At 33.7% G+C, this 288358-nt stretch overlaps 15 protein-coding genes, 2 long non-coding RNA genes and 1 other non-coding gene across 25 annotated transcripts; 11 read left to right on the forward strand and 7 right to left on the reverse strand.

Annotated features, from left to right (window-relative positions):
- Window positions 1-29683: 29683 nt before the first annotated feature.
- Window positions 29684-29790, reverse strand: LOC127109359 (small nucleolar RNA R71). Its single transcript, XR_007796667.1, has one exon. It is a non-coding gene; the product is annotated as a small nucleolar RNA R71 (small nucleolar RNA).
- Window positions 29791-52543: 22753 nt separating this feature from the next.
- Window positions 52544-55716, forward strand: LOC127107214 (uncharacterized). Its single transcript, XM_051044510.1, has 6 exons — window positions 52544-52846; window positions 52935-53180; window positions 53282-53455; window positions 53564-53670; window positions 54340-54662; window positions 54850-55716. Exons 1-6 carry the CDS (start codon window positions 52703-52705, stop codon window positions 55434-55436), a joined length of 1581 nt encoding a protein of 526 aa, XP_050900467.1. The 5' UTR covers window positions 52544-52702; the 3' UTR covers window positions 55437-55716.
- Window positions 55717-58226: 2510 nt separating this feature from the next.
- LOC127107215 (protein HEADING DATE REPRESSOR 1) lies at window positions 58227-61054 on the reverse strand. The gene is made up of 3 exons (XM_051044511.1): window positions 60775-61054; window positions 58804-59129; window positions 58227-58633 (listed from the first exon to the last, which is right to left on the reverse strand). The coding sequence occupies exons 1-3, from the start codon at window positions 60854-60856 to the stop codon at window positions 58409-58411; spliced, it is 633 nt and encodes a 210-aa protein (XP_050900468.1). The 5' UTR covers window positions 60857-61054; the 3' UTR covers window positions 58227-58408.
- A 9069-nt stretch (window positions 61055-70123) lies between these two features.
- Window positions 70124-70639, forward strand: LOC127104897 (glycine-rich cell wall structural protein-like). Its single transcript, XM_051042037.1, has one exon. It carries the CDS (start codon window positions 70124-70126, stop codon window positions 70637-70639), a length of 516 nt encoding a protein of 171 aa, XP_050897994.1.
- Window positions 70640-87209: 16570 nt separating this feature from the next.
- LOC127107216 (glycine-rich protein 23) lies at window positions 87210-88179 on the forward strand. Its single transcript, XM_051044512.1, has 2 exons — window positions 87210-87488; window positions 87611-88179. The coding sequence occupies exons 1-2, from the start codon at window positions 87341-87343 to the stop codon at window positions 88054-88056; spliced, it is 594 nt and encodes a 197-aa protein (XP_050900469.1). The 5' UTR covers window positions 87210-87340; the 3' UTR covers window positions 88057-88179.
- A 4257-nt stretch (window positions 88180-92436) lies between these two features.
- On the forward strand, window positions 92437-175768 carry LOC127107217 (pentatricopeptide repeat-containing protein At1g56690, mitochondrial). 2 transcript variants are annotated; one of them, XM_051044513.1, is made up of 2 exons: window positions 92437-92559; window positions 173529-175768. In XM_051044513.1, exon 2 carries the CDS (start codon window positions 173624-173626, stop codon window positions 175748-175750), a length of 2127 nt encoding a protein of 708 aa, XP_050900470.1. In that variant the 5' UTR covers window positions 92437-92559; window positions 173529-173623; the 3' UTR covers window positions 175751-175768. The 2 variants fall into 2 exon arrangements, with proteins under 2 accessions (XP_050900470.1, XP_050900471.1); XM_051044514.1 differs by having other exon boundaries at window positions 92443-92590; window positions 173560-175768.
- Window positions 92589-93328, forward strand: LOC127107221 (uncharacterized). Its single transcript, XM_051044524.1, has 2 exons — window positions 92589-92779; window positions 92867-93328. The coding sequence occupies exons 1-2, from the start codon at window positions 92668-92670 to the stop codon at window positions 93178-93180; spliced, it is 426 nt and encodes a 141-aa protein (XP_050900481.1). The 5' UTR covers window positions 92589-92667; the 3' UTR covers window positions 93181-93328.
- On the forward strand, window positions 95222-96751 carry LOC127107220 (uncharacterized). Its single transcript, XM_051044523.1, has 2 exons — window positions 95222-95806; window positions 96278-96751. The coding sequence occupies exons 1-2, from the start codon at window positions 95662-95664 to the stop codon at window positions 96607-96609; spliced, it is 477 nt and encodes a 158-aa protein (XP_050900480.1). The 5' UTR covers window positions 95222-95661; the 3' UTR covers window positions 96610-96751.
- Window positions 97378-99161, reverse strand: LOC127107224 (uncharacterized). Its single transcript, XR_007795646.1, has 2 exons — window positions 99022-99161; window positions 97378-98828 (listed from the first exon to the last, which is right to left on the reverse strand). It is a non-coding gene; the product is annotated as an uncharacterized LOC127107224 (long non-coding RNA).
- LOC127107218 (shikimate O-hydroxycinnamoyltransferase) lies at window positions 101722-105410 on the reverse strand. 2 transcript variants are annotated; one of them, XM_051044515.1, is made up of 3 exons: window positions 105257-105410; window positions 104337-104771; window positions 101722-102857 (listed from the first exon to the last, which is right to left on the reverse strand). In XM_051044515.1, exons 2-3 carry the CDS (start codon window positions 104742-104744, stop codon window positions 101964-101966), a joined length of 1302 nt encoding a protein of 433 aa, XP_050900472.1. In that variant the 5' UTR covers window positions 104745-104771; window positions 105257-105410; the 3' UTR covers window positions 101722-101963. The 2 variants fall into 2 exon arrangements, with proteins under 2 accessions (XP_050900472.1, XP_050900473.1); XM_051044516.1 differs by lacking the exon at window positions 105257-105410 and having other exon boundaries at window positions 104337-104786.
- LOC127107223 (uncharacterized) lies at window positions 136147-136911 on the reverse strand. Its single transcript, XR_007795645.1, has 2 exons — window positions 136561-136911; window positions 136147-136365 (listed from the first exon to the last, which is right to left on the reverse strand). It is a non-coding gene; the product is annotated as an uncharacterized LOC127107223 (long non-coding RNA).
- Window positions 175769-176056: 288 nt separating the features above from the next.
- LOC127107219 (probable protein phosphatase 2C 60) lies at window positions 176057-201542 on the forward strand. Of its 6 annotated transcripts, none has more exons than XM_051044517.1 (11): window positions 176057-176268; window positions 193666-193788; window positions 194810-194873; window positions 195733-195841; window positions 196811-196964; window positions 198394-198519; window positions 199293-199416; window positions 199529-199605; window positions 199845-199897; window positions 200028-200082; window positions 200927-201542. In XM_051044517.1, the coding sequence occupies exons 2-11, from the start codon at window positions 193672-193674 to the stop codon at window positions 201158-201160; spliced, it is 1113 nt and encodes a 370-aa protein (XP_050900474.1). In that variant the 5' UTR covers window positions 176057-176268; window positions 193666-193671; the 3' UTR covers window positions 201161-201542. The 6 variants fall into 6 exon arrangements, with proteins under 6 accessions (XP_050900474.1, XP_050900478.1, XP_050900477.1 ...); XM_051044521.1 differs by having other exon boundaries at window positions 200936-201542; XM_051044520.1 differs by lacking the exon at window positions 176057-176268 and adding an exon at window positions 176464-176575.
- LOC127107222 (probable protein phosphatase 2C 60) lies at window positions 176057-201542 on the forward strand. The gene is made up of 12 exons (XM_051044525.1): window positions 176057-176268; window positions 177180-177302; window positions 178125-178188; window positions 179049-179157; window positions 179581-179734; window positions 181152-181277; window positions 182051-182186; window positions 182299-182375; window positions 182613-182665; window positions 182795-182849; window positions 183675-183985; window positions 201246-201542. Exons 2-11 carry the CDS (start codon window positions 177186-177188, stop codon window positions 183897-183899), a joined length of 1116 nt encoding a protein of 371 aa, XP_050900482.1. The 5' UTR covers window positions 176057-176268; window positions 177180-177185; the 3' UTR covers window positions 183900-183985; window positions 201246-201542.
- Window positions 201543-226498: 24956 nt separating this feature from the next.
- Window positions 226499-227748, forward strand: LOC127107226 (chaperone protein dnaJ 8, chloroplastic). Its single transcript, XM_051044527.1, has 3 exons — window positions 226499-227088; window positions 227181-227249; window positions 227331-227748. Exons 1-3 carry the CDS (start codon window positions 226870-226872, stop codon window positions 227529-227531), a joined length of 489 nt encoding a protein of 162 aa, XP_050900484.1. The 5' UTR covers window positions 226499-226869; the 3' UTR covers window positions 227532-227748.
- An 8715-nt stretch (window positions 227749-236463) lies between these two features.
- Window positions 236464-237708, forward strand: LOC127107225 (chaperone protein dnaJ 8, chloroplastic). The gene is made up of 3 exons (XM_051044526.1): window positions 236464-237072; window positions 237165-237233; window positions 237315-237708. Exons 1-3 carry the CDS (start codon window positions 236851-236853, stop codon window positions 237513-237515), a joined length of 492 nt encoding a protein of 163 aa, XP_050900483.1. The 5' UTR covers window positions 236464-236850; the 3' UTR covers window positions 237516-237708.
- A 2677-nt stretch (window positions 237709-240385) lies between these two features.
- LOC127107227 (uncharacterized) lies at window positions 240386-241350 on the reverse strand. Its single transcript, XM_051044528.1, has 2 exons — window positions 241106-241350; window positions 240386-240714 (listed from the first exon to the last, which is right to left on the reverse strand). Exons 1-2 carry the CDS (start codon window positions 241257-241259, stop codon window positions 240623-240625), a joined length of 246 nt encoding a protein of 81 aa, XP_050900485.1. The 5' UTR covers window positions 241260-241350; the 3' UTR covers window positions 240386-240622.
- Window positions 241351-268656: 27306 nt separating this feature from the next.
- LOC127107228 (lamin-like protein) lies at window positions 268657-269463 on the forward strand. Its single transcript, XM_051044529.1, has 2 exons — window positions 268657-268912; window positions 269013-269463. The coding sequence occupies exons 1-2, from the start codon at window positions 268729-268731 to the stop codon at window positions 269348-269350; spliced, it is 522 nt and encodes a 173-aa protein (XP_050900486.1). The 5' UTR covers window positions 268657-268728; the 3' UTR covers window positions 269351-269463.
- A 2127-nt stretch (window positions 269464-271590) lies between these two features.
- LOC127107229 (protein MAIN-LIKE 2-like) lies at window positions 271591-273366 on the reverse strand. The gene is made up of 3 exons (XM_051044530.1): window positions 272977-273366; window positions 272802-272892; window positions 271591-272717 (listed from the first exon to the last, which is right to left on the reverse strand). Exons 1-3 carry the CDS (start codon window positions 273249-273251, stop codon window positions 271644-271646), a joined length of 1440 nt encoding a protein of 479 aa, XP_050900487.1. The 5' UTR covers window positions 273252-273366; the 3' UTR covers window positions 271591-271643.
- Between the last annotated feature and the right edge of the window lie 14992 nt (window positions 273367-288358).

The following is a 288358-nucleotide window of genomic DNA, read 5'->3' on the forward strand; positions in this document are numbered from 1 at the left end:
GTCCTTAAAGGGCCAAAGAGATCTACACGGAGAAGTCAAAAAGGTTAATTTCTTATAAATGATGTTTTAAACTATTTTTAGTAGTGTGTTTCTATTATTTTTCTTAAGTTTTTGATCCATTTTGTTCGTTTTTACTCCCATATGTCCATTTTGTTTGTCTTTCAGGAATTTTCAAAGAACGAAGCATATGACCAATCATTAGGATTGTAACACAAAGAAAGAGGCAAGAGATAGAGGAAATTACAATCAACCCATAATAACCATTACAATCGGAACTTCTTCCCTAACCGAAGACCAAGATTGTGGAAATCAGAGGATATTACGCCCTATGCATAATCATTATTATAGTCAAATGGGAGTATTGCAGTTAGCCCGTAATATCGATTAGTTCAATTTTATTGTTGTAGGCCTATATATATATATATATATATATATATATATATATATATATATATATATATATATATATATATATATATATATATATAAGTATTTAAGTATTGTTGTAGGCCTATTTTATTGTTCATGCTCTTGTTGAGAATATCTACGAAGCAGGTTGTAACAAGTATTTACCTATAACACAAGTTATTTATTCACTTTTATATACAATTTATCGTGTTTATGTTTTCGTTTAAAATCATGTATGTCTTTACCATTGCCTAGAGTGAGTAATTTCACTGAGGCTTACGGTCATGAGGGCCATCCAAAAGGTGGACCATATGTAGAATGAAATCTTTGAAAAACTCTATTTTAACAACCTTGATTCTTATTCAATTTGTTGTTTTATGCGCAAAAATTAATACCTCTACAAAAGTAGAGGTAGCTTCAAACATCAATTGACAGATTAAAATATGAAAGTTGATGTAAGAAGCTAAAAATTCAGATGAATAAGCCATCATACAAAAGTAGTTTAGGCTATTCAAGAAAGCATAATTTAATTGTAAATAGCTAAACCTAAAGGGTCTTGTTGCTGAACAGAGAAAGGAAAATAGAAGGATTCAGAGAATAAGGATAGAACTGTATGATTCGAAAGAAGATACAATCTAAAATTTTCTATTATTTCCTTGAAAAATCAAATAAGTTAAAATAGAGGAAACTAAAAGTTGTAATTGTACTTGGTCCGTCTTATGGGATGCATGACCCTAGGCTTAGTCCTTTAATTCATAAATTTTAGTTTAACGAGATTCAGAAACAAAAATGATCGACCATCTTAGATAAACACAAAAGTATTGGAATTTGGTAATGGAATTGGTCTTTGAGGACGATACTCATTCTACTATTTCGATATACTCGTACACTTGCAGCATGTCAAGTTTTTCGCGTCGTTGCTAGGGATCAAGTTTTAGACTAAGACGCATCTTTTCTTTTTTTTTCCTGCAAATTTTTCTCATTTTAGACTGTACGTGAAGAACCAAAAGTTTAGGGAACCTCGGTGAACTGATTAATGAAATTGAACGTAATTTTCACGAAAGGTGTCGATTACAACAAAGACCTTTAGAGATGGTTGCGTAAGTGCCAAATCACCCCTAAGGGATTATGTTATTCCCACAAATGAGGAACCTCATTTGAGCATAGTTTGTCTTGCGTAAGTGTCAAATCTCCCCTATGGTACATCATAACCAATCTTATGGTTCACCGACTAATGAGCCCAATTTACATCTATTTATTTTCATTGAATCTTGTGATACTCTCGAGATGAATAGAGTATAACTAATTGCAATTTGATTAAGACTTTTTCGTTTTCCTTGCGAGACAGAGCCAAAGTGTGGTTCTGGTCTCCACCATCTAATTCCATTATGACATGGAATGAATTAAAGATGCATTCCTCGCCCAATACTTTCCTCCGAGAAAATCGACATAATTAAGGAACCAAATAAATTGCTTCAAGAAAACTGATGGTGAATCTCTCTTCAAAGCTCATGAGTGATTCAAATAAACTATGAGGTTATGTCCACAAGATGGACTGGAAAAATGTCTTACTCCCTCTGTTCCAAAATAAGTGTCACATTTATAAAAGTTATTTATCCCAAAACACTTATCACTTTATTTTACCAATGTAATTTTAATTTTTATCTTTCAATTGTACCCTATAACTAATACACTTAATTTATTATTTTATCACTTTGCGTTAATTCTAATTCGAATACACCAATAATGATCAGGATAATTTGGTAAAACCACTATTCTCCCTCTTTCATTTATTACATTTTCTTAATCTATGTGAAAGTGTCAACTATGACACTTATTTTGGGATGAAGGGAGTATAATCTATACCTTTTATAATGATCTTCTATTCTATGAGAATGACATTAGACGTTGTTGTGGTAGGTGCCTTAATGAATAAAGATTATGATGAGGCATATGCCCTTGTCGAGAACATGGCACATAACCACCACTAGTGGGGAAGCGAACATGCTATTATAAAGAAAGCCCTTAAAATGGAGGATTATATGAAGTAAGTGTTTTGACTACATTAACCCTAAGGTATATGCCCTATTTCAAAAATTTGATAATCATAGAATTAATATTATAGCCCTTACCACCCCAACATGCAAAATCTGTAGAATTTCCGATCGCGTTGGTATTGCGTGCCAAGTGATGGCCATAGATGAACCTAGCAAAGACATGGAAAGTTTTATATACAATGCCCAACGGGGGAACCCTCACTTAAACACCTAGAACCCTGGTTGGAGAGACCACTCTAACTTTTCATATAAGAACAACTCTCCCCTGTTTGTAGCCAGCCTTGTACCTGTTACCCCCATCGGGTTTTCAAGGACAAAAGAGCGTTCATTCTCCCAGAAATTCCAACCTCAAGATCTTGGTGGAAAACATTTGTGTGCCTTAAACTCGACAGAAAGAGGATTTTAAGAACTAAAATCTTTAAACCAATGAAGTTCTTAGACAACTTACATATATGGTTAACGCTATGGCTACCCATAAAAAAATTCTAGATACCCTAAATCTCTCATGTAGATTAGTAACAAACGTCATCGTCTGCCCTTGCCACAACCTTTTTGGGACAACTTGAGTCGAACCCAAAAAGGCATATAAATGTTGTTATATTACGAAGCGAAAAAATCTAGGAATCATTGGTAAGAAGAGTGAGCAAAAAGCTGAAGTGAGTGAGACAAATCAACTTACTACAAATGTTATAGAATATGACAAAGAAAAACCTTATGTCACTTCTCCACCTTACAAACCCCTAATTTTGTTTCCACAAAAATTCACTAAGGCAAAAAAAAGAGGAACAATCCAAAAGGTTTGTAGAGATGTTGAAAAAGCTCTGCATCAATATTCCATTCACAAAGGCTCTATCTCAGATGCCCTCATATGTTAAGTTTTTGAAGGAAATCTCATTAAATAAATGCAAGTTTGATGATAACTAAATTGTAGCACTCACTGAAGAGTGTAGTGTCATCGTTCAAAACAAGATAACTTTAAAGCTGAAGGGCTTGGGGACTTTTTTTTATTCCTTGTGTCATAGGAAATACAAACATTGATAGAGCGTTGTGTGACTAATGGGCAAGGGTCATCTTGATGACCCTTTTGATTTGTAAATTACTAGACCTCAGTGAGATAAAGGCCACAAAAATGTCATTATAATTGGTCGATAAATCCATACAATATCTGGTAGGAATACTTGTATATACTGATGACACTCTATCATTACGTAATATTTGCGAGTATTTTTGATAAAATCGGTGGAATTATGAGAAAAGGCCAAGCAAAAATGATGAATAAGTGAGCAAAATTGCAAAAGAGGAAGAAAATCTGACTTAGAAAAAATAAAGGCTTAAATAGTCTTTTGGTCTATGTAAGTTGGCATATTTTTGTTTTTCGTTCCTAAATCCTTTTTTTTGAATTAATCCCTGAATGTTAAATCCTTTTGATTTTAATCTCTAAAGTCATAATCCATAGAAAATTTTGGAGGTTTCCTGTCGATTTTCCTACAAATTTTCCCATGGACTTAAAATCTGCATGTTTCCTGCAGATTTTTCTTCGAATTTTCCTGCGGATTTTAACTTTAGGGACTAAAACCAAAATATTTTTAACATTCAGGGATTAATTCTTTAAAAAAAGATTTAGGGACTAAAAGCAAAAGCACGCCAACTTACAAGGACCAAAAGACTATTTAAGCCAAAAAGAAAGAAAAGAAAAAGAAGTTTTAGCCCCTGAATTTCTTGCGACCGCGATGCTTTCATCATTGGTGCGATGGGCACATATCACGATCACGATGGTACCTAACATGATCACGATGGTACTTTTTCCTGACTCGTAGTTACAATTTTAAAAAGAGATTTTTCCTACTTTTTAGGGGTTCTGAATTATATGCAAGAAAGTGACGGCAAGGAGTACCTTGTGGTGATTTTGAAGAGTTTTGGAGCAATTAAAGACATAATTTCGATTGATTTTCATGAATTCTTCTTATCCACCCATGGTAATTCTTTATTTGACTATGAGGAGCTAAACTAATTTTGATTTATACTTTAGAGATGAACATAATTGTACTATACTGAATCATACAAATGTTTGAGATTATTTGAATGCTTTTATTTTATAATTATTATTTACTTGTTCTTGTTCTTACTGCTCTTTATGTATTTACGGGTGTGCAAAGTAATTAAATGAGTATGGATTATTGATCGTAAGTCTATTGATTTGAATAAGAACAATTGCTCAACTTAATAATTAACTAGGGATAGATAATTATAAGTTGTAGCAGGAGAGTTAATGAACATAGAATACTAATTTACTTCAAATTTGCCTAAGAAATTTGGGAATTATAGTCTTAATTAGTGGTTTGTGCACCAAGGAATTAGGTGTAGTGATCTTGTTAATTCGTTATATGATTATAGAGTAATTATTATTCAAGTAATACACATTCATCAACAAGAATAATTCATTGTCAAGTTATATATTTTTTAGTCATGTGCATTTTTATCATCAAATACATCCAACATAATCACGCATATATGCATTATAGTAAAAAAAAGTCAACATAAAGTCAATATTTTACATGTTGAAAAAATTGACTAAAATTGCATTTTTTCATTATGCATATTGAAAAAAAAATCATGATCATTTGATTTATCATCAAAATATCCATTTGAATTTTATTAATCATTTTCATGCATCATAAAATAAAAATCAATGTTTCTAGAAGGTCCAAAATCTCTCTCATTTATTACATCATTATTTCATACATATATTACATTATTATTCAATGCATATATTACATCATTATTCACTATTTAATTAAATAAGTTTCTAGAAGACACTCACACTCTTTGCATAATTCCTAAACTATCATTTGTAGAGCCTATAAATAAACCTCATTTCATTCACAAATGACATCACCAATCATTTACAAAAACTAAGTCAAAACTCTCTTCATTTTTTACTTCATTTTCTTTCAAGTCATTTCTTTCTTTTCATTGAATAGGTAGACTCTTATGCTTGTTCTTTATTTAGTTATATTGTATTTTTACTCTTGCCTTATTTATTTAGTGCCTTAATCATCACCATTTTGCATGGAAACTCAATTGATTTTAAATCCAGGGTTGTAAAGTGTTCTTGAACCTCTATAAGCAAAAGTGATTTATTGTTGTTTAAATAACTCTTATGTTTGTTCTTTATTTAATTCTCTTGCATATTTACTCTTGCTTTATTTATTTAGTACCTTAATCATCACCATTTTGCATAGAAACTCAATTGATTTTAAATCAATGGTTGAAAAGTGTTCTTAAATCTCCATAAGCAAAAGTGATTTGTTGTTGTTTAAATAACTCTTATGTTTGTTCTTTATTTAATTATGTTGCATTTTTACTCTTACTTTATTTAATTAGTACCTTAATAATCACTATTTTATATGGAAACTCAATTGATTTTAAAATCAAAAGCTCAAAGTGTTTTTGAACCTCCATGAACAAAAACGGTCAAATAAAAATTGATGTTTGCACTACGCCAAACAAGACCTTAGACAGCGCTTTTTTTAGCCTTAGACAGCGCTTTAAAGCGCTGTCTAAACCTCCGCTGCTAAAGGTTTAGACAGCGCTTTTTGAAATCTTAAAAGCGCTGTCTAAGCCCCCCCCTTAGACAGCGCTTTGGCCTAAAGCGCTTTCTAAGACCCTCCTATTTTAATTTTTTTAGGTATACCTTAGACAGCGCTTTTGGCAAAAGCGCTGTCTAAGGTATACCTAAAAAAATTAAAATAGGGGGGCTTAGACAGCGCTTTTTGAAAAGCGCTGTCTAATGTATACGAAAATTTTTGTAGCTTTTGTTTTAAACCACATTTTTTCCAGGTTTATAAACCAGAATTTCTACCTGTTTTCAACCAGATTTTGACAGACAGAATCACATTTTATACATGCCATTTTGGCCTTTTTTCTACCAATTTTTGGCTAACAAATATATATATACCAATTCAAACCAATTTTGCCTTAAATGTATCAAAATATATACAAATTTATGTACACATTTACAAGTCATTACCTATACTACAAATTTATGTACACATTTACAAGTCATTACATATATTACAAGTATACTACAAAATTACACAAATTTATGAAAAAACTTTGAGCTCTATCATGAATTGACACCACTCCTCTTTGATTTCGTCCACTTGATCCTTTGTATAAAATGCACACTTGAATTCCTCAAAGTACTACATATGAAGCAAAAAATATTTTGAATTAATTCCAACTATTTAATTATATGAGATATGTGTAAATATAAAATTAACTCATAAGTTAGTAATACATACATCGGTGGGAATCACTAATCGGCCCAAAGCAAGAGTATCCCGCATAAACCTCAACACGAAATACCCGCAATCTATTTGATTACGTTGTTGAGGACACTACATGAAAAAAAAATATGGATTATAAATCCTAAGTTTTATCAAGTGTCATCACTAATATAATAAAAAATGTGGTAATTAAAAATATACCGCCACTTTAATCCATGTAATGCGGTTGGCGCCCCTCCTTGAGGTTTGGATATCTCGTTGGGCCCGAAAAGCTTGTAGGATGCTAATAAAATAAAAATGAAGCAATTAGAACAATTAACATAAACTAAGAAAAATTTTGAACATTCTCACTTACGTGTCAATTAGGCGCTTCATATCCGGGTATGTTGTCCAATCATTTCCTAACGAGTCAAGATAATACACAATTTCTCGGATAGGATTGATTGCGAGCAACAACCAATGTCCACTGTAATGATTAGGCAAATGTTAGATGGTAACTTGGAAAATAATTATAATATATGAATTTAGAATGAAATGCTAACCCGGTATTAAACGGTATAAAAAACAACTTCTCCGCATTTTTATTGTCATTGAGGATCCGAAGAACGTACTCCGTCACGGAATCCGGGTTATTTAAGATTGCACCTAAGTTGATGCTCGCTGGTGCTAAGAATCCGAATGACTCGTCCAAATCATTGGGGCGCATCATTTTGTCATACAAAAACCTAATATAAAAACATCATTAACACCTCTTTTGAAACATAAAGTAAACCGGATTAACATAAAGTAAACCGAATTAATAAAACAAAGTAGACCGGATTTACCTAATATATGTATTGACAACGTTGACGCCGATTTCTTCATGACCAAAAACTTGCATGAAGTCTTCATTACCAATCATTTGGTCGTGAGCAAAGCCGAAAATCCCTTCCTCCATATGTATAGTCCGAACACCTCCGGTCGGTATATCGGTCATCTCTATAAATGTCCTGAGGCACGACCTATACTTGGTGGTAGGTTTTTTCCTAGCTACGGTCTTCTTAGCACCAGAACTTTTTACCCGTGCGGAGGCGTTCTTAACCTCCTTTATTTGTTGTGCGGAGGCATTGCTAACCTCATTTTCTTGAACCTACATGTCGAAGGTGGACTGGCTCAAACTGGGAGATAGTAATAATAAGTACTTCTATGCTTCTCTCAAAAGTAAGCAAAATCAAAGTAATATTAGTTCCATGACTATGGAGTATGCTAATATCTTAACTAAGCATGAAGAGTTTGAAAGTGAAATTATGAGGTTCTATAGCAATTTAGTTGGCTCCACTGCAACCAACCTCCAAGGCATTTGCTAATTTTTACCAGGGGATATCCAACATCTATTAAGTTGGTCATGCAGAAATTCAACGAGTTTTCTCAAGTTACTGGTTTGGAGGTTAACCCTAACAAGTGCAGTCAATAAACTAAATATTTCAATAACATTTTTATTGGTCAAGATTTCAACAGGGCAATAGCAAAACCATTAACAATGACAGTTGTGGTGGATAGTAAAAATTTGATCAAGATTGCAACAGGGCAATGGACAAACCACAAGCATTGAGTGTAGATTCAAACAGGACAGCCATATGCTAACACCAAACAAGCACATTTGAACTCATTGCATTACAATCAAACAAGCACATTTTTAGAGCAGAACGTACCGTGAGAGGCGAGTGCGGCGGTCGAATGTTTCGTTGACGGCGGAGGGACCCTCGACGGCGGATAAAAGGGTTTTCGGAAGTTGAAGGAAAATAGGGTTTTCGTGTTTTGGAGTGGAAGGCGTGATGTTGTGTGCTGTCGTCTTTTAGAGTGGAAGGTTGCTGGAGATTGAGGGGAATACGAGTGCGGCGGAAGCGCTGTCTAAGACCCCCCCTTAGACAGCGCTTTCATTATTTTCTTGGAACATTTTCAGCGCTTCATTTTAATTTTAACCTTAGACAGCGCTTTCTTTTAAAAGCGCTGTCTAAGATGCGCTGTTAATAGTCCTTTTTGGCGTAGTGTTGTTTTACATAAATAATATAATAACTTTTCAACATCACCCCGAGCATAAATTCATAATTCGTTTGTCATGATGATGGATAAAATGGTCAAATCAAGTAAATATATGTTACTGCATTTTTGTTGATTTTCGAAATTTTTTGTTGTTTATTTGCTGATTTTGAATATATCATTGTGTTCGTGAGATCGAGTAGATAATTTTTCATTATTTATTTACTTAATTATGTGAAAATTGAGAAAGCTATGGTATTTTTACGTTTTCGTTGAAATTTATTTTTTTCCATTTTTGTTGCTACGAGAATAGTAACCAAATATGGGGTTAGAGAAGATGAAGTCTCCCTCACACCTCATAATTGCTCAATGCATCCTTCTGAGACTCCATTCTTTTGGCCTAGAGCATTTTCCTAGCTACACCCTAAATTTTCAGCTTATTTTTGTCTTTTGTATATATTTTTTATTTTTTATTTTATTATTATTGCTTTATTTATTTATTTTTGTTCTTTCTTTTATTTCTTTGGTTTTTTTTAATTCTTTTACCTCTTGCATTGATAGTGTCCTCCCTCCTTTTATTATTTCTTTTACCTTTTTTATTGCTTTATTTTTTAGTTTATTTGATGCATAATTATTAATCCAAAAAGACAAAATGACCATTAAAATTAACTTTTCAAAAATACTAAAAGGTATTTGATCAACATCAAATGCATTTTTCAAAATCCCATGTCTTGCTTCTTGCACCCTCGTACATGTTACTTCTTCTTTTGAAATTGAGCCATTGAGTTTGTTCCTTATGATTTTGTTTATTTGATTTTCTTACCTTTTTATCTAACATTGATACTAATCAACATTTAAGTTATGGTTAACAATAACATGAACCAAAACACTTTTTTTCCCTTTCCTTGCTTGTCTATTTAATTTATTTTAATTACTCTTTTATTCATTTGGATTAGCATTAATCAACAAAATAAATATGTATTGAGATTTGAAATTCTGGCATAGTCAGTATTCAGATGTTCTACTTCAAGTCATGACATCTGATCTAACAGTGTACCTATTACAGCAAGACAGTTATTTCACTCTGCACCTTTTCACAGTGTCACGGCCTCTCCTTCTATGTCATCCTAGAATGGAGGGACACCTAGTTATGTGCACATTATCATTCCCTTCTGTTGTTTTCCTACACAGATATCAGCAAGATGTCTCAATCCTGCCTTGGACATTATCTGTTACATTGTTCCAGTTTGTTGGTCATGTACTTGTATTTCCGAAATTAAAGGTTGTAACAAGTTAAACTAATCTCCACTTATTAAGGAGCTAACAAATAGATTATTTGTTAGGTTCATTAATTGTAGCTTAGTTGTTAGTTTCCTAGATTTTAGATCAGCTGGTGGATTCCTGAAGAATAGTCTGAGAAAAATCCTGAAACAGAAAACTAACCATCCAACAATTTAGCATATGCAGTCGTGAGTGAATGTCACAACATTCCGTTTGACATCCAAGTCCAGAACCCTATGCTAAGTCTGTTTGGTTCCTGAAAACAGACTGTGCTAAATTTGCTGTACTGTAAAAGACCAACCAGTCTCTACTTCAGTATCAGCTTACTGGAAGAACTGTCAAGACATCCAGTTTGACAGTTTCACAATGATCTTTTGGCCAGGTCTGTTGTGCTCTTGAACTCCAGACTTCACTACATACTGAACTGAATTCATCAGCTTATTAAACAGTATGTGCTGTTGTTGATGAATGTCAAAACATTCTGATTGACATTCCAACAGAAGGCTATGTATCAGGTCTGCTATTATCTTGATGAACAGACTGGAATACATGCTTAGTTATGGCAGACATGATTATATCATACAGAAGGAAAACAAACACAGGAAATTGTTAACCCAGTTCAGTCCAACATGACCTACATCTGGGGGCTACCAAGCCAGGAAGAAGATCCACTATTAGTAGTATCAATTCAGAGTTAAACTCCCCCGTTTACAACTCATCACTTAATCCCTACCCAATGCAATCTATACCTAGGAACTCCTAGATAGAAACCTCCAGTTTCCATTCCTATCACTACAAATACAATGTAATGTGCAAACACCTTGAACTTGCTTCACAGCTTCATTCAAGAACATAATCACTCTTGCCTACAGGCTTTGAGTGACAAACACTCTCAGGTTTACCACTGAGAGACACATGGTAACCTTCCCACAGATTGGGAGGTTTACCTTACACACACCCTTAAAAATTCATTCTAAGAGGCTTACAAAAACTAGATTACAATCAGCTATTTATAACCTAATCACCCAACTGGATTTGGGCCTTCAGAAAGTTGCAGCAGACTTGTTCTTTGCTGTTGCAACTTCAGCAGAAAAATTCTGCTACAAACAAGGTCTTCAAGTTCCTAAACTCTCTCCATATATATCTCCATATTTTGAGCCTATATATCTTCTGATTTAGTCTTCAAGACCTCCACCTGGGAGTTAGGATATTCACCAGATATCCTTGCTGATCCCAGAACATATACTGAATTAATTAATTCAGTCTTCTCCACATGTGCGATGTCACAGACCTGATGTCTTGACATCGTACATGACATGTTGGTCCAGATGTTGAATTTCTTCAACCCAACATATTAAAACAACAGAGATGATTACATTATTTGTTTTCTAAAATTACTGCCAATCCTAAGGAATCAACAATCTCCCCCTTTGGCAAATTTTAGCTAAAACAAATAAACAATACACTGGACACAGCATCCCAATTTGGGAATGCTCTTCATCTCCGTCATTGGCTCCACCACCACAAACACCAATGTTGGTGTACATGAGGAGGTAGAGAAACAAGGCTCAATTGTTCCAGAACCCTTCCCTTCAACAGGAGAGCTTCCTGAAGAGTATGTAATGCTGGTTACATAGACAGTGTAACTCAGATCACAGGGCACAACTGTTCTCTTAACTCAGATCACAAGACACAAGTGGAAACCCCAGTTGGTGGATTTTGTGCCTGATGCCAACTTCTGTCTGCTGCCACATCCACAGTTGGCTTTCTTCTGGTACATTCTCATCCCCAGGACTATATTTCTCTCCCCCTTTTTAGCTAAACATTTGTAAAGGAAGCCCTCACAAAACCAGATCCAGGCGCAGCTTGCCCAAACCTTAACATACCCCATGATTCTGAGAATGGAGTGTTTTTCTTGTGAGAGGAAGAGGGCTATTGCATCCTTTAAATAGCCCTGCCTGTGCCTAGGAATTTCCGGTAGCAATAAATGCTTGGTCAAGATGCATTTATTTTTGCTGAGAAACAGTCAGAGAATCACCAACAAAATCTCAGACTATCTTTGAATACCTTTTATAGCTCTTGACTGTTTCTTTTCCAAAACAGTCGTTCCAGTGCATGGAGACCATTCCATATATGCAGTCAGACACGTTGCACGCGATGTCTTAACATTCCTGCATTCAGCCTGTATTCAACTTAGACCTCTGTCATACCTCCAGACACCTAGCACTGCTACAGCCAACTTTCCACACTTCAGTTGATGGTTACTCCCCCTGTACCACACAGCTGTAGCCATCAGGCTTATTCTGGTCTATCAGACATAGCCACATCACCCTCATAATTCCTAATGACTTTAAGATTCAGAAGGAATTAACAGCAATGTCATGACATCCGGTCAGACATTCTTCTGCTCACTCAGCCTTGACACCATCACAGCTCCCTGATGACTACCTTGTCATCTGAGAGCACACAGACCGCAAGCTTGGTGATTGCTTGCACAACTCCCCCTGTCATGGACAACCTACTCTCTTGGAGGTCACACATGATCATCTCCAACACCCCAAGGTTGGACCTTCACATACTTCCTGATTCAAAGAGATTCCAAACCACTTGATGAAAGGAAAACATAAGACGCATCTTCATGTCTTCAAGAGCGCACCCTCTGTCCAACCCTCTTGGCTGAACACATCCACACTCTGTGTCAATTTCTCTTCTTACCAGAACAGAAGATCACTTCACAAGATGTTTGAACATCAGCTGAGACTTCCTTCACAGCATCACAGGGAGCACTATCTGATAGACTTCAGATATTACTGAGTCCTCAGCTTGGGCCAGAGGAACCCAGACATACATTGGGATATATACACTCTCATCCCACTACCAGAGACAGTCTTCCATAGATAGCTCAGAACTCCTACCACAAGCTCCAAGGGATGAATGGGAACCACCTCCTTTTGTCTTCAACTTAATACTTTTCTGCCCAAAAGTAATTTGTCTTAGACTTTCCTCAAGAATAATCAGCTGCCTTACGTTGATTATCTTGATTCTTCGAACTCACTTCTGAGATAGACCAAATGCCACTGGTTGATTACCTCCTTCATGAATTCTCATATGACAAGGTCAAATGCTGCCTTTTGACCTTCCCAAGTTTATCAGACTTCTCCCAAAGATATTCTGACCTTTCAAGTGAGATTTGAACTTGAAGTGTCCAATCTACAACCCTGTAGATCCTTCTATCTCAAGTTGATGTGCCACTTCATCAACTAAGAATCTGATGCAGAACCGAATGTCACAACATTGTGCTTGACATCCAGCTGTTGAAATCAGCTCCTTCTTCTGCCACTTGAAAGAACTTCCTCCCTTCACAGAACAAGAGTTCAATGTTCTCATAGACTTGATTGTGGAACCAAGTTTGAGTAAACAACCTCCATCCTGTAGATTTGCAGTTAAGTCATCCAAGCTCACACCTTGATGAATCCCTGCTTCTTCTCCAAAGACATCAGACACTCTGATGTATGAGTCTTCAGAAGGACCAGTTGGAAACTAACCCTTCAGCTCTGCCAAGGATTCCACTTCCTAAAGCAAGGCTGTTTCCATGATGTCAAGAATGCTGTCACTTGTTCTTGACTCCACAGTGTGCATTAGCCAATGCACTTCCTTACCTAGATCAGAAATAAGCTGATCCAAGTAACCACCATCAAGGCTCTGATGTCTTCTTCTTCTTGGACATGCCAAGGCTGAACATGTTTCTTGCCAGGAAACCTTTTCAGAGATCATACGCTTTTGCTGCCACCAAAGAGATAGATCATAACTCAATGTACTATCCTTCCTGTGATTCTTCACAGGGTCTTGAAGAAGAGATGTTCCAACATCTTTAAGAACATCAGTTGTCTTGAGCTCCAAGGATAATCAATTAAATACTTGTACTTGACACAAGTAGACATTGATCTTAAATCCTTTCCCAATTATCCTTTCAGATACTTCCACCATAAGAATACTTTGAAAATACTCTTCTAGTGTCAACATCTTCTGCTTGCAAGCACCTCAACAGTCTTGAGACTCTTTCCAGATTAGATTCACCCTTAGGAATGAGAGAGATGAATCCTTCCTTGCAAATGTGTCACACATCAACCAGAACCCATGTGACACAGGTCAACAGCCAACCAGACCCAAGGCTGACCAAACTTGAGGAGGTTAACCAAAACTCCCCCTCAACTTAACAATCATGGAGACTCCACACTAGTATCCATGCATTGTATACATATGTCTCAATATGACATACACTATCCCTACCAGTGGCAACTAACTCCTCCAATCAGACCAATCAGACTTCAGCTGATCATAAGTACTTGTGAGACACACACCAGTCAATAGTAGATATGCATTGCCAGAGCATATTACCTCAACCAACCTCTGAATCTTCATATTCTCACTCCTAGTAAGAACTGCCACTTCTGAACGTGGTGTTTGAATAACAAGATTCATGGTTCCAACCCCCTTAAATGATATCACAATCAGGTTACCCCATTATTGACTGCTAACATCCAGGAGACTTGTCTTCCAACACACCATAGTACTTCAGGGAACAACTATCCAATCCTGATCAAATTGCAGGAAGATGCCTAACAGCAGGAGATTGCACAATGTCACATCTCAACCAGCTCAACTTCTAGGGATGACCTTCTTGAGCACACACCCAGTTGACCCTGCTCTTGTCAACTTAGCACACACAGATGTCTCCTCTTCCAGGTCAGGAGTAGGTTCCAAACAGAATTATCCCTTTGTTTGAACCCTAATACATCTGCTCTTCAACCAGTAGCTGCATACTTGTTGAACAACATGTTCTATCATCACATAGAACATTGGTTCCACCTCCTTGGAACAAACCTTCCTTGAAGGTCTTCAAGGTCTTCATATACACTACTCAAGAGAGTAAGAGAATCAGTAATTAAGTGACTCTTACCATCCTGAAGTGAGAACGTCATGATGAGAGGACTTGAGGAGACTCAAGTATCTTTGACATCTTCAGTAGATTATGATGAGATCTTGACCACATCAGCCTTTCATCCACATGAGGGGAAACTACATCAGAGTTTGAGTTCTGCCAGGTATTATGCAGCGGAAATCATAATACAACTCAACCTGTGAACACACACTTCACCAGATTGGCCTCCAAGACCATACCAGGTTTGAATGTGATTAAGTACTGGCACAACTGTCTCACACTCAGGCCAATTGCCAATCTCCGGAGACAGGAACACACCATTCCTGTCATGAACAGTCCATCCACCTACTTCAAGGGACCATTCAGGGAATTGCAGAACCTTACACAGGGTCCAGCTTCAGTACTAACATAACTCCTTGCCAGCTACCAGAAAGTATCACCCATGGATCTCATCCAGAGACAGAACAGGATGCCTGCTCTGATACCAATTGAAATTCTGGCATAGTCAGTATTCAGATGTTCTACTTCAAGTCATGACATCTGATCTAACAGTGTACCTATTACAGCAAGACAGTTATTTCACTCTGCACCTTTTCACAGTGTCATGGCCTCTCCTTCTATGTCATCCTAGAATGGAGGGACACCTAGTTATGTGCACATTATCATTCCCTTCTGTTGTTTTCCTACACAGATATCAGCAAGATGTCTCAATCCTGTCTTGGACATTATCTGTTACATTGTTCCAGTTTGTTGGTCATGTACTTGTATTTCCTAAATTAAAGGTTGTAACAAGTTAAACTAATCTCCACTTATTAAGGAGCTAACAAATAGATTATTTGTTAGGTTCATTAATTGTAGCTTAGTTGTTAGTTTCCTAGATTTTAGATCAGCTGGTGGATTCCTGAAGAATAGTCTGAGAAAAATCCTGAAACAGAAAACTAACCATCCAACAATTTAGCATATGCAGTCGTGAGTGAATGTCACAACATTCCGTTTGACATCCAAGTCCAGAACCCTATGCTAAGTCTATTTGGTTCCTGAAAACAGACTGTGCTAAATTTGCTGTACTGTAAAAGACCAACCAGTCTCTACTTCAGTATCAGCTTACTGGAAGAACTGTCAAGACATCCAGTTTGACAGTTTCACAATGATCTTTTGGCCAGGTCTGTTGTGCTCTTGAACTCCAGACTTCACTACATACTGAACTGAATTCATCAGCTTATTAAACAGTATGTGCTGTTGTTGATGAATGTCAAAACATTCTGATTGACATTCCAACAGAAGGCTATGTATCAGGTCTGCTATTATCTTGATGAACAGACTGGAATACATGCTTAGTTATGGCAGACATGATTATATCATACAGAAGGAAAACAAACACAGGAAATTGTTAACCCAGTTCAGTCCAACATGACCTACATCTGGGGGCTACCAAGCCAGGAAGAAGATCCACTATTAGTAGTATCAATTCAGAGTTAAACTCCCCCGTTTACAACTCATCACTTAATCCCTACCCAATGCAATCTATACCTAGGAACTCCTAGATAGAAACCTCCAGTTTCCATTCCTATCACTACAAATACAATGTAATGTGCAAACACCTTGAACTTGCTTCACAGCTTCATTCAAGAACATAATCACTCTTGCCTACAGGCTTTGAGTGACAAACACTCTCAGGTTTACCACTGAGAGACACATGGTAACCTTCCCACAGATTGGGAGGTTTACCTTACACACACCCTTAAAAATTCATTCTAAGAGGCTTACAAAAACTAGATTACAATCAGCTATTTATAACCTAATCACCCAACTGGATTTGGGCCTTCAGAAAGTTGCAGCAGACTTGTTCTTTGCTGTTGCAACTTCAGCAGAAAAATTCTGCTACAAACAAGGTCTTCAAGTTCCTAAACTCTCTCCATATATATCTCCATATTTTGAGCCTATATATCTTCTGATTTAGTCTTCAAGACCTCCACCTGGGAGTTAGGATATTCACCAGATATCCTTGCTGATCCCAGAACATATACTGAATTAATTAATTCAGTCTTCTCCACATGTGCGATGTCACAGACCTGATGTCTTGACATCGTACATGACATGTTGGTCCAGATGTTGAATTTCTTCAACCCAACATATTAAAACAACAGAGATGATTACATTATTTGTTTTCTAAAATTACTGCCAATCCTAAGGAATCAACAAGATTAAATAAATAAGCGATAATTTTAGAAGTAAATTATTTTCATTATTTATGTTATGTTTGATTATTGTTCACTCATTTATTTACCGCAAATTTAAATGAGTAAGTGTACGATAAAGTTGAGGTACTATGACTCCATTCTAAAAATCTTGGTCTAATACCAAGTAGTTTTTTCACTAAACCCGATTAAGTCCATAGAATTCAAGTATTTTTTTCCAAATTAATATAACTTCTAAGAATTTTCTTTTTATTATTTAAACTTTGGATGAAAAAGAGAATGGTAGGCGTTTGCTTCACTATCTCTTGAATAATTGAATGATTGGCACTCGTCATATTGCTCAAGTTTTCGTCTTTCGATTAAAATACTTTAAATAAACTTGGATAAAGGAATGGGCGGCGCCTGCCTCGCTATTCCTTGAATAAGCAAGTCGGAGATGTTCGCCTAACTACCGCGTATATTCGATTTCTGCAAATAACTTTCAATAATAATTTGAACGAAAAAGGAATAGGAGACACTCACATTATTATTCCTCGAATAATTGAATGATTGGTATGTGTCATATTGCTCAATTTTTTATCGTTCATTCAAAATACCAAATACACTAAACTTAATTTCTCGCCCCTGTGCGATCAACAACTTAACTCTTTTCAGAAAGAACATTGTTCAAACCTTTCTAACGCGCATAACAAACTAGTGCTTAAGCCTCCGCCAATAGTAGACAAGCCAATGTTTAGCCTTTAGAACACGGTTTAAACAATTGTTCATTAAAAGACACCTATAAATTGTAGTTCCCCGAACTACGAATGCTCTGATTTCCTTATTGCACAATAAGGATACGTAGGCACAAGATTGCGAGATCTTAGCGATCACACTAATAAAAAAAGCTTTCATTTTCTCCTTTTGAGGTTTCCATTCATTTATTTTTTCAATATTTTATTCACTCAACGAAAACAAATAACATTGGCTAACACAAATTGCAAGTTTAACTAAAAGGTTCCTGTTAAGTACAACGGACGTGAGGGGTGCTAATACCTTCCCATTGCATAATCGACTCCCGAACCCGAATATGGTTGCAACGACCATTATTCTATTTTTAAAAGGTTTTATCTATATTTTTTCGTTCCTTCGTTGGAATAAATAAAGTTCGATGGTGACTCTGTTCGAATCACTTTTTCCGCGACCATTGTGAGGGAACATATTTTTTGAGATACGACAGTTAGCAAATAAAGTCATCATAGTCATGAATATAGAAGAGGGCACTCACATCCCAATCCTCTTAGGTAGACCTTTCTTGACTATTATTGGAGCCATAATTGATGTAAAGAAAGGAAAAATTACTTTCGAGGTGGGAGACAAGAAAATAGAGTTCATCTTGTCAAAGTTTATGAAAAATCCGTTTATCGGTGATTCCTATTACCAAGTTAACATTATACATGAACGTGCTAGAGAGTATTCATCGGAACCACTTCCGACCGATGGGTTGGAGACCTATTTGATTAGTATAGTCAACCTTAAGAATGACGAAGCCCATATGTATGTGATTCTGCTAGATAAAAATCATGTATTTAAAACCAATGCTTTGAACTACTCACAACACAGAGTCCCAAAAATGAAAGCCAGGATAACCCAAAAATAAAATTGAAACCACTTCCTTAAAATCTTATATATGAATGTTTAGATGAGGAATTAAATTGTCTAGTCATTATAAATGCCGACTTAGGGAAATCTGAAACTGAAAAATTACTAGTTGTCTTAAAAAGATACTCAAAAGCTATATGGTACACCATTGAGGATTTGAAAGGGATAAGTCCCTTTGTTTGTATGTGTGTGATCATGATAGAAGTACTATAAGCCCTCTAGAGAGCATCAGAGGAGATTAAATCGAAATATGAGAGAAGTAGTAAAGAAGGAGGTAATGAAACTCCTGGATGCTGGAATAATTTACCCCATTTATGTTTAGTTAGTACCTAAGAAGAGGGAATAGTAGTAATTAAAAATGACAAAGATGAGACATTAGAAACCAAGATTTTAACGGAGTGGAGAATGTGTATTGATTGTTTAAAGTTAAACAAATCCACTTGGAAAGATTATTTTCCACTCTTATTCATTAATCAAATGTTAGAACGCTTGGTAAAGCATTCACATTTTTTCTATCTTGATGGATTTTGGGATTTTTCTAGATCCATATGCATTCCAGCGATCAAGAAAAGATGACCTTTACTTATAATTATGGTACATTTTCTTACAGGAGAATGCTCTCTAGGATGTGTAATGCACCTGCTACATTCCAACGCTGCATGATGACAATTTTCTACGATTTCCTAGAAGACATTATGGAAGCCTTTATGGATGATTTTTTAGTTTATGGATCGAGTTATAAAAATTGTTAAGAGAACTTGGAAAGGGTGCTTGAGAGGTGTGTTAAAGTCAACTTAGTTTTAAACTGGGAGAAATGCCACTTCATGGTTAATGAAGGCATAATGCTTGGGCATATAGTATCTGAGAGAGGGATATAGGTGGACAAAGCCAAAATTGAGGTTATAGAAAAATTGAAACCTCCTACCTTCGTTAGAGAAGTTAGATTTTTCCTAGCCATACGAGATTTTGCCATCGGTTCATAAGAGATTCCTCCAAAATATATAAAATCCGGACAGGTCTTCTTATGAAAGATGTTGAGTTTAATTTTGATGAGCATTGCATATAATACTTCCAAAAACTAAAAGAATCACTTATCTATACATCGATAATGCAACCTCTGAATTGGAGTATCCAATTTGAGATCATGTGTAATGCTAGCTACTATGGTATAAGCGTTATTTTAGGATAGAAGCAAGATAAAAAGATGCATGTTATATCATATGCAAGCATCAACTTAGATGAGGTACAAATAAACTATGTGATAACAAAAAAGGAACTTTTAGCTGTGGTGTTCACAATTGAAAATTTTCGTTCTTACTTGGCATGTTTGAAAATAATCGTTTATACTGATCATGCAACTATTAAATATCTTTGGAGTAAAAAGGATGTTAAGACCAGATTGATCCATTGGATTTTTTTTGCTTCAAGAGTTTGATTTAGAAATCAAAGATAAGAAGCGGACCGAGAATGTTATTACGGATTACCTGTCTAGGTTGACTGACATAAGAAAATAAGAGTTGCCTATAGACGGAAATGGCCTATAGACGGAAATAATTTTCTTGAACAACTTATCACCACTCAGGCATTGTTTGTAGGAGAGGTAACCTCCTCAATCCACTTCAAAATGTAGTTGTCTACCACAAGTATGACAGCTTGGTAAAGAAGTATGGGATAAAACACATAGTAGAAACCCCTTACCATCTACATACTAGTGGCCAAGTAGAAGTCTCCAATAGGGAGATAATAGCCATTTTGGAAAATACATTCTCCTTTATAGGAAATATTGGATCATGAAACTAGATGATGCACTATGGACATACAAAATGACACATAAGACACCAATTGGGATGACTCCTTTTAGACTAATATATGAAAAATCATGTCATCTTCTGGTGGAACTAGAGCATAAAACATAGTGGGCAAAAAAGACCCTTAATTTAGATTCCAAAGTTGCAGGTGAAAAGAGAAAATTGTAACTTGGTGAATTGGAGGAGTTGATATTATATGCAAATGAGAATGCTAAGTTGTATAAGGAAGGAAATAAGAGATGGAACGACAAGCGATTTTCGATGAGAAACTTTAGAAAAGGAAATATTTTCTTGCTTTTAACTCTAGGTTGAGCTTTTTCTGGGAAAACTCCGTTCATGGTGGTCTGGCCCTTTCCATGTGAAGAAGGTAACACCTATAGAGCCATTAAGGTATGGAGTGAGTCAACTAGTTTGCTTCTTGTTAACAGACAGAGACTTAAGCACTATGTAACCGGAATGAGATTCATAACGTGAGATCCTTCACTTTGAAAGAAATCTCTGAAGAATTATCTATATGAAGTCAAGCTAATAAATTTAAACAAGCAAAGTGTGGGAGAAAATCCACATATTTTTTTATTCTAATGTATTTTTTCCGTGTGTTTTAAGTTTTTTTTACTGTTAAATAAAAAATAAAAAGAGCTAAGAAGGGAAATGGTTGGAATGAAAGATGATCATGGAAAAAATATGATAATAAAATGTGAAAATTGAATAGCAAAAGACCAAAGGCAGACAAAATTATGACCAACTCGTAGTCACAATTACGGGTGTAATTTAAGACCACCATACAAAATCAAAAACTCATAAAAAATGACCCATATGTGAAAATAACTACGGTCAACTCGTAAAAATCACTACGATCGTAATTCTACTAGGTGGCCAGGAAAAAAAATTGGCAGCCAGAATTACAATCAACCTATAATTCTCATTACGACTGTTATTCTGGCGTATTCAGAATTTTGAAATTTGTCACCTTCTTAATTAGCGAGCCTTCAACCTTTTGCATCCCCTCATTCACCTATCCCACTCCTACCTTAAATCAGAAAATCAACATTTCTCTCTTCACTTATAAAAACTCACACTCTCTCTAAACTAAAAGCCCTCAATATTCTACTCATTCTCTCTACAAATTTCATCTTCCTTAAATATACCACATCCAAAAACACCATTAAAACACTAAAACCTCATAAAATCACCAATACAAAACCCTCACATAATCATTTTTCACCTCTATTACACTATAAACCAAACCTTAAAACTTCAAACCCTTTCATCTTCTCAAAATGAAAAAATGCAATTTTTTTCAAATTCTACTCATATTTCTGTGGTACTCAAAAGAAAAAGAAAAAAAGAACTAGAGACATCTCGGGTCGCCAATACAAGGATGAAAAGAAGTGTCACTTTAAAGTCACCAACCCCCACAAAATAGTCTTCAAAGATTTAGAGAAACGAGGGCGGTATAAAGTCTCAGTGAATCGTAGGATTATCCCAACCGGGTATATTCATGAACGCACTTTAGAAACCCTATGCTTACTTGCTGATGTCGAATGGATTTTTAACCAGATTGGATGGAGAAGTTAGAAATACAAATATAATGATTTGAAGGGTTATGATTCTAATTACAAGTTACAGTACATATACAAGAGAGAGAGAGGATCATTCATGATCTAAGAATCAAGGGAACTTAATGTACAAGCTACCAATAAGGAAACTAATGAAGACAAAATCAAATATTCTATTTACATATGATTTGTGGTTAATTACTGTCAAGACAATATTAAGTGACTTGTCTAACACCCCCCCCCCCCCCCCCTCAAACTTGAGGGTGATGTAATTACTCCAAGTTTGTCTCTTAACAGATTGAACCTTGAGTGAGTGAGAGCTTTGGTGAGGCAATCTGCAACTTGGTCTGCTGAGGGTACATAAGCAATTGTGACTTCATTTTGTAGCACTTTGTCTCTGATGTAGTGTACATCGATTTCAATGTGTTTAGTTCTAGCATTCATCACTGGATTGGAAGCAAGAGCTTTAGCACTTAGATTGTCACACCATATAATATGATTTCTTAATTGGGGCAATTTTAACTCTTGCATTAGTGAGCATGTCCACGTAATTTCAGCTGCCAAGTCTGCCAATGCTCTATATTCTGACTCAGTTGATGATCTTGACACTACCTTTTGCTTCCTTCAAGACCAAGATACTAGAGTTTCACCAAGAAAAACACAGTGCCCTGCAATTGATTTTCTATTATCTATGCTTGTTGCCCAATCTGCATCTGAAAACCCTGTGATGTCTAGATCAGTTGATGGTTTAATATGTAGAAAGTGATCAATGGTGCCTTAAAGATATCTGAATATTCTTTTTATACCCTGCCAATGTTCCATTGAAGGAGGACTCATGTACTGACTCAATTTGTTGACAGAGAAGGTTATGTCAGGTCTTGTGTTGGTTAAGTACTGCAGTGCTCCCATGGCTTGTCTTAATAGAGTTGCATCTTTCATTGGTTCCCCCTCAATGGTAAATTGTCTACCACTTACCATTAGTGTTGGACAAGCAGTGACTTTTTCAAAATTGAATCTTTTGAGTAAGTCTTTAATGTACTTGGATTGCTTCAAGTACAAGCCACTACTGTTTCTTTGCACTTCAATTCCCAAAAAGTAGTGCAATTGGCCAAGATATTTTAATGAGAACACAATGTTTAACTGTTTGATAAAAGCTTCCAAAAAATTATTATTGCTACCTGTGATGATGATATCATCAACATAAATGAGGAGAAAGGTTGTGTGATCAGTACCTTTGAGAAAGAATAGAGAGGTGTCACTTTTGGTGTTCTGAAATCCCCAACTTAATAGTGCATGTTTGAGGCTATCATACCATGCTCTTGATGCCTGTTTCAAACCATAGATTGCTTTTGATAGTTTGCAGATGTAATTTGGATGTGTGGAGTTGAGAAATCCCTCTGGTTAATGCATATAGACTTGTTCTTTTAGGTAGCCATTTAGAAATGCATTATTCATGTCCAATTGTCTAATGTCCCAGTTGAGATGAACTGCTACTGACAGGATAATTCTAATTGTGCTAGCCTTTGCCACATGACTGAATGTTTCATCATAGTCTAATCCAGCAGTTTGCTGAAAACCCTTAGTAACTAATCTCGCCTTTCTCCTTTCAATGGATCCATCTGCTTTGTACTTGGTTTTGAAGATCCATTTTGAGTCAATAATATTTTCTTGGCCTGTGTATGGTACTAGATTCCATGTGTGATTGGACATGAGAGCTTTGTACTCATTGCTCATTGCTTCCTTCCAAAGTGGACTAGTGAGTGCCTCCTTCACATTTCTTGGTTCAGTTTCTTGTATTTCTGATTCAGTAAGACCAATGTAGGGTAATTTTGGTTTATGAATACCTGTTTTGCTTCTAGTGCGCATTTTATGAGTTGCCACCGCTTCATGTTGATCATTGATGTTATTACTTGTCTCAATAGTGTCTTCATTTGATGTCATAGTTTCAATGTTATTTTCCTCTACATTGATTGAGTCACCTTCACTTGAATAGTGAGTTGTTGCTGAGTGTCAATACTTGTAGTTGGTGAGTTGTTGTCTTGACTTGCAACTGGTGTGAGAGTGTCCTGACTTGCAGTTGCTTCTGTTTCATTTGTTGGACTCGGATTATCATTACCTGCACAACATAGAGGAAATAAACTGTGTAAATGGTCAGTATTGGTTATCTCCTCCAATGGCCTTTTTGTGTTGAGGAAGCCATCATGAAAAGGGAAGTGATTCTCATTGAACACAACATGTCTTAAGATAAAGACTCTTCCATGGGAGTTGAGACATTTATAGCCTTTGTGAGAGTTGTTGTAGCCTGGAAAAATACATCTTGTGGTGTGGAATTGCATCTTATGTTGATTATATGGTCTGAGATAGGGATAATAGGCACATCCAAAAGGTTTTAAAGCTTTATAGTCAGGTTCCTTTTTGGTGATTAGGGTGTAGGGACTTTTATTGAAATTTGTTGTTGAAGGCAACTTGTTGATCAAATAAACTGCAGTTGAGAAAGCATCCCACCAAAAAGACATTGGCATTTTGGCCTGAGCAAGTAGAGTTAAGCCTAGCTTAGCAATATGTATATGTTTTCTTTCATCTCTACCATTTTGTTGGGATGTGTATGGACAAGACATTCTAAATTGTATGCCCGCTTCTAATGCTTATTTCTGAATTGGTTTGAATTCACCACCACCATCACATTGGATAGTCTTTATTTTTTTGTTCAAATGATTTTCCACCAGGTTTTTAAATTGAGAAAAAACATGTATGATTTCAGATTTATGTTTTAAGGGAAAGATCCAAGTAAATCTGCTATAGTCATCTATGAAATGGACATAGTATTTAAAACCAGAAGTGGAATTTATTGAGGAAGGACCCCATACATCAGTGTGAATCAAATCTAATGGCTCAAGTGCATGTGAACCAGAAGACTTAAATGGTAAAAGATGCATTTTCCCAAACTGACAAGCTTCACAGAAGGTAGGGTGGTCACTATCACTAAGTGGTGTCTTGATCTTGCAATTCTTCAAGACTTTGTCTAGCACTTTATTGTTGGGATGTCCAAGTTTTCTATGCCAGCTTTCCTTGATTGAAATGTAAGCACAGGGGTCATTGGAATTATTATCCAATTCTGAGAGTTGGTACAATCCATCTTTAAGTCTCCCTCTTAGGAGTGCCTTCCCTGTTATTTTGTCCTTCACAAAGCAGCAATCAACATCAAACTCAACAGTGATGTTATTATCATTAGTCAATTTGGATATACTAAGTATATTTTTGGTAATGTTTGGTACATATAACATGTTATGCAATTTAAGTGAATTTAGATTGGATGAACCTGTACCAATAATATCCAGCTTAGCACCATTTCTAACAACAAGTGAATTCTTACCATTATGCTTGGTTAAATCTTGAAACTTTTCTGTTTGATGTGTGACATGATTGCTTGCACCACTGTCAAAGTACCAATCATAGTCTTGTGCATAGTGAGCTAAGGCCAGATATGCACTGTGTGTATCACTTTTGTTTGCATCGGTTGATAAATTTGAGTAAGATTTGTTAAACCTGTGGAAGCAATTCATTGATATATGACATTTTTTGTTGCACACTTGACATGTTGGTTTGAACATTCTTCCTCTGCCTCTGCCTCCTCTATGGTTTCTGAAATTGGAGCCTCTCCAATTTGAGTTTTGTGTATTTGAGTTGAACTTGTTGCCTTTGTATTCAGTTTTGTTGACAACGTTTGCAGAAGAATTGTGAGACATATTTGTGAGTTTATTGAGTTGATCGAGCCTACTTTCAAAGGCTAAGAGTTGAGCTTGTAGATCAACCCAAGTGAGTGATGATTGATCTGAGAGTTTGACTACTATAAGGTTGTAGTCAGAGCCTAAACCATTCAAGATTTGAATGATTAAATCCAAGATTGTGACAGGATTACCCGTGAGCTTTAGTTGATCAGTTAGCTTTTTAATCTTAGTCAGATACTCCTCCATTTTTAGATTTCCTTTTCTTGTACCATGGAATTCAGATTTCAAATATGTGATTTGAGATCTGGATTGAGCACCTGCCAAACTTTGAGCCTCATCCCAAAGTTGTTTGGAATTTTCACAGTGCATCAACTGTGTTGCAATGCCAGTGGTCATTGAATTTAATAACCACCTAAGCAGCATTTGGTCATCTGCTACCCATTCTTCAAAGCTTGGATTTTTGTTCTTGTTTGAATCAGCAGCAGTGATGAACTCTTGAGGGCATTCTTTTGTTCCTAGTATATAGCCATCTAGTTTACAGCCCCTAATGACAGGTAAAACTAGTGACCTCCACAAGGGAAAGTTATTTTTGTCCAGCTTGACAGAAACTGATGTTGGTAGGTCATTTTTCTTTGAATTAGCAGCGATTGTCATTGTGGTTATTGTGGATCGAGAGCTTTCAAGCTTAAAGCTCTGATACCAAGTTAGAAATACAAATAGAATGATTTGAAGGGTTATGATTCTCATTACAAGTTACAGTACATATACAAGAGAGAGAGAGAGAGAGGATCATTCATGATCCAAGAATCAACGGAACTTAATGTGCAAGCTACCAATAAGGAAACTAATGAAGACAAAATCAAATATTCGAATTACATGTGATTTGTGGTTAATTACTGTCAAGATAGTATTAAGTGACTTGTCTAACAGGAGACAACTCTTATCTCTTAAAAATCCAACCCATGCCAAAACTAAACTTGAGTTTCTAAGTTTGACAAAGTTAGAATTGGGTGTGAAGCTGAGGAATGTATATGTGGTAGTTAGATTTAGGTTGTTTAATGAGGATTGTGTATTAAATCTCTCTGAAATCTCTGCTAAGTATGAGTTACCTAAGGTGTGGGGAGATAATACCTATTGGATTAATAAACATGGGTTTCAATGATAAAAGGTTTTGGAACAGTATAATCGACGAGGACATAATAAACCTTGTGGATGGAAATCATCACATATCCATAACCCATGATTTTTATATGTCAAGAAAGTCTTAGCGTACACTATATTTAGTAGGGGATAGCATTGGCGCTTCATGCTAGAAATAACTATTTTTCATCTCGTGCATGATGAATTCTACCCCAGTAAAATAAACATTTTTATGGCTAAGCACTTTGAAAAAGTAGAAAAAGCCACTAGGAGTGAAATAGTCATAAGGTGATGATAACTCACTATTTGTGAGAGAATCAATCCATAATACATGAATTTATTTTGTTGTTAGCAAGTTTTATTAGGTTAATTTAAACTCATTTTGTTGTTTTAGCTCATTTTTTGTAAAGTATAATAGGTGTTCTCTTTTGTGAGTTTTATGTTTTGGTCACTTGTGTATGATTGCTTTATGATAATTTATTGCATGACAAAACTGAAGTGCCATTTCAACCTCAAATTCTAGTAGGACTTAGAGCCAAAAGAGGTTACAAGGAATGAAGGTCCATGTCATTAGGGAAAACATGGAGAGAATGTGAAGATTTAAGTGCAAGTGAGCTGGAAAATTTGAATGGATAAAATCATACACTACAAGACAAAATTATTCAAAAGTTTTTGCACACAAAATTATGCATGTTGCTTCTCTGTCTGTGCAGCAGACTTGCCACATGACGTGTTGTACCCTACATGCTGGAATTGTACTACCTGAAGTTGATTTGAAGAAAAGGATAATGATTATGTTATGTTATTGGGCCAAAATAAAGAATATCCACAAGACCCATGATCCAATGACATGACAAAAACCTTACAAGTTAGACGATATAAAAGGAACCTTTTGGAGGAAATAAAGAAAGGGTTCAAAAGTTTAAAGAGTTGAGAAATAAATCAGAAATATATCTTATTAAAGAAGAATAAGAAGAAGAAGAAGAAGAATAAGTTTGAACTAGCAGTGAAGAGTTTCCTTCCATTCTCACTCCATTGAAGAAGTGTTAAGCATCATGGTATGACAGAACTCGCCTCCTGCTTATTGAAATATTGCAAGGAGTAACGAGTCATACTTAGGTTTATATTTTATTTTCATCAGTGTTTAGAAATGTTGAATGTAATAACTTGTTTTGTTGTATTTCTTTTGCTCCTCATGAGTTAATTCTATTTATGTTGAGTAATGTGAAGTTTAATGAAAAGTAGTACTTTTATGTTAAATTGTGTGGTTTGAAATGATGCATTTTACTATGTCAAATAATGTTATACATTTGTTTCTTTGCTTGATTACCTTATAAATAGGTCAGAGTTGGTTAAGGGTTGAGATATATATAACTAATGGACTTCATAACTAAGTATGGTTAAAAATAGTAAGATATACATATTCACTAGGTTAGTCACTTTATAGATAAAGGACTACAAGCATAGAGTAAATGAGGATTTAAAAATAAACATGATTCAATGTTTTTGTGAGACCTCGAGAGTTGTTCCCTTGACTTGATGCATATGCTTTAATGTTATGTACATACACAACTAGATCACTTTCTGCCTAATCTGTCATGACATATCTCATCAGACACACACAAAGTATCAACTTCATTAGATGGATCATTGCCCAACATGCCTCTTATTATTGATTTAACTTTTTCATCATCACTTATCATTTATTGTATTTCAACCTGAATATGTGACAATCCATTATTATTTTTACCTTTTGCTCATGGTCATTCACGAGATATTAATGTGAGAATTAATTTAAGTTATTACAATCTTTGCGGGATCGATGCTCTTACTTTTCATCCCTTGCTACCATTTGACTATGTATACTTGTACATATCAATGGTAATCACATCAATATTTTGGCGTTGTTACCAGGGATTGTATTTATAACACTTTGATTTTCTAAAAAAATTGTGAAAAGTACATTAGAGCTTTTGACATTTTCTGTCTTCTGGTGACACGACAAGTGTGTGTATGCTGCATGTGCAGGTTACTGACTCCAATATATAGAGAAAATATTGAGCTTGAAAGAACACTCAGATTACTAAGGATATTTCAAGCTACCGACTACTCACCAGAAAGCCTTCCACCTACTCTAATTTTGGAAGCTTTGAAGGATATTTTGAATATACATTTGAAGGATACTTTGAAGAATTACAACTGGAGTCATGATAGAAAATGACATTAGTGGAATTACTAATAATAAGAAATAAACATAAGGGATTATGCTCTATTTGATCCCATTTCCATGAATAGAGGTATTATTAGACCAGAGATCACATTGGCATAGTTTGAGTTCAAGCCTATGATGTTCCAAATGTTACAGGCTATTGATAAATACTCAGGAATTATCATTGAAGATCTACACCTACACTTGAGGCAATTTATGGAAGTTGTTAGTAACTTCAAAATTCTTGGAATTACCGATGATGCTTTAGAATAAGGTTGTTTTCATATTCTCTAAGGGATAGAGAAATAAGTTGGCTCAATTCCTTAGAACCCAATTCCATAACCACATGGAATGCCTTAGCTGAAAAGTTTTTAGCTAAGTACTTTCCTTCTACCAAGAACGCGAGGATGAGGAATAAGATCACTTTATTTAGGAAAGGATGTGATGAGTCATTATTTGATGCTTACGATAGATTCAAGGAATTGTTAAGGCACTTTCCTCACCATGGGATACCAATCTAGATTCAGTTAGAAACATTCTGCAATGGATTGGTACCATCATCAAGAACCATGTTGGATTCATCCTCTGGTGGAGAATTATTATCTAAGTCTTATGAGGAAGGTTACAAATTGATTGAGAGAATTAATTCCAATACATATAAATGGCCAGTTACTAGAGCAACCACTGCAGTCGTTCCAAAGAAGCCAACTGGTGTCCATGAAGTCACTAGGACCATAACCTTAGTGTAGCAGTAAAAACTTTGAGATTAAGTTATTGATTAACTTGACTCATAAAGCAAGAGTCGCCACTGCGCCTTTATTGTTTTCAAAGGAAAAGGGAAAAAGTACGAACAAAACCCGAAGATTTTTAAAACAAAACTAATAAAATAGAATGAGGGTCTAGGGGTTGGTTATGCAAAGGGAAGGTATTATCACCCTAAACATCGATGGTACTCCATGGGAACCTCTTTGAAAATGTGTACATTTTTGTTTTAAAAGGGTGTTGTTTGTAAAAGATTGGAGAGATGGGAAAAGAAGTATATTTTCTTTTTTTTTGCGTTTGCCAAGACTTTTGAAGCCTCATGCCTACGTACCAACAAAGTGAAATGGAGTATCAAAACCTCGTAGTTCGTGGTAAAAATAACAAAGATATTTGTTTTGATTCATTTTTAATGAAGATACATTTTGTCATTTTAAGGAGAATACTCAACTAGTCACTCACAAGTATGAGAACTTTGCATCATCATGAGAAGGGCTCCAACTTGGATAAGGATCAACAAGTATGCCACTAGCTCTCACAAATTGAAAAGAATGGTCATAAATACTATGGGGATAGGATAATTATATTTCAACTATGTAAATGACTCATGTCTAATACCTTGAGAAATGTTTTAAAAGGAAAAGTGCACAAAGGGCACAAAATGATTTGAATGGGTTATGCATTTTTTAGTCTTTTGAAATTGGTCTAAATATGCTTAAGATGGATTAAAATTTATTCAAGACAAAAGGTTTTGAAAGTCACTTGACAAAAGTTAAGATTTATTGAGAAAATAGTTCAAGTTTAAAAATAAGAAAGTTTTGAAAAAAAAGAGAGAAGATTAAGAAGGGGGAAGGAGAAGAAGAGACTATCCTAAAACATAAAGTAAAAGCTAGGGAGGAAAGATCTAACCAAGAGATAGTAAGCTTTGTGAAGTCAAGCAAGAATTTCCTCTTTTGGGTTAAGCCTTAAGCAAATACAATAAGCAAATAATAATCCACGCATCAGATGAAACCAGAGTAAACTCAACCAAGGCTTCAAAAGGAAATCCCAAGTCAAAGGTACCAGATGGATCCTAAGGTCTCAAATTACAAGTCCAAAGCAAAGGTCAAGGTCCTAATTCTAAGTCCGTAACTCCCCAATGATGCCAAGGATAGTAACCATAAGTCCATGAGTCAAGATAATCAAGTTTCCAATTATATTTTTTTTCTTTTATTAATGTCTTCTTTATAATGATATAAAAGAAAAGTCCAAATGGACAAATAACAAACAACATAATCAATAATAATATGACATGGAATGCTAAATATAAAATATAAAGTAAATGGCATAAAATAAAAGAGCATAAAGTAAATGACTTTGAAGTAAAAGTTAATACAAGTAAAGTGTTAGTAAAGGATGTTAGTAATCAAAGATGAAAAGATGTTTTGGTCACTCTTTGGAGAATACTCAACTATCCACTCACAAGCATGAAAATATGAACTTATACATCATTTATGAGAAGGACTCCAACTTGGATAGAATCAATAAGTATGACACTAGCTTTTGGAAATGGAAAAGGAGCAACATTTTCACACAATACCATGAGGAATAGGAGACTTAAAATCTCACTTATAAAAATGCCTTTGTTTTCTTTGAGATAAATCTACCGCTATGTTAAGCAATTATAATTATACTTATGTAGAAGTCACAACTATTTGAGGCCGGTCAATGATAATGTTTGTGTTAATACATGCTAGAGAAATGATATGTAAATCATTCTCCTAAAGACATGCCACACAAAAAAGAAAAGGGATGATCAAGCACAAAGGCTAGGAGGATGGTCCATTACTTCAACCCACACTTCATGCCACTTAGGATAAACTTATGCATCAATCCAAAGTACCTTAAATGATCTATGATCAATTAGGAGGTAGGTTTGAAATGATGAAAGTTCATCAAGTACCAATCCATGCATCATGAACAATATGGACACAAGCCATCCAATTGATCAAGGGGAAAAGAAAGAGATGAAAAAGAGAGATAAAAGAGAAGTCACACCCAAATTGGACCAAAAGTTTGATCAAGTCATCATCAAAATCAATCATCCATTTTGGTGGATTAGGGTTTTCACCCCATCAACATCCAAGATCCATTGAGTTTAATGAGACTTGAAGTCTAAACCATCAGAAAAGGTTGATGATTTCAAATTGGATATGATCAGAGAGTCCTTATGACTTTAAAAAACCACTTGACTGGAAAATGAAAAATCTACAGGGAAAATGTACCAAGGATGGACTTGAGGTATGTTCCCAAGGTATGGTATCAATTTTTGAAACACTTATTAATGCCAACAATCCACAATGAATTTTTTAGCAAATGAATGATGATTTTGCTTCATTGTATCACCAATTGCCCCCTCATAAACATTGATAAAATCATTTGTTAAGAAATGTATGCTTGTGCAAGAAGAATGATGGAATGTTGTTCTTCCCCTGTTTGATCAATTCTCTCTATAAGAGACATGGAGTCCCTAACAAACCAATTTATGAGATTTATAACCCTTGAGTTGGGTTTGATAAAGTTGTTGTCCTTAATTGGTTGAAGGCAAATGTTAACAAAAGTCAACCAAAGATACACCACAATAGATCAGAAACTAGTTCTTCACGCAACAATGAAGAACTCTTGTGGGAAACTCTACAACAAATACATAGGGACCAACGAGAGTTCTACAAATTTGTCAAAGATCAATACACTTGACACAAAAGGTTGTACAGTCTCCAAAAAGATGGAGTAATGGACCAATCCCCAATATTCCTATAGTACATTTTGGGAGATCAACATGATGGGGAAAACAACACCCAGGAGAAGTAACATGAAAAGAAAGAACAATCCGAAGGTAACCTGGTAAAGAAACAAAAAAAGGAAAATTCTAAGAAAAAGAAGGTGTCCTTTTTTATAACTAAGTTTATCCCAAAGGAGACTTCTAATGCTTTAGAGAGGGAGTCGTCAAAGAAAAACAAGAAACCTAAGAAGACATCAAAGAAAGGCCTGACTCTATAAAAAAAGTAAAGGAAGCAGAACCATAGGTAACAAAGGATTTTGATATGAATGATCATGTTGAAAGTGAGCAGGAGGAGGAAGTGGATGCAAAGATCGTAATTGAATAGGAATCGAAGGAAAATGAACAAGAAAAAGATAATGAAGAGGGGCTGAATGAGGAATCCAACCAAAATGAGCGGGAAGAAATGAACAAGGATCAAGATAAGGACATTGTTAAAGACAATGAAAAGGAACGTGACAACAATGAAGAAAAAATGTTGAAGACAAGGACGAGGAAGAGGTCAACAAGGAGCAAGGTGAAATATAGCAAAAAGATGAACCTGCAGTAAACAATATGTCATTTGTTCTTGTGTAGGTATTAATTGAATAAGATCACAATGAAGTAGATTAAGACCAACCTAAACAAGACCTTCAACAAAATGAGCATGAAGAAAGCACTGAGTTTTCACCACCATTCAATACAAAACAAACATGGGTGCAACACAAAATGGGAGAGATATAAAAAATGCAAACCCATATTTCATGGCCATTAGAATGATAGGAAACTATCATGAAGCTTGGGATTCTCTGAAGACTATTGGTGTGGCAGAAGCTGATGTAATCCTAAAGGATGTTGAACTAGCGAAAACCAAGGCCAAGTACTCCAGAAAAAGTAAAAAGAAGACATGGTCATCTGACATGACAGAATATGTCACTAAACTCCTATCAGAAGAGCAACAAAGGACCAATGAGTAATCTTCAAAATAGAAATCCAAGGACAAACTTGTTGATGTTTTTGAAGAGGAGGTTGAATTAGAAGGGTCACCAACCAAAAACAAGAAGAAGAAGGAGAAAAATAAAATGAAGAGAGATGAGAAACCATAACCAAACAAGAAAAGTAGCAGACTTCAGGCCTAAGTGGTATTTCTAACTCATCATTTTCAGTTTGATGCAAGTTTATTTTCTGTTTCCTCGTGTGTTATAGCTCATCAAACTGACAGTGAGAACATTGTCTTTACTTTGAGTTTGAGGGTGAAGGCACCTATCTTAGTTAGTTTCAATTATGTTTTTTGTTTTAAATTATCAAATAATGAAAATACTTGCGTGTGCGGGCGCGCGCGCACACACACACACACACATACACACACACACACACATATATATATATATATATATATATATATATATATATATATATATATATACACACACACACACACCAAATTTCATCTCAAAAATAACAGAACTTTTAAAATAATTTAGGAGAATTCTAATTGGACTATTGACTATATTGAAAATAAGGTCTTAATTAATAATCAATGCACACAAATTGTGACTTAGTGAGGGGTCCATGTCACGCCAGAAGAAGTCAGAAAAGTAGTTAGCCTCTTAAGAAATTTGAATGATTCTAAAATATGAAATAAAATTTATTATATGATTTAGTTTAGGAGAAAAAACGTTAGTAAATTAGGTCAATTAACGAATCTCCTGCTTTATTAATGCATGTTAAAAAAACACACAAAAGTGTGCAAAATGAATAAAAGTGTCAAAGAACATTACGAATAAAGTTCATATGCCCGAAAATGGAAAATAAGTTATATGAACTTAAATTAATGATAACCATCCTAGCCCTATCATGATAGCGACCCTAGTTGAATAACCCTTATACGGAATAAACATCTTAATAAGATAAAATTAATATAATTCATACAAATTTAAAAATTTAAACATATTAATATTAATAATTGATAATAATAATAGAGATTAATTACTATACACTGTCAGTGTAAAAAGTTTTACACCGTCGATTCATCACCATCATCCGTTTGTATTACTTTATAGATTTTTAAAATAAAAGTCAAACTTCTTTTAATATTCGACGTCTATGATTAACTGGCGGTGTAAAATCCTTTTACACTGTCAGTGTATTTCAATTAAACTCATAATAATATAATAATTAGCTATCACTAATAATAATAATTTATAATTAAAAAAATCTCCATAAAAAATTAATTTAAACTGCATTTATTTGTGCTATATAAACCATATTCATTCATATACCATTTTATATTAAAATTCAAGACTTAAATATTTTCATTTAAACCTAATCAAAAAAATTTAGTACAAATAAATCTCATCTTTTGGTTTCAAAATATTTAAAAACTTATTAAGTTTTTTTATAAAAAATTATCTTATTAGTTGGTCAACATTTATAATTAAATTAATTTTATTTACAAATTAAAAAATTAAAAACTCATAAAAATTAAAAACTTTTGATTTATAAATTAAAAAAAAGACAGTATTAGGTGATTAAGTTTTTATATTTTATGTAATTTAGACAAATTCTTGATTTTTTACACACACATATATATTCATGAACATTAAATGTCCATGTGTGTATGTTCCAAAATAATAAGAAAAGTGGAATGAAGTAAATGCTAATAAATACAAAGGAAATAGTGTCACATAGAAAGATTTATTCACATTCAAATTTTTTTTTAGAGTTAAGAACATTAGCTCAACAAAAAGACAAAAAAGATAATGTGTCACATGGACAAATATGGTGGTCTCAAGTATTATGAAATTTGTCTCCTCCATACACTCCTCGCCGATGTCAGCAACACATGCTTCGAGGACGTGGGCGTAGAGGCGTTAGTAGGCGTTTAATGGTTAATTAAATAAAATTGTTAATTAACCATTAAATTGAATTCAATTTAAAGACTCTGATTTAGTGTAAGCTAAAAAAACTACTCTTTATGTAAACTAAGTTTTTAAATACAATGATTTAATATCACATATCCTTTCTTCACTTTTTACATGGGAACATGAAATACAATTTGAAGGAGTTAAGTGTTGGTGTAAGCCCTAGAGGCCAATACTTTTGGTACTTGTATCGAATTATTTATTAATAATAAAAGGCATTTTCTTTATTATGATTGATTAATAAAATCCCTAGAATAGATAGTCCGTTTAATGTATTAAGTGTGACTTAATCATGAGAACGCATTAAACATAAGGACACTATTCTTAAAGTATCCGTAGTCGAGCTTTAGTGTGAAGTGGGATAACATTAAAGCATTAAGACTATTATGTTTGTAGACTGATGATCACATCTCATGGATCATGGATAAAGAGTTACCAAGTCTTAAACATAGGTATGAATATTAGGAGTAATATTTGTACCGGATTGACCCGCTATGAGAATACTATATAGAAAGTTATGCAAAGTGTCATAAGTTATTCTCATGGTGATAATAGTGTATACCACTCTTCGACCTGAAACCACTATGGATCCTAGATGTAGAGTCGAGTGCTTTATTGCTGATCCAACGTTGTCCGTAACTGGATAACCATAAAGACAGTTGATGGGTACTCCACAAAGCATGCTGAGGGACATGAGTGTCCTAGATGGAATTTGCCTATCCTGCGTAATAGGATAAATGTCTATGGGCCCAATATTGAACTGGACAAGGGTGACACGGTTTATACCTTGTGTTCAATATAGACATAAGGGCAAAGGGGTAATTATACACATAATTATTATCACAAGAGGTTTTGTCAGATCACATGACATTTTCGTGACTTGGGTAGCAGTGATGTGTTGCTAGATACCGCTCACTGTTTATTATGTTAAATGTGTGATTTAATATAATTGCCAACGTCGCGAAAACCTATAGGGTCACACACAAAGGACGAATTGATGAGAGATAGAATAATTAAGGAACATCGTAAGGTACGGTGTACTTAAGTAGAATACGAAATATGGTAAGGTACCAAATATTTAGTGATTTTGGCATATTATGAGATATGGGCCAAAATGCACTTAAGTGGGCTTTTTGGCTTGAAGCCCACACAAGTGGTTCTATAAATAAAACCCCTTGGGTAGAAGCAATGTAACTCACTGAGACAGAAAACACAACTGAAGAGTTGGAATTTCGTATCTCTCTCTCTCACTCAAAGCCTTCATTCATAACAGCTAGCACTGCGATTGAAGGAATCCGTTCGTGTGGACTGAGTAGAGACGTTGTCATCGTTCAACGTTCGTGATCGCCCCGTGGATCTGTATCAAAGGTTTTGATCATTATCAGAGATCTGCACCAAAGGTTTGAATCGCCACAAGAGGTAACGATTTTATCACTGATCATGCCCATTCGTAAGGATCACTAAATGGAGAAAATTTTAAATTCCGCTGCGCCTTGGATGGCAATTCTCCAACATTAAGTAGTATTAAAACATTGTATTTATAGCTGTCAAAATGGGATAGTCTATATGGATGGTGTTGTCAAGTCCGAAAAATCATAGGATTTGAGTCTTAAAATTAGAGTTTATATTTGAGCATTTCTTAACGCACCCTATAAGTTTCTATCGCACCATACAAATTTCCATAAATACCCCCTGTTTCCGGAGGTGCATCTCCGGACGCACCCAACACACACTAGTAAGACTATTCAAAGCGACACCCTATTATTTAGTTTATTTTATTTCAGAGATGCATCTCCAAAAATTTCTCGTAGTTACATTTTCGTAAGCAAGACACATCAGTACCAGATCCAAAACAAGGGTTTTTTTCCAAATTGAAAATAAGATTCATCAAATAAAATTAGGATTACATAGATGAGTTCAACATAAAATACAATATTACACTTTAATATCCAGGTGGACGTTTCAACATCTTCATAATATCTTCGATCAATCTTGAAATCGTCGCTTCCAACTCGAGCGGAACTTTTATTTCGAAATAAAAAAATTTATTCCACACAACCCTTACATCCACTTGCGTCTTGAGTTCAAATTTGCTAAACTCAATCTTCCCTCCGTTGTCAATCGACGATGAACGGTACTCAACATTTTTAATCTTTCGATTGTCTCTGTAAGGTACAAGATAATAAATTCCGTCTTTGATATCTTCGAGGGAGGTGAATTCGTTGAGCTTGAACATGTGCCCGAGTGTATAGCTGGAGAACGAGACATTTGCGACATACTAGTCAATGTTTAGTTGCGACATTTTCAGTTTGTGTAAAAAATAACATAAGGGCACCTTAATTTATAGAAGTCATAGATCAATATGGACCACTCAGTGACTGACATGTTGATTTAGGAGATATATCTCCAGTTCCACACCATTTTATTTTTTTCCGGAGATGCATCTCCGGAACTTCTCCTGAACCAATTTCAGAAAAAACCTTTAAAAATAAACCTGATTTTTTTTTACAAAAGAACAATTGTTATTATGGGGAATATAAAAAATGAATTAAGACACAATATGAACAATTGTTGAATGTATTGCACTTCATTTATATCGAGACACAATTACATACACTTATTTGTCTGGCTACAGAAGAAATTAAAAAGAATCGAAACATAGGTTGCAAGCTAAATCTATAGGTGGTACCCCCTTGGACTTTTGTGTATTTGATTCTCTTTCAATGTTGCTTAATTTCTCGAACTCTTGAGTCTTTTCTATAAAATGATCCATCCAAGTTTTGGCTTTTTTTGTTGAATGAATCGTCCACTCTTGTGATGTAAATGGTATATGGCATCCCGGTTTCAAGTAAACTTTAACAAAATGACTTGATTTTGAGAGTCACCCAATACACATAATACAATCATTTTGATTTTGAGGAGGGGTAGTACGTATTCAAAAAAAGGTTTCTGAAAAACCGTATCGTGTTAGATCAACACACACTCGATTATACACACATGTTATTAGGTGACCCATTTCAGGGAAACACATCCATTTTGTATTCGGAGCTGGTCTGCTATGGCAAGGAACATGTGAGTCATAAACTTTGTCGAAGTTTTTTTTTTCTTCGTACAACTGTGTATATGATTCTTTATACGTCCTCAACTCTTGGATAAGTTGATGGCAGATAAGTGTATGATTATATTCTTCTTTACCGAGTAAAGCTGAAACTACTCGATAACCACAATTATCGTCCCCCTCAACATTGATGATCCACTCGACGTATTTGTGCATAAAAACCGACATCTCATCGATGAATGGAATTTTGGTGGAAGCGGTGTAGGAGGTGGTTTTCTAATGCAAGCTCCTTTGACAACACTTTTTTGAGATTTTGGAGTTGGTGAGTCAGGGAAAACTTTGTCAACATGTTCAAAATATTAAGGTGACCTTGTAGTCGAATTGTCATTCAATGTAGGCTTTATTTTCTTCGGAGCACCTTTTGTTTTTGCCGGTTGAGAGGGCGGTTTCATGTCGGTGGTTTCTGGATAGGCAATATTCCTCAATTGTTCTTTGATATGGAGTTTCATGTTGTCATCAACTTTCAAAAATATCTCTTGTATCACTTTATATTAAGTCAAAATAGAGATATTCGATTTACCGTCATTCATGACACCATCATCATCAAACCTAAGTCTCTTCTAATTAGTGCAAACCTCGTCCATTCTTATTAAATCACCAAGTTTCACATTTTTTGCAATAACACAAGCACATGGAAGACCATATGTTTTCACAATTGTGCATCCACACTTTGCGTTATTGGAGCCTACATTATCAACTCGTTTAGCCTCGTGAAAAATATAACTCAAAGCCACTCGAGAAATGTTACCGACCAACTAAGAATAAAAAGTGTTGTCTTTAAATCTATGTTCTAAGACTGTGATGCTTCGACCAAACGTTGTATGTATCTCATTATGCTGGTTTTGAATCATGTGGTTCAAGAAGTCTCAATCTATATACAAATCACCATTACTATTTCCCAACCAATTTTCAAAGTAGCATGGGCAACTATACTCTATTAGTTGTTGTATTTCTAAGGTGTCTAACATTGTCAGTCCATGCACAAATAATTTTCTCCTTCACCTTATCAAGAATTGTGCTTTCGACATATTTCAACAAATCAGGATACTTTTCACACACTTTCCTGAAATACATAACAAAATTGGCATATAGTTCTTTTATGGACGAATTTATTATATGATTCCATGCATCCATTATTTTCAACAACCACACCCTCTTTCACCAATTTTCCATCTTAAAACTCTATTTGTTTCGTCCCTACCACGGGTTTAACCCGACTTCTCACATTGTTTGTTATGTGATACCTTTGCAACCGAATTCATCAAGGCAATATCATAGTCGGTAAAAATCACTTTAGGCATCTCACCTTGGTCCTTCAACAATGTATGACACACCTCTAAGGCCCAAGTAAAAATGTTCTTTTTTTCACACTCAAGAAATGCAAACCCAACAAAATATGTCTTCTTAGTTGAGGTAACACCAACCATCTCCAATAATGGAAGTCTATACTTGTTGGTCTTGTAGGTTATATCAAGTATGAGCATAATAGGAAACATGTTGAACAATTTTATGGAATCAAGATGAGTCCAAAATATATCCCTAACAATAACTTCATCCTCGCACGTTCAATATCTAGACATGTAACTGTTATCATCCAACAATTTTAAGAGTTGTTACATTTCAGTTCTATCCCCCCTAGTTAGGTACCAAATATTATACACTTGCTTAATATTTAATATATTTCGGGGTCTTTTCTATTTCATTGTTACAAGTATATTTTTCGGTTAAACTAGATTCAATGTCATGTCAACAACACATTCCTTCTCTTCTGGCATGAGCCGACACACACTAGGATGGTCGGGTAATTTTTCACACAAATCATAGTTATGCAAACCACATATCACATTAAATCTCCAGTTTTTGTTTACCAACATGTAACCATGCACCTTAAGCGGACATCCATGTTTTCTTGAACCGGTGTCGTCTCTTTTAAAGTTCTGGAGAGGAGTTCCATATTTCCCGCTTTTTTCGCATTTCATTGTCATAAAAGTGCATCCTCTATTCGAATCATTATCGTACATTCTGATAGCCACACCAAATCCAACTTTAGAGGCCTCCATACGAATCCATTGAAGCATTTCATCACGAAATTCAAACTCTTCTTTTTAAATTGGTTCCCAACATCTATCGCCTTCACAATAACACATTCGACATTTTGAGAAACAACTTATTTTGGGAAAACATCGGGGTGCACCATATCTAACGAAAACAATAAAAACCATAATAATATATAAACACTACTGCTGAAGACAGACTTGGAAGTCAAACACAGACAACTTCTGAAAATGCATCTTCGAACAAGTTCATACACGTTCCGGAGATACATTTCCGAACACAACACTACTTTTTTCAGAAAAAAATGAATGATTATTGTGAGCAATGCATAGGGAAATAAAGGATCTTTACCTGAAATTATATATTCTTTTGCTCCCTTTGATGTGATGAACCAAACGAATGGAGATTTGAAGTGAAAAAATGGATTGAGACTAGAGGAATTTTTGTGTGAAGGGTTTGGTTGAAAACCAACTTTGACAATAATGGATATGTGATCATAGAGTTGATTATTTTATCATAAATTTTCGGAGATGCATCTCCAAAAATATTTGACATACAAAGGTGACATAAAACTTTAAAATCCCGCCCATAATTTCGGAGATGCATCTCCGGAATTTCTACTGAACTGGTAAATAATTAAGGTATTTTTTAAAATATTTCGGAGATGCATCTCCGGAATAAAAATAACTCAGCTTATAGGGCGCCTCTCAGAATGACCTTTGTTGAGTATCTAAGAGGTGCGTCCGGAGATGCATCTTCGGAAACAGGGGGCATTTGTGGAAATTCGTGTGGTGCATTAGGAACATATTGAGTGCGTTAAGAATTAGGGTTTTTTAGGCTAGTTCTAAAAAGTCCACTACCCATTAGGGCTAGCCCGTATGGGCCACGGGGTAGCCCGTTAGACCCGTTTAACTATTAATTCAAAAAATATATATTAGTATTTATGTTGTCTCACTTAAAAATAACACATTGATTTTTCTCAACTCACTATATTTTATCTCTTTTCTATTCAATATTTCTCTTTTAAATATTTTACATTAATATATTCAAATTGATATTTAATTTTGTGTGTGTGCGCGCTTTACTTCACAATTTTCTTGTATTCTATTATTTTCTCATGTCTTAAATACTTGAATATTATTTTATACAATTTAGACATGTATTAACACATTATAGCATTTATACAAACTAATATAATATTTAAAAATATATTATATTTAAAATAATATAATTTTTAATTATATTTATAATAAATATTATGAGCTTTCATTTAAATTTTTATGTAAAAGTTAATATAAAAAATAGCTCTTTAGAGTCGGGTAGCCCAAAATTTGTAAAGAGGCGGATTCAGATAATAATTTTTAAATTCAAATTACAATAAGATTTTTTTGACTCAGTCCTATAAAGTTTAAGATCAGTCAGAAACAATTCATTTAATGCCGAGTAAGCCGTATTGACAGCTTTAAGTATATTACCAAAATAATAAGAATTCTTTCTATTTATATAGGAGCTCAGTTGTATTATATGTTGTAATTAGTATTTTATGTATTGTATTTTTCGTATTAATTATTTAATTTTAAATATAATCTAAATAGAGTAGTAGACCAAAAGCTACGAAATATGTTAAATATAATTTATAGAAAAAAAGAAGAAGTTGTGAATGGAGTAAATCAAGTGTATTTGGAGGTGACAACTTAAAAAAGATCAAACATATTTAGTGAGGTTTTTGATAAAGTGATGGTAATTGTTTAATATTTAAAAGGGGACAAATTATATATATATATATGATTTTGTTGAGATAATTATTTCTTCACATTATGTTTTTTTTTCTAAAAAAGATTTGTATTATTTCAAGATTTTATTTATTATTTCTTTCATAACCCTGATTCTTGTTTTCTTTGTTGGTATCCGCTGGTAGTGTGTGGTCCAGGTAGTAAGACCCGTTGAGTGAGACAATGAATATGTTGGTTTAACACACTGTAGTTACTTCTTAGAAAACAAATTATAGGGGGGGAGAGGAGTTGTATGTTTAACTGAGTTATAATCTATCACTTTTAGAATTTGTTTTGTAAAATTGTGACATTGTCTCAATAGTCATGTCTCAAATCCTCATAGTTTTGAGTGAGATAGGGAACAATTTTCGTAGTATTAGAAGCAGACCTTTGATTCCCATTACTTCTAATGATGATAAAATTGAATTAGATCAAGATATGTTTCAAAATCATGAGCTAGAAATCTAAGAATTAGAAAATAGATTAGTTAATTGGTCTATGCCAGAGATAAAGCTAAAGGAAATTTACAAAATTAGCACGTTTGATTACCATAGTAAGAAATTTTTTTATACTGTTGAATCTGCTAAATCTATATATATTAAACATGAAACTATTAACTTGCTTGACAAAAAGTTGTTAGAAAATCATCATAAAGAAGGATATTGTTATATCCATATGGACTTAATCCAGATCACCATTAAACCTCTTCATAAGTTAGGACTTAATACTCCTATATTTTTAGTCCTTTGTGATACCCGTATTAAAGATTTTGACAATTCGAATATTACTATAGTTGAATCTAACCTTAATTATGACCCATTTACTTTAACTGTCATCCGAATTACTCTATGAGTTTATCTGACGAGTTTACTAAAAACTCTCTAGTTATCCATGTTCAAGACCTAAGAGATACTTTTAATCCTGGAGTCTCTAACATAGATGCCATTAGTAGAATTACATACAAAGTGTCTAATGTCAACTATAATTTCAAATCTCTTAGATCTATCCCCAAAAATGAAACTTGCATTATCAAGGCCAATCTTAGCAGCTCTAATGTTATGACCCCTAAGATTCTTACTACGTCTGATATTATTGATAGATTCCCTTAAGAGTGGATTTTACAAAATGCAGTTAAATCTAAAAAGATTGAAGTGACATCCATTAGAGATGTTATTCAAAACACTAATGGACTTGTCAAAATTATAATGAATAGGAGTCAATCCTTTTGTTATAATTAGTCTAGCAGCATAGGTTCTGCATCCAGCGCTAGCCACTATGTAGATTCTACCATTAGGGTAAACCTTGCAGGGGTAAATTTTGCTCATACAGTACCCTGACCTTTATACACATAGACGACTTCTAGATCATCCTCTCCTACTGGATCTCAAATTTTGGGAGTCATTACTCAAGAAAAAGCCTTTGTCATTGATAAATCCTGGATTAAAGCCGACTTTGAGGCTGACTACAATTTAGAAAAGAGAGACTGGTATTTCTCATCATTTTCCAAAGAACATACTCAAATGTATTTCTAAGAGTTTTATCACTTCTTAGAACAACATAAGATCAATGTTTACTTCTTTACCTGGTTTGAATTATTTTGTCTGGAAGAAAGGATAGATAACCCTTTTAATACTAAAATGTACTTAGATGCTAACATTAGAATTAGTACCAAGTGGAAGACTGTACAGAAAGCGATCATAAAGTCTATTCATCCTCCTTTAGAAGCCATAAAAATTACACCTTCTAAAGAAAATATAGAGATAAAAACTTATCCTTTTAAGTCTATCATCAATCCCATAGAACAAATAAAAGATATTAATAATCTACACAGTCATATGAATTATTCGAACCAGATACTACACACTATTGCTCAACAGTTAGATAAAATAGAAAATCATGTCTCTCACCCTAGATATGTCAAATACTACAACTTAGAGCATACCCGTCCTATTTACCATTACCATACACCTTCTACCAAATATTTAAAGGGTGCGAGCTTAGGTAGTGACACTAACCAGAAAATAGACGAATTAGTTAAAAAACTAAAAACATTGAATGTATGAAGTTCTTCTGGAGAAATAAATATCGTATCTCATGAAGAAGAATTTGATAATATGATTAGAAAATTAGAAGAAAAATCCCCAAAACCCAAAACCCGAAATTATTACCCTAGGCCTTCATTTGTAAATGTGCAATTTGAAGAAATAAGTAGTTTTTATAGAAAATAGCTATTTAGGATATTCCATTATGGAATGGAATATTGATGGAGCTTCTGAGCAGCAAGTTTTAGATACTATAAAAAATATGACCATGGCGGCTTCCGCCTTTAAATTTAAAGGAAACTCTGATAAGCAAACCAATGATATTCTTGTAATGGGTTTTACAGGTAAGTTAAAGGGATGGTGGGATAATCTCATAAGTCCTATAGATAAATCTCAAATCGATATAGCTGTTAAAACTGATTCTAATGAAACAATTTGTGTCATTACTCTCTTATATGCCATTACCAAGTTCTTTGTAGGAGAACCTCTTAAGTTCCAACAAAGATTAAGCGACCAATTATTAAACCTCTATTGCCCATCCATGTCAGATTATAGGTGGTATAGAGATATGTTTCTCTCTAAACTCTGTCTTAGGTATGACGGATATGCGAATTATTGGAAATAAAGATTTATTAGTGGCTTACCTAGATTATTTGCTGAAAAAGTTAAGACTAACATTAAATTTTTTGTTAACAAAACTATTCTTTATCAGTCATTAACTATAGGTGACTTATGTAATTATATTATAAAAACGGGAATACAAATATGTACTGATTATAAACTCCATAATAAAATTAAAAATGAGAAAATAAATAAAAGGTGCAATATGAGTTCCTTCGTTGAGCAATACGAAGTTATCCCTCTTAGAGCTTCCAATAACCTTGAGAATAAGAAAGTTGTTAGTAAAGGAAGAAATAACTTCCGTTATCACAAGAAAAAACCTTATAAAAAAAACTCTGAATTTTACAAAGCACCTTACAAGAAAAAACATGGTAATCAAACCTACAAGAAGCCGTTTACCAAGCCTAAAGATAAAGATGTTAAATGTTATAAATGTGGGTTTTTCGGCCATTATGCTAATAAGTGTAAAGTTCAAGAAAAGATTAATCAATTAGGAAATTTGGATATTTCGAAAGAATTAAAGGATAGTCTTATAACTACCTTAAAAAACATCTTACTTAAATCTGATGAAGAAGGTCGTTCTTCTTCTGAGGAAGAGTCGTCTTATGAAGATATTAACCAGATTAATAATTCTGAAGATTCTTATTCAAATTCTGAGGAATTCTTAGGAATAGGTTTTTGTAACTCCAGTAATTATGATAAAAGAATTAACGTGTTAACCGACCATCAGACTAATACCCTAATAGGAATATTAGACAAAATGGAAGACTCTGAGAGTGAGAGTGCTTTCATGAGACAAATTAAAAATATTATTGGCGAAATTGATATCGATAAAAGAAATGTTAATACAATAGAATTTAAGGATATCATGAACTTATTTAAAAAACCCATTGAAAAGGCCGTTTCGGTGAATGATTTACAAGAAGAAATTAGGAATTTAATGAAAGAAATTCAAGGTTTAAAACCTCGGGATGATGACTTAGAACTTAAACTTTTGGAATTACAAGATCATATGATTATTCAAAGTCAGAATATAGCTTCACCTAGTGTTAAACATGATGTAGGTATTAGAGACATTATTGTCACTATTAATGAAGACCCTTATATTAATAAAATAGAAAATATGATATCACATAAATGGTATAGTAAAGTAAAACTTATAATACAAGACAAACTTTTTGAATTAATTGCTTTAATAGATTCTGGGGCGGATTTAAATTGCATCCAAGAAAGATTAATATCAACCCAATATTATGAAAAAACTAAAGAATCCTTAAGAGGAGCTAACAGTAACATGTTAAATATCTCGTATAAGCTATCTAACGCCAAGATCTGTAAAGACCAGGTTTGTTACAAAACTTCTTTTCTTTTAGTAAAAAATATTTAAGAAGCTATTATTTTAGGAACCCCGTTCCTAGCTCTTCTATATCCTTTTATCGTTGATAACATATATATTACTACCAAACCCTTAGGACGTGAGATAAAATTTGAATTTTAGATCAACAAAAAATTAGAGATCTTAACTTTATCCAAAGTAAACAAAATTATTTTATTAATCTTATTAACAATAAACGGGAACACATTAACTTCATTAATAAGAAAATTCATTTTAAAAGAATTGAAGAATAATGACTCTCGTATGGTATTCAAGAGAAAATTAAAATCATGAAAGATAGATTTGTTAAACATCTTTTTTCAGAACAACCTAATACTTTCTGGAAAAGAAAGACTCACATTATATCTTTACCCTATGAACCCGATTTCAAAGAAAAAGATATCCCTACTAAGGCTAGACCAACACAAATGAATAACACAATATTTAGATTATTGTAAAAAATAAGTAAATGATTATCTAAAAATGGGTTTAATTAGACCAAGCAAGTCACCTTGGAGTTGCTCTGCTTTTTTTATGTTAACACAACTGAGTTAGAGCGAGGTAGCCCTCGCCTTGTGATTAATTACAAGCCTCTCAATAAGGCTATACCCTACCCCTAATAAGAAATATTTAATTAGTAGACTATACCATAAAAGTATATTTTCAAAATTTGACCTTAAATCAGGATACTATCAAATTCAATTAGAAGAAATTGACAAGTATAAAACTACTTTTGTAGTATCCTTCGGACACTATGAATGAAATGTTTTACCTTTTGGGCTCAAGAATGCCCCTTATGAATTTCAAAATATTATGAATACCATTTTCAATTATTACGCTCATTTTACTATAGTCTACGTTGATGACATTTTAGTCTTCTCAGACTCCATTAATCAACATATGCAACACCTTAATCAATTTTATGATTTAATTAAGAATAACAGTTTAGTTCTATCTAAAAAGAAGCTTAATTTATTTCATAGTAAGATTAGTTTTTGGATTTTGACATTAGCCAAGGTATGTATATGCCTTAGCAGATCCTTAGATTTTGTTAATACGTTCCCAGTTTAATTAAAATACAAAGTCCAACTAAAAAGGTTTTTAGGATGTCTCAATTACGTTTCTGATTTTATCCCTAATCTTAGAACTATCGTTTTACCCCTATTCAAAATACTTAGAAAAAATCACCCCACCTTGGGATGATTCCATGATTGAGAGTGTTAGACAATTAAAACAATTGGCCAAGAAGTTACCTTGCATAGGAATTCCTGATTCTAGGATCAACCTTATTGTTGAAACAAATGCCTTAGACTTAGGGTTTGGTGGTATATAAAGCAGATACTTCCAGGCACGGAAAATGAACAAGTTGTTAGATATTATTCTGGAACTTGATCTTCGGCCCAATTAAATTTTAGTACTATTAAAAAAGAAATTTTAGCCACTGTTTTATGCATTATCAAATTTCAAGATGATTTGTTTTTAAAATTATTTGTTTTAAAAACTGTTTGTAAAGCGGCTAAAAGCGTTTTTAAAAAGGATGTTAAGAATTTTGTTTCAAAACATATTTTTGCCAGATGACAATCTTTATTATCTTATTTTGATTTTTAGATAAAACATATTGAAGGTATTAAAATGTTTTTATCCGACTTTTTAACAAGATAATTTTTACAGGGAAAACATGATCAAGAAACCGAGTGATCCGTGAGATGACTACGGTCCTCCATTGTCCCCATTACCAAAATTACTTCACCTACACCCTCCAAACCACTAAACAAACCATCTTTATTATCACCATTAGCTTTTACGCAAAATATTACCACCCCTTTATCCTAAAAAATTAAGCCAAGTTCTAAATTAGCCTTTTATACTCCTCCTCCTTCAGTAAAAACTTCCTTTATTACTAAAAGTTTGAAAGACCATGTTATCCCTCTAGAACCAATGTATTGTTTATCAGATGTATCTCTTTTGTAAGTTATCTCAAGATTTTTTCCTCTGAGATTTTTCTTCTTACCTAAAGAATTAACAAAGACCATAAAGTCTTATGAATTTATTTTAGTTGATACCTACTCCATTTGTCTCGCTCATCAATCTGATGAGGTTGACAAAACAAAGATTAAGTTTTCTAAATTTAAGATCATGAAAGTTTGGTCTCCGTCCGATTGGGGCCAACCGCCAGCAAAAGGTCGCTTATTCTCTAGAACTTACTCACCACATACCTTCAGTTATTTTGATTATATGGAAGTCTGAACAAATTTCTTAGCTATTGAACCTTTCAACCATACTTGGTTCATTTGGCTCAACAAAGATATCTCTTTAAACTTCCCTTACTGGTTCATTAAATGGTTTCAACTTATTGGACCTACTATGGACATTTTCCAAGATTATGCTGTTAAGTCTTTCAATAAATTTATCTCAGTGACTACTTGTCCGACACACAAGGCGATATTAGCATTTTGTGCAGTTTTTGGCATTATCTAAATTAGTTATTGGACTTTTTCATCAGAGTTATTATGGAAAGTCTGCCAGAAAACTCAATTAATTAAAATATTTTCAATTAAATGGTGGTCAAGTTTAACCCAAAACTACTATCTAAAGCAAAGTTGGAGGCATTGTGCAAAGGTTATTCAACCTTTTGCAAAAATACAAACTTAAGTTCTCAAGATACTGTTTTCCTCATGGACCGGTCTAAGTTACTAGCAACCTTATCTACTGCTGCAAGTCCTAATGAATTTTTGTCTAAATTAAAAGAAGCTATTTCTGTTTTGTGTGATAGTGAAAGTGAGTCTAGTACCTGTGACAACTTGAATGAAAATGAAGACGACTGTTACGATATTACGGATATTGATGGTTAAAGTTTGAAGATAAGATTTGAATTATTGATTAGACTAATTGAAGATAAGATTTACTAAAGATTATGTCAAAAGATAAGTTTGAACTACTTTTAGAAATAAGACTTGTTATGGTACTATTGTAGGCCATGTGAGCCACCTTATCGTATTATCTTTGTTTTTTCTTTTGGCTTTGTCGACCACGTACCTATAAAGTGTTAAGGAGTTTTTAATTTTATTTCAAGTCTGTCTTGCACCATTCTCTATATAAGAGAGTGAAAGTTGTTATGAAGGACATTCGAACTTGAAACCTCTCAAGTGAGAAATCCTGAAGTCTAAGACCCTCTTGTAACCTCTTGTAAGTATTTTGAAATAAAATCATGTTGTATAATAGTTTCGTTCATACTTCCCCATTTATTTTAACAACTCTTATTATTGAAATATATGTGTGTGTGCGTGCGCGTGCTTCTGGATCAAATGACACAAATGTGTCAAACCTAGTAACATGACACATCCGATAACTCTTCATCCTATGTCCGTATAATAAAATCCACCGTTGAATTGAAAAATATTATCATATAGATCACGCATATAAAATTTTACTTCAATCAAACATAATTTGATATGTTGAGAATGATAAAAATTAACGGTTTTCATGAAGTTTCATAAGACGTTAGTTTTTACCTATGTCGTTGACATGTCAAATAATTTTTGATTGATATCTTGATCTATATGATAATATATTTCAATCCAACGACAAACTATATTATACGAATATGCGGTAAAGAGTTATCTTATGTTATTAAATTTGACACTTTTGTGTCATTTAATTCTGATTATATATATATATATATATATATATATATATATATATATATATATATATATATATATATATATGATGAAGAAATTCTGAAGATTATATTTGTAACTATGGATTTTGAGTGATATTGGTTTTCTTGGTTTTCTTGTTTAAACTTATGATTTGTAAAATTCTACCGAAAATAATATAATGTTAATCTTTTTAAAATCACCAATGCTTATACAATTGAAAAAAAAAACTCTTTAAAGTTTTATTTTAACTTCAAAATCATTGTTTTCTTTAATTTAATTATTGATATGAAAATAATTAATTTATATAGATATTCTATAAATTTTCTTATTCATTAATGATAAATAAACCCATAATGAATATATTGATAGATAAATTTCTTATTCACTAATTATAAACATTAATAATAATAGTATTCTATGCACGATAAAATCATGAAAAATGAATCAACGTAAAAATAATGATGAAAAAACTAATATGAAAGATGTAATATCCTTTGTAAAAGAAATATCTAAGAAATATAAGATTTAAATTTTTTTTTGGACTTGACATGAATAATTTCAGGCATTTTTTAGGTTTTGTAAATTGTATACTAAACACTAACTAAAGAATCGAAGAATAGATTAACATACTCTTATATATGTATTATGAGTTTAATGATTAATGAGAAATAAATATATAAATTATTTTAAAACATTGTATTATTCACCTAACATATATCTTAAATGACAAGAACATAACTAAAATAATTAAAATAAAACTATAATATATTTATGTTTAATATAATTTTAAAACATGTTCATTTAGAAGACTATATGTAAATATAGTTATTCATTTAAACTAATATTTAAAGTTAAGATTCAAATTAAATCGGTGCAACGCACTTGTCATATATATAGTTCAAAAAAATAATGTTAAAAAATCAATTTGAAAAAATAATAACGGTAAGATAGATTTTAAAACAAATTAAAAAACTAATATCCATTTTCATTTATAAAAAATTACAATAATATAACACTAATAGCAATATACATTTAAAATATAACATATTTTATTACTAATTTAATTTAAATAAATTATAATAAAAATATATGAGTTAAAAAAACTTTCACAAAATTATTATATTCCTTTTATTAATAATACTAAAAAAGATATCATTTTTATTGTTACATTCTTTCATTGGTTACAATTAAATAATAAGAGAAACACTTCAAATTTATTGAAATTATAAATAATAAAAAATGATTTTATCTTTTTTTATTTGATTCACAAAATCAATTATTTATTTTAAATTTAAATAATTTTGATAATTTATCATATTTTTGCATTTAAAATTAAAATCTTATCAATTTTTAGGGTAAATAAGTAAAGTAGACAAAACAGTTTGAATTTAAAATATAATAATTTATTTTGTAAATCAAATAATATATAGAGTAAAACATTAATTAATACTAATAAAAAAGGATCGAAAAAACCTTTAAACAAATTTAAACTTGTTTATATAACATATAATAATGTCATATTTTTGTAATCTCAATTTTTATTTTAAACTTACATGATTTATACATATTTCTTTTTCTCTTAATTTTATAATATATAAATTAATCTATTTTTGTTATATTTTTTTCCTATAAGCAAAATTTCTAAAACCATTTCAACGAATTCACCTTTTTCATTAGTTTATTTTGTTTTGATAGCTTTTTCCTTTATTTATTAACAACAACCATTACTACTTTTAATGAAGGCATATATATGCAATATTTTAAATCCCTACACTTTTTCCGCCAACAAAATTCCCTACTTTTCCGTTTTAAATAAATGGCATGTGAGTCATTTCCATCTAACACTTACCTTATCCACTTAATTAATGTATTAACTTTATCACTTACTATAAATTAGTGTATTGTTTATAGACATTTTTATAATATTGTTTTTATTAATTAAATTTTTCTTTATAAAAAATGAATATCTTATAACTACTTTAAAAATATCCAAATCCAAAATTACGCTCTTCAAATCAAATTACTTTCTTTGCGCCAAAACATAAATTCCCTATTTCCCGTTTTACGCAAAGGGTATATTAGTCATTTCTGTCTTACACTTGACTTATCCACTTAAATACGGCGCCGTATCATTCGGAGGAGATGACAGCTGGCCAAAGAAGCGAAAAACAACTTCTATTGTTGTTTCTTCTTTCTTCTATGCCGCAATTCACAATTTCACTTTCATCAACTCTTTCTCTCTCTGAAAATCGATTGTTAAAAAATCGCTTCTGAGTAATTTACAAATCAGCTTCAACAATGGTTCAGCTTATGAGATCTGATTCTGATAATCACTTCATCAAAAAAGTTAAACTGGAGGAGTCTCAGCAACAAGATGATGATGTTCGAGCTATTCCGAATAAACGACCTAGATTTGATTTCAATTTGGATTCTTCTCCCAAGGTTTAGTTTTTTTTTCCTTGGTCGTTTAGTTTGTTGTGTTTATTACTTTCAATTTTGATTCTAAATTTGTGTTTTGCTTTTGGAACAGTGTGATTTAAGCGATGATTCGGTTCAGATTTCACCGGGTTTATACAACCCTTTGAATGAACCAAGTCCTCTTGGTTTGCGTCTGAAGAAGAGTCCTTCACTTTTGGATTTGATTCAGATGAGGCTTTCAGAGCAACATGATTCTAAGAAGAAAGATCAGAAGTCTGCTGCTGCAGCTGCTGCTGCTGATTCCAAACTCAAGGCTTCTAATTTTCCTGCTACTGTTTTGAAAATTGGAACTTGGGAGGTAAAATACTAAGATCATAGTTTTTGTTTTGTTTTGTTTTGTTAGTAGAAATGATCAAGAATAAAAGATTGATGTGATTGTTATGTATGATGATGTTGCAGTATAAATCTAGATATGAAGGAGATTTGGTGGCAAAGTGTTACTTTGCAAAGCATAAGCTTGTTTGGGAAGTTCTTGATGGTTGTCTTAAGAATAAGATTGAGATTCCATGGTCTGATATCATGGCTCTTAAGGCTAACTACCCTGAGGAGGCACCAGGAACACTGGAAGTTGTTGTAAGCATCTTTTTATATTTTTGCGAAACAAGTTTTTGGTGTTTCTGTTTAGTAGCTTTTGGATCACAATTATGTGGCATGCTTAGTTGTTGATTTTATATGTTGTAGCTTGCAAGGAGGCCTTTGTTTTTTAGGGAGATCAATCCACAACCAAGGAAGCATACCTTGTGGCAAGCAACATCAGACTTTACCGGTGGACAAGCCAGCATTCATAGGTATAATAATTGTCTTTAATAGCATACACAATCAGTGCAAATCAGTGTTGTGTTATTGATGTCTGATAGTGAAAAACCAAAAAACCCGCCATATAAAGTCGCTGCATCCGTGGTAAATTGGTGCTATTTGCCACAGTGCCGCCTCCCTTCACTTATCGGCTACGCACGGTGACAAAACTCTGTTGGCGCTATTTGCCACAGCTGCGCCTTCCTTCACAAATCGGCCATGAGACCCCAACTTGTCGTATTGTTGCTATGGCTAATATTTGACAACATTGGTTTAAATTAGTTTTACACTTACTTCCGACATCCAGCTCTATCATCTATGTGAAAGCTTGAGACTTCTGAGTGTGCTCCTCTCAAAGTGTTAGATTCGAATCTCACTGGTGCTAGCAGTTTTTGTGTTGGTCCATCTAGCCAGAGCTTTGCTCAGCTTCAATTAGGCTCCCGCCAGTGGACTGTAAAATTTGGTCCTCCGGATTAGTAACAGGATACTCAGTTTCCAGTAAAAAATAAATAAATTACGAGTTTATCCCATGTATATCCTTTAAATCCATAAATATTTGTGACACTTATCTTTCATCTCAAGTTTTTATATTTTTGTTCTCTTATCTATGGTGGCTTTGTTCTGATTTTTTAATGATATTATTCTCTATGTTATTGTTATAGGCGACACTTTATGCAATGCCCTCAAGGTTTGTTAGGGAGGCATTTTGAGAAGCTCATACAGTGTGATCCCCGTCTCAATTTTCTGAGCCAACAGCAGGATTTCGTGTTGGAGTCTCCTTATTTTGAGACTGGAACTGCAATTCACGACCACATTGAAACCAGTGATGGTTTTGATAGAAAAAGTGAAGGGCATGCTGGGATTTTTGGATTGCAGGATGTGGAATCGGGATCTGCAGGTCAATCATCTTCTTCCAGAAGTGAACATAATCTTATGGGTAAAGCTGTTGAAAACAATTTCCAAGAAATTACCTCACCTAGCTCAGGTAATTGCTTTCGATTTGTTTTATATATCATCACTTGAATTTAGTTTGATGGTCATTGCACTTGTTTGTAGCATAACTTTTCACAACTTTTATAATTAGAAATTTAGAATCATTCGACATGCTTCATGCTTCCACCATCATTATCATCCGAAAATGATATAATTTCATATTTTATTATCATGTGCAGTGATGAACCCTCATGCAATCAGAGGTTTCAAGAGCAGAGGAGCTGAATCATTGAAGTTTCTCAGCAATTTGGATCAGATCAAGTTGCCTGGTCTTCACCCTTCTATGTCGATTGAAGATCTGGTCAATCACATTGGACACTGCATTACAGAACAGATGGGACCTGAAAACTCCAGCTTCGCTAGTGACAGAGCAAAGTTGGAGGAATTCACACAATATTTATTCAACGACTCTCAAATCCAACCAGCCTCCGATGAACAGAATGTCATGTCAAGGGTGAACTCCTTCTACAACCTTCTTCAGAAAGACCCTTCTACAGCCGAAAACAAAACTATTCGAAACAGTAATATTTTTGATTTAGCTGAAGATAGAAAAGTTGATGCAAGCAATCATGCTGAATGCAAAAGTAAAATGGTTGATTTTGAAATTCAACAAGATGATGATGCTGACGATTCTGGTAGTCAGCAAGAAAATGGTTTATCCAGGAAGGAATCAGCTGGAGAGTTACTTCTTAATCTTCCAAGGATTAATTCAATGCCACATTTTCTATTTCCTATGCCTGAAGATTCTGGTAGTCATGTTAGATAGTGATTTTCTGATATAAGCTTGGAACTTTGAAGTATCACAGAACAAAAACCTCTATGTGTAGTTTTCTACTGTGTGAATATTGTATTTTATGTGCATTTGGTTACTCAAAACTCAATGGGATTCAGAGATTTTCATTGATGAAGAATCCCAACAGAGATCTTTATAGTTATTAATCAAAATAAGACAAAAAAATGTTGATCGTGTGTATGAGAGAGACAACAGCTTGTTGGCATCGGTTAAGGACCCATTTAGTTCTATTGGTTATTGGTTACTGTTTTTATTTTCATTGCAAATCATGAACATTAAAGAATGCATGATACAATTTTTTTATAATACATTTTGGATGACAGGTGTAGAATTTTATAAATTTATAATATCAAATTATTTTGCAGTATTTCCAATAAATACGTTATTTTTTCTATTTAGTTGTCTATTTTCACTTTGTCAATATAGTTACTTTGATCTTTAGATATGAGATGGTGTGATTATTTGTGATGATAGTCTTTCAATTGGCCAAAAATTTTAAAGTGCTTTTTTAAATAATAATTCTATAGACCCAAGTTCAACCTAAATAATAGAACACATTCCCTGATCAAACTAAACAATGAAAGGTGCATTTATAAAGTATGTTATTGCAATTTCGGTATATTTAGGGGTTATTGTGATAATATTTTTCTTTTAAAAATTAGGAGTCCGTTCAATGTAATCCAAAATTTAAATATGATCGGTTGAAAAGGAGTTGAATTGATTTTTTTTTAAATTTAATTTCAAAACAATTTTTATTATAATTTAAAATTAATTTCTTTTTTATAGTTTGTATATTTGTTTATTGTTAAGATTTTAGAACTAATGATCGTCCATCATTATTCAAAAATAGTACTAGTATTTGTTCAATTACTATTGTCAACCACCAATTCGTTTACCACCGGTTGCTCTGGGGTGTTTAAAATATACAATAGAAAACACCAAATTAAATCAAGTTAAATTGAAACTGTAAAAAATCGTATTTGATTCGGATGTATTTGAGTTATTTTTTAACAAAATAACGCGGTTTGATTGCGGGTATTTTGCAAACCAAACTAAATTAAATCGCATTATGTTAGAATTCAAATTTCACTTATCGCACATCCAATCAAAAACTCAAATCTATTATATCTTAGCCTGACGATTACGAATAATTTTCTCTTCTCCACACTTAAGGTATCAGTTTTAGCTATTATTCTCTTTTTCAAATAGGTTTTTATCACATTTTTCTTCTCTAACCTCACATCTCTTCTGTTCTTTCTTCTTCATCTTCTCTAATCTCTTCTCTCTTCGGTTTTTCTATTTCATGATAATATTTTTAATATTGTTTTATGCTATTATTTTATGTTATTTATTTCACTTTTGTCAAATTTTATTTTTGTATATTGAATGGAAAATTGTTGTTCATAGAGTTTTGTTTTTATTTGGCAATGTATGAAGGATTAGCACAAAATTATGTTATCGTCTATATGTGTATGTATGACTTAATAAAAACATTATAAAAAATTGAATCAACCGAACTAATTCAAATCACATTAGTTTGATTTTATTTTATTTTTTCAAAGTCAATTGAATCAAACTAAACCGCACGATATTTTTTACTGCGGTTCAAATATCTTTTAACGTCAAAATCATCCAAACCGCACCGCAGACACCCCAACCAACCGCCACTTCACTCATCACCTCCCACTCCATGGCCACCACTTTCTTTATTTACTATCTTCAATCTAACTATTATTATGAATATCACTTCGACTATTTTCAACTACCATCGTAATGTTTGTGATTATCACTCTAATTACCATTGATCAGCACTCCATCATTCTAATCCATCAATTTGATTATTATTGATCACCGTCCACCACTATTATATTGATATTCGACAACCATTTTATTCACCTCCGACCACCACAATATTTTGATCTCTAGAAACCACTCCACATCGACTATCATCGTGACTCTTATCGACCACACTCTAATCACCGTCAAATATCACTTCATTCATTTATGATCAGTCTGATCATCGGTCCCCAACAAACTATCATTATAACCATTACTCTAATCATTTAAAGCCACTACTCATACTTCCGTAGTCACCCCATCTTTGTTGAGAATGTGTCAAGTGTGAGTAGTATGAATAATAGTTCCATATTGGTTGATAATGTGGAGACGTAAGGTTTTGCGTGAATATGTGGTGTGTCTCTCACAAAGGTATTGCTCTAGAAAAAAAAGTTACACAATATTCAATGCTCCCTAGTGAAAAACTCCCCCAACAAATAATATCATATAATCACTACTTTTAAACATTACTATTCAAACTATTATTAAATAAATATATTATATATTTATAATATACTCATTCGTCCTATAATGAATGAGCTAATTGGAATAAAAGAATATTCTAAAATAAATGATTCATTTTAATTTTTAATATATCTTTTTCAATTTTACTATTTAATTAATATTATTTTTATAATTTTTAATACATGATAAGTTATACTTTAATAAAAATAACATTCTCTCTTTCAATTATTTCTTTTTCGACGGAGTTGGAGTTTTAATCATTACAACCACCACTTTTATGAACTTTAAGTAGTAATGAAAACATTTTTACCAAACACTTCAAATTTAATCTGCAATTATCCGTTTATTAATTTAACCAGAGCCATTCAACATACTAAAACAACAAAATTTTCCTATTGTATTCGAAAATGTATTGAGCATTTCATTATTACTATAAGTAGTAATTTGGTTTCTGTTAAAAAATAAATAAAATAACACTTTACTTCTGTGTTTGAGATAAAAAATTATATCCAGTACTATTTGATTATCCCGATATTAATATTACTACTACTATATGCATTCTAATAACATAAGTTGGAGAAAATCTACAAACAAATATAACAATCATGAGCATGCACACACCGATAGTATAAAACAATGCATCTTCACGGTTCATTTTGGCCTTCATCTCCTATTTCGTGCCCTTCATCACCCATTTGCTCAGTTTCTTGTATCATGTTCATAAGCATGTTCACTTGTTCTTGAAGCATATTGTTTTCTCTTTCGAGTCGAGAGCGTTTGCTTCGTTCGTCCACAAGTTGCACTTGCAAATGCTCCAGGCACCGCGAATCCTCCTCTAATTGTTCGTTTAGTCCATCTATTTCCCTGTCCTGTAACAAAAGTCGTCAAATGCATTAGCCTCAGTTTCATGCGAATAATGTTAGTAACACTCTTTTCATGCGAGTCTTCATTAAATTCAACTAACATAGAAATATATGTTGAAAAGAGACTGTTAGATTGTGTTATTATTAGTACTCTTAGAGGAAACTTGGAATATAACCTTTCTGTTCATTTCTTGGACGGCAATTCTGCGCATCTTTTCAACAACGTCAACATTGACAAGCTTTCGTTTCTTTCCTATCAGCCACCCCTTTGGATAGTTTGCGGACTCAAAGTCAGGGGGAGGAAGCAAAGACTCAGCCGAGGGTCGTCGACCGTTGATGTTCTTTATAGGTTCTAATGGTTCAAACAAGGCCTTTCGACGTTCAGAAAGCTCAGAAACTTCCGTTGTGTCAAGCATCTCCACATTAGGAGATGGATCTTCTGGCTTGCCAGGTGGTGTTGTAGCATTGTCTTCAGATGATACCTCTAAATCCCTCCCGCTAGCTGCGGTGAACAAGTTACCATTCATTTCTACTCATTTAGAGATAGTAAAACTTTGTAATGCAAGGAAAACAACACTTTCAACAAATATTTGCGTCCATAATCAAATGGTTGAATTCATTTAGTTAATAAACTTTTGAATCGAAAGAAAATATCCAAGATTGAGCTCTCATTAAAACAATCTTTGACTCGACTTTACTTACTCAAGAGGTAATGTTCACATGGTTAGATGAATAATAAAGAAGAGTAATATCAAAATTGAAAAGTCACATATGCAAGAAACCAAAAATAGAGGCTACATTAAAAAGGGTTAGTTGGAAGTGGAGGCCAGGGCTGGTTGTCCAATAACTCAACACAGGATAAGATAATGTCTAAACTATCTCAACAGCCACATGCATTAATACATCATCAATTTTCATGATCACAAAACTAACAATCATGTTAAGATTATCAATTTTTATTTACTATATAAGATTGGTCTGGTGGTTGAGGTCAGAGACTTAAGAAGCCGAGTTATAAGAAAACTAGTTAATAAGTAAAATATTGCGGGTTTGAACACATTGCAGTGTTCGGACCTGTGTCCTAGCATATCAAATATCAATATTGCAGGTTCGAACCTGCGCCCAACATATATGAGGTGCAAGGAGGAATCGAGCCTGAGACTAGAACTATCAGCTCACTTACACTTACCACAGCAAACTCTTTGTTAACATCGGTAATAACTTTAAAAACTAAAAGTAATTAAACATAACTACATTGATTAATATCGTGCCGTCGTCTCTGTGCCGTACACTCAATACATCTCTACATCAGCTAATAATAAGCTACTCCTTCCGTCTCATAAAAAGTGTTCAATTTGAACAATTCACGGTTCTTAAGAAAATGATTAGATGTGTTTGTTTTGATGATAAAACTAATATCATTTACTAGAATACCTCTATTAATTGTATATAAAAAAATGGTTGAATAAAGTGAAAATTAATAAATAGAGATATGATAGTGAAAAAATAATAATAAATACTGTATTAATATTATAAAAGGACAATTATTTTGAGACATATAAAAAGTACAAATGAGACACTTTTTTATGAGAAAGATTTAATCATACATTTTATCTTACAAATTTCACCCCATTTTTTTATGATACTTAAAATTTAGAATATACTGTTTGGTAAGCCAATCATAGCAAATATAGCAGCTTAACGTAGAAGTCACACCAACTGTTACCTACTGTTTTACGCTTCTCCCTCTCTCTCTCTCTAACAGAATTTTTTTTGCAGAAATTACACAAATCAATTCCAGAAAAAAAACAAAATGTTAAATCTAAAAGTAAAAACAAAATTTCAAAATTGTACAAGTTCACAAACATAAAATTTGCAAGAAGAATTTCCAGTTAGCATGTTAAATTTTTTTAAAAAAATAAAACCCCCAAATACTATAAAAATAATATTCAATTATATGGTAGGGTTTGTGAGAGGAAATTTTGTAAAAGCCAAAAGAGACAAAGTGACTCACAAATTGTTATTATTAAGTATTTGTACTATTAGTTAACATTATATTGAAATAGCAAAATAAGAAACACAAATTGAGCTATTTTTCACAATTTAAGCTAATGAATTTGAAATTGAAGAAGAAAAAGAGAGAGTACCTGATCTTCTTCTAGATTTCCAGGAAATCATAGGAGTTGAAATAGGAGAGAATCCATTCAAAGCATCATCATCCATGACCATAGTTGCTTCAAAATTCAGCTCCAAAATGAAGACATGAAAAATAGAGTTTATTCTTTGTAAGTGTTGTTTGTTTGGTTTTATTTTTTCTTGTTCTTTACAACAACCTTACAAAGAAGATGCTGAAAATTGTAATTGTCGATGTCATGGGACCGTGATTTTCAGATATAAGGATTTTCAACGGTCCAGATTTTATTTACTTGGGTGGAAATTTTTATGTCAGAGACTGGTTTTGTCTCTTTTTTTTATGTGGACCCGTCTCTAACTCCTTCGTGGTCTATTTTTTTTTTCAATAAAAAATTATTTCTATGCTTAGAAATAATCCTTGAGAAATTATTATTTAATAATTCTGAAATGGAAATATTTAACGAGCACGTGTTAGGTAGCATATGCTTGAGGAAGATCCCATCCCAAGTAACATATGGATTGTTATGACTTATGAAGTTAGTTTGGCTTAGGTGAAGATTTATTTTGATACCCGGAATGCTATACCAAATAGCAAATAATTGTGCTGTCATTGAATTATAACTCTTTTTCAACATATTCTTGTATCAAATAAACTCTCTCATTAATCACATGATTGCATCAAAGTATATTTTGAATTATAATCATAATGTGCAATAATTCAATCTTATCTATGATAAATTTATGCATTAATTAATGGCATATCTGATTTTCCTCAGCTATGTAGATGTTCAACGTAAACAGTGATTTCATTTGTTTATACGGTAATATATTAAGCACATAAATTTTTAATCAATTGGACGTATTAAACAGTTCAATTTTATATCATTGATATAATTTAACCGTCTCAATTTTTACACAAAGGCTTGTTAGAAAATATACACTAGCATATCAACCTTATTAGTGAATTTAACCAACAAAATCAACCTTCATACTCATCATTTCATATTGTATAATATTTAATATTAACACGTCTGCATAATAATTCAAACTCTGCATTCTACATACTGCATAGTCCAGATGACTCAGACTTTGCAAAATGCATTATGTTACCAAATTATCATACGACATATTACTTCAATTTTTACAATATAAATAAATCACATCTTTGAATTATGAATATATCAATGCATGTCTAACTGAGGTAACTGAATATATAAACTCAACAATATATAATACGATGCTAAATTTTTCATAATTGTACTACATGCATAAATATTGAGTAAAATTAATTGGCATACATAAAGTCATACTTTTAGCACAAAAAAAACCAAGTTATCTGCAAATTAAATTGAATTACATATCCATAAACGATTCTATTCGTTTGTCTTTTGAAAACACAAAAATATATCAGATCCCAACATGTCAAAAACTACTTCCTTAAAAAAACACCAAATCCATCAAGTCCTCTTCAATGTAACATATAGGTAAGGGGAAAACTTTTCATTTTTAAAATCAAAGCATCTCCATCACATAATTTTTTCCTTGGAGCATATTCATACCATACTTGCGCCATATACTTCTCATATATGTTAGACTTACTTTTACGTGTGGTCATGTGAACGACACACTTGAAGAAGGTCTTACCAGCTTCAACATCAACTAATTTTATCTCCTTTTGATTTCGTCGAAGGAATTTCTTAGCTATCACCCTAGGAAAGTGCTGCAAAATATGACAATTTCACATAGCAAATATTACCAAAATATCAATTTTAACAAAGACAAATAATCTATACATATACGCTTACCACGACGTTTCTTGCCTTGCTTTTTACACTCAATATGATGATCTCCCAGACAAAAACATTGTTACCCATTTCGTTTTCCCGAGGAACTCTAATTGAAACTTCATTGTTAAAAATAATTTGTCTCCTCTTTTTGGTACCCAATATATTACCTCCAACCAGTTTTTTACGTGCAACACGTGCATTCCCTAAGCCTCCTTTTATCTCTGACTTTTTTTCTTTATGTCTTCCAAAACACTGTTAGTGACATCGATGCCATCTTCTAACTTAATATGATTCATAACCGCCATTCATTTTTCAATATTTGATTTTCCAAACTCAGTGGTTCTGTCAGCCCCTACGGTTTTGGCAATTGGTTTCATAACAACCTTTCCCTTTTCCACATTTGAAGCTGCAGTCTTCATATTTTTTGCAGCCACTTTGGTGTTGCCGATCGTTGAAAGCCTTGAATTAACATTTCTATTTTTCTTAGCAGATTTCTTCTTTGCAGAAGGTTCAATAGTTGTTTCGCCACTGAAAAATCGATAATAGTAATAGCAAGAATCAATATACCAGATCTACATATATATACACAATATATGACAAAATTCTGAATCTAAAACAAAAATACTGAAATCCTGGTAGGAAGTTATCTGTCATTAGTTAGATGAATGTTTGCAAACATATACAACTCAATCTATCCATGTTTCATTGCAGCATATCAACGAATACAAAATACAGTGACAAAATAATTTATACGTTAACACATTTCAAACAAGAAAATTTAGCAATTTTAACCTCATATCTGACAAACAATTATCTGATATGTATCCATGGATTGGCTTGCTCGGACTAGACATGATTCCACTCCCTTGTGAACGATTTCTACAATCAATTGACATGGGAATTCAAAATGTGTTGTTACAAGATACCGTGATATTGCCTAAATGCTTGGAGTAGAAAATCCTAATTTCATGAATTAGACAAAGACGGTTACTATTCTGAACTTTTGGGCCATGTATACATATCAAATGGGCCAGTGGATAATTTTTTATTGGAAAATAATTATATAACACCCATTTCAAATTATAATTTATTGGTAGATGATTTATAATAATTTAAAATAAATAATGCATTTGATTTTATATTATGTTAATCAATATATTGTTTATTTATTACTATTTCAAAAAAAATATTCAAATATAAATGAATATTTATTTTAATTACAAAATAATCACCTTTTTAAATATATTTTTTTAGTTTAAATTTATTTAACACAATTTTATACTTTTTATTTTATATTTATGGAATATTTTATTGACTTTACTCGACCCGTGCGAACGCACAAATCTCTTACTAGTGACTTATGAAATTATGATCCAAGATAGAGAATCTTCAACTATCTACACCTCCTAGTTAGCTGGCTTAGGTGGTTCTTTAGTAGCGTCTAGTGTCATGATAGAGTATGATATCCTATAGAACCATGTCATGTAGCCCTCATCACAAGCCCAACGTACATGAGTTGGCTCTCGACGATACTCCTCTTGTACCACGTGACTCTCGAAATCATTTAGTATCTCCATTAGATCTTTGCGGCGCACGTTGCATACACAATTTAAATAATATCTACTCTTTCACATACTAACTTGAGCGTCAGAGTGATAATCTTGCAGGTACAACCCCGCTCTGCCACATCAAAAGCCCTACTCTGCCGCAACTTTCATATCTATCTCTATTTCTTGTTCCAAAATGGAAAAAAATGTAACAGACAACACCTTTTTTCCTTATGTACTTTCTTGTCGTTTACTAGGGTTCTGTAAAAGTGGTTATGAATGAACTCCCATAGTTAATGAGGACTCTCTATATGTCAAAGTTGACCATATTCGTTGTTATCACTAGAGGAAATTTTCGTTTGGAATACCACCCACTTTCTAGCTATAATAATAGGCTTAGAGTTACATCTGGACGCATTGTTGCACTTTTGTCAATGACCCCAAGATAGGGAAGTAATGTGGTGGCTGGAATCTAATTCTTGTGCTTATTCTTACTATCTTTTTTTCATGTGTTGGTAGTAAAGGAGACATAGACCATGCCTTCATTGAGGTAAAAACACTATTTCAACTGAGGTAAAAAGTTGATATTTCACCTCGATAAAAAATCTAACCGAGGGAAAAATAGAGAACTTTTCATTACACTGTAAATTACTTCGTCCACCAAACTAATGTAAAAGCACTGTTTCAACCATGATAAAAATCCTTTTTTGTAGTAGTGTGATAACCAGTGAAGACATTGAATATACCAATGTAACTTCAAATGTTATATATGTCAAAGTTTTTTGAAATTTATGACCCAAACAAACTTGAAATTATATTTTATTTAATTAGACTATTGTTTTTACTCCCTGTTTATTTTTATACAATAACGCTACTTTTATGATAAGCCTTGAAATCTTATAATTTAGTTAATGACGTTTATAAAATAAAAGTGCAATAGACTCGTGTATTGCATGAGTATAAGGTTAGTTATAAAATATATTTAAGTGATTTTGATATCAATTGTTAAAAATTTAAGAAATATACTAAAAGCAAATATGCAATCTATGCCATAAATTAGAATATTGTAGAATATTTCATTCTTTTTAAAATGAGTATCGTTTTAACAAATACAATTTATTTTAAAATGAATGTCATTCTTATTTTTTTCCATAAAATAATTAATTTTCCCCCATTATACTCAACCTATTGAGTTACATATTCCTGGTATCAAATAACGGTTTTGACAATTAGGATATTTGATTGTTAGGGTAGTTAGTTTGTTATTTAAGTTACTTCCTTTGTAGGTTACAATTCGTCTATAAACATAATACCAATGCAAATAGAGTTAAGCTCAACTATGTTCATTTCACAATATTTCACAAATCTCATTATGGTATCAAAGTATGGTTGGTGAATGAACTTAAATTAATGTGAATAGAGGAGTTATGCAAACTTGATGACGAGGCATGAATGATATGAGAATAATAAGAGTTTGACTCTTTAGTTTTGTTGAGCAATACTACCGGTTTGTAATACATATCAGGGCTGATTTAAACTTTGTTATATTGGTAATCAGTGTTGGTTGATGAAGAGTGTTGATGTTCATTCGAGGTATCAACATTGTTGGAAAAATCTACCTTGTCTTTGAACCTAAAACCTGGTGGAAAACTATGTTTGAAATAGAAAGTATTATGAATTTGTCGAGTCTTGCCACAAAATGAACATATTTTGAAGTTATTTGAACCTCTGCCTTGGAAGTTTGGCTGACCACAACCTTTATTTTGTTTACATTGAAATCTTGCATTAGGTGAAAAATTGTGTGTATGAGCAAAGAGAATCTTGGAGTTATCATAAGGAGAGTTAGAGGTTAATTGTCGTTCTTGTTGCAAGATTGAAGAGAAAACTTTGACAACATCAGGTAGAGACTCGATCATGAGTGTTTAAGATTTAACATTATTGAAATTATCATTCAATCCTTTCAAGAAACACATGACATATTCCATGTCACGTTGCTTCTTGATTGTGAGGTGTGCATTAAAGTTAAGTTAGAAATAATTCTAATAGTTTCAAGATCTTCCCAACGAGTTTTTAACTCATTGATATATGCAGTCACAGATTTCTTACTTTTTCGCATATAATGAATTTGCTAAAGAGTATCAGATAACCGGAAATGACCACTCTTGGAAAAAGATTATTAAGGTATGTTCAGAGTTGAGAAGCATTATCCAGTGGAGCTGTGAGTTTGCCATTGATGAATTTAATCTTGTTTTTCTCAAGAGTGCATGTTTCATGGATCGACTCCAAGATTCATAGTTGTTTTTTGAAAATGGAGGACAAACCAGAATTGCACCAGTGTTTTCAGCAGGGTGAAGGTAATACAGACCGGATTGATCTGGGGCCGAGTTCTTCGGTTGATTTTAGTGTTATATTGTATTGTATTTTTGTTGGTTGTTTGATTGTTGTTGTTGTTGGTTGTAGATGAATCCTCATTATCATGAGTATCCATGAGAAAAGATATTAATGGAGCTCAAGAAGAAATGCATGGGAAGTAGTGAACGAATGAAAAAGAAGAATATGGATCTTCAAATCCTAACCATGTTTGCAAGATTCAAAGTCCCTCTATGGATTAAAACAAACCAGCAGACAATGGTTCTCAAAACTTTATTCTTTTCTTCTTTCCTTACATTACAAGCAATCAACATCAGACAATTCTCTCTTCACCAAATTAAATTGCTGCAAGTTCATCATCCTTCTCATTTATGTTGAAGACCCGATAATCTTTGGAAATGACATTGATGAAATTCAAAACCTCAAAACTATCATTGACACCACTTTCAAAATTAAGGATCTTGGCAACTTGCAATTTTTTCTGGGACTGGAGGTAATGTGTTATCCTCTTGGCATCTCCATCTGTCAACACAAATATGCGCTTGAACTGCTTTATGACACTGGTCTTTTTGCTGCAAAACCTTCTCCCACTCCTATGACAAAATCACACAAGTATACAACTATTTATGATTCACCTCCCACTGATACTACAACTTATCAAAGACTCATTGGTCGTTTAATCTACCTATGTACCATAAAACCTGACTTGAACTTCTTAGTTCAACAACTCAATCAATTCATGTCAAGCTGCATAAAGGGTTTTTAAATATATCAAGCAATCTCCTTCACAAGGCTTGTTTTTTTCCTTCAAACTCAACGCTTCAACTCAAAGCTTTTAGCAACTCTGATTGCTCATCATGCAATGATACAAGACGCTCCATCACATGGTTCTGCATCTTTCTAGGAGATTCACTCATCTCATGGAAATCAAGAAGCAACTAACAATTTCTAGATCATCCTTAGAGGTTGAGTATCAGTCTCTTGCATCAATAGTATATGAAGTATAATGGTTAACATATTTATCATATGACTTCAAATTTGACTTCATCTCTCCTGCAGTTTTGTATTGTGATAACCAATCCGCACGACACATTACAACCAATGCCACCTTTCATGTAAGGACAAAACATGTCGAGATCGATTGTTATGTCATACGAGAAAAACTCAATGAAAAACTCTTTCGGCTACTTCCTATCTCAAGCTCTCCACAACTTGCAAATATTTTGACTAAGCCCCTTAATCCTCATATGTTTTCTCTCATCCTTTTTAAGTTGGGAATCTTGATTAACTACGCTCCAGCTAGAGGAGGGGTATTGAGTTACATATTAATCATTTCCATACATATACAATATAACCTATTATTGATATGTATGACTAAAGCAAGAAAATTTTAAGGATACATTGTTGGAAAAACAATTTTATTCTAAGGTTTAATGACAGAGTAGATAAGTCTGATAATTCATGATACACTTCCTTTTCACATAAAGTGTTATAATGCATTGTAACGTCACATTTGAAATGCCATTATAATACTGTAACTTTACTTTTGAAAACTTTTTACGCTAGAATAGCAAATTCCATATCCTTGATCAAAATATAGGAAATTAAGAAACAGACCATAGCCAATTCTGAAACAAAACACATGACAGAAAAAAATACGTTAATATATATGATTGAGTATCTCTAATTTAAAATTTTATATCAACTAACCATTCTCGAAAATCACAATATCGAAAATTAAGGTTCTGATATCAACAATTAGAAATTGAATCTAGATTTTGATATTATAATTTTCACAATGTTTTAATTTCTATGAAAAATAATAAATACGTATCTGAATTGATGATGACGGTTTTTCTTCTTGAATCTTGATACGAAAGCCTTGATTTTCATTATTTATAATACTTTTAAGACGGTTAGAAAATTAATTTAAATCAAATGGATCAAGGCTAGAATCGTGAATAGTGTCACTTTCCTTAAAAGTATTTCGAGCATTCTCTTATAGTCTTAGAATTGGAATGCAAAAATATCCAACATAATTCAACCTTCTAATCGAATCTGCACAAGACTAGTGAAGATTCAAATGCATGGAAGAATGTCTGAAATTATGTGAAGAGGATTCACTGTTTTTGTTATAATTTTTGTCTGAACCCGGAATGAAGTATTTATAGGTCATATTGGTGTTGTTTCACAAGGTTGCGACCATTGGTGAAACAACTTCTTTTTACCAAGAGTTACAAGCTTTTGCCAAAAGTTACATTATTCCACCTACTGCAACATTCTTCAAGAGTTGCATACTTTTATTCTGCAACACTTCACGAAGTGTTGCCTATTTTAGAATTAAAACCTACTGCTACACGTCACAAGTATTGTCTATTTCTGAATTCAAACTCACTGCAACACTTCACAAGTGTTGAATATTTTTGAGTTCAAAATTAATCTTCAGTTGCATATTGTTATTTTAGAACACACTCAAGATTATTATTTCTTAATAATTTACAACACCTTTCATGTAAGGACAAAACATATTGATATTGATTTTTATGTAATACGAGAAAAACTCAATGAAAAACTCTTTCGACTACTCCCGATCCCAAACTCTGCCCAACTTGCAGATGTTTTGACTAAGCCCCTTAATCCTCATATGTTTTCTCTCATCCTTTTTAAGTTGGGAATCTTAGATTAACTACACTCCAGCTAGAGGAGGGGTATTGAATCACATATTCCTTGTATGAAATAATAATAATTGTTTTGATAATTAGGATAATAGATTGTTAGCATACAAGTTAGTTTGTTATTTCAGTTACAACTTTTATATAAACACCATATCAATGCAAATAGAGTTAAGCTCAATTATATTCATTTCACAACATTTCACAAATCTTATTACAACCCATAAGAGGTTGGTCGAAGTTACATTCCAATATTATATTTATTCATATATATTAAAATTAATACAATAAAATTAATAATTGATATGATATTTATTTTATATTTTAATTAATTAAAGTTAATCACAAATTCAACAATTATGCTATTGTGAAGATTGAATCACAATTATTTCCCGCATTCACTACATCACAATGTTATTAGTCGTTAGATTTTAATAACAAAATTAGAAAAAACAAATTTATTTTAATTTTATAGTAAAACAGTTACTATTAATGTTTGAATGCATGATTGCAGAGGCAGTGAATCCCCAAAGCCAAAACATAAGTCAATAAAATAAATGAAAAATTCAAGTCAATAAAAATACTACTACAGTAATATTTAATATAACTAATATGCCACGTTATTAAATGATTACACGTAACACACTACATAAGCGTCCATTAACTTAAATTAATAATAATTACTAAATTAATGATGGAAAATATTCAAGAGAAAATATTTTTAGGGACAAAGTAGAAATATTTATAAGAAAAGAAAAGTTATTGAACCCTAGTTTATTATATTCAACTGTATAAAATATTTATAAAAAAGAGGTTATAGTCTCCAACATTATCACACTTAGTCTCTATCTTAAGAGAAGGAACCGTAGAATTAGAATCGACGCTCTTCTCTTTCATAATAGTTTCTCACTCTTTTTCATGAATATTGATTATACAAATCAAAATCTGTTTTGCAAGATCTCAAGCAAAGAATTCCTTATGCCTAACATGAAGGTGATAATATTTCTTGGAATGTTGTTCCTGATGGTTTCATGTAGTCAAGCCATATCAAAAAAAGATTTGATTGAGAGTTTCAGTTTAGAAGAAAGAAGGCTAATCCAAAACAATGAACAACCACATGAGCTTAATGTTACTACTACAAGATATCGAATGGGAGGACGTAGAAGGCTAGCAGGATTTGGAGGAGGAATGGGAGGAGGGGGACGAATGGGAGGTGGAGGAATGGGAAAAGGTGGAATGGGAGGAGGTGGAGGAGGAGGAAAGGGTGGAGGTGGTAAGGGAGGAAAGGGAGGAGGTGGTAAGGGAGGAAGAGGAGGAAGGGCAGGTCCAGCGGCGGGTGGAGCGGCAGCTGGAATGATCGGAGGTGGACTTGTTGGCGGTGCAATTGTCAATCACAATAACAATAACGGGAAGAATGACTCTTCTAGTTCTGCAACAACATTATCTGCATGGGCTCATTTTTTTGTGTCAATATTGATTTTATGTGTGAGCTTTTGGATTTGATCACACTTGCACTAATTAAGTATCATGTTTAGTTTCTTCTGCTTAGGACTTATTAATCCTTTTTTGGGGAGCAATCAATATCATGTTTTCTTGATTTTTAGTTTGTAAATGCAGTATGAATAGGTAGATATATGAATGTTTGCAAACTAGGGCCAAAACTAGAGCACGTGTAACTTCATTCTTTTTGGAGCTTGCTCCTTTTTCAACAAACAAGTGATGCTTGGAGACTTTTTTTTAACTATCACATCAACAATATAGACCTCCATGCTTTTACCAATGAGGTCATGGAAGATGGTATATTATTGACAATCCTTTGATATGAGGCTCTACCTCACTTATGTTATAATGATATAACAATCCACTCATATATCTCAAGTGCACCCAGACACATTAAAGTTCTTTCATACGAAGTTGTTGGAGTGACTTATATTCTTCCTTGATAAAATTATTAGCTAAATTCTTAATGGATTCTTTTTTTTTAATTGTTATTTACAAAGTTCAAGATAATATTAATTGCACTTTATCAAAATTATCCTATGTATTTATTATATAGAGAGAAAATAAAATGAATATAATAATTAATTAATAATATTATAGGTAAAAGGAGAATTATTGTGTGAAAAATAACAATATTGATTAGTTTGTTTGATATGTGCAAAATGTCAAAAAATAACACTTAAAAAGAAATAGAGGGAGTATGATCTTACTTCATTAAGGCTTTGCATGACAACATAATTTGTACTTGTTGGTAATCTATATGACTTTTTCTCGAATTTGACGGAGAAAACTTACTTAATTGGATTTGAGTTTTTCCCTATTACAAAACATGGCAATATATCGGGTAATGGAGACATTAGTATCCACCCGAACCCGATCTACTTATTTTATTACATACGCCATGTGTGTGTGAGAGAGAGAGTACAATATTTATAGTAGCACAACACGTTTGTTCTCACTTTGTGTCCACTTCTCTCTCCAATGGGTTTTCATTGAAAAAAATTTGTTCATCCAATATGATTTTGACAATTTTTACAAAGTCTTTTAATACAACCACAAGATTCAAGATAACGGTGAAAATAAACGATCTTCGATTTGAATCTTATCTTTGAGTATATACAACATTTGACACTCGCTTCTGCAAGATCTTTACTAGATCTCGACTTCTATCTTCCAATTTCAAAAATTCTGCTCCAAGCATCCATTCCGCAAGAACCTTTACTAAATGCTACCTTTACTTGATCTCAACTTATATACGAGAAAAAATTTAATGTTGATCCATTTTTTTTTATAAATGTTACTAAAACAAAAGTAATTTTTATATAGGTTAAAATAATATATTGTTGATCAAAATATTTTTAAAAACAGTGTTATTTTTATAAAAAGGTAAATGTTTACTATTGATCCAAATATTTTTATATACAATGTTAAAATAAAAGTAATGTTTATATATAGAAAAGTCAATTATTGATACAAAGGATGTTAATTTCTCGTATATAATATTTTTTGTACAACTTCTTATATATGTGAAAAATGCGTATACCAGACTAGAATTCGTGCGCACGCACAAGTATTTTACTAGCTATGATAAAAGATAATCCTGACGGTCATGACAAAAGTGTTTAAATACGGAAACAAAGAAACTCTAATAGACTAACAAATCCAGTTTTTTTACCGAGATAACCCACTTTTTCGAAAAAATTCCCAAAATACCCCACTTTTCAGGAAAATTCCCAAAATACCCCACTTTTAGGAGGAGGCGCCAATTGGATTGGCGACCCCTCTTAAAAATTGCAAGGAGGCGCCAATCCAATTGGCAACGCCCTTAAAAAAGCCTCAAATAAAAAAAATCTCCAACATGAAACTTGTAGATCTTTTCAAGAAAATGAATTTGGATATAAAGTTTGCATCATTTGGATTTTTTATGAGAAAGTTATGGGCAGTTGAAGTTGGACTTCTGAGTTTTTCAACTATTATCTGACCTATAATGTCTTGCATTATTTCATGTGTTTCTTTTAGGAATATGAATTTTTGTCCAACATAACATTTGAAGTAGATATCTTAAATTTTCCAATGCACTTGGTCCCACCTCAAAATAATTAAAAATGAGTGAGTTAGGTCCTTGCGAACTTGACCTAAAATTAGGGTTTCTGTCAAAACATGTGTATGTGAATTTTGCCAAAAGGGACCCAATTCAAGCCCTTATGTTTGAATGATAAAAGCCTCAAATGACAAAACCTTCAACATAAAAGTTTTAGATCTTTTCAAGATAATGAATTTGGACTAAAGTTTTGCATCATTTGCAATTTTTATGAGAAAGGTATGGGCACCTGAACTTGGACTCTTTGACATTTTAACTGTTATCTGACCTATAATATTTTGTATTATTGCATGTGTTTGTGTTAGAGTTATGAATTTTTGTCCAACATAACAAGTGAAGTAGAGATCTTAAATTTTCCAATTCACTTGGTCCCACCTCAAAATAATTAAAAATGAGTGAGTTAGGTCCTTGCGAACTTGACCCAAAATTAGGGTTTCTGTGAAAACATGTGTATGTGAATTTTGCCAAAAGGGACCCAATTCAAGCCCTTTTGTTTAAATGATAAAAGCCTCAAATGACAAAACCTTCAACATAAAAGTTTTAGATCTTTTCAAGATAATGAATTTGGACAATTTTTTTGCATCATTTGCATTTTTTATGAGAAAGGTATGGGCACCTGAACTTGGACTCTTTGACATTTCAATTGTTATCTGACCTATAATGTTTTGTATTATCATATGTGTTTATTTTAGAATTATGAAATTTTGTCCAACATAACAATTTAAGTAGACATCTCAATGGAGTTTCAGTCAAAACATGTGTATGTGAATTTTGCCAAAATGGAGTTTAGACAAAGAAACCTAATGTTTGGAGTTTACACAAAGATAAATTTGATATAATACGAATTGATATTAATAAAATTTGGATTTTACACAAAGAATCCTAATGGTGATGACCGGGATCACCTAACCGACCTCCGGTCCCACATCCCCTAGCTACCCTAACCCTTGGCCCTAACCCACGTTGACGATTCTGCACCGGTGTTTGTTCATCTGATGGTCCAGGAGCGTCATTACCTCCTATAGGAGAAGATCCGTTGAGGTATTCAGCCAACTCAGCATAGTCTTCAGTATTCAATGATGGTGTACCGGCGTAGCTGAGCTCATGACCCATGTCAGAGAAGTTGGGGTGTGGTTGACTCATGGATGGGCGACCGGGACGGTTGAAGGGAGACATGGGTGACAATGATGGGTCTAGGAAAGGTTGGAAAGGTTGTTGGGGTGTTTGGAAGAGATATGGTTGTGGGATGTTTTGGTATTGTGATGTTTGGGGTTCTTGGCTACGGTAGGTGATGGGGCGGTTAGTGTTTTGGCTAAGGCGACTTTGGTAGGGTGATGGTGTGGGTGCGAAGCGATGTTCGGTCTGAGGTTGATGGTCCATTTGTTGGTGGTGGTATGTGGGATGTTCTTGGTATTGGGGTTGGGTGAATGGCATGTTTTGGTTGTATGTTTGTGTGTTTGTGGAACGGAAAGTTTGACGGATAGGTGGTTGTGAGTAACCGGGCCGAGAATGTTGTTGGGGGTTAGATGTTGATCCTTCTTGTGTGTAACTTGTCTGGCGTGGGTCGTAGAGGTACATATCATCGGCGATGAATTGAAATCCAACCGATCTGTACCAAGCCATATAAGTACGACTTGGTTTTACCTCATTTGGCATGACTGCGTCAGTTAAGACATGGTCATGACGGTGCTTCCACTTGCGACACTCTGATCTTGCGAAGGTTTGCCAAGGGTTGTAGTTCCATTGGTCGTTCACTTTACGCATATGCCATTCTCCTAGGCTAGCTGGGGGGTCTGGGATATTCTGGACCATACTGAACTGCAGCTTCACACGATCGGTGTTGTGCATCTCCACTGTTGTGAACCGTATTATCGGTGTGCATGCTATCCATACGGCTGCGTCTTCAGGGTTGACCTGATGCTCATGATCCATATTAAGGTATGGACGCAAAATGAACTGAAATGTTAAAGACGATAGGATTTAAATGAATGTAGAAAAAGTCAACATAATATGACGAATTAATGAAGTTATTTTGCTTACGTCTGTCGGTCGAAGGTGATCCAACAGGTTGCGATACTGAGTAATACAGTGTCTCGGACATCTGCTGTAATTCATACCACGTGCCGACCATCTACACCAAAAAGTTAAAATAAATTAGTTATGGGTACTAAACTGTAAGGAAGTAAGTAAAGATATAGCAATTTAAATAACTTACTTTTTTGCATATGGAAAAGTGAAGGGGTTGTTATTGACCGGTGCTAGAGACGGTAGTCTTGACCATCCCCATGCTTGTAGCAAAACAACACATCCAGAAAATGTAGATGTGTCTTTGTGGGAGTTTTTGCACAACGAACTATAGAGATAGGCTAGACATGCGGATCCCCAACTGTAACTACCTATTCTATCTATATGTCTAAGTAAAGGTAAGTACATAATATGCATGCTAGAACCACTACCTTCGGGAAATAAAAAGGATCCTAGTAACAACATAATGTAACATCTAGTTTTGATTATTCGAGCATCTTCGGTAGAATGCTCATCTAAATATAAACTATTATAATATGACTTTAGGCGTGAGAGTAGTATACCTTGACCTCTAGCATTATCATCTAACAAATCAGTGTCTAAAAGCTCCATGCAAATTGAATTTGCATAGTTGGTCTTACCATTAACAGCTTTGCCTTCAATTCGTAGTCCTAAAAGCATGTAGACGTCTTCTAACGTCACGGTACACTCACCGGTTGGAAACCAAAATGTGTGTGTCTCTGGCCTCCATCTTTCGCATAAGGCTAGAATGAACTTGTTATCTATAGACCAAGACATAATCTTGCTAATGTGACCAAAACCGGCGAGTTCAACATAAGGTTGAATCATCGGGTCCATTGGGACAAATTCGTGGACTCGAGTTCGAAACCTTGATACATCCTATAATAGAAATAATATAACACTTGACTAAGTTGGTATTTCAAAATAAAATGGGGTTGGTGGAGATGAAACATAAAAAATTAGTATAAGAAAAAACTTACGTATGTTGCGATGTTTGCAACTGTTCCTCTGTGTGCTTCGCCCATTGTGAGTAAAGACATATTGTTGGGGAGTTGGTGTAGATGAAATTGGAAGATTTTGTTGAAGATGAAATTGTAAAAGAAGTAATGTAGATGAAGTAGTGAGAATGTTGGTGTGGAAGAATTGTTGAAGGAGTGGATGAATTTATAGGCAAATGGAGGAGAGCATAAAAAATTGTGTTTGCATGGTGTCTCCACCTCATTTGGCGACCATGTACAATCATAAAGAGGGGGCGCCATTCAAATTGGCGACACCATAGGGTACATGCATGCAAGGCTAGTTCTGAATGCTTGGTTTCGAGGACTGACTCCATGGGGGCGCCATTCAAATTGGCGACCATGTACAAGCCTTAAGTGTAGGCACCAAACCAATTGGCGCCACCATCTGCATGTCTGACACGTGGCTTTGTTGTCTCCTGCATGCTGAACAACTCACTTATGGATGGCTTGCATGATTGACACATCATCTCTGACCATCTTAGGTGTCCGAACGTGGTTGTCTTGTCTCCTGCATGCTGATGACTAGCTTCTTGATAGCTTGCATGGTTGACACATCATGTCTGACCATCTTAGGTGTCCGACACGTGGCTCTCTAGTATCCTGCATGCTGAAGACTCACTTCTTGATAGGTTGCCTGTCTGACACATCAATTCACACTGTCTTGCCTGACTGACACATCATCTCAGAACTGTCTTACATGTCCGACACATGGCTATCTTGTCTCCTGCATACTGAAGAGTCACTTCTTGATAGCTTGCCTGGTTGACACATCAACTCACACTGTCTTGCAGGATTGACACATCATCTCAGACACGTGGCTCTATAGTATCCTGCATGCTGAAGAGTCACTTCTGTCTTGACTAGCTAGCATGCTTGACACATCAACTCATGACTAGCTAGCATGCTTGACACATCAACTCACACTGCATTGCATGACAGACACCTCATCTCAGAACTGACTTGCATGCTTGACACATTATCTCAGAGTAGCTTCAATGTCCGACACATCATCTCAGAACTAGATAGCATGTGAGACACTGATACCATCTATTTAAGTGTCTTACTATCAACATCCAAGACACTTCACTCACATTCATCTGCACTTGCAAAATAGTTTTCATCTCCAAAATGTCATCTTCATCATTATACAGTGTCAACGTTCACTGCAACGGTGAAACTTTTGAGTCTGAGCTTCATGGTTTTTGTTTTAGAAACACTGATACCATTAGAGTCACGTTGAAGAGAAATGCAACCTTTTTGCATTTGAAAAAAAGAATACAATCCTTTATAGGATCAGGTATTGTGTCAAAGATGACATATCAAAATCCTATATTTTTTGAGAATGGTCAATGCAAGTTTTTCCCCCTTAAGATACGAGACGATGAAGATGTTGAAAACATGTTTCTTAGTCATGAACATTCAGGCATGGATTGTATCGATTTGTACATTACTCTACAACCATGTATACCGTCTCAACAGTCTCAACTAACCGATCAGGATGCAGCTGGTGAAGATGCTGCAGATGATGCACAATGGTCAGATGAACTCAACCCAGAAGCAGAAGTAGAAGTCGACGTTGTTGATGAAGAAGAAGAGGAGACTGAGATACAGGTTGATCACATCCTCAACAACGACGATGAAGATGAGGCTCAACCACCACCAATACCTCCTAGTCATGCCTACAATCCTCCTCAACATATGACAAATATGGATCTTCACGACGATGAAACGTCCGACAGTGTCTTCTATAATCCGTATCCGAGACCAGTAGGCGAATTAAAGGTGGGAGACATGTTTCGTACCAAAGAAGAATGTGTCTTGGCAATCAAAAAATTCCACATGAACAACTTTGCTGACTTTACAGTGAAACGCACTGATTCTAGAAGGTATGTTATCGAATGTCGTAACATGCTTTGTAAGTTTCGTTTGGCTGCATCTTACAAGAAGAAAAATGACTCTTGGGAGATCGCTTCAATAGACCCACCACACAGTTGCGTTGCAACTAACGTTGAACAAGATCACCGTAAACTGAGCACAACTTTGATATGTCAAGACATTCTGCCATTGGTAAATAAAGACCCATCAGTGAAGGTGAGTATAATTATATCCCATATCCGAACAACATATAATTATACTCCATCTTACAAGAAAGCATGGATTGCGAGGACAAAGGCTGTTGAACAGGTTTTCGGCAACTGGGAGGATTCATTCAAGGAATTACCACGGTTTTTATGGGTACTAAAAACTTATGTCCCAGGAACTGTGGCAATTCTGGAGACAGTGCCAGCAATGATGCCAGACGGAACCTGTGCTACAGGTAATAGAATATTTCACCGTCTCTTTTGGGCATTTGACCCGTGCATCAAAGGTTTCGCTTTCTGCAAACCTCTCCTGCAAATTGATGCCACCTGGTTATACGGAAAATACAAGGGTACTTTGCTCATGGCAGTTGCACAAGACGGTAACAACAATGTATTTCCCATTGCCTTTGCTCTTGTTGAAGGTGAAACGGCTGGTGGATGGGGTTTCTTTCTTCGACATCTCAGAACGCATGTCGCTCCATAAGCCAATCTATGTTTGATTTCAGATAGACATGCTGCCATTGAAAGTGCCTAAAACAACCATGACAACGGATGGCATGATCCTCCTTCTACACATGTCTATTGTATCAGACACATTGCACAAAACTTCATGCGTGCTATAAAAGATAAGAATCTTCGCAAGAAGGTGGTGAATGCTGGGTATGCTTTAACTCAACCGTCATTTCAATATTATCGTGATGAGATTCGACTGTCTAATGAAGACGCGGGGAGATAGATAAATAACATCCCAGTAGAGCAGTGGACAAGAGCATTTGACGGTGGTTGTCGATGGGGCCACATGACAACAAACATTGTGGAATGCATGAACGGGGTTTTCAAAGGGATTCGAAATCTGCCGATAACCGCCTTGGTAAGATCAACCTATTATAGGTTGGCTTCTATGTTCGCAACCAGAGGTGAAAGATGGAGTGCAGTGTTAATGTCCGGACAAGTATTCAGTGAGTGTTGCATGAAGGTCATGAAAGAGGAGAGCATCAAAGCTACGACACACGCTGTAACAGTGTTTGACCGTCATAGACAAAATTTCAGCGTCCAGGAAACAATGGGCAACAACGAGGGGAGACCAAATTTAGCCTACGCTGTTAGACTACACAGAAGTTGGTGCGATTGTGGAAAATTTCAGGCCTTCCGCATACCTTGCTCCCATGTCATTGCAGCATGCGCTTATACTCGTCAAGACGCTTACACCCATTTATCTGATGTGTACAAGGCCAACACCATCATGAATGTATATAGTCAAAGCTTTTCAGTACTACCAATGGAGGATTACTGGCCTCCATATGAAGGAGATATTGTTTGGCACAATGAAGAGATGCGTAGAAAGAAGAAAGGAAGGCCAAACAACACACGTATCAGAACAGAGATGGATTCCACAGATAAAATGATAAGATTATGTAGTATCTGTCGTCAACCAGGACACAACAAAAACAACTGTCCCAATCAAGGAGCATCATCTAGTTCTTAAGATTTTTGTAACATTTTATCTAGATCTTAAGCTTTTTGTAACATTTTATCTAGATCTTAAGCTTTTTGTAACATTGTATTTCTGTAACAATCAATCATTATATATCATTAAGTTCTTGTTACAACGAGTTTCATAACCAACATCAGTACAAAACATCTGAAAACATAAATAATTCTAACTGATTACAACAATCAAATTAATGTCGTCTCGACCGAACATCATTTCCCTAGCATCCTTATCGGTTTTCATTCGCACCCAACCAAAGATACTGTCAAGTCTCTCAATACTTCTGATTTTTTCCCCTTCTGGTATTTTCCCGTCTAACCATCGAACCAGCTCCCTCTTCAGTTGATCTAACGTGGTGATGTTCCAAAACAGTATCAGCAATTGAGGTTTGTCTCTCGCATAAATCACCTTACCGTATCGGCGACGAACACCAAACATGATAGCCAAATGATTATATGAGTTGTGGAACAATAGGTCACACAATGCGTCTATTTATAAGACAAAAAAGGCATTTTATGAGGGACTCGCCAATTGAGTTGGCGCCTCCTTTTAAAACCTACACAAAGGCGCCAATTGGATTGGCTAAGGCACCTGCCCTAGCCAATCCAATTGGCGCCTCCATTCAAGTTTTAACAACAGTCGCCATATGAACAACTTTCATGTTCATCAAAAATCCATTTGAAACTTGGAAGCTCATCATTCATTTCAAAACATTATAGGTCATTTTGACAGAAACCCTAATTTTGGGTCAACTTCGCAGGGACCTAACTCACTCATTTTTAATTATTTTGAGGTGGGACCAAGTGCATTGGAAAATTTAAGATGTATACTTCAGTTGTTATGTTGGACAAAATTTCATAACTCTAAAAGAAACACATGAAATAATGTAAGACATTATAGGTCAGATTATAGTTGAAAAACTCAGAAGTCCAACTTCAACTGCCCATAACTTTCTCATAAAAAATCCAAATGATGCAAAATTTATATCCAAATTCATTGTCTTGAAAAGATCTACAACTTTCATGTTGGAAGTTTTTTCATTTGAGGCTTTTTTAAGGGAGTCGCCAATTGGATTGGCGCCTCCTCTTAAAAATTACACATAGGCGCTAATTGGATTGGCTAGGGCAGGTGCCCTAGCCAATCCAATTGGCGCCTCCTTGCAATTTTTAAGAGGGGTCGCCAATCCAATTGGCGCCTCCTCCTAAAAGTGGGGTATTTTGGGAATTTTCCTGAAAAGTGGGGGATTTTGGGAATTTTTTCGAAAAAGTGGGTTATCTCGGTAAAAAAACCAACAAATCCAAACAGTCTATAGGTAATTCTGAATCAAACGCCAAACTTACACAATTCATGCCGAACCTTTTCGACGTGCAACTTTTTCTACAAAACGTGTTATTAGAGATAAATTTAATAGTTTGTTATTAGTTTGTTAGGGATTGTTAAGGTTGATCTTATTTTCAAACTCTGATAGTTTGTTATTAGTTTGTTATGATTTGTTAGGGTTAATCATATTTTCAAACTCTGAAAGATAGATCATCAGCCTATATATAAAGGTATGTCATATGTTATGAAAAAAAAATAAGAATACAACATATTTTTCAAGTTAACTTTCTATTATGACATCAGAGCATGATTCTGAGTCGGAAGAGATATCGGAGAAGAAAAATACCTCCAAACCTGAAAACATGACTGATAAATTTGAATATTGTTTCAATTAGATACTTGATAGTGGTGTTTCACACCATATGACTCATTTGACCTAAATATTGAAGAAAATCAGAAAATTAGATAAACTTTTCTACATAACTACACCAATAGGGATTTCAACCTTAGTTGAAAATATGGAAGATGTGAATTTATCAAGTTACCTTACGTTAAAAGATATGTTATTAGTTCGTGACTTTAAATGAAATCTGATTTCAATTCATAAACTAACATATGATTTAAATTATTATATGATTATGATCAAAATTCTCGCACAATACAGGACTTATCCTCAAAGAGGAAGATTAGATCAGGTGAACTGCATAAAGGGGTTTATGTGTTCATAAAGCAACATCAACAATGTTTCATAGGTGCAACTAAGAAGGACATGGAAACCTTATGGTACATCAGAATGGAACATTCCTCAAATCAAGTCCTTCAGCATATTTCATATTTAGCCAAAAGCAATTTTGATAGAGCAAATTGTTGTGATGTATGCTTCAAGGCAAAACAATGTAGAAATATTTTCCCTTCAAGTATTAATAAAGCTTAAGCACCTTTTTAATTGATTCATTGTGACTTATGTAACACCCCAATTTTTTGAGTTATTATTTTAATTGATTTATTTGTATTTTAATTTAATTATTATGTGGAGTAATTGAATTAATTTGGGGTGTGTGACCGTGAAGTGAGGGTGAAGAGAGTAAGTAGATGTTAGTGGAGTTTATTCAAAATTATTGGAATTTATTTTAATAATTAAAATAATACTATTTTATTAGATTTATTTAGTTAGAGTAAGAATTTAGAGAGTTGGTGCAATTTATGAATTAAGAGAAATAGAGGGGAGGAAAGAGTAAGAGTAATTGTTAGTAAGAGAGAGAATTAAAATTACGATTAAATTATCCTAATTATATAAGGTTAAAAGATGACCTAGATTTAGGGGATTTTTCTAGCAGTGCGTGAAAAGAGGATTAGAGGTACAAAGGAGATATAAGGTTAGAGCTTTGGAGAGAGAGGAGGAGAAATTTAAAAGACCGGAATTTTACTATTGCTGCTAGGAAAACCAGATGAGGGGGGAACACTATCTCAATAATGCGTATATTCATGAGGGGTAGAATCAAGGAGTTTTTAACCTCCAATAGGGCTTTGGGAATTTACATAATTATGTTGTGTATGATTGAATCGTTGTTTATGATGATGTTTAATGATAAAATTCGTGTATTTGATGTGTGACAAATTCTATTTTGATGAATGAACATATTTTCACCATTTCTGTGTGTTGTAGGTTTGGGAATAACATGATTTTATGAAAATCATGAACTAAATATGTGGGTAATGTTTTTGGATCGATTGTAGATGCTGCAATGAGAAAATTGGAGTTATGCAGTGAACTCCATTGCAGAAGACGAATTATATAATTCTCAGGGCGCTGACGGGCGTCGCCACTGTGACGGGTAACCTGTCATGCTGCTCAAGCTTATCTTTCAAGCCAGTCGTCACTTGAGTGACTTTTGAATGTTTGGGGTTGGTAGCGGGCGTCACTATTGTGACAGGTAACTCGTCATGGGTCTGCATGAGTGCATATGTTTATGTTAATGATATTAAATGTCAGATTTTGAGTTTTTGATTATTTGGGCACTGTTATATTCTGTTGACTGTTGTTTTAAATGATTGATATGATTTAATGATTAAACATGAGTGTAATCGAATTCATGAAGTATTTGATGAATGCTGGATATGTGCATTCATGATGATGGTGTTGTGTTAATTTTTGTGAATGTGATGGTGATATGTTGTTGTATGAGTATGAATTATGTTGTTGAATGATGAGTATTTTGTTGAATGATAATAGTTCGGGAGGGCAATTGTTGTCGTTGAGTCAATGCGTGTTTTGTTTATTATCGATATGAGACTTTAAACATTATGTTGTTGTTGCATTGACGTGTTGTGAAATTCATTCATTATGTCGTTGTTGCTGATGAAAGAGACAAGTTACAATTCGAGTAGGTGGATTGGTGACTTGTCCCGAATTCGAGCAGGGTGGATTCGGGGTTTGAGAAGGGTGAACCTGGTTCCTGGGTGAACCAATTGATGATGATACAGTACCACATGCACATGAGTCTAGTTGAAGTTGTGAGTCTCATTACATAATTTAAATGATAAATATGTGATTGTTTTGTGTATGTTGATGGATTAGTATTAGAATGATGTTGTGTTCTTATTTATGTAGATGTTTCAATTCTACTTTGTAGCTTATGTCATTTAATTATTGATATGAATTCTCATCCCCTTTGTTTTGATGTTGTCCACCATGAACATCTTTGCAGATAATCAGGATTAGAAGTTGTTGATGTGAGTGGAAGATAGCTTTCAAAGTTATTTCCGTTTATTTGTGTTGTTTATTTAGTGGTTATGCTTTGATCATGTAACATCGGGGTTGAAACGTTTATTTTAATTGTTGAATTCAAATTAATGTATTTAAGGAGTCTTTGTGACGTCGTTTTGAAGTTGAGAACAAATATAATTTTGTCAAGAATTTTAATTTGATTTCCCGCTGCTATTTGAATAAAGTTGAAATGTTTAGAAGTTGGTAACACTTTAATTTGCGTATAATGCTTGTTATATGAGTTTCGGGGTTAGGGTGTTACAACTTATGGGGGAAATACCATATTGTCACAAATAATGGACCATATTATTTTCTAACCATTATAAATGATTACACTTATGGTACATGAGTATATTTAATGAAGCATAAGATAGAGACTTTACAACATTTGATTAGTTTTAGCAATCTAATTAAAAGGAAGTTTAATATGCATATCAAGAGGATTAGGTGTGACAATAAGACATAGTTTACTAACTCTGATTTCAAGTGATTCACTAAAAAATAAGGGATCATGCATGAAACTTCTTGTGTTGCCACACCTCAACATAATGGACGTGTGGAATGCAAGCATAATTTTTTTTTTAACATAACACGAGCCTTGCGTTTTCAGGCAAATCTCCCATTGCATTTTTGGTGAGATTGTGTATTGACAACAACGTATCTAATCAATATACAATGATAAATAAGGGAATCACTAAATATGAGTTACTTTTTAAGAGAGCATCAAACTATGAGCACTTGAGAACTTTTGGCTGCTTATGCAACAAAAAAATGACTCAAATGGAATAAGTAAATTTGATCCCAGAGCTGAAAGGTGTATTTTTATTAGTTATCCACAAGGACAAAAAGTATGAAGGGTTTACAATCCAAAGACTCGTGAATGCTGCATACCGAGAGATGTAAGATTTTATGAGCATATATTTCCTTACCATATGCAATACAATAATGAGTATACTAATTTTAGAAATAATTCATCAAGTGATAACCTCAATGATGAGTCTTCACTCTATAATTGATGTAGAATTGGAAGTACCAAGCCTTGGGGAAATTCCTCATAATGACTAAATATCAGATCCTTTAGAAAGTTTATCTATTAAGGAGCATGAATACACAAGTCAAATTAAGGGTGAGCCTATAAAGCAAGAACATGTATCCATATATGAAGTGAATGAGGAAATCACAAATGATTCTAAAAAATAATCATCTTGTGAAAGTGAAGGAGAAGTCTCAAATGAAGGGGAGCCTCAGAACATGCCACACATAAGATGGCCTCCAAATTATCTAAAAAACTATGATTGTGGAAAATTAAACATAAACCCCAAGTGCATGGCATAAATTCCAGAATCCTCTTCAGGTATCACATATCCTATCTCAAAAAATTTAAATTATGATAAGTTTTCAAAAAAACATTGAGCTTACCTTCTCACCATCACTAATGACGAAGAACCTCAATCATATATCCAAGCAGTCAAGCACACCATTTGGATGGAGGTCATGGCTCAAGAAATCAAGGCTCTAGTAGACAATGAGACATGGAACTAACTCATTTACCGCAAGGAAGAAAATTGATAGGATGTAGATGGATGTACAAAATCAAACATAAAGCTACATGTGAGATTGAAAAGTACAAGGTCATATTAGTTGTTAAAGGTTACACATAAATAGAAGGTGAGGACTTCAATGCAACTTTTGCACCAGTGTCCAAAAGAACCACGGTCAGATGCTTGTTAGTAGTTGCAGTGGTGAAATGATGGAAATTACATCAAATGAATGTTAACAATGCTTTCTTACATGTATAATTGACAGAAGAAGTATATATTAGTCCTTCACAAGGATATAAAGTTCCAAGCAAAGATTTGGTGTGCAGATTAAAGAAGTCGTTGTGTGGCTTGAAACAAACATCTAAAAATTGGTATAACAGTCTATCTCAATATTTGATAAATATGGTTTCCAAGACAACCGGTCTGATCATAGTCTATTTACTTATTCACATGGATCAATTTTTCTTGTTGTTTTAATCTATGTTGATGATTTGATCATTGCTAGTAATGACCTTGAGGCATGTGATTAGTTCAAGCAATATCTCAGTCAATGTTTCCACATGAAGGATCTTGGTTCGCTTAAATACTTCCTAGGCATGGAACTTGCACAAGGGTCAGAAGGGATATTCCTTTGTCAAAAAAATACACCTTAGACATTCTACAAGAATGTGAAATGCTTGGTTGTAAGCCTTATTTATTTTTAATGGAACAAAATCATAAGTTTGCTTTGGTCAAGGGGCCTCCACTCTTAGAACTGTCAAGGTATATGAGATTAGTTGGACGTCTTATTTACTTAACTATCACCAGGCCTGAATTAACCTATCCAGCTCATATTCTAAGTCAATTCATCCAAACTCCACTCCAAGACCATTGAGATAATGTTATGTGAGTCTTATGATATCTCAAATTTTCTCTTAGTCAAGGTATCATTCTTCCACAACACAATGATCTACAACTAGTTGGCTATTGTGACTCAGATTGAGCATCGTGTCCCATTATCAAAAAGCCAATCTCAGGTTATCTAATGAAACTTGTCAATGCTCCAATATCATGGAAAACAAAGAAACAAGCAACAGTCTCTCGATCCTCAAGTGAGGTTGAATATCGTGCAATAACACATGCCAAAAGTGAAATACTATGGCTATGTAATTTGTTAGAGACTCTGTAAGTTCCATGCATCAAATCCACACTTCTGCATTGTGACAATCGAGCAGCTTTTCATTTACCTGCAAATCCAGTCTTCCATGAAAGAACAAAGCACATTGGAAGTGACTGCCATTTTATTAGGGAACACATACAGTCAGGTGCCATAAGCACAAATTACATGTCCACCAAACAACAAAATGCTGACATTTTTACTAAGTCCTTAGGTGTGGAAGTTTTTCAAGTCCTCATGTTCACGTTGAGTGTTCATAATCCTCACCTTCCAATTTGAGGGGAAGTATTATAGATAAATTTAATAGTTTGTTATTAGTTTGCTAGGGTTCATTAGGTTTATTATTAGCTTGTTAGGGTTGATCCTATTTTCAAAATTTTGAATGGTTTTTTATTAGTTTGCTAGGATTGATCATATTTTCAAATTCTTGAAAGATAGGTCGTCAACTAATATATAAAAGTATGTCATATATCATAAAAATAAAAATAAAAATAAAAATAAAAGAATACAACATATTTTTTAAATTAACTTTCTGTACGGTTATTATGTGCCGTCAACTTTCCTACATCATGTCATTTCTTCCGGTTGTTTTTCAAAACCGATAATTTGAATTAAAAATATGCTATGTACGTGTGTGTGCGTATAATGGAGGCTTATGACAAACTTGTTCTATAAAGTGGGTAGATATCCTCAATGAACAACTCATTTAAAAGATTATAACGTTATAGTCTGCATTTAGAATTCTTCACTGTGTCAAGTTTCTACACACATTCAATTCAATTCTTAAAATTAATTTCATCATAGCATTATAATAGGTCAAAATCTATCGCTATCAAATTTGTGATTTGGTTTATTCACATTATGAATGAGCATGTGCTCAAGTCAGAAGGCTTTATTTCCATCTCCATCTAATGCCAAAATTGTAATATGTCTTTATAAATACACCAAACTCTAACTTGATGCTTAGCCTGATTTTAGTAATAGTAAGTACCATGTGACACACAACTTGCACTCTTTCTTGATCAAAATCCATTGGACAAAATTTATTAATACGCAATGTGTCCTATTTATCAGATACCAGACACGCCTTCCATCAAGAGTGTTGGTTCTACGAAGTTTCTCACCCTTTATCTCATGAAACAAAGTCTTTATATAACCCTTTTACCTCCTGCAAATCCCTTATGCTTAACATGAAGATAAAATTTCTTGGTATGTTCCTCCTGATCATTTCATGTGCTCAAGCCATTTCAAAAGAAGATTTTGTTGAGACTTTCACTTCAGCAGACAAAAGTCTAATCGAAAGCAATGAACAAGGACATGAGCTTAATGGTACAATTTCCTTAACTTTCAATCAAGCACAACCTTAATTAATGTCTCTCACACATTAGTGAGCATACTTTTTCTTTTCTTTTCAATTTTGGTTTTATAGTTGTTGTATTCAATGCTGATAGGAAATTCATATGGAAATAGTAACATACAAGTCTCCACAAGGTTGAATCACAAAAATGTGATTGTAGCAAGTAAAAATGCGCATAAACATGAACTATTTGTTACTACAAGATATTCAACTGGAGGAGGAGGTGCAAGGGGTGGAGGAGGAGGAATGGGTGGAGGTACAAGTGGAGGAAGTGCAAGGGCAGGTGGAGTGGTGGGTGGAGGTACAAGTGGAGGAAGTGCAAGGGCAGGTGGAGTGGTGGGTGGAGCCGCAAGTGGAGGAAGTGCAAGGGCAGGTGGAGTGGTGGGTGGAGCCGCAACTGGAATGATCGGAGGCCGAGCTATCTACGCAGGCGACATTAATGAGAGGAACAATTACTCTTATAATTTTGCAACAACATTATCTACTGGGACTCATATTTGTGTCTCAATATTGATTTTATATGTGAACTTTTGGATTTGATCACCCTTGCGCTAATAAATATCATGTTTAGTTTCTTCTGCTTAGGCCTGTAATGATCCTCTCTTATTCATTGCTACCACTTAATGTATATTTTGGCCGCAATCAATATCATGTTTTATGTCATTTGTAAATGCAGTATGAATAGACGTTAAATCTTTGCGTGTTGATGGAAAAAAAAAGAACTAAGACATGTCTTTCATAATTTAGTCTAGCTAGGATTAACTAGATGCAAATTCAACTTCAATACTAAGAACCTGCTAATAGATAACACGCTAGGAGAAAAACAGAGGCCAAAACTTGACCCTGAGACAAGAACTTGACCCTGTCCAACCTAAGCCTGTTGTGGTCGAGGAGAAACGAATCCCCAAATCTCTTGTTCTAACATCTTCGCCAACAGCCAACGGAACCCCGCATTCTACGTCTTCCTTTAACACTTTCAACACTACTCTTAATCAAGTAGGACTAGAGGATATCAGGGAAAAGAATCCTATAGAAGCTTTCAAGATACTTATGGTTAGTCAAGAGATCCAACAACTTTGAACCTGCTCCATGCACTGAACCTTCTGGTGATTTCTTTGTTGAATTAATCAAGCAGTTGAAAGCAAAAATTGTCGACATGAATTTAATTCAGATCATAGAAGACAGTCATGCTGCTCTCTATGAGATTTAGAGATTGCTGGCACAACTGAACAAATCAGAGGCGTCCGACTCCACTGTCAGCTTTATTCTTGATTTCAAGCTGTTTCTTGAGCAAACCGCTCAGAATTTTAGGCTTATAAAGGAATATGCTAAGAGACTTGATCGATAAACCAATGTTATGTCTCAGCAATGAGACTTAGTTACTCAGTCTCAAAGTTGAATCAAAGAGTGGGAAGTAGAAGATAAAGCAGACAAGGATCGACTGGCCACTTGTGATGCTTGCACTCAAAAGTGGAAGCAATAAATGGACGAGCTACATAAAGACATTGAAGCAGCAGAAAAGGAGAAAACTGATATTAAAGCTCCCCGGCTGGCTTCTGTCGAGGAAAAAATTGATTGAGGAAACCAAGATTGATATCCAACATGCTGAAACTGCTCGTGCAATGAGGAAAGAGGTCGATGGACTGAAGATTGAGGATTCCATGAACGAAAAGAAGCTTCGACTTGCCAAGATGCGCTTTGAGAAGATGAAAATTGACTTTCCATTTTGAATGTTCAACTTTCTTTATTTTCCTTTCACTGTATTAATGACTGCTTGCCATTTTGGCTTTTCAAAATTTTAACGTATATCATTTTAACAATATATTCCTTTATGAATTATTCTTCTGTTTTTTTTAACCTCTTGCATCATAGGCTTGCACTGTTTTAATTACTTTTCATGTATCCTTAGTATTTGATCTTTAAGACCTAACTCTTTAATTTCATAGACATTATTTGAAAATCTTTGACTAATTCTAAACGGGTCTTCCTAGTTTGGTGACCACTTACCCAAAGCTCTATCCTTTCGATTCATATGTAAGATGACTTTCTAGACATAATCACCAACCGTAAAAGCTTTTGACTTAACTTTTTTTTATTATAAGTCTTAACTATTCGTTCTTTTTGTCTCATAAGAATGTTTAGAGCAGCTAACATCTCTTCATCTAAGTTGACTAACTCATCTAGCATCATATTTCAATAATGGTCATATGGAATTTCGATTTGTCTTTGAACTCTAATTGACTGTAAGTAAATCTCAACATACAAGACTGCATCATGACTAAATGTCAATCGAAAGGGAGTCAACTTAGTTACTTCTCTAAGAGACGTTCGACAAGCCTAAAGTGTTTGGTACAAAGTCTTATTCCAATTCCTTGACTTTTGACCCACATGTCTCTTAATTAGGCCTATTATGATCTTGTTGGCGATTTTGACTTGGCCATTTGCTTGGGTATAATGAGAGGTAGAAGTAAGAAGTTTGAATCTGAGTCTGAAGTGATCACCCATCTTTCGACCAATGAAAACTGAACCTTGGCCAGTGGTTAAGGTTTCAGAAATTTCAAACCTACACATGATGTGACTCTGAATAAAATTGATCACAACTTCTTGATCAACATTCGCCAAATACACAACTTTGACCCATTTGGCAAAATAATCTATGCCTACCGAGATGTAACTATGAACCTTGGATTATGTAGGCCAAATTTTTCACCAATTAAATATAATGCCCAATCTTTAAATGACCAAGGCTTAACAATAAAATGTAATTCATTTGTAGGAACGTGTTGAATACTTGCATGTTTTTTACAGTCTTGGCAACCTTAGGCAAACTCAATACAATCTTTCAGTATAGTATACCAATACAAATCTTGTCGAAATATGATCCACTTCATCTTGTGACCTGCTTGATGAGCACCACATGATCCACTGTGGGCATCAAATATTTCCAGACAATCCTCACTCTCACTAAGGCATTTCAACAAGATTCCTTCAAGAGTCTTTTTAAACATTTTGTTCCCCATTATCACATAGCTTAGTGCCTTATACTTAACCTTCGATCTGTTGTTCTTGTTGGATTTTGTAAAAATTCGACAATCATTGTTTGACAAATTGTCAATGGTAAAAATTTCAAATCTTTTTAGTCCTTCCAAACCTTCTACTCCTGCCAGTTTTGTCTTTGACAATTATGAGGAAAAATGATTTGTTAAAATTAACTTTTCTTTTACTTCTACCAACTTTGCTAACTTCTCCATGGAAACTCTGTATCCTGAAGCTATTTGTGCTAGGTCAGTAGCTTTTTGGTCTTTGACTCGAGGTACATGCTTAATGTCAACTTCATCAAACCTTCTCAATAGAGAATTGGCCTTTACAAATTATAACATTAGATTCTCATTGATACATTTGTATTCTTTTGTCAGTTGATTTACAACCATATTTGATTCACCTTAAATTTCAATAACTCCCCCCCCCCCCCCCCCCCCCCCAAGTCTAACAGGATTTTGAGGCATGTAATTAAGGTTTCATACTCAACCTTGTTATTTGAACAATGACCTTTAACTTTAAATTTACACTTAGTTGGAATTTCTTTAGGGGAAATAATCAAAATTCCAATACCAGTTCCATTCTTATGTTTGGAACCGTCAAAGTATACATTCCAAGGTTTTAAACCAACAAAACCTTGTACCATATCGATCATGTACTGCATGATCGACAATAAAATCAACCATTACTTGGCCTTTCACTACTTTCAGTGGTGCATATATTAGAGAATAGTCGGTTAGGGCTAAAGTCCACTTTCCAATTATGTTGTGCAAAATAAGCTTGGACAATATGTGTTTAATAATGTTGAAATGAGAATAAACACACACGTATGTAGTTTTTATATAATACTTCAACTTTGTACAAGAAAAATACAGACAAAGACATAATTTTTCTATTGAACTATATCTAGTTTATGCATCATTTAACACTCGATTAAGGTAATAGATGACTCTTTTGACACCGTCATCACCCTCTTGTGATAACATACTTCCTATTGTTACATCAGATGAACAAATATAAAGTTTCATAGATTTATTTCTTACAGAATGTAACATAATATGGGGATTCATCAGTTAGCTTTTTATTTCATTTTTTGATTCCCATCTGAATCCTTCTTCTTTCTTCAATCTGATCACCAAAATTTTGTGTCATCTTCTTCATGATAAGAGATCTTAATAAAATTTTCATTTGGAATTATCGAGGTAGAGCGAATAAGGCCTTTCTAAGGGTTTGTAAGAATTACATCAGAATATTTCATCCGAAGATTTTCATTGTGTTGGAAACTAGAATAAATCCATAGAAACTCAAGAAAAAAATTTCCCGTATTTGATTTGAGGGTTATGCGTTTTCCCTTGTCCTTGGGTATTCGGGTGGTATTATGATGGGATGGAGAAAGGAGAAGGTTGATATTATTATGGAGCTAATTTATATTCAATTCATTCATATCGAAGTTACTCTCTTTGAAGGAAAATTGATAGATTTCCAACAATAATAAATTTGATGTAAATCAAAATTAAAGATAAATCAACTATTATTTTTAAAAAAATTAATTTCTCTATGTTGAATAGAATTTTGATAATAAACTATTAGAATTAAATAAATCTTTACGCTACATATTTTATATTCAACTAACTATTTCCTTATTTGAACAATAATATCATTATGAAAATGGTTATGTTGATTTATAAATAATCATTTATTCAAATTACAAATAAAAAACTAGTTCTTCCGGAAATCTAGTTAGAATTTCTACGAGCAACTTGAGGAGGAGTGTTAGGGTAAGTCATTAGAATCACCAATATTAGCTGTCAAACCACTTTGTGCAAATTTCTTAATTGACATTCATTTAAATTACATTTTATAAGATAACATTTTTTATAGAGACTTTTTCACATTTCGCGTAGAGACTTTTTCAACCAAAGTAAGAAAGAGCAGCGCACGTTCTTAGTTTCTTCTCACCCTTTTCTTCCTCAACCAAACTTTGAAAAATATTCATATAAAAACCTCTTTCACCTAACCAACAACACTACAAAACCTTTTTATCTGGAAACTCTTCAAAGCAAATTCCGAAACCTCAATTCCCAATTACTTGCAAAACCCGTTTGATCTAACATGAACTTCAAATTTCTTTCATTGTTACTAATAATTGTTTCAGCTGTTCAAGTAATATCTAGTGAAGACAAAAACCTAATCCAAAGCAATGAACAAGCACATCTCTTTAATGGTACAATTTCTTTGCCTTTTTAAATAAGCACAAACTTAGTTTTTTTCTTTTTTTTTTTACAAATTTTCTTGTGTTATTCAATGATAGGTAACTCTACAAGGTTGAACCATAAAGTTGTGAGTATGGAAAGTAATAATGAACACAGACATGGACTATCTGTTATTGTAAGAAAAGGAGGAGGAAAGGGTGGCGGCGGAGGAGGAAAGGGTGGCCGAGGAGGAAGCGGCAGAGGAAGGGCGGTGGGTGGAGGAGCGGCTGCTGGAGTTCTCGGAGCTGGAGTTATAGGTGGTTCAAGTGTCTATCATGGCACTCATCACTCCAACCATTCTGCTACAGCATTATCTGCGGGGCCTCAAGTTTGTGTCTCAGTATTTATTTTATGTTTGAGTTTTTGGCTTTAATCACATTGTTTCATTTCCACTAGTTAAGTGTCCTTTTTTTAGTTGCTTCTGTATATATATATATATATATACATTAATCTTCTTCATGTCTTTACTAGTACTAATGTATATTTTGCCCATAATTAATATAATGATTGCTTGTGAATTAGTTTGTGACCTCAATCACGCACGCTCTTACATGCATTTACCCTTACTAGTTTTGCGCAATGGTTTGAGCTAAAAAAACGACGACAATCAAATCAATTGTAAGCCATGCAGCCAACAGGGTCCAACATGAAAAGAATAATAAGATTTGTTGTTTTTGTTTGTACTAGAAAAGTAGGATAACTATTGATCATTATTAGTCATCTATTTTAGTCAACTATGTCAGTTAGTTCGGTTACTTTCTGTTTTATGCTATAGGTGTTAGTTAGTTATTTCATTTCCAATTGATCTATGTATAAATATGTAACCTGATATCACTTCCTGTGATCAGTATTCATTCAGTCTTAGGGTTAGTTTATGAATTTCTTTTATCCTGTTTCCTGTTATGGTACCACGAGCTCGGTTGGAGAGCATTATCTTCATCAATCATGAAAAGAAAAAAATTCTTAGGATTTGATGATACTCCATTCACCCAAGAACAGGTAAAAGATGATAGTTCCAAGCAACAAACTTCATTCACTCAAGAATAACTCAAGAGAAGTCAGTAGGTCAGTCTTATTACCGCAGAGAGATCAATTGGTAATCCAAGCAGTCTTTAGCTAGTGCAGTTCACATTCTAGACAGGCATATTGGATATTAGATTCACCGGTAACCAGTCATGCTTGCTACATTTTCAATGGTTTTTCTAATGTTACTAGAATTAAACCTATAAAATCGAGATCTTATGTAGGAATGGACAACCAATGAAAGATCGTAAAACTAGGATAGTAGGACGATACGATACGTAAGATCCTTCCGAAGAGCAAAATAGTAATTTCATATATATTTGAAGCCATTACATAGGGGGGAAATAGTGTTAAGAAAAATGATGGGAGAAGAAGAACACGATCAGTGATAGGGAGAAAATGAACATGAATATTGATGTTAGAGGGAAAACTGGCTGAATGAACATGAATATTGATGTTAGAGGGAAAACTGGCTGAATGAACATGAATATTGATGTTAGAGGGAAAACTGGCTGTCACCGTCGCCGTAGAGAAGTTTAAGGACGACGATAGCAGAAGGGCAAGAGAGGAAAATAGAATGGGGATGGGAAGATGAAGCTTGAAAGTTGCAGAGGTACCAACACCTATTGTGAAGGATTTATGTTTTAGAGTTTAGAAGGGAGAACCTAATTGATATAATAACCGGGTTTTCACTTAAAAAACCCGACCCGGTTAGTCAGCCCAAAAAAACAGGCTCAACACTATTTTTTTTACATCTTGCTCTAGAAAGCTCGAACTTGACCACGCCGTGCATGAAAAAAAATCTTTCTCAGATCCTAGCACTAAAAGAAAACCTCAGCACCGAAGATCGCAAGATCTTAAAATGCAGCACTCAATCTTGACTACACTATCGCAAATAATCACATTTTAGTGTAACTAATTCTAATAATGCTTGTGTAAACAATGTTAATGTTAGAACTATACCACAATCTGCTTTATGGCATTTTCGTCTAGTACATGCACCAAATAAATGCATCGAGTCCCTTAGCTATAACATTCCTTATATCTATTGTGCTATGTAGGAGACATGTTATTCACATGATTAATAGGACTATTTCACCATTGCTAGCTACCAAAACTCCTTTTGAATGTTTGTGTAAATATCTTTCTAGTTCAAATAATCTTAACTTTTACATGTTTATGTTAAGCATATATTCTTATTTCACATAGAATACAAAGCCGAAACAAAAGGGTATCTATTATATGATATCTATAACAAGGACTAGATTTTTTCAAGGAATGTCAATTTTGAGAAACTAACTTTTCACTATGATTCAAATTCTACTGTATTGAGGGAGAACATATGATGCTGTGAATGAAGAGTAATGATATTTAGACACAAAAAGTTGACATTGTATTCGGACACCATTTAAATATACGGTGTTAGATGTGATCTTTTTGCCAAAATATGGTGAACGAATTACCACAATCCATCACAAAACAAAATGAGTTTGGTAACATGGATGAGTATATATGTCAAAACACAGCAAGAGAAAAAAGAAAGAAAGAGGAGAACCACAAACTTTTAGATGAAGTTTCAAGTTAAAATAAAAAGGATGAAAAAAGTTTTTGATTACACTAATTTGTTGTTATTCGACCTGTTTTTAGTGCTCCACATGGACTTTGGACAGCCCTTTGCTTTTTTCCTTCTTATTCTGTCTACCTAAAATACTTTTCCCTACATTTAATGTTCTTAGTTTCTCTCCCTTTGCTTCAAAGAAAATAGGAGATCTCAAATCCCAATAATTTGCAAAGAATCACCACTCTCTTTTGCCAACCACTTAGGCATAACATGAAGGTAATATTTCTTGCAACGTTCCTACTCATCATTTCAGGTGCTCGAGCCATATCAAATAAAGATGAAGGTTTTGATGTGAAGTTCACTTCAGAAAACAGAAGCACTATCCAAAGCAATGAACAACCACACAATCTTCTTGGTACAATTTCTTTAACTTTTCCAACAACCTCAAACTTGATTTTTCATACATTTTATCTAGTGAATGTAGATGAGTTTATAAGTGGGAGTATTAGCGGTTTAATATTTGACTTAATTCATCCTTACAAAATCGGCTTTTACTCTTTGAAAATTATTCCAGGTCTTATCTTTATTAAGATTGAAGCATGCTACTCTTTATAAACTCCTTTTAGTTTTTATTTCACTCAACCTTGGACTTGAGTTTACCCAATAGGGAGACATTACTCACCTTACATGCTTATTTTGTAGATTTGAGTTAGATTCAACCTAGATTCTAAGATGGTATTTGAGTCTGCCAAAGACGTGTTGGTCATATGCTATTAGACCACTTGGTATTTGTAGGAGTTAGTTAGGTTCAACTTAAAATTCTTAGCTATTTGTAAGCATACTTCTTTGTCACTTTTTCTTTTATAATTTTGTTATTCAATGGTAGGAAACTTGTACAGAAATGGTAACATAGAAGCCTCGACAAGGCTTGTAGAAAGTAATAATGAACACAAACATGAACTATCTGTTACTAAAAGAAAGGGAGGAGGAGGAGGAAGGGGAGGGGGAGGAGGAAGGGGAGGAGGAGGAAGCAGGGGAAGATTCTTCGGAGGTAGGGCAGGTGGTGCTGTGGCCGCTGGAGTTGCCGGAGCTGGAGTTGCCGGCAGTGAAAGCGCCAATCATGGGAATCATCACTCTAAAAGTTCTGCAACATCATTAATGGAAGGGCCTTGTTTTTGTGTCTCAACACTTATTTTATGTGTGAGCTTTTTGCTTTAATCACATTGTTTCACTTCCACTGGTGAAGTTATATAGCTTTTTTTTAGGCCTATATGAATCATTTCTTCACTACTATTACTACTACAACTCCAAATGTATATTTTGGCCACAATGAAGAACATGTTTGTTTGCTTGTTGATTAGTTTGTGTCCTTCACCTTAGTGCTATAATGTCCTCCATTATTTTACTAGGGAATGTAGTATGAATAGATGAATTAAGTATTGCATGTTGGTTGGAAAGAAGAAATAGAATCTTTGTAACTTAATTTACAGTTACCTTACAAAAAAAAGGCTGGCCTACTCAGAACTTTCCACATCATAGGGACTCATCCTAAAAAAAGGTGCATTGATTGTCAAATTTGAATTTGACAGCCAGAAAAGCTGCTTATTTCTTTTTTTTAAATCTGAAATAGGTATGAAAGTGATTGAACTAGCTTTATGGGCAGATATTTTGTTTTAAACATTGGCACATGTCTGCCAGAACACATGATACACCAAAATCATTTGCAGAAGAGTTTGATCAAAGTTAATGAAACAATCATGAGGTTGGTTAGATGATAAGGACACCATTTGGTTTCTTTTGACAATAGAGTAGTGCCTTCCAAACTTTTGACATAAAAGTAAAAGTAATTGAAAACTATTAAAAGCAGATTACAAGTATGTCAAAATTCTCTGTGCTGGTTGGTCCAAGAGAAACTAACTACTTTTGGGATTTGAATCGCATATCTCACGCAGTTAGCACATCACAGACAGAGATGGATCGCCCCGACTTATTGTCCCACCGGATCTTAAACTGGGCTTTGATGCCATGTTAATAATTGTGGTTGGGTCTAACTCATCCCTTCAAAAGAGACTTATAGGGTGAGGATTGTCTCCGCTTATAAGCACATGTTCATGCTATATATCATCCGATATAGGACTATTAAAAATATTTTAAAGTTAAAAACAATATCAAAATCTATTTGCTTTTTGTACATTCGAATCTCGATCTAATAATTAACGATGTGCTGATTGCATGAATGCGTGAGATTGTGACTTTAAGGAATCCAAATCCCTACTTTTGCAAGGTTTACTTCGTAAACAGCAAGTGAAATACATCTACATGTGCTCATCACGGTTAAGATTACACGCATCTGATGCAGCACAAGGTAGGGGCTCCAAATGATGCATTCTTCTTGCTTCTCTTTCAAGCAACATCTCTACATAGAGAATTTGATTCACAGTCATCGCTTTCTTCACATATGATTCTCTCCCTCTCTTTTTACAGATTATATAAACCCTTTTCTCCTTCTACCAACTTCAGATATAGTAACCATTGTCAATTTTTGTAGATAGAATCTTCACTCCATAATGAGAGTAAGATTTCTTACATGCTTCATCATTATTATATGCACTCAAGCCATTTCAATCTCGGGCTTACATCAAAATTTCAGTTCGCAACAGAGAGGTCTAAACTCATCAAATAGCAACATACAAACAAAGCAACCTATTAGTAGTAAGCATTCTTCACCTTTTTAAACAATCATTTCCTTAAATTATGGTTATGCTACATTTCTGTTTTTGCTTCTGTGCTACTACTAAATTTTTCTTTAATTCTATCATGATGTAGGAAACTATGGAAGCATAAAGGAGGAAAAGTTTGAACAAGCTTACGAATCGATTAAGAGATCTCATAGAGGAAAAGGAGCTAGGGGTGGTGGATATATTAATGACCGTTCTGAACCTCGCCGTTCTAGAAACTCTGCACCCTCCATATTATCTCGGATTTCAACTGTGTGTGTAAGCTTTGTTTTAATATTTGTTTTCTTCTTCCATGCTAAGTTGCTTTGAATTTTCTCACATTTTTAGTGTCACATGTTTCTGTTTGAAGCTCGAGATTCTTTAGAAAAGAAGAGCATCTTGTACATCATAAAGTATTGTTGTTTTTCCAAATTCTCAGAACAACCATTTAAAACATTAACATGAATAAATGTATCAAGTTAAGCCTGTCACTTATTTCTATTTGGGTTTGAAACCGCAATACCTCTCTTATCCGCACTTTGTGTGTGTGAATTTCCGGGCGTGTAGTAGTGTCCGGCCGATGAGCGGTAGGATGGAAACATCTAGGCCGCGAGCTACATCTGACCATGTATTGATGAAGTGAAGACCAGAAGCTCCATCTGCTACATGATGTTGCTTACCAACACCAAGTCATACTCCTCCATATTTGAAATATGTTACCTGCATAAATTGTTGCATGTAGCAGAGTTATGAAAAAGTTAATCACAAAAATTTGAATTTAAGTTGTAAGAAAATATGGTATCTTCTTCACTTCATATTGTTCATTTCACACACAATTTGATTTTTTAATCAAGAAAAAATATTTTAGGGACAAAACAATTAAAAAGGTTCTGTCAAATTAATGTATGATTACTTGTCTTTTCATCAAAGGTAGGTGAATTGAGTCACAATCAATGATAGGTGAAGATAATGACAATTGTTCAATTCATAAATTAAAAGCATGCAAAAGAAGAAAATTCATGACATCATTGGGGATCACTGTGAAGTTGGATTCAGCAGCCCCTCCAACAAAAAAAGTAAAATAAAATTTTATTGATTTATTGGAATTGATTGAGATTATTATATTTCTCGTAGCCAAATGGCATCAAGTTGGACTTCTTTACACCTAACCATTCCACGTTGACCTCTTTATCAATTTAAAATTAAGAATGCATTTTTACATGTGATTTTGAAGAGAAATTATATATGGAACAACCACCTAGTTTTGTTGTTTAGGGGGAGTCCTCGACTATGGTTTGTTGGTTATAGAGATCTCTTTATGGTCTTAAGCAATTTCAAGAATTTGATTGGGGAGATTCAACATTGTAGTACAACAGTTTGACATGGTTTGTAATGAAGTCGACCATTTAAATTTTTATCGTCATTGAGTCCACTGATACATTTATTTTATTGTGTATGTAGATGATATTATCATAACTGGTAGCGATTAGCACGGAATACTCCAATTGAAACAACATTTTTTGAATCAATGTCAGATAAAAGACTTTGATAAACTCCACTATTTTTTGGGTATTGAGGTAGCTCAATTTAAATATGGTTTGGTAATTTCTCAGAGAAAATATGCTACTTATATTTTTGGAAGAAACATGTTCATTGAATTCTAAATCAACATAATCATTCTTCAGAACATTTACGTTGCAGTTAGTGTGGTAAGTCCGTTCTTAAATTCTCCTTGTAAAGAACATAAGCACGTTGTCATCCAAATTCTGAGATATATCAAAGGTGTTCCAGGAAAATGTCTCATTTATGATGATAAAGGACATACTCAGATAGTTGGATATTCTGATGATGATTGAGTAGTCTCACCGATTGATAGACGATCCACATATATTGAGATAACCAAGCTGCATTGCATACTGCTTTGAATCCAGTTTTTCATAAGAGGACCAAATATATTGAGATAAATTGTTTGTTCGAGAAAAGATTGAATCAGACGATATTGTCATAAGTTTTATCTACTTTAATGATCAATAGACAAATGTGTTTACAAAATGCCTACAAGATCATAGAACTAATTATATGTGGTAAACTTAATGCATTTGACTTATATGCTCAAATTTGAGGAAGAATATTGATCTTTGTATATATAGAGTATTTTATATAATACTTCACTATATAATTCAACTTCCGTTTCACACACATGATTTTATCCAAATATCTCTCTTTCTTTTGGTTTTCAACACTATATAGAGTCAGAAGAGGTTCTCAGTCATACAATTATATTTATTTAGCCTGTTTGTTTTGCACAATGTTTTGAATTTTAAAACAATAAAATAAAAAAGTACATTACTTCACTCTAATAAACCTTTTGGATCGAGGCTTTACAACATACAATTGCTTGATCTGTAAGATTGTATAAGCATGCTTAGGAATATTACTTTACTCTAAATTCTTTCAACCACTATATGGACTTGTGTCATTTGTTGTGTGCCTTCCAATCTTTTGACATAAAAGTAAAAGTAATTTGAAAACTATTAAAAGCAGCATATTTACACTACTTGTGGTATTTAAATCGCGGACAGTTGGATCGATATTAGACAGTCTAGATTTTAGGTTCGGTATTGACCGGAAGGAATCGAAACCCCTACTTTTGCAAGTGAAATACATCCACATGTGCTCATCATCGCGATTAAGATTACAAGCATCTGATGCAGCACAAGGTAGGGGCTCCAAATGAACATTCTTCTTGCTTCTCTTTCAAGCAACCATATCTCTACATAGAGAATTTGATCCACAGACATTGCTTTCTTCACAGATGATTCTTTCCCTCTCTTTTTACAGCTTATATTAACCCTTTTTCTCCTTCTACCAACTTCAAATATAGTAACCATTATCAAATTTTGTAGATTGAATCTTCAGTCCATGATGAGACTAAGATTTCTCACATGTTTCATCATTGTTTTATGGACTCGAGCCATCTCAATCTCGAGTTTACATCAAAATTTCAGTTCGCAACAGAGAGGTCTAAACTCATCAAATAGAAACATACAAACAAAGCAACCTATTAGTACTAACCATTCTTCACCTTTTTAAGAATCATTTCCTTAAATTATGGTTATGCAAGATTCTTGTTTTTGCTTCTGTGCTAATACTAAAATTTTCTTTCATACTATTTGTAGGAAACTATGGAAGCATAAAGGAGAAAAAGTTTGAACAGGCTTATGCCTTAAATAAGAAAGCTAATAGAGGAAAAGGAACAACCACCGGTGGTGCCAATGTTAATTACCGTTCTGAACCTCGCCGTTCTAAAAACTCTGCACCATCCATGTTATCTTGGATTTCATCTCTGTGTGTAAGCTTTGTTTTAATATTTGTGTTCTCTTTCCATGCTAAGTTGCTTTGAATTTTGTCACATTTTTAGTGTCGCGTGTTTCTATTTGAAGCATGAGATTCTTTTGAAGAGAAGATCATTTTGTACATCATAAAGTATTGTTGTTCTTTCAAATTCTCAAAACAACACCGATAATAGGTTTCAGCAATACCTCTCTTCTCCGCGATTTGTGTGTGAGTTTCGCTGTTAGGCTCATTGGAAAGAAAATTTGAAGATAGTATATCAAATGATAAATAACTACAATACCGATAATAGGTGTTCGAATGTTTGAAGTTTTGTGCAAACTGCAACATCAAATTAAATTGTTTACAGATTATAACACTCTCAACAGATTTACTCTATTGTAAGCTGAAACAAGTCTCATTAACATTTGCATAGAGTTCACCAAAAGTACCAAAAGAAAAACCAAAAAACTAGGAAACAAAACACCACCTTAGAAACACAGTGCTGTTCCAATTGTTTCTTCAAATATCATACAAGAATTCCTTAAACACTTTCATATGCTCGTGTTGAAGAGCAATCGCCACCGATAAACTCCCATCGTTTGTTGAGCTTGGAATTATAAAAGAAAGTCCCTCATAAGCAATCCCACCAGGTCCCATGAAAATAGGCCTTCCCCAACCGAAATCAGCATCGTGAATCGGAAGCCTCGCCCAACTAGTAATACCGAGATTCGGACACTTGAAAGTATGCGCACCGCGAACAAGAGCTTTAAGATCAGGCTGTAGCTCTAGGAAATCAAGAGCAGATCTTAAATACTCGTTGTCCATTCGCGACAACGCGTTGTGGATTCTACTTGCAGCATACCATGTTGGTTTTGACATGAGATCACCTGCAATAGCTATAGGTGTTGTTGTGAATATCACATTCCCAAAGTAACCCGGTGGAGGAGGAGGCTGCAATCTCGCCCTTCCGTCGGTTGCAATATACAATTTGGTTTCTTGATCATCGGGCAACGATCTTGCTTTGCACACGCTTCTCCAAACATGACCAGCTAACATCTCGTAAGAACTGTAGTGGACTGTGTTACCGGCTTCTTTCGACTTAGCTTTCAACGTGTTGAGTTGCTCGCGAGTCAATTTGAAAATCGACACAGCTGCACCGTCTGAGCCTGGTTTTGTAGGCTGTTGAGAAGCCTTCATGGATGGTGGCGGCTTGTATTCAATGTGATCGAAAACAGGCCGAGGAGGATCGCTGGCGCGGAGTAGCGTCCGGTCGATGAACGGTGGGATGGAAACATCTAGGCCGCGAGCTACATCCGACCATGTGTTGATGAAGTGAAGACCAGAAGCTCCATCTGCTACATGATGTTGCATACCAACACCAAGTGATACTCCTCCACATTTGAAATATGTTACCTGCATAAATTGTTGTATGTAGCAAAGTTATGAAAACATTAATCAGTAATAACAAATACGACTCGACATTAATACGGCGACATCGATAATAATTTAAAAAATGGAGGTGTCCGATACGAACAGATACGCATTTTTTTCAAACGTATCAGTCTTACGTATCAGTCTTACGTATCAAAATAATGTATGATTAGATGTCTTTTCATCAAAGGTTGGTGAAATGAGTCAAGAAAAAAAATCAAAGATAGGTGAATTTGTTAACAACCACAAAATCAAAGATAGGTGAAGATAATGACAAATTGTTTAATTAAAAAATTAAAAGCATGCAAAAGAAGAAAGTTCATGACATCATTGTGACGTTGGGTTTAGCAGCCACTCCAACAACAACAAAAAAAAAAAAGCAAAATATATATTATATTGATTTATTGGAATTAAGTGCTGGATTATTATATTTCTCATAGGGATGGCTATAATTGATTGTGGAAGGTGCTTCACTTTAATAATGCTCTTGTCTTTGTGGAAAATGTGTCAATAAAGAATATGGTATAGAATAACAAAAATAAATAAATAATTTAGACATGCACAATATTTAACATTTAGAATATCATAAAAAAATAATATATAATATTTAGAATTTCATAAAAAACCATGCATAATATTTTCGTAGAAAAATGATTATAAATGATTATGTGCGTTTTTTTAATCATACATCACGAGATTAGTACGTGTAAAAATATCATTAATTTAATTTATGTCGAAGAAATATGATTAAATTATATAATTAAATTAATTACTATTGAATTAACTATATTGTTACACGTAATTAAACAAATATTATATATCATATAGTGTATAAAAGAAATGTAAAAGAGAGTTATTAATTTTCTTATTTTCATTTTCTTCTTTTACTTGACTAGCTAAGAAGAGAATATTTTTTCAATATTGGTTTAGACATATATACCCCTCTCACTATGAAAGTGACAACTCTAACCTAATTTTTTTTCTCTTTTAAAACTCATAAATGTAATTAAATGAAAAGTATAAATTGAAAAAGGAATCACTATCATGGGAATAAGTACTGAAAATTTCCATTCATGAAAAGATTCACATCAATAATAAAAAAAAGTTGGTTATGAGATCTTTTGCACATATAGTACATAAAACTAAAATAAATAAAAAGAATCTCAATTTCCCCATAAGTATAATTAGTTTGATCTCCTTTTAAAAAAATAGTATACCATAAAATTATCCAAAAATAAATAACAACTAACAAAAACAAAACATTTTATAGTAAAATATAAATTTTGTCCCTTAAATTGATTTTCTCTTCACAGATCCTATTTAGTTCTTTAACAATAATAAATATAATAATATTATATAATTTCTAAACTATTCATATTTCATCATGTTATTAATAGATCAATTACTTCTTTAACAAAAGCTCATAAACTAACAAATAAATGAAGAAAATTTGAAACCTACCTGTAACACTAGAAGGGGATAAGTTTCGATTCCGCGCGAATAATCAATTGTTGGGATTAGCTGACGGAGCTCAAGCGTGGGAGCAAAGTCACCAAAATCGTCGATAACCGCACCAGTGTCGGCCTCGACAAAGAGCACTCCCTGACCATCACAATCAATCTCAACACGACCGTCTTCGTCGCGACGAAGACGGCCAGCCATTGGATAAAATGGCACAAGCACTTTGCTAAGAGCTTCCTTCATAATCTTGACGTCGAAGTAATTCGACGCACCATTGTTTCTGTAGAAATAAACACTTGGTGTGTGAAAATTCGGTACCACCAAATCGACGTTGGAGTTCCACACCGTCCGCCGTGTAACCTCCTCCGACGGCCGCACCATAGTCGAATCTCTCACATTTATGATCATTTTTTTTGTCTCTGAAATGGTTTGGTCCTATAAGCCACAATCATTAACTAATTTTTATTATTATACAAACATCACCATCAAGACAATAGAAACACATACATAACGTAAGTGAATCTTATATACTACTTTTAGAAGACATTCTTCTGATCAATTTTTTAATAAAACGTACTAGTACTTTAATATATTAAATAAATTTCTAAAAATTGAAAAATAATGATGATTTAATGAAGAAAAATCTCCAAGAAACAAATTGTAATTGCATGTAAAACAATAGTCACATAATTGAAGATTAAGACACTTGAATCCTCAAGTGTTAAAAATCTTAATATAAACAAACAAATCCTAAACAATTATGAAAGAATTAATACTTGAATTCTCTATTGCATCTCTTTCATTGATTCGAGTTGAAACCAAGGAATTCAAAGCCATGGCTAAAAAGTTTTGATAGACATTGGAATATAAATGGAGTGAATGAGATGAAAATAAAAAAGAGAAAGAAACATTGTTGTTACCTTGAAGAAGAGAAGAAGTGTAGTGTTGAGGTGGTTTGGGATTTGGTGTGTGTGAAATTGAACAAGAGTCCTATGGTATTGAGGTTCTTATTATAGAACTTCTACTTTTCAAGACAAAAAAATGTTAAAATAAGAAAGTGTTGGGTTGGTTCACTCACCAACTCCCCCAACCCTATCCACCAATCATGAGTTGCCACGTAGGCAACAGCCTAAAGCATACACACAATGTAAAATCATAAGTGGACAAGCCATTACACCTTTCAATTGTTAAGTTGGTAAGATAGGGACCTATGTTCTTTCAATTGTTAATTAAGCATAATCATAAATTCTTAATCAAATTAGTGAAGCTAATGAAACAAAGACTAATTTAAGTATGGGGCTTTTCTTTTCCAACTAATTTGATATTGGAATTTCTTAATTAGTTGAACTAATGCCATCGAGTTTTTTAATGTTTTGTTTTCTTGCCGTGAGGAAATGTTTTTTGTAAATAAAAATAAACGTATATTCAACATGCTTTTAATGACAATGAAAACATTTTAACTCTTTATTAGAATAAGGTTCATTGTACTTTGAGGTCAATTGCATTTGGTTCTAGAAGGGATAGAGTAATGCTAATGTTATCAGTTTTATAATTTAAAAAATGATTAAAATTTTATTCAAAATATTTATTAATAATATTGTTGACTATTTCAATTTCTTTTAAATTAAAAATACAAATAAATAGGTTAAATTATATAATGGATTCCCCTAAATCGAAGAAATAGATGAAATGTCAATTTTTTTATTATATTTTTTATTTATAATGTTTCATAAAAAGATGAAATGTCAATTTGGTTCTCTCTCATTTTTTTACATCATAAATCGATGAAATGTCAATTTTTTAATTATATTTTTTATTTATAATGTTTCATAAAAAGATTCTTATATATGGTTCTTATATCATGATCGGTCAAGTTTCACAAGTCAGATATCATTTAAAAATAGATAAATTGGCAATTTCAAATATAAAAATGTAAAATGAGGACTAAAACGGTTAAATTTTGAAATAAAGAGATTGGTTTCGTGGATCACACAAAATAATGAAATTAGAACTATAATTAAGTCAAATAAATATAATTGATAAAGATTGAATCTCGATCAATAACTCATATTATATAAAGAGTATCAAATTATTTTTGAATACATTTATATTCTTTAAAAAAAAGAAATCGCCACCCTTCTTTCCACAACCCTAATTTTTTCATTCATTAAAGATTAGTGATTTTATGGTCAATTTTTGATCTAGAATAACCTCTCTAAATTCTCTTTCCTTTGTTTTTGTTCAAATAAATTATTGTATTTTTCTTCGCGATTTCGTCGTCTTCGTGCGACATTGTATTGGTCGTCGTTTTTTTTAGTGTTATTTTATTTTTCCATTTTGGTGCGGTGTTTGTTCGCAGATCATCCTATTTACTTTATAGAGATTTTAAATTTGTATTATTGGATCTATTATAACAATTTAAATGAATGAATATCATTTTTAGTCAAAAATAATAATAATTAAATATATTTAATTATAATTATTTCAAATAAATTTAATACATTCACTTTCTTTCTCCTACAACACATATAATCATCTTAATAAATAATTAAAAATATTATTATCAAAATAATAATTAATATTATATTAAACTTCAAAAACAAAGTTTATTAAATAAATAATTAAAAAAATAAATTATTGTGCAAATGGAGAATTACAAAAGAAAAGAGTGTTGGGAGGATAATAAATAAATAATAAAATAATAAAGTAATTGTCAAAAATGGGTAATTAGAAAAGAATGTTTGAAGTATATTAATAAATAAATAGTGATTGGAGGTGTTATATTCCCCCACCAACTCCTATCCCTATCCTATTGAAAGAAAATCAAAATGGGTTTGAATGGTGGGGTCGAAGGCAAGTTATGGAGGTGTGGAAAGTGAAATAGTGAGTGGGGCCCAGGTAGTGCAACAAACAAGCGTCAGTCAGTCGCGACCTATGACGCATCTTAGTCCGCCAACCAAGACTTATCTTCCAAGATATTAAATCAAAGCTTATAAGATAAAATTTCCAATTTTGTTTTTTTGCTAGTGCATTGAGTTAAAAATAAAATAAAAAAAGTGCAAGTTTGATATCTGTTTTCTAAAATTAAAATTTCGACTATTTGGCTTTCTCTAAGACTTGAAAAGAGAAATAATAGAATGACAAAAAATATATTTAAACATTTTTGGTTTGAATATGCTTCAACAATGAAAATGCATCCGGACATCTAGATTCTTGATTCATAGACGCATTAGGTTTTTTAGGATAATCTTATGGACAATTGATATTGGACCCTTAGTCTATTGAATGTCTTTTAAAAAAATTATCTATTTTCTGTCTACTCTTCGTGTGTTAGTCAAGTCATCTTCATATTTTGTCATCATAACTTTTATGAAATTTGTCTAATTAAAATGATTTTGAATCTTTATTAAAATGCTAAAAAAGAGAAATGTATTAGTAATAAAAATGCTTTAAAATAACGAAATTGACTACTAAACACATAGTGTGTCGAACTGTCATCAGAATCTCAAATTTGAACATTTTCTTGTCCTTAAGGAAAATATTTGAAACATGAGATTTTAGAGAAAAAAACACGATGAGTTACTTGCTTCAATGATAATTTCTAACTTGACGATACTTACCAAAGTATTTTCATGATTTTTTCAATCTTCACTTCCATTTTCATACCTTCGGATGGATACCTCGAAAGTCTGTATTCATGCTTTGGCCTTTTTGAAGTTGATAGTGTCGTTCTACTTGAAGGTGCATCGCTATTGTCTTTTTCTTGTGATTTTTCTCTATTTTTCTTTCATTATTTGTCTCATTAATTCGTCGACGTAACTTTCACAATAAAGTATTGTGAAATTTGTTTGGTTAAGATGATATTTATTTGGTTTGGTCTTTTCCACTAATCTTAATATTATTTATTGAATATTTACAAAACAGAAATGCATCAACCGTAAAAGTACCTAAAAACGTCAAAATTGAATACTAAAAACATAGTGTGACTAACTATTATCACAACCTCAAACTTGAACATTTCCTTGTCCTTTGGAAAAATATTCAAAATTTAAGGTTTAGGAAAAATGAGAATTTAACTCCTTGATGATAATTTATAAGTTGATGCTACTTAAAAAAGTATGATTCATGACCCTACTCAATCTCCATCTCCATTTTCAAACCTCATGATGGATAACTCAAAAGACTTTAATTATGCATTTTATCCATTCATTTTTTTCTCTTCTCACCAATTCACTAAAATAAAAAATGTTCACTTCTCGATAGGATTGAATAATTTCTTAATAGTATATCAAATCATTATCATACACACACGTTTTAGGTCTTAGGTGTTGTAACGCAACTTGGATTAAGGTGAGATAAATTTAGGCAAAATAGGCTAATTTTTGGAGTTAAAGAATAAATTCCCTTATTCATCTATTTTACTATTTGTTTCCATATTCAACTCTATAAGAGACAAGTTTGAACTTTCTGAGACTTTTTCTTATATTTTTGGTATCAACTTGTTTTCTTTTCTTTTTGCTTCTTTGAACAAACATTTTGTTCTTTCTTTTCTCTTCTTTTTTATGGGTATCTATGTTTTCAAATTTTCTTTTTCAAAGACTCTTCTCATTATACATGCTCTTAATACCATAATCTCAAATTTTGAAGGTTGATATTTTAGAGAAAACATAAACTTAAAGATACACTTAAGATTTATTTTTTCATAATTACCTAACTCTAAGGAGATATAGGGATTACAAATAATTTTTATAATAATAGCATTTTATTTGGTTTAAAAATAAAAGGGTTAAGGAACAAAGGGGTTAGAAACAAATACATTTATCAATAATCAATAAGGTAATCCCAAGGGGATATAGGTTTCAAGAAAAACTGCGCATTTGTATGTATATATCAAGATAATTAATTATAAAGAAGTAAATCAAGTTCTAGAAAATTTTATTGCACATGGATATACTCATATTCAGACAAAAATTGTATACATTGATCATTTGACTCAAATCCTACTTGTTTAGGTATCTTAAAATCGAAAGATTTTTTAGATACATTTTCATCTTTAGTTGTTATCATCTTCTTAGTCTTTTAATCTTCCATGAATCTTTAAACATTCACATTAGACATCTAGTTTACTTCACAATCAACTTGTATTTATCCTTATCAGTATAAACTAAAAATTTAAAAACACAATTAAATCTCATAGTTCAAATCTATTTTCTTCCAAATTTGTTACAAGAGAGTACAAATGAATTAAAAAAATAGTCTACCAAGTTCCCAAGAACAAACCATATTTTCTACCAAAATATTTTTCAATAGCTTCAACTTTCTATATATGAATCGCACAAATTTAAGGCGTTTAAAAGGGTTTCACAATCCCTTAAGTGCCTCCAAAGATCTTCCAAATTCCAAGAACTTCAGGAATTCTACTCTTGTCACTCTAAGTTTCCCTTATGTTTTTATGTTTTTACCTTCTTTTACATTATTTTATAATTTAAAATTATACCTTTTAATTTTTTATTTTTTATTAATTAATTTTTAATAATCATTATAATATTGATTTTTCATGTATTTTAGTCTAAAAATCAATATAAAATCCAAAAAAATCATAGTCTTTTAATTATTACCTTTATTACATTTATTTTAATTATTTTTATTATCATTTATCAAATTATTAAAATAAATTATTTAGTTATTGTTAAATTTCAAGAAGCCATTAATCCATCCAAATTCATTGGTCTGGCCATAAAGAAATAGATAAAATCAGGTTAAATGAAATCATTCCAAAAATAGACAAATTTTATTCAACTTTTTAACATAGTTTTTATCTATAAATAGTATGGAGTTTTTACATATTTTTTCATCCACAATTTATCAAAGTTGTTGCTCTTCCCACTGAAGAACAACACCAAAACCCCAAAGCATCAATCTTATCTTGTCACTGGTTATAATCTCCTCCCTTATATTGGTTTCTTTTTACTTTTCATTATAGAAATTGTTTGACATTCTATTTTTATGTCTAATATGTCTAATATTCTCACTGGTTATAATCTCTTCCCTTATATTGGTTTCTTTTTACTTTTCATTATAGAAATTGTTTGACATTCTATTTTTATGTCTAATATTTGTTTAGGGAATTAATATGTTTGTGTTTATGGTAGCTTATGATAATATGATCTCTCAATTGTTGTCTAGATATTTGATATTTGCTCCGGATTAGTTTCACTTGATTCTTTTTTTTATTTATATATTTGGGGTTGTTTTACTTAGGGCATGTTTGAGTAGATTTTTAAAAATGTATTTTAGTTTTTAAAAAATTTAAAAATAAAAACTTGTTTGAATATAAAATTTTGTAAAGTTGTTTTAAAGAATTGTTTGTAATTTTATTGTTTTTATAACTAAAATACTCATACAGCATAAATGAGTTTTGATTTTCAATTCTCCTTTTAAGTTTTGCAAAAAAATATGAAAAGTAAGCATTTTATTAATGGTATAATAGTAGTAACAATTATCAATTTGAAAAGAATAAAATACGTATAGTATTATTCTAGTTTTAGAGAAAATCTGATGCCTATGTTATGACAAGGCCTCATAGTTTTTTTTAATAAAGGCTTCATATTTTCAAATAATAATGCAATAATATTCTATTTTTAACAAGAATAATATTCGTTCATAAAAAAATGATTCATACAAAATTAATGTAATAATTTAAAAAAACACAAATTGTATTATGTAGTGAAACTTTTTTTCTTGGCTTCTGCAATGAATAGGAAAAAAGTTAATTCTAGTAAATATTAGTAACTAATTTTGTTTAATCAAGTATCATGACATATAAATGTTAAATATGGATTCACTTAAAAATATTTGCTAAATTTATTTTAATGTATTAAAATACATTTAATCATAATCAAATTAAAAAATAAGGCTCTCCCTCCTATTTTACTTTATTCATGTAATTAATCTTCATATTTTAAATACAAATTGTTTTAATCCCTTTTGTTTTTTTTTTTTGCCTTTAATATTGACAATATTTTCAATTTTAAATGGTGTGCGGATTGTAAAATGTGAAAAATTATCGTACATAAATATTTTGTAGAATTTTATAGATAGAAAAATACAACATTTCATCAATTTATAGCTTAACAAAATTGGAAAAATTAAAATTGTTTGAATTAAAAATAGATTAACTAATTACGTTAATCGGATAAAACAGAAGACCAAAAATCAACTATTAAAAGGTAATAACTATGAAAATATATATTTCAAACAAGTTTTTTAAACTTTTAGTTTTAAAACAATTTTTAAAAACATACTTATCAAACTAGTTAAGAAGTACCTCTTATATTTTGTGATTAAAATCTTTTTTAATAAATTTATTTTTTATAATTAAAAATTATAATTATATACTCTTATTTTCTAAATCAAATTAAAAACATCTTTTTTTGAAAATCAAGTTGATTGGCTGGTGTTACACCTTACCAATCAACAGATCAATTTAAAATAAATTCAAACTCACTCAAATATCATGTTCTCTGCCCTTGTGCATTGAGATATTTTTATCAAACTTTTCTCCACCCCCGATGCGTCGTGAACATTTCAATAATCTAAAAATAACAAACCAATAGTCACAGATGGTTCACTAACTATTTCAACAAATGGTTCAACATGTGAGTCAATGGTGACTTCAGTAGACTTACCATTATTCTTTGTTTCATTCTTCTCTGAGTTAGCCTTATTTGCTATTTTCTTTTAGACATTAGTTGGGACAATCATATGAAGAGGTACAACATCTTGTTCGTCAAGCTTGCTGCTTGACTCAGAAACCCTATATTTCTTTGTTGTTTTCTTCCCTAACTTGACTCGAAGCCTTCTAACCCCATTAGCATTTGTAACAAATTTAGTAGTCTTAGCTTTTTCATATGTTTGACTCATATTCGTATAAGATTGAAGAACTTGAAAGAAAAATGAATGAGCAGTTTTGTGAGAACAATATGGAGAGAGAAGTAGATTGTTCTTCTTGCTTGTAAAAATGAAGCATTTATAAGGAAAATATGAAATAGGAATAATCAGCCTTATTTCACGTGCAACAATGATCATATGAGGGAAATATATCTCTATCCTTGCATGCTTCCCTTGCATTAATTTCTATAAATTCACACATGTAAAAGTACCACGAGCACCCCTGAGCTTTTCAAACTTAACAACATCTAAGGCTTTAGTGAAAATATCTCCTAGCTGCTTTTCAGTTACTACATGCTCAAGGTTTATAATTTTATCTTCCACAAGTTCCCTGATGAAATGATGATGAATGTCAATGTGCTTGGCTCGACTGTGTTGAACATGATTCTTTGAAATATTAATAACACTTAAATTGTTGCAATATAATGTCATGACATATTGTTCGACATTGTAATCCTTCAACATTTGTTTCATCCATAGCATTTTGGTGCAACTGCTCCTTGCAGCAATGTACTCAACTTATACATTAGAAAGAGGGACACAATTTTGCTTCTTGTTGAACCAAGAAATTAAGTTATTGTCAAGAAAGAATCATCCACCAGATGTGCTTTTTATATCATCAACATTTCCAGCCCAATCAACATCACAATACTCTACTAGTATTGAGTTAGTATCATGAGAATAGAGAATACCATAGTCACAAGTCCCATTTATGTATTTCATGATTCTCTTCACTTGAGTGAGATGCCTAGCTTTGGATTTATCTTTGTATCTAGCACAAACACCTACAATAAATGTGATCTTAAGTCTGCTTGTTGTGAGATATATCAGACTACCAATCATACTTTTGTATAGAATTTGATCAACATCAACACCATTATCATCTGTGGATATTTTCACATGTGTTGTAGAAGGAGTTCTCTTATGACTTTCCTTATAAAGTCCAACTTCTTCACTATACTCTTTTCATACTTGATTTGATAAATAAAGATGGTGTCTTCCGTTTTCTTTACTTATCGACCAAGAAAACATGTGAGTTCTCCTACAAGACTCATCTCAAATTCATACTGAAGGTGAGAAAAACAAGAAAGGGGGGTTTGAATTGTTTGAAAAATAAGCGCTTTTGCAAAAAGAAATCACACAAAGATTTTATACTGGTTCGCTTATAACACAAAGCTACTCCAGTCCACCCGGCCAAGGTGATTTCGCCTTCAACAAGGACTTAATCCACTAATCTTGAAAGATTACAAACAACCCCTAAGAGAGAAGAAAATCTCTTAGTCCTCTCAAGTCTACAGACTACAAAGAGTCACTTGAGGAAATCAAATAAAAATAGATACAAGATGTGTAATCTAGAGTGCTTCTAAGAAAGCAAATATTACAAACTTAAGAACAAATTTTTCACTTGATAAGCAAAAGCTTAGTGAAAATCTTTGAAGAACAAGGATGTTTTTCTTGAGCGTGATATAATTTCAGTATAGTTTTGGCTAGTGATTTCTTGCTTACTGAATGTTGATTTCTTCTCTATTTATATAGGAGTTGAAGTAGTGTTGAAATAGAGTTGAAGTAGAGTTGAATCTGGTGGATATAAAGATGTAGTTACGCCATTCCATAAATAGCTTCTGCAGGAGACTTTTTCTCTTAGAAGTGACTACTTACCACAAGTAGTATCTTCTCTCTTGGAAGTGGAGATTAACGTCTCTTTCTAATTGAGGAAATCCATTTGCAGAACTTTAACTTGGCTTAAACGTTACTTCATCATGATTAACAATTCTGATTAGAGTCTTCGTGTATCTGGGAATCTGGCTTCTGATGTTATCTCTTGAAAGTTCAGATGGTGCTGATAACTTCAGAGTTTACAGAAGGCATTTGTTCAGAGTTAGAGCTTCTAGACTTTACTTCATGTTCAGATGCTTCTGATACTTTGCAGTTTTGTCCAGAGTCAGAGCTTCTTGAAACGAGATTCCACTTTAGATGCTTCTGATACTTGATAATTTGTATCTGATCTTGTTGTGCATCTGATGACATCATCAGATTTATTTCTTCTTTCTTTAGAACCCTGCACACTTAGAAACTTTTCGTTAGGGTGCCATTTTTGGTTTCATCCTTTGTTATCATCAAAATCATGGAATCTGTTGTAGAACAATTTTTGTTCTTACAATCTCCCCCTTTTTGATGATGACAAAACAACTTAAAATAGCAGATGAAACATGAATAAAATAAGATCAGATAGACAGAAGCTCCCCCTGAGTTAGTGCTAGGGAGTTCAGAAGTTCTTACCAGAGCTTTTCAAGTAATGAGATTTCTGAAACTTTTCTGCAAATTCTTAACTTTTAATGTTAGAGTTATTTAATCAAAGCTATTTCTACAATTGTTGCAGAATGCTTAAGGTTTTAGACATAATTTTCATCAGAGCTATTTAATAATTTCTCCCCCTTTTTGGCATAATCAAAAAGGCATAATAAAATAAAGAGAATAATAAAGAGAAAAACACTTCATTAAAAAGCACAAAGGCAAACAACAGTCAAAAACATCAGATTCAAGGAAGAATATCAGAGCTAAAAAGAAGTCAGAAGCAAAAACACTAGGCAAGCAAACAAAATAAATCCTAAGTGCCTAAGGGTTCGGAGGTTGAGGAAGTCTCTGAAGCAACATGGCAAACATGTTCTGGATGTTTTCATTCAAAGCATCTTGCTTGTCCATCCTGGCACGGAGCTCATTCTGATCTTTCTTGATCTCTTGCTGATCTTGCTTTATCTCTTTCAGGGTGTTAAGAATCAGAGGGATCGCAGAGGAAGACTCCCCCTGAATCAGAGCCTGCTGAGCTTCAGCTTCAGCAGCAGCTTGGGCTTCAGCATCCGCCTGAGCCTTGGCTTCAGCTTCCTGAATCCTTAGAAGTTCTGCTTCCTTTGCTAGTCGTTCTTCTTCTAACCTCTTTGCTTCTTCTTCAGCTTCTTTAGCCAATCTTTCCTCCTCTAATCTTTTGGCCTCAGCTTCTCTGGCCAATCTCTCTTGGAGCCTTTCCTCAGCATCTCTGATGTAGCCATTTCTGACTTGTTCAGAGATACTCTTCAGCCTATAAGACTCAGAGGTCATCCAACTAATGACTCTGTTCCAGTGTGTCCTAACAGATTTAGGATCATCACTAACTTCAGAGTTTTTAGCCAGAGACTTGACCTTCTGGACTGAAGCTTCTGCAACCTGTATAATGGCCTCCTCAAGGGTAGGTATGGTAAGTTCAGGTTCAGGTTCAGGTGAATGAGGTGGAGAGTTTTGAGGGCTGAGATTTAGAGGTTGAGGTTCAGATTCTGCTTCTGGTTGAAGTTCAGAATCTGCGTCTGGTTGAAGACTAGGGGATGAAGCATATAGTGGATTTAGGTCTAAAGGGTCAGAGTCTGGTCCAGGTACAGCGGGAATAAATGGTGGAGTGATATTAGAGGTGAAGGGATCAGATGGTTGAGTTTCAGAGGGTAAGGTTGTTGTTTGTTGTGGTGGAAGTGAAGTTTGGAGGGGTGAGGTTACTTCAGATTGTCTTATGGGTTGTGGAGCGAAATTTTTAGCATAAATTTCAGCTATTGTTGGGGAGTTAGGGTCAGAGTGTTCTGTGGATGATGATGAAGAAACACTAAAGTATGGGGGTGTTTCTGGTTCAGAGGATGAAGAAGAGCTGTGGTGATATAGTTGATTAGGGTCAGAGGTTGTTGTGAAATTACGAGCAATTTTTAGAACAGGTGGAGGTTGAGAGGTTCTGATGGTTGAAGGAGGGATTTCAGAGGTTGTAAATAATGGAGGTGTTGGGAGAGGAATAGAAGAGGCCATCATAGGTATTACAGAAGTAACAGGAGGAATAGACTTACCAGAAGAAGAGATTTTCAGAGGAGCTTTGGTTCCAGAAGATTCTCCAAGTCTGGGTTTCTCTGCCTTCCTTGCTTCCTCAGCTATCTTCTTCTCAGAAAGACCTCTTTTGTATCTGACCAAATCTTCTTCTGAATCCAAAAGGTCTTCAATTCTGAAATCAGAAATATCAATACCTTCATCCAGCAGACGCTGAAGGTAGATAGCAATGGCATCTCTAGGTTCATTCTTGAAGAACCTTTCAAGGCCATGAGGCATCTTCCTCTGATCTTTCAGAGCTTCCCAGGACACATCCATAGTGGGCTTGACTCTGATCTCCTTGATGATTCCCATGCTCTTCAGGTTTTTGGCATTCAGAGGCCTTCCAGTTTCTATAGCCAGATCATCCATCAGCTTGGCCTTTTCCAGCTGGTCAACCAATCCATGCTCAATGAAGACATCAGAAAGCAGTCTTCCCAGAGGGATGTAAGATCTTGGCTTCAAGCTGTTTCTGGAGTCTTTGACAGAATCCCTTAGATATTTGAAAAGAAGAACAGGAAGATTGATCTTGATACCTTTCTGAATGCAATATAAAATGAGTTTCTGATCAGCATTAATATAATCAGAGGAGTTGGAGGCTGGACGATGATGAATGGTTCCCAGAATTATTTTCAGCCAAACTCGGAGGTTCTGATGAAGCTCCTTGTTCTTAGAGGGGTTTCCTTCAGCGTTTGCTTTGAAGATAGTTGGATTGATGACCTCAGTAATGCGCTTAGACCTTGGAGGAATGTTGTAAATCCTCTTTCCTCCAGTAGTCTCCATGTTCAACAAGGAAGCAATTGATGCTTCAGTGATGACAATCTTCACTCTCAGAACAAAGGAAACGATGAACTGGTCATCTGCATCAGCATGTCTCCAAAATTCTTTGACCAGAAGAGGGTAGATTGGACCATAGAGCCTGTCGAAGTAGTTTTCCCAACCTTGCTTGTAAAGATCTTCAGTAAGATCAACACCGTTTCTTCTCAAATTCTCAAAATCAACCAGCGATTCACACAATACATCCAAATTTTCAAAGGAGGTTGCAAGATGAATGTGGCGTTCACGTTCCAAAATGTGAGGTTCTTGATAAACAGGGGTTGTGGTAACGCCTGTAACAGTAGGTGTTTGAGTGTTTGTGGTTTGGGGATTAGAAGCAGATTCCATTTGTTGGGAGAAGTTAAAAACTTCTTGCTCTTGAGCATTCATGAAGAAGGTTGAAGAAGAAGATGAAGAACTGAAGAGGTTGCAGAGAAAACTTCGAGAGAGGGTTTAGGGTTTAAGAGTGAGTGAGAGTGATAAGTGTGTGAAATGTGAGAAAAGTGTTTATATACCTAAGTAAAAACGCATGCAAAACGACACACATACCAGCGTTAGACACAAAACTCAAAATGGCACGCTTGGGGGGAAAAATGATTACAGCTCATAAATGAATGTCTAATCCCACAGTTTGCACACTGCTCGAGGAAAACTCAAACGTCTGCCTTTTGAATTTCTTGACAGCTGTCTAGAAGTTCTAAGGTTTGACGCTTCAGAGTTCCACGTGTTGATGTATCTGATCTTCAGGAATACCAAGAGATTGGTTCTGAAGATTTCTAACTCAGATATCTTCTTAACAATGTAGAAGTATCAGAGTCAGAGGCAGAATCATATTTGTTTTTATCAGAATCTTATTTTATATTTTTCAGAGCCATACTTCATTCAGGACAATTTTTAATGTTCAAATTTTCTAAGATGAAAAGAAATCTATCTTCAGCTAGAGGCTTAGTAAAGATATCTGCCCATTGATGTTCTGTATCAATGAACTTCAGCGTTACTATTCCTTTCTGAACATAGTCTCTAATAAAATGATGTTTAATTTCTATGTGTTTGGCTCTGGAATGTAAAATAGGATTCTTACTCAAACAAATAGCAGCAGTATTATCACAAAAGATAGGAATGTTACTCTCAAATATCTGAAGATCTTCTAGCTGATGTTTCATCCAGAGCATCTGAGTTGTGCACAGTGATGCTGAGATATATTCTGCTTCTGCAGTTGATAGAGCGATTGTTGACTGTCTTTTGCTAGCCCAGGAGATTAGATTGTTTCCCAGAAGCTGGCAATTTCCAGATGTGCTTTTTCGTTCTATTCTATCTCCTGCGTAGTCTGCATCACAATAACCAGAAAGCCTATACTCTGATGTTTTCTCATACATCAGGCCCAGGTTAGGAGTTCCTTTCAGATACTTAAGAATTCTCTTAACAGCTGTTAAATGAGATTCTCTAGGATCTGATTGGAATCTGGCACAAAGACAGACGCTAAAGAGAATATCAGGACGAGTAGCAGTCAGATAGAGAAGAGAGCCTATCATACCTCGATAGAGCTTCTGACAAACCTTGTTGCTTACCTCTTCCTTTTCCAGAATGCAAGTTGGGTGCATAGGAGTTTTTGCAGAGTTGCATTCAGTCATGTCAAACTTCTTCAGAACGTCTTTAATGTACTTGCTTTGATGAATGTACGTGACTTCTGGAGTTTGATTGATTTGAATTCCCAGAAAGAACTTTAATTCTTGCATTAGACTCATTTCAAATTCTGCCTGCATTAACTTAGAAAATTCTTGGCAAACAGAGATATTAGCAGAACCAAAAATAATGTCATCAACATAAATCTGGCATATCACGAGATCATTTTTATGGTTTTTACAGAAGAGTGTAAAATCAACTTTCCCTCTGATAAAATTTTGTTCCAGAAGAAAATTGCTTAGACGTTCATACCAAGCTCTGGGGCTTGTTTTAGTCCATATAAAGATTTTTTAAGTTTGAAAACATGTTCTGGAAAGTTTGAATTTTCAAAACCTGGAGGTTGATTTACATACACTTCTTCTGAAATATAACCATTTAGAAATGCACTCTTGACATCCATTTGGTATAATTTGATAGAATGATTAATAGCAAAAGATACAAGAAGACGAATAGATTCTAACCTCGCGACTGGAGCAAAGGTTTCATTATAATCAATACCTTCTTGTTGACTATAACCTTGAGCTACCAGTCGTGCTTTGTTTCTGACAACTTCTCCTTTCTCGTTCAGTTTGTTTCTGAAAACCCATCTGGTTCCAATGACATGAGTGCCTCTGGGTTTAGGAACGAGATCCCAGACATCATTCTTGGAGAATTGATCTAACTCTTCTTGCATAGCTGCCACCCAATCATTATCTTGAAGAGCTTCATCACAGGACGTAGGCTCAATCAGAGACACTAGTCCCAGAGGAATATCTTCAGAAGTTCTGAAGGTAGATCTGGTTCTAACAGGTTCATCTTTGTTTCCCAAAATCAAATCTTCAGATACGTTGCTACGACTCTTGACTTTCCTTGGAATTTCTGGAGATTTAATTTCTTCAGAGTCTGGAGTGACAGTTGCTTCTGGAGTTTTCTCAGATTCTACCAGAGTGATCTCTAAATCTGCAAACTTTTCAACTAGCTTTGACTTTTCAGAGTCAAGCTTATCATCAAATCTAACATGAATTGATTCCTCCACAATTTTGGTTTCTGTGTTGTATACTCTATAGCCTTTAGAGCGTTCTGAGTATCCTAACATGATTCCTTTCTGTGCTTTGGAATCAAACTTGTTTAGATGTTCTTTAGTATTTAATATAAAACAAATGCATCCAAAAGGATGAAAATAAGAAATGTTGGGTTTTCTTCCCTTACACAGTTCATAGGGAGTCTTTTCCAGAATAGGTCTAATAGAGATTCTATTCTGAATGTAACACGCTGTATTTACAGCTTCTGCCCAAAAGTGCTTTGCTACATTTGTTTCATTGATCATGGTTCTGGCCATTTCTTGGAGTGTCCTATTCTTCCTCTCTACAACTCCATTTTGTTGTGGAGTTCTAGGGCATGAGAAATCATGGGATATTCCATTAGAATCAAATAGTTCTTCAAAATCTTTATTTTCAAATTCTCCACCATGATCACTTCTGACTCTAACAATTTTAGAGTCAAATTCTTTTTGCACTTTAGAACAGAAACTGGTGAATACAGAGTGAGACTCACTCTTGTGCTTTAGGAATTTTACCCATGTCCAGCGGCTGTAATCATCAACGATTACTAGTCCATACTTCTTTCCATTGACTGATGCTGTTTTCACAGGACCAAATAAGTCAATGTGAAGAAGCTCCAGAGGCTTAGAGGTAGAAACAACATTTTTCTTTTTAAAAGATGTTTTTGAAAACTTTCCTTTCTGACAAGCTTCACACAGAGCATCTGAAGAAAACTTCAGTTTAGGCAGGCCTCTGACTAACTCAAGTTTAGTTAGCTGAGAAAGTTTTCTCATGCTAATATGGCCTAAGCGTCTATGCCATACCCATTGCTCTTTGTGAACTGACATTAAACATTTAACATTTTGATCTTTTAAATCAGAAAGATTTATTTTATAAATGTTGTTTTTCCTCTTGCCTGTGAAAAGGACAGAGCCATCGTTCTGACTAATGGCTTTACACGTTTTTTGATTAAAGATTACATCATAACCGTTATCACTTAATTGACTTATGGATAACAAGTTATGCATTAATCCTTCTACATAAAGAACATCAGATATAGAGGGAAGGGTACCATTACCAATAGTTCCGGAGCCTCTGATCCTTCCTTTCTGATCTCCTCCGAAGCCTACAAATCCAGCGTCTTTAAGTTCCAGGCTTTGGAACATAGACTTTCTTCCCGTCATATGTCGCGAGCATCCAGAGTCCAGGTACCATGACTGGTGTCTGAACTTTGCTGCATAGGATATCTGCAACATAGATAATCTTATCTTTCGGTACCCAGAATCTCTTGGGTCCTTTTAGATTAGTCTTCCCAGAGTTTCTTATAACTTTGGGTCTTCTATCATTCTTAAATTTTTGTTCTTGTGTGTGTGTGTAATGATATGAAAATGGAGATTTAAGCTGGTTACTGGTAGAGGTTTTATTTTCCTCAGAATCATACCCAATTCCCCTTTTATTATTCTGACCTACTCCATAAATCATGGATGCCATAATACTCCTATCTATCCCATTCTTCAGAAATTGTTGAAAGGCTTCTTCATATTTATAAATAATTTCATTTGAAGTTTGTGGTGCTTGAGACAACGTTTCTTCTAATTCTAAGCTTTTTGTTTTAGCTTCATCTCTTTCTAACGTTAGAGATCTGATAGTATCATCTCGTGCTAGAATTGTTGTCTCAAGTCTGCTACATACTTCAGATTTTGCTTTAAGAAGGCCTTTAATGTCTTTAACTTTTTGTTTTAATTTCTGAAGAGAGGTAAGAGTTTCTGATAAACATGATTCTAAGTCAGATCTAGAAAGTTCAGAAAATACCTCTTCAGATTCTTCATCTGAACTGCTGGATGTGGTAGCCATAAGAGCTACGTTGGCCTGTTCATCAGAGTCAGATTCTGATGATTCGGATTCACTGTCGTCCCAGGTGGCCATTAATCCCTTCTTTGTTCTGAAGGTATTTTTCTTGAAGCTTTCTTTCTTAGAGTTATCTTTCTTCAGCTTGGGGCATTCATTTCTGTAATGACCTGTTTCTTTACATTCAAAGCAGGTAATATCTTTGTTAGGTTTACCTTTTGAAGTTGACTCTGATCGATCCCCTCTGGGTCTTGATCTTCTGAAGTTGTTGTTGTTCCTCCTTTTCCAGAGTTGCTTAACTCTTCTGGTTAGTAGGGACAGTTCTTCTTCATCATCAGAGTCTTCAGATTCAGAGTCATCAGTGTCTGCAGTTTCTGCTTGAAGGGCTTTGGTTCTGTCTGACTTCCGTCTTTCAGGTCTGGACTTCAGCGCCACTGACTTGTTCCTTTTCTGAGGCTCATCCTCTTCTAGTTCTATCTCATGGCTTCTGAGAGAACTAACAAGTTCTTCAAGGCTGATATTGTTCAGATTCTTTGATAACTTCAGAGCAGTAACCATTGGTCTCCATTTCTTTGGCAGACTTCTGACTATCTTCTTAACATGATCTGCAGTCGTGTATCCTTTGTCTAGCACTTTAAGACCTGCAATAAGAGTTTGGAATCTGGAAAACATAGCTTCTATAGCTTCGTCATCTTCCATCTTGAAGGCTTCATATTTCTGGATCAGCGCCAGAGCCTTCGTCTCCTTGACTTGGGAGTTTCCTTCATGGGTCATCTTCAGAGAGTCAAGTATATCTTTAGCCGTCTCTCTGTTGGTGATCTTTTCGTATTCGTTGTATGATATAGCATTTAGAAGTATTGTTCTGGCCTTGTGATGATTTTTGAACTCACGTTTCTGATCTTCTGACATTTTGCTTCTGGGAACTTCAGCTCCATTTGAGACTGGAGGTTTGTATCCATCTGTGACAATGTCCCAGAGGTCAGCATCATAACCCAGAAAGAAACTTTCGATTCTGTCTTTCCAGTAATCAAATTTTTCTCCATCAAAAACAGGAGGTTTAGCATTGTAAGAATCTCTTTCATTTGAGTGAGCCATTTGTTTTTCTCGCACTGGATCTCTCTACACGGTTAAGTGTTTGATTTGAAAATCAATAACAGAGCCGGAGCTCTGATACCAATTGAAGGTGAGAAAAACAAGAAAGGGGGGTTTGAATTGTTTGAAAAATAAGCGCTTTTGCAAAAAGAAATCACACAAAGATTTTATACTGGTTCGCTTATAACACAAAGCTACTCCAGTCCACCCGGCCAAGGTGATTTCGCCTTCAACAAGGACTTAATCCACTAATCTTGAAAGATTACAAACAACCCCTAAGAGAGAAGAAAATCTCTTAGTCCTCTCAAGTCTACAGACTACAAAGAGTCACTTGAGGAAATCAAATAAAAATAGATACAAGATGTGTAATCTAGAGTGCTTCTAAGAAAGCAAATATTACAAACTTAAGAACAAATTTTTCACTTGATAAGCAAAAGCTTAGTGAAAATATTTGAAGAACAAGGATGTTTTTCTTGAGCGTGATATAATTTCAGTATAGTTTTGGCTAGTGATTTCTTGCTTACTGAATGTTGATTTCTTCTCTATTTATATAGGAGTTGAAGTAGTGTTGAAATAGAGTTGAAGTAGAGTTGAATCTGGTGGATATAAAGATGTAGTTACGCCATTCCATAAATAGCTTCTGCAGGAGACTTTTTCTCTTAGAAGTGACTACTTACCACAAGTAGTATCTTCTCTCTTGGAAGTGGAGATTAACGTCTCTTTCTAATTGAGGAAATCCATTTGCAGAACTTTAACTTGGCTTAAACGTTACTTCATCATGATTAACAATTCTGATTAGAGTCTTCGTGTATCTGGGAATCTGGCTTCTGATGTTATCTCTTGAAAGTTCAGATGGTGCTGATAACTTCAGAGTTTACAGAAGGCATTTGTTCAGAGTTAGAGCTTCTAGACTTTACTTCATGTTCAGATGCTTCTGATACTTTGCAGTTTTGTCCAGAGTCAGAGCTTCTTGAAACGAGATTCCACTTTAGATGCTTCTGATACTTGATAATTTGTATCTGATCTTGTTGTGCATCTGATGACATCATCAGATTTATTTCTTCTTTCTTTAGAACCCTGCACACTTAGAAACTTTTCGTTAGGGTGCCATTTTTGGTTTCATCCTTTGTTATCATCAAAATCATGGAATCTGTTGTAGAACAATTTTTGTTCTTACACATACTGCATTTGTTGGATAAAATATTACACCATCTTGTTTGATATTCCACCAAATACAGTGGCATCAACATAAATCTGGGCTATCATGAGTTTTCCTCTATCATTCTTCACAAATAAAGTTTTATCTATTCCACCTATATTGTATCCATTGATGATCATGAACTCAGTTAATCTTTCATACCAAGCTCTTGGAACTTGCTTTAACCCTTAGAGAGCTTTCTTCAACTTGCACACATGATTTGGAAAGTTAGGATCAATGAACCCCTTTGGTTTCTCTACATAAACTTCCTTATTAAGATACCCATTCATGAATGAACTTTTAACATCCATATGATATAATATAAATTTAAACATAAAGAAGACTCCTAGTAACAATCTGACTTAATCAAGGAGAGCAATTGGAGCAAATGTCTCATCAAAGTCTACTCCTTCTATTTGAGTGTACCCTTGAGCAACTAAACGAGTCTTGTTCCTTGTTACATTACCATTTTCATCATATTTATTCTTATAAATCCATTTGGTACCAATGACATTCATATCTTCGGGTCTTGGAACTAATTTCCATACTTTGTTTCTTTTGAGTTGACATAGTTCCTCTTGTATAACATTTATCCATAACTCATCAGTGAAGGCTTCCTTGATGTTATTGGGTTCAATCATGAAAATGAAACAAGAGTTAGAAATCATATATATGGATCTGGTGGTGACTCATTCATTCAAATTTCCTATGATATTTTCAATAGGGCGATCCTTCTGAATTTTGATTGATGGCCTCTTGTTGGTTTGAGGATTTTCAGAATTTATGCTTCCATATTAAATGTCAGACTCCTTGGTGAGACATCTGTTGAGGCATCTGTATGTTAAGGGGATACATCATCTTCATCTTTAACCTCTTTCATATCTTCATGGGAATCGTCAATGATGACATTTATTGATTCCACCGTTGTTTTGGTATGAGTGTTATATACCTTGTAGGCTCTGCTGTTGTTGGAGTAGCCTAGTAATATTCCTTCCTCACTCTTGGGAACCATCTTTCTTCTTTGAACATAATCTACTAAGATGTATCACTTTCTACCAAAGATATGAAAGTTTTTTACATTTTTTTTCTCCCCTTTCAAAACTCATACCGAGTTACTTTGGTTCCAGATCTTATGGTCACACAATTGTGAATGTGACATGTTGTGTTCATGGCTTCAGCCTAAAAATAGTAAGGTTGATTCTTGGCACGTAACATGACTCTAGCTGGCTCTTTCAATGTTTTATTTTTGCATTCCACCACTTTATTCTATTGAGGTATGATAGGTGCTGAAAATCCATGATCAATCTCTTTAGAGGAGTAAAACTCAGAGAACTTAGAGTTCTCGAATTATTTCCCGTGGTCACTCCTTATTCTAACTATCTCACTCCCTTTTTCTTTTTGAAGATGTTGCTATAGCTCTTTGAAAACATCAAAAGTATCAAAATTTTCTTTAATAAAGTTGATCCAAGCGTATCTTGAGAAGTTATCCACACACACGAAGACATATTGTTTTGCACCCAAGATTTCCACTTGCATAGGTCCCATGAGGTCTATATGTAGTAACTCCAGAACTTTAAAGGTGGTAAGATGTTGGAGCTTATGGTAAGACATCTTGGTTTGCTTACCTATTTGGAAGTCTCCACGAGTTTTTCCTTCTTCAGTCTTGAGTTTATGTAATCCCTTTATATCTTCTTCATATATGATCTTATTCATGCTTTTGAGGTTGATATGATCAGGTTTTTGGTGCCACATCTTCGCCTCATCTACCTTGGATATCAAGCATATTGAAGTATGATTCTTGTTTTGAGATATTCACATATAGAAGTTGTCTTTGGACCTTGAACCTTTCATTAACACTTCTTGATTTTTGATGGTAATAGTGCATTCTGATTTGTTAAAGTTCACATTTAGACCTTGATAACATAGTTGACTTATGCTTATCAAGTTAGCAGTTAGTCCTTCTACCAGCAACACATTATCAAGGGAAAGGAAACCTGGACATACCAGTTTATTTATAACCTTGAGTTTTCCTCTAGCTTCATCCCCAAAAGTAACATAACTATTGGTGTAGAGTTTTAACCCTTCCATATAGTTCTTTTCTCCAGTTATGTGCTTGGAGTATCCACTATCAAAGTACCAATATTCTCTTGAGAAAACTCTAAGATATGTATGGGTTATGAGACTTATGGTTGCTTCTTTGGGTGTCCACACTTTCCTTGCTTGAATGTTCTTGCCTCTTTTTCTATTGAGCCTTTCTTAACTATATGGCTGAGGATATCCATATAGTCTATAGCAATAGGGCCTTATAAAACCATATCTTCCACATTTATGACATTTCCAAAAAAGAGTTATTGTTTTCTCTGTATTATGGGTACATATGTCGATCAGGTTGTTAAGACATATGGTCCACCATCATAAACTCAATTTTCTTCTAAGGGGGAACAAACTTCTTAATGGGAACTTTTGTTTCTTTGCTCATGGAGTTGTAGTCAAACCTTATTCCCTTAATATTCCTCAACATCTTCCCAACTTCTAGGATTTCATCCACCATCTTGTAACCTTTGTTCAACATACGAACAAATTTTGTCATATTTTCTAGTTTAGAATTTAACAGAGTGACTTCCTTTTCCAGACCAGTGATGGTTGAAACAAATTTCTCTTTTTTCTAAAGGAGATCACTTATGGTTTTCTTCTATTTATCTTATACCATGCATGTTTCCTCCCACTTGACGTACAAAAGTTTCTATATTTTAGCTAAATATTTATCAGAGATGTCTTCATCACTAGAATCACTCCTAGATTCATATTTTCTAGTGAAAGCCATCGCCCTATTAGTTGTTTGTTTTACACTCTCATCTTCATAATTAGAACAGGTGGATGACATTCCCTTTTTCTACTACTTTAAACCATAGGATGTTCAGTTTTAATGTGACCAAAACCTTCACATTCATGACATTGTATTCTTTTGCGTTTGTTGGGTTTGTCTTACACTAGGGACAAATGTTCTTGAAGTTTTCTAACACTTTCTCTTCGACATATGTCATAGGTCTTCTATCCAGTATCTTCAAAGCTTTGTTAAACTTTCTATCAAGGAGAGTTATATCATCTGAGAGACCTTCTTCAGTATCCTTCACACATTGATCTTCATTTTCTTCAGAGTTGGATACAAAGGTTGTACTTTTATTCTTCTTTTCAGACATGTCACTTATAGGCATCTCAAAGGTTTGTAGAGAACTAATGAATTCATCAACTTTGATGCTACTTAACTCTTAGGCTTCTTAAATAGGTGTAAACTCCATATCAAACTTCCTAGGTAGTAATCTGAAGATTTTTCTGACTAGCTTTCCTTCAGACTCTTCTCTCCTAAGGCATAAGAAGTATTGGCTATGTCACGAAGGAGAATTTTGAAGTAAGAGATGGATTCATCTTCCTTCATTCTAAGATTCTCAAATTTAGATGTGAGAAGCTACAATATTGACATATGATTTTTGGATGTGACTTCATGTGCATCTTTGAGGATCTCCCAAACCTTTTTGGCTTCAGTACATGTGTTTATTAATCTAAACATGTTCTTATTCACACCATTGAAAATAACACTCAAGGCTTCAGAGTTTCCAAGAGCTTATTCATCTTCAGCATTATACCACTCAACATCTGAATTTAAGATTTATGTTCCATCTTAAGAGGTAGACATAGGGTGTTTCCAACCTTTTATTATAGCCTTCCATATTTTATTGTCCATGGATTTAAGGAAATAAATCATTTTAGCTTTCCAATAATCATAGTTTGTGTCATCCAAAACAGGAGGTCTATTGACTAATCCTCATTCCTTAGTATTGTCCATTTGAAGAAAATATACTTTCCCGGGAACTCACCCAAATAAAATAGGGAACCAAACTTTGATACCAATTAAAATTATATTCTTCGTAGGACAAATGTTGGACACAATGCCCGAGACAATATGCAGAACGTGCTTATAGTGATTAACAGATTACACAAATTAAATCATAAAGCAATCAAGAACATACATGATTGTTAACCTAGTTCGATGCAACATCACCTACATCGGGCTTCAAACCCAAGAAAGGAAATCCACACTCAATAGTATTAGTACAAATAGTCTTAGATGAACAACCATTGTTCAATGTCTTTCTTCTTGATATTACCTATGACTTTCTATTTATGACTCCCTTAAATATGAGAATCCCTCTCACTTTTTCTCAATCACTAACCCTAATGATCAATAAATACAACAAGTTTAAAGAATATTTAATTACAACTCAACTTACAAATCAACTTATATACCTTTGATATGGAACTTAGGCACTATATAGGTGCACAATTAACAACAAGAACACATACTCAAGGAACAAAACCTAACACTCTAGATCTTCAACTCTTGCATGTCTTTTCTTTGTTAGGAATGAGTCTTTATATAGCAAGTTATCTACTAGGTTCGGACATCTGTTTTGAAAACAAACATATTTGATTTTGGTGCAGATTTGATTTGCTATTCATTAATGTCCACCAAGAGATTTGATCTCATTTAAATTGAGTTGATCTTGGACAATCTTTTTAGCCAATATTTCTTAAAAATATATTGTTAAAAGATACAATTCATAAATTACAATTCTTCTAGAAATAAACATAATCGTGTCAGATTTGCTCACGAAATTTAGTTAACAGACTGAGGTCATATGTTGCACACACGCATGGACATCTTGTCCCATATGATGCCGCTTCATAATTTTACATCTTGTTGTCCACGTTGTTTTACCTAAACAATCAATCAAAAGTACAATCCTAACTTATACCTTAACGCATAATTTGAGGGTATCAACATAGTTAAGATGTTTATTTTCCTTTTGATAGCATGATGTTCTTAATTCAGCTAAAAATAATATAATAAATCTCCAACTTTTGAAAAAGAAAATTGTAAAATTTAAAATAAACTTAAAATAAATTGCTTATTATTTTATAATGCTAGTTAAATTAAACTCTAACAAACCAAACCAATACAATTGATTTGATTCTATTCATGAAAAAAAAACTACTTAAGTTTAAACTCAATTAAATTGGACTATATTTAATAATTCAAATATTATTTTCAGAACTAAATCAAACACACCATAATCTCAGTTTCGTGAAAACTCTAATTAAAAGTTAATAATTATATAAAAGCAGTATATATATTCACCCTTGTGTCTCCATCCCTTTATGTTATAGATTAGTCATTTTAACATTCTAGTTAGAGTCAAATTTGCTCAATTTGTGTCTCAAGTGTATTCTAATAGGTGACATTTAGAACGGGCAAGTTGAAATTCCATATCTATACTTAAATTTTCATTTCAGAAATTTTTGATCAATTTCTCTGTTACAAGATGATTTTATTTTTCTTTTATGCAGAAACTTGGAGTTCATCTTTCATGGAATTCATTTCGGAATCAATATTTCAAAAAATTCATTCCATTAATCTTCATTCAATTTCCTGGAATTTGAACCTTAGAAGTATGGATTTCGGAACCTTAACGGTATGAATTTGTTACCGATAAACAATTTCATCATGTATCTCTATTTTCTTTAAGCAACTTTATGATTCTTTAAACAACTTCATAATTTTTTTTTCATTTAAGTTTATAATTTTATCAAATATATCTTTTATATGCTATAGTAACAATGTCATTGGTTGTGTGTTTAATGTTTGACAATTCACTTGACCACCGTGATTTTGATATTTTACTATCATTTTAAAGTTTTTGTTATGTGTTGTTTGGTTATTTGGTGGCAAGAATAAATTCTTAAAATTTTATTGAATAGATATTGATAATATCAATTGTGTTTGTGTTTGTTTGATTAATATACATTTCTTTCATTAGAATAGTTTCTCTAATAACGTGTTGGTTTCAAAGAATAGAAATTTTCTTCAACTAAAGTTGGAGGAAATAGTGTAACTGTCATTACTGTATAAGTTATTGATCTTAGATCCATATAAAAGTTAATGTTCTTGGTTCAGCAGCAATTCCAATCATTATAGCAGTTGAATTGAAATATTTTTATTTTCCGAAAATTATTATTTTCCAAAAATCATTATATAAATATTTAAGTTAGTAAAATATAAATCATTATTGTAAATCGTGTAAAAATACTTTAGTAATTGGAGTACCAACTTTGGATATATAGTTGGATCTTATATAAGAAAAAAAGTCCTTTGAAAACCGTGTCAAATATTTTTATATCTAATACTAGTATTATCCTAGTGTTGTTTCTTGTGATTTGACTTATCAATACTGATTTAATTTGGTTTGATAATAGCATGTATTTCTTTATCAGTAATGGGATTGATTTTGTATGATTTCACCATATCCAAATTGTATAAAATAATAGTATATTATATTGAATGGGGTCCATTGACGTGGTTATTGTGAAATTATATAGTACTAACAATTTAGGAATTTAAATTTATCAAATTGAATGTGGATGTTGTAGTTATAAATTTGTATTCATTTAAAATTCAATATATTTGTAATCATCGAAATAAAATATAAAATGACATAAAATGAAAATTTGAAAATTCAATACCAACAATATGACATACAAAATTAAAAGATATATTAGAAAGAACTTTATCAATGACAAATGAGAAATATATGTGATGATGATATAACTATGAATCGTGAAACAAATGTCACATTAAATATTGATCGATACTTGAAATTACATTCAGAATTTTGATTCGAAAAATATTATTTCCGAAATAAGTTATCCTGACTCTAATGTCTTTAGTTAAATGGAAGAAATCCCTCAGAGTTTCCCATCCGTCAAACAACACCGGAGCTACGACACCTCCATTAAAATGCATGAGTAGTTATGGTTGTTACGGTCATAAACATTTTATCGCGCTTGTAGATTGTGTATGAATATTTACACGAATGTACAATCAATTTCACTGACCATCTAGAATAAATTAAATATAAAAAATGTATTAGTATAAGATACCACAAAATATTAATAGTGATAATAAAAAAAATATATATCATAAAATAGTTGTGAAATATTTTTTTAAAAAAATATTACCTCGCATGTAGTGTGTATGGTTGTAAAAGAATCAAGACTCCTCAATTTTTCACATCTAATATAAAACATGTTGTTTCCTTTACACTCAAAATAAACTTTATCATGTATGTCAAATCCCAAAACGTTTACAACATTTTCCAACAATTTTTTGATATAGACGGTGTTGTGATGTTTAGGTCGCATAATAATAATAAATGATTTTCGTAGTCATCATAGACATGTCAATCATTTTTCAATTAGGCAAATTAGTGGTACAAGAAATTCAGAAGGACTTCGACGTTTGTCTTACAATAATATTAATAAAAACATATATAAAAAAAGTTAGAATCGGGTTATAGTAAAAAAAAACTATCTAAAATATTTTATATTAAGTAGTAAGTAATTACCTCTGTAAATCTGTGAATGTGACTCCATGTGGTTAGTGTTGGTTGTCTGAGAGTATTACGTATTACTACTGACATGGTTGATTGTTGAAGATGGAGAGTAGTTGTGAATGAAATTGTTGAAATCCTACTTATAGTGGTCTCTTAAATTGGAAATCAATACATTTTATAAAGGAATTTTTTTCCATTAATACAATCTACAATTTGTGGTCTTCATTGAACCACATAGTCCCAAATCCGTGCAAGATTGACCTTATAATCTAAATCTCATGGCGTGCATTTATTAAACAATATACGAACGAAATATTCTGGTAGATCAATGGTCAGGATCATATTGCAGAACATCTTTTCGCATGCCCTTTCCAATCAAATGTCATTGATAGGTCAAATCAGTATTTTTGATTTTGTAAAGTCACTGTTTGATCAAATCACTAATAATGTGCTACAAATCTTACCCTTATCACTTGTCATGTTTTTAAAATAGTAGTATTTTTTTCATATGGAATAATAAATGTATTGCAAATCTTTATCGGTCAAATAGTATCGGTTCAACACGTTTTTCTAAGAGTGTGTGTAGGAGTACACGTTTTTCTAAGAATGGTTGTACAAAACAATCAAAATTATTGTGTCAAAAACAATGGGAGTAGGTTAACTTCCGGTTATAGATGCAAGACATAGAAAATTCCAAGTGACGTTTTGCATGGGGTAGATGTAAAAATAATCTTTTATTATTATTTGAAGTTTTATTTTTTAAACTTTAAGTTACTTATTCTAATATTAGTGGTTTTGGAATTGATTTTGTATAATACTTGTATAATAAAAATTGAGACTATATTCTAGGATTCTCTTTAAAATTTGAGAGTAGCATTCATTTAAACTTTTTTATCAGTAATGGAATTGATTTTGTATAATATTGTACAATAAAAATTTGGAGTTGTCCTCTACTTTAAATTGTAGGATCCTATTAAAATCAACTTACACATTATTATTTGTCACAATTCATTTTAATAGGGTCCCGCAAATTAAAGTGGAGTTCAAGTATAATAATGTTTGTTTTGCTCAATTGATGTGGCTAATGTATTTCACTTCAACAACTCAAATATAGGTTGCATAGTTGGGGATGCTTTGTTGTTTTATTTAGCAAAAATAGAAGATTTTACTTATTGAGATGATATTTTTCTTTCTTCTTACTTGTACTACCTCTAGTCCTTCACATAAGAAAAGAAATTATTTTTTAGATTTATTGAAAAATTAATGTATCTGGACTACATATAGTTTAGTATATTAATTCCTCAATGAATCTAAAACATACAACTTTTATAATATTAAGAACCAGAACTTCGTTACAGGTTGGTTTGTTGTATTAGGCGGAAAAGTATTGATACGGGTAATGATGCTTCAAAAAAAAATTGTTTAACTTTGGAATATGTAATTATTGACAAGTTAAGGTAAAGAATAGTGTGTATTTGCTTGCTTATTAAGTATTATTATGTAGTTTTAACTTATTCTTCCAGTGACATATTCTCCAAGACAAATTATGATGTCTATAAGTTGTGTGAGGCGAAGGAGGTGGTCAAATGAAGCCTTCGTGGTAGCAACCGATAGAAGAAAAAACACAAGTGTTTTTTTGTTTCCATCTGGATCTATATTTTTAAGTTTATTGGTTGATATTTCATACCGCCTTATTGATTTAACAATTCTTTTTTCTTAGTTTTCAATCTAGTGGTTTGAATGTTACTTTCTTTATTCAAAAAAAATGTTTATTTCTTTTTGTTAATTTTTTATTATTTTTTATATACTATTGACAATTGAGCATATTAATATTCAGAATAATTAATTTTCAATGTCAATTGATGATGTGAATGTATAGAAATCTCAAGGGTTTTGAGTAATAATTATAGACATTGATTATAGATATGACCTTTGAATGCAATAGTAAAATTTAAAGAATAATCATACGGTCTAAAACCTATGTAACCCTAAATCCTAATATTTTTATTTGACGTTGCAATATTTTGGAAAAACTGAACCATTTGGGTTAGGTAATCGTGCAAGACAGCAAAAACTCAACATTATCCTAACTACTATAAATTCGGTTTTACTAGTATTATCAATCTTTATTCGTCTCAATAATCTCCAAGATAATTTCACTGTTCCATATGAAGCATTTAACCACTTAAAAATCTAATGACATGGATGAAGTTGTAATTACTAACACGTGTGAATTTGAAATGTAAAATCTATCCAGGTTTATAATTGTTCATTCTCAAGAAATGACGCCAACCACTACCGATTTTGGTACTTTTCCTGGGACCATATTGAATTAGTATTTTTACACTTTACTGTTGTATCATTCTCTGGTGATAATATTAAACTTTGACACCTGTTAACATGGATGTAGTCCCCAAAATCCTTTGGAAGATCCTGAAACATAAATGACATTTGTTTAACATATGCATAAAAAATGGTTCATATAAGTTTATAATCTGGAATAAATTAATTGATTTTACCATAAACGAACTCTTTGTTGCATAGTCTGAAAGAACAATCTCAAAGAATTTTGTTAGTTCAACTTTGGTACTCCAACTATGATAATAAATAAATTGTGTGGGGATGCAAAAATCCCTTAAAAGGTAGATTTTGAATTTAGATTGACCATAATACTCAAATAATATCTCTTTAATTGTACGAAAGCCATAATGTGCTCTCAATTTTGGCCACCCGACAGTGAGAAGAGGTTTATGTTTGTCGTTATGGAATCCTAACTTGTGTATTTTTCCATTTTTGCCAAAACAACCTCATATGTCTTGAAGTTCACTTTCAAACTCCTAAGCAAAGTCGGGAAAAACCTCTCCACATGCCTAAAAAAATTGAGAACTACATCAAACTCACAAAACACAAAAACAAGAAGACGAAGAAAATCAATACCGTGTTAGAAACTGATGTTAATAAAATAATTACTTGAATCTCTAGATGAATAGTGTAAAAAGTCCCCTTTAGCGTTTGGTCGGGAAAAATTTATGATAACTCCATAGACTATGAATATAAAGTTGATAACACAGGGTTAACTAGAAAATTATTGTCGACTGCTGCTGATATGAACAATAATATATAACAAATACCATTGTTCGAACTTACTCACCAATTTTTTTTTAGAAAAATGGGATGCAGTAAATGAGAATGTTGAAAATTTTGACTTTAAAAATCAATGTTAATGTTCACTCATTGAGTTGATATGATAAAGAGAACTTTAATTTACATTAATTTTCAAAGTACATTTTTCAAAAAATTGTCTCGGCATTTTCAATTTCATCTTTTCATACTAAGTACGATAATAACTATAATTGTTGGTTTTTGAAGTAATATAAGGCGAAGGAATATTGTGAGATAGGTTGATTGTATAAATATGATATTCTCAAAATATTAATATTTCACTAATGTTGTCATGTATTAATTAAAAAAATTATTATCTCAAACAGTACTAATAAAAATTGGAATGTAACATTTGGTTCAACACAAAAACTACTAATACAGAGCAATGAACAATTAAATATATTTTCAATTTAACGCCATTTTAAAAAAAATTAAAATTTATATTATACTTAAAAAATATTTTTAAAAAATATTATATTTAATGAATTTGATTCCAATAAATTTGAATCATAGGAGATCTCTTAGAATTTTGAATCATAGGAGATCTTTTCCATTAACTATGATCCCTTGAATTTGATTCATAGTAGATCTCTTAGAATTTGATTCATAGTAGATCTTTTCCATTGACTATGATTCCTAGAATTGGATTCATAGTAGATTCTTTCCATTGGTTTTGATTCCTTCGAATATGATTCATATGAGATCTCTTAGAGTTTGATTCATAGTAGATCCTTTCCATTGACTTTGAATTTGATTCATAGAAGATCTCTTAGAATTTGATTCATAGTAGATCCTTTCCATTGACTATGATTCCTAGAATTGGATTCATAATAGATTATTTCCATTGACTTTGATTCCTTTGAATTGGATTCATAGGAGATCTCTTAGAATTTGATTCATAGTACATTCTTTCCATTAAATTTGATTCCTTTGAATTGGGTTCATAAGGGATCATTTTCATAGACTTTGATTCCCTTGAATTTGATTTATAGTAGATCATTTCCATTGACTTTGATTCATTTAAATTGGATTCATATGAGATCATTTCGATTGACTTTGATTCTTTTTAATTTGATTCATATGAGGTATCTTAGAATTTGATTCATAGTAGATCCTTTGCATTGACTTTGGTTCTTTTGAATTGAATTCATAAGAGATCATTTCCATTGACTTTGATTCCTTTGAATTTGATTCATAGTAAATTCTTTCCACTGACTTTGATTCCTAAAATTTGATTCATAGGAGATCCCTTAGAATTTGAATCATAGTAGATCTTTTCCATTGACTTTGATTCCTAGAATTTGATCATATGAGATCCTTAGAATTTGATTCATAGTAGATGCTTTTCATATGAGTTCTCTTAGAATTTGATTCATAGGTGATCATTTTTGTTGACTATGATTCCTTGAATTTGGTTCATAGAAGATCTATTAGAATTTAATTCATAGTAGATCCTTTCCATTAACTATAATTCCTATAATTGGATTCATAGTTGATTCTTTCAATTGGCTTTGATTCCTTTGAATTTGATTCCTTTGAATTAATTCATATGAGATCTCTTAGAATTTGATTTATAGTAGATCATTTTCATTGACTATGTGTCATACCCCAATTTTATCCGACCATTTTATTATTATATGAGTTTTAGTTGCATTCTATCTCGAATGAATGAGGTAGCCGACTTGATAGTAAAATAAGAATTCAAAGAGATACAAATATGATATCTCGGATTCAAATATCATTTTTGTGTTTTACTTTCATTTACATTATTAACATTACCCGTTTCAAATTAGAACGATAACATAATCATAACCTCACCGAGCTATTTCAAAATCAACTTATAACCTGTTTGAAAACCAATAGCTATAACCTGTTTCCAAAAAAAAAAAAAATTCAAATCCAATGTCCATCCATAGCTCTGCCAAAATCCAAACAACATCCTGTTTCAATCCAAAGCAAGGAATAACACAAAACCGTGTCATGCCAAAATCCCAAACAATAGCTCTGTAAAACAATACCAAATCGAAATAAATGCCGAACCGTGTTAAAGGTTCAAACCACACCGAATCGGAAAACACCCAAAACGATTCCAACTGAAGTCAATAGAATCCAATTTCAAATCCCTAAACAAATACCTCTGTAGAAAATTTCATTCATCTCGCCGTGCCAGATCACCGAGTGCAAAGCCAGCCTTTTTCAGTCTGTTGCGCCGCACCATCTGTCGCTGTCGGTAGCCACCACCGCATTCCGCCGAGAACCCCATTCCTTCCGCCGCGAAGAGAGAGATGGAGAGTGAAGAGGATTTTTGTGAAAGTTGAATTGCAGAGAAAAAGAAACGAGTGTTCTGTGTATTCCTTGTTATTTCCCATAAGAGGCTTTAATTTCCTTTTCTTCTTTTGTTAACAAAATTATGGGGCACGTGGCATTAAGTAATTACCTATTGCTAAAATTTGAAAAAAGAGGTAAAGTCAAACATCATGAATAGAGTGGTTTCATACTAAGGTCTGAGTTTCATACAAAATTATGGGGCACGTGGCATTAAGTAATTCTCTTTTTGAAGTTATTTGTTTGGGTTTTATTATAATAAGATAAAAAAGAACAAGGTGGGTTAATAGGTAAAGAGAGGGGCGCCGCCCCATCCTCTCTTTTACTCGTAGTTTATTGTTTTTTTTTTCTCTTATTTTTATTTATCTTTTTAGTTAGTTATAATTAGGGTTTTTTTGCTTAAGAGTAAATTAATTGGGCCTTTTTAAAAAAAAAAATCTTTTATAAATAATTTCCCTTTTTAAAACTTAATAAAAATAAATTGATAAATAAGAATAAGAAGGAACTAAATCCCCTTAACAAACAATCAACCCTTAAAACTATAAGAGGTTCTCATTGAGTACAATGGAGGTGAGGGGTGTCTAACACATTCCCCTCACTTAACTGACTCCTGAATCCATATTCAGTTGTGATGACCGTCTTATCCTTTCCTTTAGGGTTTTATCATTATTTTCCATATTCCTTATGAATGAATAAAATATGATGACGACTCTGTGATTTTCACGTCGTGACTCTATGGTTCCTTGAATTTGATTAATATGAGATCTCTTAAAATTTGATTCATAGTAGATCCTTTCCATTGACTATGATTCCTAGAATTAGATTTATAGTAGATTCTTTCCATTGACTTTGATTCCTTTCAATTGGATTTATAGGAGATCATTTCCATTGACTTTGATTCCTTTGAATTTGAATCATATGAGATTCACTTAGATATTGATTCATAGGAAATCTCTTAGAATTTGATTCATAGAAGATATGTTCCATTGACTTTCATTCCTATAATTTGATTAATATGATATCCCTTAGAATTTTATCCATAGTATATACTTTCCATTAACTTTAATTCCTAGAATTTTATTCATAGGAGATCATTTCCATTGACTTTGATTACTTTGAATTTGATCATAGGAGATCCTTTCCATTGACTTTGATTCCTTTGAATTTGATTCATAGTATATCCTTTCATTGACTTTGATCCCTTAAATTGGATTCATAGGAGATCCTTTTCATTGACTTTGATTCCTTTGAATTTGATTCATAGGAGATCTCTTAGAATTTGATTCATAGTAGATATGTTCCATTGACTTTGATTCCTAGAGTTTGATTCATATGAGATCCCTTAGAATTTGATTCATAGTAGATCATTTCCATTGAATTTGATTCCTAGAATTTTATTCATGTGAGATCCTTTCCATTGACTTTGATTCCTTTGAATTTGATTCATAGGAGATCCTTAGAATTTGATTCATAGGAGATCTCTAAGAATTTAATTCATATGATATTTTTTTCATTGACTATGATTCCTTGAATTTGATTCATAGAAGATCTCTTAGAAATTTATTCATATTATATCCTTTCCATTGACTATGATTCCTATAATTGGATTCATAGTAGATTCTTTCCACCGGCCTTGATTCCTTTGAATTTGATTTATATGAGATCTCTTAGAATTTGATTCATAGTATATCTTTTTCATTGACTCTGATTTCTTGAATTTGATTCATAAGAGATCTCTTAGAATTTGATTCATATTAGATCCTTCACATTGACTATGATTCCTAGAATTGAATTCATAGTAGATTATTTTCATTGACTTTGATTCCTTTGAGTTTGATTCATAGGATATCTCTTAGAATTTGGTTCATAGTAGATCTTTTCCATTGACTTTGATTCCTTTTAATTGGACTCATAGGAGATTGTTTCCATTGACTTTGATTCCTTTAAATTTGATTCATAAGAGATCTCTTAGAATTTGATTCATAGTAGATCCTTTCCATTGACTTTGATTCCTTTGAATTGGATTCATATGAGGTCATTTCCATCGACTTTGAGTCATTTGAATTTGATTCATGGAAGATCTCGTAGAATTTAATTCATAGTAGATCCTTTGCATTGACTTTGGTTCCTTTGAAATGGATTCATAAGAGATCATTTCCATTGGCTTTGATTCCTTTGAGTTTGGTTCATAGGAGATCTCTTAGAATTTGATTCATAGTAGATCCTTTCTATTGACTTTGATTCCTATAATTTTATTCATAGGATATCCCTTAGAACTGTATCCATGGTAGATCCTTTCCATCGACTTTGATTTTTAGTATTTGATTCATAGGAGATCCTTTCCATTGACTTTGATTCCTTTAAATTTGATTCATAAGAGATTCTTAGAATTTGATTCATAGTAGATCCTTTCTATATGAGATCTTTTAGAATTTGATTAATAGTAGATCAATTCTATTGACTTTGAATCCTAGTCTTTGACTCATAGGAGATATCATACAAATTGTAAGATTTCCCATGATTATTTAAATTAGAAATAAATATTCAAATATATACCAATACTATAATATTAATATTTAAAATACTATTAAAATATTGTAATATTAAATTGTAAGTAATTTATTAAGTCAAATTATAATATAAGAATACAGTATTTGAAAGATCTCAAATTATAATATATATATATATATATATATATATATATATATATATATATATATATATATATATATATATATATATATATATATATATATATATATATATATATATATATATATATATATATATATATATATATATATATATATATATATATATATATATATAATCACTCATGTTGAATCATCGAAAGAGGCATGGAATATTCTTGTCAAGTACTATGAAGGAGGCGAGAAAGTCAAGGTTATCAAGTTGCAAACTTTGCATTGACAATATGAATTATTATCGATGGGAGAAGACGAAAAGATTGCAGGCTGTGTGTTTGAAGGTGCAAAAACTAGTCAATCTCATCAAGGGTTATAGTGAAACCCTAACTGGTAAGATGATAATTGAGAAGGTAATGTGTATGTTGACCTCTCACTTTCATCACATTATCGTAGCTATTCAAGAATCCAACAATCTTGAAACCCTAAACCCAGAAGATTTAGTTGGTTCGTTGGAGACGCTTGAGATTAGGATCGTCGAAAGATCTTGAAACCCTACCGACAGCGACAGATGGTGCGGCTGGCAGCAGCGTCGGTCTCGTAGGTGGTGGGGAGCGGAGAGTGGCTACCGACAGCGATAGATTGTGCGGCTGGCAGCAGCGTCGGTCTCGTAGGTGGTGGGGAGCGGAGAGTGGCGGTGCAACAAACTGAAAAAGGCTGGCTTTGCACTCAGTGATCTGGCACGGCGAGATGAATGAAATTTTCTACAGAGGTATTTGTTTAGGGATTTGAAATTGGATTCTATTGACTTCAGTTGGAATTGTTTTGGGTGTTTTCCGATTCGGTGTGGTTTGAACCTTTAACACGATTCAACATTTATTTCGATTTGGTATTGTTTTACAGAGCTATTGTTTGGGATTTTGGCATGACACGGTTTTGTGTTATTCCTTGCTTTGGATTGAAATAGGATGTTGTTTGGATTTTGGCAGAGCTATGGATGGACATTGGATTTGAATTTTTTTTTTTTTTGAAATAGGTTATAGCTATTGGTTTTCAAACAGGTTATAAGTTGATTTTGAAATAGCTCGTGAGGTTATGATTATGTTATCGTTCTAATTTGAAACGGGTAATGTTAATAATGTAAATGAAAGTAAAACACAAAAATGATATTTGAATCCGAGATATCATATTTGTACCTCCTTGAATTCTTATTTTACTATCAAGTCGGCTACCTCATTCATTCGAGATAGAATGCAACTAAAACTCATATAATAATAAAATGGTCGGATAAAATTGGGGTATGACACATAGTCAATGAAAATGATCTACTATGAATCAAATTCTAAGAGATCTCATATAAATTAATTCAAAGGAATCAAATTCGAAGGAATCAAAGCCAATTGAAAGAATCAACTATGAATCCAATTATAGGAATTATAGTTAATGGAAAGGATCTACTATGAATCAAATTCTAATAGATCTTCTATGAACCAAATTCAAGGAATCATAGTCAACAAAAATGATCACCTATGAATCAAATTCTAAGAGATCTCATATGAAAAACATCTACTATGAATCAAAATCTAAGGATCTCATATGATCAAATTCTAGGAACCAAAGTCAATGGAAAAGATCTACTATGAATCAAATTCTAAGGGATCTCCTATGAATCAAATTCTAGGAATCAAAGTCAGTGGAAAGGATTTACTATGAATCAAATTCAAAGGAATCAAAGTCAATGGAAATGATCTCTTATGAATCCAATTCAAAAGAATCAAAGTCAATGCAAAGGATCTACTATGAATCAAATTCTAAGAGACCTCCTATGAATCAAATTAAAAAGAATCAAAGTCAATCGAAATGATCTCATATGAATCCAATTTAAAGGAATCAAAGTCAATGGAAATGATCTACTATAAATCAAATTCTAAGAGATCTCCTAAGAATCAAATTCAAGGGAATCAAAGTCAATGAAAATGATCCCTTATGAACCCAATTCAAAGGAATCAAATTTAATGGAAAGAATGTACTATGAATCAAATTCTAAGAGATCTCCTATGAATCCAATTGAAAGGAATCAAAGCCAATGGAAATAATCTATTATGAATCCAATTCTAGGAATCATAGTCAATGGAAAGGATCTACTATGAATCAAATTCTAAGAGATCTTCTATGAATCAAATTCAAAGTCAATGGAAAGAATCTACTATGAATCAAACTCTAAGAGATCTCATATGAATCATATTCGAAGGAATCAAAACCAATGGAAAGAATCTACTATGAATCCAATTCTAGGAATCATAGTCAATGAAAAAGATCTACTATGAATCAAATTCTAAGAGATCTACTATGAATCAAATTCAAGGAATCATTGTTAATGGAAAGGATCTCCTATGATTCAAAATTCTAAGAGATCTCCTATGATTCAAATCTATTGGAATCAAATTCATTAAATATAATATTTTTAAAAATATTTTTTAAGTATAATATAAATTTTTAAATTTTTTAAAATGGCGTTAAATTGAAAATATAGATTTAATTGTTCATTGCTCTGTATTAGTAGTTTTTGTGTTGAACCAAATCTTACATTCCAATTTTTATTAGTACTGTTTGAGATAATAATTTTTTTAATTAATACATGACAACATTAGTGAAATATTAATATTTTGAGAATACCATATTTATACAATCAACCTATCTCACAATATTCCTTCGCCTTATATTACTCCAGAAACCAACAATTATAGTTATTATCGCACTTAGTATGAAAAGATGAAATTGAAAATGCCGAAACAATTTTTTGAAAAATGTACTTTGAAAATTAATGTAAAAGTTCTCTTTATCATATCAACTCAATGAGTGAACATTAACATTGATTTTTAAAGTCAAAATTTTCAACATTCTCATTTACTGCATCCCATTTTTCTAAAAAAAAATTTGTGAGTAAGTTCGAAAAATTGTATTTGTTATAAATTATTGTTCATATCAGCAGCAGTCGACAATAATTTTCTAGTTAACCCTGTGTTATCAACTTTATATTCATAGTCTATGGAGTTATCATAAATTTTTCCCGACCAACGCTAAAAGGGACTTTTTACACTATTCATCTAGAGATTCAAGTAATTATTTTATTAACATCAGTTTCTAACACGGTATTGATTTTCTTCGTCTTCTTGTTTTTGTGTTTTGTGAGTTTGATGTAGTTCTCAATTTTCTTTGGTATGTGGAGAGGTTTTTCCCGACTTTGTTGAGGAGTTTGAAAGTGAACTTCAAGACATATGAGGTTGTTTTGGCAAAAATGGAAAAATACACAAGTTAGGATTCCATAACGACAAACATAAACCTCTTCTCACTGTCGGATGGCCAAAATTGAGAGCACATTATGGCTTTCGTACAACTAAAGAGATATTATTTGAGTATTATGGTCAATCTAAATTCAAAATCTACCTTTTAAGGGATTTTTGCATCCCCACACAATTTACTTATTATCATAGCTGGAGTACCAAAGTTGGACTAACAAAATTCTTTGAGATTGTTCTTTCAGACTATGCAACAAAGAGTTCGTTTCTAGTAAAATCAATTAATTTATTCCAAATTATAAACTTATATGAACCATTTTTTATGCATATGTTAAACAAATGTCATTTATGTTTCAGGATCTTCCAAAGGATTTTGGGGACTACATCCATGTTAATAGGTGTCAAAGTTTAATATTATCACCAGAGAATGATACAACAATAAAGTGTAAAAATACTAATTCAATATGGTCCCAGGAAAAGTACCAAAATCGGTAGTGGTTGGCGTCATTTCTTGAGAATGAACAATTATAAACCTGGATAGATTTTACATTTCAAATTCACACGTGTTAGTAATTACAACTTCATCCATGTCATTAGATTTTTAAGTGGTTAAATGCTTCATATGGAACAGTGAAATTATCTTGGAGATTATTGAGACGAATAAAGATCGATAATACTAGTAAAATCGAATTTATAGTAGTTAGGATAATATTGAGTTTTTCCTGTCTTGCACGATTACCTAACCCAAATGGTTCAGTTTTTCCAAAATATTGCAATTTCAAATAAAAATATTAGGGTTTAGGGTTACATAGGTTTTAGACCGTATGATTATTCTTTAAATTTCACTATTGCATTCAAAGGTCATATCTATAATCAATGTCTATAATTATTACTCAAAACCCTTGAGATTTCTATACATTCACAGCACCAATTGACATTGAAAATTAATTATTCTGAATATTAATATGCTCAATTGTCAATAGTATATAAAAAATAATAAAAAATTAACAAAAAGAAATAAACATTTTTTTTGGAATAAAGAAAGTAACATTCAAACCACTAGATTGAAAACTAAGAAAAAAAATTGTTAAATCAATAAGGCGGTATGAAATATCAACCAATAAACTTAAAAATATAGATCCAGATGGAAACAAAAAAACACTTGTGTTTTTTCTTCTATCGGTTGCTACCACGAAGGCTTCATTTGACCACCTCCTTCGCCTCACACAACTTATAGACATCATAATTTGTCTTGGAAAATATTTTACCGGAAGAATAAGTGAAAACTACACAATAATACTTAATAAGCAAGCAAATACACACCATTCTTTACCTTAACTTGTCAATAATTACAGATTCCAAAGTTAAACAAATTTTTTTTGAAGCATCATTACCCATATCAATACTTTTCCGCCTAATACAACAAACCAACCTGTAACGAAGTTCTGGTTCTTAATATTATAAAAGTTGTATGTTTTAGATTCATTGAGGAATTAATGTACTAAACTATATGTAGTCGAGATACATTAATTTTTAAATAAATCTAAAAAATAATTTTTTTTCTTATGTGAAGGACTAGAGGTAGTACAAGTAAGAAGAAAGAAAAATATCATCTCAATAAGTAAAACCTTCTATTTTTGCTAAATAAAAACAACAAAGCATCCCCAACTGTGCAACCTATATTTGAGTTGTTGAAGTGAAATACATTAGCCACATCAATTGAGCAAAACAAACATTATTATACTTGAACTCCACTTTATTTTGCGGGCCCTATTAAAATGAATTGTGACAAATAATAATGTGTAAGTTGATTTTAATAGGATCCTACAATTTAAAGTAGAGGACAACTCCAAATTTTTATTGTACAATATTATACAAAATCAATTCCATTACTGATAAAAAAGTTTAAATGAATGTTACTCTCAAATTTTAAAGAGAATCCTAGAATATAGTCTCAATTTTTATTATACCAGTATTATACAAAATCAATTCCAAAACCACTAATATTAGAATAAATAACTTAAAGTTTAAAAAATAAAACTTCAAATAATAATAAAAGATTATTTTTACATCTACCCCATGCAAAGCGTCACTTGGAATTTTCTATGTCTTGCATCTATAACTGGAAGTTAACCTACTCCCATTGTTTTTGACACAATAATTTTGATTGTTTTGTACAACCATTCTTAGAAAAACGTGTACTCCTACACACACTCTTAGAAAAACGTGTTGAACCGATACTATTTGACCGATAAAGATTTGCAACACATTTATTATTCCATATGAAAAAAATACTACTACTTTAAAAACATGACAAGTGATAAGGGTAAGATTTGTAGCACATTATTAGTGATTTGATCAAACAGTGACTTTACAAAATCAAAAATACTGATTTGACCTATCAATGACATTTGATTGGAAAGGGCATGCGAAAAGATGTTCTGCAATGTGATCCTGACCATTGATCTACCAGAATATTTCGTTCGTATATTGTTTAATAAATGCACGCCATGAGATTTAGATTATAAGGTCAATCTTGCACGGATTTGGGACTGTGTGGTTCAATGAAGACCACAAATTGTAGATTGTATTAATGGAAAACAATTTCCTTTATAAAATGTACTGATTTCCAATTTAAGAGACCACTATAAGTAGGGTTTCAGCAATTTCATTCACAACTACTCTCCATCTTCAACAATCAACCATGTCAGTAGTAATACATAATACTCTCAGACAACCAACACTAACCACATGGAGTCACATTCACAGATTTACAGAGGTAATTACTTACTACTTAATATAAAATATTTTAGATAGTTTTTTTTTACTATAACCCGATTCTAACTTTTTTTATATATGTTTTTATTAATATTATTGTAAGACAAACGTCGAAGTCCTTCTGAATTTCTTGTACCACTAATTTGCCTAATTGAAAAATGATTGACACGTCTATGATGACTACGAAAATCATTTATTATAAATATGCGACCTAAACATCACAACACCGTCTATATCAAAAAATTGTTGGAAAATGTTGTAAACGTTTTGGGATTTGACATACATGATAAAGTTTATTTTGAATGGAAATAGAGGAGTTATGCAAATCTGACGACGAGGCATGAATGATATGAGAATAATAAGAGTTTGACTCTTCAGTTTTGTTGAGCAATGCTATCGGTTTGTAATACATATCAGGGCTGATTTAAACTTTGTTATCTTGGTGATCAGTGTTGGTTGATGTTCATTCGAGGTATCAACATTGTTGGAAAAATCTACCTTGTCTTTGAACCTAAAACCTGGTGGAAAACTATGTTTGAAATAGAAAGTATTATGAATTTGTCGAGTCTTACCACAAAATGAACATATTTTGAATTTATTTGAACCTCTGTCTTGGAAGTTTGGTTGGCCACAACCTTTATTTTGTTTACAATGAAATTTTGCATTAGGTGAAAAATTGTGTGTATGAGCAAAGAGAATCTTGGAATTATCAGAGGGAAAGTTAGAGGTTAATTGTCGTTCTTGTTGCAAGATTGAAGAGAAAACTTTGACAACATCAGGTAGAGATTCGATCATGAGTGTTTAAGATTTAACATTATTTAAATTGTCATTCAATCCTTTCAAGAAACACATGACATATTCCATGTCACGTTGCTTGTTGATTGTGAGGTGTGAATTAAAGTTAAGTTAGAAATAATTCTAATAGTTTCAAGATCTTCCCAAAGAGTTTTTAACTCATTGATATATGTAGTCACAGATTTCTTACTTTGTCGCATATAATGAATTTGTTAAAAAGTATCAGATAACTGGAAATGGCCACTCTTGGGAAAAGATTGTTAAGGTCCGTTTAGAGTTGAGAAACATTATCGACATAGATGATGCTTTGAGTGATATCATGATATAATGTTGCTAAAATCCATGCAAGAACGATGTTGTTGCATCTTTCCCAAGTATCGAAGAGAGCATTCCAATGGAGCTGTGAGTTTGCCATTGATGAATTTAATCTTGTTTTTCTCAAGAGTGCATGTTTCATGGATCGACTCCAAGATTCATAGTTATTTTTTGAAAATGGAGGACAAACCAGAATTGCACTAGTGTTTTCAGCGGGGTGAAGGTAATACGGACTGGATTGATCTGGGGCAGAGTTCTTCGGTTGATTTTAGTGTTATTGTATTGTATTAATGTTGGTCGTGTGATTGTTGTTGTTGTTGGTTGTAGATGAATCCTCATTATCATGAGTATCCATGAGAAATGATATTAATGGAGCTCAAGAAGAATGTATGGGAAGTGGTGAACGAAAGAAGAAGAAGAAGAATATGGATCTTCAAATCCTAATAATGTTTTCAAGATTCAAAGTCCCTCTATGGATTAAAATAAACCAGCAGACAATGGTTCTCAAAACTTTATTCTTTTCTTCTTTCCTTACATTACAAGCAATCAACATCAGACCATTCTCTCTTCGCCAAATTAAATTGCTGCAAGTTCATCATCCTTCTGATTTATGTTGAAGACCTGATAATCTTTGGAAATGACATTGATGAAATTCAAAACCTAAAAACTATCATTGACACCACTTTCAAAATTAAGGATCCTGGCAACTTGCAATTTTTTCTGGGACTGGAGGTAATGTGTTCTCCTCTTGGCATCTCCATTTGTCAACACAAATATGCGCTCGAACTGCTCCATGACACTGGTCTTTTTACTGCAAAACCTTCTCCCACTCCTATGACAAAATCACACAAGTACACAACTATTTATGATTCACCTCCCATTGATGTTACAACTTATCAAAGACTCATTGGTCGCTTAATCTACCTATGTACCATAAAACCTGACTTGAACTTCTTAGTTCAACAACTTAATCAATTCATGTCAAGCTGCATAAAGGGTTTTTAAATATATCAAGCAATCTCCTTCACAAGGCTTGTTTTTTTCCTTCAAACTCAACGCTTCAACTCAAAGTTTTTAGTGACTCTGATTGGTCATCATGCAATGACACAACACACTCCATTACATATTAATCATTTCCATACATATATGATATAATCTATTATTGATATGTATGACTAAAGCAAGAAAAATTTAAGGATACATCGTTGGAAAAACAATTTTATTCTAAGGTTTAAGGATAGAGTAAATAAGACTGATAATTCATGATACACTTTCTTTTCACATAAAGTGTTATAATGCACTATAACGTCACATTTGAAATGCCATTATAATACTGTAACTTTACATTTGAAAACTTTTTACACTAGAATAGAAAATTCCATATCCTTTATCAAAATTTAGGAATTAAGAAACAGACCATAGCCAATTCAAACAAAACACATGACAGAAAAAAATACGGTAATATATATGATTGAGTATCTTTAATTTAAAATTTTATATCAACTAATCATTCTCGAAAATCACAATATCGAAAATTAAGATTCTGATATCAACAGTTAGAAATTGAATCTAGATTTTGATATTATAATTTTTACAATGTTTTAATTTCTATGCAAAAACAATAAATACGTATCTGAATTCATGATGACGGTTTTTCTTCTTGAATCTTGATATAGAAGCCTCAGTTTCCATTATTTATATTACTTTTAAGACGGTTAGAAAATTAATTTAAATCAAATGGATTGAGGCTAGAATCGTAAATGACGTCACTTTCCTTAAAAGTATTTCGAGCATTCTCTTATAGTCTTAGAATTGGAAGCAAGAATATCCAGCATTCTAATCAAATCTGCACAAGACTAGTGATATTCAAATGCATGAAAGAATATTGGAATTATGTGAAAAGAATTCACTGTTTTTGTTATACTTTTTGTCTGAATCCAGAATGAAGTATTTATAGGCCATATTGATATTGTTTCACCAAGAGTTACAAGCTTTTGCCAAAAATTACGTACTTTTACTAAAAAATTACATTGTTCCACCTACTGCAACATTCTTCAAGAGGTGCATACTTTTATTCTGCAACACTTCACGAAGTGTTGCCTATTTTAGAACTCAAACATACTGCTACACTTCACAAGTATTGTCTATTTCTGAATTCAAATCCACTGCAACACTTCACAAGTGTTGCATATTTTTAAATTCAAAATTAATCTTCAGTTGCATATTGTCATTTTGGAACACACTCAAGATTATTAATTCTTAATAATTTACAACACCTTTCATTTAAGGACAAAACATATTGATATTGATTTTTATGTAATACGAGAAAAACTCAATGAAAAACTCTTTTGACTACTCCCTATCCCAAACTCTAAACTCTGCATATCTTACAGATGTTTTGACTAAGCCCCTTAATCCTCATATGTTTTCTCTCATCCTTTTTAAGTTGGGAATCTTGATTAACTATGCTCGAGCTAGAGAAGGGGTATTGAATCACATATTCCTTGTATGAAATAATAATGATTGTTTTGATAATTAGGATAATAGATTATTAGCGTCCAAGTTAGTTTGTTATTTCAGTTACTTGCTCTGCATGTTACAACTTTTATATAAACAACAATTCAATGCAAATAGAACTAAGCTCAATTATATTCATTTCACAACATTTCACAAATTTTATTACAACCCATAAGAGGTTGTTCGAAGTTACATTCCAATATTATATGTATTCATGTATATTAAAATTAATAATTGATATGATATTTATTTTATATTTTAATTAATTAAAATTGTTCACAAATTCAACAATTATGCTATTGTGAAGATTGAATCACAATTATTTCCCGCATTCACTAGATCACAATGTTATTAATCGTTAGATTTTAATAACACAATTAGAAAAAATAAATTTATTTTTATTTTATAGTAAAACAATTACTATTAATGTTTGAATGCGATTGCAGAGGATTTTGACCGCAGTGAATCCCCAAAGCCAAAACATAAGTCAATAAAATAAATGAAAAATTCAAGTCAATAAAAATACTACTACAGTAATATTTAATATAACTAATATGCCATGTTATTAAATGATTACACGTAACACACTACATAAGCGTCCATTAACTTAAATTAATAATAATTACTATATTAATGATGGAAAATATTTAGGAATATTTATAGGAACAAATTCAAGAGAAAATATTTTTAGGGACAAAGTAGAAATATTTATAAGAAGAGAAAAGTTATTGAACCCTAGCTTATTATATTCAAGTGTATAAAATATTTATAAAAAAGAGGTTATAGTTTCCAAGATTATCGCACTTAGTCTCCATCTTAAGAGCTATTACATCTCGTTGAGAGAAGGAACCGTAGAATTAGAATCGACGCTCTTCTCTTTCATAATAGTTTCTCACTCTTTTTTCTTTCATGAATATTGACGGCAAATCAAAATCTGCTTTGCAAGATCTCAAGCAAAGAATTCCTTATGCCTAACATGAAGGTGATAATATTTCTTGGAATGTTGTTCCTGATGGTTTCATGTAGTCAAGCCATATCAAAACAAGATTTGATTGAGAGTTTCAGTTTAGAAGAAAGAAGGCTAATCCAAAATAATGAACAACCACATGAGCTTAATGTTACTACTACAAGATATCGAATGGGAGGACGTAGAAGGCTAGCAGGATTTGGAGGAGGAATGGGAGGAGGGGGACGAATGGGAGGTGGAGGAATGGGAAAAGGTGGAATGGGAGGAGGTGGAGGAGGAGGAAAGGGTGGAGGTGGTAAGGGAGGAAGAGGAGGAAGGGCAGGTGCAGCGGCGGGTGGAGCGGCAACTGGAATGATCGGAGGTGGACTTGTTGGCGGTGCAATTGTCAGTCACAAAAACAATAACGGGAAGAATGGCTCTTCTAGTTCTGCAACAACATTATCTGCATGGGCTCATTTTTTTGTGTCAATATTGATTTTATGTGTGAGCTTTTGGATTTAATCACACTTGCACTAATTAAGTATCATGTTTAGTTTCTTCTGCTTGGGACTTATTAATCCTTTTTTTTGGGAGCAATCAATATCATGTTTTCTTGATTTTTAGTTTGTAAATGCAGTATGAATAGGTAGATGTATGAATGTTTGCAAACTAGGGCCAAAACTAGAGCACGTGTAACTTCATTCTTTTTGGAGCTTGCTCCTTTTTCAACAAACAAGTGATGCTTGGAGACTTTTTTTTAACTATCACATCAACAATATAGACCTCCATGCTTTTACCAATGAGGCCATGGAAGATGGTATATTGACAATCCTTTGATATGAGGCTCTACCTCACTTATGTTCTGATGATATAACAATCCACTCATATATCTCAAGTGCACCCGGACACGTTAAAGTTCTTTCATAAGGAGTTGTTTGAGTGGCTTATATCCTTCCTTGATAAAATCCTTATCTAAATCCTTTATGGATTCTTGATTTTCTTCCTTATTATCACGGTTGTTTCCGGAAAACATTACATCCAACACCCTAGACTCGATTTCTAATGTAGCTAGCCGATCCAACAGATTCCTCAAATCTAGAGGCATTTCACTAGTGAGGTTATAGACTTCAATGGGCCTTTCTTCATACTCCTTGGGTACCACAATAGAACTTAAATAAGGTGAGTAGAAAAGGCTTCAAATATTTTAACCTCATCAAATAAATGATTCTTGGGGAAGCCATCTACCTAAAACATAAGCCTTATATATGAACTGTTGTTGGGGTTGATCCAGTCTCTACCTAATTGATAGAGTAATATGATTTTCCATCTTTCACAAATAAATATAATCTTATTTCATTATGCCTTTGCATGACAACATAATCCTTACTTGCTAGTAATCTATATAAATCTTTCTCGAATTTGATGAAGAAAACCCATTTTAATTGGGTTTAGGTTTTCCTCTATTACAAAACATGGTTTGTGAGTGTGTGGGTGTGTGGGGGTGGGTGTAACCTAGGTTTAGGGAAATTTTATATCGGTACGTGAAAAGAGGATTAGAGGTACAAGGGAGATATAAGGTTAGAGCTTTGGAGAGAGGGCAAGAACAATCAAAGACTACAATTTTGTTATTGCTTCTAGGAAAGCCAGGTGAGGCGGGAGAACTATCTCAATAATGGGTATATTCATGTGGGGTAGAATTGATAATTTCTTAACCTCCAATAGGAATTTGGAAATTTACATAACTATATTGTGTGTGATTGAATAACTGTTTATAATGAAATTTGTGTACTTTATGTGTTACAAACTTTGGTTTCATGAAAGAACATATTTTCACCATTATTGTGGTTGAAGGTTTGGGAATAACATGATTTTATAAAAATCATGAACTAAATGTGTTGATTTAAGGAGATTAGGTGTTGTTGATGAACCTATAATATGTGGGCAACCCGTCGTGCTGCCTAGACTTGTCTTTCAAGTCGGTCATCACTTGAGTGATAGTCTAAATGTTTGAGGTTGGTGACGGGCGTCAGTGAGCACATATGGTTGTGTTAATGATATTAAATGTCAGATTTTGATTTTTTGACTTTGTCATGATTTGGACACTGTTATGTTCTGCTGACAGCTGTTTTAAATTATGGTTGACATGATTTAATGATTAAACATGAGTGTAATCGAATTTATGAAATATTTGATGAATGTTGGATATGTGCATACATGATTAAGATGGTGTGTTAATTATTGTGAATTTTGATAGTGATATGTTATTGTATGAGCATATTACATTGTTGAATGATGACTATGTTGTTGTGGGATAATAGTTCGGGAGGGGGTCTGTTGTCGTTGGGTCAATGCGTGTTTTGTTTATTTTTTGGTAGGGCACTTTAAACATTATGTTATTGTTGCATTGACGTGTTGTGACGTGCATTCATTATGTCGTTGTTGCTGATGAAAGATGCAAGTTGCAATTCGAGTATGGTGGATTGCTGACTTGTCCCGAATCCAAGTAGGATGGATTTGGGGTTCGAGCAAGGTGAACTTGGTTCCTGAGTGGACTAATTAATGATGATATGTTACCATATGCATATGAGTCTAGTGGAAGTTGTGAGTCTCATTACATAATTTAAATGATGAATATGTGATTTTTATGTGTGTATGTTGATGGATTGGTGTTAGAATGATAGTGTGTTCTTATTTATGTAGATGTTTGAATTCTACCTTACAACTTATGTCGTTTAATTATTGATATGATTTCTCACCCCCTTTGTTTTGATGTTGTCTATCATGAACATCTTTACAGATAATCAGGATTAGAAGTCGTTGATGTGAGTGGAAGATAGCTTTTGAAGTTATTTTCGTTTAGTTTTGTTGTTTATTTAGTGGCTATGCTATGATCATGTAACATCAGGGTTGAAACACTTGTTTGAATTTGTTGAATTCAAATTAATGTATTTGAGGAGTCTTTATGACGTTGTTTTGAAGTTGAGAACAAATATGATTTTTTCGAGTATTTTAATTTGATTTTACGCTGCTACTTGAATAAAGTTGAGATGTTTAGAAGTTGGTAACACTTTAATCTGCATATAATGCTTGTTATATGAGTTTCGGGGTTAGGGTGTTACAACTTATGGGGGAAATATCATATTTCCACAAATAATGGATATCATTACTTTCTAACTATTATAGATGATTACACTCATGGCACATGAGTGTATGTAATGAAGCACAAGATAGAGACTTTACAACATTTGATTAATTTTAGCAATCTAATCAAAAGGCAATTTAATATGCATATCAAGAGGATTAGGTGTGACAATAGGACATAGTTTACTAACTCTGATTTCAAGTGATTCACTCAAAAAGAAGGGATCATGCATGAAACTTCTTGTGTTTCCACACCTCAACATAATGGACATGTGGAACGCAATCATAGATTTTTTTTAACATAACACGAGCCTTGCATTTTCAAGCAAATTTCCCATTGCATTTTTCGGGAGATTGTGTATTGACGACAACTTATTTAATCAATATACAGTGGCAAATAAGGGAATCACTCAATATTAGTTACTTTTTAAGAGAGTGTCAAACTATGAGCACTTGAGAACTTTTGCCTGCTTATGTTACAAGAAAAATGACTCAAATGGAATAAGTAATTTTATCCCAAGGCTGAAAGGTGTATTTTTATTACTTATCCACAAGGACAAAAAGGATGAAAAATTTACAATCCAAAGACTCGTGAATGTTGCATATCCTTCCTTACCATGTGCAAGACAATAATAGATCTACTAATTTTATAAATAACTCATCAAGTGATAACCTTAATGATGAGTCTTCACTCTATAATGATGCAGAATTGGAAGTACCAAGTTTTGGGGAAATTACTCATAATGACCAAACATTAGGTCCTTTAGAAAATTTACCCCTTAAGGAGCATGAATACACAAGTCAAATTGAGGATGATCCTATAAAGCAAGACATGTATCCATAGATGGCGTGAATGACGAAATCACAAATGATTATAAAAAAGAATCATCAAGTGAAAGTGAAGGAGAAGTCTCAAATGCGGGGAGCCTCAGAACATGCCACACATAAGACGTCCTCCAAATTATCTAAAAGACTATGATTGTGAAAAATTAAACATAACCCCAATTGCATGACATCAATTCCAGAATCCTCTCCATATATCACATATCCTATCTCAAAAATTTTAAATTATGATAAGTTTAAAAAAACATAGAGCTTACCTTGCAATTATCACTAGTGACGAAGAACCTCAATTATATACCCAAGCAATCAAGCCCACGGTTCGGAGGGAGGTCATGGCTCAAGAAATCAAGGCTCTAGTAGACAATGGGACATGGGAACTACCTCATTTCCCGCAAGGAAGAAAATTGATAGGATGTAGATGGATGTACAAAATCAAACATAAAGCTACATGTGAGATTGAAAAGTACAAGGCTATATTAGTTGCTAAAGGCTACACATAAATAGAACGTGATGACTTCAATGAAACTTTTGCACCAGTGGCCAAAATGACCACAGTCATATGCTTGTTAATAGTTGCAATGGCAAAGGATGGAAAATACATCAAATGGATGTTAGCAATGCCTTCTTGCATGGATAATTGACGTAAGAAGTATATATGAGTCCTTCACAAGGATATAAAGTTACAAACAAAGATTTGATATGTAGATTAAAGAAGTCATTGTATGGGTTGAAACAAACATCTAAAAATTGGTATATCAAACTATCTCAATCTTTGATAAAATATGGTTTCCAAGACAACCAATATGATCATAGTCTATTTACTTATTCACATGGATCAATTTTTCTTGTTGTTTTGATCTGCCCACCAAACAACAAAATTCTGACATTTTTACTAAGTCCTTAGGTGTGAAAGTTTTTTAAGACCTCGTGTTCAAGTTGAGTGTTCATAATCCTCACCCTCAAACTTGAGGGGAATATTAGAGATAAATGTAATAGTTTGTTATTAATTTGTTATTGTTGATCATATTTTCAAGTTCTGAATAGTTTATTAGATTTGTTATTAGTTTATTAGGATTAATCACATTTTCAAACTTTTGAAAGATAGATCATCAACCAATATATAAAGGTATGTCATATGTCATAAAAAAATAAAAATATATAGTATATTTTTTAAGTTAATTTTCTATTACGTGCATTCAACCTTCCTACATCATGTCATTTCTTCCGTGGCAGTTTTTCAAAATCAATAAACATCAATGATTCAATTCAATTGCCGTTAGACTGAACATTTGTTCAAAATTTGAATTAAAAACATGCTATATACATGTGTGCGTGCGTATAATGGAGTCTTATGACAAATTTGTTCTATAAAATGGGTATATATATCCTCAATGAACAACTCATTTAAAAAGATTATATTGTTATAGTATGCATTTAGAATTCTTCACTATGTCAAGTTTCTACACTTACACATTCAATTCAATTCTTAAAATTAATTTCATCATAGCATCATAATAGGTCAAAATCTATCGCTATCAAATTTGTGATTTGGTTTATTCACATTATGAATGAGCATGTGCTCAAGTCAGAAGGTTTTATTTCCATCTCCATCTAATACCAAAATTGTAATATGTCTTTATAAATACACCAAACTCTAACTTGATGCTTAGCTTCGTTTTAGTAATAGTAAGTACCATGTGACACACAACTTACACTCTTTCTTGATAAAATCCATTGGACAAAATTTATTAATACGAAATGTGTCCTACGTATCAGATACCAGACACGCCTTCCATCAAGAGTATTGGTTCTACGAAGTTTCTCACTCTTTATCTCATGACACAAAGTCTTTATATAACCCCTTTACCTCATGCAAATCCCTTATGCTTAACATGAAGATAAGATTTCTTGGTATGTTCCTCCTGATCATTTCATGTGCTCAAGCCATTTAAAAAGAAGATTTTGTTGAGACTTTCACTTCAGCAGACAGAAGCCTAATCGAAAGCAATGAACAAGGACATGAGCTTAATGGTACAATTTCCTTAACTTTCAATCAAGCACGGCCTTAATTAATGTCTCTCACACATTAGTGAGCATACTTTTTCTTTTCTTTTCAATTTTGGTTTTATAATTGTTGTATTCAATGATGATAGGAAATTCATATGGAAATAGTAACATACAAGTCTCCACAAGGTTGAATCACCAAAATGTGATTGTAGCAAGTAAAAATGAGCATAAACATGAACTATTTGTTACTACAAGATATTCAACTGGAGGAGGTGGGACAGGAGGAGGAGGTGCAAGGGGTGGAGGGGGAGGAATGGGTGGAGGTACAAGTGGAGGAAGTGCAAGGGCAGGTGGAGTGGTGGGTGGAGTCGCAACTGGAATGATCGGAGGTCGAGCTATCTACGAAGGCGACGTTAATGAGAGGAACAATTACTCTTATAATTTTGCAACAACATTATCTACTGGGACTCATATTTGTGTCTTAATATTGATTTTATATGTGAACTTTTGGATTTGATCACTCTTGCGCTAATTAAGTATCATGTTTAGTTTCTTCTGCTTAGGCCTGTAATAATCCTCTCTTATTCATTGCTACCACTTAATGTATATTTTGGACGCAATCAATATCATGTTTTATGTTATTTGTAAATGCAGTATGAATAGATGTTGAATCTTTTGGTGTTGATGGAAAAAAAAAAGAACTAAGACATGTCTTTTATAATTTAGTCTAGCTAGGATTAACTAGATGCAAATTCAATTTCAATACTAAGAACCTTCTAATAGATAACACACTAGGAGAAAAACAGAGGAAACTGATATTAAAGCTCCCCGGCTGGCTTCTGTCGAGGAAAAAATTGATTGAGGAAGCCAAGATTGATATCCAACATGCTGAAACCGCTCGTGCAATGAGGAAAGAGGTCGATGGACTGAAGATTGAGGATTCCATGAACGAAAAGAAGCTTCGACTTGCCAAGATGCGCTTTGAGAAGATGAAAATTGACTTTCCATTTTGAATGTTCAACTTTCTTTATTTTCCTTTCACTGTATTAATGACTGCTTGCCATTTTGGCTTTTCTGAATTTTAATGTATGTCATTTTAACAATATATTCCTTTATGAATTATTCTTCTTTTTTTCGAACCTCTTGCATCATAGGTTTGTACTTCTTTAAGTATTTTTCATTTGTCCTTAGTATTTGACATTCAAGACCTACCTCTTTAACTTCATAGGCATTATTTGAAAATCTTTGGCTAATTCGAAACGGGCCTTTCCGGTTTGGTGACCACTTACCCAAAGCTTTATTCTTTTGATCCATATGTAAGATGACTTTTTAGACATAATCACCAACTATAAAAGCTTTTGACTTAACTTTTTTTTATTATAAGTCTTAATTATTAGTTCTTTTTGTCTCATAAGAATGTTTAGAGCGGTTAACCTCTCTTCATCTAAGTCAACCAACTCATCTAGCATCATATTCCAATAATGGTCAGATGGAATTTCGACTTGCCTTTGATCTCTAACTAACTGTAAGTAAATCTCAACATACAAGACTGCATCATGACCAAATGTCAGTCGAAAGGGAGTCAACTTAGTTACTTCTTTAAGAGACGTTCGACAAGCCCAAAGTGTTTGGTACAAAGTCTTATTCCAATTCCTTGACTTTTGACCCACGTGTCTCTTAATTAGGCCTATTATGATCTTGTTGGCGATTTTGACTTGGCCATTTGCTTGGGCATAATGAGAGGTAGAAGTAAGAAGTTTGAATCTGAGTCTGAAGTGATCACCCATCTTTCGACCGGTGAAAACTGAACCTTGGCCAGTGGTTAAGGTTTCAAAAATTTCAAACCTACACATGATGTGACTCTGAATAAAATTGATCACAACTTCTTGATCAACATTCGCCAAAGACACAACTTTGACCCATTTGGCAAAATAGTCTATGCTTACCGAGATGTAACTATGAACCTTGGATTATGTAGGCCAAAATTTTCACCAATTAAATATAATGCCCAATCTTTAAATGACCAAGGCTTAACAATAAAATGTAATTCATTTGTAGGAACGTGTTGAATACTTGCATGTTTTTTACAGTCTTGGAAACCTTAGGAAAACTCAATACAATCTTTCAGTATAGTATACCAATACAAACCTTGTCGAAATATGATCCACTTCATCTTGTGACCTGCTTAATGAGCACCACATGATCCACTGTGGGCATCAAATATTTCCAGATAATCCTCACTCTCACTAAGGCATTTCAACAAGATTCCTTCAGGAGTCTTTTTAAACATTTTGTTCCCCATTATCACATAGCTTAGTGCCTTATACTTAACCTTCGATCTGTTGTTCTTGTTGGATTTTGTAAGAATTCAAAAATTGATTTTCACCAATCATTGTTTGACAAATTGTCAATGGCAAAAATTTCAGATCTTTTTAGTCCTTCCAAACCTTCTACCCCTGCCAATTTTGTCTTTGACAATTATGAGGAAAAATGATTTGTTAAAGTTAACTTTTCTTTTACTTCTACCAACTTTGCTAACTTCTCCATGGAAACTCTATATCCTGGAGCTATTTGTGCTAGGTCAGTAGATTTTTGGTCTTTGACTCGAGGTACATGCTTAATGTCAACTTCATCAAACCTTATCAATAGAGAATTGGCCTTTACAAATTATAATATTAGGTTCTCCTTGATACATTTGTATTCTTTTGTCAGTTGATTTACAACCAAATTTGATTCACCTCAGATTTCAACAACTCCCCCCCCCCAAGTCTAACATGATTTTGAGGCATGTAATTAAGGTTTCATACTCAACCTTTTTATTTGAACAATGACCTTTAACTTTAAATTTACACTTAGTTGGAATTTCTTTAGGGGAAATAATCAAAATTCCAATACCAATTCCATTCTTATGTCTGGAACCGTCAAAGTATACATTCCAAGGTTTTAAACCAACAAAACCTTGTACCATATCGATCATGTACTGCATGATCGACAATAAAATCAACCATTACTTGTCCTTTCACTACTTTCAGTGGTGCATATGTTAGAGAATAGTCGGTTAGGGCTAAAGTCCACTTTCCAATTATGTTGTGCAAAATTAGCTTGGACAACATGTGTTTAATAATGTTGAAATGAGAATAAACAAACACGTATGTAGTTTTTATATAATACTTCAACTTTGTACTAGAAAAATACAGACAAATACATAATTTTTCTATTGAACTATATCTAGTTTATGCATCATTTAGCACTCGTTTAAGGTAATAGATGGCTCTTTCGACACCGTCATCACCCTCTTGTGCTAACATACTTCCTATTGTTACATCAGATGAACAAATATAAAGTTTCATAGATTTTTTCTTACAGAATGCAACATAATATGGGGATTCATCAGTTAGCTTTTTATTTCATTTTTTGATTCCCATCTGAATCCTTCTTCTTTCTTCAGTCTGATCACCAAAATGTTATGTCATCTTCTTCATGATAAGAGATCTTAATAAAATTTTCATTTGGAATTGTCGAGGTAGAGAGAATAAGGCCTTTCTAAGGGTTTATAAGAATTACATCAGAATGTTTCATCAGAAGATTTTCATTGTGTTGGAAACTAGAATAAATCTGTAGAAACTCAAGAAAAAAATTTCCCGTATTTGATTTGAGGGTTATGCGTTTTCCCTTGTCCTTGGGTATTCAGGTGGTATTATGATGGGATGAAAGGAGAAGGTTGATATTATTATGGAGCTAATTTATATTCAATTCATTCATACCGAAGTTACTCTCTCTGATGGTTGTGAGTCGTTCTTCACGCCGACGTACCCTAGTCACAGGGAAGATGGGCGTAAAGATTTATGGGATAACTGGATGAGCATTGCGCAGAGTATGAGGGGAGGTTGGATAATAGGTGGTGACTTCAACGACATTTTGTCTGCTTCAGAGAAAAGAGGGGGATCCAAGGTGTCGAGTAGGAGGTTGAATGTGTTTATGTAGCACATCAACAATTGTAATTTGATGGTGATCTAATCCACAGGATACAAATTCGCATTGTGGGGACCTACTCATCATGGGGTTCTCAGAATATGTGAATATTTAAATCGAGCATTATGCAACGATTCGTGGCGCCTTCAATTCCCAAATGCTCAGGTCTGTGTGCTCACTAAAGTAGATTATTTTGATCATCATCCTATCTTAATCTCCCTTGATGATGCCTCATTTAATAGACCTAACAAACCATTCAAATTTGAATGTGCTTGGGTGTTTGATGAAACGCATGGTGACATGATTGAAGAGGTGTGGAGTGAAAGGGATGATTTGATGACTATTTTAGACAATATTAAATCAACATATATCAATTGGAACATGATCACTATAAAAGGTACTCAAAAGGAGACTAATTGCTTAATGACTAGACTAACAGGTATTCAAAAAGCTATTAAAAGTGGGATCGATCACAATGGGCTCACTAAGCTTAAGACCATGTTACAATATTCCTTACAGAAGATCTTGTACTGACAAGAAATGATTTGGTTCCAAAGATCCAACATAAAATGGATGGCTGATGGGGATTGTAACACCCTTCTAAAATACCCCAATTATTTAATTAAAATAACAATATATCAATCAGAGTAAATATGCAATTAAGGGTGTCACACAATCACTTCACACCATTCACCATAATATTTAGTCATGCTCATTATTTAACTCAAAACATAAAGCATTTGCACAATACGCAGCGGATAGAAATCAAATCAATCATGCAAAACATGTAACACATTACATGTAAAATTATTCAACAAGGTAAAACATCCCGTCCCGATGTTACATCTATCAGAGCATGACCCACTAAGGAGACTACACTAGACTCCAAGCACTAGCTTCTACTCAATCACTGCTCGTTACCTGAAAAATAGTTGTAAGGGTGAGTTCCTCAATCGATATAATAAGCATTATAAAATATCATGTAATGCTAAGTAAATAACACATTAATCACCCTAATCATATCACACATTCGGTAACGGCACATCAACTCAAACATCATACTCAATACCAATACAACTCATACTCATACTCAATACCAACACAAACACACGTATAATATTGGAATACATCCATCCATATTATACGCCATACATACATTATGCAATGAGACTCCATGCATGCGGTACCGACTATTCGTGAACATATAGTTCAACCTCACCGATCAAATCCAGATACGGCTACCAAGCCCACTAGTCCCACTCATTTGAGACCTAGTGACTCACTCACTAATTCCTCACCATGGGAATTAGCTACCACCCCAAGGGCTATGCTATGCACGCTAATCACCTAGCATACAAACATCAACAACAATCCACAATGATTTACTCACTAATTCCTCACCATGGGAATTAGCTACCACCATAAAGGCCACAATATGCATGCTAATTCACCTAGCATACAACCATCAACAACAATCCACAATGGACATATGCTCACACTCTAAGCCATAAAACAGTCCATTCACAAATACATGCATAATATATACATTCACAATATTATGCATATTTTCACACATCATCGGCATATTTATCACATACTCATATCATGTCATGCCAAATAATTCAATCACAGTATTAACACACTCTACTAATACCTATACTGCTCAAAACAACGGGAAATGATCCCTATTATATCATACACCGATATAGGCCAACCATCAAACATGTACACAACATTTTAAATATTAATTTTTCCACTTTTCAACAGTGTTAACCGGTTAACGCCCTGGGTTAACCGGTTAACGCAGGACAGAACACGCTTCCTGGCAAATTTTAACAGTGTTAACCGGTTAACGCCCTAGGTTAACCGGTTAACGCAGACAGAACAACAATTTTTCACAATTCGCAACAGAGTTAACCGGTTAACACCCTGGGTTAACCGGTTAACGCAAGACAGAAAGCTGTTCCTGCGCTAACACTAAGCAGAATGCAGAATTCTCCGCATTTTCCGCCGTTGGAGGACTTCCGGACCTCCGATTCCAATTCCGTAAAAAGCTACACTTTCGGAAAATCACTACCCATCCAATTACAGATTCAATTACCGCTTTAACATAACTTATTCATCTCAATTTCAGCATTCAACATCCCAATTAGGGTCAATTCAACGGTTTATCACTACCCATTACATGTTAACCCATAATACCCATTAAACGACGATAAACCCCCCTTACCTGAGTTAATCCGACAATCCTTTAGCTTCAAGCTTTTCTCTTCTCCAACCTTCGTTCTCTTGCTCTCCCTCTTTGCCCTTTCTCCACTTTTCAATCGCTTCTCTGTTTCACGTGAAAAACCCTCTTTTCCAAATGAGACTCTTTATATATATTCCAACTTCCAATTTATATTATTCCAATAATAATAATAATAATTCCAATAATATTCCAATTATTTAATTAAATTAATAAATATATTATTAACTTAATTTAAATAATTATCTTATTTTTGTCGGGGTGTTACAACTCTCCCCCACTAAAAGAGTTTTCGTCCTCGAAAACATACCTCAAGCGAATAACTCTGGATAAGACTCTTTCATCTGACTCTCAAGTTCCCAAGTCACATTGCCACCTGCTGGTCCTCCCCAAGCTACCTTTACCAAAGCAATCTCTTTACCCCGCAACTGCTTCAACTCTCGATCCTCTATCCTCATAGGTGATGTTTCAACAGTCAGGTTATCTCTCACCTGTACATCATCTACTTGGACTATATGCGACGGATCAGGAATGTACCTCCTCAACTGAGACACATGAAAAACCTCATGCAAATTCGCAAGTGACGGCGGTAAAGCGATACGATAGGCTACCTCCCCTATCCTCTCCAAAATCTGATAAGGACCAATAAATCGAGGTGTCAACTTCTTCGACTTCAAAGCTCGACCAACCCCAGTTATCGGAGTAACACGAAGAAACACATGATCTCCCTCTTGAAACTCAAGTGACTTCCTCCTCTTGTCGTGATAACTCTTCTGACGACTCTGAGCAATTCTCATCTTCTCCTGAATCATCTTAATCTTTTCCGTAGTTTGTTGAACAATCTCCGGCCCAACCACAGCGCTCTCACCGGACTCATACCAACATAAAGGTGTCCGACATCTCCTACCATACAAAGCTTCAAACGGTGCCATACCAATGCTCGAATGAAAACTATTGTTGTAGGTAAACTCAATCAAAGGTAAATAACAATCCCAAGCACCTCCCTTTTCCAAAACACAAGCCCTCAAAAGATCCTCCAGTGACTGAATCGTCCTCTCAGTCTGACCATCAGTCTGCGGATGATATGCAGAACTCAATTTCAGCTTAGTTCCCAAAGCCCTCTGCAAACCTTCCCAGAACTTCGATGTAAATCTAGGATCTCTGTCTGAAACAATACTCGACGGAATACCATGCAAACTTACAATTTTCTCAATATACAACTCAGCTAATCTCTCTAACGGATAATCCATTCTGATCGGAATGAAATGAGCCGATTTTGTCAATCTATCAACAATCACCCAAATAGCTTCAAAATTCTTACTTGTCCTCGGTAAACCAGAAACAAAATCCATACTGATACTATCCCACTTCCACTCTGGAATAGCCAACGGTTGCATTAGCCCAGACGGCTTCTGATGCTCAATCTTTGACTTCTGACAAGTCAAACAAGAATAAACAAAACTCGCAATTTCTCTTTTCATTCCCGGCCACCAAAATAACTTTTTCAAATCATGATACATCTTCGTAGCCCCAGGATGAATACTCAGGCCACTACGATGTCCTTCCTCAAGAATACTCTTCTTAAGCTTGGTAACATCCGGAATACACACCGGATTACCAAATTTCAAAACACCATTCTCATCAACTCTGAATTCACCACCTTGACCTTGATTCACTAGAGTCAACTTATCAACCAAAAGCACATCGGATTTCTGACCTTCTCTAATCTCATCCAGAATACCACTCGTCAACTTCAACATTCCCAATTTAACACTATTGTGAGTACTCTCACACACCAAACTCAAGTCTCTAAACTGCTCAATTAAATCCAATTCCTTAACCATTAACATAGACATATGCAATGATTTCCGACTCAGTGCATCAGCCACTACGTTTGCTTTACCCGGATGGTAATTCAAACCAAAGTCATAATCCTTCAGAAACTCTAACCATCTCCTCTGCCTCATATTCAGCTCTTTCTGATCAAACAAATACTTTAAACTTTTATGGTCACTGAAAACCTCAAATCTTGACCCGTACAAATAATGCCTCCATAACTTCAGAACAAATACCATAGCTGCCAACTTTAAATCGTGCGTCGGATAGTTCCTCTCATGAACCTTCAGTTGTCTCGAAGCATAAGCTACAACCTGCTTATTCTGCATCAAAACACCACCCAAACCCAACAATGAAGCATCACAGTAAACCTCAAATGGTTCCGATGGACTCGGTAATATCAGAATAGGAGCAGTAGTCAACCTTCTCTTTAACTCTTGGAAACCTTCTTCACATTTTGAGTCCCAAACAAACGCTTGCCCCTTTCTAGTCAACATCGTCAACGGTAACGCCAACTTGGAAAATCTCTCAATGAACTTCCTATAATAACCAGCCAAACCAAGGAAACTTCGAATCTCAGCAACAGACTTAGGAGCTTCCCACTTAGATACCGCTTCTATCTTAGAAGGATCAACAGCAACACCACCTCTTGAAATCACATGACCAAGAAAACTAACCTCTTCTAACCAAAATTCACACTTGGACAATTTAGCAAATAACTTCTTTTCTCGTAGAACTCCTAAAACCACTCTCAAATGTTCAGCATGCTCTTCTTCAGATTTCGAATACACCAAAATATCGTCAATAAACACCACAACAAACTTGTCTAGGTACGGATGGAAAATCCTATTCATATACTCCATAAATACTCCAGGCGCATTAGTCACACCAAAAGGCATTACAGAATACTCATAATGTCCATACCTTGTTCTGAAAGCAGTCTTCTGAATATCCTCAGTTTTCACACGTATCTGATGATATCCCGATCTCAAATCTATTTTGCTGAACACACTCGCGCCAACCAACTGATCCATCAAATCATCAATCCTCGGCAAAGGATACCGATTCTTGATCGTCACTTTATTCAGTTGCCTGTAGTCCACACACAACCTCATAGTACCTTCTTTCTTCTTAACCAATAACACTGGTGCACCCCACGGTGACACACTCGGACGAATAAATTTCTTATCCAACAGATCTTCCAGCTGACTCTTCAATTCAGTTAACTCAACAGCAGACATACGGTACGGAGCCATCGATATCGGCCTAGTACCAGGTACCAAATCAATCGAGAACTCAACTTCACGCTCTGGCGGCAATTCATTCACTTCTTCAGGAAACACATCAGGAAAATCACACACCACGGCTAGATCGCAAATCACCAGTTTATCTTTAGCCTCCAAAGTCGCTAACAACATAAACAACTCTGCCCCATCTGCTACTGCCTCATTCACCTGCCTTGCTGATAGAAACAAACTCTTTCCTTCCTCAATCTCAGGAAAGATCACAGTCTTATCAAAACAGTTGATATAAACTCGGTTAAACACCAACCAGTTCATACCCAGGATAACATCAATCTGCACTAGTGGAAGACACACTAGGTCCATCCCAAAGTCTCTACCAAAAATACTCAAAGGACAATTTAAACAAACTGAAGTAGTAGTCACTGAACCCTTCGCAGGAGTATCAATCACCATACTTCCATGCATCTCAGTAACAGACCGGTTGCCCTGCTTCAATTCTAAGAACTCTATCTCTTTCTTTCCTCTAACATCCTCTGGAAAATACTTCCTCAGGAATCTCTCTCTGAACACAGCCCAAGTGATCTCAGCATTCCCAGCAGATTCCAACTCAGTGCGGGTAGCAACCCACCAATCATCTGCTTCTTCTGACAGCATATGCGTACCGAACCTGACCTTCTGGTTATCGGCACACTCAGTCACTCGGAAGATCCTCTCGATCTCCTTCAACCACTTCTGAGCGCCATCTGGATCGTATGCTCCCTTGAACATTGGAGGATTGTTCTTCTGGAACTCACTCAGTTGACGAGCAGCTCCCATTCCCACAACATTTGGATTTCCCCCAAGTACTCCAGCTAGCATTATGCAACGATTCGTGGCGCCTTCAATTCCCAAATGCTCAGGTCTGTGTGCTCACTAAAGTAGATTATTTTGATCATCATCCTATCTTAATCTCCCTTGATGATGCCTCATTTAATAGACCTAACAAACCATTCAAATTTGAATGTGCTTGGGTGTTTGATGAAACGCATGGTGACATGATTGAAGAGGTGTGGAGTGAAAGGGATGATTTGATGACTATTTTAGACAATATTAAATCAACATATATCAATTGGAACATGATCACTATAAAAGGTACTCAAAAGGAGACTAATTGCTTAATGACTAGACTAACAGGTATTCAAAAAGCTATTAAAAGTGGGATCGATCACAATGGGCTCACTAAGCTTAAGACCATGTTACAATATTCCTTACAGAAGATCTTGTACTGACAAGAAATGATTTGGTTCCAAAGATCCAACATAAAATGGATGGCTGATGGGGATTGTAACACCCTTCTAAAATACCCCAATTATTTAATTAAAATAACAATATATCAATCAGAGTAAATATGCAATTAAGGGTGTCACACAATCACTTCACACCATTCACCATAATATTTAGTCATGCTCATTATTTAACTCAAAACATAAAGCATTTGCACAATACGCAGCGGATAGAAATCAAATCAATCATGCAAAACATGTAACACATTACATGTAAAATTATTCAACAAGGTAAAACATCCCGTCCCGATGTTACATCTATCAGAGCATGACCCACTAAGGAGACTACACTAGACTCCAAGCACTAGCTTCTACTCAATCACTGCTCGTTACCTGAAAAATAGTTGTAAGGGTGAGTTCCTCAATCGATATAATAAGCATTATAAAATATCATGTAATGCTAAGTAAATAACACATTAATCACCCTAATCATATCACACATTCGGTAACGGCACATCAACTCAAACATCATACTCAATACCAATACAACTCATACTCATACTCAATACCAACACAAACACACGTATAATATTGGAATACATCCATCCATATTATACGCCATACATACATTATGCAATGAGACTCCATGCATGCGGTACCGACTATTCGTGAACATATAGTTCAACCTCACCGATCAAATCCAGATACGGCTACCAAGCCCACTAGTCCCACTCATTTGAGACCTAGTGACTCACTCACTAATTCCTCACCATGGGAATTAGCTACCACCCCAAGGGCTATGCTATGCACGCTAATCACCTAGCATGCAAACATCAACAACAATCCACAATGATTTACTCACTAATTCCTCACCATGGGAATTAGCTACCACCATAAAGGCCACAATATGCATGCTAATTCACCTAGCATACAACCATCAACAACAATCCACAATGGACATATGCTCACACTCTAAGCCATAAAACAGTCCATTCACAAATACATGCATAATATATACATTCACAACATTATGCATATTTTCACACATCATCGGCATATTTATCACATACTCATATCATGTCATGCCAAATAATTCAATCACAGTATTAACACACTCTACTAATACCTATACTGCTCAAAACAACGGGAAATGATCCCTACTATATCATACACCGATATAGGCCAACCATCAAACATGTACACAACATTTTAAATATTAATTTTTCCACTTTTCAACAGTGTTAACCGGTTAACGCCCTGGGTTAACCGGTTAACGCAGGACAGAACACGCTTCCTGGCAAATTTTAACAGTGTTAACCGGTTAACGCCCTGGGTTAACCGGTTAACGCAGACAGAACAACAATTTTTCACAATTCGCAACAGAGTTAACACCCTGGGTTAACCGGTTAACGCAAGACAGAAAGCTGTTCCTGCGCTAACACTAAGCAGAATGCAGAATTCTCCGCATTTTCCGCCGTTGGAGGACTTCCGGACCTCCGATTCCAATTCCGTAAAAAGCTACACTTTCGGAAAATCACTACCCATCCAATTACAGATTCAATTACCGCTTTAACATAACTTATTCATCTCAATTTCAGCAATCAACATCCCAATTAGGGTCAATTCAACGGTTTATCACTACCCATTACATGTTAACCCATAATACCCATTAAACGACGATAAACCCCCCTTACCTAAGTTAATCCGACAATCCTTTAGCTTCAAGCTTTTCTCTTCTCCAACCTTCGTTCTCTTGCTCTCCCTCTTTGCCCTTTCTCCACTTCTCAATCGCTTCTCTGTTTCACGTGAAAAACCCTCTTTTCCAAATGAGACTCTTTATATATATTCCAACTTCCAATTTATATTATTCCAATAATAATAATAATAATTCCAATAATATTCCAATAATATTCCAATTATTTAATTAAATTAATAAATATATTATTAACTTAATTTAAATAATTATCTTATTTTTGTCGGGGTGTTACAGGGATCACAACACTCACTTCTACCATGTTGCTACGATACAAAGAAGAAGAAGGAAGAGTATCAACTTGATTAAATCCCAAGATGGAACATGGATGGAGAACCCTGAGCATATTAAGAAACTCTTTAAATATTGGTACCAAAACCTCTACGTTATTGAAGTGGATGTGAACGAGTGGTTTACGACTAACAATAAATTTCATGGTTCAGAGCGTAGTTTGTGAAGACATGGAGGAAGAGTTGAGAAGAGAAGAGATTACTAAAGCCTTATTTGCTATTGGTCCTTAGAAATCTCATGGTCTAGACGATTTCCCCGTCGTATTTTATCAAAAATCATGGAGAAAGGTTGGAAGTATGGTATGTGATTTTGTTCAAAAACTATGGAAATAGCCTTCTAACATAAATGCAGTGAATCATACGGATCTATGTCTCATCCCCAAAGTTACAAGTTGAGTCATAAATGTGGTTGAGAAGACAACTTAATGACAAGTCGAGTCAGATGATCCTAATAGGATATCACTCGACTAGAGATTATAAGTTGTTCGACCCAGTGAACAAGCAAGTAGTGATCAACAGGGATGTGATCATAGATGAGCTCAAGGAATGAGATTGGACTGAAAATGTAAAGAAAGATTAAGTGAGAATCTTATATAAAGAAACAATAGGTGAAGTCGAAAGAGAAGTTTGACAAGAAGAAGTTAGAGGTCAAGCAAGCACAAGAAAACCTCAAAGGACAAGACACATGCCTGCAAGGTTGCAAGAATGTGTGATTATATCAAATGATATGATCGATGATGAAGACGAGCTGGTACATTATGATTTCTATGCAAATGTCGAACCAGTCAATGCAGCTAAAACATTGAAGGATTCGAAGTGGGTGAAAGCAATGAATGAGGAACTGGAGTCCATTGAAGTCAACAACACTTGGTCACTTGTCGAATTTCCTCAAGGAAATAAGATAATCAATGTGAAATGGACATACAAGGCGAAGTTGAATCCCAAAGGAGAAGTAAATCAACACAAGGCAAGGCTTGTGGGAAAGGGTTTCTTCATAAAGAAGGAATCGACTTTGATGAAGTTTTTGCACATGTTGCTAGGATCAGAACAATTAGGTTGGTTGTTGGTCTAGCAAACATGAACAACTGACATATATGTCAGATGGATGTGAAATGTGCATTCCTGAATGGTCCCTTAGATGAAGAAGCGTGTGTTACACAACCAGTTAGATTTATGAAATATGGCGAAGAAAGTAAGGTATACAGGCTGCATAAAGCCCTGTATGGACTTAAGCAAGCTCCAAGAGCTTGGAATAAGACAATAGATAATTTCCTAAGGGAACATAAATTTATGAAGTGCACAATTGAGCATGGAGTATATATAAGAAGAAGAAATAGTGAGTTGTTTATAATATGTCTCTATGTCGATGACCTATTGATAACAAGAAGTTGCAAGAAATAGATCAAAAATTTCAAACATGACCTAAGTGAGGAGTTTGAAATGTCAGACTTAGGAAATATCTCATATTTCCTTGGCATTGAATTCTATAAGAGTGGTAGAGGCTTGATGATGCACCGAAGAAGATATGTAGACGAAATACTCAAGATATTTGAGATGCAAGATTGCAACCCAACTTCGACTCCAACTGAGCCCAAATTGCAATTATCGAAAGACACATATGAAGATGATGTCGAAACAACACATTATAGAAGACTCATTGGATCGCTTCGATACCTTTGTCACACAAGACCTGATCTAGCATACAGTGTAGGTATGGTGAGTAGATTCATGCAAAAGTCAAAGGTATCACACCTAGTAGTAACGAAGAGGATACTAAGGTATATGAAAGGAACTCTTGACTATGAAAATTTGTTTCCTGCAGTTGATGAAGGAAAAGAATGCAAGTTAGTGGGATACACCGACTCAAGTTGGTGTAGTGATGCTGAGGATAGAAAATCCACAGTTAGTTATATGTTTATGCTAGGTGGTGCACCAGTTGCTTGGAGCTCAAGAAAAGAACCAGTAATGGAATTGTCCTCGTGTGAAGCTGAGTGCATAGTTTCTTCTATTTGTGCATGTCAAGCAACATGAATGGTGAATTTGGTCGAAGAGATTACAGGGAAGAGTCATGAAGATCGACAACATGTTTGTTATCAATCTGGCGAAGAATCCGATAGCGCATGGTCAAAACAAGCACATAGAAATGAGATTCCATTATCTTCGAGAGCGGATAGCAGAAGCGGAGTTGATCTTGGAACACTGCAAAACTGAGAATTAGATTGCAGATATTATGACGAAAGGAGTGCAAGTCGAAGTGTTCAAGAAATTAAGGTCGATGATGAATGTAGATAGCTTAGAAACAATGAATTAGGTGGTGTGTTGAGAATGTAATTCATGGTGTCGAAACATGTTGCTTTCGAAACACCTAGTTGTCGAAGTGTCGAGAAGTTAGCTTCGACATGGATTTTTACTTAGGCCCAATTATGTAGTGTTAGCAAAATTATGTATTTTTGGACTTTGCTTCAGGAGCAAACAAACCCAACTCTATAGATAGGGAGTAACCCTTATTGATTGTAATACACAACAGAAGTGCAATTGCACAGTTGAATAAAATTCTCAGTTTGAGAGCAGAGAGAAACTCTGCAGAAATTTCTTCTTCTTCCTTTTCTCGTAAATTTCCTTTTTCTTCACAAATTCAATTTTTCTTTCTTCTTCCATTAAAATTGTATAGCGCAATCTTACAAACAAGACTGATTGATTCACTTGAGTGAAGAATGAAGAACAAGAAGAATTCAATCGATGTGATTGAATCTTGTTCATCAAGATTGCAATGGAATTCTCCATAGATTTTGGTAAATTTTTTGAAGGAAAATTGATAGATTTCCAACAATAATAAATTTGATGTAAATCAAAATTAAAGATAAATCAACTATTATTTTTAAAAAAATTGATTTCTCTATGTTGAATGGAATTTTGATAATAAACTATTAGAATTAAATAAATCTTTACGCTACATATTTTATATTCAACTAACTATTTTCTTATTTGAACAATAATATTATTATGAAAATGGTTATGTTGATTTATAAATAATCATTTATTCAAATTACAAATAAAAAACTAGTTCTTCCAGAGATCTAGTTCTTACATAAGAGTTTCTAGTTAGAATTTCTACGAGCAACTTGAGGAGGAGTGTTAGGGTAAGTCATTAGAATCACCAATATTAATTAATAAATATTAGCTGTCAAACCACTTTGTGCAAATTATCATTTATTCAAATTACAAATAAAAAACTAGTTCTTCCGGAGATCTAGTTCTTACATAAGAGTTTCTAGTTAGAATTTCTACAAGCAACTTGAGGAGGAGTGTTAGGGTAAGTCATTAGAATCACCAATATTAATTAATAAATATTAGCTGTCAAACCACTTTGTGCAAATTATCATTTATTCAAATTACAAATAAAAAACTAGTTCTTCCGGAGATCTAGTTCTTACATAAGAGTTTCTAGTTAGAATTTCTACGAGCAACTTGAGGAGGAGTGTTAGGGTAAGTCATTAGAATCACCAATATTAATTAATAAATATTAGCTGTCAAACCACTTTGTGCAAATTTCTTAATTGACATTCATTTAAATTACATTTTATAAGGTAACAATTAATAAATCCCAAGGTCAATCACTTGATAGTGTTGGATTGTACTTGCCTACTCTAGTATTTAGTCATGGTCAGTTGTATGTTGCTATTTCACGAGTTAAGAGCAAAAGTGGGCTAAAAATCCTAATCCATGACAAGGACAATTCACCGTGTTCGACTACTACAAATGTTGTGTACAAGGAGGTCTTCGAAGCACTTGGTTAACCGGTAAGCTTTTTATCTTATTATATTTTGACAACAATTTAATTACTTTATACTCTATTCAATAACTTTTTTGCTTACCTCGACTATATGAAATTAAATAAATTATCATGCTTACTGTATATGAGTCAAATGGTTCTTTTGTATGAACATCCTTCTAATGCTTTATGCTACTAATGTTATTTTACTTTTCATCTTATGAGACATTCACTTAAACTCATGAATTGTATTTGTTTGTCATGCAGGCATGCTAGCCATCATGTGGTCACACACAATTCAATTGAATGAGACTACTTGATCCTCATTCGGCCAAAGACACAGTTGTTTGTTAACTTTTGATAGCAATTTTTTTACTTTGAATAATTGGACTATGGATCAAATTTCTATTGTTTTTTTTATTTAAGAATGTTTCAAATTTCAATTTATTTTAATTTTAAATTCATTTTAGTTTTAAGATCCAGAATACTTTTCGAACTAAAGTTTACTATACTATTTGTCCAGAATAGCTATATAAATCTGCCCTTTTATTTTACCCAACATTTTCACACAAATGTTTCTCACATATTAAATGATTCATTAATTTGACAACAAAAAAATGTTCGCTCGCATATTTTATAAAAAAATTGTTTATGCAATATATTTTTAATTATATAAATATTAATGAACTTAATAAATATATATAAATTTGAAAAGTAATAGTGACAATCATATAATATAAATCCCGACGGAACCCGTGCGATAGCACGGGTATCCCACTAGTTACAAATAAAAAACTAGTTCTTCCGGAGATCTAGTTCTTACATAAGAGTTTCTAGTTAGAATTTCTACGAACAACTTGAGGAGGAGTGTTAGGGTAAGTCATTAGAATCACCAATATTAATTAATAAATATTAGCTGTCACACCACTTTGTGCAAATTTCTTAATTGACATTCATTTAAATTACATTTTATAAGGTAACATTTTTAAGACTTTTTCACATTTCGCGTAGAGACTTTTTCAACCAAAGTAAGAAAGAGCAGCGCACCGCGCACGTTCTTAGTTTCTTCTCACCCTTTTCTTCCTCAACCAAACTCTGAAAAATATTCATATAAAAACCTCTTTTACCTAACCAACAAAACTACAAAACCTTTTTATCTGGAAATTCTTCAAAGCAAATTCCGAAACCTCAATTCCCAATTATTTGCAAACACATGGGTTATGGTTGCGCGACTTTGCGTTGTTGCATGGTACAAGTAAGATCACTCTGCAGCACCACTTCCGCAATTTTAGGTTACGGTCGCATAGGTGATATAGACAATGCTCGAAAGGTGTTCGACAATACGCCATTGCCACACAGAACCATCACTTCCTGGAACGCCATGGTCGCTGCCTACTTCGAGTCCCACAAACCTCGCGACGCCGTCCTTCTGTTCGACCAAATGCCCCAAAGAAATACTGTTTCCTTTAACAGCATGATTTCGGGTTATGTGAAAAACGGAATGGTCGCTGAAGCGAGGAAGGTGTTCGATGTTATGCCTGAACGAAATGTTGTTTCGTGGACTTCCATGGTTCGTGGTTACATTCAAGAGGGTATGGTGGATGAAGCTGAAAGACTCTTCTGGGCAATGCCACACAAGAATGTGGTGTCTTGGACTGTTATGATTGGTGGGTTGTTGAAGGAATCTCGTTTTGAGGATGCAAAGAAACTGTTTGATATGATGCCTGTGAAGGATGTTGTGGCGGTTACTAACATGATTAGTGGGTATTGTCAGGTGGGGCGTTTGGACGAAGCTCGTGAACTTTTTGATGAAATGCCGATGAGAAATGTGTTTACTTGGACTACTATGGTTTCTGGATATGCAAAGAATGGGAGGGTTGATGTTGCAAGAAAGCTTTTTGAGGTGATGCCTGGGAGAAATGAGGTGTCTTGGACGGCTATGCTTATGGGGTATACTCAGAGTGGGAGGATGAAGGAGGCTTTCGAGCTTTTTGAAGCGATGCCTATGAAGTGGGTTGTTGCTTGTAATGAGATCATCACGCGGTTTGGACTTTCTGGGGAGGTGAATAGAGCTAGGATGGTGTTTGAGGGAATGAAAGAGAGGGATGAGGGAACTTGGAATGCTATGATTAAGGTGTGCGAGAGGAAAGGGTTTGAGTTGGAAGCTTTGGGTTTGTTTGTTAGGATGCAAAGGGAAGGGGTTGAGTTGAATTTTCCTTCGTTTATCAGTGTTCTTTCTGTGTGTGCCAGTTTAGCTAGCCTTGATCACGGCAGGCAGGTTCATGCTCGGTTAGTTAGATCTGAATTTGATCAAGATTTATATGTTGCCTCGGTTTTGATTACGATGTATGTTAAGTGTGGTGATCTTGTTAGAGCAAAAAGGATTTTTAATAGGTTTCCATTTAAGGATGTTGTTATGTGGAATTCTATGATCACGGGTTATTCTCAGCATGGGTTGGGAGAGGATGCTCTGATTGTTTTCCGTGATATGTGCTCTTCTGGAATTCAGCCAGACGAGGTTACCTTCATTGGAGTTCTTTCAGCTTGTAGCTACAGTGGCAAAGTGAAGGAAGGGTTCAAATTTTTTGAAGCAATGAAATGCACTTATCAAGTGGAGCCAGGAATCGAACACTATGCTTGTATGGTTGATTTGCTAGGCCGAGCAGGCCGGGTAGATGAGGCAATGGAACTGGTAGAAAAAATGCCAATGGAACCGGATGCTATTGTTTGGGGTGCATTATTAGGTGCTTGTAGAAATCATATGAAGCTCGATTTGGCTGAATTTGCAGTAGAGAAAATTGCGAAGCTAGAGCCCAAAAATGCTGGGCCTTATGTCTTGCTCTCGCATATGTATGCATCTAGGGGAAGATGGAGGGATGTTGAAGTACTTAGGAAAAAGATAAATGCTAGGAGTGTCGTCAAATTTCCTGGCGTTAGTTGGATTGAGGTGGAGAAGAAGGTGCATATGTTCACCGGGGGAGACAGCAAGGGCCACCACCCTGAGCAGCCTATTATCACAAAAATGTTGGAGAAGCTAGGTGGAATTTTAAGGGAAACTGGATATTGTCCCGATGGCAGCTTTGTGCTTCATGATGTGGACGAGGAAGAGAAGACGCATAGCTTGGGTTATCATAGTGAAAAACTAGCTGTAGCATACGGACTCCTAAAAGTGCCTGAAGGGATGCCAATTAGAGTTATGAAAAATTTGCGGGTTTGTGGTGATTGTCATTCTGCGATCAAATTGATTGCAAAAGTCACCGGAAGGGAGATCATTTTAAGAGATGCCAATAGGTTTCACCATTTTAAAGATGGCCACTGTTCTTGCAAGGACTTTTGGTAGTTCCTTGAAACAGTCACATTCGGTCTCAGACTTGAATAATTTGTGGAATTTAGAGGGTTGCTTTGTTCCTAAGCATAATGGGATGGGAAACTATGCACATGACGAGCTGTATTTAACAACCAAACAAAAGCTCCTTAAAACATTTGAGTCACTTGCGAATTGCACACTGGTAACATACAATAGTAAGTACTGTTGTACCACTCTTTTGAACATTATCTTGACACTGACAGCATAATTTGCGATCATCGTCCAAAGAACAGTTCTAATGCTTATGCTTTTTGGAACCTCCAGTATTTGCATTGAAATGGATGGAATGAAAGCATTCACTTTCAAAGAACTGGCAGTTGATACTAAGTACTGCCAATTTTAACTGCTAAATTAAGGCTGTCCAGGGAGATAATGGGAAGGTTTTAAACAAGTATGGGCATGCACTAACCCAAAAATCCTTACACCAGGTGCTGTGTTTCTGGAGCTATTGATGGGGTTGCAACTATATCACAAAGTATGAATATTACAAGGTAATGCTTAATAGCACCAGTGTACTCCTCATCATCTCTCTTATAGTTTAGACATTTCGCATTTTAAAGATTTCCAAGGATTAATAATGAAGGTAGACAGAGTACCATCTTCCTTAATTGGAAGTTCGAGTGAGTCTTCTTCCATCCAACCCTAATTCTTCTATTTTTTATTTATTATTATCATTTTTTTACTTATTCTACTTTTTTTCTGTTTCTCACTCACGATTCATCGCAATTATTATCATTTTGATTTTAAATTTTTTTATTATTGCATTTGTTTTGATGCTCAGTTTCATGTTTAAAACTCGTATGTTCAATCTCGATGCATTTGATTTCGATGCATCTGTTAACGTTCTCGATCTGTGTTTCGTTTTCTGTTTTAGTTTGGATTGCATTGCATTGCGTGATTTGTTCTTTGTTCTTCGATTGAAATGTTTTATTTCATTTTTGTTTATTTAAAATGTATATCATGTTTCATGTAGAGTCTGATCGGGGTAGATTTGGTTAGATTTGACTTTTTATGGAGTTGGTTATAGTGTAATTGGAAGTTCGATGGATAACTTGCTGGCCTCTGAAAAAATATGCGTGTGTGTCTGGGTCTGAAACCAACACCGACATGACACTTATATGACACTTATGATTACATTTAATTAATTTATTTTTTTCAAATTATTACTGGTGTCAGAGTGTCAATGGCGGTGTCGTATTTGCGTGTCTGTGCTTGATAGTATGCTTTAATGAATTGATTGAACTCAAACAAACATTTGAGGTCTATCTAATGGATTATCAATCAAACATTGATTTTGTAATTCAAGGGGCTGTTTCCTTCACTGATTTGATGTGATTGATAGTGCATAGTTTTTTTTTGACTCAGTGTTGGTTTTTTTCTTTTGTGTGTTTTGTGATTGCAGTTTGAGATGGGGATATACCTGAGCGCTCCAAAAACTGAGAAGGCCTCTGAAGATGGTGAGAATGGCATGCTTCGCTTCGGTTTGTCTTCGATGCAGGGCTGGCGTGCTTCTATGGAAGATGCTGTAACTATTCTTTTCTTTTTTTGGTTCATATATTGTTGTTTACTTGTTTTGTATATCGCTTTTTACAGCAATTCGATTTGTGTTTAATGATGTGCTATATCTGTGTGATGCTGTTAAACTCATGCACGGTTGCATGTGTGGGAAGTTGTTTTAGAAATGTAAAGCTGGTTTATTATAGAGGTACCATTTGCCAGCGATCCATGAGGAAACTCCCAGTGTTGTTAAATAGCAGTGCTGCAGGGTTGCGGAGTTTGAAAAAAAATCTACAATACGCCATTTAGTATAAAATGTTGTCAAATACAACGCTACAGGCGGGTAGCACCGTTGCATAACAGAATCGGAGGAAATCACTAATTTCCATAATCTGCGATTGACAACAGCGGAAAAGCTAGACTTGATTGACATATATCAACATAATAGTAATAGTGACTAATATTTTCCGTTTAAAAATATACTCACTGATTTTGTTATTTGCACTATTGACTTAGAATATTGTAAATTGAGCTGTAACTTATCTTTATCTTTTGTATAAAAAACTTATAGATTACTGTTTCATCATTAATATACTACAATGAGGTGTGGAGGTATCATTATGTGCACATTAATAAAACTGATTTCAGTCATATATCGTTGTGAATTCATAAATAGGAATGGTAAAGTTTCAACTTAGTAGAGGGCAAATTGTCCCCTTCTAGTGATTAGCATGTATGTGACGCAGGTGCTTCATGTTTGGTCCACCTTGATTCTCTTGTATTTTAGTAGTCCATTATTATATCAAAATTTATTCGATATGAGTTTTAATTCTTCTACATGACTTGCCAGCATGCAGCTCATCCGTATTTGGACGAGTCTACGTCTTACTTTGGTGTTTATGATGGCCATGGAGGTTGGTATCCCGTCCTTATGTTTTCACAGTATTGTTTTTTCCCATGCATGCTCATTTTCAAAAAAAAGCAAAGGGATGTTTTTTTTTCTTTCTTTCATGCCATTTAAATTTATTATTTTGGACTGGAATCACATCATTGGATTTGCACCTGTAAACTGTCAATAAGCAATTTTATTTCATTGCTTAGAAAGCTGGGTGGCTCAAGTGTTTGGTATTGTCTCTAGGTTGTTGCTTTCATTTTGAAGTTTCCTTTGTAACACACCTTACCGTTGGTGGCTTTTACTACTTAGCATGCAGCTAGAAGCTAAATAAATATAGAAGCTAAAGGGATCAAATTCCTCTTGAATCGAAATTAACTTTTTCACCTCAACTTAAAAGATCTCAACCAACCTTTATAAGCACCTAATAAACTTATAAGAGATTTTCTATATGCTAGGTATTAAAAACACATCTCAATATAACTGCTCTCATAAGTTATAAACTAATCTAAACAAAACCGGGTTTCTATTTTGTTAGATTAATTTAGAATGGGATAGAAATGCCGTTTTGATCTTCTTCACATATAGAATGTTGTTTTATCCCATTAAATTTTTGTTTGCAATATCTGTATTTTGTTCTGCTGGCCTTGTTAAAGGAAAATGGGTAAAATATTTTCCGTTTTGGTCTGTGTACTTTGGGTGTATTTTGCATCTGTACTATGGCCCTTTCAAGACTTGGTATTGATTCCAATTTGCCGGAGGACTTTGAATTTGAAATTTCAAAAAACTTATATTATTTCAAAATATAGTTATGGGGCTGACATATATAGCATATTTAGCATCTAGTTCTATAATTCTCAATACGGCTTCACTGATTTGTAGGTAAAGCTGTTTCAAAATTCTGTGCCAAGTTTCTACACCAGCAGGTGCTTAGGCATGAAGCTTACTTAGCTGGAGATATAGCCACATCATTACAGAAATCTTTCCTCAGGTAATTTTCTTTCTTTTCCTTTTAAAATTTTATTAATCTTACTTCAGGATTGCATACCATAAAAACCATCATTACCAGCGAAGGCCAGGGGACGAGATAATTGGGTTGGTATCCATCTCTAGAAATTAGTCAGGCCTAGCACCAAACCTGTGGTACGGCATGTCAAACTATGGCACCAAATATTGATACATTTAAGAAGTTTTTGACTTGTTAAAAATATTGGAGTCTTCCCACCTGAGGTGAGTCTTTTTTGTATAGACTAAAGAGTTTTTTTTTGTTTACTTATATATTTTACCTTCATGGTTAACATCATTTGTGCATTTGAAGCTTTAAAGATCTGACCGATAATGGCAAGTTGGAGTTTCGACATTCTGTCCATATTATGCCCTTTTTATGTATATATTTTCCTTCATATTGAGGCAGAATGGATGAGATGATGCGTGGCCAAAGAGGCTGGAGAGAATTAGCAGTCTTGGGAGATAAAATGGAAAAGTTGTCTGGTATGCTAGAGGGGTTCATATGGTCTCCCAGGAGTAGTGAAGCCAATGACCGCGTCGATGAGTGGGCCATTGAGGAGGTAACAACTAAGGAATACAGTTTGTTCTTGCACCACCACTGCTTTTTCTAACTTACTATATTATTCTTGATGTATGTTGGAAAGGTTTCAATGCATGTAATTAAAGCTCATAGTAACCATAATGGTTATCTATAGACTGTTGGTGTTTTTTTTTTTAAAACGGTTATCTATTGGTGTTGATATGAGTTGTTTGCATAATTTCCTTTGCTAGAATTGCTTACAAACTAAACAATATTTTTCAGTCGCTACTATCTAAAACCTTTCGTTTTTACTTTGCTGGTGTCTGTTGGAATTTCAATCAAGGTTCTCAAACTCGAGACTCAATGTAAACTCATTAGAGTTTATCTTAAAAAATGTATTTCAGAGATTCTTATTTTAGACCCCCAATACCAGACCTATTTCCAGGAGTATTCTTCCTTGATGTAGAAATGGAAATCATGCTGTACCCCAAGACCAGGACCCTCTAGTTTCACTGATCTAATATTGCGGACAAACGAGAATATTGCAAGTTCAGAACTGGTGACCAGAGGTGTGTAGGAACTAATGGCTGATGATGAAGTAAACTAGCAAGTCTGGCCTAGATTGTACTAGTCTACTCAAGTCTATCTGAATTTATGCAGAAACGAATTTTCAAGCAATTAAACTCAATTTTCTTACCTAGAATTGTAAACTCATGATTCTACTAAGTTAACTCATAAGTTTGATCTCCACGACAATCCTCTTGTGGCATGCTAAGTTATTGATTACAGATTCCACCCCAACATTGTACTAAGTTAACTCATAAGTTTGACCTCCATGGCTATCCTCTTGTGGCATGCTGAGTTATTGATTACAGGTTCCATCCCCATCATTGTACTAGTAAATTATAATATGTAATGTGCTGTATAACATGTCATTTCTTTTGGTGTTTATAATGGCACTGGGTTTCCAGTTTTATATTTTATTTAACTTGATATTATTTTGCCTCGTATCAAATAACAACAATAATGTGCATGCTTTAAATGATTACTTTTATGACTCCATCCATTTTCTTACTGTCAAATTATGATTCTTAATTTCTTTTAAAGGAAATAAACTTCATAGCCTTCAATACTTATACCCAATTGTGTTTTTGTTTATTTAGCTATGCAAATTGTATGGTTAAGATCTCATCCCTATTTCATGTGTTTTCTGAAGTGTCTACATCCACGTTGCTTGTTTATCATGATAGACTTATTATACCCGAATGAGTGTAAACCTTGAAAGTCAACTCTTAGAAGATGTTGTGATTTATGCAACAGTTTTACATAGTTCTATATGGTTAACTGATTACAAGTGCAAATTTTAAGATTTGATGTGAACTGGAGCTTATTTTCTTTGAATATCCTACTGTATAAGGTTTAACTTTGAACTGAGAAAGTGTCATACTGTGAATTAGGGACCCCATTCTGATTTCAGTGCGCCAAACTCTGGAAGCACAGCGTGTGTGGCTGTCATCCGAGGAAAGAAACTTTTTGTTGCAAATGCTGGTGATTCTAGATGTGTGTTATCAAGGAAAGGCCAGGTACTTCCATGTCCTCTTTCAGTTTCGAGGTCTCTAATTTTAGCAGGAATGCAATATAGACCTATTTACTGTAGGCATCGTGCAGCTGGTAATGAGTGGGCAGTTACATGATGTTGGGTGCAATTTCATACTAGTGTTTGAATTATGATAAATACAATTCATTTTAGATAAACTTGCATATATGATTCAGTCTACATGCAATTGCACTTACTTGACGTCATATATGCTTATGTTGTAAATAGCGCCATGTTGCGGCACTATAGTACCAGAGAGGAGCAGCGTGGGTGTGCCCATATGTGGCGGTGCAGCACAGAAGTAAGTCTAGAAGCTTTTGCGCAGATAGCGTCCCACCAGACCCACTCTGGATTAGAGGAAGAAAAAATCAAAGAAAGAAAGATTTTTTTTACTGTTGATGGCCATATCTAAACTTTCCAGTGACAAATATCTTTTTTTTCCAGCTAGCTCTGCTTGTTCTATGCAGCAGCAGCAGCTTGTTGGGGTATGTAGAGGCGGCACTCCACTTTGAATGTGAAGACTAGGTCTAAAGACTATATGGACCCTTGGGTCTTAATCTGCAGCAATATAAACTAAAAGGCACCAAAAAAACAGTACTTAAAAAAATGCACGGGACTTTAATACCCTGGGCTTTTAGAAAAAAATAATAGTTGTTAGTAATGATAATCAGATAACTGTCTAAAAAATTATGAAATAACATAGTAATATAACTAAATGAAGATATTTGCAGTGTTTGTTTGCACTCCTATTTAATGAAGTTATATTCGCTGGCACACAACTTGTCTAAGGATCACAAGCCTGATCTTGAACTTGAGAAAGACAGGATTCTGAAAGCTGGTGGTTTCATCCAAGTTGGACGAGTCAATGGAAGTTTGAACTTGGCTAGAGCAATTGGTAATTATTTTTGGCTATATAATTCTTAAAGCAAAAGGAAAGTGTCTTGAGTTTGGTGTTCTCCCGAAATATTTATAGTTGATGTCTTGAGGTAGTTCTCTTTCTATCACAGGTGATATGGAGTTCAAGCAGAACAAGTATTTGCCTGCTGAAAAGCAGGTTGTGACTGCTGATCCGGACGTAACTTCAGTAAGTATTACTTTGTATATCTTGCTATTTAAAGAAGAAAAAACTTGTGGCATTTCTTGCCTCTGTTTTATTTGTGTTATACTGAATTTTATTTCTATGGACAAATTATTACTTTATTTCTTATATTATTTATGCAGAGTTTAAGGTTCTCATGCTCTTTGATAGAAGTTGTTCTCTATTTTATTTGCTCCAATTTGAATTTATTTACTTATTTATATTATATATGCGTTGCGACAGGTTGAGCTTTGCGATGATGATGAATTTCTTGTGATAGCATGTGATGGGATATGGTAGGTTACTCAGAATTCCTCTAAAAACTGTATTGCTGTTACTAGCTGCATATAGATAGCAAATTTCCTTTTTTATTCTGAATTCTCACTTTAATTATATCACTATGATATAATCTTCTATGCATATAGGGATTGCATGTCCAGCCAACAACTTGTGGACTATATACATGGCCAGTTAAAGACAGTAAGTTTTCTATTGTTACCTTGGTTTACTTTACAGCTGCGTTGCATAGGTATGGTACGGGTACGTACCCGGTACGTGTACTGGTACGGAGTTTGGCATTTTTAGAAAAACTAAGGTACGGGTACGTCAGTAAAATTTCTTTAAATACAATTATAAAAATAACAAAGGAGTTATATTGTTTAAATAACAACAAAATAATTTGCTTAAAAAAAATTAATATCTGCACAATAACATAAATAAATCATACTTAAAAAGTATCCATTAATCAATATTTTCCTCTCCAATATCATTAAAAAGAGCGGCTTCTAGTTCAGGTTCATCGAGAGAAAGACTAACAACTTCAAAAATATCATGAGAAGACAAAGATTTGTATGAACAAAAACTAAATCCTCAATCCTCTTTGGATTGAGTGTGTTCCTTTTCAATGAATGAATAAATCTAATTGTGCTCAAATTTCACAAATGAAGAATTTGATTGTGAAAGAATTTTTTTATTTATAAATATAATAACTAATCTAATTTTTACTTAGTAAAAAAAGTCCAAATTATACGATCCGAAAAAATTAAAAAAGTTGGGTACATGTTACCAAATGTGAACCGGTTGATGTACCAACTTAAAAAAATTGATACGCTTCGTTGCGTACCATACGCATACCGTACGAGTACCGATACCAGGTACCTACCCGGTACCGGTATGTTATCTAAAATGGAGTACCCAGACTTCATAGCTTTACAGCTAGAAATAACTTGAATATAGCATTCTCATGGCTGCAATTGCCAAATTTGGCTGTTACATTTGTATGAAATATTAAATTAGACTATGCAGGAGGATAAACTTTCTGCGGTTTGTGAGAAAGTATTTGATAGGTGCTTGGCACCAACAGCTGGTGGTGAGGGATGCGATAACATGACCATGATCTTGATTCAGTTAAAAAATCCCTCCACTTCAGATGCTTCTGCAATAGACCAACCTCAGCCATCTGCTCAACCAACTACTAGTCATCCAGCTTCAGATGCATCTGCTCATCCGTCCGAAGCCGACAGAAGTTAGAGAAAGCTGAATTGAAGCAGCGAATTTCTGATTCGAGCAGATGGCCATCAATTTCTGACTGCATGTTGAAGCATTGGTAAGGGGAGGTTTATATCCAGATTCAGGACGTTAATCCTCAGTAGAGGATTGTAAATTACAAAGATCATTTTTATCTCATATTTAATTTTATTTATTTAGTATAAAAAAAATCATTTTTACTAAAGGAAAATTACAAAGATAAATTTTTTTTCCAATCTCCTCATATTTGAGTTAAGTTGATCTAATTTGGTTTTCATTTTTTTTTAAATGTTGATTATTAATAAAAATACAAAAACGTGGCCTTTTTATTTTATTAGGTTATTAGATTAATTTGTTAGGGGTATTTAAGTCACTTAATTAAAAATAAAAGAGATCAAAAGCATTTTCTTTTACCATTAAAAGTAACATAACCCATCAAACCATTTTTGTGTCTTTGTGCATCTTTCAAAAATTCTCCTTTTCATAAAAATGATAGTTTAAGTTATGTTCGATGCGAAATAAAAATAAGCGTTTAGGTCTCTATCGTGTGAGCAATACAAGGCAAATTTAAATTCAATAACAACTTTAACACTATCTTATAAAAGCAATCAACACACAAACTTTTTTAGAACGAACTACGGAACCCTGATTTTCTAATTGCACAATGAGAATATGTAAGCACGAAGGTTTGAATCATTGACGAGCTCAATAATTAAAAAAAATCTCTTTTCTTTTATAAATAATTTTCCTTTTTAAAACTTTAATAAAAATAACATGATAAATAAGAATAAGAATGAAACAAATCCCCTTAATAAACAATCAACCCTTAAAACTATAAGAGGTTCTCATTGAGTACAATGGAGGTGAGGGGTGTCTAACACCTTCCCCTCACTTAACTGACTCCTGAATCCATATTCAGTTGTAATGACCGTCTTATCCTTTCCTTTAGGGTTTTATCGTTATTTCCCATATTCCTTATGAATGAATAAAATATGATGACGACTCTGTGATTTTCACGTCGTGACTCTATGGTTCCTTGAATTTGATTAACATGAGATCTCTTAAAATTTGATTCATAGTAGATCCTTTCCATTGACTATGATTTCTAGAATTGGATTTATAGTAGATTCTTTCCATTGACTTTGATTCCTTTCAATTGGATTTATAGGAGATCATTTCCATTGACTTTGATTCCTTTGAATTTGAATCATATGAGATTCACTTAGATATTGATTCATAGGAAATCTCTTAGAATTTGATTCATAGAATATATGTTCCATTGACTTTCATTCCTATAATTTGATTAATAAGATATCCCTTAGAATTTTATCCATAGTATATACTTTCCATTAACTTTGATTCCTAGAATTTTATTCATAGGAGATCATTTCCATTGACTTTGATTACTTTGAATTTGATCATAGGAGATCCTTTCCATTGACTTTGATTCCTTTGAATTTGATTCATAGTATATCCTTTCATTGACTTTGATCCCTTAAATTGGATTCATAGGAGATCCTTTCCATTGACTTTGATTCCTTTGAATTTGATTCATAGGAGATCTCTTAGAATTTGATTCATAGTAGATCTGTTCCATTGACTTTGATTCCTAGAGTTTGATTCATAGGAGATCCCTTAGAATTTGATTCATAGTAGATCATTTCCATTGAATTTGGTTCCTAGAATTTTATTCATAAGAGATCCTTTCCATTGACTTTGATTCCTTTGAATTTGATTCATATGAGGTCCTTAGAATTTGATTCATAGGAGATCTCTAAGAATTTAATTCATATGATATTCTTTCCATTGACTATGATTCCTTGAATTTGATTCATAGGAGATCTCTTAGAATTTTATTCATATTATATCCTTTCCATTGACTATGATTCCTATAATTGGATTCATAGTAGATTCTTTCCACCGGCCTTGATTCCTTTGAATTTGATTTATAGGAAATCTCTTAGAATTTGATTCATAGTATATCTTTTTCATTGACTCTGATTTCTTGAATTTGATTCATAGGATATCTCTTAGAATTTGATTCATATTAGATCCTTCACATTGACTATGATTCCTAGAATTGGATTCATAGTAGATTATTTTCATTGACTTTGATTCCTTTGAGTTTGATTCATATGATATCTCTTAGAATTTGATTCATAGTAGATCTTTTCCATTGACTTTGATTCCTTTTAATTAGACTCATCGGAGATTGTTTCCATTGACTTTGATTCCTTTAAATTTGATTCGTAAGAGATCTCTTAGAATTTGATTCATAGTAGATCCTTTCTATTGACTTTGATTCCTTTGAATTGGATTCATATGAGGTCATTTCCATCGACTTTGAGTCATTTGAATTTGATTCATGGAAGATCTCGTAGAATTTAATTCATAGTAGATCCTTTGCATTGACTTTGATTCCTTTGAAATGGATTCATAAGAGATCATTTCCATTGACTTTGATTCCTTTGAGTTTGGTTCATAGGAGATCTCTTAGAATTTGATTCATAGTAGATCCTTTCTATTGACTTTGATTCCTATAATTTTATTCATAGGATATCCCTTAGAATTGTATCCATGGTAGATCCTTTTCATTGACTTTGATTTTTAGTATTTGATTCATAGGAAATCCTTTCCATTGACTTTGATTCCTTTAAATTTGATTCATAAGAGATTCTTAGAATTTGATTCATAGTAGATCCTTTCTATATGAGATCTTTTAGAATTTGATTAATAGTAGATCAATTCTATTGACTTTGAATCTTAATCTTTAACTCATAGGAGATATCATACAAATTGTAAGATTTCCTATGATTATTTAAATTAGAAATAAATATTCAACTATATACCAATACTATAATATTAATATTTAAAATACTATTAAAATATTGTAATATTAAATTGTAAGTAATTTATTAAGTCAAATTATAATATAAGAATACAATATTTGAAATATCTCATATATATATATATATATATATATATATATAAAAGAAGATCGAAGAAGAAATAAAAAAGACCATATATTGTAAATCGTGTGACATTTTTTTAATACTACTAGTGATAATTGTTGAGATATTAGATATAATCCAAGTTGAGTTGTGTGACCCAAGCCCAAAGCTAATTAGGATTTATGATTTGTTACTTAGTTTGTTATTTTACTTAGTAGTCAAGTCACTTAGGTGTATATAAATAGACAATTTATAATTCTGTTTTATTATTCATTAAATTCAATAATACAATCTTCATTTCCTTATTATCTCTCTTTCTCTCCCCACTAAAAATGTTTCACGCTCTAACAAATTTGTATTAAAGCTCCAGTTAGATTCTTGAACTTGTTTTCCGGAATCACACGTCAAAGATCGTGTTTCTGGGATCATGTGTTGTTGATCAATCGCTAAAAGATGATGGTAATGGAAATTTACCAAACTCCCTTCCAACTCTGAACAACAAGAATTGACTTCGATGGAGAAAACAAATGCAATCTCTATTTGGCTTCATGAAACCCTATAAGTGATTATTAATGGTGTTCCTTCGGTTGGTGAAGATGAAATCGACGCATAAGGATGCCAAAAAAAAGGATTGCAAGGCGACGTTTTACATCCAATCGATGGTTGATGCGACTAATTTTGACATAATCACTCATGTTGAATCATCGAAAGAGGCATGGAATATTCTTGTCAAGTACTATGAAGGAGGCGAGAAAGTCAAGGTTATCAAGTTGCAAACTTTGCATTGACAATATGAATTATTATCGATGAGAGAAGACGAAAAAATTGCAGGCTGTGTGTTTGAAGGTGCAAAAACTAGTCAATCTCATCAAGGGTTATAGTGAAACCCTAACTGATAAGATGAAAATTGAGAAGGTAATGTGTATGTTGACCTCTCACTTTGATCACATTATCGTAGCTATTCAAGAATCCAACAATCTTGAAACCCTAAAACCAGAAGATTTAGTTGGTTCGTTGGAGACACTTGAGATTAGGATCGTCGAAAGGAAATGAGTTCAAGACTAGATACAAACACTACATGCTCAGTCATGGAAGAAGAATGGTGGTTCTAACAAGTTCAAAGGCAAAATAGATAAAACTTAGGGCGAGAAGTCTTGGTAGAATCCTCACAAGAATAAGATCGATGATATAGCTTTTGAATCCTCAAAAAGAGGAGAACGAAATTCCTATCAGAAAGACAAAGAAGAGAAAAAAGATGTGCAATACTATAACTGTGAAAAGTGGGGTCACTCGACCAAGCATTATTGGTACATGAAATACAAGGGATTGATAAAAGGTAAAGACGAATGAGCGGACCTTGCACACCAAGATTCAAATGATTATGATGATATGGTGGTTATGGTTGCAGTTGTAAATGACCATGTTGAATGCAAGATCTGGTTCCTCGACTCAAGCTGCTCGAATCACATGACATGCCTAAGGCTCTCATGAGATTTTCCTTGTTTTTCTCTTCTCTTGCCTCTTTTTCTTTAATTCTAAAACTTTCACCTACTGTAAACTTTTTCCTTCACTTTTCTCCTCCTAATTTAGAAAACATAATTTCTCTCTTTCTAATATTCCACTAAGGCTCAACTTATTACTAACTTACAATATTTATTTTAATTTCCCACAATTCGCTTTTTCCACCTCAAACTCATTATTTACTTTTATTTTATTATTTCATTTAAATAATAACACTAAAAAATTATTTTAATCAATTAAATAATGATAAATAAATCTACCAACCTTTAATCACTCCCGACACTCTCTACTTAACGGTCACCCACTCTTGTTGCTAGGGTCGGTCCAAACTTTTTAGAGGCCCAAGACAAATAATAAAAATGGACCCCTAATAAAAAATACATTTAAAAAAAAGAACAACCTTGTATTCGTCAAATAAAAATATATTGTTGCACTGACTTCTTTACTAAATCTTTGTATTCGTCAGCGTCAACATTAACTATAACTACTCCCTCCTCCAACCTGAATATTGCGAAAACATTTTCATAAGTGTAACTAAATAGTATAAAAAATATAAGGATCAATCTTGATATAGTTAATCATAACTGAAAATTACCAAATTAATAAGTTATCTATGGTAGAAGTCTTAAGAAAAGAGAATATCCTTACATAAGCAAGAGCCTTGCAATGACCACACCTAAATATAATAATGAATTTGTCAAGAAAATAAGATTCAGAAATATTGAAACTGAAAAAAGATCACCATATCATAAAGTTACAGAAGATCGTGTTAATTTATACATACCATGGTGCATAGAACTCCACTATAACATCTTTTGTTTCATCTAAAACAACCTTATCAAAGTTATTAGGGGAGAAAGTTACCACACTAGATGGAAGAGAAAATATCTTCACGATGGTACCCATATTAACAATATATTTTATACTAATGATAACATATAAAATATCGACACTAACATAATGAAGTTTAAAAATATTCAAAATGATATGAAGAACATAATAGATGACTAACTACCAAAAAAATATATACTATAATAATCACAATCTATAAGACATGAATAAAATTGAAAAACAACATGAGATGATTAGATTAAAAATCAATTATGGTTAGATTAAAAAACAAAATGGATTTATAATAACCAATGATAAGTTGGGAAACTGAAATAGTTGATTATCTAGTGTCTTATTCATAATAAAATTTCCTTTAAATCAGTAGCATAATCGAAAACCTTAAATCCCCCATGTTTCAATCGATTGGTTAAAATAATCAAGAGTCTTTATGATAGGACTCAAGTGTCGCTTCCGTTTACTACATTTTTAAACTCGTTTTTGACCTATGTGCGACAACAGATCACTAGACTTCTCAAAACTGAACTTCTGACCTAAAACATAACAAAACCTATGAACTATTTCCATGAGACATGTTATTTGATTCTCTGAAGCCCTTATAAATATGAGTAAATTATCAACAAACACAAGATAGGAAATCATAGGTCCTCTTCTAACAACCCTCGTGCATTCCCATCTTCCTTCCTCAACTAATTTACTTATCATGTGAGACAATTTATCGATGCACAAGACAAACAAATATGGATATATATGGTCTCCATGTCTTAAGCATTTTTTCTATACCAAAATAATCTTCCTTTTTTCCATTCCACAACACACTCATTATCACAAATGTAATTGCTTCCATGATAACTTTCATAAGTTTGTCAGAAATACCTATTTCAATTAGAACATTGTCCACAAATTTCCAACTGATCATATCATATGATTTAGATAGATCCACTTTGATTTCAAATAAGCCTTTCTTTCTGTGTAGCCTATGCATACTATGAAGCATTTCCCGAGTCACCACAATGTTCTCATGTATACTCCTTCCAGGAATGAAACATGTTTGATAGGGAGACACAATTCTATCTATGCAATTTTTCATTTTATCTACTATATTTTTCCCCAACACTTTATATATTGAGTTACACATAGATATTGGCCTAAATTGGTACACATAATAAAGATTATGAATTTTAGGAATCAAACATAAATCAATGTGATTTACCTCAACAATTTCTCTTGGATTATTCCACAAATTCTTCATGTAGCTACAAACATTTCCTCCTATTGCACTCCATGACTTTTGATATAATACAACCAGGTATCCATCAGGTTCTTGGGATTTCCATGATGACATATCATAAATACCTTTCCTAATATCATCCTCCTTTAAATCCTTATTTAATTACTCCACCATATTATCTTCTAAATTTGGAAGAGTAATATGAGTTTGGATATAAGTAGCAGTCTCAACATCAATTATGTAAAGTTTATGAGAGCATTCATTAAACATCTTTTTCATGGTTCCTGCATCCTTAATCCAGTATCCATTTGCATCTTTGATAATTATAGTAATCTTCATTCTTCTTCTTTGCGCTGCTTTAACATGATAAAAACAAGTATTTCTATCCTCATCCACTAGCCATTTAGTTTTTGATCTCTAGTACCACACCAATTCTTCTTGACGGAGAGTCTTCGCCAATTCATGTTTAAACCATTACGGCCTCTTCCATTTTTGATAGCTCTTTGAATTCTCTCAAGTCTTCCTATTAGTTAGTTTTTCTTCTTCTTAATACTTTTAACAATATGCATATTCTAGTTACTTACTTGAATTCTAACTTGAGCTAAGTTATAAGCAAAGTTACTATTACCATCCCAAACTGATTTAACCATGTCTTCATAAGTGTCTTTAACCTAAGCACATTCAAATTTGAAAGTTTTTTCCTTCCAATTTCCTACTCTCCTTGTCCTTTAGAGACATGAGAATGAATGATGGTATGAGAAATCTATATGAGTAAGGACTCTGACATGTGCATCTAGGAACTAAGTATCCAACTATCATTACACAAAGCTCTATCAAGCCTTTCATACACCATAACCCCCATGAAAGATTGACCATCTCCACATATATTTGTGGGTTATTGAACAAATGTCCATAAGATGACAAAAGTTAATTATGTCTTTGAACAAATTGCATTTTTAGATCGATGTTGGAGTTCCTTCCCATTATTCCGCCACTATCGTTATATTGTTGAAATCACCTCCTAAAAACCACCCATAATTCATTTTTGACTTTATTTCTTTTAACTCATCCCATAACTCATTCCTTCCTTATTCTATAGGACTAATATAAACATAGGTGAAAAGCCATTCCTCTCCATCTACATGCTCGGTTTTTGTGTGGATGGATTGAAAATGCTTCTTAAGAATTATTACAGTCACATTTTCTACTTTCCACGCCATATAAATTCATCCTGCATAACCCTTAACTTTTGTGAACTCATAATCATCAAACCCTAGATGCTTGAAAGTATTACAAAGCTTCTCATAGTCAATTATTGTTTCTATAATTATGAACATATATGGATGACAATCTTGTATATAATTATTATAAACTCGAAGAAAAGCTTTATTAGCAACTCATATATAATTTCAGAGAAATAACTTGAGTTGTACAAATACCATAAGGAATTATTGAACAATTAATGTAACCCCTTTCCATTGACTTGGAGTTTCTCCACCCACATCCATATCCGAGTCATCTCCTTCTTTGACATCATTACCAACTACTTCTGAAGAACCTTCTTCACCCTTGTTCTTCTCTCTGAAGATTTTTTTGTTTTTGTTTCTGAAACACGATTCCTCTCATCAATTTCCTTACTTCTTTCCTCAACAAAACCTTAAGCACTAAATTATTTTCGGCCTAATTGGTCCAAATTGTTATTTTTAATTTTCTATGGCCCATCATTCATCTTTCCCTTATCTAGGTTATCAAAATTCATCCATTCATCTAAATTTATGCCCTTGATGAAATCACCAATCTCATTTTCTTTCACAAGTCGCCCATTTATTTATTTTTCTCTTTTATTACATCACATGATGCAATAACCCCTTACTTTATTACTTTCTATTTTTTTTATAGAATCAGACTCCTCTACCACGTGTTGCACTTCTGCAAGTTCATTCAATTTTTCTATATCAACATCTTTGCATGAATTTTAATGTACGCCGTTTTCTTCAATGATCGGAACATGCTCATCAATAATAATAATAAGATTAATGACTTCTTCAATAAGAGCAATAAATCTAAATCTTTTCATTTGCTCCCGTACATTAATTGCGTCTCTGACTACCAAAACACCGCTCCTCTCTACTGTTTGTCCATTATTTTTCTTCTTTATCTTATTTATCAAATGAATTATTCATTTATTTAAAAGAGAAGATTCAAAATCCTAGAACTTTTACTTTTTAAATTTAAATAAAAGAATATTAAAAAAAAAAAAAAACTACGGTAGAAACACGAGAGGCGCGTGGCAGCAGCTGGCTTAACAGGCTTTCCTACATCATAGGCAAGTAACTGCAAAAGCATTTTCTTTTCTGCTTCTTTCTCTTTTCTTCATTCTCTTCCACGAACAAATCACTAATCATCTCTCTCACGCACTTTCCCTTTCCGATTCCACTCTACCCACACGAGTGAGTGTTCTTCCATCGAACCCTAATTCTTCTATTTTTTATTTATTATTATCATTTTTTTACTTATTCTACTTTTTTTTCTGTTTCTCACTCACGATTCATCGCAATTATTATCATTTTGATTTTAAAATTTTATATTATTGCATTTGTTTTGATGCTCAGTTTCATGTTTAAAACTCGTATGTTCAATCTCGATGCATCTGTTACCGTTCTCGATCTGTGTTTCGTTTTCTGTTTTAGTTTGGATTGCATTGCATTGCGTGATTTGTTCGTTGTTCTTCGGTTGAAATGTTTTATTTCATTTTTGTTTATTTAAAATGTATATCATGTTTCATGTAGAGTCTGATCGGGGTAGATTTGGTTAGATTTGACTTTTTATGGAGTTGGTTATAGTGTAATTGGAAGTTCGATGGATAACTTGCTGGCCTCTGAAAAAAGATGCGTGTGTGTCTGGGTCTGAAACCAACACCGACATGACACTTATATGACACTTATGATTACATTTAATTAATTTATTTTTTTCAAATTATTACTGGTGTCGAGTGTCAATGGCGGTGTGGTATTTGCGTGTCTGTGCTTGATAGTATGCTTTAATGAATTGATTGAACTCAAACAAACATTTGAGGTCTATTTAATGGATTATCAATCAAACATTGATTTTGTAATTCAAGGGGCTGTTTCCTTCACTGATTTGATGTGATTGATAGTGCATAGTTTTTTTGTGACTCAGTGTTGGTTTTTTTCTTTTGTGTGTTTTGTGATTGCAGTTTGAGATGGGGATATACCTGAGCGCTCCAAAAACTGAGAAGGCCTCTGAAGATGGTGAGAATGGCATGCTTCGCTTCGGTTTGTCTTCGATGCAGGGCTGGCGTGCTTCTATGGAAGATGCTGTAACTATTCTTTTCTTTTTTTGGTTCATATATTGTTGTTTACTTGTTTTGTATATCGCTTTTTACAGCAATTCGATTTGTGTTTAATGATGTGCTATATCTGTGTGATGCTGTTAAACTCACGCACGGTTATTTGCTTGCACGTGTGGGAAGTTGTTTTAGAAATGTAAAGCTGGTTTATTATAGAGGTACCATTTGCCAGCGACCTGCGACGAAACTCCTTGTGTTGTTAAATAGCAGTGCTGCAGGGTTGTGGGATTTGAAAAAAAATCTACAATACGCCATTTAGTATAAAATGTTGTCAAATACAATGCTACAGGCGGGTAGCACCGTTGCATAACAGAATTGGAGGAAATCACTAATTTCCATGATCTGCGATTGACAACAGTGGAAAACCTAAACTTGATTGACATATATCAACATAATAGTAATAGTGACTAATATTTTCCGTTTAAAAATATACTCACTGATTTTGTTATTTGCACTATTGACTTAGAATATTGTAAATTGAGCTGTAACTTATCTTTATCTTTTGTATAAAAAACTTGAATTTAATTGAAATGCACTGACAGTGTAAAGATATTTTACACTGTCAGTTAATTATAACCATTGATTTGTTAGAGAAGTTTGACTTTTATTATAATCACACATAAAGTAACACAAACGGATGATTGAGATGTATTGACAATGTAAAATTTTTTACACTGACAGTGTATAACAATTAATCTCAAAAAACTTATAGATTACTGTTTCATCATTAATATACTACAATGAGGTGTGGAGGTATCATTATGTGCACATTAATAAAACTGATTTCAGTCATATATTGTTGTGTATTCATAAATAGGAATGGTAAAGTTTCAACTTAGTAGAGGGCAAATTGTCCTCTTCTAGTGATTAGCATGTATGTGACGCAGGTGCTTCATGTTTGGTCCACCTTGATTCTCTTGTATTTTAGTAGTCCATTATTATATCAAAATTTATTCGATATGAGTTTTAATTCTTCTACATGACTTGCCAGCATGCAGCTCATCCGTATTTGGACGAGTCTACGTCTTACTTTGGTGTTTATGATGGCCATGGAGGTTGGTATCCCGTCCTTATGTTTTCACAGTATTGTTTTTTCCCATCCATGCTCATTTTCAAAAAACAGCAAAGGGATGTTTTTTTTCTTTCTTTCATGCCATTTAAATTTATTATTTTGGACTGGAATCACATCATTGGATTTGCACCTGTAAACTGTCACTAAGCAATTTTATTTCATTGCTTAGAAAGCTGGGTGGCTCAAGTGTTTGGTATTGTCTCTAGCTTGTTGCTTTCATTTTGAAGTTTCCTTTGTAACACACCTTACCGTTGGTGGCTTTTACTACTTAGCATGCAGCTAGAAGCTAAATAAATATAGAAGCTAAAGGGATCAAATTCCTCTTGAATCGAAATTAACTTTTTCACCTCAACTTAAAAGATCTCAACCAACCTTTATAAGCACCTAATAAACTTATAAGAGATTTTCTATATGCTAGGTATTAAAAACACATCTCAATATAACTGCTCTCATAAGTTATAAACTAATCTAAACAAAACCGGGTTTCTATTTTGTTAGATTAATTTAGAATGGGATAGAAATGCCGTTTTGATCTTCTTCACATATAGAATGCTGTTTTATCCCATTAAATTTTTGTTTGCAATATCTGTATTTTGTTCTGCTGGCCTTGTTAAAGGAAAATGGGTAAAATATTTTCCGTTTTGGTCTGTGTACTTTGGGTGTATTTTGCATCTGTACTATGGCCCTTTCAAGACTTGGTATTGATTCCAATTTGCCGGAGGACTTTGAATTTGAAATTTCAAAAAACTTATATTATTTCAAAATATAGTTATGGGGCTGACCTATATAGCATATTTAGCATCTAGTTCTATAATTCTCAATACGGCTTCACTGATTTGCAGGTAAAGCTGTTTCAAAATTCTGTGCCAAGTTTCTACACCAGCAGGTGCTTAGGCATGAAGCTTACTTAGCTGGAGATATAGCCACATCTTTACAGAAATCTTTCCTCAGGTAATTTTCTTTCTTTTCCTTTTAAAATTTTATTAATCTTACTTCAGGATTGCATACCATAAAAACCATCATTACCAGCGAAGGCCAGGGGACGAGATAATTGGGTTGGTATCCATCTCTAGAAATTAGTCAGGCCTAGCACCAAACCTGTGGTACGGCATGTCAAACTATGGCACCAAATGTTTTACCTTATCTGTCTAATTTGTGTCCAAGGAGGCCTTTGTCTCTTAAGATACAAATTATCCAGAAACCAAGAAGTTGTAGGCAGTAACAAAGAGCTTGAAAACACTTTTCCTTCTCTCTGTATCTCCATTTTCTTGAGTTAGAACTAATACTTTTATATCTTCATTTAGGGGTATCTTATTTCTCTCAAAACTACATGTTGAAATAATAATAAAAAACATTAATAAGGGGTTTAAGATAGCACCAAACCTGTGGTACGGCATATCAAACTATGGCACCAAATGTTTTACCTTATCTGTCTAATTTGTGTCCAAGGAGGCCTTTGTCTCTTAAGATACAAATTATCCAGAAACCAAGAAGTTGTAGGCAGTAACAAAGAGCTTGAAAACACTTTTCCTTCTCTCTGTATCTCCATTTTCTTGAGTTAGAACTAATACTTTTATATCTTCATTTAGGGGTATCTTATTTCTCTCAAAACTACATGTTGAAATAATAATAAAAATCATTAATAAGGGGTTTAAGATGGCACATATTGATACATTTAAGAAGTTTTTGACTTGTTAAAAATATAGGAGTCTTCCCACCTGAGCTGAGTCTTTTTTGTATAGACTAAAGAGTTTTTTTGTTTTTTTTGTTTTTTGTTTACTTATATATTTTACCTTCATGGTTAACATCATTTGTGCATTTGGAGCTTTAAAGATCTGACTGATAATGGCGAGTTGGAGTTTCGACATTCTGTCCATATTATGCCTTTTTATGTATATATTTTCCTTCATATTGAGGCAGAATGGATGAGATGATGCGCGGCCAAAGAGGGTGGAGAGAATTAGCAGTGTTGGGAGATAAAATGGAAAAGTTGTCTGGTATGCTAGAGGGGTTCATATGGTCTCCCAGGAGTAGTGAAGCCAATGACCGTGTCGATGAGTGGGCCATTGAGGAGGTAACAACTAAGGAATACAGTTTGTTCTTGCACCACCACTGCTTTTTCTAATTTACTATATTATTCTTGATGTATGTTGGAAAGGTTTCAATGCATGTAATTTAAGCTCATAGTAACCATAATGGTTATCTATAGACTGTTGATGTTTTTTTTTAAAACAGTTATCTATCGGTGTTGATATGAGTTGTTTGCATAATTTCCTTTGCTAGAATTGCTTACAAACTAAACAATATTTTTCAGTTGCTACTATCTAAAACCTTTTGTTTTTACTTTGCTGGTGTCTGTTGGAATTTCAATCAAGGTTCTCAAACTCGCGACTCAATGTAAACTCATTAGAGTTTGTCTAATAAAAAATGATTTAAAAAATGTATTTCAGAGATTCTTATTTTAGACCCCCAATACCAGACCTATTTCCAGGAGTATTCTTCCTTGATTTAGAAATGGAAATCATGCTGTACCCCAAGACCAGGACCCTCTAGTTTCACTGATCTAATATTGCGGACAAACGAGAATATTGCAAGTTCAGAACTGGTGACCAGAGGTGTGTAGGAACTAATGGCTGATGATGAAGTAAACTAGCAAGTCTGGCCTAGATTGTACTAGTCTACTCAAGTCTATCTGAATTTATGCAGAAACGAATTTTCAAGCAATTAAACTCAATTTTCTTACCTAGAATTGTAAACTCATGATTCTACTAAGTTAACTCATAAGTTTGATCTCCACGACTATCCTCTTGTGGCATGCTAAGTTATTGATTACAGATTCCACCCCAACATTGTACTAAGTTAACTCATAAGTTTGACCTCCATGGCTATCCTCTTGTGGCATGCTGAGTTATTGATTACAGATTCCATCCCCAACATTCTACTAGTAAATGATAATATGTAATGTGCTGTATAACATGTCATTTCTTTTGGTGTTTATAATGGCACTGGGTTTCCAGTTTTATATTTTATTTAACTTGATATTATTTTGCCTCGTATCAAATAACAACAATAATGTGCATGCTTTAAATGATTACTTTTATGACTCCATCCATTTTCTTACTGTCAAATTATGATTCTTAATTTCTTTTAAAGGAAATAAACTTCATAGCCTTCAATACTTATACCCAATTGTGTTTTTGTTTATTTAGCTATGCAAATTGTATGGTTAAGATCTCATCCCTATTTCATGTGTTTTCTGAAGTGTCTACATCCACGTTGCTTGTTTATCATGATAGACTTATTATACCCGAATGAGTGTAAACCTTGAAAGTCAACTCTTAGAAGATGTTGTGATTTATGCAACAGTTTTACATAGTTCTATATGGTTAACTGATTACAAGTGCAAATTTTAAGATTTGATGTGAACTGGAGCTTATTTTCTTTGAATATCCTACTGTATAAGGTTTAACTTTGAACTGAGAAAGTGTCATACTGTGAATTAGGGACCCCATTCTGATTTCAGTGGGCCAAACTCTGGAAGCACAGCGTGTGTGGCTGTCATCCGAGGAAAGAAACTTTTTGTTGCAAATGCTGGTGATTCTAGATGTGTGTTATCAAGGAAAGGCCAGGTACTTCCATGTCCTCTTTCAGTTTCGAGGTCTCTAATTTTAGCAGGAATGCAATATAGACCTATTTACTGTAGGCATCGTGCAGCTGGTAATGAGTGGGCAGTTACATGATGTTGGGTGCAATTTCATACTAGTGTTTGAATTATGATAAATACAATTCATTTTAGATAAACTTGCATATATGATTCAGTCTACATGCAATTGCACTTACTTGACGTCATATATGCTTATGTTGTAAATAGCGCCATGTTGCGGCACTATAGTACCAGAGAGGAGCAGCGTGGGTGTGCCCATATGTGGCGGTGCAGCACAGAAGTAAGTCTAGAAGCTTTTTGCGCAGATAGCGTCCCACCAGACCCACTCTGGATTAGAGGAAGAAAAAATCAAAGAAAGAAAGATTTTTTTTACTGTTGATGGCCATATCTAAACTTTCCAGTGACAAATATCTTTTTTTTCCAGCTAGCTCTGCTTGTTCTATGCAGCAGCAGCAGCTTGTTGGGGTATGTAGAGGCGGCACTCCACTTTGAATGTGAAGACTAGGTCTAAAGACTATATGGACCCTTGGGTCTTAATCTGCAGCAATATAAACTAAAAGGCACCAAAAAAACAGTACTTAAAAAAATGCACGGGACTTTAATACCCTGGGCTTTTAGAAAAAAATAATAGTTGTTAGTAATGATAATCAGATAACTGTCTAAAAAATTATGAAATAACATAGTAATATAACTAAATGAAGATATTTGCACTCCTATTTAATGAAGTTATATTCGCAGGCACACAACTTGTCTAAGGATCACAAGCCTGATCTTGAACTTGAGAAAGACAGGATTCTGAAAGCTGGTGGTTTCATCCAAGTTGGACGAGTCAATGGAAGTTTGAACTTGGCTAGAGCAATTGGTAATTATTTTTGGCTATATAATTCTTAAAGCAAAAGGAAAGTGTCTTGAGTTTGGTGTTCTCCCGAAATATTTATAGTTGATGTCTTGAGGTAGTTCTCTTTCTATCACAGGTGATATGGAGTTCAAGCAGAACAAGTATTTGCCTGCTGAAAAGCAGGTTGTGACTGCTGATCCGGACGTAACTTCAGTAAGTATTACTTTGTATATCTTGCTATTTAAAGAAGAAAAAACTTGTGGAATTTCTTGCCTCTGTTTTGTTTGTGTCATACTGAAAATTTTATTTCTATGGACAAATTATTACTTTATTTCTTATATTATTTATGCAGGGTTTAAGGTTCTCATGCTCTTTGATAGAAGTTGTTCTCTATTTTATTTGCTCCAATTTGAATTTATTTACTTATTTATATTATATATGCGTTGCGACAGGTTGAGCTTTGCGATGATGATGAATTTCTTGTGATAGCATGTGATGGGATATGGTAGGTTTACTCAGAATTCCTCTAAAAACTGTATTGCTGTTACCAGCTGCATATAGATAGCAAATTTCCTTTTTTATTCTGAATTCTCACTTTAATTATATCACTATGATATAATCTTGTATGCATATAGGGATTGCATGTCCAGCCAACAACTTGTGGACTATATACATGGCCAGTTAAAGACAGTAAGTTTTCTATTGTTACCTTGGTTTACTTTACAGCTGTGTTGCATAGGTACGGTACGGTACGGGTACGTACCCGGTACGTGTACTGGTACGGAGTACGGCATTTTTAGAAAAACTAAAGGACGGGTACGTCAGTAAAATTTCTTTAAATACAATTATAAAAATAACAAAGGAGTTATATTGTTTAAATAACAACAAAATATTAAAATTACAAAATAATTTGCTTAAAAAAAATTAATATCTGCTCAATAACATAAATAAATCATACTTAAAAAGTATCCATTAATCAATATTTTCCTCTCCAATATCATTAAAAAGAGCGGCTTCTAGTTCAGGTTCATCGAGAGAAAGACTAACAACTTCAAAAATATCATGAGAAAGAAAGACAAAGATTTGTATGAACAAAAACTAAATCCTCAATCCTCTTTGGATTGAGTCTGTTCCTTTTCAATGAATGAATAAATCTAATTGTGCTCAAATTTCACAAATGAAGAATTTGGTTGTGAAAGAATTTTTTTATTTATAAATATAATATCTAATCTAATTTTTACTTAGTAAAGAAAGTCCAAATTATACGATCCGAAAAAATTTAAAAAAGTTGGGTACGTGGTACCAAATGTGTACCGGTTGATGTACCAACTTAAAAAATTTGATACGGCTTCGGTGCGTACCATAGGCATACCGTACGAGTTCCGATACCAGGTACGTACCCGGTACCGGTACGTTATCTAAAATGGAGTACCCATACTTCATAGCTTTACAGCTAGAAATAACTTGAATATAGCATTCTCATGGCTGCAATTGCCAAATTTGGCTGTTACATTTGTATGAAATATTAAATTAGACTATGCAGGAGGATAAACTTTCTGCGGTTTGTGAGAAAGTATTTGATAGGTGCTTGGCACCAACAGCTGGTGGTGAGGGATGCGATAACATGACCATGATCTTGATTCAGTTAAAAAATCCCTCCACTTCAGATGCTTCTGCAATAGACCAACCTCAGCCATCTGCTCAACCAACTACTAGTCCTCCAGCTTCAGATGCATCTGCTCAACCGTCCGAAGCCGACAGAAGTTAGAGAAAGTTGAATTGAAGGGAGAATTTCAGATTCGAGCAGATGGCCATCAATTTCTGACTGCATGTTGAAGCATTGGTAAGGGGAGGTTCACGTGTACTAGTTTATATCCAGATTCAGGACGTTAATCCTCAGTAGAGGATTGTAAATTTGTGACAAACTGCTACTAGTTCATGGGGGTCATTGATTTTTGTACATAAGCGTGGGTTACTAGAATATGTTGGGTAAAAAATGTTCTGACAAGAATATACTGGCGTCACATAGTTACATGGATGTTTAAAATGTATCTTTTTGGAATCACACCAATGACAATTTGATTGTCAACAGGAAGAGCGTTTAATACATGCCTGAATTCTGGAATCACACGATCTGAGAAGTTTTTTAAGGATTCTGTGTAATGTTATGAAAATCACAGGAGATTTCTTTTGTTTCTGCACACTAACGACCCATGTCAGTTTGTTGATGCATATGTGATATTTATTCTCTATACTTGCACGTTAGTAACTTACTGTCTGACTCTATTTATAAAACCTGATAGAATCTGAAATATGACGTCTTCAACTAATTAACCTCTTTTTTCTTCTTGTTTTTCTCCTCCCCTTATTCTCAACACCCCCCTAAAATACCCAAATGACTTGTAAATTTGGACAGTATTTGTCCGAATATGTATAATCCTGCAGACAGAAGTTTGATACTTGGATAAGTTTTGTATTTTGTGTACATCAGGATTATAGATTTAGATGTAATGGAAATCAGAAGAAAGAAAAACAAATAGAAGCAAAAAAAAGTAGTAGAACTAATGACAAAATAAACATAAACAAAATAATCTTGTATGTATGAAATGAGTTTGGGTTTGTTAAATTTATCTACTCTATTTAATATTTATTTATAAAATTTAGACGCATATATGGATGGGATTTAATTTAATAAACAGATCTTACTAGTCATTCAATTAACAATAAATTAATCTGTATTTGTACTTGTTTTATAATATCAATAAATCATTAATATTATTTTTTCTATTATATCCTTAAATATTTATTATTCTTTCTCCTTTCAATTATATCAAATTGTCTTTGCAATATTATTAATAAAAGATAATTTTATAAAACTCTTTATAATTTTTTTCTACTATAATTATTATATTTTTAATACATATGAAAAATAAAAAATGACTTGTAAAAAAAAATGGAAGAAGTGTAAATTTAAAATAAATAAATGTAAAATAAATAATACAAATACTATTATATATTATATAAAGTTCACTAATTTTATACTTTTAAATTGAGCTGGGGATGCACATCATCATTGGCTCGCACAAAAGCTTCAAGAACCGCGTTTTCCATGTTACTTTTTCGCATGCCATATCTTAAATTTTATATTATACTTTTTCGATCTCATAAAAAATATCTCATTTATATTTTTTATTTGTCTTAAAATAAATATTCTTTTAGAATATCAATACAACATTTATTATTTTTTCTCACTACTATACTCTTATTTTTTAACTTTCACTCTTTTTAACAACTGAATTAACTATAATAAATAAGAGTATTTTAGTAAATGATACTAATTTTATCATTAAAATTAACACATTTAATCATTTTCTTAAAAATCGCGCATAGCTTAAATAAGACACTTATTATGAGACATATGAAATATTTAGGCATGTCAACGTGGTGAGTCGGAAACGGTTTTTACCTCCCCAAACCCAAACCTGAATCTCCAAACAATCCTTGTTCCCCGTTCCATATCTAAACGGGGATGGAGAATCTAAATCCAAACCCGTCCCAAACGGGTTCGGGCATCCCCGCCCCACCATCATTCATTTAGTGAAATCAATTTTTTTAATAGAAATATTTATTTTTTCCAGAATAAAATTATATTACAAATAATAAAATAAAATAATCTAAAAAAATTTCATTCATACATTTCAAATATTTTAAATAAAAAATTCAAATTAAAATATCAAAACATTAATCACATATTTAATATTCCAAATTATCAAAAATAAATAATAATATACATAATGAAATAAACGGGGCGTGTTCGGGGGTGGGTACTAGTGTCCCCATTACCCGATCCGTCCCCATATTTTATAATCGGATCGAACCCAAACCCAGTCAAAACGAATTTTCCTCGTCAACTTCGGGGCGGGTTCGAGTGGATACTTGCGGATACGGCTTATGTTGCCATGCCTAAGAGTATCCACTAATAGTGGAAAGATTTAGACTGTCGATTTAAAATCGATTAACTTATTGTTTTTTTCAAACGGATCACGTCGACCTAGGTGTCAGATTGATCAATTATTTTGTATATGATTGGTTCGATTAGTTCCAAATACTTATTTTGAGCTCGTCGGAAATCAAATCAGCTTAAATTCAATTAATATTTATTTTATTATTACTTGAAAATTCATAATGTTGTCAAATTATCATCATTTTTGTAATATAACCATTATATTACTCACAAAAATACAAGGGCATATAATATAAAATTTGGAATATTATTTAGTTTTGATTTTGAGTATGATAATGACTAAATCAATCTCAATATAATTTTATATATGAATAATATTTTTTTCCAAAAATAAAAAAATGGTTCTTCTTTGGATCATTCAAAATTTTGCTAGCTTTTCTTTTTAAAATTATTTAATGAATGTTTGTGAATTTTATTAAAAATTGGTCATTTTTATGGGTTTAGTCCAATAAATATTAAAATGAATAAACCATCTAATTTATTCGCCAAACCGATTTAAACGAATATATTATATATAGAGAGAGGGAGGGAGAGAGTATTTCATTATGTTATGATTCTATTTTAATTTCTATTTTGTGAATTCAAAGTTAGTTACAACTCTCATCAAGAGAGATTATATAGTGTAACTAACTTGTTTTGACTCTACTTGCACACTATACTCTATTATATGCCCTTCAAATGGATTATCACTTCTTGAGAAGAGTTGATTTATGCATAACCTATAATTTATCTCTGAGTGAGAGAAACCTAGGTGGAAAGAAAGGTTTAGTGAGGAAGTCTGAATATTAGTCAGTAGCTGGGATTTGATGAACTTGAAGACTTTTATTGATAACTTTCTCTCAAAGGAAGATGTCCATATCCATGTGTTTGACTTTGGCATGAAGAACATGATTATGGGAGAGGGCAACAATGCTTAAATTGTCACAAAACAACATATGAGTGGTTCAGAACACATGAAACTCAACTAAAAGTGATTAAATCCACAAAACCTTAAAGGTAGTGTTAGCTAGACTGCTATACTCTACTTGTGTGCTAGATCTAGTAGCCAGAATCTGTTTCTTACACCACCAAGACACAAGATTAGGACCAAAATAAATGCAGGAACCTGAGGTTAATTTTCTGTCATCAGGGTCAACACCTCAATCTGCATCTGAAAAAGCTTTAATGGAGATAGGAACAAGTGTAGAGGCAGGTTGCAGTAAGAGTCCATGACATAGGGAGCCTCTAAGATATCTTAGGATTCTTTTAACAGCTACCCAATGGCTTTCTAGAGGGAAGGGACATGAGCTGACAAATTTTGTTCACAGCAAAACTAATTTCAGACCTAGTGATGGTTGCATATTGCAAGGGACCTACTATAGACCTGTAAAAATTGGGATCCCGGAGGTAGTCAGATCCATGCCTATATAGCTTGAGACTTGAGATCATAAGGTAAGTATCCTTTTAGCTTCATCCAAGTTATCTTTAGCATTAAAATCTCTCATATACTTGCCTTGAGAAAGAAAAAGGGACCCATTTTTGTGCTGACTGACTTCTATGCCTAGAAAATATTCTAGGAGCAAACTAAGCATTAAGTCTACTGATTAAACCAACAACATGTTGCTTTGAGTTGCCTCTGTAACTATGATAACATCAACATACACAAGCATCATAATAAAGCAAGTAGGAGCAACGAGTGTGAACAATGAGGGATCACACTTGCTAGAAGTAAATCCAAGCCCTCTGAGAGCTCCATTGAGTCTGTTAAACCAGACCCTTGAAGATTATTTTAACCCATAAATAGCCTTATTGATGATTGATCCAGGAAACTATGGGTTTATGCTTTGAAGACAAAAGACCAAGTGTTGGAAAAGTTCAAAGAATTCCATGTTTTGGTTGAGAGGCAGACATATGAGAAGTTGAAATGTGTTCGTTCAGACAATGGTGGAGAGTATTATGGATCATTTGATTCTTACTACAAGCAACATGGTATTGCACATGAAAAAACTTCTCATAAAACTCCTAAATTAAATGATTTAACAGAGAGTGTGAATTAAAAACTAATTGAGAGAGTAAGGTGTATGATCTATGAAGCTAAGTTGCCTAATCATTATTGGTGCGGGGCACTTTACACGATAGTGCATGTTCTTAATCTCACTCCTACCGTTGCTTTGAACAGTGAAGTTCCAAACAAAATTTGGTTTGGAAAGAATGTCAAGTATGATCATTTGAGAGTCTTTGGTTGTAAGGCTTTTGTGCATATTCCAAAGAATGGAAGATCCAAGTTGGATGCAAAGTCAAAACAATGTATCTTCATCGATTATGGGAAAGATAAGCTTAGTTATAGGTTGTATGGTCCTGTAAGGAAGAAGCTTATTTGAAGCAACAATGTGGTGTTTATGGAAGACCAAACTATCGAAGACATTCATACGATAGAGAAGGTTACACCCAAGAAAGATATCAATTTGTCTAATGTTTATCCAATTTGGTTACCTAGTTATAATCTGGATGTTTTTGGTGGTGATGATCACAATGGTGAGCCATATGCTTAAGTTGATGAGCAACAACTTAAAGATGAGGCAAATATTCCAACTGATGATGGTGAATGGGAGAACGATATGTCAAAAAATGAGAATCTTTGTGAAGCTTCGGAATCATCTCAAGTTCAACTTAGAAGGTCTAACAGGCAGAGATAACATTTTATAAGGTATAATTCTGATGAGTATGTGACCTTTACTGATGAGGGTGAATCCGAGTGTTTTCAAGAAGCCATGGAAAGTGATGAAAATCAAAAGTGGATGGATGTAATGCATGATGAGATGAAAGCATTGCATGATACTCACATTTATGGTTTAGTGAAGTTGCCTAAAGGAAAAAAAAGGGCTTTGAAAAACAAATGGATTTATAGAGTTAAACATGTGAGAAACTCTAAGTCTCCAAGATATAAAGCCAGATTAGTGGTGAAAGGTTTTTGTCAAAGAAAGGGTGTTGATTTTAATGATATTTTATCACATTTTGTAAAGATGTCATCAATTAGAACCGTGTTGAGTATGACTACTACTCTTGATTTAGGGGTTGAGAAAATGGATGTGAAAACGACTTTCCTTCGTGGTGATGGAGGAAGAGATCTACATGAAACAATTAGATGGTTTGAAAGTTAAAGAAGATCATGTGTGTGTATTAAGAAAGAGTTTATATGGGTTGAAACAAGCTCCAAGGCAATGGTACAAGAAGTTTGAATCTTTTATGTGTAATCAAGGATAGCAAAAGTCTACTTCAGATCATTGCGTCCTTATTAGAAAATTTTCTAACGATGACTTCATTATCCTGTCATTATATGTTGATGATATGCTTATTGTAGGGAAAAATATTTCTAATATTAACAGGTTAAAGAAGCAATTGGGAGAGTCATTTTCAATGAAAGACATGGGAGTAGCTAAACAGATTCTTGGCATTAGAATCATGTGTGGCAGAAAAGAGAAGAAACTTTGAAAGTCACAAGAACATTATATCGAAAGAGTGTTGAAAGTATTTAAAATGGAAACTTCTAAGGCGGTAAGCACTCCTCTCGCTAATCATTTCAAGTTGAGTTCTAGTCAAAGTCCTTCAAGTGAAAATGAAGTGTTTGATATGAAATGTGTTCCTTATGCATCTGTTGTGGGTAATTTGATGTATGCAATGGTATGTACAAGACCAGATATATCATATGTTGTTAGTACAGTCAATAGATTTTTGTTAAATCCAGGTAGAGAGCATTGAAATGCTGTAAAATGGATTTAAATGTATCTTCGTAGTACTACTTCTACGAGGCTTTGTTTTGGTGGAAATAAGCTTAATATAGTGGGATACTCTGACTCTGATATGGCTAGAGACATTGATTCTAGAAAGTCCAGTTTGGGCTATATGATTAAATTTGCAGGGGTAGTTATGGCTTGATAGTACACATTGAAAAAATGTGTAGCACTGTCTACTATAGAGGTTGAGTTCATTGCAATTACCGAATCATGCAAAAAACTACTATGGTTAAAGAATTTTTCGCAGGAGCTTGGTTTTGTTTAAGACAAATATGTGTTACTTTTTAATAGTCAAAACGTTATTCATCTTGGTAAGAATCCGACTTTTCATAATAGGTCCAAACACATTGATGTGAGATATCATTGGATACATGATGTTTTGGATGGTAAGTTGTTGGAGTTAGCTAAAGTTCACACAAATGATAATGGTTATGATATGATGGCTAAAACATTACCAAGAGGGAAATTTGAAGCTTGTTGTGATATCGTCGGTTTGGAGATTTCTTCCATATAGTTGTGAGGGGGGATTTGTTGGGTTTTGGCTCCATTCCTATGTGGAGAAAGACCCAAATATGATTAACACATTTGTCACACTTAGTTAAGTGGAGATGATCAATTTTGGGTTTAGAGAGATAGAGAGAAAATAAGGATTCAAAAGAGAGAAATTCATTCCCATTTTTCTACAACAAGTCTCACTAAATCGATCATCTCAGATTTATTAACCGTCACACCATGCTTAAATTTGGAGGACATGTCCGTAACACATATTTATAACATTTGACGATTCAAAATTTCAAAACAATATCCTGAGGTGAGAGTTATCTGCTTTGTAGTCAAGCTACATATTTGTAGAAAAAAAACAACTTTTTTATTCTTATTTGTAAGCTAGTTTGCTTTGTGATTTGCAGTTGTTAGCACTAATTTGTGAATCGCAATAAGACTCTCTTGTACCCTCAATTGATTATAGTGGAGTTATTTCTTTGATCTAGACTATTCATGATTTTTACTCTCATATGATGGATTATCCACGTTAAAAATATCAGTTTTCTTTTGTGCATTTATTTGTTCGATTTGTCGTCTTATATTTGTTGTTGATCGTCAAGGTTCCTACAAGTCTGAGGAATTTTATATCGCCGTGTATTGGTTTGTTATTGTGTCTTAATTTTTCATCAGAAATTATAAATGGTAAAATCAGTATAAAAAAAGTCAATCCAAAAACTTGTACCCTATTTATATATAGTTATAGACTAGCATTCAAACTAGCACTCTCGTGCCCATTTGTCCGCTTTTTTATTGCACTAATGCGTATATATCTTGGCATTTAAGTTTATTTTTAAGATTTAATGTTTTTTCGTTGTTCTATTTTCTTTTTCTATCAAGTATTATATCAGTGTAAAATTGAAAAACATTTAACAAAAACTATGAAGAAGTTACATAACCATGTGAATTGAAAGTTACGTGTTAGACATGAAACAAACAATTTGAATTTGAATTGGAAGTTAATAAACCAAGCAAAAATATTTTTTGGAAAATTAGAAATTTCCAAGAGTAAAATCAGTAGAAAAAAAATCAGCCCCAATACTTTTATATATATATATATATATATATATATATATATATATATATATATATATATATATATATATATATATATATATATATATATATATATATATATATATATATAATTCTGTAATGGATATGGTGAAGGCGGGTGTGGTTATGGAAAAATAAGGGATGCATGGAATCATAAAATAAATTTTTCAACAAGATAACTATATATCGATTCCGTTATTCATTTCAGGAACGTGTGTGAAAAGTATCCAGATTTGTTAAAATATGTTGAAAGCACATTTTTTGACCAAGTGAAGGAGAGAATAGTTTGTGCGTGGACTGATCATGTTAGACACCTTGAAAATACAATAACTAATAGAGTTGCGTATGCTCAAGCTAATTTGAAAAATTGATTGGGAAATAGTAAGGGGGATTTGTGTAGAGACTGAGACTCTGTGAATCACATGATTCAAAACTAGCATAATGAGATACAAACAATATTTAGTCGGAGTATCACAGTTTTAGAACACAGATTTAAAGACAACACTCTATATTCTCAGTTGGTTGGTAACATTTCTCGGGCGGGTTTGAACTATATTTTTTAAGAGGCTAAAGGAGTTGATAATGTAGGCTCCGATAACGCAAAGTGTAAATGCACAATTGTGAAAACATATGGTCTCCCATGTGCTTGCATTATTGCTAAAAAGATGAAACTTGGTGACCCAATAAGAATGGACGAGGGTTGCACTTATTGGAAGGGACTTAGGTTTGATGATGATGGATGCATGGATGACGATAAATTGAATATCTCTATTTTGACTGAATGAGAAGTAATACAAAAGAGATTTTTGAAAGTCGGTGACAACATGAAACTCCACATCAAAGAACAATTGAGGAAGATTGCTTATCCGGAAACCACCGACATAAAACCGCCCTCTCAACCCGTAAAAACAAAAGGTGCTCCAAAGAAAATGAAGCTTACACCGAATGACAATTCGACTACACGGTCTCATTCATATCTTGAACATGTTGACAAAGTTTTTCCCGACTCACCGACTCCAAAATCTCAAAAAAGTGTTGTCAAAGGCGATATCATTAGCAAACCACCTCCGACGCTGCTTCCACCGAAGATTACATTCATAAACGAGATGTCGATTTATGTCGATTTTTATGCATAAATATATCGAGCGGATCGTCAATGCTATGGGGGACGGTAATTGCGGTTACCGATCCACTTTGACTTTACTCGGTAAAGGAGAAGATAGTCATACACTTTTCTGACATCAACTTATCAAAGAGTTAAAGATGCATAAAGAATCATACACACGGTTGAACGGAAGAAAGAAAATTTCGGTGCGATTTATGAGTCTCTTGTTCCTTGCTTGAGCGGTCTGGAACCAGAGACAAAATGGATGCATTTTCCTGAAATGAGTTATCTAATAGCATGTGCATATGATATAATGTGTGTTGACCTGACACGCTACGGTTTTTCGGAAACCTTTTTCCCACTGTGCACCGTCCACTCCAAAATTCAAATGATCGTATCATGTGTATTAAGACTTGGCCGAATCATTTTATGGAAAGGATGCAAAAATTCGAGAGATTGACATTGAAAAAGAATCAAATGCACAAAATCCCAAGGGGCTACCACCTATAAATTTAGCCGGCGACATATGTCTCAATTCATTTTAATTTTCTTATTTAACATAATAAATAATTGTATGTAATTGTGTTTCGATATAAATGAAGTGTTATATATTCACCTTTTGTTCATATTTTGTCTTTATGTATTTTTTATCTTCCCCATGATAACATTTGTGTTTTTGTCAACGAAAAATAAGTTATATTTTAGTGTTTTGTTTTGAAACTGATTCATGACACGTCTCGGAGATGCATCTCCGAAATAAGATAATAGGGTGCGGTTTCAGAGATATATCTCCATAATCAATATGTCAGTTAATGAGTGGTCCATATTGATCTTTTTCTTCTATAAATTTAGGTGCTATTTTATTATATTTCACACAAACTGAAAATGTCTCAGATGTCACAAATAAACATTCATTGGTATATCGTAAATGTCTCCCTCTCTTGATCTACACTCGACGAATGTTTAAGCTCATCGATTTCACCTCCCTCGAAGATATCAAAGACGAAATCCACTATCTCCTACATTACAGAGATAAACGAAGGATTGTGAAGCTCGAGTGTCGTTCACCGCCGATTGACAACGAATGGAAGATTGAATTCAACAAATTTGAACTCAAGACGCAAGCAGATGTTAGGGCTATGTAGAATATATATTTTTGTTTCGAAGCAAAATTCTGCTCGGGCTGGAAGCGATGCTACAAAGATCTGTCGAAGATATTCTGAAGATGTGCAAGCAACCACCGGGATATTGAAATGTAATATTATAGTTTATGTTGAAATCATCATTATAATACTTATTTATATTATGAATATCAATTTCATTTTAAAAATTATTTTTCTATTGATTATGATACTGATGTATCTTCAGATATGTAACTACATAATCATTCCGGAGATACATCTTCGAAAAAAAAAAGACTTAACTTAAAATTGTCTTTGTCAAATATATTCGAAGATGAATTCAAAGATGCATTTCAAAAATCAAAAAATATTTTTAAAAAATCACATGTTCTATTAGAAATTCTAAATAATTATTAAAAAATTTATAATAAAAATGTTAAAAGATAAGAACTGTCTGAACAGACAGAAAATAGTAGGCCCATAAGCATAGTGGGCCATCTGACATAATTTGTTACTACTCTATACAAAGATTAACGTTATTAGAATTGCATGAGTGCCACGTGTCGTGACATCATGACATCTTATCTACTTATGTTACTATGTCCTTATCCAATTTCTACCGTTTATGACTTGTCATGATTTAATTTTCTTACACGTGTGAAATATCAATCTGAAAATTCTTAAACCTTTCATTTACTCACGTGGTATCAAAACTCAACACGTAGAACTTGCCCACTTCACATTTCATAAAATATCATGGTAAGTTATGTATTTAAGTTTTTTCATTATTACTTGGGTTTAATCATTTAATTCAAAAATAAATTTTACTAGTTGTTAATATTATGAAGTTTGTAATATCCGTCACAAAAGCATTACAAAATTTTATTTATTAAATAACGAAGAAACTGCATGCATACAATAAACTGGTGTATGTGAAACCGTAGAAGTCATGCCATATAAAATATTATTTTTTGTCAAGGGAGAAAGGTGTATTTCACATGTATGGTTATACACATTATTAATAAAATAATTTTAGTTTGTGAACACTTTTGTTTAATTATATTAATAATATAGGCTCTAGCACATTTTATTTGAAAAGTTATTCTTCTAAAGTATAGTTTTCAATTCATGTGGATCTTGTCAACGGAAAAAGAAAATTTTTCATGGGTATCATGCGTATGTATTTGAGAATATAAAATAGACGATAAAGTAGGTGCGTTTCTTTTGAGGTGAGAAATAATTTGAATCGTATAAATAATTGTGTTTTTTTTATTTTTTTTATTAGAGTTTGTTTGAAATACTTTATTTATATGTTTTTATATTATTGAATAAATAAATATTAAGGACAATTTTAATCTTTAAGCTACTTTTTGAATCCTAACATAGAATATGATATCAAAGTTAGATTAAGGATTACACCGTGACTGTTTAATCTAAACCAATATTAGACGTGAGCATAGGTGTTGAAATTGATATTTTTATTGTTAAAATTTATTTAAAGTTTCATATTACTTGGATTCTCGGATTATTGAACATATAATCTTATCCTTTGGGTTAGTTTTTGGAGTTGAACACTATAGATTCTCGGATTGTTGAACTTAGTTTTTAAAGTCTCACATTAATTAAATTTCTGAACTGCTGAACATATAATATATTATAGCAACTTCATCCTTTGATCTAATTTTTGGGATTGCCATCTAAATATAATTAATAGTGTTTTCTTTTTTTGTAAATCAGAAAGTTAGAGAAATATTTTGTTATTCAATATTTTTTGTAACTCGTTGATACAAAAGCTAATGCTAATATGTGTCCCAAGAGCACAAATTAATGATTAATTTGTAGAATATTATTTTGAAATGTGTGCATTCAATTCTTTAAAAATATAAATATTATTTAATTATTTTTTATTTATTTTAATATTCTTAACTCGTGCCTTAAGGTACAAGTTAGCATGATCTTTATATTAAAATGATAACCTTTTATCATTTTCCTTCAAAATTATAAGTTACTAAATATTCAATTACTCTGAAGACTCGATTCACAAATGGACATGTGTCATATAACACTGCAAAAAACAACACTTTATTCGATCAGAACAGTTGATCTTCATCAAAATGTCATATGCATTCCACATTGCATAACCTGAAGTCTATTACAAAAACTTCTTTTTTACATAAGTGTGACCTTAAGTCACATTCGAGTACGATTCAACTCCCACTTGTATCATTTCATCTCAATCTCATAATGAATTAAGCATTAGAGAGTTATATTTTTTGCAAGTACCATCTCCAACCACCAGAGAACTATCACCACCGCAATAAAAGCTTACTATGACGACCTTCATCATCATACTAGTCATCTTATGTTCTAGTTCAAGACAATGACACCGTCTGTGAGAATCAATTTTTTTTATTCTCTCTAATTTCTTCAATTTCACAACCCTATCTACTTTTAGTTTCACTTATAATGGTTGGTTCGAAGTCAACTCCCACCTAAAATGTACCTCACGAACACCTTCGATCAACCGTCGAAATCCTTCAAGAGAACGATACACATGTTCTTTCTATAGTCAGCGAAGATTGTAATAAGATCGACTTGCATCAATCACAACTCTTCAACTATAACTCCAAGAAACTCACTATCTCCCACTACAACCTACAGTCCCTTTAGTAAAGACTCGTTTTTATCCACCCCGCATTTCAATTCCTTTGTAAGTATATTTCTTTCAACACCCCTGAATCTCGCTAAGTGCACCAAACATGAACAAACTTTTGTTGAACATTTTTAATCTATTGCAACAATGAAGTGCGAGGCTAGTCTGCGTAAAAGAGAACCAGGAAAAGATTCTAATTAAGATTGGGTTGTGTTATATTTGTAAAGGTCCTGGATATGGAAATGACTATAGTCTGCCCCAAAAGAGGCGACAATCATACCGCCTTCAAGGAGATACCACTTTGCCCCCAAGGTTTCCCTATGCCCAGTCATATGAAACGTGTGATAAGACGTTTCTTGAGAAGAGAGAAACTATAGTTAATAAATGACATGTTTCCCCCTTAGAAATAAAGATTCAATGGTCCACCATTGACTAGGTAGGTAATGGCAGACCGTCATTGGATAAATTTAGTCGAAGAATTAAATCAAAACAAGTAAAAGATGAGCCAAAATGAAAGAGAAAGACCAAAGAATGAGGAAAAAACTAAGTGTGAAAATTGTGGACTTAGTGAAATTTTGAGTGAAAAAGAAGAAAAAAATAGTCCAGCTTCGAAAATAATCATATGCAGCATCGCGCGTGCGATATAGCCATAAAAGTTGCATCGCACGATACAAGTCATCACACTCGTAATGGTTACTTTTTTTTTAGCTTTTTTGACGCGTTCTGGTCCATTCTGAAGTCAATAAAAGGGAATTTTCTGCAATTTGATAAGGGTTACAATTTTAAGAGAGCAAAACACGATTTGGAGAGCATCAATGGTGATTTTTAGGTCATTTGAATCCAATATAGGCCATTAATTCAAGGGAATTCATATGTTATTTTCATATATCAATTGTTGTATTATTATCTGAATTATGAGTAGCTAAGCTCTTCTAGGTTAGGTTGTGTTATGATGAATTTATTTCAATATTGTTGGATTCTATGTTGATTTGACTTTGCATAAACCTTTTGATCTATAATGTCATTCAATTGCTTATTGTTCTTAATGATTTTTATGTGAGATACTTTTTTTAATCTGATATTGGGCACATAAGGAATACTGTCCATTAGTCTATGTGTTGGACTTAGTGCAATTAGTGTACTTGCGCTGGTTGAATATGAATAGGAGACCCCTAGTAGTGGCATTTGGAATTAACATTTTATACATCGCCTAACCCTGGTTACACTGGCGGACTAGGGATAGAAAGCTCAGAGTAGTGGTTAGTGAGTTATTTCGTAAGAGATCGATAAAAACGATTTTGTTAATTCGCCTTAGAGTTATAGTGATAAGATCATTTGTACAAGGCATTAAACATCAACAATAGAGAAATAAAGGATTCTAAAACATAACCTGACCACTTTCATAATTATGTTTATCTCTTATTTACTTTTTGCACTGAAACTCAAAAATCCCCTATTTCTCTTAGTTTTTATACATTGCACACGTTTTATCTCACTTGAAGGCAGTCCTTGTGGATTCAGTCTTTTTATTACAGCGACATTATCGGTATGCTTTCCAAGAAGTCATCAGTAGGCAATGACGTTTCCTAAAGAAACCATAGGCCCAAAGGCTCTACAAATACTCCCCCTTGGGGAGGATAAGTAGAGATCTTAACTGATATACGCTTATACACAAGCAAGCAACACATATATAGAACCTCTCACCTCACTTGAGCAGATTCTCTAAACCACCACAAGACACCATTGTACAGAGCTTATCTCCACCATGAGAAATCCCTAATCACCATATTACGTGATATACCTACTAAGGTCTCTGAGTATCCCTGACATTTTTAGGGGTGACATGCACACCTCCACCTTTTGACCATTACAATGGTGCAAACTATGAGGCTCTGATAAAACTAATAATGGCCACACCTTCTTCATCACCATCACCCCACTTAGTGTTACCCTTCACTCTTATGCCTAAGCCAAAGGTACCAGCTGTGATGATGATCCGAATGCTTGGTTGAGATGCGTGCCGTAATGGACGAATTAAGTCGTCATAACCAGACACTAAAGATGATGTCTACAACATTAGACAAGGACAATAGGGGCCCAATTCCCTAAAGGAGACGGAAGTGTTGGACCCCTAGCCACTCTCATAAGTTTTGGACCCCTAGCCACTCAATTTTCGCCAAGTTTGCTGGGTGCAACAATGCATACGAACATGTCGCCTCCATCAACACACTTATGGCCATAATAGGAGTGTCTGATTCCCTGAAGTGAAAGCTACTATCTAGAACTTCCAGAGATGCCTCCCTGCGACGGTATATGTGTCTACCTTATGCCTCCATCTTCAGTTATCAAGAGATAGAAAAGAAACATTTACACCAGTTTGTCGTCATCCGTCATAAGAAAATGTCCACCGCTAACTTGTTCAACATACGAAAGATTTCATCAGAGTTGTTGAATTACTACCTCGCCCGGTTTAATGAGGTTGTTATCGGGGTTGTCCCATGAAACCAAGAAATGTTTATGGGGGAATTCCAAAATAAAATGAAGGAATGAAACTTCAACGAATCTCTTGCAAAAAAAAACAACGCTTTCGGTGGTGGAAGTGGTCACTAGAGCAGAATTTTTTATAAAGGGCGAGGAGCGTAACACCAAAAATAAGTTGTGTGATGTCAAAGAATGTGTTCCTAAGACCGATGGCTCACAACATCATAGGAAACCTCTCCCATAAAACACAAAAATGTGTTCAAAAGAATACGCAAGATGACGGAGAGCTGAACGCCCCTAAACACCTATAGTGAACAAATTTGGCGCGAGGTTTTTCACCTACGCAATATCCCTTTGCCACCCGCTTCGAAGATGAGCGTAATGGGTTATGAACCAAGAAGATGTTGTAAGTTCCATAAAGTCAAGGAACACCAAACTAGAGATTGTTACCAACTCAAGAAAGAAATTTAGAGACTAATCCAGGAGGGACATCTCAAAAAATATGTTAAGGGAAACTCTTCCAATGTGTCATACAAATCTAACTTGCGAGGGAGAGATGGCGTAGGAGGCCCCAAGCCCAACAAAGCAAAAAAAGACATTGCTGACTTTATTAGCAAGTGTACTAATGCGGTTTAAGTAATAAAATAATTCGTCTCCACAGGGATTTATATTTTAAATAAGGTGATACTTATGTGATTAAAAATAATTTTAAAATGGGGTTTTCAAATATGATCGATAAGAAAAATAAAAACAAGAAGAAATTCAGAGTAAAGTTTTGATAAAGAAGAATGATTATATATTTCACGAATCCCCTTATTATATTCATTGATGAATGTGTATCAAATGAATGACAATTATGCTACAATATACGGTGAATTAACAAGATCATTGCATTCAATTCCTTGGTGTGCAACTCACTAATTTAGATGCTAATCCCCTAATTCCTTAAGCGAATTCAAAGTAAAACTAAGTGTTTCTAAGTTTGTTAATTTTGCAACCACAACTTATAATTACCTATTTCTAGTTAATTATTAAGTTGAACAATTTCCTCAATTGAGATTGGTAGACTTACGGTCAATAATATCTACTCATCTAAAATCACTTTGTGCACTCATCAACACACAAAGGGCAGTAAGAACAAGAACAATTGAATAATAATTATAACATAAACATATTCAAATAATATCAAACATTTATATGATCCAATATAGTAAAATTAGGTTCATATCTAAAGACCTAATAAAAAATAACTTAGCTACTCATAATTAAACAGATTGTTACCATGAGTTGACAAGAAGAAATCATGAAAATCATTGGAAAATAAGCTCTCCAAAATTGAAGTCAAATTCTCCTTGTCGTCACTTTCTCGCCTAAAATTTGTAACCCTAAAAAAGTATCAAATTTCCCTTTAAAAAGTTGCAAATGTGTGTCAGGAAAAAGCTACATCGCACTCACGAAATCAGCACCGCGGTTGCGAGAATTCCAAAGGCTAAATCTTGCTTTTCCCTTTCTTTTTCTTATGAATATTTTCTAAGTCACATTTTCTTCCTCTTTTGCAACTTTGCTTAATTATTTCACATATTTGGTTGGCTTTTCTCATAATTCCATAGATTCCATAGAAAATACTCACAAATATTTTGTACAGTCAGAGTGTCATCGCAACCCTAAACTTACTTGATTCCTTGTCCTTAATAACCTGTCTGTAAAGTAGAAATTCATCCAAAACAAAATGCTTACTCTCACCAATGAACATCACCTTTCTTTTTATGATCAACATGTTTGTCCCATTCTTTAATACAAACAACTCTGAAATGTTCTTCCAACATCATAAGTAGTTAACCTATCTCTCATCTCACTTTTGTTCACTAAATTCGACAGGATAATCACACAATCACATACAAAAGCACTTTACGCTCAGTTTGCAGAATTTCTACTAGAGTCAATCAAAGTCATATTTAAATATACACTTTTGAGGTAGTGGCTTATGTCAAAGTAGGATAATTTGGGATAGTAGGCTTGAACCTTTGAGGTTAGGTACCTAGTTTTCCTTACGTTACCTGATTCCTTTCATTTCAATATTTTACCTGGTCAATCAATATTAGAGAATTCATTTTATTGGTCCTATTCAACTTTTTTTTTCTTTATTTTAACTGATTTCTCTAGTATCCCAACCCCAAACTTAAAAGTTGTTAATTTCCAAGAGCAACCCCAAACTTATACATTTGCATCAGACAAGGAAAATAAATTTTCTACCTAACTCTAAAGAGGGTGAAATATTTAATCTTTCAAGTCAAATGGCTATATAACAGGCTATGTCATCAAAAGAAGGGTTAAGGATCAAAGTGGTTAGAAAAGGATATAAATATTTTAATATAAGTTGGTTTAAAAGTCTCAGGTTTTCCATAAACATACGCCTCAGTGTGTATTTATCATATCAAACTAAGCAAAAACAACACAAATTCGAGAAATTAACTAGTGTACGAATATTCTCATAAGAAGGAAAAGCAAACAATGCATCTTTTTGGCTAAAACTTTACTAGCTAAGGTATTTGGAGATTGAGTATGAGTCATTTGGATTTACCTTTTCTTCATCAAATGTCAATCTTCAATGGGAACTTCTATGTTGATCAACTTTTGTTCATTCTTTTCGGGTGACTTCTTTTTTTCTTTTTCCTAGTGTCACTAGTAAGGTAGCAAATCATAACTGAAAGAAACAACAACAACAACAACAAACTAGTTCATTAAGTAAAGCATAAAGAAGTAGTGCAAAAGGGAAAAAGTATTCTTATAAGCTATCTAATACTCTTGATTGGATCAAAGTACAAAAAGGGAAATTATAAAAATAAAAACAAAACGACATAACATCAATACGTGGGTTGCCTCTCACGCAACAATTATTTAAGGTCTTTAACTTGACTATTTTCTTCTCAAATCAGGTTATTCCTTCAAACTTGTATCAGCGTATCTAATTGATTTGAAATCAAACTTGGTCTTGTGCATGCAATTAGTCGCATTTCTTTCCTTTAGGTCACATTTGTTCCAACCATGTGTTCCCCTATTATTTCTTACAACTCTTCTAGTTTTCTCTTTTTTCAAACTAGATAAAGAACTCTAAACTAAACAGGTGGTTTCAGTTGTTTTCTCAATAGAGCAAGATTTAACTATGGAGGATTCTATTTCATTTCAAGGATCTTAGAATTTTAAGCTTTAGTTTCCATTAAGAGACTTGGTTCTATATTACTCATGGTCTCACTTTTTTATATGACATGCACATACTCCTTGACTTCTTTATCTTATTCTTCCTCAATCGTGTCAATATAATTCACCATAATATATTTACTAGGTAAAAAAGGTGACTCACTTGGAGACACTTCTTCGACTAGATCTTCAACTACATCAACTCTATATCATTGAAGGTTCACTTTTTTATGTTTCATGGATTCAAACACATTAAACACAACATACTCTTTGTTGAATCTAAAAATTAATTCTCCTAATTCCACATCAATTAGAATTCTAGATGTTGCTAAGAATGATCTACCTAAAGTTATTTGTGTTTCATAGTCTTCTGGCATATCAAGAATAACAAAATCAACTGGAAATAACAAATCATCGACTTTAACAAGCATATCTGTAAGAAATCTATAAGGATAAGTGATAGAATGATTAGCTAATGTTAAATTCATTTAAGTCGACTTCGAATAACCATAATTTAACTTTCTCATCATAGACAACAACATCACATTAACGTTAGCTCCTAAATCACACAAAGCATGACCAATAGTTAGTGAACCAATATAACAGAGAATAATGACCTACCTAGATCAGTGGGTTTTGGTGGAAGCTTTCGTTGAATGGTTGTGTCACACCCTTCCACCAAAGGGAGATTATCATCATACTTAAATTTACGCTTTTCCGATAAGAGCTCATTCATGAATTTAGCATAAACTGGCATTTCTTCGAGAGGCTCACATAATGGAATGTTAACTTGTATTTCTGTCAGCATCTACATAAACTTTTTGAATTAAACCAATTTCATTTCCTTCTTTGGTTTCTTTTTCAAGATTGGGTAAGGTAGTTTGATGTAATCTGGTAGCTCCGGGTTGAGTTCATTCAAAATTTATTTCTTAGTCATTTTCTAAGGTGAGTTCATATCTATGAATTTGTCAAAGGTAAGCCCCTTAACTTCATCTTCACTATTTTACTCACTTCTTTCTCCCTCTGATATTTTCTCAACCTCTTTCTCAACTACTATTTATTTTCCAATCTTTTCCTCACCCTCACTTGTTTCTTTTCTCTCATCACTAACCTTTGGGTTTGAAGGCACCACTTTATTTTTCAACACAGTGTCCTTGCAACTTTTATTTTTCTAGTTATCTATAGTGTTATCAATACATCCCTCACTTGAACTAGCTTGTGCTGCCACTCGCCGAGATAATTGACGGATTTTCATTTTCAAGTTTTTTTATTAATGCTTCGGTATTTTTTTTCATGGTATTTGGAATTTTTTCCTTCTCCCTTTGGGTCTTAAACATTTCTTCCTGATTTTTTTCCAACTTGTACAAAACTGGTTTGAGTGGATTTCATGAATTGAGCTAGGGTCTCTTCAAGTTAAGATGGATTCCCTTGTTGTTGTGCTTAAGTAACTTAAGGTGCTTGAGGAGTTCCTTGGTTGTTACTCCACTTGAGTTCAAGTGATCATTCCAACCTGCATTATAAGTATTAGAATACGGGTTACCTCTTTGAAAATTTCTAGCATAATACACCTCTTATGTACATCCCTCTAAAACACGGTCACCATTAGCATGGCATTGCCTATAAAAATCACACCGTAGTGTCTAAACCTGACTAACATTGGCCTGAATAATGCTTGTTGCAGCTAATGGTTTTAAAATAACTTCCAATTGAGCTAGAAATGATATATTTGAATCTAATGCAGGCATGCCTTTTGATTTGATTGCTCGGTCACTTATTGAGTTATACTTATTACGACACATGCTTTTGATTAACTTTTTAACCTCTTCTTCATTATTAGTCCTTGTGGTACCTCTAGTTTAGGCATCAAAAAGCATTATTGTTTGAGTTGTGAGACCTCCGGTAAAATGTTGCATTTTCTCCATACTAGACAGTGACTCAGAATCATATTGATAAAAAAACTTAAGATTTATGCTCTTCTTTGTATAAATTAAGCGTGTGTGGAAAACCTCTATAGAAACATGCCTTCTAACTCCTTCCAAGTCTGAATGGTAACATTTGATAAACATTACAACCAGTCTTTTGCTCTGCATATCTGAGAGAAACAAAATAACTGTAATTTCACCTGATCTTCAGTCACATCATTCAGTTTTCACATCGAACAAGTTCCATAAAATCTAACAAAATGCTCCCAAGGATCTTTGATAGCTTGTCTATCTAATTGTTTGTCTCTTAAACCTGAAAGTACATGAATTTCATATCAAAAGGTACAAGGTTAACCAGTTGAAAACTTAAGGATATATGTCCAACATCAATCCTTATGCAATAATCCCCCATCGTCTATCTACGTGGATTCACCATTTCTTCTTTTTCCTCTTTAGCTCATTATGTTTTTCTTTTAGCTTTTCGAAGTGCTTGTGGGATTCTTTTGATTTTTGAATCTAACGGTATCAATGTAAAACTCAAAGCTCGCATACAAAAACACAAGATACGTCAGTAGCATTGAACCAACAAATTTGAATAAGAGTAGAAAATAAAAATAAACAATAACTAAAGAAAATAGAATAAAAATAAGATAATAACAATAAAAATAAGAAACAAAAAATAAAAAATAAATAAAAATTAAAATAGAAAAAGAAAATCTAAGTATTAACCATAACCAACTCAAAAATAGAAAATAAAACAAATAAAAATAAAAATAAAGATAAAACAACAAATAAATAGCAACAAAGAAAATTCAAAATTCAACCTAAAAATTTAAAAATAACAAACTACACATAAAATAATAATGAGAAGAAATTCGTAGTAAAGTTTTGATAAAGAATAATGATTAGATCTTTCTTTTAATCCCCTAATTATAGCATGTTGATGAATGTGTATCAAATGAATGACAAATCCTCTATAATTATACGACTAATTAACAAGACTGTTCCACCCAATTCCTTGGTATGCAACTTACTAATTTAGACGACAATTCTTTAATTCCTTAGGCGAATTCAAAGTAAAACTAGGTGTTTCTAAGTTCGTTAATTCTGCAGCCACAACTTATAATTACCTATTACTAGTTAATTACTAAGTTGACTAATTTTCCTAATTCAGATCGGTAGACTTAAGGCCAATAATCTATACTCATCTAAAACCACTTTAGGCGTCTGTCAACACACAAAGAGCAGTAAGAGCAAGAAAAATTGAATAATAATTATAACAAAAAAGTGTTCAGATAATATTAAACATTTATATGATCCAACAGAGTAAAATTAGATTCATCTATAAAGACCTAATACAAAATAGCTTAGCTACTCATAGTTAAACATATTGTTACCATGAGTTGCTAAGAAGAAATCATGAAAATCAATGGAAAATAAGCTCTTCAATGACTCCAATGCTTTCCAAAATCACAGTAATGTTTTTTGTTGTCACTCTCTTGCCTAAAATTCGTAACGCTAAAAAAAGTAGTGAATTTCCATTAAAAATTATGCAAAAACGCGTCAGAAAAAAGTTGTATCACAATCGCATTGGTCAGTAATGTGGTTGCGATATCGCTGCATCGCGCCCATGTTGAGAGCACCGCAACCGCGAGAATTAGAATCTAATAAAGGTTATGACTACCAGCCTCTGAAAGTCTTAAAACCATGTTTTCCAAAGACTCTGAAAGTCTCACCAAGTTCTGAAGATAGACTCTGAACTTTACTCAAGCTTCATCAGCACGTATAAGAAGTCTCTGACTAGAAGATTTGAATAAAAAGGTCAATGACTGGTTAATGTGGCGGAAGTAAAAAAGCAAATCTAATTTCTTTGTAAAGTATTATACTTTGTACCAAATAAGTTTCTCATGTCCCATCATCCTCACAAACTCTCTGCTCCAACCACGACTATAATATTGCAATATGAAGTGACCTTTATACAATTATTACGTTGAGGATATTCTAAACTCACCCTCCAACAAATCTATTTCTTCCTATATAAAAAGGTATTTGAAGATTGGAAATAACAGTGATTAAATTTGCATATCAATGCATACACTCAAAGAAGATACATGAGAAGAGAAAAATAAAAGAAATGTTTCTCACACTCATACACTTACAACATTCTCTTTGAATATTTTTGTTAAGTGTAGCATTTGATATAAACTTATGTATCTGCTTGTTAAAGCATCTTCTAAACATAAAACCTATTTATCTTAACCTTTGGTTAATTTCCTTGAGAGACTAAGTGTAGTCAGAATTCTCAAGAAGTTTTTGACAATTAGTCTTTGAGTTGTGTTTCTTGAGAGACTAGGGTATAATCAGCATTTCTCAAGAAGTCTTACATTGTATGTATTTAAGTTGGTTATAATTAGATTGATTATTAGGTTAAGTCCTTATTAAGAAGGAAAAATCACTAAGACGGGTGGACTGTATGTAACTTAGTTAATACCGAACCAAGATAAAAATGAGGGAAAATTGTGATCCAAAATGCAGCGGAAATTAAATTTTTTTTCTTAGTGATCCTTACGAATGGGCATGATCAGTGATAGAAACAGTTACCTCTTGTGGCGATTGAAACCTTTGATGCAGATCTAAGGAGGGATCACGAGCGTTGAATGGTGACAACGCCTATACTCAGTCCATACAAACGAATCCCTTCAATTTTAGTGCTAGCTGCTACGAATGAAGGCTTTGAGTGAGGGAGAGAGAGAGAAAGACAAAATTTCATCAAGTGAAATGCTTATGCATAGGGGTTCTATTTATAAAACCACTTGTGTGAACTGCAAGCTAAAAATCCCACTTAAGTGTATGTGGCACATATCTTATGGTATATCGAAAATCACTTAAGCGCGTGGTACCTTACCATATTTTGTATTCTACTTAACCGTACCGTACCTTATGATTTTCTAGAATTCACTTAAATGCACCGTACCTTACGGTGTTCCTTATTTACTCTATCTCTCATCAATCCGTACTTTTGTGTGTGACCCTGTATGTTTTTGTGACATTGACAATTATATTAAATCACATATTTAACATAATAAACAGTGAGCAGTATCTAGCAACACATCACTGCTACCCAGGACATAAAAATGTCATGTGATATGACAAATCCTTTTTTTGTGATATTACTTGTGTGTACAATCACCATTTTTCCCTTATGTCTATATTTAACACAAGACATAGAATCTGTCATCCTTGTCCAGTTCAACATTGGGCCCTTAGACATTTATCCTGTTATGTAGGATTGACAAATTCCATCTAGGTCACTCATGTCCCTCAGCATGCTTCGTGGAGTACCCATTAACTGTCTTTATGGTCATCTAGTTACGGACAATGTTTGATCAATAATAAAGCACTCGACTTTATATCTAGGGTCCATAGTGGTTTCAGGTCGAAGGGTGGTATACACCACTATCACCATGAGAATAACTTATGACACTTTGCATAACATTCTATGTAGTATTCTCATAGCGGGTCAATCTAGTATAAATATTACTCCTAATATTCATACCTATGTTTAAGACTTGATAACTCCTTATCCATGATCCATGAGATGTTATCATCAGGCTATATACATAATAGTCTTAATGTTTTAATGTTATCTCCCTTCACAACAAAGCTCGACTACAAATACTTTAAGAATATCGTCCTTATGTTTAATGAGACCTCATGATTAAGTCACACTTGATACATTAAACAAACTAGCCATTCTAGGTATTTTGTTAAACAAACATAATAAAGGATTTTTTTATTATTATTAATAAATAATTCGATACAAGTACCAAAAGTATTGACCTTTAGGGATTACACCAACAAAAAATATTTGTGTTCTTCTCTTTATCATTATCTTTGTTGTTTGATATTTGGGTGGCAATAGTTTTTAAATCTAGAACCCAATTCAACCCCCCCCCCCCCCCCCTATTGTGTTTCTTGCACCTTCAATTGGCATCAGAGCTCCAATTCTGATTTTTGACTCATTGTGTCAAAGCACTTAACTGTGTCAGATAAAGATCCATCTTCTTGAAACAATTTATGACACATGCAAACAATGATAAAGATCATTATTCTGCATAACCTTAAATCTTTGATGGATAAAAGTTCGACTATTGAAAAGATAGATCGAACGTTTCTTCATAGCTTGTGATGCTGACCTATGGGATATGGTGTTATATTGTTACACACATACTGTAGATACTGATGACACTAAACTTGAATGAAGAAAAATATATGATCATCAAAATAAGGATCACAAGAATCATCAAAGATCCAAAACTATGTTGATGAATGTTATTTCCTACTATGAGTATGAAAAGATAACAAATAGAGACTATGTTAAACCTATGTTTGATTCTTTGAAAATGACTCATGAAATAAATGATTAAGTTAAAGAGACTAAAGCCTTGACCTTGATTCAAAAATATGAATCTTTCAAAATGGAAGAGGATGAAATGATTGAGAAAATGTTCTCAAGATTTCATACTCTTGTAGTTGGATTGAAAGTTCTAAATATAGGTTATACCAATTCATACCAAGTTAAAAAAATCATCAAAATTATGCCTAAGAAACAGATACCAATAATGACAACACTAAAGGTGTCAAAATATTAAAATAAAATGAAACAAATGATATCGAATAAAATACTTAAGTTAAATGAAATTTTATAATTAAATATTGCTATTAACTTAAGCTACGTACAATCCACCATATCTTTTACCACTCAAAATTTTAGGGCTATATAATAATGATATAATATAATTAAATAATGTTAATTTAACAACAACATAAAAGGAGCCTATAGTTATTATTTTTATATTAATAAATGTTGGCTCTTTCAACAAAAAAAAATATACACGTTTGCAATCATGATAAATTTGATAAATTGAAATTATTAAAATTCCGAGTTATGTAACAATAACACCATAATTTATCAAATTTACCGTAAATATCCACTTTTTTTCGCAATAATAAATCCAAAAGACAAGTCTCACAATTGAGACCGAGTAACAGTTTAAAAAAGATAATAAGATAAAACCCAATAACGATGCTTTCGTATTACTCGACATTCCACGTCACGTTTGCATCAAATGTAAGGATAAGAACCAATTTTAAACCATTAACTACTTTTTCTATTTTTTTAGTAAATAAATATTCTATTTCTATAAATACTTCATTTCCTTTGATCCTATAGCATATCCTTTCATCTATTCTATTTTCTTCTTCTTCTTCAAACCTCTCTTAAATATTCAAAAAAAGAAAACATAAACCCATTATTTATTACAGTTTGGACAGATTCCCCATCAATATCAAAATCAACTTGCCGTGCCCATTGTTCCAATCCTGAAACAATATCTTCCTTCACTGATAAAACCACATCAAAGTTTGGTTCTTTACAACAAAACCATTTCTGGGTCATAGTTAATTTGTGTTGGAAATCTTAAAGTTTGGTCCTTTATAACAAAAACTCTTCTGGGTCTTTTTGTATTTGTGTTGATTATTTCAAAGTTTGATCCTTTTTTAGGAAAGCTTTTCTGGGTTTTTGAGGTTTTTGTGATTTTAAGAATGGCTGCTGCTACTATTGTTATTGGTGGTAACGGAGCTGGTGTTTCATGGATGCAATTTGGAAGAAAGGAAACGAAACAAAATAAGATGAACAGAGTTAGAGTTTGTTGTTCATCTTATTCTTCTTCTTCTGTGACAGATCCTTATAAGATATTAAAGATTCAATCAGATGCTTCTGAATCTGATGTTAGAAAGGCTTTTAGACAACTTGCTTTGCAGGTTTCATTCTATATCCTATGTTTTTGTCCCAAAAGTTAATTTCTTTAAGATTTATGTATTTTCATTTTGATTGGGTTTTATTTGTGTTTCAGTATCATCCAGATGTTTGCAGAGGAAAAGATTGTGATGTGCGGTTTCACGTAATCAATGAGGCTTATGTTGTGAGTTATTATTATCTATAAATTTTGATTGCAAATAGTGAATTGAATTAGTAGTAATAATATGAATGAAATGATGTTCAGGTTGCGATTACAAATTTGAGAGAAGAAGCAAAGAAGAGAGAAACATATGAGAAGGAGAAGAAGAAGAAGAGGTGTTATGATGATGAACCATTTAGAGGAAAGAATGATCCAGATTGGGGATATTGGGAAGAATGGATGGGTTATGAAGGAGCAGGAGTTAGTAATAGTGACTTCTCTAATCATATTAATCCTTTCATTTGATAAAGTTTATGTTAGGTAGTGATAGTAATCTTTATGTGCATTATTATTAGTAGTATTATAGTTAAAATGGGTCTACTCTAGACCTACTACTTGTCCCCATCCATCCAAAAGTGGTTGGTGCTTTGTATATAGTCCCTGTTGATGTCAATTTTTCTCTGAATTATTGAAAGTTGGCTTGTAATTGTTATGGTTAAATACAAATAAAAGTTATTGTATATATTTATCTTTTTCTTTTTGGGTTTTCTCTTATGTTTATCTTATCCAAATGGAAGGTGATAAAGCTATGATATCAAGTCATTGCTTTTTTTACAGTTAGAAAAAATTAACACAAGGTTTTGTTTCTTTGCAATCAATGTACTAGTACTTTGATTTGGTTCAATTTTTTTATTAAAAAAATATTATTGAACTGTGTTAATCATTCATATATTATATGAATAATAACATAATTTAAAGGTACTATTGGATATATCATTTTGCCAAAAATTTGATTTAATTGGATGTCTAATTGTCATTGATGGATGTAAAATAAATTTACATATTTTCTTTTTAATTTAATATGCAAAAAGTTAAATTAGACAAAAATCAAATAAAAAATATAATATAATTATTAAAATAATATTAAAAAATTATAATAAAATATCAAAAATATTGTAATAGAAAAGAAAAAATATCAATTATTAAAAGAATATCTGAGATAATAGATTAGACAAGAGTATGTCTAGTGGTAAAAATAAAATTTGACAAGAGTATGTGTGATAAAAGTAAAATTCGAGTAAAAAGATAAAAGGATTTAAAAATATATATTTAAAAGATGATAGATTAGAAAAGAAAATGTAAGATTATATTTGAAGAAAATGATGAAAATTAGGTGCATTAGTGTTACAAGGTTGAAATTAAAACTCTAAATATAAAAAAAAAAAAATCAATTTTTAGATTTCAAATTCTATGAGCTTGTTTCGGTCCATACAATGTTTTATGTAATATGTATATCACCCCTTCCTTATTCTTTTTAAGAAATCCAGGAGGTTGTGACACTTATACGTTTTCTTGCAATGAACCGCTTAGAAATGCATATTTCACATCCGGATGCATCAGAGATCAATTCCTGTTAATGTCTATCGCAATTTCCATTATGATTGTCTTATGTCTCGCTACAGGAAGAAACACCTCAAGGTAGTCTAACCCAGGTTTCTGTAGAAAACCTCTTGCCACTAACCTATCTTTATGTTTTTCAATTGATCCATTTGGCTTTAATTTCACCTTGAAAACCCATCTGAAATTGACGACTTTCTTGTCTTTTGGAAGCTTAGTCAACTTCCAAGTATTGTTTCTTTCTATAGCCTAAAGTTCTTCCTTCATGGCCTTCAGCCACACTTTTTTCTTGAGCGTTTCTTCAATACTCACTGGTTCAGAATCTACTAACATGACACACCAAATGATTTCTTCTTCAGAGTCTATTTCATTATCTTGCATCATGTCAAACTTTGCAAATCTCCTTGATATTTGTATGATTCTTTGTGATCTATGAACTTTTTCAGAATCATCTCCGGACATTGGAACAATATCAGATGCTGGAACCCCAGAAGTACCATCTTCAGCAGCATAACCACCTTCAGAGTCTGGAATATTTCCTGAGTCTGGATCTTCACCAGAGTCTGAATCACCATCAGAATCAGACCCGCCTTCAGAGTTAGATTCGCTTTCAGAGTCACCTTTAGAATGATGCATCAATGTTGTAACACCGTACGGGTGTGTCCCACGCAGCCTTCGTTGTCATCGAATTAGCAATTTTCTCAAACACGTTCACATCCACATACTGATGGATGTAGAACAACGTCTTCTGATCCTTCTTCCTCAAATTACGCTGAACATTCCTTTGTGCATCCGTTACTTTTTCTGGAAACGCAACCGAAATCTAATTGTCGTTGACGAGATCAAGGACATTCTCTTATCCTTAAAACTGAAATAAGAAAAAGCAAGACACATACGTTCTATTTGGTGCAGAGTACAACAATAAGACACAAACTAAAAGAAAAGACTTCCTTGAATCAACACAAGTACTCCCTCCAGCCTTATTTATAAACAAAAGTCTTCTAATTTTTTTGGCCTTAAATATAAGCAAATGTCAACAAATCTAGGTGCATTTAATGCCTTTATTCCAAAAGTATTCTTGCATTAATTATTTTATTGTTACTAGAAGACAATTTAATAGAGGGTATACTAGTAAATGTGTTGACTCTCTCACATAAAATCAAAAAACTTAAATGCACTTAAGTATATTTCTTAATAAACGTAAAACTTGTCTTTTTTATTTATAAATCAGGCCGGAGTAGTATACGACAAAGACGAACCAGAAACAAATGTCTTGCTCCCTTTAATCATGCAATCAACAAGTGCTTTGAACCTGCACATGAAGTGTGTTCCTCGTCTATTTCAAAAAGCTCAGTCAAAATCTTGTCTATATTAACAATAGTATACAACAATACCGTAAGTGGTTAAGTTGACAGTTTTTCAATAACTATGTAAATATTCCAAGCATGCGAACATCCCTGTTCATATGAATATACAAAATTTTCATTTTTAAACTTTACTGACCCAACACCTTATTTAATTATTTACAATATTAATATATAAATTTTTGGATTTTTAAACTTTATTATTATTAACCCATCTGTGAAAGAGTGTGTTTTGCATTATTATACCATTGGATGTTACTAGTAAAAAAAAAAAAGGAATGATTCCTATTTGTAAGGTTCCAATATGCCTCGAATCACTCTTCTTCTGCAAATTCTCTTTTCACTTACAATAATATGACTCTAATAGAGAGGTGAATATTATTATTACTCTCACTAACCATTATTGATGGTGGAACTACTGAATATTAAGTTATTAGATTCTCATAATGATCGGTAGAAATGTGGTAGGGGTGCGGATAAATACCATTTAATATGAACCAATCCATTTTCATGATAATGGTTTATAAATCAAATCACTTCTCACAAAAATAAATTAAAAATTTCGAACCGGTTTCGAATCGGGTTAAAATCGATTTAAAATAGATTTTGATTTTAATCAAAATTATTTAATTTAAATTTTAGATTTTTTTTTTAAAATAACCATGTTTTTGAAAATAAATACGATAATAACCGGGTTTTCAAAAAATTTACCAAAATAACCATGTTTTTTAAGGGATGCGCCGGAGGAGTTGGCGCATCCCCTAAAAATTTTAGGAGCCTTAAAGGCAGGCGCCAAAGGGACAGGCGCCCTTGTTAAAGCCCCCTTAAGGGAGGCGCCCATAGGGTTGGCGCCTGCATGTCGCAATGTGTGACAAGGCGCCAGTACAGTTGGCGCCTGCATGGCAATGTGTGACAAGGCGCCAGTACAGTTGGCGCCTGCATGTCATGTGTAAGAAGACGCCAGTACATTTGGCGCCTGCATGGCATGTGTATTTTGTAAATTTTGAAAATAAAATATATTTTTGCAATCAGCAAGAATCGAACACATAACCTTTGGATCAATAGCGAAAAACATTACCATTGCACCACAGACCCTTCATGTTAATTTATTTCATCATATATTTAATGAGCCATTGTTCAATTGTATTTTTTAAATTGTATTAAAATAAAACACAAAATAATTTTATTAATAATGTATTATTAATAATATATATATATTTATAAAAGTATATATATATATATATATATATATATATATATATATATATATATATATATATATATATATATAGATATATATAGATATATATATATATATATATATATATATATATATATATATATATATATATATATATATATATATAGTTTTATATATATATATATATATATATAGTTTTATATATATATATATATATATATATATATATATATATAGTTTTATATATATATATATATATATATATATAGTTTTATATATATTTAATATATATATATATATATAGGTTTATATATATATATATATAGTTTTATATATATTTAATATATATATATATATATATATATATATATAAAACTATACATATATAAAACTATAGATATATATATATAAAACTATAGATATATATAAAACTATAGATATATAAAACTATAGATATATAAATATATATATATATATATATATATATATATATATATATATATATATATATATATATATATATATATATATATATATATATATATATATATATATATAAAATATTTTTTTTAAATTAATTTTTTTAACAACAACTAACGTATTATTAAAAATTAAAATATAATCAAGATTATATTGTTTTAAAAAAATACATCTTAAAAATAATTTCTATAAAAAATATTTTAAATAATTTTAATTTTAAGTATTCTTTTAATATTAAAATTTATTGTAATATATTATATATATATATATATATATATATATATATATATATATATATATATATATATATATATATATATATATATATATATATATATATATATATATATATATATATATGTATATATAAATTTTTATTTAAATTTTTTATTTAAAAAGATTGTAAATTTTAAACATATAACACTAGTCTCATATATATAAAAAATGGGTTGAGTCAGATAATTGAATGAATATGAATTTAAAAATTAAATAGCTCATTTAAAAGATTAGATTTCGGATGAAATCTGACTCAAACCTAAAAATAATAATTAATTTACTAATAAAATATTTATTATTATAATTTTAATGATTCTAACGAATATTATCTCAATTGTTATATTTTTAGTATATTAAGATTTATTATTTGAATCAACCATAACTTTAATTAATTTTGAATGTTTCACTCTTTAATTATTTTGATGCTAATATATTGCTATTATTTTATGGTAATTTTATTAGTTGATGATATTATTTATTATTTTATAAATATATATATATATATATATATATATATATATATATATATTATTAATAATACATCATTAATAAAATTATTTTGTGTTTTATTTTAATACAATTTAAAAAATACAATTGAACAATGGCTCATTAAATAGATGATGAAACAAATTGACATGAAGGGTCTGTGGTGCAATGGTAATGTCTTTCGCTATTGATCCAAAGGTTGTGTGTTCAATTCTTGCTGATTACAAAAATAAATTTTATTTTCAAAATACACATGCCATGCAGGCGCCAACTGTACTGGCGCCTTGTCACACATTGCCATGCAGGCGCCAACCCTATGGGCGCCTCCCTTAAGGGGGCTTTAACAAGGGCGCCTGCCCCTTTGGCGCCTGCCTTTAAGACTCCTAAAATTTTTAGGGGATGCGCCAACTCCTCCGGCGCATCCCTTAAAAAACATGGTTATTTTGGGAAATTTTTTGAAAATCTGGTTATTATCGTATTTATTTTCAAAAACATGGTTATTTTAAAAAAAAATTCTAAATTTTATTTTACTTAAATTAATATTAATTTTTAAATTTAAAAACATAAATAAATTTTATGAGATTTTAAAATATTTTTTCTTTTAAAATTTAAAAAACATTAAAAAAACAATTTTTTTAAAATAAAAAAATAATAAATATTCAGAAAAAAGAATAAAAATATATCAAAAAAATTATATTCTGAAAAAGAAAAAAAAATCTTAAAAATTAAATTATTCCCAAAAATAAAAATAATTGAAAAAAAATTATTTTAAAAAAATGGAAAGCGAAAATAAAAAAACTCTGAAAATAAAAAATTATTTTTTTTTTTTTAAAATTTTTTTTCTGAAAATAAAAGTTTTTTTATTCTGAAAATTTGAAAAAATAACCTTTATGAAAATTAAAAAAATTATCAAAAAAAATTATTTTAAAAAAATCTAAATTTTTTTAAAAAAGAAATTTTTTACTGAAAAAAATATAAAATATTTTTGATAAAACATATTTTTTTATTTAAAAATAAATAATAATTTTATTTGAAAAAAATATCAAATATAATTTTTTCGAAAAAAAAATTGAATATAATATTTTTCGTGAAAAGAAAAAAATTCTGAATTTTATTCTTAAAATAATTTAAAATATAAAATTAATTTATAATATGATAAAATATGAAAACCGACAAATATAAAAATTTAAGGCATAGTAAAATTTGGATACCCCCAATAACAAAACCAAATTTTTATGATGAGTAACGGTTTGTATTTGGATAACAAAATGGATATTCAAATTTTTATTTTAGCATTTGGTTTGATTTTTTAAAAGTAGAACAATTTGGATACCAATTTGGTTATGAATAACCGGTTTTTTTGCACACCCCTAATCGCCGATGAATATTAAGTTATCAACATAGATACTTACAATAATGATTTTACCTTCTTTGCTTCTCTTCGTGAAGAAAGTTTGTTCATAGTCACAACCTTAGAAATCTTCCTTGATAAAATGAGTTTTGATGTGATTAAATCGGACTCTTGGAGCTTGTTTTAATCCATGCAATGTTTTGTGTAGTTGGTACACCAAATGCCCATTCCCTCTTTTCACAGCTTCTTGGTTGATCAAAAAAACTTGTTCACTCAATCGACTGTACAAGAAATCAGACTTTACATCTAATTTGAAGATATTTCATCCTTTCTGAGCCACTGTAGCTATCACCATTCTCACTGTGTCAAGTCGAGCTACTGTAGCAAACACTTTCTAAGTAGTCGAGTTCAGAATGGAGTGCTAGAGGTTATGCATTCTAAGACCTCTTCTTTCTCTCCCTTGGATTGTATCCCTCTCAATCTGGTCTCTTGAAAACTTCATTTCTTCTCCATTTTCAGTTTATGTAACTACATCCCCGTTACCAGAACTTACTTTTCCATCTTCCTCATTTCCATTTTCATCTCTCGTTTCTCCACTTTCCTCAGCTTGTGTTTTTTCTCCCCAGTCTAAATCTATACCAACTTGTGTTTCATATCCTTTTCCCCAATCCCATTTCTCATCTTCTTGAAATACCACATCTCGACTTATTACGATTTTGTTTGTGATCACATTAAAAAGTCTATATCCCTTAGTATTTTCACTCACCTCTAAGAAAATGCAAACTAAACTTTTATTGTCTAATTTACCTCGTTTGACGTCTGGAATGTGAGCATGAGCAAGGCAGCCCCAAACTTTGAAATGATCCACATGTGGTTTGATTCTCCTCCATGCTCCTTGAGGTGCTACATCTTTAACTGCCAAGGTGGGGCAGCGGTTCAGAACATGGAAAGTTCAATTCATTGCTTCAAGCCAGAATGATTTTGGAATATTTTTTGTTGATAGTAATGTTCGCACCATATTCATGACTGTCATGTTTTTTCTCTCCGCAACGCCATTTTGTTGGAATGTGTATGCATTTGCAAGTTGCCTTTGAATTCCATTCTCTTTGCAGAAGTTGACAAAGTCTGTTGAAGTATATTTACCCCCTCTGTCTGTATGAAGACACTTGAGCAACACACATGCTTCTTTCTCAACCATACTTTTGAATATTTTGAAAAAGTTCAAAGTATTTGATTTTTCGGCTAGCAAATAAAGCTATACTTTTCGACTATAGTCGTCAATGAAACTTAAAAAGTACCTATTCCTCCTGTTAGAGATGAGAGATATGAGACCACAATTGTCTGGGTGAACGAGCTCTAGAGGCCGAGTATTTCTCCATGAACACTACTTTGGAATGGAGTTTCTTGTCTATTTTCCATTCAAGCCATCCACACATGTGACAATTGAGGTTGGGAACTTTGGAAGACCGTGAACCATTTATATTGCAGCGTGCGTAGGCCCTTATAACTAAGATGACCATATCATTCATGCTAGATTTTTGACAGGTCAGCTCCATCTGTATGAAGACAAGTCACCTCCATATTCTTTCCTTCTTGTGTTCCACGTGTTTTTGGTGGTTCGGACAGGATAGTGAACATCCTGTTTACACTCATGATAGATTTCACAATCAATCTTCTTTGAGGATGATATATATTGCATGCTTCTTCTTGAAACAACAATGCCAATCCTTTTTCCTGAAGTTGACCAACACTCAACAAGTTGTTCTTAAGTTCAGGTACAAAGTAAACACTTCCGACAATGTACAAGAACCTCATATCATTAGTTTGATAATATCTTTTTCAGTTACTTCCTTTTTATTCTTGTTTCAAAGTTCGACAGAATGAGAGAAAGTCATATCCAAACTTGAAAACACACTTTTGTTACTACACATATGATTTGAGCATCCTGAATCCACAAACCATATATCTTTAATCTTTATCTCACCCATGTATGTCATAGGTAGGGGGCCATCTTCTTCTAGCTCTGCATAATTTACATCTCTATTTCACATAGGACATTCATATTGAAAATGTCCTAATTTATAACATTTGAAACATTCAACAGTTGCTTTGTTGACGATGAATCTTTCTTTGCCTCGACCATGCCCTCGAGGTGATTCTCTACAATGTCTCTTCCAAAATTTATTATTTCTTCCACTTTAAGTGTCTGGTCTTCATCTTCTCAATTTACTTTGGGTCGATTGAACTTGTGTTCATGCAATACTAATGAACTTTGTAGTTCATCAATGGAGATGTCATCAGTCTCCTTGGATTCTTCAATGGACACCACGATATAAGTAAATTGGTTTGTTAGGGTTCTTTGAATGTAACACTAACAACAATAACTTTTAACACAGAAATAAGTATTTGATCCAACAATGACCCCATAATTTATCAAATTTACCGTAAATATTTTTTTTTCGCCAAAATATACCTTGACCCAAATAATAAATCCAAAAGACAAGTCTCACACTTGAGACCAAGTAAAAGTTTTAAAAAGACAATAGTAAGATAAAACCCAATAATTCTTTCCACTAACACGACATTCCACGTCACGTTTGCATCAATCTATGGATAAGAACCAATTTTAAACAATTCACTCTTTTTCTCTTTTTTTACTAGTAAATAAATATTCTATTTCTATAAATACTCTATTTCCTCTAATCCGATAGCATATCCTTTGATCAATTCTATTATCTTCTTCAATCCTCTTTAAAAAAAGGAAAATCTAAACCCATTATTTACTGCAGTTTGGACAGATTCCCCATCAAAATCAAAATCAACTTGCCGTGCCCATTGTTCCAATCCTGAAAACAATATCTTCCTTCATTAATAAAACCACATCAAAGTTTGTTTCTTTACAACAAAACCATTTCTGGGTCATTCTTTGTTTGTGTTGGAAATCTTAAAGTTTGGTCCTTTATAACAAAAACTCTTCTTGGTCTTTTTGTATTTGTGTTGATTATTTCAAAGTTTGATCCTTTTTTAGGAAAGCTTTTCTGGGTTTTTGAGGTTTTTGTGATTTTAAGGATGGCCGCTACTACTACTGCTGGTGTTATTGGTGGTATAGGATCTGGTGTTTCATGGATGCAATTTGGAAGAAAGGAAAAGAAACAAAATAAGATGAACAGAGTTAGAGTTTGTTGCTCATCTTATTCTTCTTCTGTGACAGATCCTTATAAGATATTAAAGGTTCAACCAGATGCTTCTGAATCTGATGTTAGAAAGGCTTTTAGACAACTTGCTTTGCAGGTTTCATTCTATATCCTATTTTTTTGTCCCAAAAGTTAATTTCTTTAAGATTTATGTATTTTCATTTTGATTGGGTTTTATTTGTGTTTCAGTATCATCCAGATGTTTGCAGAGGAAAAGATTGTGATGTGCGGTTTCACGTAATCAATGAGGCTTATGTTGTGAGTTATTATTATCTATAAATTTTCATTGCAAATAGTGAATTGAATTAGTAATAATAATATGAATGAAATGATGTTCAGGTTGCGATTACAAATTTGAGAGAAGAAACAAAGAAGAGAGAAACATATGAGAAGGAGAAGAAGAAGAAGAGGTGTTATGATGATGAACCATTTAGAGGAAAGAATGATCCAGATTGGGGATATTGGGAAGAATGGATGGGTTATGAAGGAGCAGGAATTAGTAATAGTGACTTCTCTAATCATATTAATCCTTTCATTTGATCAACTTTATGTTAATGTAAATTAGTATTAATTAACCCTTTTAATTATATGTTTATGTGCATTATTAGTTAAAATGGGTTCTAGACCTACTACTTGTCCCCATCCTAAAGTGGTTGGTTGGTGCTTTGTATATAGTCCTTGTTGATGTCAAAGTTTCTCTGCATAATTGAAAGTTGAGAATATTTCCTGCTTATGATTCTATATGTTTATCTTTTTTTTGGTTTTCTCTTCACTTTATCCATCAAAATTGAATAATGATAAAGATGTTAATATCAAGTCTTAGTTGTAAAATCAAACTTAAATCGATTATAAAGTCCCTTGAAGCTCCATTATAATGTCCTTAGTTTTAGTTACGCAGGAAATAGTTACACGAAAGAAAAATTAAGAGTTGAAAGAATGAATAGTAATAATAGTTACAAATTTATTTGTAAAATTTGACAAATTATTGAATATAAGTATATTATTAAATTGTGTATATAAATATACTATTAAACTTTGAACTTATTTTTAAGTTAAAAAATGAAAAATTTCATGGGTTTTCTATGAAATGAAAATTCTAAAAAGAATGAATAACCTAAGGTACGTTAAAAAGTGAGATTTAAAACTTGGGTATAATTGGGATAGTATTTAACTATCATTAGTACTCCTACTATTTTATTGATTAGTTGATGTAATATATGATAATTATTTCACATTATCATTGAGTTGTGTACAAATTAACAGGACAAGAGTATATTAAAGAAAACTGTATTAATAAATATAAAATTGAGTCCAAAAAATTATAAAATGTAATTAGAATAAAACTATAAAATATGGTATTGCCATTATAAAATAGAAAATAGACATTAGAGTAGAAAATTTAATAAAATAAAATATCAATAACAATTAATAAAATAAAAAAAGCACCTCAGATTCCCAATTCCCTTCTATATCCACTTTCCCATGTTGAAAAAAGAAATTTGAGTAGAAAAATTAGTAAAATATCAATAAGAAATAAAAAAATTTAAATAAAAAATGATAATGAAGAGGCTAATGTCATTATCAAGTAATGTGATTGCTTAAATTTTATATTATGATCTCTGTTGCTTCAACAATATTAAAGTGGCTCCCACAAATAAAAATGATTATTCCAATGGTGTAGCTGTCTCTTATAAAGAACAATGATTGATGTGCCCTTTTGAAACTTTCGTTAAACTCTTTTATAAGCTTGTGAAATCTAATCATAATAATTTACTCCAACTAACACCAAACCTTATCTTTAAAAAAAATCCACAATTGAAATACGGCAAATTTCATTTGATAATTAGAATAAACTTCGTTACGAAACATCATAGATAGAACAAACATGAAACAAACCTAAAAATAACAAGATATACAATAAGAAGCAAAATAGAGGAAACATAAATAAATGAATAAACATCAAACAAATAGATTCATAAAATACAGATATTTGATCTTAAACCATGAAAATGGCATGGAGACCGCCATTGTTGGTGTTGAAGGCACCAAGTGAAGGGGTGGCGCAAGTCTTCGATCTGGTGTAATTAAGGAGAATTGAGCTCGAGTAGCAGATCCCCGACACAGGGGGGCATGCCTCCACAATGGGAGCGGAAAATTTTAAGAAGTTTTGGGTTGTGGCAAGAGGGAAGAAGCCATATCAAAGCCTTTCAGTTGGCAATGGAGAGAGATTACATTAAACCTTTTCTCAGATTCTCAGCTCTAAGACCAGCAGTCAATTCCTCAACATAAGAGCCAATTATTTTGGCATATAAACAAGAAGACATGAAATTGGGAGTCTATATCGCCAAAGCGAATCCCTCTCTGGAAAAGTGAGAGGGAAAAGAAAGTGAAAGTGGGATACTAGAAAATGAGATGATCATATAATACAACTGTTTGATAGATGGTGAAATGACAAGAAAATTTATCAGCCAACACTTATACTAATTGGTTATGTGTAAAGATCGCCAAAGGATACTCTACTCTTCCCAGGAAACCTTTCATGTTCTCAATATAAATCTAACTCATGTCGTGACAACATGCTTAAGGATCTAAATCAATATTCTATCAATACTATAAAAGAATTAAAGACGATGCTTTTACACTTTTACATAGCTCTTGGTGAGAGGATACTCTCAGTTCAGTTTAGATTCCGAATGTAGACGAGGAAGATGTTGCTAAGTTTACGACGAAACAAACAAGGGTTGTTTGTACCTGATATCTAAACTCTTTATCTCTTTATGTATGCAAGACTCTGATTAGCTCAAAACCTGCATTCTATATGATGATTTTGCAGTTCCATTGACACATTACACTTCCTACTCCTAGTGCCTTTGATATCTTTTAAGGCTGAAAATTAGTTTGTTACTGTAACCCTGGTTAATTGATAGTTACCCAAGACCAAATTCAGACCATGTTTCTACTTTCTAACATGACATGTAACCCTGGTCTCTTACAAATTCAGCCATTAATTAGATTAGAGCCTAGATAGATTTTGAAAAGGTAAACTATTTCAACATGGCAACTCAGTTATATGTTTCCACTTTTCACAATATTGTACAATTGCAAAGGAAACTTCACCTTAAATTAAGTACCAACATAGGACTTTTGATGCTCTCCAGACTACAAATAAAGATTTGATTAAATTTATATTACCTGTTGTCATCTTGATACAAATTCTTCTTTTATCTGCAGCATGAGACCAGCAATATGATGAATTTAATTAAACAAGCATGACAGAGACAATATGTTCTACAAACATTACAGCAAAATCATCACCGAAGCATAGTACTCATATGAGAAATAAGTTGCATGTCCGCCTCTACATCAAATGAAAAGTCTCATCGCCCTATTATACGATTCAATCAGGAAAATGAAATCTAACATATTTTATTACATAGAGAATTTACTGACATCAAAATATCAAACAATGATAGTCTTTTTAATTATTAAAATCCGATCTATTTAGCAGTGAAGTGCAAATAGAACAAAAATGGATATCCATCCCAATGACAAAAGTAGAGAGAAAAGGACATCCAACAAACATATCTAATGGCTTTTAAATCTAGAGTTACTGGAAACTGTGATCTTTAACAGAACCCTAATCGAGATTATTTGGCAGACGCAGGTCTGGATGAGAGTCTTTGGCTCCTTGCTTTATCAGCTTTTTCCATGTAATCTTGATGAGACTGATGTTTTGATCCTGCAAAGAAGTAGAAGCTTAACAGATTAAGTAACAGATGAAATGTTTATTTGGATACCTGTTTGGAAACTCAAAATTTCGGTAAATTTGTTCTTTAGAAGTTAGGTTATTTTGATTCAAAATTCATTGTCTACAAATCTACGTTTAATAGAGCACAAAATAGGATTATAGAATAATTTCAATTTTGCAAAGTTGGTTTTGAGTAAAAGTAAGAGAATTGATTTTATCTTTTCTTCCCAAATAGCTTATGCATAAGCACTTAAATGATAAGTGATTATGCTATAAGCACTTATTTAAGTTGTTTTAACCTCTATTCATAAGAAACCATGGTACAGCAAAGTTGAGTGAATTGAAAAAATAGAATAGTAAAGTTGAAATGAAAAGAAGGAACCTCTATTCATAAGAAACCATGGTACAGAAAAGACGGCGGCGATGAGAACTAAGCCAGCGAAAACGTGCTTCTTTTCACCGCTGTAGAGGGCGTGATTCAATTTTGACCTAAATCCACCATCGATCTTCGTCGTGCCTTTTGCTTCGTTGCTCATTTTTCCTTCACACCTTTCTCTCTCTCTCTGACTTAACTCTTTCTTCAGCCGCTCCTAAATCAAACCAGCCCTAACTCCTTTTTTACATTGTACTACTATTATATAAGTCACTTTAGTTAAAAAAATATTTGTATCAAATTATAAATTAATTATATTTTTTAATTCGTTGTTATTTGAGACGGAGAGAGTACTATTTCAAAATTTAAAAATAACAATTAAAAAGTTTCAAAAACTAACATTAGGAAAAGAAACTAGAAAAAATATTAATGTATTAAGAAAAAATACAAAAAGATATTGTTGTTAGGTAATATTAGAAGTTCTTTCATTTATTTAATTATGTAATTATATTACATCTCTCTCCAATTTTATTTTATTATTTCTTTTATTTAATTATATTAAATAATAATTATTAACTTTAAAAATTAATAATTTTACAAAATAAAATAAATTTAATAAATATAAATAATCACTCACTACTCTCTCTTAACCTCTCTATTAGAGTCTTAACCTCTTTTCACTTTCTCTAACCATTATTATTATTATTATTATTATTATTAAACCTCAATCTCCACTTTCTTTTATTATTTTTTTTATTTAATTATTTTAAATAATAATTATTAGTCTTAAAAATCAACAAATTTATAAAATAAAATTATTGTTGCATGAAGAATGTTTTTGGTGGAGATTGGCTCATATGTGCGGAACTTCTTCGAGGTAAACATTGTGATGTTTGTTCTTTGTTGAGTTTGCGAGGATTTTTTTGGTTGTTCTCATTAAAGAATGGGTTGTTTGGAAACATTTTAAAGTTTCATTCGGGTAAGAGGCAGTGTAACGACCAAAATTCAATTCAATTATTTTATTTTATTGTTTTTAATTTAATTATTTTAGTGGTTTAATATACTTCTAATTATTTACTTTGTCGATAACATATGTGATTTTGTTGGATTTATGGAAAATTAGTATAGTTTATTTCATTAAAATAATAAAATAATAATGAAATAATAGTAAAATAAGAGAATAGTGAGATTGAAGTAGAAATTAGAATATTTATAAAGTATGACCGATAAGGAGAGAGTGCACAAGAGTTGAGGGGTAAAAGTGCAATAATTAATTTAAATACAATTTTTAGTTAACATAAATAGTAAAGGAAGAAGAGCAAAATTTTTCTGTACATAGAATTGAGAAAAAGAGACAAGGACGGGAGAAGGAGAATAAGGGCTTGAGGGAGAAGAAGAAGAACATCATAACCAAATTTGTTTTGCTACTGGAAATTCAGGTAAAGGGGAAGGGGTACTTGAATATGGGTGTTATTCCATGAAGGATAGATAGGAATTCTCACCCTCATTTAGGTTTTCTTCGTCATTGTTGTGCTTTGTGAGTTTCAATGATGATTGTGTAAAAATTCATGCTAATTTTCATGTTTCATGTATAATTTTATATTTTGTATAATGCTGGAATTTATGCATGATGGATGGATATGATCCTGAATATTATGAATGTCATTGTTGTATATTTTGTGTTATGAACATAACATTGAACTTATAATTAATTGATGAAATTGAATGATAATTGATGTGTGGGTGATGGTTTGATTATTGTATAATATGAATCTATTGTTTTTTATGCGAATTGGAGTGCTGGAGGTCGAAATCGGAGCTTCAGGTGAGCTCCCATGACCAAAACGCAGATGTTGCCTTGTGTAACAGTGTGATGGGTGTCACGAGCATGATAGGTTGCCCATCATGTGTCTGGGATAGCTGACGGTCGTCAGTCATCACTAGAAGGGATTTCTCTTGCCAATCGTCAAAGGGTGACATGTTGTGAAAGGGGGTGGTGAAGGGTTGGGTGATGGTCGTCACCCAAGTGAAGATATAGTCGTTATAACCACCAGGGACCGTTTTTTAGTGATAGGTTTGGGTTTCAATGTTGTTTTCTTGTGTGGTCAATGGTTGACTATGTTTTTTGTATTTGATGAATTTAATTAATTAATGTGAATTCTTTTGATGATGAAATAATATTCATATTAATATGCATGATGTCATACCCCAAAATTTGCCCATCGATATTACAAAGCTTTCCTCTGACTTGTTCTGCAAGACACTGACTCTAAAGGAACGAAAGCCCAGCTCACAACAGGCCCAATCCAAAGACGGCCCAAAATAGCTTGCTCGCTAGGCGAGCAATTCCTTCGCCTAGCGAACACTTCATCATGACACTCGCCCAGCGAAGCATCAGATCCAGAAAAAAGCCCAGAATGGCTTGCTCGCTAGGCGAGCAATTCCTTCGCCTAGCGAAGCTTGCGAGAAGCTGAAGTTTTGGACCTCATTTTAAGCCCATTAGGTCACCACCACTACTACTATAAATACCAGCTCTTCAGCCACGAAAAGGGGGACACAGGGAGACCAACAAATAGCCGGACGGACACCGAAACAGAGAGACCAAGACGAAGGACGGAAACCCTGGTGCCAAAACCCTGTTAACCTGAAGGCAGCCCATCCGCGCCGAAACTACCGCCGCCCAACTCAATCCGGCCTCCAAGCAATCAGTCCCTTTCAATATCGCAATTGCGCACAGGTTTGCGTATCAACGCTGTTTTACGTTTCCAATTGACATTCTTTACATACATGATGCATTCCGATTAAATTTTTGATATGTAATCTGATTTCGTATGTGAATCTAAGTATGAACATCCTGTATAATTGTCTATGCTATGCCTGTGATCAAATGCCATAAGAGTGCAGGTTTTCGGAAGTCATGCTGCTGTCAAACTCCAAACCCGTGGCCGCTCGCTAGCTCATCGCTAAGCGAGCCTGCAGCGAGCATTCGCTGAGCCTTCGCTAGGCGAAGCAGAGGCGAACGGGACAGTGACTGCTTTGTCTCTTTGCTGTTCTATCTTATGCTTGTCTAATTACGATTTTTGCATCACTTGGCCTGAGCTCATAACTGTTATGTCTATTTTATGGTGCAATTGTCAAATCATATTTTATCTTAATACTCTAACCCGTGTGTTGAATGGTGTAAAAGCTTCCATATCCCCAATGAAGCGGCCGGCTAGGTACTCCGCTTTACGTGTGGGAGACCTTCGTGGAGATGGATTCTAAATTACTTCACTTTAATGTGAAGATTCATATGGATTGCCTAATTAATTTTGATGTATTAATTTTTAATGTATTAATTTTTAATGTATTGATTTTAATGTGGAGATTCATCATAATTACCTAATGAACGTTAAAATATGGACTTTAAATAAATGATATCGGACCTCTCTTTGTTACCCCCCGATTACGTAATACGGTCATGTCCCGCGAATATGGGGGATACTCTTAGCAACGACCCTACGGTTAAATCATCATAAGATAAATCATGGTCCCTCGGATGTTGCCTTCGAAAAATACGATTTTGTCCCTCGATGACCCTTCGGTGTAGCCTACGGTTAAATGATGATAGTCCCTTCGAATGCTAAGGTATCCTCACAACTGTTGCCTTCAATGACCTATCGATGACCCTACGATGACCCTTCTACATCCCAAGGACAAAACTACTTACTTCTCAATAGTAAGGACAGTTTTACCCTCATAAGGATAGGAAATGCCCGGAAAGACCTCGGACAGGTATAACCCTTAATTGCTCATTCATAACCTAAAGTATTTTTCCCACCTTACACATTTCAAACATCCTTTTTTTGGAAAATCACCATGTAGCATACATCCGTACCCGGATCATTGTTGAGTTATATTTTTCTGAATAACTTTCAAACCTAAATGAGATAACCACTTTGTATACATTCATGCAAGAATCATTACAAAGTTAAATTCTCATTTTCAAAACATTTTTCACACATTTCTCAAAACACTTCTTCAAACAAGGAAAACATAAATGATTGAGCAATTAAGAGCCCATGGATAACCATGGATACAAAGGGTGCTAACACCTTCCCTTTGTATAACGTACCTCCCGAACCTAAGAATCTAAATTAAGGTCTTTCCTGTTCTTTTCCACCTTTCCTTATGGGATAAAAGAAAAGTCGGTGGCGACTCTTGCTAACCGCGACATTGCGATAAAAAAACACAAAAAGTCCAGTTCACCGTATGACAGAACTGGCGACTCTGCTGGGGACATAAAGAGAGGTCACCTTAAAAATCATTTATGTTTTAAATTGTTCCTTCTTTTAAGGGTATTGTTGAGTGAAAGATCCTACACCCAGATCTAGTGTACCTTAGGTAAGTAGCAATAGATCATCGCGACTATCCGGCGTATACTGGAATGGTTAAAATGATGGCTACGGTTAATGTGACACTTTGGATGTCCGAATGTTCCTCATGTTCACTTGGGGAAAATTTTGGCTTCCGCGTGGTGTCATCAAAGCATTAACCAGACCTTTAGAACCCTAATTGACTCATCCTAGCCATTAGAAAGTAGTGAGATAACTGGCTTCGGTTTCGACTGAGGTTGGTTGATACTCGATGCTACACTCTTTGAGATTGGACTTTAGGGAAGCTTCGGTCAACCACTTGGTGTTGCACTGAAGTGGACTTAAAAGAAGGTCAATGGTTGGAGATCCTTCTAGAACCCGGTTACTATTCTAGGACAGGTTGACACCAACCAAACTTCAGTGGGGAGGGTACTTACCTATGGAACTCATGCAAGCCTTAAAACCTAGGGATGATTGTTGTGTGACTTGTTTATGCTTGTTTAACATCATAACATCATGACATCATAACATTGTACTAACCATTTCAAGGACTTAGGGATTTAACTTTGCTCTGTTTTGTAAAAAAAAAAAAAAAATAAAAAAAACAAAAAAAAGTTTCCTTTTTTGGTAGTTTACGCAAAGTTAAATTCCAAAAGGCCTTGAAAACATTTCATGCATTGCATAGCATAACATAGCATAACAGGTACTCTAAAGGGATCAGTGTTCTCACGGTTTTCCTCCACACAGAAAAATGGACCTCGAACAAATTGTCAAAGATCTCCAGGCTCAGAATGCTCAACTCCAGGAGATGATCTTGAACTTATCCAAGGGGCAGGAGGAACTGAAGGCTCTCTTGCTCGAGAAGAAAAAAGACAAGAAATCTGTGAGGCACATTAACCCGGGAAGAAGGCAGTTTACAAAGATCAATATGACTTTAGCACAAGCACTGCAAAGCATGCTAAAGGCGAATTTAATTACCCTTAGAGATCCTCCTGCAAAACCCAACACTACTTCTCCTAGTTACAATCCCAATGCCAGGTGTGCGTATCACTCTGATAGCCCCGGGCATAATACAAACGATTGTTGGTCGTTGAAAAATAAGATTCAGGATATGATCGACGCTGGAGAATTTGAATTTGATCCTCCGGAGATTCCTAATGTCATTACTGCCCCTCTGCCTAATCATGACGAGACTGTCAATGCTGTGGAGGATACTGATAACGATTATGACTTGGATAGCTGGATTTTCCCAACAATTGGTGACGGACTCAATAATTGGAAGGCTGAAGACATTATCCCGATTTCCTTTAGTCAGGAGTAATTGTTATTGCTATTTTTGTGGTTCCAAGCATTGTGTCTATACCCGGGGCATAATAGCTAATTTTAAGGGTTTTATCATTTTCATAAGCATATTCATATTCAATAAATCAATGGACTTTTTGCATTCAAATATTGCGCTCTTTATCTTTCCTGTCATTTTTCAAACAAGCTATGTTTTCTTGCACACACTCACGTAACAAATCGCGTATCCATATTCACTCTGGATCCTGTTGATAATAGTTCTGCTACTGTTCATTATGACTTTGAAAATCCGATCTACCAAGCTGAGGATGGAAGCGAGGGAGATTGTGAAATCCCTGGAGAACTTGCCAGACTGGTACTACAAGAAGAAAAGACCATACAGCCGCAGGAGGAGTCAATTGAAATTGCAATGGGTACTGAAATGGACAAGAAAGAAGTCAGAGGCTTCTTGGGGCACTTGAATTACATTGCCCGATTCATCCCACACTTGACTACTACCTGCAAACCCGTCTTCAAATTACTGAGATGGTACGGAATGATGAATGACAAAATCAAGAAGTATCTCCAAGAACCTCCAATTCTGATACCACCAGTTGAAGGAAGACCTCTTATCATGTATTTGACCGTGTTAGAAAATTCAATAAGGTGTGCTGGGGCAACATGACGAGTCTGGTCGAAAAGAGCATGTCATACACTGCCTTAGCAAAAGGTACCGACTGTGAAACAAGATACTCACAGCTCGAGAAAGCTTGCTACGCTTTGGCCTAGGCTGCTCGCCGACTAAGACAGTATATGTTGAATCATACCACTTTATTGATTTCTAAGAGGGATTCTATCAAATATGCATCTGAGAAACCTGCTGTCCCCTGAGAGAGTTATCACTGATAATAGTACTAAACTGAACTCTGCATGCAGTTTAAAATAAAATACCATAACTCTTCTCCGTACCGGCCAAAGATGAATGGCGCCGTGGAGGCTGCTAATAAGAACATCAAGAAGATCATACAAAAGATGACAGTAACGTACAAAGACTGGCATGAGATGTTACCATTTGCTCTCCATGGTTATCGCACTTCAGTACGCACTTCGACAGGGGCAACTCCTTTCTCTTTAGTCTATGGAATGGAAGTCGTTTTACCAGTGGAAGTTCAGATTCCCTCTCTAAGGATCATGAAAGAGGCGGGTTTAGGCGAGGATGAATGGATTCAGACTCGGCTCGATCAGATGAATTTGATTGATGAGAAGAGACTTGCGGCTGTTTGTCACGGGCAGATATATTAGAAGCGCATGACCCAAGCATTTAACAAAAGAGTCAAGAGACAGGTGTATCAAATTGGCGACTTGGTGATCAAGCGTATCATTCTACCGCAAGGGGATCCCAGAGGCAAGTGGACTCCCACATACGAAGGGCCATTTGTAGTTAAGAAGGTATTCTCCGGTGGAGCCATGATACTTGCTACAATGGATGGCGAAGACTTCCCGCATCCTGTGAACGCAGACATAGTCAAAAAATACTACGCATAAAAGAGACCTGCTAGGTCAACGTACCTAGGCAAAAATAAGGGCATCCCGGCGAACCAAAAGGGTTCGGGCAAAAAGTAGGGATAAACATATACAAATGTACACCCGGCAAGTCGAAGACCTGAAAAGGCGGCTTGGGCAAAAAAGGGTATCCCGGTGGACTGAAAACCTGAAAGGGCGGTCCAGGCAAAAATTAGGGATCAAAGCGTATGACTATGTCCCGTTCTTAGACAGCTTCAACCAAGTTCAAAGGACTGAACAAGCCAATCACTACCATCCGACAGCAAGGGATGAGATGCCCGAAGACATGATGACAGTAGTGGAATTAGAATCGATAGGACTTTTTCTGCATAGCTTTCTCGTTGTTTTCTTGACAATTTTCTCTTACTAGGATTTTTGTCTCCTTGTATTCAATTCGCCTGTTTATAGGCCCTCTTTCAAAATCAGTACAATTCCATTTCCAAAAAGATGCTTTTGTTACTTTCTCTGTTTTGTTTGCGTAAACGTCCATTGATTTAACTTGAATTGATATATGCATTTGAATATGATCAATGTTTACAAAAATACATGCCTAAAATAGAAATAGCGATTACTACAAGACTTCAGGATCGAGGATAAGGTCTAACCAGGCTTTCCAACAAGTCCGGTTACAAATCCATTCCCCAACAAAAGCCAGTCATTCCCAGAAGAGAGTGGCATTACTAGACAAATGGGTCATCTCTTCCATCCCCAGCCAGGCTCTGTTCAGTGTTTCCATCGTCAGACGGCAATCAAATCCCCCAGCTAAGGAAGGGTCATCAATACAAATGTCTCCGACCAGGAGACTGGAATTTATTCCCCAGTAGAGTCCCTGGAAGAACGTTTCAGACGCATAGTGCATTCATTACATCATTTCACATCACATACCTACATACAATTTTCGTTCCGCCTCATATACATTACATCATTTCATAACATATACATGTATACAATGCTCTCATTTATTCCAGACGCATAATTCACTCATTACATCATTTCACAGCAAACGCATGCATACAACATTTGCATCTCATGCATCATGACATGGCATGAAGCTAACTTTATTTTTCAGGTTAATTATCCTCTTGATACAATCAAAACAAAGGTCCATTCAGACGAACAGCTTTACCAATTACATCCAGGATTCAACTACATCTTTCAGATATACTCCATGTTTACGTTCATTCTGACATCCTCCTAACGATGGCATCTATAAGCTCATCCCAGACATTTATTGCAAATACAACATACACAAATACTATCAGATATAGCCTAGCGTACGGTTCATTCTGATTCAGCCCAACATATAACTCCTTCCACTCAGATACGATCTAACGGACGATCCATTCTGATCTTCAACTACTCCAACACGGTCTAATGTACGACCCCGTTGGACCTTCACTTCTCAGGTACTGCCTAGCATACGGTCCATCCTGATTCATCTCAACATATGACTCCTTCAAATCAGATACGATCTAGCGTACGATCCATTCTGACCTTCAATAACTCAAATACAGTCTAATGTACGACTAAGTTAGACCTTCAAGTCCTCAGAGGCCACTCAAATACAGTCTAATGTACGACCAAGTTAGACCTTCAAGTCCTCAGAGGCCACGCAAATACAGTCTAATGTACGACCAAGTTAGACCTTCAAGTCAGATTCTGCAAATACAGTCTAATGTACGACCAAGTTAGACCTTCAAGTCAGATTCTGCTCAGTGACAGTCTAATGTACGACCAAGTTAGACCCTCAAGTCAGATTCTGCAAATACAGTCTAATGTACAACCAAGTTAGACCCTCAAGTCAGATTCTGCAAATACAGTCTAATGTACGACCAAGTTAGACCTTCAAGTCAGATTCTGCAAATACAGTCTAATGTACGACCAAGTTAGACCTTCAAGTCAGATTCTGCTCAGTGACAGTCTAATGTACGACCAAGTTAGACCTTCATCTACTCAGATGCTACCTTCGGACAGGTACATTTCTGAATGGTAGTCTAGTATACGGCTACTCCCTTACTCAGATGCTACCTTCGGACAGATACATTTCTGAATGGTAGTCTAGTATACGACTACTCCCTGTTGAGCAGATTCAGCCTAACGGACGGCTCATTCTGTTACTCAGATGCTACCTTAGGACAGGTACATTTCTGAATGGTAGTCTAGTATACGGCTACTCCCTTACTCAGATGCTACCTTAGGACAGGTACATTTCTGAATGGTAGTCTAGTATATGGCTACTCCCTTACTCAGATGCTACCTTAGGACAGGTACATTTCTGAATGGTAGTCTAGTATACGGCTACTCCCTTACTCAGATGCTACCTTCGGACAGGTACATTTCTGAATAGTAGTCTAGTATACGGCTACTCCCTTACTCAGATGCTACCTTCGGACAGGTACATTTCTGAATGGTAGTCTAGTATACGACTACTCCCTTTTGAGCAGATTCAGCCTAACGGACGACTCATTCTGTTACTCAGATGCTACCTTAGGACAGGTACATTTCTGAATGGTAGTCTAGTATATGGCTACTCCCTTACTCAGATGCTACCTTAGGACAGGTACATTTCTGAATGGTAGTCTAGTATACGGCTACTCCCTTACTCAGATGCTATCTTAGGACAGGTACATTTCTGAATGGTAGTCTAGTATATGGCTACTCCCTTACTCAGATGCTACCTTCGGACAGGTACATTTCTGAATGGTAGTCTAGTATACGGCTACTCCCTTTTAAGCAGATTCAGCCTAACGGACGGCTCATTCTGTTACTCAGATGCTACCTTCGGACAGGTACATTTCTGAATGGTAGTCTAGTATACGACTACTCCCTTTTAAGCAGATTCAGCCTAACGGACGGCTCATTCTGTTACTCAGATGCTACCTTAGGACAGGTACATTTCTGAATTGTAGTCTAGCGTACGACTACCTCCCTTTCATCGTCAGATTCAGCCTAATGGACGGCTCATTCGGCTCAGATACAGTTTAATGTACGACCAAGTTAGACCTTCATCTCCTCAGATGCTACCTAGTGACAGGTACATTTCTGAATTGTAGTCTAGCGTACGACTACCCCCTTTCATCATCAGACACAGCCTAACGGACGACTCATCCTGCAACTCCAATACAGTCTATCATAAGAACCATTTGGATCTTCAACTCAGAGACGATCTAGCGTACGATCCGTTCTGATTTTCATCCTCGGCAAAGTCATCCGCCTAATGAACAACTCACTCTGGTATTCAGACACGGTCTAACATACGATCCATTCTGATCCCTTATCCCCAGTAGTATATAGCACACGCTGACTCCCCAGAGAAGTCAACAGCATAATGGATGACTTACTATACGGTCTAGCGTATGACCCGGTATGACACCCATGTCTCCAGGTATCGTCTAACGTACGACGCAATCTGGAGCCCTCATCATCAAACCACCTGGATGGCATCTTTAAGCCCATCTCCATCGAGACTAATGGACAGGCGCAAATTTTTGGGGCATTCTAGTGTTCAATAATCTTTCACCTCCAGACCACGAACGGCACATACCATTCTACTCTCTCGGTTCAAGAGTATTGAACAGGGGCAGCTGTCATACCCCAAAATTTGCCCATCGATATTACAAAGCTTTCCTCTGACTTGTTCTGCAAGACACTGACTCTAAAGGAACGAAAGCCCAGCTCACAACAAGCCCAATCCAAAGACGGCCCAAAATAGCTTGCTCGCTAGGCGAGCAATTCCTTCGCCTAGCGAACACTTCATCATGACACTCGCCCAGCGAAGCATCAGATCCAGAAAAAAACCCAGAATGGCTTGCTCGCTAGGCGAGCAATTCCTTCGCCTAGCGAAGCTTGCGAGAAGCTGAAGTTTTGGACCTCATTTTAAGCCCATTAGGTCACCACCACTACTACTATAAATACCAGCTCTTCAGCCACGAAAAGGGGGACACAGGGAGACCAACAAATAGCCGGACGGACACCGAAACGGAGAGACCAAGACGAAGGACGGAAACCCTGGTGCCAAAACCCTGCTAACCTGAAGGCAGCCCATCCGCGCCGAAACTACCGTCGCCCAACTCAATCCGGCCTCCAAGCAATCAGTCCCTTTCAATATCGCAATTGCGCACAGGTTTGCGTATCAACGCTGTTTTACGTTTCCAATTGACATTCTTTACATACATGATGCATTCCGATTAAAGTTTTGATATGTAATCTGATTTCGTATGTGAATCTAAGTATGAACATCTTGTATAATTGTCTATGCTATGCCTGTGATCAAATGCCATAAGAGTGCAGGTTTTCAGAAGTCATGCTGCTGTCAAACTCCAAACCCGTGGCCGCTCGCTAGCTCATCGCTAAGCGAGCCTGCAGCGAGCATTCGCTGAGCCTTCGCTAGGCGAAGCAGAGGCGAACGGGACAGTGGCTGCTTTGTCTCTTTGCTGTTCTATCTTATGCTTGTCTAATTACGATTTTTGCATCACTTGGCCTGAGCTCATAACTGTTATGTCTATTTTATGGTGCAATTGTCAAATCATATTTTATCTTAATACTCTAACCCGTGTGTTGAATGGTGTAAAAGCTTCCATATCCCCAATGAAGCGGCCGGCTAGGTACTCCGCTTTACGTGTGGGAGACCTTCGTGGAGATGGATTCTAAATTACTTCACTTTAATGTGAAGATTCATATGGATTGCCTAATTAATTTTGATGTATTAATTTTTAATGTATTAATTTTTAATGTATTGATTTTAATGTGGAGATTCATCATAATTACCTAATGAACGTTAAAATATGGACTTTAAATAAATGATATCGGACCTCTCTTTGTTACCCCCCGATTACGTAATACGGTCATGTCCCGCGAATATGGGGGATACTCTTAGCAACGATCCTACGGTTAAATCATCATAAGATAAATCATGGTCCCTCGGATGTTGCCTTCGAAAAATACGATTTTGTCCCTCGATGACCCTTCGGTGTAGCCTACGGTTAAATGATGATAGTCCCTTCGAATGCTAAGGTATCCTCACAACTGTTGCCTTCAATGACCTATCGATGACCCTACGATGACCCTTCTACATCCCAAGGACAAAACTACTTACTTCTCAATAGTAAGGACAGTTTTACCCTCATAAGGATAGGAAATGCCCGGAAAGACCTCGGACAGGTATAACCCTTAATTGCTCATTCATAACCTAAAGTATTTTTCCCACCTTACACATTTCAAACATCCTTTTTTTTGGAAAATCACCACGTAGCATACATCCGTACCCGGATCATTGTTGAGTTATATTTTTCTGAATAACTTTCAAACCTAAATGAGATAACCACTTTGTATACATTCATGCAAGAATCATTACAAAGTTAAATTCTCATTTTCAAAACATTTTTCACACATTTCTCAAAACACTTCTTCAAACAAGGAAAACATAAATGATTGAGCAATTAAGAGCCCATGGATAACCATGGATACAAAGGGTGCTAACACCTTCCCTTTGTATAACGTACCTCCCGAACCTAAGAATCTAAATTAAGGTCTTTCCTGTTCTTTTCCACCTTTCCTTATGGGATAAAAGAAAAGTCGGTGGCGACTCTTGCTAACCGCGACATTGCGATAAAAAAACACAAAAAGTCCAGTTCACCGTATGACACATGATTATAATAGGTGAATTATGATTATGTTTATGAGTTGTGATCTGTGAATATAATTATGTGTTGTGAATGTAATTATGGTTGTGGTGTTAAGGTGAGTAGTTCAGAAGTGGAGACTACTGTGAATGATGTATTGCATGTTGATTCTGGTTAGAAGTGAAGCAATAGGTGTTATTGTTGTTTCATTACTTTGTATGTCAGGTATCATTTTGTGCCAGTGTATTGAGAGAGGCGAGTCACAGGTTCAGAAGTGGGACCTGTGATCGTCCGGGTTCAGAAGCGGGGAGCTAGGGTTCAGAAGTGAGGACCCGATGCGAATAAGGAACCATTATTGAGTGGAGGAGATCAGTAATAAACCTCTAATGTACAAATTAGTATCATATGCATAGATTCGAGTTGTGAGTCACGTTGCATACATAAAGGATTTGAGAATTGAATTATTGTGTTGTTGTGTAAATGGAATTTGTGTTGTTGATTGTGTGATTTGAGCTACCCTTACATTCTTTTACATCGTTAATGTATTTGAGTGTATTATCACCCATTTGTTATTTATTTTGTGTTGTTTTGTATATTATAGTACATATACTTAGGAGGAGTAAGTGTTGTTATGAGTTGGAAGAGGTCTATGAGACTCTCTCCGTTTCTTTATTATTTTGCTGTCATTTAGTTGAAACTATTGCTCTGATTTATAACATCAGGGAATATAACGTTGAATTACTCTGAGTTAATGTTTGAATTTGTTAATTTTGTTGAGTACCTCTTTTGAAGAAATATTTGAAATTATGCTTATTATTTTGAATTCTGCTGCGAGTTTTGAGATTAATTGGAAAGTATGCATCTTATGTTTAAGTAATGCCTAAAATATACGATTTTATTCGTTAATTATGAGTCGGGGTTTGTATGGAGTTACAGGTGGAACGATGTGAATCTTACTTATATGCTTCCTCTAATGTGTAGCGTATCTGTATGATGATTGTGTTCCTTTTTCATTGATTTGGTGAGAATATATACAACAATACATGAGAGAGATTAAAGGCTATAATAATCACTATAAATATGTACATATTTGTTTTAGGAGTATTTTTATATTCTCTCACGTTTTTTCACAGCCCCGCAATCGAAGCGGGAGGTCGGCGTACACTGAGACTGTCTCAAAAATCCTTGAACAGTATGTGCGGAAGACATTTAGTGAATATGTCGACAATTTGATAACATGATGGAACATGAAGGGCACAGGCTTGGCCACGAGCTTGGTGCGTTGATGTTGAACATGATTACCCGAGAGAGATATTGCACTAATATTATCGTAATGCACTAAAGTATCCTTGTGAATTAGACAATGTAGTTTCAAGAGAAGGTTTTAGATCTAGCAAGATTCAAAGACGGAATTTGCAACCCCTCTATATTCGACTTCAGCACTTGAACGAGATAGAGTTGGTAGACGCTTAGGTGATCAAAAAATTAAGTTGTCGCCGAGGAAAATACAATATCCAGAGGTGGAACGTCTAGTGTCGGTGCTTCCACCTCAATCTGCATCTATGTAGGAGGTAAGACCAGAGATAACTGATTTATATAGATGAAGGCCATGGTCAAGAGTACCTTTATTGTATTGCATAATGCATTCTAGTGCATTCACATGTTCATCCTTTAGGTCATGCATGTGTGGGCGCACTTGTTGAACGTCATATGAGATATCTGACCTTGTGAATGTAAGATATTGTAATGCACTTGCTAATCTTCTATACTATGTATTGTCTATGTAAAGATATACTTAGTTTAAGTTTGGTATCCATTACGTAGTTGTTAGTTTGCATGAGGTCACGCTTGCCCGCTCAATTATTTCGGTATCATATTTTCTTTGACTAAGAAATAAGCCTCATGACTAAGAAGTGACATAATGGATTAATGAAGAGCATCAGATGATGCGGTAAGAATGATGTTGTCAACATAAAGTAGAATGTATTCCGTGTCATTTCTTTTGCGATAAATAAATAGAGAATGATTAGACTTGATGTGAGAGAAACCAATAGTGAAGATAAAATCAACAAACCTTTGGTACCAAGCACAAGGGGTCTGTTTTAGGCCATAGAGAGATTTCTTCAACAACAAAAAAATCTAAATAGTATTATCTGGTCAAAATAAATTGTGGTGGTTTCCACTATCACAATTGTATTCAAATTTTATTATCTAAATGACACAAGAAATAATTTTAAATTTTCATAAAATTTGAGTAAAATATATGGAGTGTAATGCATAATCTCTATTCATAATCTCTTTCTTTTGTCGCACATGAGTTTGCACTTGCACACGGGCTACCCAATCCCTTATTCTCACACTTAGCTTAATTTTCTTAATAAATGGTGTGTGTTATTTTTACACCCAACACCAACATAATTGAGATATTTTTTTAGCCAAAATAAATTATATTAAAAATCCGCCAAAGGGTAAAAGAGATGCCTCATACAAAACAAGTCACCATTACAAATTCAAACAGAAGCACCAAGATATAAATATAAAGCAACACTGGTGCATAAAAACAAAAACACAATTATGTTATCATAACAGTTGGACTAGACCAATGCCTACCCTGCTCAAACTTGGACTTAGTGACAACCACAAAGAAAAATAACAACCAAACATGCATATGCATCCCTGCATCAAAAAGAACCACCCATAGTCATAAACAAACTTCGATTGAACTTATTAGCACGCAAACAATTCCTTGGATGATGATCTCCAAATGTAAGCAAAACCTTACCACAACAACACTTCAGATACAAATAGTACCAACATAAATATGAACTTACTCTACACGACTCCTTGCACATACTGGACAAAATTTATAATCTTCAAACACACATTTAATCATTCCATCATACACACTCTATTGGGTTTATATCCATTTGCTAAGAGCAAAGTCAAATTCACCCACCTTACTCTTAAGCCACCTCGAAGTTGTCAATTGAATGTCATCAAGATGCCTCTTTTGATTAAATTATCTTTAATCAATTTTATTTTTCAAAATCCTCCAAACCAATATCAAAATTTTAAATAGAACTAGTTTGCTCTACTCAACTGTAAAACCTTCTCTTCAATGTCAACATTAATCAAACCGCCCATGATCAAAGAATATGCTTCTTTAACTAAGTAAACAGTTCTAGACCATCTCCAAGTTTTCTTAATGTTGTCCCTCAAATATATTCTTTGCACATTTTCTCTAATTTCCTCCTTTAACTTTTTGTTCTCTTCATCCAAAGTCCCAAATCATCTAACATTTCAAACGGGTCCCCCGCTATTTCTCCTTACCGAGTCTCTAAGTAACGCTTCCCTTTCTACAACTAGCCTATACAAACCTGAATATAAATTCTTCAAACTTCTCCCTCTAGCTAAGTGTTCCTCCCAAAATGATGTTTGTGTTCCACTTCCTATATCCCTAGATAGATAGACTATCATCAAACCATTGCTTTCAGAGACACCCTCATCTCTATCGATTGACTATACATCTCTCAATCACAAAAAGATAAATTTATCGACCGTACTCGCTCCACTGTCGAACCTTCGGTACTTACATTCTAAGACTTTAATTCACCACCTATCTTTTTCATTAAGATACCTCAATTTCCACTTTCCTAGCAAAACTAAATTAAAAATCGTTAGATTTTTTTATTCCTAACCCTCATTCTACCTTCTCCCAAGACACCTTATCCAAGTGAATCCAACTTACTGTTCTCCTTTCCGCTCCCCCACCCCACACTTTTTTTAAAGAGATAATTTAGTTTAGACACAATATTTGAGAAAACCTTAAAGAAAGAAAGATAATAGACAAGTACGACATACAAGACAAACTTTAACAGGACAATATGAATGCCTATTAAAAGTTTATTGTTGTTTAATAAAGGCAACGTATTTCTCAAGATGTCGACCACTGATTTCCAAGCTTCTCTACAACGATTAAATATTGGGTTAAATAGTCATTTGATCTCTGCAAGTTGGCGTGTTTTTCAATTTGATCTATGAAGTTTTATTTGTTTGAAAATAATTCCTGAATGTTAAATCCTTTTGGTTTCAGTTCTTAAAATCAAAATTCGTAGGAAAACTTGCGAGTTTCCTGCAGATTTTCCTTTGAAATTTCTTGTGGATTCAAAATTTGCAGGTTTCCGGTGGATTTTCTATCAAAAAATTTATGCGATTTTTCACTTTAAGGATTAAAATCAAAATGATTTTAACATTCATGGACTATTTCAAAAAAAAAAAGATTCAAAGATCAAATTGAAAAAATATATCAACTTGCAGGAATCAAACGACTATTTAAACCTTAAATATTTTTAGGATTTGATTGGTTTGAAAGAGAAGTTGTGAAGAGAGAAAAGGAAAAGAGGTAAGAAATAAAGTAGATTGCATTCATTATTTAGTATAATAGAAAGAGAAGAGAAATATAATAATATTTTAAACTTATAAAAATGACCCTGTCAAAACTTTATTTAAATCTTTTTATTCAAATGACTAATTCACTGTTTATATTTTTGCATTACCCTTTAAATTTTAATATCTATTCATTATTAAATTAATATTTAATTTTTATTTTATATATTCAATTAATAAATAACTTAATTATACTTTGATTCATTTATTTCCTTATCCAGATATTTTCATATGTTATGTAGTCTTTCGGTTCATTATAAGTACAAAGCCATTTTCAATTAAAAAAATACACAAATGATTCTTATAAAAAAAGTAAAGGGTATTAATGGAACACACTTATAAAAAAAAGCTTTTGTTTCCACTTTTTTCGCTCAATTGGGGAGAAAAAAAGGTGCTAGGACCCACCAACTTAATCTCTCTTCCCTATTTTATTGATGTCCCAAATAGAAGAAAAGGAGTATTTCTCACCTGTTTCTCTTTCCCCTCTTTCTCTAGTCTCTTTCTCTCTACAAACCCGGATTAGCAAAACTCTTATGGAAATTCTCTCTTATTAAGATAAAATACAAAAAGATATTGTTGTTAGGTATTTATACTAAATTATAATATTAGAAGTTATTTCATTTATTTATTTATGTAATTATATAACATCTCTCTCCGTTTTTCTTTTTATTATTTCTTTTATTTAATGGGATTAAATAATTATTATTAACTTTAAAAATTAATAAATTTATAAAATAAAATAAAATCAATATTTTGTTTTTTGTGCGAATTGGGTGCTGGAGATCGAAATCAGAGCTTCGGGTGAGCTCCCATGGCCAAAACGCAGATGTTGCCTTGTGCAACAGTGTGACAGGCGTCACGAGCGTGACAGGCTGGCCGTCATGCGTCTGGGATGGCTGACAATCGTCAGTCATCTCCAGACAAGACTTCTCCTGCCAATCGTCACAGGGTAACAGATTGTGAAAGGGGGCGGTGAAAGGCTGGGTGACAGTTGTCACCCAGGTGAAGACCTAGTCGTTATAACCACTAGTGACCATTTTTTTAGTGATAGGTCTGAATTTCAATGTTGTTTCTTGTGTGGTTTATGGTTGACTGTTGTTTTAGTGTATTTGACAAATTTAATTAATTAATGTGAATTCTTTTGATGATGAAATAATAATCATATTAATTTGCATGATTATAAGACGTGAATTATGATTACGTGTATGACTTGTGATGTGTGAATATAATTATGTGTTGTGAATGTAATTATGGTTGTGGTGTTAAGGTGAGTAGTTCAGAAGTGGAGAGTATTGTGAATGTTGTATTCATGTTGATTATGGTTAGAAGTGGAGCAATAAGTGTTGTTATTGTTGTTGCATTACTTTGTATGTCGTGTATCATTTTGTGTCAGTGTGTTGAGAGATGCGAGTCACATGTTTAGAAGTGGGGACCAGTGATCGTCCCGGGTTTAGAAGCGGGGACCTGGGGTTCAGAAGTTAGGACTTGATGCGAATGTGAAACCATTAGTAACAAACCTTTGATGTCCAAATTGGTACCACATGCATAGAGTCGAGTTGTGAGTCACATTATATACATAAAGGATACGTGAATTAAATTGTTGTGTTATTGTGTAAATGAAATGTGTGTTGTTGATATGTGATTTGAGCTACCCTTTTATTTTTTTACATCGTTAATATGTTTTAGCGTATTCTCACTCATTTGTTGTTTGTTTTGTATATTATGGTACATATACTTAGGAGGAGTAAGTGATATTATGAGTTGGAAAAGGTATATGAGACTCTCTTCATTTCTTTATTGTTTTGTTGTCATTTAGTTGGAATTATTTCTCTGATCTATAACATCAGGGAATGTGATGTTGAATTGCTCTGAGTTAATGTTTGAATTTGTTAATTTTGTTGAGTACCTCTTTTGAAGAAATATTTGAAATGATGCTTATTGTTTTGAATTCGGCTGCGAGTTTTGAGATTAATTGGAAAGTATGCATGTTATGTTTGAGTAACACCTAAAATATACAATTTTATTCGTTAATTATGAGTCGGGGTTTTTAGGGCGTTACAGGTGGAACAATGTGAATCTTACTTATATGCTTCCTCTAATGTGTAGCGTATCTGGAAGATGAATACTATGTGCTTTTTCATTAATTTGGTGAGAATATATACAATAATACTTGAGAGAGATTCTAGGTTATAATAATCACTACAATTATGTACATATTTATTTTAGGAATATTTTGATATTGTCTCACATTTTGTCACACCCCCGCAATCGAAGCGGGAAGTCGGCTTACACTGAGACTGTCTTAAAAATCCTTGAATAGAATGTGCGGAAGACCTTTAGTGAATATGTCGATAATTTGATAGCATGATGGAACATCAAGGACATGGTCTTGTCCACGGGCTTGGTGCGTTGATGTTGAACATGATTACCCGAGAGATATATTGCACTAATATCATCTTAATGTACTAGAGTAGCCTTATGAATCAGAAAATGTAGTTCCAATAGAAGGTTTCAGATCTAGCAAGATTCAAATATGAAATTTGTAACCCCTCTATATTCGACTTCAGCACTTGAACGAGATAAATTTGGTTGACGCTTATGTGTCAAAGAAATTAAGTTATCGCCGAGGAAAATACAATATCCAGAGGTGAGACGTCTAGTGTCGGTGCTTCCACCTCAATCTGCATATGTGTAGGAGGTAAAACCAGAGATAAATGATTTATATAGATGAATGCCATGGTCAAAAGTACCTTTATTGTATTGCAGAATGCATTTTAGTGCATTCATATGATCATCCTTTAGGTCATGCATGTGTGGGCGCACTTGTTGAACATCATATGAGATATTTGGTCTTGTGAATGTCAGATATTATAATGAATTTACTAATCTTTGGTACTATGTATAGTCTATGTAAGAGATACTTAGTTTAAGTTTGGTATCCACTACGTAGTTGTTAGTTTGCATGAGGTCACGCCTGCCCGCTTAATTATTTTGGCAACATTTTTTTTACTAAGAAATAAGCCTCATGCATGACATGTAAGTGCAAGACCCAAAAAATAGCTCAGAGTGCCTAAGTCTTTCATGGAAAATTTAAAGGCAAGAAGTGACATAATAGATTAATGAAGAGCATCAGATGATGTAGTAAGAATGATGTCGTCAACATAAAGTAGAATGTATGCCATGTCATTTCCTTTGCGATAATTAAATAGATAATTATTAGACTTGCTGTTAGAGAAACCAATAGTGAAGATAAAATCAACAAATCTTTGGTACCAAGCACAACGGGTTTGTTTTAGGCCATAGAGAGATTTCTTCAACAATAAAAAAATCTGAATAGTATTATCTGGTCAATTTATAATAAATTGTGGTGGTTTCCAGTATCACAATTGTGTTCAAATTTTATTATCTAAAAATGACACAAGAAATAATTTTAAAAATTCATAAAGTTTGAGTAAAATATATGGAGTGTAATGAATAATCTCTATTCATAATCTTTTTCTTTTGTCACACATGAGTTTGCACTTGCACACGGGCTACTCAATCCCTTATTAACACACTTAGCTTAATTTTCTTAATAAATGTTAGGTGTTATTTTTATACCCAACACCAACATATAAATACAAAGCAACATTGGTGCTTAAAAACATAAACACGTTTTGTTATCATAACAGCTAGACTAGACTAATACCTACCCTGCTCACAACTTGGACTTAGTTACAACCACAAAGAAAAATAACAACCAAATATGCACATGCATCACTGCATCAAGAAGAACCACCCATACTCACAAACAAACTTCAATCAAACTTATTAGCACGCAGACAATTCCTTGGATGATGATCTCCAAATGTAAGCAAAACCTTACCACAACAACACTTCAGATACAAATAAAACCAACAGAAATAAGAACTTACTCTACACGACTCCTTGCACATACTGGACAAACTTCACAACCTTCAAACACACATTTAATCTTTCCATCATACACACTGTATTGGGTTTATATCCATTGACTAAGAGCAAAGTCAAATCCATTCACCTTACTCTTAAGCCACCTCCAAGTTGTCAATTGAATGTCATCAAGATGCCTCTTTTGATTACATTATCTTTATTCGATTTTATTTTTCCCAATCCTACAAACCAATATCAAAACTTTAAATAGAACTAGTTTGCTCCACTCAACCGCAAAAGCCTTCTCTTCAATGTCAACATTAATCAAACCGCCCACGATCAAAGAATATGCTTCTTTAACTCAGTAAACACTTCTAGACCATCTCCAACTTTTCTTAACGTTCTCCCTCAAAGATATTTTTTGCATATTTTCTCTAATTTCCTCCTCTAACTTTTTGTTCTCCTCATCCAAATCCAAAGTACCAAATCATCTAACATTCTAAACTGGTCCCCGCCCTCTCTCCTTATTGAGTCTCTAACTAACACTTCCTTTTCTATAACTAGACTATACAAACCCGAATAGAAATTCTTCAAACTTTTCCCTCTAGCCAAGGGTTCCTCCTAAAACAATGTTTGTGCTCCACTTCCTATATCCTTATAAAATTCTTCAAACTTGTCCCTACAACAAAGTTTCATGCAATTTTTTTTTCAAATTTTTCTGCGGATTTTCACTTTAAACACTAAAATCAAAATGACTTTAATATTCATGGACTATTTCAAAAAAAATTAAGAGATCAAATTAAAAAATACGCCAACTTGCAGTGATCAAGGATTATTTAAGCCTTAAATATTTAAGGGTTTGATTGATTTGAAATACAACTTCTGAAGAGAGAAAAAAAGTAAGAGAGAGTGAGAGAAAGAGGAAAGAGATAAGAAATAGAGTAGATTCAAGTGATTGTTTAGTATAATAGAAGGAGTAGAGAAAATAATCTTTTAAATTTACAAAAATGACCCTGCAAAACTTTATTTAAATCTTTTTATTCAAATGACTAATTTACTGTTTATATTTTTGCATTACTGATAACACTGAAATTTACCGTATTTTCGACTCCGATTTCACATGCATTCTAGTTGTTTTATTATCATTTTGTTGTGTTATTGCTATGTTTTCCTTTGTTTTCAGGTTTTTACTTTAATCGGAGCCCCGATCGAGAAAAGGAGTGAAAAAGAGCTAAAAACCCTAAAATTCAGCATTTTGTACTTGTGGTCTACCCCATGGCTGGCGCCATAGACCCTGCCATGACGTGTCCAAGCTCAACTTCCCTCAACTACCACGTTCCCCACTACTTCCACTAAGGCGCCTCAGATTGGCCTTGTGGCGGGTGCCACAAGAGGAACGTTTTTCCCTCCCATTTTCAAGTTGAAGGGCATCCTTGTCATTTCCATCTTTTTACTTGCTTATAAATAGAAACTCGAAATCACTTTTACAATGATCCAAACTTAGAGCAGAGGCAAACTCAGAGCAACTTTGTTTCACTTAGGCATATATTCAGTATTATAAAGTGGTAATCGCTTCGCATTGAAGTGTTACCACAATTGTGTAATCGAGTCTGTGATAGAGTCTGTAATCGAGTTTGGAGCACTTTGGAAGGAAGTTAATCCTGTCGCCATTTTCATTTCGGCTTTGCAATTTATTCAACCCTCCAATTGGAGCAGGTTTTTATTACTTGTCTTTATCTTATTTATTTTCCGCACTCGCTTTACTTTATTTATTTCCTCGCACTCGCTTTACTTTCATTTATTTCCTCGCACTCACTTTACTTTCATTTATTTCCTCGCACTCGCTTTACTTTATTTATTTCCCGCACTCGCTTTAAATTATTTATTTTCCGCACTCGCACTACTTTTATTTACTTTCCGCACTCGCACTACTTTTATTTATTTTAATGGACTTTTACTTTACCATGTCTAACTAAATCTATAAGGTTAGAATGTAAGGATCGTAATTGAACCGATAATCCGTACAATTGTTCGTAGAAACACTTAAGGGCTATTTTAACTTTCAACTTAAGTTTTCCCGCACTTAATTTCCGTTGGGTAAGATCGAAAGCCGTCCAACGTCTTTTTAAACTTAATTGTTTTTAACTATTTCAAAAACAGCGAAAGCGCTTTGTTTAGTTCATTAGGAGTTTTTAACTTAAGAAGAAAAGAGATTTTAAAACTATTTTCGGACGCGTTTATAAGTTTAGAGTCTGGTTCGTGAGAACCTCTTTTGGTTAAGAAATCCAGGGTATAATACTTTTCAACTTAGTCAAGATACTATATTTCTTAAAAATAGGTTTACTACTCTAACGCAATGCGCGCCTTTTTATAAGTGACAATAAGAGGGTTTGATTAGGGAGTACAACTCGGTTCTGAATACGCGAAAGCGACAGTTCCTGTTAAATTAGTTATTTTCAAAGTAGGAAACATTGCCCATAAGTAATTCTATTAGCAAGTACTTGGATTATTAATTGATTACGTGAATTACATCCGACCCTGTCTTTATTAATTAATCTTTATTCAACACTTTACTTTTTATTGCACACTCCAAAAAATACTTATTTCGATTGCCTTTGATAAACACCATAACAATAGATAACGATAGATTGACACTTGGTCTCTGTGGATTCGACAATCTTTTATATTACTCTGACGCGTTCGTATACTTGCGAAACAACGCATCAATTACCCTGTAAATTTTAATATCTATTCATTATTAAATTAATATTTAATTTTTATTTTATATATTCAATTAATAAATAACTTAATTATATTTTGATTCATTCCTTATTCAAATATTTTCATAAGTTATGTAGTCTTTCGGTTCATTACAAGTACATAGTCACTTTTCAATAAATAAAAAATACACAAATGATTCATATAAAAAAGAATAAAGGGTATCAATGGAACACTTTCATAAAAAAGCTTCTCTTCCCACTTTCTTCGCTCAATTAGGGAAAAACTAAAAGGTGGTAGGGCCCACCATTATTTAATCTCTCTTCCCTATTTCTCACCTATTTCTCTATACCCTATTTCTCTAGTCTCTTTCTCTCTACAAACCCCAATTGGCAAACTCTTATGGAAATTCTCTCTAATTATATAATGATGTTACCATAAAATATATAAAAAATCAAGAATGATGCGAAAGTAATTGAAATTGTTTACTCAAATATCTTTATTTTTTTTAATTTTTTTTAAATAATTTTGTTTTCAAAAAAATTCCCAAATTCAATTTCAATTTTTTTTTACGTAAAAGGCATAGGCGCAAGACCAATTGGCGCCTACCCTTAAACTTTAAGTGGAGGGCCAAATTAGACTGACTATAACATTTTGTGATGTTAATCCAATTGACGCTCATGTGTTATTTGGAAGACTAGGCGCAATTGGTCTAACGCCTCAGTGTAATGTGCAATTTTTTTGGTTATAAATAGAGGTGTTGTATGATTCATTTTTCCACATCTCATTTTGTCATATTGCAAACATGTTTGGTGTTCGTCGTCGCTATGGAAAAATGATTTATTCGAGAGACAAGCCTCCGATGTTGATACTCTTCTAGAACATTTGTAGTTTCGATCAACTGAAGAGGGAGATGGTTCGTTGGTTAGATGGAAAAATACCAGAAGGGAAAAAATTAGAAGTATTGAGAGACTCGATAGTATATTTGGATGGGTGCGAGTCAAAACTAATAAGGATGATAGAAAAATGATGTTTGGACGAGATGACATCAGTTTGATTGTTGTAAAAAGTTAAAAATGTTCTATTTTAATTTTGCTTATGTTGTAGTGATGTTTGTTGTTAACCTTGTTGTAACAAAAAGTTAATGATATATAAAAATCAAAGGTTACAAAATTTCAAGTTTACAAAAAGATTATGATGTAGATGTTGCTCCTAGATTGTGACATTTGTTCTTACTGTGTCCTAGTTGACGACATATACTACATAATCTTATCATTTTGTCAATCGTATCCATTTCTGTTCTAATACGCGTGTTGTTTGGCCGTCCTTTTTTCTTTCTTCGCATCCCATCGTTGTGCCAAACTATGTCACATTCATATGGAGGTCAGTATTCCTCAATTGATAGCATTGAGAAGCTTTTGTTGTACACATTCATGACGGTAATGGCCTTGTAAACATCAGATAAATGGTTATAAGCGTCCTAGCGAGTATGTTCACATGCCACAATGACATGAGAGCAAGGAATACGGAAGGCCTGGAACTTTCCACAATCGCACCAACTTCTGTTTAGTTTGACATCATAGGATAAATTTGGCCTCCCCACATTGTGGTCAATTGTTTCCTGTACACTGAAATTTTACCTATGACAGTCAAAGACTGTAACCGTGTGTGTGTTAGCTTTGATATTTTCCTCTTTCATCACTTTCATACGACATTCATTAAATATTTGACCCGACATTAACACTGCACTCCATTTTTCACCTCTAGTTGCGAAGGTAGAAGCCAACCTAAAATAGGTTGTTCTGACCAATTATTATCTCTAAATAATATTTATCGATTATCATCTCTAAATAACATTTTTACTTTTATGGTGCAGATGGTCGGCACGTGGTATGAGTTATAACAAATGTCATAGACATTGTATTACCCAGTATCACAATCTCTTGGATCACCTTCGACCGACACATGTATGACCATTAACCAAATTATTTCGTAATAATTTGTTAATTTCTTCTACCAAATTTATAATCTAATATTTGTTCACATTTCAGTTCATTTGGCGTCCATATCTAATTTTGGATCATGACCATGAAATCAACGAACAAGACACAACTGTTTGGACTGCATGCACACTGATCATAAGATTCACCACTAGGGAGATGCACAATAGTGATCGTGTTAAATTGCAGTTCAGTATGTTTTAACACATCCCAGATCCCCCGGCAAACCTAGAAGAATGACATCTACGCAAAGTTAACGACCAATGGAACTTTAACCCATGACAAAACTTCGTTAGATCTGAGTGTCGCAAATGGAAGCACCGCAAAGACCATGTCTTAACAAATGATGTGATGCCAACTAAAGAAAAACCAAGTCGTAATTATATGGCTTGATATAGATCGGTTGGATTTGAGTTCATCGTCGAGGATATGTACCTATACGACCCACGCCAGACAACTTACACACCAGATGGCTCAACATCTAACCCCTAACAACATTGTCAGACCGACTACTCGCAACCCCCTATCCATCAAAATTTTCGATCCACAAACACACAAACATACAACCATAACATGCCATACACCCAACCACAATACCAAGAGCATATCCCGTACCACCACCACCAACTAGATCATCATCAAGATACCCAACATTGCTATGTATCCAACACATTATCCTACCATAGTCGCCTTATCCAAAACACTCAACGATCATTTAACATCAACTGTCCCTCTTCCTACCATAGCCGAGAAGCCAAAACATCTCAAAACCAAAACATTCAACAACCATATGTCTACCAAACACCACAACAATCATTTCAACCTTTCCTCAATGCATCATTCACACCAATGTCTCCCTTCAATTGTCCTGGTCGTCCTCCAACAACTCAAACACAACTTAACTACTCTGACATGGGTCATGAACTCAGCTATGACGGTACCCCTTCGATGCATACACAAGACTACACTAATTTGTCTGACTATCTCAGGCAATCTCCTGCAGTTGGTGGTGATGATCCTGGGTCCTCAGATACTCAAACACCTAGGGTGATTCATCAACGTGGGTTAGGGTCACGAGTTCGGGTAGTTAAGGGATGTGGGACCGGATGTCAGTTAGGTGATACCGGTCATCAACATTAGTCTTTTTTATGTAAACGAGTATTAATATTAATATGAATTGGTCCGATTTCGACTTTATCTATTATGCACAATATTTTTCAAAAAAATTACGAAACACACACATGTGTCAAACCAATTGGCGCCTCCTTTTAAACTTAACACATATGCGCAAATTGGATTGATAACACAAGGTGGTCTAACCAATCCAATTGGCGCATCCTCTCTAAGTTTAAGAGGAGACACCAATTCATCTGACCCCCTCTTTAAAATAGGATAGATTGAAAAAAAAAAATTATTTTAGATTTTTTTAAAAAATACAAGGATATTTGAATAAAAAATTTAATTAATCAACTAAATAGAACTTTTTTTCTCTCTTTTCATGTCAACTGAGATTTGAAGTAAAAGAATAGATAGATGGATACGTTTCTTTACATTTTGTAAATAAAAAATAAAGAGGCATTTGTTTAGTGACACTCTGATCCAGCCAGCTAAGGAATCAGTCCCTGTCTGCCAACTTTGTAGGACCCCAATCAAATAATTGACAGCGTGTCAAAATCTAATGTTACCGTTGCTTCTCTCTAACAAATCCAAAGTAATATAACAAAAACAACCATACCTCTTTCTCTTCTCAACCTAACATGGCTCTTTCTTCCTCATTCTTCATACTAACCTTCTTCTTCCTCTTCGTTTTTCTCTTCACACTCTCTCCTCTTCCTGTTTCTGCAACCGACCACATCGTAGGTGCTAACCGTGGCTGGAACCCTGGTATGAACTACACTCTTTGGGCCAATAACCACACTTTCTATGTCGGCGATTTCATTTGTAAGTACTCATTACAGATCTTACCACTCTTTCTATTTTCACCGCTTTTCTTAGATTTGTTTACATCGAATAACCTGTTTAATTTTGTTGCAACTAACAGCATTTAGGTATCAGAAGAATCAGTACAACGTGTTTGAAGTGAACCAAACTGGTTATGATAACTGTACCCTAGACAGTGCTGTTGGAAATTGGTCTAGTGGGAAAGATTTCATATTACTGAATAAGACTATGAGATATTACTTCATTTGTGGTAATGGCCAATGCTTAAATGGAATGAAAGTTTCAGTTCTTGTTCATCCACTTCCTCCTCCTCCTACTTCATCTCAACACAACCATTCAGCACCAAGCTCTGCTGCTTCTATGGTCTTGGAGTATTTGGGACTTAACTCTCTATTCTTGTCTTTTGCTTTTCTTTTGTTTGGATTTGTTTTGGTATAGCCAATTTGCCACTTTGCAAAATTTAGCTTTTTGTTTTTGTTGTTGTTGCTGCTGTTAATTTCTAGTATTCTTAATTCATTGTTTTATCAAAGTTACTAATTCTTATACCACTATATCTGAAAGTGACATTGTAAACTTTAGTGGTAAATTATACAATTAAATTAAGTGAAACTTGGTAGAATCTCCTCTGTTTTTGAAACCAAGTACAAGGTTTCTCCCCTCATCTATCTTTTTCAAAATAAAATTCTATCTGAGCACTTTTGTTGGAAAACCTTGAAGCTTGTTGAACTAAAGTGAAGTTTAGTGAGATTAGAGACAAAGAAAAAACAGACAGCGACGATAGCAATTGTATCATTAATGTGATAGGTATAGGCTTTAGGATAGATATAGGATTTAGGTTGCTAGATCTCAAAAAACAATGTTTGAAAAATTAGGATTTTGTAGTTGTTTATGAAAAAAAAAAATCAAGTTTAGCTTTTGTGACATTTCTCACTAGAGTAGGATGTAGCATATTTGTTTATGTTGTTGTTAATTTGTTACGCTGTAAAATTAAATTGAAGTTTTTTCCTCTGTTTTTGGTACGCGGAACCTACCTATTGCTTAAGAGGAATTTTTGCTTCAATGGTTAGAAATAAAGTTTTTTTTTTAAGAAAAGTGTTTGAGAATATTAGAGGATTGAATATAAATTTGATAGGTAGGATGGAATAGAGAATTTTATATTTTTGTTTGATATAAAAGAGTAGGATGACATCTCTATTTATAGTATTCTAGGAGAACTCTAAACACACTAATTTTAAAGAGTTATCAATTCTAAAATTTCAAGAGTATTCTAGAAAATATTACAACACTAACAAAAATATCTAGACAGTCTAAATATTACAAGAGTTTTCTAAAAATATTATCCAAAATAATCTACGTCCAAAATAACTAAGCTCAAAAATCAAATAATAAGTTAGACCCAAATCAAGTTTAATATTTCAACATCCCAATACCACAAGAGTTTTCTAGAAACATTATCCAAAATAATCTAAGCCTAAAATAACTAAGTCCAAAAATCAAATAATAAGGTTAGGCCCAAATCAAGTTTAATATTTCAACATCCCCTTAAACTTGATTTGTGAGGATTTTTTACTAATATAACCCAAGTTTTTAAATTATTTCCCAAAATAACCCAAGTTTCAAAAAATTTCCCAATCTACCCCACCTTTAATAGGGAGGCGCCAATTGGATTGGCGCCCCCTCTTAAAAATTACAAGGAGGCGCCAATTGGATTGGCTAGGGCACCTGCCCTAGCCAATCCAATTGGCGCCTGTGTGTATTTTTTAAGAGGGGGCGCCAATCCAATTGGCGACTCCCTTAAAAAAGCCTCAAATGAAAAAACTTCCAACATGAAAGTTGTAGATCTTTTCAAAACAATGAATTTGGATATAAATTTTGCAACATTTGGATTTTTTTTGAGAAAGTTATGGGCAGTTGAAGTTGGACTTCTGAGTTTTTCAACTGTTGTCTGACCTATAATGTCTTGTATTATTTCATGTGTTTCTTTTAGAGTTATGAAATTTTGTCCAACATAACATTTGAAGTAGACATATTAAATTTTCCAATGCACTTGGTCCCACCTCAAAATAATTAAAAATGAGTGAGTTATGTCCCTGCGAACTTGACCCAAAATTAGGGTTTCTGTCAAAACAAGTGTATGTGAACTTTGCCAAAAGGGACCAACTTCAAGCCCTTTAGTATGAATGATAAAAGCCTCAAATGACAAAACCTTCAACATAAAAGTTGTAGATCTTTTCAAGATAATGAATTTGGAGTAAAGGTTTGCATCATTTGATGATTATGAGAAAGGTATGGGCACCTGAACTTGGACTATTTGACATTATAACTGTTATCTGAGTCGTAATGTTTTGTATTATTGCATGTGTTTCTTTTAGGAATATGAATTTTTGTCCAACATAACATTTGAAGTAGACATCTTAAATTTTCCAATGCACTTGGTCCCACGTCAAAATAATTAAAAATGAGTGAGTTATGTCCCTGCGAACTTGACCCAAAATTAGGGTTTCTGTCAAAACAAGTGTATGTGAACTTTGCCAAAAGGGACCAACTTCAAGCCCTTCAACATAACAATAACAAGTCCTTGAATTAGGGTTTTTGACCTATAAATTTTTGTTTTATGATATGTGTTTATTTTAGAATTATGAAAGAAACTTAATGTTTGGAGAATACACAAAGATAAATTTGACATAATACGAATTGATATTAATAAAATTTGGATTTTACACAATGAATCCTAATGGTGATGACCGGGATCACCTAACCGACCTCCGGTCCCACATCCCCTAGCTATCCTAACCCTTGGCCCTAACCCACGTTGACGATTCTGAACCGGTGTTTGTTCATCTGATGGTCCAGGAGCGTCATTACCGCCTACAGGAGAAGATCCGTTGAGGTATGCAGCCAACTCAGCATAGTCTTCAGTATTCAATGATGGTGTACCGGCGTAGCTGAGCTCATGACCCATGCCAGAGAAGTTGGGGTGTGGTTGACTCATGGATGGGCGACCAGGACGGTTGAAGGGGGACATGGGTGACAATGATGGGTCTAGGAAAGGTTGGAAAGGTTGTTGGGGTGTTTGGAAGAGATATGGTTGTGGGATGTTTTGGTATTGTGATGTTTGGGGTTGTTGGCTACGGTAGGTGATGGGGCGGTTAGTGTTTTGGGTAAGGCGACTTTGGTAGGGTGATGGTGTGGGTGCGAAGCGATGTTCGGTCGAAGGTTGATGGTCCATTTGTTGGTGGTGGTATGGGGGATGTTCTTGGTTTTGGGGTTGGGTGAATGGCATGTTTTGGTTGTATGTTTGTGTGTTTGTGGAACGGAAAGTTTGTTGGATAGGTGGTTGTGAGTAACCGGGCTGAGAATGTTGCTGGGGGTTAGATGTTGAGGCTTCTTGTGTGTAAGTTGTCTGGCGTGGGTCGTAGAGGTACATATCATCGGCGATGAATTGAAATCCAACTGATCTATACCAAGCCATATAAGTACGACTTGGTTTTACCTCATTTGGCATGACTGCGTCAGTTAAGACATGGTCATGACGGTGCTTCCACTTGCGACACTCTGATCTTGCGAAGGTTTGCCAAGGGTTGTAGTTCCATTGGTCGTTCACTTTGCGCATATGCCATTCTCCTAGGCTAGCTGGGGGATCTGGGATATTCTGGACCATACCAAACTGCAGCTTCACACGATCGGTGTTGTGCAGCTCCACTGTTGTGAACCGTATTATCGGTGCGCATGTTGTCCATACGGCTGCGTCTTCAGGGTTGATCTGATGCTCATGTTCCATATTAAGGTATGGACGCCAAATGAACTGAAATGTTAAAGACAATAGGATTTAAATGAATGTAGAAAAAGTCAATATAATATGAAGAAATAATGTAATTATTTTGCTTACGTCTGTCGGTCGAAGGTGATCCAACAGGTTGCGATATTGAGTAATACAGTGTCTCGGACATCTGCTGTAATTCATACCGCGTGCCGACCATCTACACCAAAAAGTTTAAAAAAATTAGTTATGGGTAATAAACTGTAAGGAAGGAAGTAAAGACATAGCAATTTAAACAACTTACTTTTTTGCATATGGAAAAGTGAAGGGGTTGCTATTGACCGGTGCTAGAGACGGTAGTCTTGACCATCCCCATGCTTGTAGCAAAACAGCACATCCAGAAAATGTAGAAGTATCTTTGTGGCAGTTTTTGCACAAAGAACTATAGAGATAGGCTAGACATGCGGATCCCCAACTATAACTACCTATTCTATCTATATCTCTAAGTAAAGGTAAGTACATAATATGCATGCTAGAACCACTACCTTCGGGAAATAAAAAGGATCCTAGTAACAACATAATGTAACACCTAGTTTTGATGATTCGAGCCTCTTCGGTAGAATGCTCATCTAAATAAAAACTATTATAATATGACTTTAGGCGAGATAGTAGTATACCTTGTCCCCTAGCATTATCATCTAACAAATCAATGTTTAAAAGCTCCATGCAAATTGAATTAGGAAAGTTGGTCTTACCATTAACGGCTTTGCCTTCTATTCGTAGTCCTAAAAGCATGTAGACGTCTTCTAACGTCACGGTACACTCACCGGTTGGAAACCAAAATGTGTGTGTCTCTGGCCTCCATCTTTCGCATAAGGCTAGAATGAATTTGTTATCTATAGACCAAGACATAATTTTGCTAAGGTGACCAAAACCGGCGAGTTCAACATAAGGTTGAATCATCGGGTCCATGTGGACAAATTCGTGGACTCTAGTGCGAAACCTTGAGACCTCCTATAATAGAAATAATGAAACACATGCTCAGATGAACTCAACCCAGAAGCAGAAGTAGAGGTCGACGTTGTTGATGAAGAAGAAGAGGAGACTGAGATACAGGTTGATCACATCCTGAATAACGACGATGAAGATGAGGCTCAACCACCACCAATACCTCCTACTCATGTCTATATTCCTCCTCAACATATGACAAATATGGATCTTCACGATGATGAAATGTCCGACAGTGTCTTCTACAATCCGTATCCGAGACCAGTAGGAGAATTAAAGGTGGGAGACATGTTTCGTACCAAAGAGGAATGTGTCTTGGCAATCAAAAAATATCACATGAACAACTTTGTTGACTTTACGGTTAAACGCACTGATTCAAGAAGGTATGTTATTGAATGTTGTAACATGCTATGTAAGTTTCGTTTGGCTGCATCTTACAAGAAGAGAAATGACTCTTGGGAGATCGCTTCAATAGACCCACCACACAGTTGCGTCGTAACAACCGTTGCACAAGATCACCGTCAACTGAGCACAGCATTGATTTGTCGAGACATTCTGCCATTGGTAAACAAAGACCCATCAGTGAAGGTGAGTATAGTTATATCACATATCCGAACAACATATAATTATACTCCATCTTACAAGAAAGCATGGATTGCGAGGACAAAGGCTGTTGAGCAGGTTTTCGGCAACTGGGAGGACTCATTCAAAGAATTACCACGATTTTTATGGGCACTAAAAACTTATGTCCCAGGAACCGTGGCAATTCTGGAGACAGTGCCAGCAATGATGCCAGACGGAACCTGTGCTATAGGTAATAGAATATTCCACCGTCTCTTTTGGGCATTTGACCCTTGCATCAAAGGTTTCGCATTCTGCAAACCTCTCCTGCAAATTGATGGCACTTGGTTATACGGAAAATACAAGGGTACGTTGCTCATGGCAGTTGCACAAGACGGTAACAACAATGTATTTCCCGTTGCCTTTGCTCTTGTTGAAGGTGAAACAGCTGCTGGATGGGGTTTCTTTCTTCGACATCTCAGAACGCATGTCGCACCACAAGCCAATCTATGTCTGATTTCTGATAGACATGCTGCCATCGAAAGTGCCTACAACAACCATGAAAACGGATGGCATGATCCTCCTTCTACACATGTCTACTGTATCAGACACATAGCACAAAACTTCATGCGTGCTATAAAAGATAAGAATCTTCGCAAGAAGGTGGTGAATGCTGGGTATGCTTTAACTCAACCGTCTTTTCAATATTATCGTGATGAGATTCGACTGTCTAATGAAGATGCGGGGAGATGGATAAATAACATCCCAGTAGAGCAGTGGACAAGAGCATTTGACGGTGGTTGTCGATGGGGCCACATGACAACAAACATTGTGGAATGCATGAACGGGGTTTTCAAAGGAATTCGAAACCTGCCGATAACCGCCTTGGTAAGATCAACCTATTATAGGTTGGCTTCTATGTTCGCAACCAGAGGCGAAAGATGGAGTGCAGTGTTAATGTCTGGACAAGTATTCAGTGAATGTTGCATGAAGGTCATGAAAGAGGAGAGCATCAAAGCTACGACACACGCTGTAACCGTGTTTGACCGTCATAGACAAAATTTCAGCGTCCAGGAAACAATGGGCAACAGCGAGGGGAGACCAAATTTAGCCTACGCTGTTAGACTAAACACAAGTTGGTGCGATTGTGGAAAATTTCAGGCCTTCCGCATACCTTGCTCCCATGTCATTGCAGCATGCGCTTATACTCGTCAAGACGCTAACACCTATTTATCTGATGTGTACAAGGCCAACACCATCATGAATGTATATAGTCGAGGCTTTTCAGTACTACCCATGGAGGATTACTGGCCTCCATATGAAGGAGATATTGTTTGGCACAATGAAGAGATGCGTAGAAAGAAGAAAGGAAGGCCAAACAGCACACGTATAAGAACAGAGATGGATTCCACAGATAAAATGATAAGATTATGTAGTATCTGTCGTCAACCAGGACACAACAAAAACAACTGTCCCAATCTAGGAGCATCATCTAGATCTTAAGCTTATTGTAATATGATATCTAGATCTTAAGCTATTTGTAACATTGTATCTACATCTTATGCTTTTTGTAACATTGTATTTCTGTAACAATCAATCATTATATATCATTAAGTTCTTGTTACAACGAGTTTCATAACCAACATCAGTACAAAATATCTGAAAACATAATTAATTCTAACTGATTACAACAATCAAATTAATGTCGTCCCGACCGAACATCATTTCCCTAGCATCCTTATCAGTCCTCATTCGCACCCAACCAAAGATACTGTCAAGTCTCTCAATACTTCTGATTTTTTCCCCTTCTGGTATCTTCCCGTCTAACCATCGAACCAGCTCCCTCTTCAGTTGATCTAACGTGGTGATGTTCCAAAACAGCATCACCAATTGAGGTTTGTCTCTCGCATAAATCACCTTACCGTATCGGCGACGAACACCAAACATGATAGCCAAATGATTATTTGAGTTGTGGAACAATAGGTCACACAACGCATCTATTTATAATACAAAAAAGGCATTTTATGATGGACTCGGCAATTGAGTTGGCGCCTCCTTTTAAAACATACACATAGGCGCCGATTTGATTGGCTAGGGCACCTACCCTAAGCTAGGGCACCTGCCCTAGCCAATCCAATTGGCGCCTCCATTCAAGTTTTAACAACAGTCGCCATATGAACAACTTTCATGTTCATCAAAAATCCATTTGAAACTTGGAAGCTCATCATTAATTTCAGAACATTATAGGTCATTCTGACAGAAACCCTAATTTTGGGTCAAGTTCGCAGGGACATAACTCACTCATTTTTAATTATTTTGAGGTGGGACCAAGTGCATTGCAAAATTTAAGATGTCTACTTCAAATGTTATGTTGGACAAAAATTCATAACTCTAAAAGAAACACATGAAATAATACAAGACATTATAGGTCAGACAACAGTTGAAAAACTCAGAAGTCCAACTTCAACTGCCCATAACTTTCTCAAAACAAATCCAAATGTTGCAAAATTTATATCCAAATTCATTGTTTTGAAAAGATCTACAACTTTCATGTTGGAAGTTTTTTCATTTGAGGCTTTTTTAAGGGAGTCGCCAATTGGATTGGCGCCCCCTCTTAAAAAATACACACAGGCGCCAATTGGATTGGCTAGGGCAGGTGCCCTAGCCAATCCAATTGGCGCCTCCTTGTAATTTTTAAGAGGGGGCGCCAATCCAATTGGCGCCTCCCTATTAAAGGTGGGGTAGATTGGGAAATTTTTTGAAACTTGGGTTATTTTGGGAAATAATTTAAAAACTTGGGTTATATTAGTAAAAAATCCGATTTGTGACTCCAAGCATACTCATTAACTTCACGAAAATTTTCAACTTGAATGACTTGGTGAAAATGTCGACTGCTTGATCTCGATACATCACATACTTTAACTTCGCCTCCTTCTTTTCGATGGATTCTTTTATAAAGTGGTAAGAGGTGTCAATGTCCTTACTTCCTTCATGAAATACAAGATTTTTTGCCAAAGTAAGTGGTGATTTATTGTCAACACATATTTTAATAGGATCTTTTTGTAGTATTTTTCACTCTTTCAACAAGTACCTTAGCCATATTGCATGGCAAACGCATGATGTGACAACGACATAGTCGGCTTCACAAGTTGACAGTGTGACGATAAGTTGCTTCTTTGACATCCAAATGAAAGTAATATCTACCATAAAAAACACAACATCAGTAATGCTCTTTCTATCATCCAAGTCTCCACTCCAATCGCTATCAATATAGCCAACAATTGCATAATTTTTTGTTAGAGCAGATTCTTTGTGTTTTTTTACCTGCGTGATTGCATTTCACAAATAACATGAAAAATGTGAACGAATTGAAGTTATTTTACAACTTTGTAGACGCTCACGGTATTCGACACGTGGTGAATGTAACACCCCTACTTTTAAATAGATTATTTCATTTAATTGTTAGTGTGATTTATTCATTATATTTGATTTTGATGTTATTTAGAGAGTATGAGTATTTTGGTAATTTACTAATTGTCGTGGTTGGGAGATTTGAAAGCAGATAAAATATTATTATTGAATTATTATAGATAATTAGTCATATTAATTATTTTGATAATAAGATAAAAGAATAAAAAATATAGAGTTCTGATTAAATAATTATTTGATTTAAATATTTATTTAATTTAAGTAATAATTTAATTAACTAAATAAATAGAAGAGTGGACCATTTATGTGAATAGAAAAGAGTATGGGGGAGAGAAGAGAGAAATTGAGATTAACTTGGGTAAAATGTGTGATTTAGAGAAATAGAGTCATATAAATACTAAAATGTGGAAAGTTAGGTTTTAGAAATTCTATCTATACGTGAAAAAGAGATCGAATAACAAAAGGGGTTATTAGAGAGGAGAGTTGGGTTTGAGAAAATGGATTCACAAAAGCTATTGAAATCATCATCCTTGTTGCAAATCTAAGGTAAGGGGGGATTGTCTATTGATGAGTGACTTAGGCATGCATATATCATAGCAAAAGTTCCTTACCCTCCTATTAGCGCTTTAGAGGTTGTATGTTTTATCCTTAATTTTTTCCGTTATCGTATGATTTGTATGATTTGACCGATAAGGTTTATGCAAAATCTTATTGGTGCGATTGTTGAGAATGTTTTGTATATTTTTTCCGTGAGATCCAAAAGGGGATAAATGTTATTGTTTGTAGGGTTATAGCCTTGTGTTGATAATTATTTGATCGTATAATTACTTTATTGGGTTGATTGTTATTCATTTGGAATTTTACCCCCGGAAATTCGAGCGTCTCTATTTGGGTCGTTTGATCTCCCAAATGCGTGATGTCGAAATCCTGTTCTGCTTCCCTATTTTTCCTTTTACCGAATCGATTAATTTTTTGTAATTTTTGTCAAATACAAAAAAAACTTAATTTTAATTTATTTTATGAAAAATCTTTTTTTTTTTTACAGAAACTAAAAAATAAAAAATTGGAAAATCACTTTTTTTGAAAAATTGAATTTTGGGGAAAGAGTCGAAAAATCAAAAATAGAAAAAAACGCATAAAATCCCAGGTAATCATAGAAAGGGGTTGATCAACTTGTTTCATGCACAACTTGAGTTACTTGAGTTCGTTTGAGGTTCCGTCAGTTGCTTTAAAAAGCTAACGCGACAATCTTTCTGTCTGCGTGAATACATTTGGTTTAGGAATGCTACAGTAATAGTAGTTTGTTGGTGTTTATATCAGAGACGTAGTCACTTTCAGGCGTTGGTCATCTTGTTTCAGGTGTAACTTGAGTTTCCTAACTCGATTTGAGACGCGGTCAGTTGTGTTAGAAAAGGGGTTTAACAATCTTTTAGATTGGAAAATTTCATAGTTTTATTATAAGTCTATAAAGTTTCGTGATATTTTGAAGTCAAACATAATATTCTGCCCGATGCGAGTACCCGTTATTGTTGTTTGATTAAACTGGGCCGATTAGTATATTAAATCTTGAAAAAATCATATTATTAAAATAGACTCTATAAGATTTCCAGAATATATTTATTTGCTCGATTTTGACTCCGTTTGATATTTTAAATAATTATTCGAATATGATGTGTGACTAATAGAAAGTGTGATTTTTGGATTGTTTTATAAGTTTAGAGTTGTTATTGAATAGTCTTGAGCTATTTAGAGTTGTGAGAATATAATTGGTAGTTTGATATATTTTAGAGTTGCCTTTGAGAAACTCTAATAAGTTTTAGAGTTATGTTGATAAGTTTAAGAGAGAGATTTGTTACCTTAGAGTTGTCAGAGTTACTTTTTGAGTAACTCTGATATGTTTTAAAGTTGTGTTGGTATGCATTGGTGTTAAGGGTTATTACCATGTTGATGGTATGTTAGAAGTAATAATAATAGTAAACCACTCTATTGATGAGTTTAGAGTTAAGTTCACTATTTTGAGTCCTTTTTAATTGCGTAAGAGTTGTCAATTGAGTATTTTAGAGTATTTTGGTACCTTAGAGTACTGTTAGGGTACTTGAGAGTTATTTTTGAGAATTATGAGTTTTTAGGCATTTTGAGCTCCTTGAGTATTTTCACGAGTTAGATGTTTAGGGTAATAACACAACTTTACTCTTTTTTGAGGAAAAATAATTAAAATTGTTTTTTAAACATATTTTTGAGTATAGTAATCCAGAGTGATTATAGTGTTGGCCTTGATTGGCGTTTTGACTATAGTAATCCAGAGGAATTACAGGGACGACCTTGATTGACGTTTTGAGTATAGTAATCCAGAAGGATTAATGCGAGACCTGTGATTGACAACCTATTGGTTCAAAAGTGGAACCTTAATGAGTCTGTTTTGAGATTTCTGATCTTATAATAATATGATATTGATGAGTCGCATGCTTGCTTTTATACATGACCATGCATGCATATATTTTGGAGTTAGGTATGACTGCAGTCCATTGATGACCTGGTTCAGAGAGACACTATGGCGGTCTCATGTCCAGAGAAGGACACGTTCAGAGAGGAACTTGAGACAAGGGAAAATCAGTAACATACCTTTGATTCTAGAGACTTTGGTGTCACATGCAGTTTGAGAAGGATTTGGTGGAATTGACATTACATTTGCATTATTGTCTATTTGATTGTGTTTTGAGTGTGATTGATGTGTGTATAAATCGTTATTACTGTCTTGATGTTGAGTTTCACCGTTAATATTTATTAGATGTATTCTCACCCTCTATTTATTGTTGTGGCATGTGTGCTCTTTTGGAATACATACAATATGGTATTGGAGTAGCCGTTTGAGTTAGAGGATGGTGTCAATTCCTCTTTAGCTTTTATTATTGAGTGTTAAAGGCATCACTCTGATATATAGCACTAGGGATGGGATGTCATTATTTATTCGTGTTATGTTTTTATTATGTTGGAATTTTTGGTTATTGATACTTATTGTTAGCTAAGATTTTTGATAGAAGGGAAAATCTCAACATGACCATAAGTCAAGGGCAATGAAACGTTTGATGACGTGTACATTGTAGAAGTCTCAAAAGATAAAAATGGGACTTAGTATTTTCTGGAATGTGTTTGGAAGATTGTTCGACATCTACATTTCGACAGTGGCAAGTGCGTCGAAGCGACGAGTATCTGAGCGCACAAAAGTGTTATGTTCAAAATGCAATAACTACTTCTATTTTTATCCTGAAGACGCGTGGATGGAAGGAAAGGGCGAAATGCATAAGTCTACGTGGCTAAAGTTGAAGAATGGAATGTTAGGAAACAATGATTTCATATTAGTATATATAGAGTTTTTAGTGTTAGAATTCAGGGTGTTCATTTGTTTTTATCACAGAATCTCACATACCCTTAAAGTACTAGTGTTAGAGAAACTAGTTTGGTTGAGAGAATGTATGAACTTTGAAACACCATCTTTACTTCAATGCAAAGCCTTTAAGTTCCTTTACGATTTCTGCCCAATTGCTTTCATTTTTATCTTACTTGTATTGTCGCTTTATATTTTTTGTTCATACAATCTTCTTTTTCTTTTGTTATTGTCGAAATCCTATTTTTACATCTTTTCTACAACAATTTCGACAAAGTCGAAATCAATCATTTTTCAACCAACATTATAAAAGTATAGTTTTTAGCACTATGTTATAGGATTCTCTAGTTGATCTTGCAAGTAACCTTTAATTAAGAGACTAGTGGTAGTTTAAGAAATTTCAGCGTAAACACTTATATGTCGATCTTTTTGATTTTCGCTGCTTATTTTCATATAACTATTTTTTGGTTGATGTTTTTATGCTATAGTGAAACATGCGTGACACTCTAATAATGGATTTTTATCTTAAATAATTTGGTTAAGTGTCGAGTCTGAGATTAGGGTGTTATAGTGAATATTGGGACTTCCCCTTCTGCATGTGCTTCTTAGGCACTTATTGTTCCAGCTTTTGCCCATTCTCATACCTCGACTATAGAGATTCTTGCTTATGCTCATGAAGTGGATCAACTTGTGGATACTTCACCCACTTTAACTTTCGAGGAGTTAACTCATATCTTCAAGTCTGCTTCTATCTTCTCCCTTGTCACAATATGTTCAAGGTTGCTCCTATCTTCTCCCTTGTCTTTGCTAGTCGTAGGGATGTCTTAGCCCCAGGTAATCCCACCAAGGAAAGGGATACTTGTAAAGGTAAATATGAGGATATGGATCTAAGGTGCTCTTATGTCTAGAAGGAGTTTGTTGTGCTGTTGAAGGAGGTTAAAACTGCTAACTCTTTGCAGGTTGAGGCACAAATACACGACTCTCATTCTACTATGGCCACTCGAGTGACTAAGCTTGAGGATGCCTAAAAGAGGTGGATAAGTGATATCAACATGCTTCTCGTTCTGATTTTGTGAAGGAGGAAACACGTTAAGTGGAAGAGCATCAAATAGCCTTCCTTCAGGACACCAAGGCTCATGCAGAGTCCTTGAAAGTTACTTGAAAGGTCTCCAATATTAAGCAGTCGCTTTGTGAATCCCTTCAGCGGACTATGCAGATCATGCTCGAAATTCGTGAGCGAGTTGTGGAACAAGCGAGAAAGTTTTATTTTGATGCCCTAATTTCTGTCGAGATGCTAAACCCGTTTTAGTTCACTCGCCGATGACTTGGTTTGCATTTATCTTTTCTTTATCATAGTCGTTGTTTACAAACTGTTATAATTCCAGAACTCACTCTTTTACCCTACGAAGTTCATCTGTTTAGGTCGAACCACCATAATTCATTGGCTATGGTGGGATATCTACCTTCCACGGGTCGGAGATCCGTTGATACTTATAGAAGGCATTTTTGTGTTGGATCCATGCCCACAATTAACTATTAACTTGTCGTATTGTAACGACACTACTTCGGCAAATACCTAGGTAATAGTGGGAAGTACGGGCAATGTTAGATTGGAAGGTGGACCGTGAATCTCTAGCACGACCTTCATGAAAATTGCCTTCACACCCCGATGTAAACCTAGATCTAGATCTGAGATTCTTCTTTGTGATGCTTTTGTAGAGTTCTTGAGAAAATCAGAGATATGGATTTCGAGGAATTGAAGCAGAAACGATAATTGGTTGAATTGATTGTGACATATCTATATGTTCTCTTCTGAGCACTTCCCAAATTTTGAGATCTGAGGAAGTTGCAGTCGATGAAGTTGGAAAGCAAACACAAATTCTTAGAAAGTGTAGAAATCGAAAGTCGGTTCATTCTGGATTTGGTAACCTAAAAAGTTTATAAATTGGTAAATCAGAGATTTGGATCTGAAATCGTAAGAATCCAGATCTTGAACTTTTATATTTGCACGATGAGGTTGGAGAGCGAACGTGAATTTGTGGATATCGTAGGAATCAGAAGTTGTTTCCCAAAGACGGTACCACTAGTCCGTTCATGAACCATAAATGGATGCACTTGGAAAACTAATGATATTGAACGGTGACTCCGATCTCCTTTAAGGTGGCGCGAGGCGGACCTGTATGATTATCATTACAACGTCAAAGTCAATTAAAGATTCAAGATGAATATAATGAAAATGGAGATCATAATTTATCTTTCGCTCTTAGCGTGTGAACTAATTTTATAATTTTGGTGAAGTGTAGTACATTTGAGATAGATTGAGCTTTAGTCATTTAGACATTTGGTCGGTCCAAAACAAAAAGAGTTCACTTTTTCTACTACGGAATAAGATCTCTCTTATATATATATATATATATATATATATATATATATATATATATATATATATATATATATATATATATATATATATATATATATATATATATATATATATATATATATATATATATATATATATATATATATATATATGAGTTAAAAAAGAGTGAAAAACCATAACTATATGATTTTAAATAGGGATTGCAAAATGGGTCTGGATCAAGAGTTTAGGTCGTCACCCTCTAATGTGTCCATCCCATCCCGCTTCATTTTTTCCGCTGACTTTTGTGGGCGCGAATATTTACATAACTTTTATGTTTTTAGATTTAAAAGGTGCAGTGTTTGTGGATTTTTTTCGTCCCGTCTTTTTTTTTGGGACGTGCGTAAATTATAAATTCGTAACCTCAACTATGTCCACCCCACCTCATTTTTTGTGAACTTTTGCGATACTGATCTAAAAGGACAAATATACCCGTTTATCATCCCTAAGGCTATAAAACCAATTTCGTACGAACAAATATACCTGTTTGTCATCTCCCAGAAGTTGTTTCCCACAGACGGTACCACTATTCTGTTCATGAACCATAAATGGATGCACTTGGAAAACTAATGATATTGAACGGTGGCTCCGATCTCCTTTAAGGTGGTGCGAGGCAGACCTGTATGGTTAACATTCCAACGTCAAAGTCAATTAAAGATTCAAGATGAATATAATGAAAATGGAGATCATAATTTATCTTTCGCTCTTAGCGTGTGAACTAATTTTATAATTTTGGTGAAGTGTAGTACATTTGAGATAGATTGAACTTTAGTCATTTAGACATTTGGTCGGTCCAAAACAAAAAGAGTTCACTTTTTCTACATCCTCTATATATATTGTTCCACTACGGAATAAGATCTCTCTATATATATATATATATATATATATATATATATATATATATATATATATATATATATATATATATATATATATATATATATATATATATATATATATATATGAGTTAAAAAAGAGTGAAAAATCATAACTATATGATTTTAAATAGGGATTGCAAAATGGGTCTGGACCAAGAGTTTAGATCATCACCCTCTAATATGTACACCCCATCTCGTTTCATTTTCTCCGGTGACTTTTGTGGGCGCGAATATTTACATAACTTTTATGTTTTTAGATTTAAAAGGTGCAATGTTTGCGGATTTTTCTCGTACCGTCTTTTTTTTTGTGTGGGACGTGCGTAAATTATAAATTCGTAACTTCAACTATGTTCACCCCACCTCATTTTTTTGTGAACTTTTGCGATACTGATCTAAACGGACAAATATACCCGTTTGTCATCCCTAAGACTATAAACCAATTTCGTACGGACAAATATACCAGTTTGTCATCCCTAAGGTTATTATGAACCAGTTTCGTATGCAATTGAAAATTAAAAAATTAAAATTCTTAAATTTCATCATTTTATTTTAATATTCTAAATTCACAATGGTGGCTTTATTATTTCTGAATCATGTTAATAGTCAACCCAATAATACCCTTAAATGAATAAAAATAAAATAGAATGAAATGCAATAACTATTTACATAAAAATAAATTAACATTTATGCTTTCAAGTACATTTCAGTGTCTGACTTTTCTTTCTTCATAGATTAAATATTTCGTCGCATTAATTTTCTTCTTCTTTCTATTAATATATTGTATTCTGTTAGTCTCAAAATGAATCATCATAACTATTTCACACAATTAATATAATTTTATAATTCTAGAAAAATATTTTACAAAAATATCTTTATCATGTATCAGTTCATCTTTAACATACTGCAAAGTGAAATATGTTATTAGTATTAATTATTAGATGATATAATAAAAAATAATAATTAATATCATATTAAAATATAAAAAATGAACTTATTTCAATAACAATTTATTTAATGAGAAAATTTAAATATGTGATTTTTATTATTTTTTAATAAAAATATGATAAGTTTATTTAAATATTGTTTAAAGAATAAAAATTACATATATGTAAAAAAAATTATACACTTATTATATTTTTATTAAAAAATAATAAAAACATCTGAAATTGTATCTAAGTTTTTTCTTTTATTTAACTAGATCAGAGTATTTAAATTACATTTTTTCTTTAACTCTTATTATTATTATTATAAAATTTCAATTATTATTTTTAATATTATATCTTTTGTTATTGAATATGAATTCAACTCATTGTTCATTAATTACCATTTATATTATTATTTTAATAAATAACATTGTTAAAATTAATTTAACATAAGAAAAACAGTATTTGTTTTTATAGATATGGATCACATATCATACTCTTGAGACATATTGTAACACCCTTCTACCCAAACGACATATTTAAAGAGTTTATCAGAGTACAACATGTAGAAGAGTTTACATTTCATTCAACTTAACACTCATCACTTTACAACATAAAAATATTTCATTTATTTTAATAAAACTTCGCAGCGGACAACAACACAATTAACGATTTATAAAAATGTTTCAACAAAACATATCAATAATTTAGTCTTCATACACAACTTAAATAATAATATAATCTCTATTGAATCCCATAACCCCGGTGTCACATGACCAGAGCATTGACTCGACTCTGTAGAATAACTCTACACTTATTCTTCACCTCAACAAAAGCTACTCCTCATTATCTGCACATTGCTCATCATAGATGAACATAAACACATGCAGAAGGGGTGAGAATTACATTATTAAACAATAATATAACGACAGAATATAATATGAATAATTTGCACATATGTCAACACGGATCATCACAATCATCATTATAATCAACAAACTCATGAATATCAACAAAACAACACATCAATTGCAATGCACACACCCATGCATGACTCAACACGACTCGGTATACCCATTTTGTGACCACTACAGGATCACTACTCCCAGATTCACCACCATAGAATCCGAGTTCCCCATAAGGAACCAAGCCTCTCAACAAGCCCGGAGTCAACAACATCATTGGAACTCAGTCCGTTCGTCACTAGGCATCGGCCTTTCATGAATGCATGCACATCAAACATGCATCATAATCAACATAGCAACAACAACATCATATAGTCATGTTATCATCTTCATTAATAGCATGACATACAACTCAACAAAACAACAGCAACATTACAACGATATCACATCTGGGAGTTTAAAACGCGAAAGCTGTCCGTCAAACTGATATGGCGAACGCCGTTAGGCTAATGGTGAACGCCATTAGCGTTAAACGCTCCTATTCTGGAAAAACTGTCTGTCAAACTGATATGGCGAACGCCGTTAGGCTAATGGTGAACGCCATTAGCGTTAAACGCTCTTATTCTGAAAACTGTCTGTCAAACTGATATGGCGAACGCCGTTAGGCTAATGGTGAACGCCATTAGCGTTAAACGCTCTTATTCTGAAAACTGTCTGTCAAACTGATATGGCGAACGCCGTTAGGCTAATGGTGAACGCCATTAGCGTTAAACGCTCTTATTCTGAAAACTGTCTGTCAAACTGATATGGCGAACGCCGTTAGGCTAATGGTGAACGCCATTAGCGTTAAACACTCTTATTCTGGAAAAAAGGCCCAAATGGCGAGCGCCAAAGGCATAATGGCGAACGTCATTTGGCTGTTATGTGCATAAACAAGATTTTAAGCGCAGAAACAGTGGACGCGCGGCTTCTAAGCCTACAACCCAATATCAACGTTTAACAATCATACATACACAACATACTTCGATTACAATGTATATAACGCCACAAAACTCACAGATCGGACAATTTCCCTCAAAAACCCCAACTTTCCCAATCTCCCTAAATTCCCCAAATTTATCAACAACCCAATCCTATATCATGTAATTGCTCGCATATTATCGTTTAATAAGGTTCAGACCCCTTACCTGAGATAATTCGGCAACTCAACGCTTCAGCTTTTCCGTTCTTCAACCTTTGCTCTACAGCTTCTCCCTTCTCTGCAGCTTCTCAACTTCCACGTAAAACTCTTCTGTTCCTAAAAAAATGAGAAACTTTTTCTCTTATCCCCACTTATATATTTTTCAACAATTATTATTCCAATTAATAATAATAATAATAATAATCCAATAATTCCATTTTATTTAATTAAATTAATAAAATAATATTATTAACTTAATAAAATAATTCTCTTATTTTATTCGGGGTGTTACAACTCTCCCCCACTAAAAGAGTTTTCGTCCTCGAAAACATACCTCAAGCAAATAGAGTCGGATACGACTCCTTCATCTGATCTTCACGCTCCCAAGTCAAGCTCTCACCAGCTGGACCTCCCCAAACAACTTTCACTAGAGCAATCCTCTTACCTCTCAGGGTCTTCTCTTCTCGGTCATCTATCCGAATTGGCAACACCTCAACGGTCAAATTATCCCTCACCTGGATATCATCTAACTGAACAACATGCGAAGGATCCGCAATATATTTCCTCAACTGAGATACGTGAAACACATCATGCAAGTTAGAAAGCGACGGCGGTAAAGCTATCCGATACGCCACTTCCCCAACCCTCTTCAAAATCTGATACGGACCCACAAACCTCGGAGTAAGCTTTTTAGACTTTAAAGCTCTACCCACACCTGTCGTCGGAGTAACTCTCAAGAACACATGATCTCCCTCTTGGAACTCAAGTGCCTTTCTCCTCTTGTCATGATAACTTTTCTGACGACTCTGAGAAATCTTCATTTTCTCCTGAATCATCTTAATCTTTTCAGTCGTCTGCTGCACAATCTCAGGTCCGAGTACAACACTCTCACCTGATTCATACCAACACAATGGAGTTCTACACCTCCTACCATATAATGCTTCATATGGAGCCATACCGATACTAGCATGAAAACTATTATTATAAGTAAACTC

Source organism: Lathyrus oleraceus, chromosome 7 (assembly GCF_024323335.1).
Source record: "Lathyrus oleraceus cultivar Zhongwan6 chromosome 7, CAAS_Psat_ZW6_1.0, whole genome shotgun sequence".
Taxonomy (NCBI): Eukaryota; Viridiplantae; Streptophyta; class Magnoliopsida; order Fabales; family Fabaceae; genus Lathyrus; species Lathyrus oleraceus.

Coding starts and splice junctions, on each gene's coding strand:
- LOC127107214 (XM_051044510.1), top strand. CDS start 52,703: ATGGTTCAGCTTATGAGATCTGATTCTGATAATCACTTCATCAAAAAA. Junction 53,456..53,563: donor CAGGAACACTGGAAGTTGTT/GTAAGCATCTTT, acceptor TATATGTTGTAG/CTTGCAAGGAGGCCTTTGTT. Junction 54,663..54,849: donor AATTACCTCACCTAGCTCAG/GTAATTGCTTTC, acceptor TATCATGTGCAG/TGATGAACCCTCATGCAATC.
- LOC127107215 (XM_051044511.1), bottom strand. CDS start 60,856: ATGGTCATGGATGATGATGCTTTGAATGGATTCTCTCCTATTTCAACT. Junction 59,130..60,774: donor GAAATCTAGAAGAAGATCAG/GTACTCTCTCTT, acceptor TGTTCACCGCAG/CTAGCGGGAGGGATTTAGAG. Junction 58,634..58,803: donor TCCAAGAAATGAACAGAAAG/GTTATATTCCAA, acceptor CTTTTGTTACAG/GACAGGGAAATAGATGGACT.
- LOC127104897 (XM_051042037.1), top strand. CDS start 70,124: ATGAAGGTGATAATATTTCTTGGAATGTTGTTCCTGATGGTTTCATGT.
- LOC127107216 (XM_051044512.1), top strand. CDS start 87,341: ATGCTTAACATGAAGATAAAATTTCTTGGTATGTTCCTCCTGATCATT. Junction 87,489..87,610: donor ACAAGGACATGAGCTTAATG/GTACAATTTCCT, acceptor CAATGCTGATAG/GAAATTCATATGGAAATAGT.
- LOC127107221 (XM_051044524.1), top strand. CDS start 92,668: ATGAACTTCAAATTTCTTTCATTGTTACTAATAATTGTTTCAGCTGTT. Junction 92,780..92,866: donor ACAAGCACATCTCTTTAATG/GTACAATTTCTT, acceptor ATTCAATGATAG/GTAACTCTACAAGGTTGAAC.
- LOC127107220 (XM_051044523.1), top strand. CDS start 95,662: ATGAAGGTAATATTTCTTGCAACGTTCCTACTCATCATTTCAGGTGCT. Junction 95,807..96,277: donor ACAACCACACAATCTTCTTG/GTACAATTTCTT, acceptor ATTCAATGGTAG/GAAACTTGTACAGAAATGGT.
- LOC127107218 (XM_051044515.1), bottom strand. CDS start 104,744: ATGATCATAAATGTGAGAGATTCGACTATGGTGCGGCCGTCGGAGGAG. Junction 102,858..104,336: donor ATCCCCTTCTAGTGTTACAG/GTAGGTTTCAAA, acceptor CAATTTATGCAG/GTAACATATTTCAAATGTGG.
- LOC127107217 (XM_051044513.1), top strand. CDS start 173,624: ATGGGTTATGGTTGCGCGACTTTGCGTTGTTGCATGGTACAAGTAAGA.
- LOC127107222 (XM_051044525.1), top strand. CDS start 177,186: ATGGGGATATACCTGAGCGCTCCAAAAACTGAGAAGGCCTCTGAAGAT. Junction 182,187..182,298: donor GAACTTGGCTAGAGCAATTG/GTAATTATTTTT, acceptor TTTCTATCACAG/GTGATATGGAGTTCAAGCAG. Junction 182,850..183,674: donor TACATGGCCAGTTAAAGACA/GTAAGTTTTCTA, acceptor TAGACTATGCAG/GAGGATAAACTTTCTGCGGT.
- LOC127107219 (XM_051044517.1), top strand. CDS start 193,672: ATGGGGATATACCTGAGCGCTCCAAAAACTGAGAAGGCCTCTGAAGAT. Junction 194,874..195,732: donor TGTTTATGATGGCCATGGAG/GTTGGTATCCCG, acceptor ACTGATTTGCAG/GTAAAGCTGTTTCAAAATTC. Junction 198,520..199,292: donor TGTTATCAAGGAAAGGCCAG/GTACTTCCATGT, acceptor TTATATTCGCAG/GCACACAACTTGTCTAAGGA.
- LOC127107226 (XM_051044527.1), top strand. CDS start 226,870: ATGGCTGCTGCTACTATTGTTATTGGTGGTAACGGAGCTGGTGTTTCA. Junction 227,089..227,180: donor TTAGACAACTTGCTTTGCAG/GTTTCATTCTAT, acceptor TTTGTGTTTCAG/TATCATCCAGATGTTTGCAG. Junction 227,250..227,330: donor TAATCAATGAGGCTTATGTT/GTGAGTTATTAT, acceptor AATGATGTTCAG/GTTGCGATTACAAATTTGAG.
- LOC127107225 (XM_051044526.1), top strand. CDS start 236,851: ATGGCCGCTACTACTACTGCTGGTGTTATTGGTGGTATAGGATCTGGT. Junction 237,073..237,164: donor TTAGACAACTTGCTTTGCAG/GTTTCATTCTAT, acceptor TTTGTGTTTCAG/TATCATCCAGATGTTTGCAG. Junction 237,234..237,314: donor TAATCAATGAGGCTTATGTT/GTGAGTTATTAT, acceptor AATGATGTTCAG/GTTGCGATTACAAATTTGAG.
- LOC127107227 (XM_051044528.1), bottom strand. CDS start 241,259: ATGAGCAACGAAGCAAAAGGCACGACGAAGATCGATGGTGGATTTAGG. Junction 240,715..241,105: donor ATGGTTTCTTATGAATAGAG/GTTCCTTCTTTT, acceptor ACTTCTTTGCAG/GATCAAAACATCAGTCTCAT.
- LOC127107228 (XM_051044529.1), top strand. CDS start 268,729: ATGGCTCTTTCTTCCTCATTCTTCATACTAACCTTCTTCTTCCTCTTC. Junction 268,913..269,012: donor CTATGTCGGCGATTTCATTT/GTAAGTACTCAT, acceptor TGCAACTAACAG/CATTTAGGTATCAGAAGAAT.
- LOC127107229 (XM_051044530.1), bottom strand. CDS start 273,251: ATGTTGTTACTAGGATCCTTTTTATTTCCCGAAGGTAGTGGTTCTAGC. Junction 272,893..272,976: donor ACTTTTCCATATGCAAAAAA/GTAAGTTGTTTA, acceptor TTTTTGGTGTAG/ATGGTCGGCACGCGGTATGA. Junction 272,718..272,801: donor ATCACCTTCGACCGACAGAC/GTAAGCAAAATA, acceptor TTAACATTTCAG/TTCATTTGGCGTCCATACCT.